At 42.8% G+C, this 288,358-nt stretch overlaps 1 protein-coding gene across 2 annotated transcripts; it reads right to left on the bottom strand.

Annotated features, from left to right (window-relative positions):
* Positions 1-38,716: 38,716 nt before the first annotated feature.
* Positions 38,717-219,136, bottom strand: HPCAL1 (hippocalcin like 1). 2 transcript variants are annotated; one of them, XM_040427470.1, is made up of 6 exons: positions 218,647-219,136; positions 144,990-145,052; positions 99,063-99,133; positions 53,779-54,184; positions 46,794-46,899; positions 38,717-38,966 (listed from the first exon to the last, which is right to left on the bottom strand). In XM_040427470.1, exons 4-6 carry the CDS (start codon positions 54,154-54,156, stop codon positions 38,869-38,871), a joined length of 582 nt encoding a protein of 193 aa, XP_040283404.1. In that variant the 5' UTR covers positions 54,157-54,184; positions 99,063-99,133; positions 144,990-145,052; positions 218,647-219,136; the 3' UTR covers positions 38,717-38,868. The 2 variants fall into 2 exon arrangements, with proteins under 2 accessions (XP_040283404.1, XP_040283405.1); XM_040427471.1 differs by having other exon boundaries at positions 99,029-99,133.
* Between the last annotated feature and the right edge of the window lie 69,222 nt (positions 219,137-288,358).

The following is a 288,358-nucleotide window of genomic DNA, read 5'->3' on the forward strand; positions in this document are numbered from 1 at the left end:
TGCAGAATTATTAGGCAAATGAGTATTTTGACCACATCATCCTCTTTATGCATGTTGTCTTACTCCAAGCTGTATAGGCTCGAAAGCCTACTATCAATTAAGCATATTAGGTGATGTGCATCTCTGTAATGAGAAGGGGTGTGGTCTAATGACATTAACACCCTATATTAGGTGTGCATAATTATTAGGCAACTTCCTTTCCTTTGGCAAAATGGGTCAAAAGAAGGACTTGACAGGCTCAGAAAAGTCAAAAATAGTGAGATATCTTGCAGAGGGATGCAGCACTCTTAAAATTGCAAAGCTTCTGAAGCGTGATCATCGAACAATCAAGCGTTTCATTCAAAATAGTCAACAGGGTCGCAAGAAGCGTGTGGAAAAACCAAGGCACAAAATAACTGCCCATGAACTGAGAAAAGTCAAGCGTGCAGCTGCCAAGATGCCACTTGCCACCAGTTTGGCCATATTTCAGAGCTGCAACATCACTGGAGTGCCCAAAAGCACAAGGTGTGCAATACTCAGAGACATGGCCAAGGTAAGAAAGGCTTAAAGACGACCACCACTGAACAAGACACACAAGCTGAAACGTCAAGACTGGGCCAAGAAATATCTCAAGACTGATTTTTCTAAGGTTTTATGGACTGATGAAATGAGAGTGAGTCTTGATGGGCCAGATGGATGGGCCCGTGGCTGGATTGGTAAAGGGCAGAGAGCTCCAGTCCGACTCAGACGCCAGCAAGGTGGAGGTGGAGTACTGGTTTGGGCTGGTATCATCAAAGATGAGCTTGTGGGGCCTTTTCGGGTTGAGGATGGAGTCAAGCTCAACTCCCAGTCCTACTGCCAGTTTCTGGAAGACACCTTCTTCAAGCAGTGGTACAGGAAGAAGTCTGCATCCTTCAAGAAAAACATGATTTTCATGCAGGACAATGCTCCATCACACGCGTCCAAGTACTCCATAGCGTGGCTGGCAAGAAAGGGTATAAAAGAAGAAAATCTAATGACATGGCCTCCTTGTTCACCTGATCTGAACCCCATTGAGAACCTGTGGTCCATCATCAAATGTGAGATTTACAAGGAGGGAAAACAGTACACCTCTCTGAACAGTGTCTGGGAGGCTGTGGTTGCTGCTGCACGCAATGTTGATGGTGAACAGATCAAAACACTGACAGAATCCATGGATGGCAGGCTTTTGAGTGTCCTTGCAAAGAAAGGTGGCTATATTGGTCACTGATTTGTTTTTGTTTTGTTTTTGAATGTCAGAAATGTATATTTGTGAATGTTGAGATGTTATATTGGTTTCACTGGTAAAAATAAATAATTGAAATGGGTATATATTTGTTTTTTGTTAAGTTGCCTAATAACTATGCACAGTAATAGTCACCTGCACACACAGATATCCCCCTAAAATAGCTAAAACTAAAAACAAACTAAAAACTACTTCCAAAAATATTCAGCTTTGATATTAATGAGTTTTTTGGGTTCATTGAGAACATGGTTGTTGTTCAATAATAAAATTAATCCTCAAAAATACAACTTGCCTAATAATTCTGCACTCCCTGTAATAGTGAAAAATTATAATGAAAAATGAAAAATAGATATCCCCCTAAAATAGCTAAAACTAAAAACAAACTAAAAACTACTTCCAAAAATATTCAGGTTTGATATTAATGAGTTTTTTGGGTTCATTGAGAACATGGTTGTTGTTCAATAATAAAATTAATCCTCAAAAATACAACTTGCCTAATAATTCTGCACTCCCTGTAATAGTGAAAAATTATAATGAAAAATGAAAAAAAAAAAAAAAATAACAATGATGAATATAAAAATAATGGTAATAATATGTGATGATAGGGATAAATCCAGGATAGGATAAGATAAAAAATTAAGGATATAAAAAGAACACTATAGTCAATGAATAGTTTGATATTCCAATGTCTGGTAATAGGAGTGATATGCGCCAGCAAGGTGAGTGGTGGTTATGCCAGAGGAACAGTGTAAGTAATAGGGACTGGTTATTACTCACTGTGTGGTTGATGGCTCAATGTCCGCTATTGCCGGTGGCATCCCACTCGGCAAGAAGCTAGTACTCACCCTGCAGTTTCACTCTTCGCTGTGTGATAGCAGTGCTGGATTCGGTAAAAATCCCCGGCGTCTTGCTGCTTCACGTGGTGTGTCTGCGCGGTCTGTGTTGCTGGCTTGGCGTCTCACGTGATCTGTTACGTGGTTTCCTTTATGCCGGTCAGTTGATGCTTCTTTCTTGCGATATGTTGATCCTATTTTACTTTCCTCCGGTTATGCAGAAATCCGAAATCCTTAAATGACGGTGTGGGTAATGGTGGGTAGTCTCATAGGTGAGGCCAGGTATATCATATGCCAGACGCGTTTTGAGGTAATCCAACCTCTTCCTCAGTGGCCATGTTGAAAATGTTTGGACTGCCCTCTTTTATACCCACTTGGTTTAATGACCCACCAAAAACCCGACCTTGGGATTTGCTGCTTATATTGTGTCTTCATTGGGACATTGTATTGTAGTTTTTACTAAAAGATTTTTTTTTGTGATGGTTTTTCTTTTTCTTTTTCTTTAAAAGTGTGGAGAGTCTTATTTGCAGTCATAGTTTTAAGTTGTGTGTTTATGACTGCAAATCACAGAGAACGTAGTAGCAGATCGCAAGGTGGCATAACGCATAGGGGCAGGCCACAAATCACCCTGTATATGTCTGATGCGTGCACAAACTTTAGCAGCAAACACATGACCCCCAGCACATGTGTAAAACATTGTTGTATGTTATGTCAGTGACTGCAGCGTAGCATCTAGAACTAGCTTCCACTCAAAGCATCCGTGCAGTTAAACTGGAAGGCGCAATCCACCTGTGCCTCCAGTGCGCAGCACAAGTAGACCGCACAGTCCCGCCAAACAAACATCGTACAACAGGAATTAGTGTCGCTGATGATACCGTATAGTGGGGCATACTTCACCCCCACCCCTGCGTGAGGCACGGCGCCCTGTGCGAGAAACGCACCAATGAGGAAATCGTGACATACTTCCGCTGACTCCTGCATCCTAGTCGCGCTGCCGCGTGGGTAACCAAACCGCGGGCTACAGGGCAGACAGCTCCGGTGCGGTGCGCTGCTCCTCCTTACCTAAGGAGCTGACACACCGCCGGACTGTGCAGCAAACACTTACCCGAAGCCGGGACGAACTCCGTAGCGGACTCCTCGCCGCTGGCTGGGACAGATCCTGCAGAGGTATGAGACTCACTCGTGCTGACTCTGAACCAAACAGGATATGTTGCAATGGAACGTCAGCCTCAGGGGGAGGCATTAGCTGGGTATAAATGAGCTGCCGGCGCCCCTCCCACAAATACAGGCCAATGAATCGGCCTTCACACATATCAAGACTGGTGGATCCATCTGCAGTCTTGATCTCCCTAGGCCAGAAACTAAAGTCTACGTCACATCATGAGCCAGATTTATTTTCCTTCATTATCCTCTTCATTTATATGGACTCTGCACTTGGACCTGACTATACCCCACTGTCAGGATCCATGTAGGATTCATCTTGAAAAACACCAAGATGAGATTGATTGTTATTTTTGTTATTATTTTTTATGTTTTTTGCTATTTTGTTATTATACATAGATGTCTATAACCACTGACCTGGTGCATATTCATGTTTTTATTGTATGTTATTTTTATGCTTTAGTTTGATAAAGGCCAAGTGAGGCCGAAACGTCACGTTTTGTACAGCTGCAAATTGAATAAATACTGACAACCTTGCAACCATACTGCTGGAGTATTCTTATTACTGTAAACGGAGTGGGAACCCAACTCCTAGCATTAGTAGGCGGAGTGCCACAAAGTAATTTTGGAAGATTAGTCCACCTATTCCAGTTATTGCTTTAGTTGCCCTCCTCTGAACCCTCTCCAGCTCTTCTATGTCTGCCTTGTTCACAGGAGCCCAGAAAATGGCCACACAAAAACATATTTTTTTCTCAAAAATGCTCTTATTGTTCAAAACTAAAAAATAATAAATTATAAAAACATATTTGGAATCACCACGTTCGTAACGACCAGCTCTATAACAATATCACATGAATTTTCATTTTCACAGCCAATTAAAAAAATTCTGTGAAGCACTTGGATCAAAGTGCTCACTACATCCCTTAAAAATTCCTTGGGTGGTGTAGTTTCCAAAATGTGGTTGCTTTTTGGGGGTTTCCACCTTAGGGTTTCTTCAAATGAAAAATGGCACCCAAAGACCATTCCAGCAAAATCTGCAAAAAACATATGACGTCCCTTTCCTTCTGAACCCTGCCATGTGCCCATACAGCAGTTTATGACTAGAGATGAGCGAAGTATTGGAAAATTAGATTCGGCTGCTTCGCCAAATTTTACCCAAAAAATTGCTTCTTTGTCACAAAGCGCATTTCTTTGTAAGAAATGGGTGCAATGACAGGGAACAGTCATTGTACCTGTCATGCCTTACCCTGTGAATGTGCGGAGGTCTGTCAGACTGGCTGCACATGTCTGACTTCTCTGTTTGTTTTGATTTGGTTTTGAGCTGGATCCACCTTCCCTCAGGTGTACTGGGTTTCATTGTTAGTGAGGCTATTTATCCCTCCTTCACCCGTGGCCTGTGCGGGTTATAGCTCTTACCCTGGGAGCTCTTGATTTGTGGTGGATCTTCTGCTCCAGCTCTGCTCAAGATAAGTCCTCTCTTTTATTTCCCTTTGTGTGTTTTATCTAGGCCTCTAGGGAGATGCTTGCTTCCTCCTGGTTTGAAGAAGCAGGTTGCCTCTTCCCTTTTCCCTGCTGCTTAGGGTTTACCCAGGGTGTTTAGGTTTAGGCACCAGGGCATGTGCATATCCACCCTAAGAATATGAACATGGGCACAGCAGTTTAGGGAAGTGACCCTTTTCTCCCTAGCTTTTGGGTCTAGTAGTTTGTTCTGTTTGTTTTCCCGTGTTTGGTTATTTCCCCGCTTACCTACCTATCGTGGAAAACATATCTCAGCTTGTCACTAAGGAGTGATCCAGCTGGTAGACGATCATAAGGCGCAATTACTACATCAACATTTATTATGAGACAACGTGTTTCAGGGTCTCGACGGCCCCTTTATCAAGTCTGTTTCACCCTAATTTTATGTGCAGCTGGGTGTATACTGCCTGGTTTATTCTAAAAATGGCGCATGTCCGTACCTTATCCTAGTTGGAGTGCCTACGCGCCTTTTCCACACGTGCCGCACACAGGACCGTAGCGGTGAACCGATACACTTATTCCAACTAGGATAAGGTACGGACATGCACCATTTTTAGAAGAAACCAGGCAGTATACACCCAGCTGCACATAAAATTAGGGTGAAACAGACTTGATAAAGGGCCCGCTGAGACCCCGAAACGCGTTGTCTCATAATACATTTTGATGTATCCTGTACCGGGTTGTGGTAATTGCGCCTTATGATCGTCTACCAGCTGGATCACTCCTTAGTGACAAGCTGAGATACGTTTTCCTATATATACCCGAGTGGCGACCTGGCCTTCACCCCAAGGGGTCTCTTGACGCATCTGGCAGCACCGACCTGCGATTTTTATACCTCACAGCCCACCTGCAAAACGGTTGCACTTGACTCAGGTGAGTCTATCGTATCCACCAGCTCTTTGAAAGAAGCTGTTGTACCTTGATTTACTTACCCTATGAGCGCCTCTCTCACCCTTTGGCCGTTACCTTACCTACCTATAGTGACAGTACCCCTCTGATCATGACATCTGACATTAACATTAAAGTGTAAAATAAAAATAAAATCATACTTAACTCCATTTGATCAAATTCTTGCATGGCCCCTGATGATATCATATGTCACAATGCACGGGATTTTGCGCAGGATCTTCAATTAAGATGGCGGTGGCCAGTTATTTGCACTCAAACAGATGAGGTAAGTATGATTTTTTTTTACATTTTATACCACTATTCAGGGAAAATCAATTAGTTGCCACAAAGCATGAGGAAATTCGGCTTCGAGGCGAATCAAATTTTCCCTGAAATTCGGATCGAAGTCCACTTTTTTTTAAGGTGACAGTGGGCCTATGTATAGCAGCACAGGCTGCTCAATGGTGTGTCCATCCCTGGCTCCGACCTAGTCATCCAGACATCACAATTTGGCCCTTGTCAAAATTGCTCAAAATGTACGCATGCCCATTCTAAGCTCTCAACACAACAAATCTAATAATGTAAGCCTTGGAAAGCGGAAGTGATAATGTGACATTTTCAGGTTTAGCCGCCTGAGATTGCAGCAGTGATATATGAAGTTACGGTATATAAGAAGGCTAATAATAACATTCACTGCTCTGATCTTTCCATTTTACTTCAGTTTGATTAACTAGGTAGAATCATGATCTAGCTTGCCAAATACAGGAGTGATAGCTGTGACACGATGCAGACAATGCCCCTTCTGAAAAGGTAGATACTCCAAGTCATGGGCATTCATACATGCATCGATGCAGCTGCACAGGGGACCAATAAGTAAAGGGTGCTCACTGATACCCCTGCTACCCCTAGTATCTATTAGAGTGCATGCAGGCCGTAACGGTGACCAGCCTCCCTAGCATCGCGAGTGGCGCTAGGGAGGCTGGTCCATTGCGGTCTGCTTTTGGCTGCTTGCCCCAGAAGCCAAATGTTTTGAAACGCGCAACGGAGAAATGCAGCCATGGGTGCCGGAAACTGGGTATCGTCTATAGTAGGGGCCCAGGCATTGTGGGGGGCTATTTGTTCTATTGGATAACCCTTTTAATCATGGCATAGCCCCTTTAAGGATTTAAAAAACTCAAAATATATTCATTTTTAAGACGCAATAACTTCAACAGCAAAAAAACATGAACTTAGTGATAGATTGGTACATAGCGATAGAGGACTCTGCCTGCAAGGACTTACAATATAAAAGGACGGTAGATAAGGATAGAAGCTGCTGATCTGCTGGGGTACCGAGTTTCAGAGTATGGGGTAAGTGTAGGAGAAATCTTGGAGATGATTGTATAAAGAGCAGAAAAGACAAGAACAAAAATCTGGACTCTGTGTGGGGAAGTATGGGAAGATAAGGTCGGAGGTGTAAAGAGGGGGCAGGATGTGGATGGGCTTGTTTCCCATTATCAGTATTTTTAAACGAATTTGCTGGGCAATGTATAGCCAGTGAAGAGATTGGAGGAGGTAGGGGAACAAGCGGAGAGGTGGATTTATTGGACTCTAGAGCTGATGATAGATTGGAGGGTTGGCAAGACTGTTATATAGGATTCCACAAAGAAGGATGTTGCAGTAGTCTAGGGGGAGATGATGAGGATATATTCTAGCATTTTTATTTACATGCTAATGACTAAACTGGAGCACCGAGGGGCTGACCAGAGTACACGGAGCACCAGTTTGTTACACCCTTTCACTTCCATCCCTCCCCCTTTCACCTTGATTGACAGCGTTAGACATCAGGTATAGCCATGTCTTCTTGTGCCTGCTCTCCCAGTCTCTACGCTAATTCAGTGATCTCCTGCTGCTCTCCAAGTCCTGAGACCTGTCATCTGCGTCGCGCTATATCTCCTTATCAAGTGCTGAGATGAAAATACAGAGCGGGCACACGTGACAGGTCTTAGCGCTTGTCCTGTGTTTTCCTGCTGCTCTCCAAAATTTATGTAAATAAAAATGTGTTTTTCTCAGCAAAGTGGTTGTCCGAGTTATATAAATGACTTAAAGGGCTTCTGTCACCCCACTAAACTCTTTTTTTTTTTTGTGTACTTATAATCTCTATCCTGCCATATTGCCATACATTATGTTATTAATAATTTTCGTTCAGTAGATTTAGCAAAAAACATACTTTTATGATATGCTAATTACCTTTCTACCAGCAAGTAGGGCGTCTACTTGCTGGTAGCAGCCGCAGAAAACCGCCCCCTCCTTCTGTTGATTGACAGGGCCAGCAGCGATCTCCTCCTCCAGCCGGCCCTGTCAGCATTTCAAAAATCGCGCGCCTGTGCTGATTCGGCGCAGGCGCTCTGAGATAAGGAGGCTCACCTCCTCAGCACTCCCTCAGTGCGCCTGCGCCGATGACGTCTTCTCTTTCGGTGACATCATCGGCGCAGGCGCACTGAGGGAGTGCTGAGGAGGCGAGCCTCCTTATCTCATAGCGCCTGCGCCGAATCAACACAGGCGCGCGATTTTTGAAATGCTGACAGGGCTGGCCGGGGGAGGAGATCGCGGCTGGCCCTGTCAATCAACAGAAGGAGGGGGCGGTTTTCTGCGGCGGCTACCAGCAAGTAGACGCCCTACTTGCTGGTAGAAAGGTAATTAGCATATCATAAAACTACGTTTTTTGCTAAATCTACTGAACTAAAATTATTAATAACATAATGTATGGCAATATGGCAGGATAGGGATTACAAGTACACAAAAAAAATATTTGTTTAGTGGGGTGACAGAAGCCCTTTAAAATAACAAATGAATAGATACTCAACCATTCTCTCCTCTGCTTCTTGCAGCGCTGAGTTCCGGTCCACCCGCTGTGGACATCATCTTCCAGGCTGAAGCAGTGACATTCCATGCACACAGGCAGCCAATCACTGGCCTCAGCAGATGTCTCTGCTGAGGCCAGTGATTGGCTGTAGTGGTGACATAAAACCTCACAGATGCAGCCAGGTAAACAAAGAGCTCAGCGCAGGAAGAAACTGAGGAGAAAACAGGTGAGTATCCATTCATTTGTTGTTATATTTTAGGCCATCTACAGGGGTTGCCCTTGTTTTTATATAACTCGGACAACCCCTTTAAGAATCTAACTTTCCAATAGTAAATGTCTGCATGGCTGATGGACGCTTTGTATTTCACTGAGCTCCTAGTTCTCAAAGGATTAATAGCACTTGAGAGATGTTCCTTATAATTTTCTTAGCCAGAGTGATGATAATATAGGCTTGTAGTATGTGTTGTGACACTTTCTTTTAGTGCACACCATGCTGGTTATCTTAAACTGCATTCAATTTATTGACTTCAATTTCAAAGGAAGTCAATTATGCAAAAAGACAGCATTAAAAGACCAGTCTCATTCATACTGCCATCGACATTCATCTGATGATGATCAGTGCTCATAAATTCCATTAAAACTGCATCTGCTATCTTTCACATTACTGTATTGGTCTCTAATACCTGTGCGGTAATGTATACATCATGACAAAAAATATAAAAAAGTAAGCTTCTGAAAGATGCAACAAAGATGTACATGTGCAAAGCAATGTACAGGAACCCAATTTTAAGGGAGTATGTACCATAGAGAAATAGGGATCCCAGCCCTGGTTTGTCCTATCCACTTTTCTATTGGGTGTGGGGGAGTTTCTTGGGTCCTAAAATATCCGGGACACAGGTGCAGGTGTATCACTGAGGACAGTGATTGGCTATAGTAATGTTGTGCTTTTTCATAAGTGTTAACAGTTATATCTACTTATTTTAGTTATAATGGGTATTCATTGCCTTTAAGAGCAATGTTAATTTATATTCACAGTTTTGTATGGATTTTCATGTAGGCCAAAGTAAGTCCATGAGAAGATTACTGTGCTGTTCAAAAGCTAGTGTTATAGTTACAATATATTATACATTTAGAAAGTTAGAAGATACACCGCAAGTGCAGATTCTGAGGCTTCATTGTTTTTCATATCTGAACATGAATTCCGCAGTGTGAGAATTGTCTAGATGTTCCTCAAAGTATACATTCATGTATCAAAGTTTGTCCCTCGACCCTGAGACAAGGCCTCTAGACGTCAGAGGTGTAGTAGTGAAAATATCAGGCATGTATGAGTTAACCCTTAATGGTATGATGCCTATTGCTTATACAACAGTGCCACCTAGATATGAGCAGTTAATACTACATCAGTAGCAAAAGTGCATTCTGGGTAGTATTATGACGTCAGGCTCCTCATCAATGCACACACCCATCCAACAATGATTGGAAGTTCCAAACTCGGAGGTCGTGTTCATCTGATAAGTTTTGGGTTAAGAAACCAGTTACCAGGAGAAGAAAAAAAAAAAGGAAGGGAAAAAACAAAAAACAAACAAAGAAACATTTGGATTATAGATCTCTGGAGAATCATTTGGATTATGGGGAAAAACTCTTGAGAGCTGACTGCCCCAAGACTCTGCACATCACTTGACCCTTGGGTAATGTATATTTTTGTTTTATGTAGTATTGATCTAAATTAATTGGCTTGATACTTAGTCAAATACCCGCTCATTTGCGGACGTGTAACGTTAGTTGCTACATCAGTATTTTCTCTGATTTCAGTTACGATGCATATAACTGAATAAAGGGGATAATATTGGAGAAACTCTCTGTTGGGAATCTTTATATTCCCTAGTTTGACATCAAGCCAATAATTTATAAGTTTTGTTGCAATACTACGATTATCTGAGTTTGGTCATCATTTTTTTGGGCGGAGCAAGGGCTCGTATCTGTCATCTTCTTGATTGAGTTTTCCGCATAATCCATTGATTGTATATTCTCACAAATTTAAAGCTGTATTGCATAATATTCTTGTGTTGGTTGAGTATTGTTTTGTTGGCATCATATAGTGATGAATTCTGGGTACTGCATATCATTGTATATTATTGAAATATGTTGATTCATTTTTGATTGTATTGTAAACTATTGTATAATAAACCATTTATATTTTTGCATAGACGCTGTACCCTGTTTTACTGATTGCACAAAATAATCAGGTTCTTGATCGAACTCGTTTTGAGATGATTATGTCCATCTCCCGGATTAATATCATTTGCATAATTATTCTTTTGATCCGCTAAATTTTTTTTTTTTCTTTATATAAAGCATTTGCTTTATATACCCGACATAAAATGGAGGCCCCGGTAGCGAGATCGAGTTAATTCTTTGATTATTTGTGCAAATAGTAAACCGTTCCATACCTTTCTTGGCTAACCAGATTATTCATAAATCTGTGTATAACTTTATTGCAAGAAAATGAGTACAGCCGGTAGTGAAGCCGGTAGTGATGTTGCAACAGGAGATAGTCCATCTAGCCCGGAGCAGTTAATCCAGAACGTTGTTGAATATGTAAATTCACATTTAAATTTGGATCATGATGTGGCTGCATGGATAAATGAGTTGCAGGCAGAAGCCAAGAGAGAATGTGTGGATGTATGGACACCACTTGGCACAGTCAGGAGACAACTAACTTATCTTGATGTGCTTAAAAATACTGCCAGTAAAAAACAACACCTCTTAAAGATGTTGCCATCAATGTTGTATGCATTAATAGAGGTCAGCATTTTCTCAGAGAGTAGACATGTGCATATAACGAAAGTGCAAGCATATGTATCCCATATGGAAGAAAGATTAGAATCTGCAAAGGCATCGATCGAGGATTTAAAATGCAAGCTCGATCACAGCCATGCTGCCTATCACAAATTAAAAAGTGAGGCAGAGGAGCTGCACATCCGTTATAGCAGTCTGCAGCAAACAAATGAACTAAGCCAAAATGTAGCTAATGTTCAAAGTGATCTGTCTGATCATGAGGGATCTCCAGACCCTCCAATTCTCACACCCCAAAATGTAGATATGTCATCATCACATGCTCTTAAAGCGCAATCCATCCGAGACCCTAAGCCACCCGAGGGTGATGGCATGATTAAACAGGAGGCCTTAAACCAATTAAATCAGGCGTTTCAAGCTGTAACCGCCTTACTAGGCGCTAGCGACGCAAAAGGGTACAGAAGTGCCCCTCCCCGTCCTCCTCTAGAGAGGAATGTTAGGGTTAAGTCACCTGTGCCAAGAGGGTCTGATGGGAGTGAGCGGAGCGTGAGTGATTGTGACAGTGATGTGGGAAAGCGTGTGATCCATTCCCTACCACGCAGGCATAAGATTGCCCATCAGGGGGATGAGAGTTTCAGACGACCAACATATGCTGAGGTGGTCTCTAGAAAGAAAAATACTCAGTGTTCAGAAAAGGATCAGAACTCCTCGAGTATCATTACGTTTCTAAATGTCACTGTGCCCAAATTCTCTAAAAAGGGTTCTGCTGAAATTGCCAATCACTTAGAACTGTACCAGTCCACCATGGATTCTTTAAAATTGTATTCTGATGCTGACAGGATCAGATTCCTACCATGGGCATTTGATGGTAAATATCGCCACTACTTTATTTCATTTAGGGAGAGAGGAATTCAGGATTGGCAGGATGTTTTGCATGAAGTCAAATTAGAATTTGTCCCTTACCGTATTGTGACTGCTGCAAAACGTGATATCTATAAACTCACATGTAGACCCAATCAGAGTCCCCGGGAATTCCTCCCCATCCTTAAAAATGCCTATGGGTTGGCGTATAGATCCCCAAACTGGGAGTCTGAGGAGTTCAAACAGCTGTTTTATGATGCAATGCCCATGCAAATTAAGCTTAGCCTAGCTAGAGATCTTGATCTCCAAGCTCCCTTGGACAGGTTGGTGACGGCTGCCACCTCACTGTATAACATCAGTGAATGCCATGCTACAGGTGAGAGGAGATATAAAAAGTCCCCAGAACAAAGCGTAGCAGAAGCTAAGGTAAACCCTGGCTTCAAATTTGAAACGCAGCCACGTAAGTACCCTCAGTCTACAGGACCTGTCCAACAAACCCAGCAACAACAGGTAGGACCCAAGCAAGCAAGACCTCAGAGCCCCAAGGGGCCAGAGGGGGATAACTCCAGTGCTGGGAGGTCTAACTACTGTCCCCAATATTACAATAGAGGTCCCCAGGGATACAGGCGCTGGAACAACAGGCCCAGACAACAGAAGGAAAATAGGCCTGAATCCCCTACCTCACCTAGAGGTCGGTCACCCACTTCTAATAAGGGAACACCAGAAGTCCAAACTGTGCGCAAACCAAACAATCGTTTGGATCATTTGGCAGATCAAGTAGCCAAATTACAGGAGATCATTAGTAAAATGTCCCAGGTGTCAACTGGAAAAAGCCTGAGTCTCTTGAAACAGATTTCTAATCCTAAAATTATTAAAGTTTCCTCTCCACAGGACCAATAGGTTCATGATCTGGATGGAGATTCACAGAGTCATAATGTGATTGCAAGATGTCTTTTGTCTATTTCCATAGGAGATAAAACCACAGAACATTTATTCATTGTGTTGAATGAACCACGGTACCAGATGTACATAGGTAATGACCTTCTACACCGATTTGCCGTGCAGATTGTTCTGGTCAACAATACTCTATGGTCCAGATTACCTGGGAACCCGGAGGGATTCCAGAATGAAGACCAAGCCTTGAGATGGGGACAACAGATGCCCTATGCCGTGAGTATTGTGGTTGCAGATCAAGTTAAAATCCCTGAAGGATGTAAACCATTTCTTCTTCCCATTCAAATAAAGAAGGGACAAAGACTGAAGAATGCAGATGCTTTGATCTGTTTGTCCAACCGGATGCAGCAACTCGGCCTGAAGGTAAAGCCGACTCCTATGGTAAACATTCATCAGGATCCATTGCATATGGTAATTCATAATATGGCTCCCCATAGTATATCTCTACAAAAAGACACTATAATTGGTCTGGCTATGGATTCGGAGTATTACACTTTTGGTTTCCAAAATGATGTCATTGGACTTATTCCTGATAAATACCTGACAGAAGAACAGGTAGTGGAACAACATTTTTCCTCAACACCTGAGGGGTTATTTAATATCCACTCTGTTTATCCTTTCAGCTCTGAAGAAGATACATGCCACATTGAAGAATCATCATTGATTTTCAACCATGAGATCGATGAAAAGGAGTACGAGTCATGCCAACAAGGAAAGGATAAGGTACGCAATACTCAAAACGATTTAACTAGTGAGCTTGAAGAAACTTACGAGTTAAGTCAACCTGAAATCTTTCCAGAATTTCAGGAACGGGTGGAAGAGCAAATCTCTGTGGCTGACGCATGTTCCGAGGAGTCGGAGCGTCAACAACTAAAGGGGCTCTTCGCCGAATTCCAGGACATGTTTGCTAAGGATTCTTACGACTGTGGGGAACCGACTTCCGCTGGCGGCATATGAGTCGCTATCGGAAATCGTCAAAAACTTGGAGAAGCGGGGGATCATCCGTCCAGTGCACAGCTCGTTCAACCATCCTGTGCTTGGAATTCTCAAACCCAATGGTCAATTCCGTCTCTGTTCGGATCTAAGGCAGTTAACCGCTTTACGTCCGCCCATAGGATATAAACGTCCTATGGGTGGACGTCTATTTCTGAAAGCACGTTTTAGAACGTCCTTTCAGAAATAGCAGCTGCACGCTAATCGTGCAGCTGCTGATCAGTTTGCCCGCTGTCAGTGACAGCAGGGCAACCCTAAGACAAGGCAGGGACAGTGCCCAGGTGTCCCTGCCTTCTAGATCGCTGCAGACACAGCGCTCACCGAGCGCTGTGTCTGCAGAGAAGGAAGCGCTGTGCGCTTCCTGTTCCGGCCCGGCGGTCATGTGACCGCCGTGACCGGAGTGTGCAGGAGCTGTGTGAGGTCTCTCAGAGACCTCGATCAGCCCTGCTGTGAGGCTGTACAGCACAGGATTGCTGCTGTACAGCCTCTATAGGGGTGTATTTGTCCTGTAACTAGGGCTACTATGTCAGCCCCAGTTACAGGAGAAATCAACTGTGGAAAAAAAAAAAAAAAAAGTGAAGTAAATGTCCCCCAGAGGTCTTGTATGACCTTATGGGGGACGAAAAGTGTAAAATAAAAAAAAATAAAAAAAATAAAAAAAATAAAAGGTTGAAAATAAAAAAATAAAAAAAAGTTTCACATGTAAAAAAAAAAAAGTCCCCAAGTAAGGAATGAAAAAAAAAAATTTAAAATAGAAAAAATTTAAAAAAGTATACATATTAGGTATTGCCGCGTCCGTAAAAAACAGCTCTATAAAAATATCACATGACCTAACCCCTCGGGTGAACACCGTAAAAAAAAAAAAAAGTGTCAAAACAAGCAATTTTTGTCACCTTGCATCACAAAAGGTGCAACACCAAGTGATCAAAAACGCGTATGTCCCACAAAATAGTACCAATAAAACCGTCACCTCATCCCGCAAAAAATGAGCCCCTACATAAGAAAATCTCTCAAAAAATAAAAAAACTATAGCTCTCAGAACATGGACACATTAAAACATAATTTTTTTGTTTCAAAAATGCTATTATTGTGTAAAACTTTAATAAATGAAAAAAAGTATACATATTAGGTATCGCCACGTCCGTAACGATCTGCTCTATAAAAATGTCACTTGACTGAACCCCTCAGGTGAACGCTGTAAAAGTAAATATATAGAAACTGTGCTAAAACAACCAATTTTTTGGTCACCTTGCCCCATAAAGTGTTATAATGAATGATCAAAAAATCATATGTACCCAAAAATAGTACTAATAAAACTGGCACCTTATCCCCTAGTTTCCAAAATGGGGTCCCTTCTTGGGAGTTTCTACTGTAAGGGTGCATCAGGGGGCTTCAAATGGGACATGGCATCTAAAAACCATGTGGAGTTCCTTTTCTTCTGCGCCCTGCCGTGTGCCCATACAGCAGTTTATGACCACATGTGGGGTGTTTCTGTAAACCGCAGAATCTGGGTAATAAATATTGAGTTTTGTTTGGCTGTTAACCATCGATGTGTTAAAGAAAAAAATTGATTAAAATGGAAAATCTGCCAAAAAAGTGAAATTTAAAAATTTGATCTCCATTTTCCTTTAATTCTTGTGGAACGCCTAAAGGGTTAACAAAGTTTGTAAAATCGGTTTTGAATACCTTGAGGGGTGTAGTTTCTACAATGGGGTCATTTATGGGGGTATCCACTATGTAGGCCCCACAAAGTGACTTCAGACCTGAACTGGTCCTTATAAAGTGAGTTTTGGCAATTAGGGGGTGATCACCCCATATAGACTCCCTGATCACCCCCCTGTCATTGATCACCCCTCTGTAGGGCTCCATTCAGACATTTTTTTGGCCCAAGTTATTATTATTTTTTTCTTACAAAGTCTCATATTCCACTAACTTGCGTCAAAAAATTAAATCTCACATGAACTCATGTGAGATTTAATTTTTTATTTAATAAAATAAATAAATCATCATTTTCCGCTAACTTGTGACAAAAAATATAAAATTCTAGGAACTCGCCATGCCCCTCACGGAATACCTTGGGGTGTCTTCTTTTCAAAATGGGGTCACTTGTGGGGTAGTTATACTGCCCTGGCATTTTCCAGGGGCCCTAATGTGTGGTAAGTAGGTAAATGACCTGTGAAATCCTAAAGGTGCTCTTTGGAATGTGGGCCCCTTTGCCCACCTAGGCTGCAAAAAAGTGTCACACATGTGGTATCGCCGTATTCAGGAGAAGTTGGGCAATGTGTTTTGGGGTGTCTTTTTACATATACTCATGCTGGGTGAGAGAAATATCTCGGCAAAAGACAACGTTTCCCATTTTTTTTATACAAAGTTGGCATTTGACCAAGATATTTATCTCACCCAGCATGGGTATATGTAAAATGACACCCCAAAACACATTGCCCAACTTCTCCTGAGTACGGCAATACCAGATGTGTGACACTTTTTTGCAGCCTAGATGCGCAAAGGGGCCCACATTCCTTTTATGAGGGCATTTTTAGACATTTGGATCCCAGACTTCTTCTCACGCTTTAGGGCCCCTAAAATGCCAGGGCAGTATAAATACCCCACATGTTACCCCATTTTGGAAAGAAGACACCCCAATGTATTCAATGAGGGGCATGGCGAGTTCATAGAAATTTTTTTTTTGGCACAAGTTAGCGGAAATTGATTTTATATTTTTTTTTCTCACAAAGTCTCCCTTTCTGCTAACTTGGGACAAAAATTTCAATCTTTCATGGACTCAATATGCCCCTCACGGAATACCTGGGGGCGTCTTCTTTCCGAAATGGGGTCACATGTGGGGTATTTATACTGCCCTGGCATTCTAGGGGCCCTAAAGCGTGAGAAGAAGTCTGGAATATAAATGTCTAAAAATATTTACGCATTTGGATTCCGTGAGGGGTATGGTGAGTTCATGTGAGATTTAATTTTTTCACACAAGTTAGTGGAATATGAGACTTTGTAAGAAAAAAATAATAATAACTTGGGCCAAAAAAATGTCTGAATGGAGCCCTACAGAGGGGTGATCAATGACAGGGGGGTGATCAATGACAGGGGGGTGATCAGGGAGTCTATATGGGGTGATCACCCCCCTGTCATTGATCACCCCCCTATAAGGCTCCATTCAGATGTCCGTATGTGTTTTGCGGATCCGATCCATGTATCCGTGGATCCGTAAAAATCATACGGACATCTGAATGCAGCCTGACAGGGGGGGTGATCAATGACAGGGGGGGTGATCAATGACAGGGGGGTGATCAGGGAGTCTATATGGGGTGATCACCCCCCCTGGAAGGCTCCAGGGAGACGCCTGTATGTGTTTTGCGGATCCGATCCATCTATCAGTGGATCCGTAAAAATCATGCGGACGTCTGAATGGAGCTTTACAGGGGGGTGATCAATGACAGGGGGGTAATCAATGACAGGGGGGTGATCAGGGAGTCTATATGGGGTGATCACCACAGTCATTGATCACGCCCCTGTAAGGCTCCATTCAGACGTCCGTATGCGTTTTGCGGATCCGATCCATCTATCAGTGGATCCGTAAAAATCATGCGGACATCTGAATGGAGCTTTACAGGGGGGTGATCAATGACAGGGGGGTAATCAATGACAGGGGGGTGATCAGGGAGTCTATATGGGGTGATCACCCCCCTGTCATTGATCACCCCCCTATAAGGCTCCATTCAGATGTCCGTATGTGTTTTGCGGATCCGATCCATGTATCCGTGGATCCGTAAAAATCATACGGACATCTGAATGCAGCCTGACAGGGGGGGTGATCAATGACAGGGGGGGTGATCAATGACAGGGGGGTGATCAGGGAGTCTATATGGGGTGATCACCCCCCCTGGAAGGCTCCAGGGAGACGCCTGTATGTGTTTTGCGGATCCGATCCATCTATCAGTGGATCCGTAAAAATCATGCGGACGTCTGAATGGAGCTTTACAGGGGGGTGATCAATGACAGGGGGGTAATCAATGACAGGGGGGTGATCAGGGAGTCTATATGGGGTGATCACCACAGTCATTGATCACGCCCCTGTAAGGCTCCATTCAGATGTCCGTATGCGTTTTGCGGATCCGATCCATCTATCAGTGGATCCGTAAAAATCATGCGGACATCTGAATGGAGCTTTACAGGGGGGTAATCAATGACAGGGGGGTGATCAGGGAGTCTATATGGGGTGATCAGGGGTGATCAAGGGTGATCAAGGGTGAATAAGGGGTTAATAAGTGACAGGGGGGGGGTGTAGTGTAGTGGTGCTTGGTGCAACATATTACTGAGCTACCTGTGTCCTCTGGTGGTTGATCCAAACAAAGGGGACCACCAGAGGACCAGGTAGCAGGTATATTAGACGCTGTTATCAAAACAGCGTCTAATATACCTGTTAGGGGTTAAAAAATCGCATCTCCAGCCTGCCAACGAACGATCGCCGCTGGCAGGCTGGAGATCCACTCGCTTACCTTCCGTTCCTGTGAGCGCGCGCGCCTGTGTGCGCGCGTTCACAGGAAATCTCGGCTCACGCGAGATGACGCCAATCGGCGTTAGCGTAGCCTGGGAGCGCCGCAGAGATGACGCCTTTCGGCGTTAGCTTAGCGGTAAGTGGTTAAGGAACTGAGGCATGTACTAACCCAACTAAGAAACGCTGGTGTAAAACTTTCTTTACAGAAGGCTCAATGGTGTCGTACCAAAGTCAATTTTTTAGGTCACGAAATCACTGCCGATGGAATTAACCCACAGAAGAAGAAGGTGGAAGCAGTGATCAACACAAAGTCACCTACAAATACCAAGGAGTTGAGATCCTTCCTGGGCGTGATGAACTATTCACGTAAGTTCATAGATAACTATGCCGAGATTACAAAACCTCTTTTGCAGTTGCTGAACAAAGGAGTAAAATGGGAGTGGAGTGAGCGTCACGAGCAAGCTGTGAATGAGCTCAAAACCAGACTTATCCAGGCCCCATGCCTTGCCTATCCAGAAGGTGGAAAACCCTTTTACATTGAAACAGGCTTCACCGACAAAAGCGTGAGTGCAGTCCTTTTCCAAAAACAGGACAACCTAAACAAGATCATTGCCTATGCCAGCAAGTCCTTGTCACCGGTTGAGGTAAAATTCAATGACTGTGAAAAAGCATTACTGTCAACTGTGTGGGCTTTGCAATATTTCAGGAGTTTTATCCAGGGCGAAAAGATCATTGTGGAAACTGCACACCAACCCCTGCAATATTTGCAGAGTGATAGAATCAAGGATGGGAATTTATCAAACAGCAGGATAACCGCCTGGACGATGTCCTTAATGGGATGGCCATTGGAAATCAGGTACAAACAAAATAATAAGAATCCAGTTGCTCAAGGATTAGCCGAACTGCATGATTGTTCCAATTCAGGACATAAAGGTGAACCGCCACAAAATGATTTCCTGGAAGAACAATATTCATCTCCATACAAGTCTTATGAAGAAGAATACTGCAAATCCTTACCATGTGTATATGTTGATGGCTGTTCTTTCCATACCGATGTAGAAACTGAACGCAAATTGGTTGCAGGTATCGGAATCGTATGGAATAACACATTCCCAGACATGTCCGTCGGATATAAAATTGGTTCCAAAAGTAGCCAGTTCGCGGAGCTCACCGCTGTTTATAAAGCTGTACAAATGGCTATTGATTCTGGTCTTAAAGAGTTTGTTATAATCACAGATTCTAATTATGTTCGTAGTAGCTTCGTGGAGTACTTCCCTGGATGGAAAAGGTCTAATATGGCAAGAAGTAACAATAAGCCTGTCAAGCATGGTAAAATGTTTTGTAAGGTCCGCAAATACGCTAAGTTCTCGTTGAGACTCCATATGCTAATACAGATAGTGTAGGGAACTGTGAGGTGCTTTTATAATAAATTTCCACTAGGGATAACATTCTTGCCATGACAGGATGGGGAAAAGATTATGAATCCTTACTGCTCTCTGCAAGAGGCCATGCCATGTCCATGGGAAAATGTACTTTTAAACATGAATAATGTACCACAAATGTTTAATGTTTCATATTGTTTTATTTCATTTATTCTCTGCACTTTTTGTATTTGTATTTATGCCAATCTGTACATCGATGTCATGATACTTCTCTATTGAATCCATTGATATGCTATAATGTCATGTACTTTGATAATGCATATTTATACTTCAATAAAACGAGTTAAAAAAAAAAAATGTTTTGTAAGATTGATGACATGGTTACCACCCATGGTCTCACCATTTACTGGAAAAAGGTAAGAGGTCACTCAAAATCTCCAGGTATAGATAAAGAGGGGAATGATTTGGCAGATTCCCTCGCTAAACAAGCAGCCATTAATGGAGAAGTCTTGAACGTTGATAACCTCATGGGAACTATCCAAGTGGATGCAATGACAAGAAGACAGGCCCAAAAGGAAACCGAAGCCAATGTGGCACAATGGAGCCAAGATTCCCCTAGTGAGGATCTCATCGCGAGTCAAAAGGGGGATCCAGTCATTGGTATGTTTTACAAACACATTGAAGATCCACAGAATTGTCCCATAACTTTGGAAGACTGTGCAGGCAAAGAAGAGTTACGAATTTTGATGAAGGGTAAGTCCCAATTCTCGTTACAGGATGGATTGTTGGTAAGAACCTCGAAGAATGGTATCTCACAATGGGTGGTACCCACAGCATACCGAGGTTTGATGTTACAACACGCCCATGACGCCCCAACGGCTGGTCATCGAGGTGAGAAGTTAACGTATGAATTACTACGGGATTACGCTTATTGGCCTCATATGTTGCAAGACGTTCGCACATATTGTCAAGGATGTTTAATATGCCCTCAATTCCAGCCGCAAGCACCCACTCATCGGGCACCGCTGATGAAAAGGGGGATGTCCATGCCATGGTCAGACATCCAGATTGACTTTATTGGACCAGTAACAACTTCATCAAAAGGCAACAGATATATGTTAACCGTGACTTGTCTATTCACAAAATGGGTAGAATGTTTGCCTTGCAAGACTTGCAGTTCAAGTGTGTGTGCGTCTCTACTCATTAACAACGTGTTTTCCAGGTTCGGTCTTCCTCAACGCATAGAGTCTGATCGCGGAAGTCATTTCACTAGTGAGGTGATGAGAGATACGTGGGAGATACTGGGAGTAAAAAGGAAGCTACATATAGCTTACCGGCCAGCATCTAGTGGTGGAGTGGAACGCTACAACCAAACAATTGTCAACATTCTAAAAAAAATTGTCAATGAATCCGGTAAGGACTGGGATGTAAAGTTGCATCTGGTTCTCATGGCCATCAGAGCCACTCCAAGCGCAGCAACCAAACTTTCTCCCTTCGAAATGATCACAGGAAGGAAGATGGTGTTACCCCAGCATTTACTCTACCGGACAACAGACCAAAATTTGATAAATGCTTCAACAGCCCATCAATACATAGAGAATCTACGTAAGCACCTTCAACATGCTTTTGCATTTGCCCAGAAGAATCTGGAGAAAGCAGCCATAAGCGCCAAAACCTACTATGATCTGAAGACTACTCAAAAGGAGTACCAAATTTCCGATCAGGTTTATCTCTATAACTTTGCCCGGGATCAGGTGAAGGAAAAGAAGTTCCTGCCTTCCTGGAAGGGACCCTATGTTGTCATTGACAAATTGTCACCTGTGGTCTACAAGATCAAAATTCCAAAGGGGGATGAATTTATAGAGAAATGGGTGCATATTAATCAATTACGTGTTTGTCATCCTAGGTCACAACTTCGCCAAATGGAAGGATTGTCGGATGATGAGGAGTGAAGAGATATCAAGGTTCCAACTAAAGACAGAAACCCAGGATTGGTATAGTATGAACATACAAATGTACTAACCTATCCTCATGTATTTTCCTCTGTAACTAATTATCTCTTGACTCACTTTTGTATCGAGAACTTGCTCTGTCCAAGAAAAGAAACGATGCCAAATCAAAGATGTATGGTCGTATTAACTCTTTTCTTGCAGGAGTGATAAAAAGTGTAAGATGTATGTACTTATATTTGTCATACAATATATTTCAGGCGCAAGATGGCATCGAGTGTTGTTGCCGTTGTCTACATCATCCTGATCTTGGGGAAGGAGTTCCAGGCCGAGCCGATTGCTGTACCAGGCCCTTCATCTGGGATCATACTACAGGATACCATGGGATTCCTCTTGACGAATAAGAGGATTCTATCCCAAAAGATCTACGTCAGTTTGGATCCACGTGTCTTCGTCGAAAGACAGTTCAACATTTCCGAGATTTTGTCTCCGGAGATAAAGATTTGGTATCAAATGCACATCGGCTATTCCCAAGAAAGGATTACACAGATCCTGGAACAGACAAGGAAAACCATGACTAGAAAACAGTTTTCAATAAGTCGACGACCAAAGCGGTTCATTTCTGCGATTACAGCCGCCATAATCTTTGCCGTAGTGGGCACTGTCATTGCCACCGGTGTATCAGCTGTTAATTCCATCTCTATTAAGACATTGGAACTTGAGATTGGTTCACTGAAAAGGAACCTAATGAGTATTCATGCAGAGATGGAGAATCAGAAAAAACATTTAATCAGACTTATATTCCGTTGTAGAGGATACTGTCGTTACCACCGACTTACACTCAAAATTATTGACTCATTCAATAAATCTTCATGGGAGTCACGAACAGTTTAAACAAGAACTAATGTCTCTGAAGAATCTGAATGAAAAGCCTTTTGTGACATTCCAATGTAGTCCAACTTCTCTATTGGATTACATTGTAATGAAGGGGGATTTGTTGTGCTTTTTCATAAGTGTAAACAGTTATATCTACTTATTTTAGTTATAATGGGTATTCATTGCCTTTAAGAGCAATGTTGATTTATATTCACAGTTTTGTATGGATTTTCATGTAGGCCAAAGTAAGTCCATGAGAAGATTACTGTGCTGTTCAAAAGCTAGTGTTATAGTTACAATATATTATACATTTAGAAAGTTAGAAGATACACCGCACCTGCAGATTCTGAGGCTTCATTGTTTTTCATATCTGAACATGAATTCCACAGTGTGAGAATTGTCTAGATGTTCCTCAAAGTATACATTCATGTATCAAAGTTTGTCCCTCGGCCCTGAGACAAGGCCTCTAGACGTCAGAGGTGTAGTAGTGAAAATATCAGGCATGTATGAGTTAACCCTTAATGGTATGATGCCTATTGCTTATACAACAGTGCCACCTAGATATGAGCAGTTAATACTACATCAGTAGCAAAAGTGCATTCTGGGTAGTATTATGACGTCAGGCTCCTTATCAATGCACACACCCATCCAACAATGATTGGAAGTTCCAAACTCGGAGGTCGTGTTCATCTGATAAGTTTTGGGTTAAGAAACCAGTTACCAGGAGAAGAAAAAAAAAAGGAAGGGAAACAAAAACAAACAAACAAAGAAACATTTGGATTATAGATCTCTGGAGAATCATTTGGATTATGGGGAAAAACTCTTGAGAGCTGACTGCCCCAAGACTCTGCACATCACTTGACCCTTGGGTAATGTATATTTTTGTTTTATGTAGTATTGATCTAAATTAATTGGCTTGATACTTAGTCAAATACCCGCTCATTTGCGGACGTGTAACGTTAGTTGCTACATCAGTATTTTCTCTGATTTCAGTTACGATGCATTTAACTGAATAAAGGGGATAATATTGGAGAAACTCTCTGTTGGGAATCTTTATATTCCCTAGTTTGACATCAAGCCAATAATTTATAAGTTTTGTTGCAATACTACGATTATCTGAGTTTGGTCATCAATTTTTTGGGCGGAGCAAGGGCTCGTATCTGTCATCTTCTTGATTGAGTTTTCCGCATAATCCATTGATTGTATATTCTCACAAATTTAAAGCTGTATTGCATAATATTCTTGTGTTGGTTGAGTATTGTTTTGTTGGCTTTATATAGTGATGAATTCTGGGTACTGCATATCATTGTATATTATTAAAATATGTTGATTCATTTTTGATTGTATTGTAAACTATTGTATAATAAACCATTTATATTTTTGCATAGACGCTGTACCCGGTTTTACTGATTGCACAAAATAATCAGGTTCTTGATCGAACTCGTTTTGAGATGATTATGTCCATCTCCCGGATCAATATCATTTGCATAATTTTTCTTTTGATCCGCTAAATATTATTTTTTTCTTTATATAAAGCATTTGCTTTATATACCCGACAGTAATGACATGGGTAGGTGGGCACATCATCACTGCAGCACAGTAAAATGAGAGGTGCAGCTGGGGATTTATCAGAGCAATAGTGATTCTTTTATTATTTATGTCATTCCACATCTTGGCCCAGGAAACCCCTTTAATGGTTAGTTCCTATAGATTACATACAGTATGTCCCATATTTATAGGTGCATTTCTGTATATCCGTACATTCTATACAATAACAGCAAAATTGTAATCTATTTAGTAATTACAAAAAAATGTAATGGAACAAAATAAATTACCATAAACACATTTTAGGAGAGGAGAGAGTCAGCACAGTTCAGTGTGTTAATCCAGAGTAAACCAATTCAGTCAGAGACAGCGCAGTGTTAGAGGAAGCAGAAATATGTGAGGCTGACACCCTAGACACCCCTGGACCGAGGAACCAGCCAAGGGAGGCCTAAAGGAGGAAGTAACAACTACAAAAAGCAGACCAGATAATAGAGAGGTGTAGAGCAAGACCTGTAGAGGTGAGCAGTCTACAAAGGACTTATTTGACTCTATGGCACCAGAGTTTAGGAGTTACCTCAGATGCATGAGCACACACTAAATACAGTCTGGCCCACCTGTATGTACCTCCACATCCCACAGTGGAAGAGTGGATAAGCAACCTGTCCAAAGAATGGAGCAGAGGAGTTTGCCTGCCGTTAGGGAGAACTGCACTGTGGTTACCAGAAGTAAGGTCTACACCCTGTGCCTGGATGCTTGTGTGTACTGTCAGCTAGAGAAGTCCAGGATAAGGGAGATTGCCTAAAACATCTAAAGAGACACTGGTTTGGCCTATGGTTATCTGTGCAGCTGTGAGACTTGTGCCATCTGAGGAGACTGCATTTCTGTGTAACATCAGCCGGTCCATAACAAGTGAGACCTGTCCTGAATTTTCTGCATCTGAAGATTCAGTAAAGAATTGTTTTTTGTTTAACCTGGACTCATAATTTATATCCTACATTTGCACCGAAGGGTGCTGTTGTCACAATGAAAACTGAGACCCTGCCTTGCACGGTAAAAGGTCAACATCAAGGGCACCTCAACCACTATCAGGCAGGAGGACCCCAGAACCAGAGTGTGCTCCGAAGGGAAGAACGGGTGCACCCTTCCCATCACTGCAGGAAGCTTCATAAAACCGTGAGTACGACTACTGTACCAATCCGGTCACCCACACTCACATGCGCCCCTGCAGCCCGGTAGCTGCAAATATACATAAAAAGAATACTGTTGAGGCTTTTAGTCAGAGAAAATCCTACATTCTCTACAGCTAATCCTGTGATTCAGCGTGCATTGAAGATAAGATTTAAAAAACAGAAATCCATTTTTAAAATATAAAGGGGTGTCTTCAAGCACTGTTAGGGCACATATATTTACAGCTTGCCTTGCACAAATTGAGCCTTCACATAGCTCTGTAATGGGAAAAATAAAAAAGTTATAGCTGTTAGAATATGTCAATGCAAAGACCAAAAAATAAAGGGTATTATTTTTATTAAAGTAGTAAAACATAATAGAAAGTATATAAAGTTGGGATACTTTCAGAATCATACTGAACTGCAAAATAAGGACATCATTGCATTTTTAGTAAACAGTGAATGCTGCGAACACAAAAAAACATGGCCGAAATTTTCTTTTTCAATTTCACCCCACAAAAGAATTTATATCCCATTTTCCAATACAAGCTGCAGTTAATTTAATGGCGCCATTTAAGAATACAAATTTTCCCACAAAAAAAAAGCCCATATATGGCAGAAACAGAAAATGAAAAAAAATATATATAATAATTACTGGTCTTGGAAGGTGGGGAGAAAAAAAAAAGAAAAAGCAAAGACTAACATTGACTGGAAATGGTACTTAAGGGATTAAATGAGAAGCGTTATGTTTGGAGAAAGGAAAACACTGCATTACAGCATAAAAACCTCATCCCATCGGTGGTAGTAGTATCCTGGTTTGGGCCAATTTTGTTGCATCAGAGACAGGATGGCTGGTCATTGGTGTTGAATGAGTTGAAGTTAAAGTTAATGAAGTGGAATTTGATCAGAATTTCAGGAAAAATTTGATTCGCCACTAATCCGAATTTCCTCATGTTTCGTGGTAACAAATTAGATTTTTCTAAAATGGCTGCTGCATGTTACAAAGTGAAAGTAAGAAGCCCGGGAACGAGGGATCACCCATAATGCTGTGCAGCCAGCCAAACAGCAGATAGCTAGCCCTTGTGATCTCACAGTCTGGTCATTGCCATTTTACAGTGACCTGAGCATAGGAACAGTCATGAAAAATTCTAGGGAAAGTGTTTTACAAAGCTTTTAATAGTATAATATGGGATAGGGACAGTTCAAGGACAGTATAGGGAGATCATAGGGAGAGTTTTCAGGGAGGGCATAGGGAGAGCATAGGGAGACGGCAGCACAGTGCAGGCTCTGTAAGCTGAAGGGATCCATAGGAGACAGTGCAGTTTTCATCAATCCTTTGTGTAGGGCACAGAGATATCTAATTGAATGGTGTCTGCCTCGTTTAATAGAAAAACTATTCTATTACATCTTGATTCTCAAATTGAGGTGAATAAGCTGTCTAATATAACTGTTATTGGGGTGCCCACCTTCTATAATAGATAAACAATTCTAATACACCTTGATTCTCAAATTGTGGTGAATAAGCTGTGTAATATAACTGTTAGTGGGGTGTCCACATTGACATTGAATAACTTATTTTACATATACAGTTACCATACAGTATGTCCAACAAAGAGGTGCCAGGGCACTCTAAAGGAACAGGCAGTAGCAAAAAGGTTTCTGGAGTTAGCAGAAGTAGCAGTAGAAGAAGGAAGGGGGGAGGTGGTAGCAGCAGTCACAGCAACAGGTCAGAGCTGCCAGTGTCATCCAGCAGTCATGTTTTGATGACCAATCCCACTGTCCTGGAATGGATGACATAATTTCAACCGACATCAGACACCCACAGCCAGGAGTCTGTGGGTTCAGATAAGACCACACTTAGTTGGCATAGCCCAGGAACAAACTCTGTGCCCTCACATGTCCTGAACCTGCCTCTTTCCTTTGCTGCTTCCTCTGCTTCCTGTAAGGGTGCAAGTAGAAACGATGAGAGTCATGTGGGAGCAGGTGTTGTGAGCGGCCAGGGACGTGGCCAGGAGACTGGTGAGAGTGACATAAGTGACGAGCAGACAGTAGTGGATGATGATGATGTAGCCGATCGCACGTGGGAGCCGGGTGAAGAGGGGGCTTTATTATCATCATCATCAAGGGGGTGAGGGTGGCATCTTACCCATGAGACAGTGGCAGGGTGGCAGCATTCCGCTGACTGAGCAGGGTGCAAGCATTGCCATGAGCCAGCAGAGTGGCAACAGTATGAGATCTGGAGCTAAACGTGCCGGGGGTAGACCGTCTGCTACTCAGTAGCCAACCTGTCTGGAAACAAGTAGCGGTGCATGACTTCATAGAGGCATAGGCAGGCAGTCATCACATAGTGGTGGGGTATTTTCGCCAGTGTGACTGTATGTAGGACCTTTGGGCAGAAGGTGAAGCGCGGCAAGGGTGCCAATGTGGTATAGCCTGATGCATCTCCCAGGGGCCCCAACCCCTTCTCCATCAGCCAGGGCTCCACCACCTTAGCAGAAGGGAGCTGTGTTTCCTTCCCATTGTCTACTGCTCCTTATGCTTCTCCTCCTACTCCTCCTCATCATGCATTTTGCCGGCAATCGATCACTGAGGCGATTTCAAAGAGACAACAGTATGATTGCACTCATCTAATGCTGCAAAAGCTGAACCTGCTCTTGGCCAGGTTGCTGGTACTACAGTCCCTACCCTTTCCATGTGGTTGACTCTGCACATTTCAGAGAACTGATGGCCTATGCCGACCCAAGGTGGAGAGTCACTACTTCTCTAAAAAAAGCTGTACCAGCGCTGCATACGTACGTACAGCAGAAGGTGGGCCAGTCCTTGAGCCTGTCGGTGTCTGGTACAGTTCACATCAGCGCTGATGTGTGCAGCTATAAATATGGTCAAGTACAATGTATGTCCTTTACGGCCCACTGGGTAAAGGTGGTTCCAGCCCAGGCACACCAGCAACTTGCCCAGGTGATGGCAATGCAGCCTCTGCGTTCTCATGCTATGATTGCGGCACTAATGTCTGCCTCCTCATCCTCCACCTTGTCTTCAGCCTCCACTGTAGGCACAGTTCAGAGTGCTCCTCCAGCATACCACCTATGCAGAGCATGGCGGTGTCACTCTGTTCTGCACCTGGCCAACCTGGGCGAACGGAGTCACACCGGGGAGGAACTGCTTAACATCATCAAGTCAATGGGACACATTCAAGTCAATGGGACCGCTAAAAAATGTGGAGGCACACAAGATTGTCATCCGCGTCCGTTTTTTTCCTATCATTTGCATGGCAAACCTATCTTAGACTTTTTTTTACTTTTCATTATGTCTGGTGGTCCTCCAAAAATAAAGGAAAGAACATTTTGTGGAAGGACCTGAAGTAAACAGTTCATGAGTGGAAACCCATCAACATAACAGAGTTGAAGCTGTTTTTGCATGGATGAATGGGCTAATATTCCTCCAGTCAGATGTGCAGGACTAATCAACAATGTTTAGTTACAGTTATTGCTGTACAAGGGGGTGACACCAGATACTGAAAGAAAATGTTCACATACTTTTGCCACTCACGGACATGTGAGATTGGATCATTAAAAAAAAAAAAAAAAATGACCAAGTCTAATATTTTGGACTAATTTTGCCATTTTTTACCTTAAGGACCAGGCCATTTTTTGCTAATCTGACATGTTTTACTTCATGTTTGGATAATTTTGTAAATTTAATTTTCTTTTTTGGGACGTTAGAAGGCTTAGAAGTCTAGAAGCAAATCTTGAAATTTTTTTCAAGGCTTACATAATATAAACCACCCATAAATGGCCCCATTTTACAAACTACACCCCTCAAGGTATTCAAAACTGAATTTACAAACCTTCTTCACACCCTTTAGGTGTTCCACAAGAATTAAAGGAAAATGTAGATGAAATTTCAGATTTCTTTGGGCAGATTTTCCATTTCAATCAATTTTTTTCCAGTCACAAAGCAAGGGTTAACAGCCAAACAAAACTCAATATTTATTGCCCTGATTCTGTAGTTTACAGAAACACCCCATATGTGGTCGTAAACTGCTGTACGGGCACACGGCAGGGCGCAGAAGGAAAGGAACGCCATATGGTTTTTGGAGGGCAGATTTCACTGGCATAATTTTAAGTTGCCATGTCACATTTGAAGACCCCCTGATGCACCCCTAGAGTAGAAACTCCAAAAAAATTACCCCATTTTGGAAACTGCGGGATAAGGTGGCAGTTTTGTTGGTACTATTTTAGGGTACATATGACTTTTTGATCACTTTGTATTACACTTTTTATGATGTAAGGTGACAAAAAATTGCTTTTTTACACCGTTTTTATTTTTATTTTTTTACAGTATTAACCTGAGGGGTTAGGTCATGTGATATTTCTATAGAGCAGGTCGTTACGGACGTGGCAATACTTAATATGTCTACTTTTTTATTATTTATTTAAGTTTTACACAATAATATAATTTTTTAAAACAAAAAATAAATAAATCATGTTTTAGTGTCGCCATAGTCTGAGCGCCATAGCTTTTTTATTTTTTGGGCAATTGTCTTAGGTAGGGTATCATTATTGCGAGAGGAAATGACGGTTTGATTGGCACTATTTTGGGGTGCATATGACTTTTTGATCGCTTGCTATTACACTTTTTGTGATGTAAGGTGACAAAAAATTGCTTTTTTTACACAATTTTCATTTTAGCTTTTTTACGGTGTTCACCTGAGGGGTTAAGTCATGTAGTATTTTTATAGAGCAGGTTGTTACGGACGCGGCGATACCTAATAAAACTTTTTTTTTTGTACTTTTTTTGTCATACTCTGGGACTTTTAGGGGTCTGATCCCCTTTAAAATGCATCACAATACTTCTGTATTGTAATGCATTGGCTGTAAGTGTATTGCACATTGTAATACACTTCAGCCTGCTTGCCTCTGAGATCCAGGGGGCTGGATATCACAGGCTGTTACGGAAGGCAGCCACGATGCCTAAGGAAGGCATCGGACTGCCTTCCCTGCCATCGGGTCCCCGTCACAGCAGCGCAGGGACCCGATGGCAGCTCCCTCCCTCTACAGACATAACCCGTGACGCGGTCAGCGCTGACCGCGGCACATCAAGGGTTAAATCGGTAAATCGCTGGCATCGGTGTTTTCACCGATGCCGGCACATACAGCAGGGGTCCGGCTATCAGTGACTTCCGGACCCCTGCCACCGATTACCATGAAGTACATGTACGTCACGGGTCTTTAAGTCTCGGCCAGATATGACGTACATGTACATGATGGGTCCTTAAGGGGTTAATTTGGTTATATTTATTTTTAGGACTTGTGTGGAAATCTGATGCAGAAAAAAAAGAAAATTCTGAAGGTTTCGCACCACTGTACATTAATCAACAAATCCTTGAAGGAAAATGTTTAGACTGTCAAAAAAATTTTCTGCAATGGAAATCTTTATTGCTAAAGTGGGTGGAGGATTGCTTTTGAATTATTTTCCGATTTAAAATACTAAAGAAAAACCCTTTGCACACAGACAAGGCAATGCAGGAGTGACTTCTGGGAAAGCCTATGAAAGCCCTGAGTGGCCCAAGCAGAGAAAAAAAATAGCTGTGTATCCTAAAAATAGCTGTGTATCCTAAAAGCTCGAGAGGTTCTGCATATCCAAAAAAGGCTGTATTTTCTGGAAAATGCACCTTAACATAGTACTGAATAAAAGGGTGTGAACATATATCTGTAAATGTGATTTTTTTAATTTTTTTATTTGCACACATTTTATCATTTTACCATATAGTGTGTAAAATGGGCTTTTATAAAGTAATGGCATAATACTAGTATATGCCATCACTTTATGATTGGTATGGGCGCCAGGGCCGTCTTTGCCGCAGGGCAAAAGGGGCAGCTGCCCCGGGCCCAGTTGCTCATGGGGGCCCTGGCGGCTGGCCCAACTCGCGACTCTGACTCAGTCTCTATCTATAATCTAATATGCAGAAGCGCTTCAGCGCAGCACAGACAGTCTACTCATCACCACAGATGTCTAGACAACTTGAACTTACAGCGCCGAAGGCGAAGCACTTCGGCCCCCCGCCCCCGTCACTCACGTGGTAAAAGGGGGTGTGAGTGTCTTGTGTGAGTCATCACCGCAGCCTGGTGAAGCGCCACGGCGGAGCAGGCAACAGCAGGGACTAAGTCCCCGCCTCCGGTCCAGAGGCTAAAGGGATTGGCTGGCGGTGGTGAGTGAGTCACACACAGCCTCACGTGATGTGAGTTGTGACCACTTACCAGACAAGAAGTCCAGACCAGTCTCACTGACCTGCTGACCTGACCTACCTAATAGTACAGACAGTCAGGCAGCCAGCCAGAGTCGACCTGCCACTGCCGCGCCAGGAGGGGAGGACAAGACTGAGGAGGAGGTAAGCAAAAAGCAGTGGCACGCTGCGCATAGGCATTATATATATATATATATATATATATATATATATTGACTTTATTTTATATTTGAAGAAACCGGTCAGGACTCAGGTCACCAGATCCGACCATTCATAAATTTGTGGGGTATTATTATAGAGAGCCCCAGGCGACAAGGGCAGGGGTTGGGTTCTTCTCTCTGTCTGACTCTGCTGCTGAACTGTGGCCTGGGGCCATCACTTGCCACATTTACTAATCTTTGCTCAGGGGGTCCCTCATGGTGTGGACTGGACTGGTCATTTTCACTAAGGAATAGTTTAACCATTTATGTGCAAAAGAGAAAATAAGAAGTCAGCTCCAATCAGATATCTGCACATAGACCAAGACTCTGGGTCTATGCAGATATCTGATTGGAGCTGACTTAGTGACCTCTTTTTTTCTCTTTTGCACATAAACGGTTAAACTATATTCCTTAGAAAAAATGACCAGTCCAGACCATGAGGGCCCCCCTGAGAAAAGATTAGTAAATGTGGCAGGTGGTGGCCCCAGGCCACAGTTCAGCAGACAGAGAGAACTCCTTTGTCTCTCTTCTCTCTAATAATCCACCAGTAATTTAAAGCGAACCTTTCACCTTATTTTCACTTTATAAACTAGCAACAGTACCTTATAGATTATATTGAGTGTGTTGTTATCCATGTTAGTGCCGCTTTCCTGCGCTTTTTATTCATAAAAAAATCGTCTTATAAAGTTCTCATTTCTGCTCCAACAGTCACGCAACAAGTCAAGGGGGTATCCCTTCCCTCTCCTCTGGCCGTACCGCCCCTGCCCTAACGCCGCCTCTATGCTTTGTAATTGACAGCCGGCTCAGTCGCCGGGACGGCGCTTCTGAATCCTGCGCATGCGCCGTCCTCCTCATTCGCCGCGCGATCCCGTCTTTCTGGCGGACACAAGCGAGACCATGTAACAGAATCGCGCATGCGCCGTACGCGATGCCTGCCTGTCTGCTCTCCCTCCCGTGCGCGCGCTCCATTATCTTCATAAAATACCTTCGGATTATTAGAACAATGCTCCGTTCATGATGATCACTGGCTTGCAATCTGCAGCAAGTCTACAGTGATCACGTGGGGCACTTGGAGCCTGAAGATAGTGGAGCGCGCGCACGGGAGGGAGAGCAGACAGGCAGGCATCGCGTACGGCGCATGTGCGATTCTGTTACATGGTCTCGCTTGTGTCCGCCAGAAAGACGGGATCGCGCGGCGAATGAGGAGGACGGCGCATGCGCAGGATTCAGAAGCGCCGTCCCGGCGACTGAGCCGGCTGTCAATTACAAAGCATAGAGGCGGCGTTAGGGCAGGGGCGGTACGGCCAGAGGAGAGGGAAGGGATACCCCCTTGACTTGTTGCGTGACTGTTGGAGCAGAAATGAGAACTTTATAAGACGATTTTTTTATGAATAAAAAGCGCAGGAAAGCGGCACTAACATGGATAACAACACGCTCAAGATAATCTATAAGGTACTGTGGCTAGTTTATAAAGTGAAAATAAGGTGAAAGGTTCGCTTTAAATAACCCCATTAGTGGGGGATTATTATAGAGATGGGAGACAAAGGAGTTGGGTTCTCTCTGTCTGCTGAACTGTGGCCTGGGGCCGGCCGGCCACATTTACTAATCTTTGCTCAGGGGGGCCCTCATAAATATAGACCCACATGGTGTGGACTGGTCATTTTTTCTAAGGAATATAGTTTAACCGTTTATGTGCAAAAGAGAAAAAAAGAGGTCACTAAGTCAGCTCCAATCAGATATCTGCATAGACCCAGAGTCTTGGTCTATGTGCAGATATCTGATTGGAGCTGACTTCTTATTTTCTCTTTTGCACATAAATGGTTAAACTATTCCTTAGTGAAAATGACCAGTCCAGTCCACACCATGAGGGCCCCCCTGAGCAAAGATTAATAAATGTGGCCGGCCGGCCCCAGGCCACAGTTCAGCAGACAGAGAGAACCCAAACCCTTTGTCTCCCATCTCTATAATAATCCCCCACTAATGGGGTTATTTAAATTACTGGTGGATTATTAGAGAGAAGAGAGACAAAGGAGTTCTCTCTGTCTGCTGAACTGTGGCCTGGGGCCACCACCACCTGCCACATTTACTAATCTTTGCTCAGGGGGGCCCTCATGGTGTGGACTGGACTGGTCATTTTCACTAAGGAATAGTTTAACCATTTATGTGCAAAAGAGAAAATAAGAAGTCAGCTCCAATCAGATATCTGCACATAGACCAAGACTCTGGGTCTATGCAGATATCTGATTGGAGCTGACTTAGTGACCTCTTTTTTTCTCTTTTGAACATAAACGGTTAAACTATATTCCTTAGAAAAAAATGACAAGTCCACACCATGAGGGCCCCCCCTGAGCAAAGGGTGACACCAGCCATAGCAACGCCACTGCCTCTATCTGTAAGTCGCTGGAGTGCACGGCAGGCTCGCTTTTCTGAAGGAAGTGGAACTCTGAACTGTCTGAACTCTGAACGGCTGTACAGTCAGTAGTGGCATGTGACACATGTGGCAATAATAATGTGTCACCCGTGTCATGTCATGTGTGATGTGCATCCCAATTATGCCATACATACGTGTGCAGATACTGGTCCTGAACTCCTGTGAGGCTGCAAGGCAGGGGTGTGGACCAATCATGAGACTGCATGTAGAGGGCGTGATTGCATGCTAGGGTGTGGGAAGGCGGGATCCAGGGGGCCCAAGGAAATCCTTGCCCAGGGTCCAATCAATATTAAAGACGGCCCATAATGGGCCAGACCTCTGGGACTCTTGCCTATCCTGGAAATGAGGACTGTAGTGGTGAATCCCCTGCCTCTACTAGCCTGTGCAGGGAACTGCAACTGGCCCTATTCACTTCAATGCAAGACATTGAGGGTTCTAGGAGTAGGACCCCCACCTGATTTTAAGGCGATTGTATATCCTACCAATATACCATTACTTTATAAGATAGTAAAACCCTTTAAAAAAAGAACTGTCACCTCCCTGACATGTCTGCTCTAGTAATTACTCGCATTCTTCATATAATAACAATTCTGGAGCATCGTTTCTTATGACTCTATGTTGTAATTGTATGTAGTTTTTTGGTTTATATTATGATGTATTTTTAGCCGTATGTACCAGGGAAGGTATATGGATGGCAAAGGCTTAGCAAGGAACAGGGCTAACCACCCTGTTCCTCCCCTCTTGGTCAGAGTGGGCTGGTTTGCTTCTTGCCAGGAGGGAGAGTTCCAGAGAGACCGGACTGTGGAGAAGAAGCACGTCTAAGCTCCTGCTCCTTAAAAGGATTCTCCAAAGAGAATGACAGCCAAGGACAGCCTCAAGTAAATCCTTGAGAAGACAGACAGCAAAGTGACAGCAAATTTAATTTTTTTTGTTTTTACGGTGTTCACCTAATGGGGTATATCATATGATATTTTTATACAGCCGGTCGTTACGGATGCAGCCATACCAAATACAGTTACTTTAAAAAAAAAAAGATAATTCAGTTTTTTAGGATTTTACAATGACTTAGAGGAAAGGGGCACTTTTTTTTTTACATCTAAAACTTTTAATTTTTTTTATTTTTATTAAACACTTGGAAGACCCTGCAGCTCCTACAGTCTCCCAGGCCCGGAGGTCACATGATCACTGGGGCTGGAGCAGGAAGCATCATATTGCTTCCTATCTGTATACACAGTGCTCATTCACAGTCCTAGGTTCGCATCCGACCAAGGACAACATCTGCATGGAGTTTGTATGTTCTCCCTGATTTTGCGTGGGTTCTCCCATACTCACAATTCGTCACCATTAAGGGCACCCCAAACCACCATCAGGCAGAATTCTGTGAGTACTAATTATGACCACCGTTTTTTGCCACTATCACTCCTATTGTCTCCTCTGCCCTCCTCCCCTGCGGCTAGCTGCATTATCTCCTATCCTGAGGATAGGGGAAAACTTGAAATTACCAAAATAAGCCCATTAAGGGTGTATATCAGTTTTATGCAACTGCTGAGACTGCTGAATAACACACGTTATTGAATGCCCGGAGCTGGTTCCTTAGGTAGAGTAAATTGGATTCTCTACTCAAAGCAAATAAAATTGAACTGGATTCCAAAGTGGTTGAAATATGAAGTCTTTATTGTGCACACACAATGCGCTTTGGAACTGGAAAGAGGATTTTCCTGAGGAATGAACCTGCCCTGTTCCAAAACGTATGTCCAGTACAATTTTCTTTTCTATGAGCAATGCCAAAAACGGGTTATTCTGCACACAAAGAACCAGAAACTTCACTGGCAGCTGCACAGATCTCCTTACCTGATTATTGAACACAATGGCCCACATGTGAGTACACCAAGGTTTTGTTTTGTAAATTGCAGCAAAATGTAGGTCACTTTGGTGAATCTAGGTTTGAAGAAATTATCTGCACCTAGGGGGCATAGCTTAGTGGAAAGGGGTGTGGCTTCAGAGGAAAGGGGGCATCTTATATGTGACATTAATCTGTGCCAAAACCGTGCCATAATTCTGACATAACATTTTGTCTTAAATTAAACCAACCAATAGTTGGCATATACTTAGACAAAGGTGTCTCCCCCTGGACCAAATCTTACAGCATGAACCCCTGTGATAAATCTGGTGCAGGTGTAGACAACCTAAGCTTGGGCCATTTACAGCATCAGTAAATATGCCCCAATCAGAACTGTATAACTCTGTGTGGTGAGCTCCCTCTAGTGGTGGCTCTATATAGCGGTTTTGGCAGTAGCTAGCAGTTCTGAGTTGGCAGTGTTGGATTGCCGTTCCTTTGAGCCAACAGGGTAAATAGTTCTGACAGCCCACCCTGTATCTAAAAAAAAATATAAATGCTACATACACCTTTAATTGCATTATAACCTTTGTTCTTATCATTTCACACACAGGACAAGTTTATTTGTGAATATCCGTTCCAAATGGGGTTGTCTTCTGCTGGACTTGTGTCTGTGACCACCAGAGGATCCCAACGATCCTCTTAATGGCGAACCCCTGGCAACTGGTGTCACGGCCACTACGATGGGTATTCCAAGAATAACCAAAATATAGTTAATAATGAAACATTCTGAAGTTGATGCTTCTTTAATTTAATTTTTTTTACACAGTAAGCTCTGGAACAATCCAGACAGATGTTGCTCTCAGGAAAAAAATAAAATAAAATTGCATTCAATAATAAGTGAACAATATACAGTAGCTGGTCATGCGGCTTTACACGGCATTAATATTTTCCTCACTAAATGTATAATGGTCACATAAAGGAATATCCATTCACGGTTAATCATAGAAAGCACAGATACAGAAAATGTGGTCGTCGGATACACGGAGATGTACGTACACACAAAAAACGTTCTTCAGTCCAGCATAGAATGGTTCAGAATTTCAGATATGTCCAGTACGTATTTTATTTACAAGACTTAAAGCAGAAGGTTGCTGAATAGGATAATATGCAGTAAGCTCCTACGCTCGCTCTAGTGGTAACTGCAGGTAGCCAGCATTTTATCATTTAAAAGAGGTTGTCCACATCTGTGAATGTTTAAAAGAAAAAAACAACACCTTACTATGGTGTAAAATAACAAAAAAAATGAATCCCTACTTTACTAATCTCATGTTGCGCCGATATTGACATTTCCCTTGTCCCCCGCTGGTCTCTGTTCTCCTCGTTCCATTGAAGACATGTCAACACAACATGTGACCGCTGCAGTCGATCACTAAGGGGCAACACCTCAGTGGTGTTGACACGTCACTGCTGCAGCCAGGGATTAGCGGTTTTATGTTGTGTCGACACATCAGTGCTGAAACAGACCAAAAGACCAGAGACCAGTGGCGGGAAAGGGAAGCGTTGGCACCAGAAGGGCAGGGGATTATTAAAAGGGTAGTGCAGTGCTATGATATTAAATACCTATCCTCAGGATAAGTCATCAATATCAGATCTGAAGGGCAGGAAGCAGGTAATTATCTTTCTCCTCACAGGTCCCACTGGCTGGGGGTGGGATTTAAAAATAAAAATCATGGGCAACCCCTCTAAGATATTTTACAAGTTTTGACTGTCCAATGATCCAGACAATTCTTTAATCTACCTGATTCCACCACCTGTTGGGTCATGTTAATACCTAAACAAAAGAACCTCCGGGGCATACATAAAAGAGAGGTGGCCCCAACTCAGAGATAGAAAAGGGAACCATTTAGGGTTTTGCCCCTTCCCCAGGACAGAAGGGCCCTCTATGACCCTTGGGCCATTTCCCCACCCCTTGGTTTGCTAACAATGCAGTTTCTGGTGAGGGAACTCCTGTACAAGTTCTTATCACCCAACCGGAATGGATATGGGGGTTAAACAAAGTCTGGGTCCCCACTGTTCTAAGGGCCCCACGGCAGCCACTTGGTCTGCCTTAGTGGATCATACACCCTTGATATCTTCATTAGTGTGTCTGTACATACATAAATATCCGCAGAATTACATTTTATTCAGTACAGAATTTAAAGCCATTTGCATAAAAGAATAACATTTAAAAAAAAGAAAAAAAAAATATATACCCTTGTGCTTTAAACATTGTCCATGTATCCTTGCCGGCATTTGTTTGCAAAGTGAAACAGCTACATATTTTCTTAGTATAACCAAGTTCCGTTGTAGTGTTGTCCAGGGCCTCGCCTTTCCATGGTATCCATATGTAAACATACCTGACATTGGATGTGATGTATAGGAGATAAATGCCATATACAGTAAAAGAATCGGGCACAAGGCTGGTTGCTGTTTTTTTTTTTCTTTCCATTTTTCCCTTATACATAGAAAACAATCTGGCAAGGGGTTGTTATCCACTTAAGAGTAGAGGAATGACTGAGAAGGCATTCACTTGCAAGCAAAGCTTGATTGACAAGCCAGTGTTTGGTTGAGACTGTACGTTTTGGTAGAAATCATTAAAACTGACTTGTGCTGCTTGGGTCACATTGTAACAATCGCACAATTGAAGGATCACTTTTGGCACCTTTGATAAATTCTTCAAGGGATAATTTACCTGAAAGGGAAAAAATGGTGAGTACATATAACAGAAATAGATTTTAGTTGCATTAATCCCTGTACTTTGACATCACAGATTTTTTTTTTATCCCTGTACTGTGACATAACTGTGTTTATTATCCCTGTACTGTGACATCACTGTGTTTATTATCCCTGTACTGTGACATCACTGTGTTTATTATCCCTGTACTGTGACATCACTGTGTTTATTACCCCTGTACTGTGACATCACTGTGTATATTATCCCTGTACTGTGTGACATCACTGTGTATATTATCCTTGTACTGTGACATCACAGTGTTTATCCCTGTACTTTGATATCACTATATTTATTATTCCTGTACTGTGACATCACCATGTTTGTTATATCTGTACTGTGATATCACTATGTTTATTATCCCTGTAATGTGACATCTGCCAAGAATCTCAAATTTGCAAAATAAGCGTAGCATTAGCACCAGAATGTTTTCTATAATTATGCCATTATTGTACTTTATTTGATTTGCAGAGTGCTGTTGCATTGTCTTTTTTTCTTTATAATGTGACATCGCTATATTTATTTTTCTTGTAATGTGGCATCACTGTGTTTATTATCCCTGCCCTGTTAAATAAAAGAGAGGCAGGCACCGCTGTCAAATATAACAGATGGGATGCTACATATGTGAGAAAAAAAATGAATTGTGAAGAATTGTCACAATACCAAAATTTTGATTCAATTTCGATACCATAATAAAGTATTGCGATACTTGATACCATTCGATACCATTCGAAAAAAATAAAACACCAAAAAAGCTGCGTGCACTTCCGGCCCATAATCGAACAGTCCTATCTTATTTTTTGGTGGGACAAGGTGACTAAAAAAAATTGTGAATCACGCAGTTTTTATTTATTTATTTATTTATTTAATATTTTGGTGCGTTTTTTTTTTCCTTTTTTTCTCTTTTTATTTAATAACTATTTCCCCCCTTAGGGGCTTAAAATTGGATATTTTAATCCCTTGTCCTATTCACCCTAATAGAGCTCTATTAGGGTGAATAGAATCTTACACTCTCCCTGCTGCCCTGAGCTTTGTGCACACAGCAGCAGGGAGCTTACCATGGCAGCCAGGGCTTCAGTAGCGTCCTGGCTGCCATGGTAACCGACCCGAGCCCTGTGATTACACTGCTGGGGCTCCGATCACAACTGCCACTGCACCACCAATGAGGAGGAGGGGAGGGGACCCAGTGGCCACTGCCACCAATGATTTTAATACTGGGGGGGTTTGGGGGGACACACTGCACCACCAATGTTTTTAATACTGGGGGGAGGGGGTGAGGGCTCACTGCGCCACCAATGACAATTAACGTTTAATACAGATACAGGAGGCTGGTGCCGGCGGCAGAATCACATAGCCGGCACCCGGCCTCTATGACAGGGAGCTGTGATCAGCGGCAGTTAACCCCTCAGGTAACTGCCGCTGATCGCAGCTCCCTGTCACAGAGGCCGGGTGACGGCTATGTGATTCTGCCGCTGGCACCCGCCTCCTGTATCTGTATTAAATGATAATTATCATTGGCGGCAGTGACACTCTCTCTCCTCATTGGCAGCAGTGACACAGGGGGAGGGAGAAAGTGCCTCCTTCTCACCTCTGCTGCTGAGGGAACATGGAGCTCCATGTTCTCTGATACTAGTATTGGTAAAAGGCAAATCCCAGTATTGAATCGATACTGGTACAAAAGTATCGATTGGGTATCGATAATTCGATACCTGGTGTCACCCTATAACATACCAAAAAAAAAGAAGAAGAAACAATAAAAATTGTGAACATCCAAAAAATATAGCAAGAAAAATAAAGTCAATAGTATTAGTAGTTTGTTTGTGAAAAAACATCTAAAAACAGAGATGGAACCACAGGAAGTAAAAATAATACAAGCCAGTATAATGTGCAGAAAGCCTGAAATAAAAAATAAAAGAATGAAAGTGGCATTAAACTAATAAAGAAGGACTGAAAATATACCCAACGCAATATTAGGGCAGGTACATGGCGTCAGATAACATAGTAAGAAGGCCCATGTGTATTGCTGCACAAAGGCATTCACAGTGGTCAAACAGTGCTTCGAGGGTCTAGGCCAACCCATCGGTGCAGTGATTAACTTCTGAAAGCTCCCAGGCCTGCCATAGCAAACTGCCTGTTAAGCTATGGCTGTGGCCTTCTTCGTGGGGTCATGTCCCATAGACTGGAAGAATATACTACTGCAGTCTATGGTATAAGCAATCATATGATCACATATTAACATCCCCTAAAGGGGCTAAAAATGACTGTAAAAAAGAAAGAATTAAAATCTTCTAACAGAATAAAAAACACAAAAACATCTAAATGAATCCTTTCCTAATTTCACATATAAAAATAAAAAAAAAGAATAAACATCATTGTTGTCGCTATCTCTAAAAATGTCCAAACTATTAAAATACTTATCAGGCACAGTAAATGCTGTAATAGAAAATGATAGAAAGGTTCTAGGTACCCCAAAATTGCACCAATAAAAATCATAGCTCTCCCTCCAATAGACATGCCCTTATACAGCTCTGTAGATAGAACTATTTTAAAAGTTATTGGGCGTCAGAATATGGCAAAGAAAAAAATATTTCTTTCAAAGTTTATCTTTTTTAAAGCACTAAAACATAATGAAACCTATACAAGTTAGGTATTGCCGTAATCATACTGAGGCAGAGAATAAGGTCGTCAAGTCATTTTTAGCAAACAGTGAACACTGTAAAACCAACACCCATAAAACAATGGCAAATTGTGTTTTTTTTTTCTATTTCACCCCAAAATAATTTTTTCCCCATATTTAATGTTTTCCCTAATTAATTTTCCCATGTTAAATTGAATAGTTTCATTAAAAAATACAGCTTGTCCTGCAAAAGAAAAGCCCAGCTATGTGAACGGAAAACTAAAAAAGTCATGGCTCATAGAAGGCTTGAAGGAAAAAACAACAAAAAAAATAAAATAGGCTGCGTTCTGAAAGGGTTAAAGGAATTATACATTTAAATTGTATTTGATTTCTTAAAAGTAAATTCTCTTTTACATCCCAATTTCCAATTATCCAGAATGTTCGACGCTAGAGAATTTAGTGGGCCAGGCTAAAACTACAGACAAGATTTAAGGAAATAAAATTGCATGTCATTATCTTACTATAATATTCCATTTCTATGGCAACATGCTTATGGTGATCCAAAAGAGGTTAAATTGCAAAAAAAAATAATATAATGATAGAAAAACTGCTCTCCTGGAGAGGTTTATAATTATAAGGCTATTTTCCCTAATGAGTAACCACAACAGAGCTCCCAGCTCTTCCGCAATATGACTAACAAGTCTCTTTGATGGAGGTTCCTTTTAAAAAACATAAAATAGGGTTGGGAAATGAATGAAGCTCATTGGGACTTATTTCATGTACTGAAGGACAAAGAACCATATGTATTTGAAGAGAAAATGTTTGGGCGCTGTGCCTCAGGATGTACAATAAAACTTCAAAGTTTGCTCACAAAAGTTCAGAAAATGAAAAAAGTACACCTGGAAACCTGGACTGAGTTAGGATTGACAAACTTCTACTGATGCTTGGTCAATGATCACACAACCAAGGTGGGTGTACTGTTTATTTCGGGTTCTGCAGCACGGTATATGTTGAGACAGGGGCAGTACCCTAGATCAAAGGGGTATCTGCAAATTGTTCATTACTTTAGGTTATACAGTCAGGTCCATAAATATTGGGACATCAACACAATTCTAACATTTTTGGCTCTATACACCACCACAATGGATTTGAAATGAAACAAACAAGATGTGCTTTAACTGCAGACTGTCAGCTTAAATTGTAGGGTATATACATCCAAATCAGGTGAACGGTGTAGGAATTGCAACAGTTTGCATATCAGCCTCCCACTTGTTAAGGGACCAAAAGTAATGGGACAATTGGTTCCCAGCTGTTCCAAGGCCAGGTGTGTGTTATTCCCTCATTGTCCCAATTACAATGAGCAGATAAAAAGTCCAGAGTTCATTTAAAGTGTGCCATTTGCATTTGGAATCTGTTGCTGTCAACTCTAAAGATGAGATCCAATGAGCTGTCACTATCAGTGAAGCAAGCCATCATTAGGCTGAAAAAACAAAACAAACCCATCAGAGAGATAGCAAAAACATCAGGCATGGGCAAAACAACTGTTTGGAACATTCTTAAATAGAAGGATGAGCTCAGCAACACCAAAACACCCGGAAGACCACGGAACAACTGTGGTGTATGACCAAAGAATACTTTTCCTGGTGAAGAAAACACCCTTCACAACAGTTGGCCAGATCAAGAACACTCTCCAGGAGGTAGGTGTATGTGTGTCAAAGTCAACAATCAAGGAGAAGACTTCACCAGAGTGAATACAGAGGGTTCAGTAGAGACCTGGCAGAGCATCACCAGGGATGAAACCCAGCGTCTGGTGATGTCTATGCGTTCCAGACTTCAGGTTGTAATTGACTGCAAAGGATTTGCAATCAAGTATTAAAAAGTGAAAGTTTGATTTATGATTATTCTGTCCCATTACTTTTGGTCCCTTAACAAGTGGAAGGCACATATGCAAACTGTTGTAATTCCTACACCGTTCACCTGATTTGGATGTAAATACCCTCAAATTAAATCTGACAGTCTGCAGTTAAAGCTCTTGTTCGTTTCATTTCAAATCCATTGTGGTGGTGTATAGAGCCAAAAATGTTAGAATTGTGTCCATGTCCCAATATTTATGGACCTGACTGTATAACATAATGTTATGTCATGTTATGTATTGCACCCAGGTTAACCATGTATGGATGGCACAGCCAGGGTTAACAACCCTCGCTCAGCCCTTGTAAGAGGTTGGTTGTAGACTGGCCACCTCTGGCTCTAGTCTAGACTGGAGTTTGGAAGGGAGAGGAAGCTATGGCTTGTGCTCACTCTTCTAAGGGTCCATTCACACGTCCGTTGTTTCTTTCCTGATCTGTTCTGTTTTTTGCGGAACAGATCTGGACCAGATCTGGACCCATTCATTTTCAATGGGTCCTGAAAAAAATCGGACAGCTCAATGTCAGATTTTTTTTCAGGACCCATTGAAAATGAATGGGTCCAGATCTGTTCCAGATCTGTTCCGCAAAAAACGGAACAGATCAGGAAAGAAACAACGGACGTGTGACTGGACCCTTAGGCCCAAAAAGCTACGGAGACTCACCAATCACTGCATGATCTACAGAAGGAGAGAAGGAGTAAGATGAAGGAGAGAACTAGAGAACCTAGAGTCTGCATGGCCAAGCATTGGGGTAAGTAAGGTAAACTTCTATCAAAAGCTGTTTAAAGACTTTACTGCAGTGAAGGACACTGTTAAGACATCCTTCACACCTGGATACAACCTGGCCAGTCGTTTCTCTAAAACTCTGTATCACCATTGAAAAAAATACAACTGCCCACCATTGATTCTGCAGGAAGAGACTTCAGACCGATAGTGAGGGTAGAGGGCCATAACTTCCATCATTGCCTAAATCCATACATTGCTATTTGGGAAGAATTTCACTGTGTACATTTGGAACTGTTGGATGTACTACAACTCCTATTTTGCATTTCACTAAGGAGAGATGTTTATTGTGCCACATCTGGCCTGGTTACTAACTCTTGCACCATACACCAGCCATTGCACTCTGCACGCCATGCCTTGCAAACATACAAAAACTCAACAGCTCGGGCACCCTGGCTACCATCAGGCAGGAACCCCAACATCAGGGTCCACCCTCCTTTCACCACACAGCCCTAGGGAGAAATGGTATGAGTAAAGCCACTGTGATGGACTGTAACAGCCACTACCTCTATCATCCTTCTCTCCCGCTCCTCTCGGGTCACATTATGGCCTCTCTTACATGAAGAATATGGATTTCCCATTTATTTCTATGGGGCCAGGGTTTAGTGAAAAACGCACAATTTATTATTTTTCTTGAACACACAGATAGAAACATAGAAACATAGAATGTGTCGGCAGATAAGAACCATTTGGCCCATCTAGTCTGCCCAATATACTGAATACTATGGATAGCCCCCGGCCCTATCTTATATGAAGGATGGCCTTATGCCTATCCCATGCATGCTTAAACCCCTTCACTGTATTTGCAGCTACCACTTCTGCAGGAAGGCTATTCCATGCATCCACTACTCTCTCAGTAAAGTAATACTTCCTTATATTACTTTTAAACCTTTGCCCCTCTAATTTAAAACTGTGTCCTCTTGTGGTAGTTTTTCTTCTTTTAAATATGCTCTCTTCCTTTACCGAGTTGATTCCCTTTATGAAAAACAGTGCTCATGTGCACAGACCAATTGAAATGAATGTGTCAGAATTCAGTCTAGATGTTATGCGAAACACATAACGTCTAGATTGAATTCTGACCCATTCATTTGAATTGGTCTGTGCACATGAGCACTGTTTTTCATACATCTACACGCATCGCATCTGGACGGAAAACTCGCTCATATGAAAGATACTGGGTGGTATCTCCCCTTGCTGTGATACAAACTGCCAATCTGGCAGGTTAGCGGTCATACAGATGCTGGATATCCTCCTGTGGTAGGTCATTCCAAGTTCTTTCAACTTGGACCCATGGTTCAGCCTAAGTGGTTGTTGGCTGCTGTGCATGGGAGATCCGTCATCCCATCCAGTCCCAGACATTCTCGATGGAGGGAGAGATTTGGCGATTGGGCTGACCAGGGCAGCTGCTGGTTACCCTGAAGAGCATGTTGTGTAGCGCGAGCAGCATATGGGTGAGTGTTATCTCGTTGGAATATCACATCTCCAAGTGGAGTCAAAAAGGCAGTAGGACTGGTTCCAAGGATGTCCTGGACATACCGAAGACTGGTCAATGTTACTGTGGATAAAACCTGCTGCCTAAACTGACTCACACTGCGAGTTCTCAATCTGCTCAACTCCATATCCTCTGCAGCTCTATAATATGATGCTGGTCGTTTGGAAAGCATTTTCATGATGGCATGTTCCTTTTACTGTATTCCAAACACAAACTCCTATTGCATATTGGCAATAGTCATCAAAAATACAGCTATGAAAATTGTTGAAAGAAAAATGTAAAAACAATATAATAATCAGTGCTCTGAAAGTGATCAAGATGAAAGGTGACAAGTTCTTTTAAAGGGGTATTCCCATGTGGGACATTTACAGCAGTGTTTCCCAACCAGTGTGCCTCCAGCTGTTGCAAAACTACAACTCCCAGCATGCCCGCACAGCCAAAGGCTGTGCGGGCATGCTGGGAGTTGTAGTTTTGCAACAGCTGGAGGCACACTGGTTGGGAAACACTGATTTACAGCATATCAATGTCGGTTAGGTATGGGTCCCACCTCCAGGACATGCTCTACTATTTTCAGAAGTCCAATAGGAGTAAATGTAAACCAGGTCATGTGCAAATATCACTTGGCTATTTTCAGTAGTCCCATAGCTGTGAATGGAGAGTGGCTGTGCATGGGCTGCTTGTTCTCCATTCACTTCAGGACCGCATTCTTGAGACAGCAGTGGGTGCCACAGATGGGACCTGCACCTATCAGACATTTATGGCATATCCTATAGATCAGGCATCCTCAAACTGCGGCCCTCCAGCTGTTGCAAAACTACAACTCCCAGCATGCCTGAACAGCCTACAGGTATCAGCCTACAGCAGGGCATTGTGGAAGTTGTGGTTTTACAACAGCTGGAGGGCCGCTATTTGAGGATGCCTGCTATAGATAAACCATAAACCTCAAAAATGACTTCAGAGTTTACAAGATTAAAATGTGCACAGTACCATCATTATTCGTGTCCATCTGCTTGAAGATCTTATCTGTCCTCTTCTCCGGTGTAGACTCATCTTCTGGCATTTTCATCACAGAAGACACCATCTTGTAGATTGCCTGAGACACAAGTAAAAGAATAATTAAAGTCCATGTTCTCCTCTATAAATTCCTAATATTATTCTATTCCCCCATTCTACCTAGAACCCAATTGTTTTTTGAACATTTGTCACCTCATACGTTTTTCAAGCTTCCAAAGAAGTGGTTTCTATGATTTGGGTCATCTATGGTTTTAGCTTCTGTAACTTTTTCACATACTATCAAAAAGATCCAGTTATTTTTCTTTTGCATTTCTTTGCCACACAAAGTTCCACGTCTCTTAATACATTTAGTTTACGCCCACAGTGTGAGGCTAGGTGGCAGCACATGACAACAAATGCTGAAAACACAGATGACACGTGGACACGAGAATCAGACTTATGATATAATATGAAATCTAGCCTAAAATGATAATGTACCAAACGCTATGAACAAAGGGCATGTCAAAAATGTAATAAAACATCATGTGTACCATGAAAGATTAGACCCAACACAAATACAGACAATATGTGTGCCTTCAGAAGAAATTGAGGAGCTTCAAATCCCCTCTTGATGAAACAGGACAAAACAAGATTTGGAGCTGTTGCAAAACTACAACTCCCAGCATGTCCGGATGATTTTTTTACTTTCACCTTCTTGAATTATGTGATGACAACAGTTTTTACACGAAGGGCATAAATTTAAATTCCACGCTGCACTGAAATTACCCCCAAGAAAAGTGAACTTAACTATTTTAGCAGCATTAGGGCTCTTTCACACCTGCGTTCTTTTCTTCCGGCATAGAGTTCCGTCGTCGGGGCTCTATGCCGGAAGAATCCTGATCAGTTTTATCCTAATGCATTCTGAATGGAGTGAAATCCGTTCAGGATGCATCAGGATGTCTTCAGTTCCGGAACGGAACGTTTTTTGGCCGGAGAAAATACCGCAGCATGCTGCGCTTTTTGCTCCGGCCAAAAATCCGGAACACTTGCCGCAAGGCCGGATCCGGAATTAATGCCCATTGAAAGGCATTGATCCGGATCCGGCCTTAAGCTAAACGTCGTTTCGGCGCATTGCCGGATCCGACGTTTAGCTTTTTCTGAATGGTTACCATGGCTGCCGGGACGCTAAAGTCCTGGCAGCCATGGTAAAGTGTAGTGGGGAGCGGGGGAGCAGTATACTTACCGTCCGTGCGGCTCCCGGGGCGCTCCAGAGTGACGTCAGGGCGCCCCAAGCGCATGGATCACGTGATCGCATGGCACGTCATCCATGCGCATGGGGCGCTCTGACGTCATTCTGGAGCGCCCCGGGAGCCGCACGGACTGTAAGTATACTGCTCCCCCGCTCCCCACTACTACTATGGCAGTCAGGACTTTAATAGCGTCCTGGCTGCCATAGTAACACTGAAAGCATTTTGAAGACGGATCCGTCTTCAAATGCTTTAAGTACACTTGAGTTTTTCCGGATCCAGCGTGTAATTCCGGCAAGTGGAGTACACGCCGGATCCGGACAACGCAAGTGTGAAAGAGGCCTTACAGCTGGTTTCACACATAGGGGAAGATTTATCAAGAGGAAATTTTTCAAAGTCAGTTCTGCAGATGTCTGCATTACTGTAGTGTGCGCCATATTAATCAACGGTCAAATAAAGTTTTGTAACTTTGGTGCATTTTTAGGTGTAACACTTGAGATGTTATTCTACGCATTATACCACCCCTTCTTTAGAGTAAAATTGCAACAATTTTTGTAACTTTTAAAAAAGTCACAGTTGATAAATATGGAGTTAAACTAATTTAAGGCCTCCTGCACACGGACATATCCGTTTTGGGGTCTTCAAACCGTGGATCCACAAAATATAGATAAGTTCAATTTTTCTCTGTCCCATTAATAGTAATATTATCCGCAAAACAGACAAGAATAGGACATGTTCTGTCATTTGTGGGACAGACATAAGGATGCGGACAGCACATGGATGACATCCATGTGCTGTCGTTTTTGTTGCGGACCCATAGAGATGAATGGGTCCATGTGTGATCCACAAAAAATGTGGATCGGACACGGATCCAAAATACAGTCATGTGTAGGAGGCCTTACATAGCTAACAATGTCCACTTTACCATCCACTTTTCAAAACTGGAGTGGTGTAAAAATGCAAAATGTTGCAAATTTTTGTACAAATAAGTCCAAAAGTCGCAAAGTCTTATTATTTCCGATTTGAAAGACAAAATTCTCAAATGCTTGATAAATTCCGCCAGATATAATTTTTTTGTCGGCAGGTTTTTTTTTTAAGCAAAAAATGCTGTACCCAGATGTTACATGTTGGCCAAAAGGAAATTATATAAAAGCCTGAAAAACCACAGATATTTTTTTGTAGTCGAGTTGTTTTAACAGAAACGCCACCCCAAAAAATGATTATAAAAACACATATATTTCATGTCATTCTTTACAAGCCAAAAAAGAGCCAGGAAAAAAAGGTGTGGTGGCACCTAAGGCCTTTTTCACACTACAGTATGTCGATTTCAGTGTTGTTCCGTTTTTTTGTTTCCGTTTCAGTTCCGTTTTTCCGTTCTGTTTTTCCGTATGGCATATACAGTATACAGTAATTACATAGAGAAAAAAACCGGAATGGATACGGAAGACATACGGATGCATTTCCGTATGCATTCCGTTTTTTTTTGCGGACCCATTGACTTTAATGGAGCCACGGAACGTGATTTGCGGCCAAATATAGGACATGTTCTATCTTTCAACGGAACGGAAAAACGGACATAAAGAAACGGAATGCATACAGAGTACATTCCATTTTTTTTGCGGAACCATTGAAATGAATGGTTCCGTATACGGACCGTTTACGGAACGCAAAAACGGCCCGCAAAACGGAAAAAAAAAACGGTAGTGTGAAAGAGGCCTAAGTCTACCTGCACACATTGCAGATTAGGCATGGTTTTTCTATGCAGATTCTCATGCGGAAAATACACAGCATAAGGTTATATTCACATAGCTATATCCATTTTGCGGTCTGCAAACCTCAGATCTGCAAAATGCAGATAATGGCCGTGTGCTTCTCACACTTTTCGTGAGCCCCATTGTCAAAATGTGTATTCTTTTCCGCAAAACGGACGAGAATAGGGCATGTTCTATAAGCTGTGGCTCAGAATCCGCGTGCTGTCCGCATTTTTTGTGGCCCATAGAAATGAATAGTTCCACATGTGAAAATATTGTTGTGCATTATGCAGCCCAGACACTTATGCGGTCATTTATTAAGTCCGGCAATTTATACGGTGGATGCGCCTAAGTTATGTAGAGTTGCAGGCCTCTACATAACTTAGGAGCATGTTCGGGCGGCGTACAACAAGCTTAAACCTACGCCAGCTCCCTTGCTGGTATAAATTTAAACCATTTTATATGCCCAAAAACTGGCGTAGAAAATGAAATGAGACGGGCCTGCCAGCCCGCCCTCTTACACGCCCACACCATGCCCCCTTTACTCGGCACTGGCATGAGCAGCGCAGCGGGGGGAAAGTCACAGTTTTTGCTACAAAACACCTTCTGTGCCTAATATACACCAAAGAGTTGCGTATATTGGTTAATAAATGACCCCCTTTATTTATTGCTTCTGCCCGCTCTGTGCAAGGCCATGCAGAAGATGATGGATTCCTGGGGCACACAGACACATATTTCTTTCTTTGTAGGGGGTTTTAGGGACTAGGAACCAATGGTCAGGTGGCAAGTCATAGTGTAAAAGTAAAAAAAAAAAAAAGACTTGTCACAAGCACTCTGGGCCCTCTGGTCTCTGCTGCTTCCAGTCCCATCTATTTAGAAACATAGAAACATAGAATGTGTCGGCAGATAAGAACCATTTGGCCCATCTAGTCTGCCCAATATATCTGAATACTATGGATAGCCCCTGGCCCTATCTTATATGAAGGATAGCCATATGCCTATCCCATGCACGCTTAAACCCCTTCACTGTATTTGCAGCTACCACTTCTGCAGGAAGGCTATTCCATGCATCCACTACTCTCTCAGTAAAGTAATACTTCCTTATATTACTTTTAAACCTTTGCCCCTCTAATTTAAAACTGTGTCCTCTTGTGGTAGTTTTTCTTCTTTTAAATATGCTCTCCTCCTTTACCGAGTTGATTCCCTTTATGTATTTAAAAGTTTCTATCATATCCCCTCTGTCTCTTCTTTCTTCCAAGCTATACATGTTAAGGTCCTTTAACCTTTCCTGGTAAGTTTTATCCTGCAATCCATGTACTAGTTTAGTAGCTCTTCTCTGAACTCTCTCTAGAGTATCTATATCCTTCTGGAGATATGGCCTCCAGTACTGCGCATAATACTCCAAGTGAGGTCTCACCAGTGTTCTGTACAGTGGCATAAGCACTTCACTCTTTCTACTGCTTATACCTCTCCCTATACATCCAAGCATTCTGCTGGCATTTCGTGCTGCTCTATTACATTGTCTTCCCACCTTTAAGTCTTCTGAAATAATTACTCCTAAATCCCTTTCCTCAGATACTGAGGTCAGGACTGTGTCAAATATTCTATATTCTGCCCTTGGGTTTTTACGCCCTAGGTGCATTATCTTGCACTTATCCACATTAAATTTCAGTTGCCAGAGTTCTGACCATTCTTCTAGTTTTCCTAAATCCTTTTCCATTTGGCGTTTCCCTCCAGGAACATCAACCCTGTGACATATCTTTGTGTCATCAGCAAAAAAACACACCTTCCCATCGAGGCCTTTTGCAATATCACTTATGAAGATATTAAACAAAATTGGTCCCAGTACAGATCCCTGTGGAACCCCACTGGTAACATGACCTTGTTTTGAATGTTCTCCATTGACTACAACCCTCTGTTGTCTGTCACTCAGCCACTGCCTAATTCACTCAACAATATGGGAGTCCATGCTCAATGACTGCAGTTTATTGATAAGTCTTCTATGTGGGACAGTGTCAAAAGCCTTACTAAAATCTAGATATGCGATGTCTACTGCACCTCCACCGTCTATTATTTTAGTCACCCAGTCAAAAAAATCTATAAGATTTGTTTGACATGATCTCCCTGAAGTAAACCCATGTTGTTTTTCATCTTGCAATCCATGGGATTTTAGATGTTCCACAATCCTATCCTTTAATAGGGTTTCCATTAATTTGCCTACTATTGATGTCAGACTCACTGGTCTATAGTTGCTCGATTCCTCCCTACTACCTTTCTTGTGAATGGGCACGACATATGCCAATTTCCAATCTTCCGGGACGACTCCTGTTATTAGTGATTGGTTAAATAAATCTGTTAGCGGTTTTGCCAGCTCACCACTAAGCTCTTTTAATAATTTTGGGTGTATTTCATCAGGCCCCTGTGACTTATTTGTCTTCACCTTAGACAGCAAACTTAGAACATCTTCCTCTGTAAAGATACATGCATCAAATGATTTATTAGTCATCCTTTCTAGTGGAGGTCCTTCTCCTTTTTCTTTTGTAAAAACTGAACAGAAGTATTCATTAAGGCAGTCGGCTAGCCCTTTATTCTCTTCTACATACCTTCCGTCCTTTGTTTTTAATTTAGTTATTCCTTGTTTTAATTTCCTTTTTTCATTTATATATCTGAAGAATGTCTTATCCCCTTTTTTCATAGACTGAGCTAGTTTTTCTTATAAGTTCTTATAACTTGCTTGGCCTCTCTCTGCCTAATCTTGTAGATTTCCTTATCTTCATTGCTCTGGGTTTTTTTATAATTACAAAATGCTAGCTTTTTATTTTTAATGATTTGGGCCACTTCTGCTGAGTACCACAGTGGTCTCTTCCTTTTTTTGCTTTTACTGACAAGTCTAATGCAATTTTCTGTTGCCTTCAATAATGCACCTTTTAAGTAGTCCCATTTCTCCTGGACTCCATGTAATCCGTTCCAGTCTGATAAGGACTCATTTATGACTAATTTCATTTTTGAAAAGTCTGTTTTTCTAAAATCTAAAACTTTTGTTTTTGTGTGGTGGGACTCTTTCACAGTTCTTATATTAAACCACACTGACTGGTGATCACTAGATCCCAAGGTTTCGCCTACAATGACATCATATACCGAATCCCCATTTGTGAATACCAAATCCAAATTGGCCTCCCTCCGGGTTGGCTCCTCAACCACTTGTTGTAGAGATAACCCCAGTAGGGAATTTAGAATATCTGTACTCCTGGTAGAACTTGCTATTTTGGTTTTCCAGTTTATATCTGGAAGATTGAAATCTCCCATAATGATAACTTCTCCTTTCATTGTCATTTTAGCTATTTCTTCAACTAGTAGATCATCTAGTTCTTTAACTTGACCAGGTGGTCTATATATCACACCTACACGAGTTACTGCATGGTTAGCAAACTGCAACGTAACCCAAACTGACTCTATGTTGGCCTCACCAACTTGTATTAGGTTAGATTTAATGCTATCTTTCACATACAGGGCCACTCCTCCTCCTTTCTTGCCTTCTCTGTCTCTTCTGTATAAAGAGTACCCTGGTATGGTTATGTCCCAGTCATTTCTTTCATTAAACCATGTCTCCGTAACAGCCACTAAATCTACATTTTCAGATGCCATTATTGACCCAAGTTCATTGATTTTTTTTACCTAAACTGCCATTTCTACACAGGCCATAGACGGCACATTGCTTTTTCGGTCCAGCGGGGACCAGTGGTGGCGGAAACAGGAGCTTGGCACTGAGCCAGAACACTCTGATAAGTTTATTCCCTTTTTTTTTTTTTTTTTTTAACACCATGCCAGGCCCCCTGATCATTGGTTCCCAGCCTTGGAGAACCTGTTTAATGTTTCTTTCATTTCAAAAGACTATATAGATCTACTACTAATACAACTATTTACCATTACGTGGAACTCTCAGTAGAGTAGGACTGCCTTGCGGCATCAGTAAAATCTTACCTGGACAATTTCTAGCATCTCTCCACGACTTATGTAGCCATTTCCATCCAGGTCATACATACTAAACGCCCACTTAAGCTTCTGTTCCAGTTTGCCCCGCGATGTCACACTTAGTGCAATTATAAACTCCCGGAAGTCAATCGTTCCATCACCATTTGTGTCAAATGTGCGAAACACATGCTCTGCAAACTTTGAAGCATCTCCGTAGGGAAAAAAGTTTGCGTAGATCTTTTTAAACTCGTCTACTGTTAAATGTCCGGTTGGACAATCCTTCAGGAAACCTTTGTACCACTCCTGCAGCTCGTGGTCTGTGAACTCTGTATTTTCACGTAGGTCCTGTAGAACTTCAGGTCGCAATTTACTGTTTTGTTTTCCCATTCTGAAACTTCTTCTTTATATACCAGAGCTGAAAAATAAAAATTGTGAGACATTCAGATTGGAATGTAGGAGATTACTTCAGTAGATAGTATAGCATGTTAGCTAAGAGGCATATATAGTTATGGAGGACCACCAGCAACCAGTGAAGAACACTGAATGCCATGGGTGCTGTTTTTGTTTTTTGCAGTGCTGCTGTGGAAGAAATAACTAGCATTTCCATTGCCAGCAACTGATCAATGAGACCGCTAGTGATATCTTTTTGGAAGGAAGGCTTGTAAATATTAAATTGACCAAAAACATACAGTCCTCCAATCTCAGGTGCTCAAACAGGTTGTCTCATGCTTTTAGGGCATATAGACATTGTACGAGGGAGGGATGCACTCTATGAGCCAGAACAGATAGGCACATTATGCATCTTGCCTTAAAGGCTCAAAACTGGTAGACCATAAAGCTTGTGCATTAAAAGGTATCTGTCAGCAGATCTGTATCTATGACACTGGCTGACCTGTTACATGTGCACTTGGCAGATGAAGACATCTGTGTTGGTCCCATGTTCATATGTGCTTGCCTTACTGAGAAAAATGATGTTTCAATATATGCAAATGAGCCTCTAGGAGCAACGGGGGCATTGCCATTACACCTAGAGGCTCTTCTGTCTCTGCAACTGCTGAACCTTCTGCACTTTGATTGACTTTAGGAGAAGTCAGGCCAGGCTGTGTAAATGTGATTATGACTGGCCCTGACTTCTCCTAAAGTCAATCAAAGTGCAGAATGTTCAGCAGTTACAAAGAAAGTGGAGCCTCTAGGTGTAAGGACCACGCCCCCGTTGCTCCTAGAGGCTCATTTGCATATAATAAAACATCATTTTTCTCAGCAATGCGGGCACATATGAACATGGGACCAACACAGATGCCTTCAGCTGCCAAGTGCGTGTGCTACAGGTCAGTCAGTTTTATATTAAACATTTTTGCCAAACATCAAGATACATCAGGGAAAATTACTCTGAATGTGTAAACTGCTCCTCAAATTGACCTTTATATTTCAAAATATGCAAAAAAAAAAAAATCTGAAAAACTTACACATTCCTTATGAAATGCAGCTGGTTAGGATTATCCCACCTCACCATAACACCGCATAGGTGAAAAAAAAGTTTAAGACTGTACCTCTAAACCAGTGATCTCCAACCTATGGCTCTCCAGCTGTTGCAAAACTATGACTACCATCATGTCCTTATAGCTGCAGTCTGTCCGGGTATGATAAGAATTGTAGTTTTCCAACAGCTGGAGAGTCACAGGCTTGATAACATTGCCCTAGACCAGTGATGGCGAACCTATGGCACGGGTGCCAGAGGCGGCACTCAGTGCCCTCTCTGTGGGCACCCGCAGCCTGGAAGAAGTCCAAGGTGTAACACTATGCCTTAGACTTTTTCTGCCATTCATCAGCGCAGGGTATGCTATGAATGGCACAGACAGCTCACTTAATGTAGGCCGGCTATTATAGATACATGATAAAGTACATGGAAGATATTCTATATTAGTATTCAGGGTAAATGGCCATGTTGGCACTTCGCGATAAATAAGTGAGTTTTGGGTTGCAGTTTGGGCACTCAGTCTCTAAAAGGTTCACCATCACTGCCCTAGACTATCACATAGAGACCTTATATTAAGATGCCATGCAAATTGTCCTCATTAAGGCTCTGTGCACATCACTTTTTGCGCTTAAGTTTGGTGTGCACATCTAAAAAGTCCTACTAGGGCACCAGTTTAGCACAAGTTTGTCTAATAAAAGCATGTTGGCTATTTCTGGAAGTACTTCAAACATGCACTATGTAGACATGATGTAAAATGAGCCATACAGTAGTTGCCCGCTAAAACAAGAACATAAGATATTTTTAATAGATTTTAATAAGATTAGTATAGACTTTCACATAAAAGATAAGATTATTAACCTCATATAATGGTATTTATTAAAGGGTCTACACATACACAAACTGAGCGAAACTGAAGCTGCACCTCCCTCCTCTCCCCTTCTTCTCAAATTCTATTAACTATATTACTCAAGACTGGGAAAGGGCAACTACATTGGAGGGCAAGGAAGATGTCCTATTCCCATAATGAGATACTTCAAAGCATTCATATATATTACAAATGAATAAAAAACTATTAGATTAATGATAGCTATGCTTTAAGGCCAATCAATTATCTTGTGATATCTCACTAATATCTACAACCATAGAAATTGTATAAGGCAAGCATGCATCACAATCAGGAGATTTCCCAAAAGAAAACCCTCCTTGATATGCAGAACCAATACAGTGATCCCTCAAGATACAATGGCCTCAGGATGCAATATTTTAAAGGTACAATGGTCTTTTCTGACCCATCGTAAGTTGAAAGTAGACTCAACATACAATGCCTCAGACTCAGATTCAACCAAATCAAGACCACTTCTCTTTCTATTCCTGACTGCTATAAGAACTTATTTTATCTGTCTTCGTTATCTGCTTATTTTTCTTAAATCTTCATTTTCTCTTATTTTGGAGGACATTTTGGCGCTTGGGAATTGATTCCTGAAGTTACAATGGTTTCAACATACAATGGTCATCCTTGAACCAATATTGTAACTTGAGGAACCACTCTACTGTGACTTACATGGCCACTGACAACAATAAGAAATGGTGGGAGATGTATTAAAAAAGCGGTGTAAGAGAAATGTTGGGAAGTCGCCTCCTATCAGGTTGCTGCTTTTATTTTGCAAAGGCAGGGGTGGACTGGGAACTGTGGCCCTGTAAAAAACTAAAAGTGGTCTCATGTTGTAGGCGAGTCAATATAAGAAGGCAGGGTCAGTCTAAGAAGGCAGGTCCAAAATAAGTAGGTGGGACCAGCACTTCTGCTAACCAGGTGCATAAGTACCAGATACTTCTAGCATTAGTTAATGCTGAGAGCATCAGATGTTATATGCCTGACTGGAAGCCTTGAGTAGGGCTTGTCATGCCCCTGTGCGTCAGTCCCTGTAGGGTCTATGGCCAATTGGCTTTTTAAAAATGAGAGGTGGACAATGACTGGATTACATGGATAACTGTTCCACTTTTTCTTTGCACCAGTGAATACACCTCCCCAATGTACTGCATTTTCAAAAATCAAAGGCATGCGGGTGAATAAAGCTCAGGGACACCAAGTGTTGGAGCTGGCCATCAATGGCCCTAGTCTACTACCCAATATGATGAACTGATGAGAAATTGACCACTTAGGAACGAGAGAACAAGCGCTTCCAACATGAAGATGGGAAGATATGTCACTGATCTATTCCTTTCAGAACAACTTGTAAAACATACAGAATGCAGGGGTGTAACTTCCATAGTGGGAGACTATGCAACTGCTATGGGGCCCAGGGCAAGAGGGGGCCCAGTTGGGATCATCTCCTCTGCTACTGGGGGTGAAAACTTGGTCAGGACTCTACCCTCTAAAGCAGGGGTGTACAACCTTTTCTGGTTTGGGGCCACATTGTAAGGGCTCATGCACACAACCGTGAGCTGGCCGGGGGAAGCCGCATGTGGATCGCTGACCCATTCACTTGAATGGGGCCCATGATCCGCATCCGAAGGTCCGCACCAACCATCGGTGGCACGGACAGAAAACCCACAAAAGCACTACATAGTGATTCCGATCCGTGCCTCCATTCAGGTAAATGGGTCCTCATCCATGATGCGGGGTGCACACGGCCAGTGCCAGTGTATTGTGGACCCGCTGTATGAGGGACGCAATACGGCTATGGCCGGGCAACGGCCGCATGCATGAGCACTAAGGCCTCCTGCAAACAAACGTGTGCACCCCGTGGCCGTGCTGTGGCCCGCAAATTGCGGGCCACAATGCACGAACACCTACCGTGGGTCAGCCGCAGCGGATCGCGGACCCATTCACTTTAATGGGTCCACGATCCGCCCGTTCCGCAAAAAGATAGGACATTGCGGAACGTAAGTACGGGACGAAACCCCAACGGAAGCACTCCGTAGTGCTTCTGTGGGCTTCCATTCCGTGCTTCCGTTCCGCACCATTGAGATGAATGGGTCCATGATGCGGAATTCCCACGGAACGGCGCCCATGTATTGCGGATCCGCAAATGAAGTCCGCAATACAGCAACGGGCAGTTTGTGTGCAGGAGGCCTAAGACTGTAGGAATCCCAATGGCTGAAAATAAAAGTTAAAGGGGTATTACCAACTGAAATACTGTATATATGGGGTATTGTACATACAGTATACACTATAAAGGTCTAGTTACACCTCCAGGATTCCCATCTAATGGGAGAATACATGAAAAATGCATGTGAGAAGCCACAAGACATAGACATGTATATCTGTCACCAGATGGTTGGGGGCCACACAGAATAATATTAAGGGCCGCATGTGGCCCCTGGACCGCAGGTTGTGCACCCCTGCTCTAAAGGAACAATTTTTATTAAATGAGGCGGTGGAGAAAATGGCCCAAGGGTCATTGAAATGGGTTTAGGCAGAAACCCTTCTGTCCTGTGGGGGAGGGGGGGGGGGCTGGTTTGAGCCTTGCTATGGGGCCCTTACTTCTCTATGTACAACACCGACAGGATGCTTCCGATTTTGTATTCCGAGCCTGTAATATTATCAGAAAACAAAGATCTATTACAGTAACTTTTTTCATAGTTGGGTTGGGAAGAACTTTGTGTCACACTGATGTCCTAGTTTAGCTCTTGGATACTATGAGAAATGTAATGGATCTGTCCATCAATGGATGCATTCAAGAGTCAATTATTTCCTTGGCTTGAATGGATCACGCTCCATCACATTAGTGGCTTCACTTAAGTTTTCTTGTCTCTTCTATTTGCTCAGACAGAGCAGCGAGCACAAATCGCATTGCTTTTCAATTTTCTAATGGTAAAACGCTGCCAAAAACACATCCTGTTCTGGGGTTGCAAAACACTGCGTAATGCACAAATACACAGCTGCTCGTCAACAAAACAGAAAACATACGAGCAGGAAATTAGACCCTCTGCGGCCGTTAATTAATTAAAAGAAACCAGCTGCACATATGCAGACACACCAAGAGCCCGTACATCGACAAGCTCAAGATTGTTCAGCTAGAGTCTGATTGACTGTGTAGAGTCTACCTAGTCCAAGAGAGAGATGGGACCAATGTGTTCATTTTCCTTAATCATAGTATAATGGTCAGGTCCTTACAATGCCCAGGGCAGGAATCAACCAAAGGGAACAATGCACATACATAGCACCTCCATTGCCCATGTCTTTGGTTAGGGGTACCCAAGTCCTGGTTTCAGGATCTAGATGTCCATTACTGGTCCAGTGATTGATTCCCTGACTAATGTCTAGCAGGAGAGGAACCAGGAAAAATAGACAAAGACATCAGGGAAAGTCACTAGAAGCATACAAGGAAAGATAAAATGTTCTGGTAAAAACAAGTCAAAGGTTGGTAACACAGGTGAGACAGAACCAGAGAACACAAGAGGGTATTCAGATGAGCTGAAGAAGGTCAGGTATCTGGTCAGACAGGGACAAAATGCAGTACAATGGAGAATCCAAAAGAGTCATTAACAAAGTTTAGTTATAACAATCAGGGACATGTTCTCTAGCAAGAAACAGACCAAATAAGTGAATAAAACTGACCCTGAGGCCATTGTACTGCTTTGGCTAGGTTGATGCTTGCGTTGCCCATAAGCCATCAAGCGTCCATGTCAACCATGCTGTAAGACTCACTGTGGTGGCTGAAGGTGAGAGGACACATTTCTTGAGAGTGGAAAGGTAAGCACATTACACATAGTAAGGGAGATTTATCGAAAACTGGTTTAAAGGAAAACTGGTTTAGTTGCCAATAGCAACCATTCAGATGCCTCCTTTCATTTTCCAAAGGAGCTCTCAAGAATGACAGAAGGAATCAGACCGGTTGCTATGGGCAACCAGTTACACCAGAAAATTGCATAAATACATCTCCCCAAACAGCTCGATATCACGACTTCCCTTCACATGATACATTACAAATCTTCAGCCACCACTAGAGGGAGCTCAGTACATTTTTACAGTTATCTTTGTGTGCAAGGGAAGCTATAATAATCGGTTTTCACTCAATTCCATTACTTTTTTCATGTTGGAAACAGAAGAAGGAGTTCAGGGCTTGGTCCTCCTCTCCCTGGGCTCCGTAGAAGTTGCATGATCTGCCTTCATGAAAGCTATGCCACTGGCTTACACAGACTACTGCCTCCAACTTCTTTTTGTTGTCTAGATCAAGGGTGGTCTTATCAAATAGACAGTCTTTTGGAGAGGTTACAAGGTATTAGGCCTTCATTCTACCTTCCATCTAGTTCTTTTTAACCAATCTGTAGGAAGTATGTTACAGAGAAGGAGGAGTGAAGCAGATTAAAATATAGCTTTACGTGAAAAGATTCAGTAGAACATGTATTTTAATTATTTCAACTTCTGCTCTTTTTAAGCTTAGGAGTCATGTGGGCGGTCCTATCACTGATTCACAGCTTTCTCTGTATGCTTAGAGTGGGACCACCCACATTACTTTTTAGCATAAAAAGCAGAAGTTTAAATGAATAAAATACAAGTTTTCCTGACTCTTTTCCCATAAAACTATATAACAATCTGCTCAGCTCCTCCTGCTCTATAGCATGCTGCCTGCACATTGTGCTGCATTTTCATGGTGACCATCCCTTTAACCTGTACTTAAATTCTGCTTTATCAGGCGTTTAACACTGCACACTTCAGACAACAGGGTTAAAGAGGTTATCCGGGGCTTAAACACTGATGGCCTATCCTTAGGACTGGGACTACGTGCAGCAGGGTTGCCCACAGTCCAGAAATTTCTGGACAGTCCATAAAAGTAGGCAACTTTTTTCCTTTGTCAAAACAAAATGAAAAACAATTGATGTGTTTGTGATTTTTCTGAGGCTGGTGGTTCTTTAGATTATTTTGGTGGTGATTATCATAGTTTTACAGCTCACAGTAAATGCTGGTGATGAGTTCTTATCAGTATATTGAACTATAGACATGTATGACTTCTAATCTTTATCATTCACTAGCAGAAGGACCCGGCTTCGCACAGGTATATTTCATCTATTTCATTCAATGTTTGTGTGTGTCGTTAAAACCTCTACAGCACCCCGCCCCTTTAACAGTGAACTCCACAGTCCCCCACCCCTTAACACTGACCCCTCCACAGTGCCCCGCCACTTTAAAATGGGACCTCCACAGCAGCCCATCCCCTTTAACAGTGAGTTTCACAGCACCCACTCCCTTGACAGTGACCTTCTCAGGGGCCCGCCCCCTTAACAGTGACCTCCACAGAGTACCCCGCTCCCTTAAAAGTGACCTCCACAGTACCCCGCTCCCTTAACAGTGACCTCACATTACCCTGCTGCCTTAACAGTGACCGCCACAGCAGTTGCCTCTTTAATAGATCGGTGCAGTCGTTTGGTCGCACATAAAGAACAGACAGACAGACGTCGGGACAGACAGAAACTCATTCTGTACTGGCATGTTACCTCCACAGTATTCTTTCCAAGATAGTAAGTGATATGTGTACCAAGTTTAGTAGAAATTGATCGATGAGGTTTTGAGTTACAGAGCAATATGTGTGTAGCAAAAACTGTTGGAGCATACAAACTTCATGCAGCTGCTGTGCTATACTGTGTAGGTAGCAAGGGATGTGTATACCAAGTTTCGTTGAAATCGATGGTTGCGTTTTTGAGTGATCGTGGAACATACATACATACATACACACACATATACAGTCAGGTCCATAAATATTGGGACATCTACACAATTCTAAAATTTTTGTCTCTATACACCACCACAATGGATTTGAAATGAAACGAACAAGATGTTCTTTACCTGCAGACTGTCAGCTTTAATTTGAGGGTATTTACATCCAAATCAGGTGAACGGTGTAGGAATTACAACAGTTTGCATATCAGCCTCCCACTTGTTAAGGGATCAAAAGTAATGGGACAATTGGCTTCTCAGCTGTTCCATGGCCAGGTGTGAGTTTCTTCTCTCATTATCCCAATTACAATGAGCAGATAAAAGGTCCAGAGTTCATTTCAAGTGTGCTATTTGCATTTGGAATCTGTTGCTGTCAACTCTCAAGATGAGATCCAAAGAGCTGTCACTATCAGTGAAGCAAGCCATCATTAGGCTGAAAAAACAAAACAAACCCATCAGAGAGATAGCAAAAACATTAGGCGTGGCCAAAACAACTGTTTGGAACATTCTTAAAAAGAAGGAACGCATCGGTGAGCTCAGCAACACCAAAAGAACCGGAAGACCACGGAAAACAATTGTGGTGGATGACCGAAGAATTCTTTCCCTGGTGAAGAAAACACCCTTCACAACAGTTGGCCAGATCAAGAACACTCTCCAGGAGGTAGGTGTATGTGTGTCAAAGTCAACAATCAAGAGAAGACTTCACCAAAGGGAATACAGAGGGTTCACCACAAGATGTATACCATTGGTGAGCCTCAAAAACAGGAAGGCCAGATTAGAGTTTGCCAAACGACATCTAAAAAAGCCTTCACAGTTCTGGAACAACATCCTATGGACAGATGAGACCAAGATCAACTTGTACCAGAGTAATGGGAAGAGAAGAGTATGGAGAAGGAAAGGAACTGCTCATGATCCTAAGCATACCACCTCATCAGTGAAGCATGGTGGTGGTAGTGTCATGGCGTGGGCATGTATGGCTGCCAATGGAACTGGTTCTCTTGTATTTATTGATGATGTGACTGCTGACAAAAGCAGCAGGATGAATTCTGAAGTGTTTCGGGCAATATTATCTGCTCATATTCAGCCAAATGCTTCAGAACTCATTGGACGGTGCTTCACAGTGCAGATGGACAATGACCCAAAGTATACTGCAAAAGCAACCAAAGAGTTTTTTAAGGGAAAGAAGTGGAATGTTATGCAATGGCCAAGTCAATCACCTGACCTGAATCCGATTGAGCATGCATTTCACTTACTGAAGACATAACTGAAGGGAAAATGCCCCAAGAACAAGCAGGAACTGAAGACAGTTGCAGTAGAGGCCTGGCAGAGCATCACCAGGGATGAAACCCAGAGTCTGGTGATGTCTATGCGTTCCAGACTTCAGGCTGTAATTGACTGCAAAGGATTTGCAACCAAGTATTAAAAAGTGAAAGTTTGAATTATAATTATTATTCTGTCCCATTACTTTTGGTCCCTTAACAAGTGGGAGGCACATATGCAAACTGTTGTAATTCCTACACCGTGCACCTGATTTGGATGTAAATACCCTCAAATTAAATCTGACAGTCTGCAGTTAAAGCACATCTTGTTTGTTTCATTTCAAATCCATTGTGGTGGTGTATAGAGCCAAAAATATTAGAATTGTGTCGATGTCCCAATATTTATGGACCTGACTGTATTCATCCTTCTTTATATATATAGATAATAGTTTTCCAATTTGTCCATAAAAAATGTTGCCTGTTTTCTATTTTGGGATAACTTGTCCAGAAAAAAGAAAAATTCTGGTTGGCAACCCTGATGTGCAGTACAGTGGCGTACCAGGAAATGACTGGGACCCACAGTAATTACTGCAATGCCGTACCAGAAATGGGCATCGCAGTGCACCTGCGCCGGCCGAGGGACTTAGCGCGCAGGCGCGGGATCTCGGCGATCGAAACAGTAAGATGATCGGCAGGCAGAGGGAAAGGCTGGGCGGGGGGAAGCGAGGAAAAGGCAGAGCTGCCTGGGCACCAAGGAGGTTGACACCGCCTCTGGGCACTTGCGAGCCCTCATTTACATACCTTACAAAGATCATTTTTGCCAGTTTGAAAAGTCCACCAATGCTTATAAAGGTAAAGTTTTTATCAACTATAAGGGTGCTAGAGAGCTATGGGAACGGTTAAAAAGGTGAAAATGTGATGACAGACTCCCTTTAATGTCATTCTATGTATTTATTTCCAGGTTCTATATGATGTGCATTTCCTATTCTGCAACTGTTATGCTTACGTGTAATATGCCTGGTTCACCAGCAGGTGGCAGCAAAAATGGCAGAGCTACAGGTACATCGAGTGGAACCTTCTTTTCCATTCTAACACCCCCCTCTGTGGTGTGGTGGGCGTGTCCCACTTGCTGCAGGGAGGGTGGAGTTATAGTTAGAGATCAGTCTAGCTTACCCCTTGCTAGGGAAAGGAAGCCAAGGCTGGGCACGTCACTGTCCATGCCCAACAAGCCAGCTAGAGCACCTTCAGCTCTGCTGGATGTGGAGGCCACAGCTTGGAGCCTAAGAAGCCAGACTACAAAGTTATGTACAGCATAAAGAGTAAGCTAAGTTCTATAGCCATCCTGTCAGTACAGCAGAGCCAGAGAGCAACAGATGTAGCAGAGAGGAGTTTGCCTGCCACAGTTAATGCTAACTCCTGCTGGAACCAAGATAAAGCCTGAAACTGTTTGGAGAAATGTTTATGCAAAGTAAAGCCGTTATCAACTTCATCACAAGGTCTGGAATCCATTTATTTCCTCGTGTCCTCCATCAACAATCCCCTTTTTCATTGCTGTGGAGCCAATGCCTAGGGTTCAGCGTATCCAGGTAGGAGCACCATGACACGTGCACCAACATTAAGGGACATTATAGGCTGCCCTACCCCACTCTGCCTTTCCTACACCTGGGCACCCCCTACTACATCACTGAAAGGGGCCCTGTGCCCTTGTTGCTTCACTGCAACTGGCGTCATGAAAACAAGTACTTTTTTTCCTCTTAAAGGGTCCTGGGGGGAGTTGCCTGTTGCACCTTCCTCCGGCGCAAGGCCAGGACGGTCGGCCAGAAGTCCTCCTTTTTGTAGTTAAGTTGGGACTCACATTGGGGTGTCGCTTTAAATCTTCATAACAGGGGGTAGGACCTGGCAGCACGTCTGGAGCGCTGTATGGCGTGACGTCACGTCATCAGCGCTGCTGCATGAGTGCCGACGCGCCGCCTGAGCCAACTGTTATCTGCAGCAGGTGGGAACTGAGTGTGCTATGACTTCATTCTCAGCCCCGGAGCTCCCCATCCAACCCAGCATGGCCCCATCTTCCCACTGGAAAATTAATATTTACATGTATTTGCGGTAAGAGGGCCTGGGAAGGTGTGATGGTTGACGGTGTACAGGCTCCCCTGCCCCTTGTGCTGTACGAGCCGCCTCACACACAGGCCCCGGGAGCGGGGTTTGCTCAGTGCTTTATCCCCATGATGTGCTGTCTCTAGGGTACTATCCCCAGGGTAACACCGACTGTAATGTAAGGTAACCCTCGCCATAATGTATGAGCTGCCCCCTCTCCCACATGGCACAAGAAGCCCCCGCATTCATTTCTGCCGGAGGTTCCTCATCCTTGTGTTTAAATGACTGTCTGTGGTGATGCTGCCAGCACTGTGCTCCCTCAGAAATCCCCGTCTTATGTCTTATTGTAAGTGGAGTGTCAGCTCCAGAGCAAAGAACATATATATCATTCTTCTAAGTGACTGGCTTTTACCTGGGGTTGTGGGGTATCCCTAACGGGGGGCATGTGTAGCAGTGAGTTACTGATAGGAGTCCTCAAGTCTTTGCTCACATCATGTATTTTATTTATTATAGATCAGGAAAACTGGATGGAAAACTGTAGTATACAGCGCTTTTCCATCCCGCAGAGTCCAGTAAAAAAAAGCGCTATGGTGATGTATTTTTTCTTTTGCCGGGCACTTACTGGGAGAGGGGCGTGGTTTAGCAGGTTGGAGGTGTGGCCTAGAATGTCCTCCTTTTTTGGGTGAAGCAAGTGGCCACCCTAGCCCTAACAATAACATCTTTTAGTGTTCCTCCTTGGTGGGCCCCTGCTAAGTTTGGTCCCCACAGCAGCTGCTTTCCCATAGCTACACCCCTGGTGCAGTAGTCTACATAGCTGCTTGTACAGACAAGCTGCTGTATAAAAATGAAGGGCTCCAAGGTCAGGCCCACTAATCAAGCATTAAAGGGGTTTTCCAGGAATATGCTTACCTCCTGTACATCTTCCCCATGATTTTTCCAGTTTGGACTTTCCTGTACCTTTTTCACCATGTAAGCCAATCACTTACATCCTCCATGCAGCACTTCCTGTGTCCAACCAAACCCATGATGCACTTCTCTTTTCTCTGCCACAACTCTAGCACCGCCCCTATTAACGCCCAGCTAGTTTACAGCTCCTCCCACCCAGTGAGTCACGTAGACACTCCTCTGTCACTGCTCCGCCCCTCACAGGAAATAAGAAAGAGCTGCATGGACATGGTCATGTGACCACAGCCATGACCGGGAGATAGAAGCAATAAAAGTAAAAGAAATGCATTACAAAATGACCGCGGCCTTCATACAGGATTATTTTAAAGGATGTTGATGCCAACCAGAAACCCCCTTTATTTCTCCAGTGTTTAAGTCCTGGAGAACCTCTTTTTTTAATATTCATTTTTTTTGCATCCAGAATATTGGAGAATATCTGTTTAATCTTATTTCTTAGATAAACAAAATAATCCTGACAATTTATGACGCAGAAACGTTCGCCCCATTACACTTGGATATGGAATTTAACCCCGCGTGATCCACGTCTCCCCTCTGTAATACGATGCAGAGTCTTCTATAAACACGGTAATGGCGCTGATACATCGTATTACTTTTATTTCCCGACCACACAGTTGTTCTGGCAGAGCGTTCCTGGTGCTTCGCCTGCGCTCAGCTGCGTAATGTGCAGCACGCAGGGAAAATGCTTACTGTGTTTATACGACTGCACGTCCTTCTCTGCTAATCATAACTTGTAAAACAGTCATTTATCTACCCGGGGACCTGCTGAGATTCCACACATTTATTCCATAATCGGTCCCTTAAAGGACCAGTGGTCGGCCACCCCAGACAATTAACATGTCATTGCTGTATAGGCAATAACGCTCTGGAAATTATCCTAAAGTATAATTATCTATGGGCGAACATTACAACAGCTACATAATAGCCCTTTAACACAGCACGGGGGGCGCAGACCATCAATTTATTTTACGCTTTTAACGACGTGGAATAAACGCTGTAAATATAACCTTCTAAAATAAATGTATTCGGAGAGCGGCATTTATCGTTAATAGTCTCACTCTGCTTGGGCTTAGCAGGGCAGTGTAAGAAATCTGACTCATATCAAAATTTGGATTCATATAAAATAAATATAAATTGCAAAAGCGTTTCAATAATATCTATCAAGGGCTGGCAGGGGCGGGACATACCATTGGTGAGACCCCCTGAGCTGTGAGGGGCCCTTTAGGCAGGGGAACCAATACCACAATGAAAAAGTGTGAAATCTCACATGGTGCGTGATGATGTCATCACACTGGCCGGCGTGGTGACGTCATATACGTCATATACGTCACCTCGCAAGAGATTTCGTGCAGGATCTTCAATCGCGATGGCCTCTTCGCGCTCAAATGGATGAGGCAAGTATGTATTTTTTTTAAACGCCATTTCAGAGAAAATGCACGAGGAAATTCGGCTTCGCGGCGAATCAAATTTTCCCCGAAATTCGGATCGAAGTCCACTACGGATATTTTGATTCGCTCAACCCTTTTAATGACCTATCCTTGGTATGGGACATTGTTATCTGATTGGTGGGAGTCTGACTCTCAACTCCGAACAGCTGTTTGAAGAGGATGCAACACTCCGGTGAGCGCTGCAGCCTTCTCACCGCATTCCAAGCACAGCGCCATACATTGTACAGTGGCTGTTCTTGGTATTGCAGTCCAGGCCAACTCCCTTGAATAGGACTGAGGTGCACATAGGCCACGTGACCGATGAACGTGATTTTACTGATCTAGGAAGAGGCCGCATTCCCCTATAAGTGATGGGAGTCAGATAGTTCATCAATATTTTACATCTGGAAAACCCCTTTAAACAACAAGGGGCCCACATGCTATTCTTGCATAGAGGCCCTCTACTGCCTATGGAATATTTGGGGGGCTCTTATCTCCCCTCCCAGAAATTGCACAATATACCTTTATAGTGTTTAGCCCTTCATTTTGATTTACAGGAGTTCTGAATATCTTGCTTCCCATCAGTTAAATGCAAAAAAATCTAGCTGCTTGAAGCCACCTCTAGGGGGAGCTCAATGCATATGAATCTATGGCCATTTAAAAAAAGGCCATCAACTCTTCTGACATATCGATTTAGTAACTACCTGCATTCGTCATGTAATTACCGTTTTGGAGCTTGTATTCTTATGACTGTGTGTTCTGCAATTCCTCTATTATTCCTACTAGAGGTTTATAAATGAATTGCCATTTGTGCGTTACCAGTTGGGGAGGGGGGGGGGGGGTGCGTCCCTGCACTGTATGGCACCAGCAGCACTGAATGGATACTGTCAGATGGTGTAGGGACACCTCCCCCCCAACTGGTAATACCCAGCTGGACCATTATTGCAGACTGCTGGCAATTCCTTCATAACTACTAACAGGAATAATAGAGGAATGGCACATCATAGAGTCTTACATAATAACAGATGCTCCTGAATTGTTATTACATGGGGAATGCAAGTAGTTACTAAACAAGATAGGTCGGAAGAGTTTACAGGTCCTCTATAATGAGTAACTGCAGCTGAATCCTCTCTCCCGTCCACCTCGTAATTTATTTACTTTAGACAATGTTTTTGGTGACTGAACAGAACACAGCCAGGGAAAGAGAGAACTGCATTAATATTACTGATTTATATAAAAAATAAATAAAAGGGAGTAGGACAACCCATGTCCATGTGCCTCATTAGGGCCTAGGACCAGGGGTGCACCACCAATGAGGCCAGGTGAGGCAATCGTGGCAAAGAGGTTAGGTTAAGAAATTGGCATTGGGGAGGGGCCGTTTCAGTTTTCGCCTTAGGGAGCAGAAAGGATAGGTGCACCCCTGCCTAGAGCCATCCACTATCAACCAAAATGGAGAGCTGCTCAGGTGGACTCAGTCTATGTGTAACGCCCCAGAGTGGCATTACCACCTTTTACACCCCTCTACTAACATCTATGGTTAACCCTGTGTCATCATATATATTCATTTCCAGGTCCTGTATAATGTGCCTTCATCTGGCAATTGAACACTCTTTTGCACCTGGTGACCTCCATCACATGGTCTGATGTGGGTGTGGCTTGCAGTCTGGCTTTGTTCACATTGCACTAGTTGTCCTGCTAGGCGGTTGTGTGGAAGCCTGGCTGTGAGCTGGATTACATCACCTTCAGACCTTGTTCACACCATAGTTAGCATAGTGGTAGGACCCTTTGCCATGCTGAGAGACTGTGACGTGGTGCATGATGGGCTCCGATATTTTCCTGACAGGAATATATTGGCAAAAGTCTCAGCTTTTAATATCTGCTTGTATGACCAGCTAGTATAGTCAGTGGCATATCCTTTTGGTTCATTTTCTTCAGTGATTTATATAATTGTATTTTCATCCGCACAATGCTCTGGTCTGTGTAGGATGCTTTTGTGGTGCATGTGGACCGCGCTGGCGTCCTCTTTTGTATGCATTGATTGCTCGGGATGGTCGTTTGCTGCGGTCCACATGCGGTGGGACTGCTCCCCCAATGAGAAACACGCTACAGTGTTTGGGGTTTGAGCAGCTCCTTCATATTGGCCACTGCAATTCTGTGATTTTGTTCTCATCAGAAATTAAATGCATCCTCCGAAAGTATATGTGCCTGACTGAAATCTACACATCCAATCCCACTCAGTCCTTTAATCCCCCCACAAACTAATTATTCTCCCTTTATGCCACCACATAGTAGGTATGCCCACATTGTACCCTCAAAGTAGTTGCGCCCACATTGTGCCCCTCACAGTAGTTGTGCTCACATTGTGCCCCTCACAGTAGTTGTGCCCATATTGTACCCCTCACAGTAGTTGTGCGCACATTGTACCCCTCACAGTAGCTGTGCCTACTTTGTAACCCCCACACAGTAGTTGTGCCCACATTGTGCCCCTCGCAGTAGCTGTGCCCACATTGTACCAATCACAATAGTTGTGCCCATATTGTGCCCCTCATAATAGTTGTGCCCACATTGTGCCCCTCATAGTAGTTGTGCCGACATTGTGCCCCTCTCAGTAGCAATGCCCACATTGCGCCCCACTCAGTAGCAATGCCCACATTGTGCCGCTCACAGTAGTTGTCCCACATTGTGCCCACATTGAGCTCCAGCTCCTGTTACGGATTCTCCAGAGAGAACGACTCAACTTTTCCTCAAGCAAAGATCTGCTACGACCAGCATTGAAGACACTGCTGCAAGGTGAGGGACTACAGGTAAGACACCCATCCCCAGACTACTACTAGGCAAGTACCACCTAAGTGCTGAATTGCCATCAACCAACCTGCTTTCGTGTACTTGATGGTTCCAGAGAAAATTGCACTTAATGCCTGCTGCTACTCAATGTATATGAAGTTCTATGTTGCACTTCCTCAAAGAGCCTTTTATACGTTGAATTCTGGCCTACATTTCCACTGCACCGATCCCCAGGGAGCAACGGCCTAAGAGAATACACCATGACTCAGCACTTCATCAGGGCCACTACCACTCCCATCCTCTACACCGGCTCCTCCGGGGCTCTTTGCACTGTAAATCCCATACTGACAATATTTGGCTATTCTATAGCTATTCCACTGTCTACCCTACACTTAACCCATGGCTCCTGTGAATTTAACCCTGGAAATGTCAGACAATCCGGTTATTTGCTGCTAATCCAGCATTGGGGCTCATTCTGTTGAAAAGTGAATAAGCAAGAATTCCAGGGCACCGGATTTCAGATTAGCGGAGTGTAAAATATAATGGAAACAACATCAATCCTATAAAATAATTGCGCAGGAGAAAAAACAGATGGGAAAAGTTGGATTACAGCGAAGTCATATTTATGCAACAGTTTGTTCGCTGGAAGAAGCAAAGAAGCCAGAAGAGCACAAAATACACGTACAATGGATGTTTTATGCAAATATAATCTGTTCAGTAGGTCACGGTTATCTCCGTATCCCTTTCATGCCAGATGTCCTTTAACTGTCGACACAAAGCCTCTTTTAGGCTTAACATTCTCGTGCCCGAACCAATGGAAGGCGTCTGTTTCCATCCAAGGCACATAATGCAGCAAGGACTACGTTACACAATGAGAGTGCGGAGAAAGCCGGGAGATTAGAAGGAGGACTTGTAACGGACGGCAAAGGTACAATGCATCATTCACTAAAGGGCGGCCTATCGCTCCTTCTACGCTGCACGAAGTAATTACCGTGAATAGACTCCGCTAGGCATTAACCCGCAGCAAAGAAGGAGGAAAATTATACTAATTATTTTCATTTAGACTTTGTATATTAAAGCCAGGAGACGTCAATGTGCAGCAGATGGAGACATTTATCTCATACAGTCCAATGGGAGATGGAGCTTCCGGGAATTTCTAGATATCATTATGTGATAGTAGCATGGTATACTGGTCACATGCAATGGATTAGTCTAATGTGCTAGGCATGCGGTAGTTTTTGTCCGGCCACCCCTCGGCATGTTTGCCGTGCTGCGTCCGGGTGAATGGGGCCGGAGCGGACTTCCGGCGACACGGTGGGCTAGTGTTAGCACGGATCCGGCAGGCTGTTCCCCTGCCGGAACCTGCTGCCGCCAGTGTGAACGTAACCTTAGGGAATTCCCAACCCTCCATTGATGGCAGATGTTGGAGGGGCGATGGAGTGATTAGGCATGTTGGATTTCAACATGCCCACTCCCCCCCCCCCCCCCCCCCAACGATAGATAAGCCATTGCCAGAATGGTCTTTGGTGCATACACCTCAATCATCGTTTCTGGAGTGTAGATTGTGGCGTGTGAACAGGGATCTGCTGCCCAGAAGCAATGAATCTGTAAGAAGACGAGCAATGGCAGTAGCCATCAATCATCCTCGTACAGTGGAGGTGATCGTCACGTGTAAATGCAGCTCTTCATCCCTACTGACAATCAGGCAATTTCTAGGATAGGAACGCTTCCTTCCCAATAGTCGGCGCAGTGTAAAAGTGCCTTTACTCTCCTGTGCATGGACATAGCTATAGGGGGTGCAGAGGTAGCAGTTGCTACTGGGCCCATGAGCCTGAGGGGCCCAAAGACCCTTGTGCCGCATAAGAAGACACCAGTATTATACAAAGTGAATGCTGGTCAAGTTACACCTCTGGCTGGAGGGAATTTGTCATGGTGGGGTGGGGAGGGGGTGCTGTTTCAATTTTTACCTCAGGCAGCACGAAGTTCATGTGCTTCCCTGCCCCTGACCACAAAGCACTGAGGGAAAAAGACCCCAAGCTGAACTCTTGCACCAGGGCCCATTAGTCTTCGCTCTTGCTCCTGTGCATTCTCTGCCTAATTAGAGCAGTACTCAAGAGGAAGGCACTTACTCGCTGGGGCAGGAATACTTACATGACAGCCCAAGGGCGTATACAAGTGAGGCTTGTTCCTCCTCTGGCTGCTGCACATTTAGCAAGTTTCTATAAAATGCTGTCTGCCATCTGCTGGTGAAAGAAGCACAATGCACTGGAAATACAGTACTTACCTTTCTCCAGCAGATGGCAGACATCACTACACACTGACAGCAGTTGGTACTTAGAGAAAGGGGGTGTGGAGAACTTTACCGCTTCAGAGTCGCCACATCACTGTTGGCTGGAGCACTCATATCCTGCCATGCCCGCCCATCCACCTCTGTTCTAATAACCATGAGAGAAATGCGGCTGAGAAGGTATGCCTGTCTATGCATGTGTGTCACAGTGTATGTGTGTGCATTTTCTAGATTTACTCTAAAAAAAAGATTGAAAATGGGATGTATGGTATGACTATGCATTTTCTGTGAGACAGATAGTTAATAGGCCACCATTATCAGCCACTAAGTGGGGCTGTATACCTCTCCCATAGGGAGGAGGAGGTAGAACATTCTAGAGTCAGTGTGTGAATTGCTGTGAGAGCAAAAGGACACAAGATTCAGTGTAAAGACAATGTATGTCTGGAAAGTGATGAGTATAGATGCAAAGATATTTTTGGGAAGCATAACACTGTTAAAAGGAGGTGCGAGTAGAAGCCCTGTGGAGATAAACTGCTTAACCAGAAGCTTCTAGACTCCACAGCAAAGTGAAAGGCTTCCAGCCCTTGACAAGATTAACCAAGGCAGAATCCGGATAAGCCCACTATACTTCATCCCACTAAGGAAACCTGTAGTAACTTTAACTGTGAGTACAGCAACCGTACAAAAGGTGCAGACTGCATAGTCTGATGTTAGGGTCCACCCTGTGGTTGCAGCGTGCACGAGAAAGTGTTGCTCCTGTATTCTGACTGCTTATGTCAAGGTCAGCTAGAGAAGTGCAGTGTGAGGAGAATGGCTTTAACCCTTTCCTGACTCAGCGATTTTCTGTTTTTGCATTTTCATTTTTAGCCCCTTGCGTTTCCAGAGCTATATCTATATATTTTTTTCCGTTCACATAGCCGAATGAGGGTTTGTTTTGTGCGGGACAAGTTGTGCTTTCTAATACCACCATTTAATATTGCATACAATGTAATGGGAATAAAAAATAACTAAATGAAATTACGCCCCAGTTTTACTGGCTTTATTTTTTACGGAGTTCACTATGCAGTAAAACTGACTATGCTCTTTATGCTCCAGGTCAGTACGATTACGGTGATACACCATATGTATAGTTTTTCTTGCGTTTTAAGAAAAAAAAAAAATATACAAACTTAAAAAAACAAAATAAATGTTCTGGTCATCAACGTATCCTGACCCCCATAACTTTTTTATACTCCTGTCTACAGGGATGTGCAGGGTCCCATTATTGGTGGGATGATCTGCAGTTTTTGCCAATACCATTTTGGGGTGTGTATGACTTTTTGATCACTTTTTATTCAATTGTTTGGGGAAGTAAAGTGATGAAAAAAATGCAAATCAGCTATTTACATTGTTTTCCCCATAACACCATTCACCGTATGGTATAAGGTTTTTTATGTTTTAATAATATGGGTGTTTTTATAAGCGGCGATGCCCATGATTTTATTTTTTTCAATTGTTCATTTATTTTGATTTTGGGGAAGGAGGCGGGGGGGGGGGGGGGGGGGGGGGGGTGATTTGAATTTTTCTATATATTTTTTTATATATTTCAAAACTTTTTTTAAAAACTTTTTTTTTAGGTCCCCAAGTGGACCACAACATGAAATCATCAGACTGCAACTTGTATAGAATAATGGAATTTGCTCCATTATTCTACACAGAAGCTGTATGAAACGGCAGGCACCCGGTGGCTATGACGCTTGCTCCGCTCCAGAGCGGGCGCCATCTTTAAAGACCAGACATCCACTGTACATGTATGGCAGATGTTGGGAAAGGGGTTAAAGAGACATTTTGGCTTATTAATTGTTACTACAGCTGTGTAACCTGTAAGAATTTTGGAAATTACACTTGTGTAAGAACTACCAGTCCATGCATACCGAGAACTGTAACTGATGTGCTTGAACTTGATTCTTCACCAAAGAACTGTTCTACTGTTGAAACTGTCTCATCATTGTATTTTCCGCCGCTGCAGGGGACCCTGCCTTGCACCTCACAATACATCACCATCAAGGGCACCCCAAACCAAGACCAGGGTGTTCCCCGAAGGGAAGAAAAGAGGTGCCCTTCCCATCACCGCATGGCCCAGGGGAGTATGAGAATGAGTACCAACTACAGCCATCATTCTTGCTGCTATCCTCTCCTCGGCTCGCTGCATAGGCACAGACACAGCCTTTCTAGCTTTCCTTGTAAGGGAAGCATTGCCTTTCTGTAATAAATGTAGGCACTGATAGTACTGCCACCCCCTCTCTCTCTGTCTATTCCTGTGAATTACACAAGTGCAGATGGCCTTATCTCTCCCTGTAAATGATATTGGTGCAGACAACACTGCTTCCTTGCAAATAAAGTAGGCACATATCGCTGCCTCCTGATAAATAATAATGTAGGCACCGGTAGTACAGCCTCTCCCAGTAAATGGAGTAGACATGGGTACTATTGCCTCCCCGTCTTTCCCCATGCGATGTCCTGCTGCAGCCTCTCTAATCAACGACAGCAGGAACTTCCTGATACACGTTATCTGGCAGAACTATGAGAGCCGTGGTTATTTTTCCACTGCACACAGGAAGTGTCCCTTTAAAGCCTCATTCAAATGTCAGTGTTTCACGGACAGCACGCGTCCCTATTCATTTTAATGTGTGTATTCACACATCAGTGTTTTAGCACGGTTCGTGGGTCCGTTTTTTTTTTAGCACGGATGCATGGTCTATTTTGTTCACGGATCTGTCACGCCCATTTTAGTCTATAGGTCCGTGAAAACCACGGATCATTAAGAAGAGATTCTTTGAAAATAATTTTTCAGCTGTTCAGTGTCAGTGAAACACGGACAGCAAAAAACGGACACACGGAAGCAACACGGATCCTTCACGGACAGCGTCACAGATGCATCACTGACCACCTGCTCACGGATTTGAGCACGGACACGGACGTGTGAATGAGGCTTAAGACATGCCAATTCCCCAGTGAAGACGTTGATGATCACCTATTGTTTGAACAAGACTGATCATTTCTCTTTCATGTTCAATTGTTATAGAAATAGAATTCCGTTTTCGTGATTTGGAGCCAGGTAGAATAGAATAGTCTTTTTCCTCTCCATGCTGACTGACCATAAATCCCTGGTTCACACTGAGAGAACATTTTGTCATTTGTAAACTAAATGCATGAAAGAAGCAAAGGTAAAAAACAAAACAAAGGAATAAACACAAACCCTTCTGTGAGGAGGTGATAAAGTCACTACATGGTGTGGGGATCCGCTTTGGTAGACAGGGTGTGCGGACGCAGTACAGAGGCAAATTACCAGTTCTTAAATCAAACTTCCGTGTTTATTCACACATAAAGCAAAAACAAAATGTTACATTGCAGTCTTGGTGTTAGTTCACACACAATGGAAAGTCCACATAGAAAAATCACCTTGTTGGCAGTTCTGTAGCAGGCTTTTAGGGTGCCCGTTTCCCTTACAGACGGGTCTCAGCCCTCCAGCACGGCACAAGCACACACACCTCCTGCGTTCCACTGTCAGACTGAGGTAATCGTCCTCATCTGGCAGTGCTGGCTGGTTTTTAGGCCTGGCCAAACCCGGCCTGGATCATGGGGAGTAGTCACCCACCCAGCACTTTGACTATTCCCAGTAAGAGCCGTCCTGGATCAGCTTCACAGCCATACTAAGTACTAAGGTGTCAAACAGCAACTGCTGAACCTCAGTGACATGTACCTATCATCCACGATGATTCCTTGTACCCTCTTACAATGTAAAGCCATCGGCTAAGCAACAAGACTCCTTATTAATCCTATTTTTCCTGCTGCGATATTATATTGCTCCAGAGAATCATAGAAGGTGCCAAATGCATTGTATCTAGTGGCGGCGGCTGACGTCTATCTCACAAATCGTCATACAGCCTATATTAATCCTTCAGGATTAAAATGCATTCATCTAGGTATCAGCTGCTGAAGGAAGATGCTGTCCAGGAAGTCACATTAATGATGGAATTAATTCCTACATTGACATTAATGGTTGAGCACTAACAAACATTTACATTCAACGTCTCTGGAGATTTACGACGCTTGGATTTCAAGGTCAAGAGGATTAACATGCTCTACATGGTTCCATACCGGCAATAACTTTTTATTATAAGACATTGTACCGAATGGAGTATATTATATGTCAATGTAATAATAATGGAGGTAACAATAAAAGGGTAGGAAGGGGTGTCCAGATCTGTAAATAAGGCAATGAGGGGACATCCCTATACAGTTCAGACTTCTGCATAAACCAGTGTAGAATTCCTCTAAAATAATCTTGGATCATTGCCTAGCAATAGTTGTTGCAACCAGCAGTGACTACCCTGGCTGTCCATCTTTCAGTGCAGACCACGGTAGTCACCCAACTAATATGTAGCACTCACAACCAGAGGTTGATTCATCGTGATCCAGAATTAGAGCAAATGAGGTTAGAATGAATGGCGAAGGGAAGAGGACCTGCTGAAAGTATTTGATAGGCGAACAATCAGGGCCATCTAGACTACTATAGGGCCCATGGTGGGATAGGGCCCTATATTAGGATACTTCTCATGCTTAATGTATCAGTGGGGCTGTCTGTAGTTCTAGTTCCCTACAGATCCAGGTGATTAAGATAGCTGCTGTGTAGGGAAAATCTTGAAGAGGGTGCAGCTCTAAATCGCATGGCGACCCAATCATGCTTAGGATCAGTTGGGGTTTGATCATAAAGAAGTGGCATATCCCAGGGCCATCACTTTATAAGATGGGAATACTCATTGGTGCCAGGGATGGAACCAGATGTACAGGGGCTTTTGGACAACAGTGTTGCCCTTGTGCAGCCCACCTTGGCAAGACAACTATAAAGCATATTTACCAATACAGTTATGGGCCTCTAAGCCCAGTGGACCCTGGTATCTGCCCAGGTTTGACCGCTCTGGATGCCAGGCCTGGTAGCTACACACAAAAAACTGTGACAATGTTTTTTTGTTACCCTTACTTAAAAGGGTTGACTATGAATAGAAAAACATGGCTGATGTCTTTGGAAACAGCGCCATGCCTGCACTCAGGTTCTGTGTGGTACTGCATCCAAATTCACTTCAGAGGAATGGAGCTGTAATACCACAACCCATGGACAGGTATGGCACTGTTGTGAAAGAATTTCTGTCTATCATTTTAATATTTCACTTTTAGAGCATTAAATAGCATATATAAAATAGTACCCACATGTAATAAAATAATAAAAGTAACAAAAAAACTAAAATAAAAAAGTACTATAGCTCACAATTTAATTAATTCCCAAAGTGATCTCCCCAGGTTACACAGTTTATGTCTACATTCCACTGACATCAGTTGATAGATCCTCAAGGAGGGTATTGTAATACGGTTTTATTAATTCACTTAAGGTTGAAATTTGGTATAGTATAATGATATGTACCTGAATTAAAGGGGTTATCCCATGATTACAAATATCATATAGGACATGGCAACCTATTTCTAACACAGCTAGAACCAGCCCTGTACCTCATGGATCCAGAGATCTCCACATTCATTGCTCTACTAGATTTATATCAAACTGACAGCTCAGGGGGCGTGTCTATCCTCTCCCTATCACAACTTGAAGGATAAAACTGAGCATGTGCGGCCATCTCGGTGAGCAGGACAAAGAAATAAATAAATAAAAACAGCAGGTGGCGCTATACAGATACATTTTAATGAATAACTCAGTGGCTATGCAAAATTTTTTATTACATGCAATTACAAAAGTATTCCGATCCAGGAGCTGGTTTGAAAACTGTAGAATATTTTTCGTGAGACAACCTCTTTAATATACAGACAGCTGTATATTAAATATATCAAGAGTGACAGAAATGTGATTCTTGAAAATACATCCAGAATGTATCTAAAGGATAACGCAATATGCCAGAAGCCAGAGATCTTAAGGGAGAGCCACTTATAAAACAAAATTTAAAGGGTTTTCACAAATACGTAGGATGTGCCATGGCTGATATGTGGGATGCACTGACCCCCACTCAAGAAGTCAATGTGGTTGGCGGTTGGTGAATGCACACAGTACATAAGGAGACTAAATGAAGAGGTGGCTTCACATGAGGACAAGGATCTTCTTTGAAGTCTATAGGACATAGAAGATCATCTGAGACTTCATGGCCACTTCTCTATTTGGTTGTGTGACTGCCTTGATATGCCAAATGAGGATCATCAGGGTCCTGTTGTCCAAATAAGTAGGAGTTTCAGAACTGAGATCCCTACTTATCCGAAATTTTTGGCATTTGCTTTTTATGTAACTGGGACATCTAGAAGAGCAGAAAAGTCATTTATTGTAAAATTAGTCTCTGGAAAAGGTACTCCTCCTCTTCGGCTGCGTCCACATCTACGCTGTGAACTTCAGCAGTCTGTTCCACAGGAGGAATAGACTGCCGGAGTTGACTGTATCCGGCATAGCCAGATACCACCTTGCAGCGTCGGATCCTCATTCACTATAATGGGATCCTGACGCTTTCTAGCATATATGCCGGCTTTCGGCCAGACCAAAAATACTACATGGAGCATTTTTTGTCTGGCCGAAAGCCGTCATGTTTCCCGTATGCGGTGACCGGATCAGAGTGCTGGAGTGCACAACGCAGATGTGAACCCTTGGTATGTAAACTTTCTCGACTTTGTTAGACCTAATTTTAGATCATGTCCCTTACGTTCACCTTCTTCGCAGTGCACCTACCCAAAGCTTATTTAAACCGTTTACAGTAGAAATCTAAAATTGTAGATTGACATATAAGCACATGAAAAATAAAAAAATATATAATTTGGGCTCAAGTACATGGGTAAAACTGTGTGCATGGACCTGTACTGTGGCACCAGTGCCAATATTGGTGTGTATTACCAAACTGTAGGCACTCAGTGTGTTGCCTTCATGAGGCACCATATGGTAACCTAGATGTAATCCTCTGGGGAAAAATACCTCTGTAATAAGACATGCGTTGGAAAGTACCACATTTTCTTTTCCTCACGGATGAAATACGGTATGATTCTGTACAGAGAGGAGCAAAACGATTCAGAATAAAAGAAATGTTACAGATTTTAAAGAAGATTCTAATTTTGATGAATTTGAAACCTTTGTGATTCATCCAGCAGAAATTGCTTTAAATGGCTGCCACCATTTTACAGATCAGAAAAGAGAAAAAGGCATCTGCCACTAAAAAAGGATGAGAAAGTGAAGACAGAATGTTTAAAATCTTTGCTAATTTATTGAAAAGGAAAACCTAAAATCTTGCATTGACATAAGTATTCAGACCCTTTACTCAGGACTTAGTTGAAGCACCTCTGGCGGTGATTACAGCCTCCAGTCTTCTTGGGTAGGATGCCACAAAGCTTGCACATCTGGATTTTGCTGATTTGTATGCGGGCCCTTGCCCTGCACTCGCTCAGCTGTGCTCGCATACATATCGTGCCCTGTGTCCACTGTCCTGTGCCCACTCTGCTAAAGCCTGGCATAGCCCAGCTATGCCCAGCTTTACAAAAACAGACAGGCAGGAGCCGTGTGGTGATCATATTTATTGTATGTGTGTGTGTGTCCCCGTCACTGTGTGTGTGTGTCCCCGTCCCTGTGTGTGTGTGTGTGTCTGTGTGACTGTCCGTCCCTGTGTGTGTCTCTACTTGTCTGTGTCAACCATCACCATGCCCACAGTGTTCCTATGTCTTGACGCAGCTGCATCAGGATGTTCTGTGCGAGGCAAGAAGAAGAAGAAGGAAGAGGAGGCAGCGCCAGCATGGAGTCCGTGCGATAGACACAGGGAGGCACACTAAGGATGAAGGTAACACTTCCACATGATCTACACTAGTGTTATCTGTGGTTTTACATAGGACTGCAGGTAACACTACCACATTATTAAGCACTAGGGTTATCTGTGGTTTTACATAGGACTGCAGGTAACACTACCACATTATCAGCACTAGTGTTATCTGTGTTTTTACATAGGACCGGAGTTAACAACACTACTACATTTTCGGAAATCAGAGAGCCATCACTGTGTTATCTGTATTCAGAGAGCTATGTGTTATTTGTGGTGTTACATAGGACTGCAGGTGACATCTACTACTACGGGGGGGCGCCACAAGGTTAGCTCGCACAGGGCGCCTGAACACCTAAGGCCGGCCCCGGGTGGGATGAGGAACGTCAGTGGACAGCCATTTTCAGGTCTTTCCAGAGATGTTCGATTGGATTCAAGTCAGGGCTCTGGCTGGACCAGTCAAGGACATTAACAAAGTTGTCCCTAAGCCACTCCTGTGATGTCTTTGCTGTATGCTTTAGGTTATTGTCTTGTTGGACAGTAAACCTGTGTAAGCTTTTTATTAAGAATATCTCTATCTCTCTCTCCATTCAGCTTTCCTTGTACCATGAATAATCTCCCCCAACACGATGCTGCCCGCACCAAGCTTCACTGTAGGGTTGGTAAAAGTTCAATTTTTCTTTTATCAGACCAGAAAATCTTATTTTTAAACTTTCCTTAAGAGCTGTTTAGGTACTGTTCCAGATCTGCTTTCATGCGTGGGCTTTCATTACTGAGGAGAGGCTTCTTTCTGACCACTCTGCCATAAAGCCCAAATTGGAGGAATGCTGTAGTGATGGTTGGCCTTCTGGAAGTTTCTTCCATTTGCACACAGGATCTTTATAGCTCATCCAGACTAACCTTGGCTTCTTGGTTACCTCTCATACCAAGGCCCTTCTCCCCCAATTACTTAGTTTGGTGAGGCAGCCAGCACTAGGAAGAGTTCTGGTTGCTGCAAACGTCTTCCATTTAGGAATTAAGAAGGCTATTGTGCTCTTGGGAACTTTTAGTGCAGCATAAATTTTTGTACCCTTCTCCAGATTTGTGCCTCCACCCAATCCTGTCCCTGAGCTTCACAGGCAGTTCTTTACTCCTAGTTTGTGCTCAGATATACATGGTCTGCTTATAGGTCAGAAAACAAAAATAAAAAACTGAGACAGCACGTCCAAAATTATGGAATTTAATCCAGATGCAAAGTTTCGGCTTAGATAGCTTTTGTCAAGCATGTCATACAGTACATTGTCTCCGGTGAGACCTTGTTTAGACAGGGGTGTATCTTTCCAAATCATCTCAAATCAACTGAATTTACCACAGGTGGACTCCAATTAAGGTGTAGAAACATCTAGAGAAATGGGAGGCCCCAGAATAAAATTTCAAGTGTCATTGTAAAGGGTCTGAATAGTTATTTCCATGCAAAATTGTAGTTTTTCCTTTTTGATAAATTTGAAAAAATGTCTAAAATTCTCTTTTCATTTATTATGAAATATTGAGTGCAGATTAATGGGGGAACTTTCATTTTTCTTTTATCTGAGCACAAGGCTGCAACAAAACAAAATGTGAAAAAAGAGAAAGAGTCTAAAGACTTTCCAAATGCATTATATGTCACCGTCACTTTGACATTACTAATGCTGTCTTGGCGTTAAAGAGCTTGAAAGTTGAATACACTCATATATGACTTTTTGCCGTATTGCAGTCCGCATTTGCGGATTCGCAATACACGGGAACCGTTCCGTGTGCATTCCGCATCACGGATGCGGACTCATTCACCTCAATGGGTCCGCAAATCCGGAGATGCGGAATGGAAGCACGGAACGGAACACTACGGAAGCACTACGGAGTGCTTTCTGGGGTTCCGTTCCATGCCTCCTCACAGCAAAAAGATAGAACATGCTCTCACTTGAATGGGTCCGCGATCCCTCCGTTCCGCAAAAAGATAATGGGTCCCCGATCCCCATGCGGCTAGGCCACGGTCGGTGCCCGTGCATTGCGGACCACAATTTGTGGTCCACAGCACGGGCACAGGCTTCACACGGGCTTTATTTTCTGTACGAAAATAAAAAAAACTTCTGTCTCGCTCCATGTAACATCAGCAGGACAATATGGAATCACAGCAGTCTATGGTTGCTGAATTCTAGATCCATGCAAAATTGGTTGGTAATATGGTTGGTAGCATGGTCCCTTATTCAACATATGGAATTTTTTTCAGGCTGAATGTTTAAATTAAATTACCAGTGACTAGTAAATGACTAGTCCAAAGCTGAAAAAGATCTGAACAGTCTTACAGTCCAACAACGTTTGACCAAACCTTGAACAGATGAGTGTTGATAGAAAACCCAATGTGGCGGCAGGTTGTTTTGAAGTTTAGTGATGATGGAGATACTAGAGTTGTCATACCAACCTGCCTACCTTACATGTGGAATGTAAACTGCGAACTAAAGTAGGAGGCAAACATTGAGAATGTTCAACAATCTAGAACTTGATGTTTATAAACCTCTTTTTGTATTACGAAAGTTATTTCCATAGCAGTTATCTTGGAAAGGACTTGACTTTAATAGTAACATATCTTTGGAGATAATGTGTTGCACTGGCATCCCGTGTCTGCTGCTACCCTTCTCCTTCTTGTGGGCATGGGTGCTGTGCTACTCACTCAGCTGTGCCTCCTCTTTCTGATGGCCGGCGATGGTCCCGACCACTGGCATTCTGCAGGCTCTGGCCTTTGCTTCTCTGTTAATGGGCTGTTCCTTAGGGTGCACACTCAGTTTTGGCCTCTTAAAGATCCACCACATGGAAATTCTTCCCCAGCCTATGGCTGGCGGTCTGTGGGAAAATAAGGCATCTTCCCTCATTAGAGGGTGCCTGAGCTTCAGGTTCCTTGTTCTCTAGTTAACCAATGAAAGTGTGTTATTCTGTCTACCCATGTACTGAACCTCTGCCTGATGATTGACTCTGATACTCTACTGCTTGTTCCGACCTTGGATTAGTCTCTTGGATATGCACAAAGTCGCTCTGTCCTGACCTCAGCCTGTTTCCTGATACTTTGGTTCTTTTGGCTGGTGTCTCTGACCTCCAAGAGTTAGCTGCCAACTACACCGGGACTATTCCAGGAGGTGGCGGCCTGGTTGGTTCCCTGCAGCAAAGTCTACATCCCTGTACAGGGGTTAAAAGGTAAATACTAGGGGACTGCCAGGACAACACCTTTAGTTTAAGCCGAAAGTCAAATCGTTTAGTTAGCGTAGTAGGGCCACACCCACTATCCATAGGATGATGTTCCTATTACATTTATATATTGTCTGTGCTTGTGAAAAATAAGTACTGAAAAATGTTTTAGAGCTCATATGGAATGCCCTTGGTATACCATAATATGACACTCATAGAAGTGTTTGGAACTACCTTATGCCCCCAATTTTATACTGAGGTTTTGTCCGGTGTGATTCATATGGAGTCAACAAAACAAAAATAATTTAATGAATGATTGTCCATCAAACCGATTTTGTGTTGAAAATCACAGATCCAGGGTGTGTATGTGGGGGGAAATCAAAGAAAACCTTGAGAGCTTTTTCAAACACCATGCTTGATTCGATGTTGTATTTTGGAGATGTCACCCCTAAAAGCAATGCTTCTAGTGGAGAATCCCTCTGCAGTATGGTGTCATATGTGGGCAGCATAAAGACTGCCTACATAACATGGTGGCACACGTCTGGGACTAGCGAAAAAATAAAGAATCTGCTGTTTTCCAGAAAAAAATACCACATTTGTCCATAGGTTGTATGTGTTATTGCAGTTCATCTCAATTCCGGTGATCCTTTTTTAAATCATTGACAACCCATTTTATTAGTACTCATATCTACATTGTTTCAGTAAACATTTAAGATATAAATCATCCACGAGGACACCACAATGATGCTACAGTGATATCCACAAATATTATTTCTATCCAATATAAAAATATAAAAATCTACCAGTGTAATATTCTAATACTAATGACACTTCCTCAAGTTCTGCATATCTTTACACCATCAAATATGACTTAATAAATATTTCCAGAGGTTGACACAATGATATCACGTAATGTCGCTAAATAGCTTGCGGAGGCAGAATCTGTGTCCGCCTTTCTCCATGACAATGGTTACATTATGTGTAGGGTCTCAGAGAGGTCGCACTATTTTAGATTAATAAGTACTAATTAGGAGAAGAATATTCTTCAGGTCTTGGAGCTCAGATTACATAGCGTCTCTTGTACAGAGGACATTTTGGCTCTGTGCCGGTGCTGGAGCTTCTGTAAGACTCCCGGATAGATTGGCCGGGCAAGAGACAATTTCCTGAGAAGCACAAGCCAGCACATTGACCTTTTTAATAATTCCTTTCTGGTAGAAAAATACCAGATATATACTTTTTTTTGCACATCTGTTTACTGAACAACCCAGAATTCACAGTCCTTTAGGCTATGATCCAAAATATGTTTGCCAGTTTATGTCTATTTCAAAAACATGCATATTTTCTGTTTTATATACTGTACATACAGTATATATATATATATATATATATAGCCCTTAATGGGCTGTGAACTTTGGACAATCACTTCTTATTATAAGGTGATCCTAGAATACTTGGATTTTTAGACTCCTGCACGATCATCAGTAATCAGTAGGAGCACCATCGCTGGGGGAACTGAATCATTACAGGTCTCAATAAAATCGCTATTCTGTCCATGTAATGCTTAGAAGATACCTTGTAGACACTTTTCATTCCAAGACTTCATTTGCTTCTATGTTTGAGTCTCTGTTAGGAGTCTCCATCACAAATTCTGTCAAAAAACCCTAGCAAAACTATGGAGGAGCTTTTAAGGCTTCCGAAGAACAAGTGAAATCCCAAACCTGCCAATTTACTCTTTGTAGAAGTTTGCCAGTGTATTAAGATTTCAAGAAGAACTTTGTGGTAATCTGGATCCCATTTGTGTTTAATAAAAGGTTGTGAACTACATTTTTAAACTATTAAACTGACACACACCCAAGATACGGCAGAACATTCATCTACAGTCCTAGCAAGGTCTTCAGGTTCAAAGTAATGTTCTCTGGTTGTCACAATAACTGATATTGTGGTTCTGGTAGTCTAGTCATTTTATAGGATAGAAAAATATTATAGAAAGGAGCTTCATATTCCTCAAGAGACAGCATATGAGAGAAGACGTGGGCTGTGATGATGTCAGCGCCCTGCTCAACAGTCATGTACTGGATCAGGTGGTTTGAAAGGTCTTGCTGACCAATCTCCTGAACAGTGGGAGAGCAGTTGACTTTAGATAAAGGACTACTGGCTTTGGGGGAGAATTAGCTAAAACTTTGTTTGGGTTACTAACCCAAGTTGGTCCAATTTTGCTAAATTGTATTTTCTGTTTGGTGTTTCCCTTTAAAGGGGTAATGTGATGATTGATGTTAAAAAATGAAAATCATCCTTCACATAGTACATGACAATACCTTTCTAACAAAACTAGAACCAGCCCTGTACCTCAAATGGATTTCCACATTCATTGCTCCAATTGCTCTGCTAGATTGTCTTCAGCCTGGCAGCCTAGTGGGTATGTCCTTTCTGCTGCAGCTCGTAAGCCCATTTCACACGGGCGAGTATTCCGCGCGGGTGCAATGCGTGATGTGAACGCATTGTACCCGCACTGAATCCTGACTCATTCATTTCTATGGGGCTGTGCACACGAGCGGTGATTTTCACGCATTCACTGCGTTGCGTGAAAATCGCAGCATGCTCTATATTGTGCGTTTTCCATGCAACGCAGGCCCCATAGAAGTGAATGGGGCTGCGTGAAAATCGCAAGCATCCGCAAGCAAGTGCGGATGCGGTGCGATTTTCACGCACGGTTGCTAGGAGACGATCGGGATGGGGACCCGATCATTATTATTTTCCCTTATAACATGGTTATAAGGGAAAATAATTGCATTCTGAATACAGAATGCTTAGTAAAATAGCGCTGGGGGGGGGGTTAAAAATAAATAAATAATAATTTAACTCACCTTAATCCACTTGATCGCGCAGCCTGGCTTCTCTTCTGTCTTCTTCTTTGCTGTGTGCAGGAAAAGGACCTGTGGTGACATCACTCCGGTCATCACATGATCCATCACCATGGTAAAAGATCATGTGACGGAACATGTGATGACCGGAGTGACGTCACCACAGGTCCTTTTCCTGCACACAGCAAAGAAGAAGACAGAAAAAAAGCCGGGCTGCGCGATCAAGTGGATTAAGGCGAGTTAAATTATTTTTTATTTATTTTTAACCCCTCTAACGCTATTGTACTATGCATTCTGTATTCAAAATGCTATTATTTTCCCTTATAACCATGTTATAAGGGGAAATAATACAATCTACAGAACACGGATCCCAAGCCCGAACTTCTGTGAAGAAGTTCGGGCTTGGGTACCAAACATGCCGATTTTTCTCACACGCGTGCAAAACGCATTACAATGTTTTGCACTCGCGTGGAAAAATGGCGCATGTTCCTGCAACGCACCCGCACCTTTTCCCGCAACGCCCGTGTGAAAGAGACCTAACTGCCACGGCTTCTAACAGCATATATGGCGGGTTGCAGTTGAAGATTAAAACTGAGCATATTCGTCCAGCTCAGTGAGGTGGACAAAAAAGTAAGGACAAGAATAAATAGCAAACAACAAGTTTCATCGGGCACATGCTCAAGTGCAAATGGTTTTACATTAATTTGCATGGATGGATTGGCCATCCATATGCGATCAGTGGAAGTCTGACCCTCTGGACCATGACTGAAGACTTGGGGGGGGGGGGTTCTTGTTCTCCTTAAGGAGACCAACTGTGTTAAGAGTCTTAGTGGCAATGCTCAATGGGAAAATACTATGCAAAGCGGTATCTCCCAAAGAAAGAGAATCTGTTTTTCCTTACTCCTGAGTCCGTCTGTCTGCTGCCTGACCTGTGCTCATTACCCTGATCTGTTTGTCTGCCTGAATTCCGAACCTGTGCCTCCTGCCCTGACTCTGGGACTGTTTTTCAGATTCGCATGTAATCTAACCTCAACCTGGTTCTGACTACTAGTATTGACTGATCCCTCGTTGCTTTGCATGGTTGTCTCTGACCCTGTTAGTTAGCTGGCAACTACACTGGGAATATTCCAAGAGGTATCGGCCTTGTGGCTCCCTTGCAGTGAAGACCAGATCCCTGTATAGGGGTTAAATAGTGAAAACAGGGGACCACCAGAACAACACCCCAAACCCAAACGAGTTATTTGGCACAATGGTTCCACATCCATTGCCTGTAACACCAGTTTAGGGGATTACTGGCTCTCCTTAAGGAGACTAGCTGTGTATGGAGACGGTTCCAATGCTCCATGGGAAAATAATATGCAAAGAAGTATTTTCCAATGAAACAGAACAGTCTTGCTAGTGCCACCCTGACCGATCAACAGGGCAATGGGGGCCATGGCACTTGGTGCCCTGCAGACCCGTTACACCTGACACCATGACGCATTGTCTGTCATTGGGTAAATATTTGGTAACAAATCTCCATGCAGTGCCAAAGGGGTTGAAATCCTCTAGAGCCCACTCATTATGGAAATCAGATGGCACCAATATGACTGTCTCACATGAATCTTTGACATAATCATTTTGACTGGATTTCTCCGTATAGTGTCTCCCTTATTGAAAGACTAACGAGGATGTCCATACAGAGGTTTAATCATTCATAATACATTTTAGAAGGTCCCATAAAAATCTAGCCCCCCGCATTAAAGGGGTTTTGTCATCACATACAATGGGGGCATATCACTAGGATATGCCCCCATTGTCTGATAGGTGCTGGTCCCACCTCTGGGACCCGCACCTACAACGAGAACGGAGCGGGGAAATGAATAGAGGGTGCACTGTGCATGCGCAGCCACCCTCCTTTCATTTCAATGGGGCCGCCGAAAATATCTGAGCACTGGCTCCGTCTGCCCCATAGAAATGAATGGGCGCAGGGGGCGCGCGTGCACGGTGCACTCCCATTCACTTGTATGGGAGCAGCGCTTGGTGTTGGACAGACCCGGGGAAACCAGGGGTCCTCCAGCCACAGCTCTCCCCGCTCCGTTCTCCTTGTAGGTGCGGGTCCCAGAGGTATGCCCCCATTGTATGTGATGGGAATACCCCTTTAAGTCAAAGCATAACAGACTGGATTTCGAGTCTGAGCAGCGCAGTGCATAGAGTCATTCAGAGGATGTGAGAGACAAGGGACACGTCCGCAGGGAATAGCCAAGCATGTATTTTAGGAACGACGTTTCCTTTCAACAATAGGCTTCAAAGGGATGCTTGCATGTCCCCTCACAAAAGTGATCTTGTCCCCGGCACTACATGACGTATGGCTTCAGTGAGTCGGTGTAAAACACTACAATAAACTATTAAAGAAGCCTCCATGATTTATAAGGTTTACATTTTTTAAAGAAACAACCACTCTGAAATGTTATTTATTGTCAAATACGGGTCTGTCGGCATTCCTAATGTGTCTGTTTTATTAATAGTGTTCCCATTCTGCAGCATCTTCATGGTGTCATTATTCTATTATTCCTCTTGGAAATATAGGCATATATGGAGTAAAATCCCCCTGGTCAACAAGTGTGTCCCTGCACAGTCTGACATTGTTGGCACTGATTGGTGCCATGGACAAGGGGTAGCACTCAGTTGCTTTGTGTCCAGGAGGAACAGGTATGTTTTCATTACATATTGCATTAGGGGAGAACAATATTCCCATTCTTTTCATATAAAGGGATTGCCAATGTTGCCATGTATGGCATATGTACAGAATAAAACTTGGTTGGCTTTAAATAATACAGAAAAATGATTGCAACCATATTACATGGCGTGTAGTATCTGGCACATACAGTTTCAAAAAAAAGTATGTGAACCCTTTGGAATGATATGGATTTCTTCACAAATTGGTCATAAAATGTGATCTGATCTTCATCTAAGTCACAACAATAGACAATCACAGTCTGCTTAAACTAATAACACACAAAGAATTAAATGTTACCATGTTTTTATTGAGCACACCATGTAAATATTCACAGTGCAGGTGGAAAAAGTATGTGAACCCCTAGACTAATGACATCTCCAAAAGCTAATTAGAGTGAGGTGTCAGCCAACTGGAGTCCAATCAATGAGATGAGATTGGAGGTGTTGGTTACAGCTGCCCTGCCCGATAAAAAACACACACCAGTTCTGGGTTTGCTTTTCACAAGAAGCATTTCCTGATGTGAATGATGCCTTGCACAAAAGAGCTCTCAGAAGACCTACGATTAAGAATTGTTGACTTGTATAAAGCTGGAAAGGGTTATAAAAGTATCTCCAAAAGCCTTGCTGTTCATCAGTCCACGGTAAGACAAATTGTCTATAAATGGAGAAAGTTCAGCACTGCTGCTACTCTCCCTAGGAGTGGGCATCCTGTAAAGATGACTGCAAGAGCACAGCGCAGATTGCTCAATGAGGTGAAGAAGAATCCTAGAGTGTCAGCTAAAGGCTTACAAAAGTCTCTGGCATATGCTAACATACCTGTTAGCGAATCTACGATATGTAAAACACTAAACAAGAATGGATTTCATGGGAGGATAACAGAGGAAGCCACTGCTGTCCAAAAAACCCCATTGCTGCACGTTTACAGTTGACAAGAGCACCTGGATGTTCCACAGCAGTACTGGCAAAATATTCTGTGGACAGATTAAACCAAAGTTGAGTTGTTTGGAAGAAACACACAACACTATGTGTGTAGAAAAAGAGGCACATCACACCAACATCAAAACCTCATCCCAACTGTGAAGTATGGTGGTGGGGGCATCATGGTTTGGGGCTGCTTTGCTGCGTCAGGGCCTGGACGGATTGCTATCATCGAAGGAAAAATGAATTCCCAAGTTTATCAAGACATTTTGCAGGAGAACTTAAGGCCATCTGTCCACCAGCTGAAGCTCAGAAGAAGATGGATGTTGCAACAGGACAACGACCCAAATCATAGAAGTAAATCAACAACAGAATGGCTTAAACAGAAGAAAATACACCTTCTGGAGTGGCCCAGTCAGAGTCCTGACCTCAACCCGATTGAGATGCTGTGGCATGACGTCAAGAAAGCGATTCACACCAGACATCCCAAGAATATTGCTGAACTGAAACAGTTCTGTAAAGAGGAATGGTCAAGAATTACTCCTGACCATTGTGCACGTCTGATCTGCAACTACAGGAAACGTTTGGTTGAAGTTATTGCTGCCAAAAGGAGGTTCAACCAGTTATTAAATCCAAGGGTTCACATAGTTTTTCCACCTGTACTGTGAATGTTTACATGGTGTGTTCAATAAAAACATGGTAACATTTAAATTATTTGTGTGTTATTAGTTTCAGCAGACTGTGATTGTCTATTGTTGTGACTTAGATGAAGATCAGATCACATTTTATGACCAATTTGTGCAGAAATCCATATTATTCCAAAGGGTTCACATACTTTTTCTTGCAACTGTAAGTATACCTACCAACTTTTATGCCCAATGAGTGACAATATCAGTGACACGCATAGCGCACTGCAGCAAATGTTTCACACTAAGCAACACCTCTAACTTTGCCCAATGCCTAGCTATACATTCCCTTTTGTGGCCCCACACAGTAATTATATCCCCACAATGCCCCACACAGTAGTAATATTCCCTTAGTATGCCCACACAATAGTGATGCCCCCTTAGTGCCCGCACACAGTAGTAATATCCAGTTAGTGCCACCACACATCAGATAAACCTCCTCACAGTAGTGATGGCTCCTTAGTGCCCCCACATAATAGTGATGCCCACTTAGTGTCCCCGCACAGTAGTTATACCCCTTAGTGTCCCACCCCATACAGTAGTTATGCCCCCTTGGTGCCCCCACACAGTAGTAATTCCCATTTAGTGCCTCCACACAGCAGTAATGCTCAGTTAGTGCTCCCACAAAGTAGTAATGCCTAGTTAGTGCCCCCTCACAGTAGCAGAGTCAGACTGGCCCACCAGAGGAACCCAAGCTGACAATATTGGACCCCTAGTAAAACAGGGCCCTTAAGGTCCTATATACACAGGGGGTGGGTCCTCAGAATCATTTCTTCTGGTGGCACCAAGGGACTTCAGTCCAATGCTGCACAGTAGTAATGCCCAGTTAGTGCTCCCAAACAGTACTAATACCGGAATAGTGCCCCCACACAGAAGTAATGCCCGCCCCCAGTAAGAGTAATCCCTCAATGCCAACTCACACTAGTGCTGACCCTAAGTGCCCCCATACAGTAGTACTGCCCCTTTGAAATAATGCAGTCCCCTTAGTGTCTGAGTAGTCCTGCCCCTGTAGTTTAAAATATAAAAAATAATACTCACCTAGCCCCATTCCGTTCCCCTGATAAATGAAACACATCATCATCTGGCCTGTGCTCTCTCCTGCTCAGCCCAGCAGACGCAATTACATTACTGCATCACACCTGCTGGGGGGCACACAGGCTGGCGAATGGTGGTGCAGGGAGCTGACTGTTCCTAAGGACGCAGATACAGTTGAAATCAAGACATCCGGCAGACACCTCGGGAACAGCCGCCGAAATCCGGGATGGTTGGGAGGTATGCACAAGTCACATGCTTTTTAACTTTGGCTTTAAAGGGCCCCTCTATAGATATTTATGGCATACACACAGGATGTATTAAAAAAATTTGACTTGCAGGGTTCCCCTGGATGGAGGTCCCTTGATGTGCACTTATACATTCCTCTCTCCACTGAAGCCAATGGAAAATATGGAAACAGCTGGGCTCTCCATTCCATCTTCTTCTGGATCTGGACCTCCATCAGTCATTTATGAAATATCATATGCCTATGCTGTATATACTGTAACTATAGTGGGACCACTTTAAAGCTTAAGCTAAATAAAAAAAAAACATGTGACATATAGAAGACATACAACAAACTCAATAGCCCTGAAAAAAATATTACCCAAAATAGAAGTCTTAAAAAAACTGCAAAAAAATGGGTTGCCTGAACTCTGGAAGAGCAGCTGCCATCATGCCCAGTGTGTAAGGCTTCATGTGCACGACCATAAGTATTTTGCGGTCTGCAAAATGCAGACCCACAAAATACGGATGATGTCCGTGTTCCATCAGTTTTTTTGTAGAACCATTAACTTCCATTTTTTTGCTAGTTCCATTCTGCTGAATATTTTTTTCTTCAGAATTAATGATTTTTTATAATAAACAACTTATCCATGATAGGTCCTCTTTAAAACCAAAGTAGGGGGTCCCCATCACGTTTCTGCCATCCGTTTAAAGTATACAAAAAACGTATACGTTAATGGATGCCTCAGACGGGTGCCATACGGTTGCACCCATCACCATAGTTCCATTGTAAAAAAAAACAACAAGGAAATGTTAATGTGTACTTTTTATTTTTTTTAGAAAAGCGCGGTGTGCTGCGCTTTTGTATTCCCCCCCCCCCCCCAACATATATGTTAAACGGATGGCAAAAACGTGATGTGAACCCAGCCTTAATGGTGAAAAAATAATTATGGATTTCCTTGTAATTTTACTTTAACTAGAAAACAAAAAAATAGACCAAGGACGCTGTTGACGAGCGCCAAACTTATTCTACATAGTAACATAAAGCCTGTCTTAGAACACGCCAAGTGCCTGTATACAGGAAGGAGGATGAAACGGACACAAGGCAAGGCTGAAAATACACTTCCTGCAATGTCAGTGCTAGATAACCGCATTTCTGCTCGACTTTACTCAGAGTATTTTTTACAGTGTCTGTGCCGAGTGTCAGTAACATTACTGCAAGTAAGTAAAATAATTGTATTGCTAAAAGCATTGAGTGGCCTATTAGAGTATATGGACATCAGGTTAACTCATGTATACGGAGAATGAAAAAACAATTGCGTATTTCAGGCGCAGATGGCGGCGTAGCGGTTAGTTGCGCCGCTATCTGCGCCTTTTCCCCACTCATGCCAAATTGTGGGTGTGGCATGGGCGGGGACGTGCTGGTAAACCCTCATCTCATTCATCATTTTCTACACCTGTTTTAGGCGTAGAAAAAGGTCTAAATGTAAGACAGCTCGGAAGCTGTCTTAGATTTAGAACTGGCGCTGGATGCGCCGAAGTTATGGAGAGGCCGGCGCCTGTTCATAACTCCAGGCGGATCCTCCTCCAGCTATGGGGCTTGATTAAGACTAGCGTCTAAAAATACGGTCTTAATAATTGTGCCCCAACATTAGGCATTTAGGATAACTATTAGTGCTGAGTAAAACGAATTGACTTCGATCCGAATTTCCTGTAAAATTCGATTCGTCACAAAGACGAATTTCCTCGCGCTTCGTGATAATGAATACATTTTTCCTGAAATGGTGGTAAGAAACTAAAAAAAAATACATACTCACCTTGTCTATTTGCTCGCAGAGAGGCCGTTGGGGCCATCTTGATTGAAGAAAACTTGCAAAATCTCTTGCGCGCTGCTGTGTGACGTCACCACATTGGCCAGGCAGTGATGTCATCACCAATGATGTCACCACGTCCGCCCAGCGTGTCAGCGCAAGGAAGATTTTGCATGTTTTCTTCAATCAAGATGGCCACCATGGCCTTTTCACGAGCAAATGATTGAGGTATGTATTTTTTTTTTAACCCCTGATTAACACCTGAAAGGTCTTAATGTGACTGTGAGGGTTGAACGTGGCATCTGAGGGGTTCAGTGATGGGGGGTGGCATGATCGCCGTTCTCAGTCATTGCGCCCGCTACATACAATGTAATGCTATGCTTGATGAAGTAATTCTTTGGCGAAGCAGCAGAATAGAATTTTTGCAAACTTCGCTCATCTCTAATAACTAGACCTCCAAACGCAGCCGGAAAACATTTCTACCAATACGGCGTAATGTCGGGTGAGACCCTGGTGGAAGGAAAATCCATTGCATGCGAACTACACAACTGCGCAATACTACACGGTAGCAGATCCTGGAGCCCTCTGAATACCGCTGCCTAGTGTTTGAACTTTTATTTTTACTAAAAAGGCAAGAGAACGGAACAGATGTACAGTATACTGTCTGAGGAATATTGGGTCACAACATGGCCTCTAAAGCCCCGGAATTCAGTGTGCATTCTACTGCCTCTATTTAATGGCTACATTTGGATTCTTCATACTTTTTGTGTTATATTGATAGATTCTCTCACTAAAGCCAGTGGCTTCACTAACTTAACAAGAAGGTAATATTCAAACTGAGGAAAACACAATTTATCAACCTGATGTAAAGTAGAACCGGCTTAGTTTCCCATAGCAACCAATCAGATCCCACCTTTCATTTACCAAAGGGGCTGTGAAAAATGAAAGGAGGAATCTGATTGGTTGCTATGGGCAACTAAGCCAGTTCTACATTACACCAGTTTGATAAATGACCCCCAATCTCTCTCTAATATTTCTATCTATATGAATTTACATCCACTTATGGATACTGGAATATAACTTTGCAAAAACAATGTGACATCAGGAAATGGGCTATTTTTTTAAATTTTCCATGTCACGGTTAGAGATGAGCGAATTTCAGGTTATGAAATTCGTTCGCGCTTAGTTTACTGGTAAAAGGTGAATTGCGTTATGGATTCCCTTACCACGGACCATAACGCAATTCTATGACGGAATGCATAACGGAATGCCTTTAGAGGCATTCCATTATTCATTCCATCATAATAGAAGTCTATGGGCTTCAAAACGGATCCGTCACGTTTCCGTTATGCAGGAGAAGACTCCAGCAAATATGAAATTCGCTCATCTCCAGTCACGGTCTATAAATTAAACAAGATTTCCCCCTCAAAAAATAAATAAATAAAAAATCCTACAGTTTTCACACTGACATTTCCTGTTCTTTACAGGTAACTTTTCAGTAGCCATCGCATTATCATCACATGCTGGATTACAATGACAGATAACACCTCTATGTAGATACACAGGATCCACTGTTCACAATAGTAGATGTGAGGAGATATCACAACTTATCTACTCCCTCCTGACCTGTGCGTAGGTCATACGGCATGTCCATATCACTTTCCCTTTGCCGTCAATGAGGTCAGCTCCGGTCAATTGGTTGTATGTCCCATTTAACTAATGTAAAGCATAGCTCTAGAAAGGAAGTCTTGACATACAGAATTATCAGGTCTAGTGGCCAATGCAAAAGCTGCAAGATCTTATGATTTTTTTTTTAAATATAGATAAATTTACCAAAAATTTGTAAAAAGTTTCAATTTCTCTACTTCTATAATACATAGTAATACCTCCAAAAATAGTTATTACTTTACAATCCCCATATGTCTACTTCATGTTTGGATCATTTTGGGAATGATATTTTATTTTTTGGGGACGTTAGAAGGCTTAGAAGTTTAGAAGCAAATCTTGAAATTTTTCTGAAATTTTCAAAAACCCAATTTTTAGGGACCAGTTCAGGTCTGAAGTCACTTTGTGAGGCTTACATAATAGAAACCACCCAAAAATGACCCCATTCTATAAACTGCACCCCTCAAGGTATTCAAAACTGATTTTACAAACGTCGTTAACCCTTTAGGTGTTCCTCAAGAATTGATGGGAAATAGAGATACAATTTCAAAATTTCACTTTTTTGGCAGATTTTCAATTTTAATAATTTTTTTCCAGTTACAAAGCAAGGGTTTATGGCCCTCAATATTTATGGCCCTGATTCTGTAGTTTACAGAAACACCCCATATGTGTTCGTAAACCGCTGTACGGACACACACGGCAGGGCGCAGAAGGAAAGGAATGCCATACGGTTTTTGGAAGGCAGGTTTTGCTGGACTGGTTTTTTTGACACCATGTCCCATTTGAGGCCCCCCTGATGCACCCCTAGAGTAGAAACTCCAAAAAAGTGACCCCATTTTAGAAACTACAGGATAGGGTGGCAGTATTGTTGGTACTCGTTTAGGGTACATATGATTTTTGGTTGCTCTATATTACACTTTTTGTGAGGCAAGGTAACAAGAAATAGCTGTTTTGGCACCATTTTTTTTTGTTATTTACAACATTCATCTGACAGGTTAGATCATGTGATATTTTATAGACCAGGTTGTCACGGATGCGGCGATACCTAATATGTATACTTTTTTTTTTATTTATGTACGTTTTACACAATGATTTCATTTTTGAAGCAAAAAAATCATGTTTTAGTGTTTCCATAGTCTGAGAGCCATATTTTTTTCAGTTTTTGGGCGATTACCTTAGGTAGGGTATGATTTTTGAGGGATGAGATGACGGTTTTTTTGGCACTATTTTGGGGTGCGGGTGACTTTTTAATCGCTTGCTATTATACTTTTTGTGATGTAAGGTGACAAAAAATTGTTTATTTTGCACAGTTTTTTTTAAAAGTTTTTTTACGGTGTTCATCTGAGGGGTTAGGTCATGTGATATTTTTATAGAGCCGGTCGATACGGATGCGGCGATACCTAATATGTATACTTTTTTTTTATTTATGTAAGTTTTACACAATAACAGCTTTTTAAAAAAAAAAAAATGATGTTTTAGTGTCTCCATATTCTGAGCCATAGTTTTTTTTTATTTTTTGGGCGATTGTCTCAGGTAGGGGCTCATTTTTTGCAGGATGAGGTGATGGTTAGATTGGTACTATTTTGGTGGGCAAACGCCTTTTTGATCGCTTGCTGTTGTACTTTTTGTGATGTAAGGTGACAAAAAATGGTTTATTTAGCGCAGTTTTTATTTTTTATTTTTTACGGTGTTAATCTGAGGCGTTAGGTCATGTGATATGTTTATAGAGCCGGTCGATACGGATGCGGCGACACCTAATATGTATACTCCCCCCCCCCCCCCTATTTTTTACAATTTTTTTTTTTAACTTGAGGTTTTGTTTATTTTTACTTGAAACTTTTAATTCTTTGGGGGAAAAACTTAATTTTTTCAACTTTTTTTTTCACTTTATTTTTTGTTCCACTTTGGGACTTGAACTTTTGGGGGGTCTAATCCTTTACAATGCATTCCAATACTTCTGTATTGGAATGGATTGGCTGTATGAGTAATACTGTGTGTATTACTCATACAGCTTCCGACCTGTGAGATCCAGAGGGCTGGCTTCCATGCCATCGGGTCCCCCCTACAGCCTCATGGGGACCCGATGGCCCCACCGTTCGCCGCCGCAAACCGCAGGTAAAGCCGCAAACCGCAGGTCTGAATTGACCTGCGGTTTGTTGTGATCGCCGATATGGGGGGGTCACATGACCCCCCCCCCCGGCGTTGTGACAGGATGCCCGCTGAATGATTTCAGCGGACATCCTGTTCCTTTTAACCCCTGCCGCACCGCAATCTAGTTTAAAAGTTATGACGTACTGGTACGTCATGGGTCCTTAAGGACTCGGGAAACATGCCGTACCGGTACGTCATAAGTCCTTAAGGGGTTAAATGGGTGTTCCCACCTTTTGGTGTGTCTACCTACACAGTCTGGATATGTCCGTGCCAGCATAGCGTCGAATATAACCTTGTATCTTTCTTAGGCTACATTCACATGACCGTATGTGTTTTGCGGGCAGCAAAACACGGATCCGCAAAAAAAAATGGATGACGTCCATTTGGTAACCGTATTGCATCATTTTTTTTTTGGTTGCAGAACCATTGTAACAATGCCTATCCTTGACCGCAAAATGATGGACAAGAACAGGACTTGCTCTATCTTTTTTGCAGGGCTACGGAATGGGCATATGGATGCGGACAGCACACGGTGTGCTGTCCGCATTTTTTGCGGACCCATTGAAATGAATGGGTCCGCATTCTATCCGCAAAAAAGAAAAATGGAACGGACACGGAAACAAAATACGTTTGGGTGCATGAGGCCTTATCAGAATATTTCCTTTGCAGGTACTGATGGTGGTGAAGCTAGAGGAGGTACATGATGGACAAACCCTCTATCTGTTAAGTGCATGATAGGAGCTGATGCCAACAAAAGCACATTTGATTAAGTCACATTTAAAAGGATTATCTTACGCGAAGACCAGCTTGGACTATATTGCCCACTCTGTGCCACTGGCAGACCTGGAATGTCTAGGCATTGCATTGGCAGCCACTCATTTGAATGGCCGGCATGTAATACTACGTTTCACCTTTAGAGGCCACTGTAGGGAAATTGCAGGTGTTAGTACAAATCACCAGATCGACATTCAAGAAGGGAGTTGTCTTCATGAAACAAGCTCTAAAACAACCACAAGTCACATAACTAAAGTTCTTAGACTTGGGAGAGGGTCAGCAGGAGGGCGTCATATCATTTATAGTCACATCACTGAATGAACAATGAAGCATTGCCGCTGCTGGCTGCCTCCCCGGTGTCTTGACAACTGTAACCCCTTTAATAACGCTGCATTAAGGATCAAAGGACTAAATAAGCAGACTAAATAAGCAGAAGATGGCTTACATCCTTACAAGTCCTAAGCAAATGTCTAACTCGCCACAATGGGTGCAGAAATGACTGCTGCAGGATGTTTATACGGATGTCCTCCAAGAAAACGCCACTTGCATGCTGCAAAGAAGGAAAAGGAGTAGATTAGCTGAATTGTCAGGAAAGTAGAACACATGGAATACGTATGTGGCACTGACATGCGATTTGCTGTAAGAGCCCTGTACACCTGTATAAGTGCAGTGGCTTACATAGGATCGAGAAGATCAAAGTGAGCCCCCATTCAGAACATTAAATGCATTGAAATCTACAGTACGTTCAAATCAGCATCAAAATCCACAGGAGAATGCCTCAAATAGTTGTTCTTAATTTCCTGGCAGATTTCCTGTGGGTTTTGCACAGGAAATGCGGTAGCCCAGAGGACTACTGCAATGGGTTAATGATTGCCAAAAGATTTTATTTAATGTTGCATGCAAAAATCTTCTATATGCCCAGAGTGTCAGGCGTTTTTATGTTTTCTGCATTGTTTCTCTTTACCTTATGCTACATCGGTTTAGAAAGGATAAAAGTGTTTAGCGTTTAATAAAAAGTTTAGTAAAAACAAAACCTGAGTTAAATGTTGTGTTTTATTGTTGAAGTACTTGTCTTTCTATGCACTGTGTGAACCAAATAGCTATGTTTGAGCAAAATATAGGTTTAATATTGACAAACTCTTTAGGTAGCCAGGGTGATGAACCTGGTCTGCTCACTGGTTAGTTGTGGAGTCTAGTCTGAGCAGAGCTAAAGAAAGGTTTAGTGAGTTAACCCTTTATAGGAACACCGATGTGCAATGGATTTTCTGCTGCAGACATAGTGCTGCCCCATTACTTTTCTTTTTAAACACCCCCTCCCAAAAAAAAAGGGACCCCAAACTTATAATACAAAGAAAATGGACGGCAACATTCAGATCACATTTACTGGGTTGAATGGGATTAGAAAAACATGGCTCACCTCTCCTACACATCTGTTTTATTAACGCTTGCATTCCCCATACAACAACAATTCTGGATCATCTTTTACAATTACTTTTACTATTACTGTTGTTCTGTTCCTCAATTATTGCTACTTGAAGTTTATTAAAGAATCTCAAACTGGGTGTTACAAATTTAGGGTGTCCTTGCACAGTCTGACAGTGGCGTCACTTATTGAATAGTGTCAGACTCTGCAGGGACACGCCCCAAATTGGGAAGTGGAGGAGTGGAACAGAATTGTGAAAATTGTAGGATATATATAAAAGAGGTGACTACTTAAGCTAATGATGAAGAGGTGACTGCTCATAGCTGTGTAGGATGGCTAAGCAGCCCTCGTGGACCAGGGTTGGCAACTGTCCAGAAATTTCTGGAGAGTCCGTAAAAATAGGCAACTTTTTTCCTATGTCCAGGAAAAAAGATAGATCTGTCTGATTTTTTTTTTAAGCAGGTGGTGCTTGACTATATTATTTTAGTGGTAATTATCACAATTTTACAGATGACAGCAAATGCAGGCAATGAGTTCTTATCAGTATATTGTGCTATAGACATGTATGACTCAATCTTTATCACTCATTATGGCTTTCCAATTTGTCTGTAAAAAAATGTTGGCTGTCCTTGATTTTGGAAGGCGTTTTCCCGAAAAAAAGAAAAATTCCTGTTGAACCCACAAGAGATAGGGGTCCCTAGGGATTAGAAGTGTAGACAATACCCATATGAAGACCATGCCAGTTTGTGTGGCCTGGCAGGTTTCAACCTACATACAAGGGCAGGGAGTTGAAGGCCATACACAAGCCCAAACTGCCCTCCCTTTAGTCCAATCCAAGGGTCTGTAGGTAAATCTAACCTCGTGTGTGTGTGTGTGGGGGGGGGGGGGGGGGGGGGGGGGGCAGGGGCAGTTGAACATTACAAGAAGTGATGACAACCAGTAACCATCTCTACATGGTGTAGATGATCTAAAGCTTTAATTAAATTTTGAGCTGAATCAACACCAGTGATGAACGATCAGGACTTTGGCAGCAGCGTTATCGGCTCTGACATCAGCAGAGTAGTATCAGGAGGGCCATGACTAATGCTGCTTGTTGCCTGACAATAACTTCATGTTATCTACGGGGCCTGTCAGCCGGTTTAATATGTTCTTCTGGCCCCAACATACTGTATCGCTAAATACAGAAATACACCAGCCACGCTCTAATAATACATATAGTGCATCTACTACTAGGGAAAAGAGGAATGTAATAGACCATATCTAGTAACTTACAGATATCAAAAGGGGTTGTTTAGATTGGAAACTCAATTTCTCATAACCCCTTAGGAAACTCTGAGTTAATAGAAGGGGACCCCTGCTCCCCATGGAGCGGAGAGCAACCACAGAGGGTGTCTGTTCCTGGAGGACCCAACAGCTCATTGAATTAAAGGGGTTGTCCGATCCAGTGGCATAGCTAAAAGGCTTATGGGCCCTGGTGCAAGAGTTCAGCTTGGGCCCCCCTTTCCTCAGTGCTTCGTGTCCAGGGGCAGGGAAGCACCTAGCCTTCCTGCTGCCTGAGACAAAAATTGAAACAGCACCCCCCATGCCAAATTCTTGACCTAACCTCTTCCCTCCAGCCAAAGGTGTAACTTGACCAGCATACACTTTCTATAATACCGGTGTCTTCTTATGAGGCCCAAGGGTCTTTGGGCCCCCTCAGGCTCTTGTAGTGACTGCTACCTCTGCACCCTCTACAGCTACACCTCTGGTCCTATCTCAACATCTCTTGTACTGTATATCACTAGGATGTGACATAAAAGTCAGGTAGGTGCAGGTCCCATCTCTAGGACCAGGGCCTAGAAGTGAAGGAGAGCACACCGTGCATTCACAGCATGCTCTCCAATAATTGCTACAGAGTGGCAATTGCGGCCACCTCTCCATTCACGGTTATTGGACAGATGGAAATAACTGAGCCAGCACTTGGAACTCCTATAGCAGTGACTGGAGAGGACGCTGTACATGCATGATGTGCTCTCCTTCACTTTGGGCCCTGTTCTGGAGATGGGACCCAAAGGTGCTCTCCTTCACTTTGGGCCCTGTTCTGAAGATGGGACCCACAACTGTCTGACATTCGTGTCATATCCTAGCAATATACAGTACACAACCGTCATTCACAATTGTTTCTTTCACACTTACTTTCATATTACTCCTAGCATACAGACATACACCACCACCTTCGCAGTTAGCCGTATAATTTCTGAAGAGTGTAAAACCTTGAAGATTTACATCTCAACCGTGAGAAGAGTCCAGCCATGTCTCAGCAACACCAACTACATCAGTATGCTTCTCCAGTACCAAGGCCAATGAGAAGTTATAGGAGCAAAAACCAACAACGAGATGAGGATCAGTATTTGTTCTTGCTATAAGCCCACCTTACCCCCTGGTACTGCAGGCAACCTTATACCAAATATTAGTACAATACAAGCAATTAGATCATGTGGAACAAGTGCCATGAATGTTCCAAGATATCTGGACCAGTCCTATGGGACCTGTTGTCCTACAGTATGTAGAATGCATACATATTCTATAGAAGTTGCTTACACACATTAAACTAATCTTAGCAACATACTTTCGTTTCACCTTGTGCTCTACAATTACTCTAGGTCCCACCAAATGTTTTACCTCTACAATTTCTGGTGGAAAGAGACATCAGAGAAGCCTTTAGAGAAACATCAGAGAAGCCTTATCTGTTCCTCTAAAGACTCTATATTCACTGGAGTTATTGGTCTATGTTAGCAGAGATCAATGCAGGAACAAGAGGCGTCTTTTAGCAGCCAGCAATAAGATACTCACTTGAAGCTTCCTATTAGCAGTAAGCGTATCATGGGAAGGAGAGGTCCTTCTGTGACCACTAATTTGAATGAGAGAACCCTGCTGTGACCACTGGGAAAAGGTGGGTTGGCCTTTCTTTGACTACTGAAGGAATGTGAGGGAATGGGAAGGGTGAGGTCTGTTCTGACCCATGGGGAAACAGAAGGAGGTCCTTCTGCAACTACTAAGAGAATAAGAGGGTCCTTCTGTGAGTAGTAAAGGAAGGTGGGGCTGCTATGACTACTTTGGAAGTGGGTTAGAAGTCATTGCAAGAATTTCTAGCCTCAGAGCTCAAAGATGCAATTTTTTGATTTTGTTAATAAAGAATGAATTATAAGTTAAATTTTCAGCCTAAAGACAAAAAGATATTTTTAATTAATTTTCCTGCCCCAAGTCTCATTAAATATTCTGTTCATTTCACATCTTCTATCGTATTTGTAAAACCAGATTTTAAGTTTGTTGCCTGCACAGTACTTTTTCTTTGTGTGGTCATAAAGGCTACGTCTACACGACGACATTTGTCGCGCGACATTTTGTTGCACTATTGTCGCGCGACAATATTTATAATGGCAGTCTATGGTGCCGCACTGCAACATGCAACATGCTGCGACTGCGACGCAACATTCGCAGAAAATCCATTCGAGATGGATTTTTCTGCGACTGTTGCATCGCAGTCGCAGCATGTTGCATGTTGCAGTGCGACACCATAGACTGCCATTATAAAAATTGTCGCGCGACATTAGTGCAACAAAATGTTGCGCTACAAATGTTGCAGTGTAGTTGTGCCCTATCTGTCGCGCGACTTATTGTTGCGCGACAAATGTCATTGTGTAGACGTAGCCTAAATGTTAGGAACTTAGGATAGTAATTTGAATTGAATCCCAATGGAATGGAAATGAAAGACTAATATTTTGGTGTCAATCGAGGTTAACAATTCCCGGTTCCTCCCTGCAGGATACACATACATCTTAAGTGCTGCGCAAAATGTGACACTTGCATCAAGAAATGGCAATGAGTAACGCGAGAAAAGCTACTTCATGCATTAATGCGATCGAGCACAGAAGAGAAGAAGGGAGTGAAGATTATGGAAAATGGTTGTAGAATACCGCCTGTTGTGCTGCAAATATACACATTATCTGCCATTACTTATATATAGCACGTCTGCAGCTTAAGAACATAAAAGACATTATTGAATTAGGAGATGAAACAGAAAGACATTACAGAAGTCTATCACACGTCTCTCTGAGCATCAAACCTAAGCCGGAACTTCAGATGAATCCTGAGCTGACGCTTTATATGAATGTCAGAACAAATAAAAATGAGAATTTTAGTTTAAGAAAAACAAACCTAAATTGTAATCATTTTTCTGATATATTGTACTACATGCATGTGACCAATCACGTGCCCTGCTACGCCTATTTATACCTGCCAGGATATGTCTATCTTAGGGCTCATGCACACGAACGTATTTTCTTTCCGTGTCCGTTCAGTTTTCTTTCAATGGGTCCACAAAAAGAATGGAAGTTACTCCGCGTGCATTCCGTTTTTCGTATGTCCATTCTGCAAAAAAATAGAACATGTCCTATTATTGTCCGCATAACGGACAGTACTGTTCTATTAGGGGCCAGATGTTCTGTTCCGCTCCACAAAATACGGAATACACACGGATGTCATCCGTGTTTTTTGCGGACTGCAAAATACGTACGGTCGTGTGCATGAGCCCTTAAGCTGAGTTCACATTTTAGTTATTTGGTCAGTTATTTCCATCAGTTATTGTGAGCCAAAACCCATAGTGAAGCCTCCACAGACATACGGTGTAATGGAAAGATCTGAGCCTGTTCTGTGTTTTTGACCCTCACCTGGTTTTAGCTCACAATAACTGATGGAAATAACTGATCAAATAACTGAAGTGTGAACTTGGCCTTATCTGTCAAAAGATTTGAGCAAACTTCTAAAATGCATTGTATCTTATAATGATCCTGATTTACAGCATGTATTATACTTTAGAGCTGAATTCACCAATCTTTAGGCTTCAGAGCTGAAATTCCCCTCATTTCCCCACTTGCTTGGGTCATTCGCATACTAGTAGATGCTATCTTTTCCTTAGGGTATGGCTGCGTGGTCAGTTTTCTGCTTGCAGTTCTGGAAGCCAAAATCAGGAGTGGATTATAAAAGGAGAAAAACTAAAAAAGAAATATAAGACCTCTTGTTTTTAGAATTTACTCCTGGTTCTGAGTGCCAAAACTGCATGAAGAAACCAGACTGTGTGGCCGCACCCTTAGGAGCTCAGCCCAATTGTTAGGGGTGTGTCTGTCCACAAACATGTTGACAGTTTCCAACAGCAATCAGAGAAAGTATGAAATATATTACAGACTGTAAAGTGGTGTCTGAAGGTGGAAATGTTTGTTTGAACTAGAAAACCCCTTAAAATTTGAGTTCAGGGTTTGGCACAAGATCAGCAATCATGAATTACTGTGATTTATTTTTTGACTGCGCATTTTTTCCAGCTGAAATTTGCAAAAAATACTTGAAGTATTACTAAAATGTACTGAATCAATTCTCTGATACACTGTAGCAAAACCTTAAATTGGTTGTCAGAGCTGAACCCGGACATACCCATAATTTCACCCCGGCAGCCCCCCTGACTTGAGCATCAGAGCAGTTCATGCTCTAATGCTCTTAACCCTGCGCAAAATCGCGCAGGGCACGGGCTCTTTTGATTGCAATCACACACTGCTGGGCGAAAGCTTCCGCCTGGCAGTGTGTTCGGTGACGTCACCGGCTCTGATGGGTGGGTTTTAGCACTGCCCTAGCCATTTTACTGGCTAGGGCAGCGCTAAAACCCGCCCATCAGTGCCGGTGACGTCACCGGGCTTCCTGGCAGCCCCATGGAGAGTGATTTAGCGCAGGACAAAGGAGAGCATCGGAGCATGAACTGCTCCGATGCTCAAGTCAGGGGGCTGCCGGGGTGAAAATGGAGGGATGTCCGGGTTCAGCCCTGAACCCGGACAACCCCTTTAAGGTACGAAAGAGATTTCTGTAGTTAGGGGCTGGACACTTTAGACAATCCCTTTTCATTAGAAGGGTTCCTTGAAATTCAGAGAGCTGTAATCGGTAGTTGAACTCAGCCTCAAGTGTTCAAATCCTCTGCAGCGCCACCACAGGAGAATTTGAGTATTACACAGTTTCCAATGAAAATTAATGAGCTGTCTGTGTAATAATACATAGATGCACTGGGACCTTCACAGCAGAAGATGCTGTTTGTAGCTCATCTCCACTTCATGATCATCCTGAACAGGACACCCCTTCTTTTAGATCAGAATTCTCTAAAAGGGCATTTAAAAATGGTGTGCACTTTGTATTATGTAATACCAGGAAAGGATACTAACAAGAAATCATAAAGAATTTCTTTATACTTCTGGATCTATTCCCACTTTTCCCTAAAAAAAAAAGGGTGGGAACCACAAACACGTTGCACGACCTACAATTAACTTAGCAATAGTGTCTACGGGTGCTGGTATTATAATTAATTGCCATTATAAAACACTAATTCCCTAGCAAAAACGCATGGCTGTTTATATAAAACAGAAACTAAGATGTAATTCATGGCACAAAAGCCATGTAGAAAGTGCAGTTTAATAAAAATAATAATGAGATAGTTCAAGTGAGGCTACAAATGATAGAAAATATACAGAAAATTATAAAAAGCGAGATCAGCTGCTGCCCTGTATGCCCCGAAGGTGGATTTTGCAAATCAGGCCCTTTCCAATGTGCACAATACACATTACAAGAGAACCTGGAGCTGGAAAATGTATTTCCTCTATTGCTCTAATGGCATAATTCACTTTATCTGTACATTATGAGAAAATAAAGATGAATATCACAAACACAATAGATAATTTTCCCCAACTCTGATTTATTTCCAAATGCAAGCCCAAGATAAAGCAAATTCACCTCTGGCATTCAAAAGCTGGGGCGGAGGGCTTCAAAAGAAAATGCAAAACACTAAAAGCGCTAAAAATCTATTTAAATATAGAAAAAATTAAGAGGTAAAATAAAAAGGGAAAAAATATAGAAATAAAACAAATAAAATGTACAATAAAAATAAATGAAAGAGACAAAATAGTGTAATATAAAAATACATATTGTAGGTGAAATTTCAGGATGAACCTAAAAAGCGCTCTAAACTTTACAGGTGAACTTAATGTGACCTTCTCTAAACTTTTGAATGCACATGTCCAACTGTTCAATGTTAAATCGAATCCAGCTGGCACTCGCTGTAATTACCTGGCGTTGCACGGAAGGAGCGTGCTCCACGTGGATCAATGAAAAAATCCAGCAAACCGCCAATATGTTGCGAAATATTAATCTTCTTCATTTCTCATCAATAGATTGTTTCATATAACGCGTTTTGGCATATAGCCTTTATCGATGGATACATAACATGATTCACAGTGACTCTTATATATATGCATCAATCAAACAAAGCGACATCATCCACCCCCCTATATGGGCGGGAACAAAAAACATAAACCAACCCGCTTCTTAGTTTCACTATAGCCCGAAAACACATATACAGAGAGGATATCACAAAATTGAAAATAGTCAATCAGCGAGCCGATAGTGTCTATCTGTTTGCTGATCGACTATTTTCGGATTTTTGATATCCTCTCTGTATATGTGTTTTCGGGCTATAGTGAAACTAAGAAGCGGGTTGGTTTATGTTTTTTGTTCCCGCCCATATAGGGCGGTGGATGATGTCACTTTGTTTGATTGATATATATATATATATATATACAAGAGTCACTGTGAATCATGTTATGTATCCATTGATAAAGGCTATATGCCGAAACGCGTTATATGAAACAATCTATTGATGAGAAATAAAGAAGATTAATATTTCGCAACATATTGGCGGTTTGCTGGATTTTTTCATTGATCAACTGTTCAATGTGTCAGTACTTTTTGCACAACTTGATGTTCTCTTACAAGGAGCTTAATGAAATTTACAACAGGTGTTTGATCCATGAATCGCCCAATAAATTTCCTGGTTCCATAAGAATTGGTATTTAAACAGTCCTCCTCATCATTCTGTTCACATTTTGACATCATGAAACCAAGGCGACACCTAACAATTGGTCAACAGTACCTCACCATTGCGAGGCTTCAAGCGGGAAGTTCCACGGAAGTGGCCACTGAGCTTAGAGTGCTCACAGAGTGTCATCAGCAGGTTGTAAGAGAGGTAGAGAGAGATTGGAAGAGTCACAGAAAGGAATAGAAGTGGATATCCTTTGGCCACATTCCACACTGATGACTGCTTCATTGTGAAGCAGTCGGAAAGAGTAATCAATGATCTGATCTGGGGAAGAAAACGAGTGAGACTCAAATTGGAATACCTCTATAAGCCTTTGGACCATGGGGGTCTAAACCTCCCATGCTTCAAGGGCTATTTTACTGCCGCCCACTTATGGACGTGCAGTGAGTGGCCAAATAGCACCTTCCTGAGTAGCCTAGTAAGAAGCTCCCCACATAATAATATATTTACGCTTCTGGAATCAGGGTTATTGACTAACAGGGACCGGGGGCCTAAAGGGACTATAAAACTCCTAATGAAAATATGGGCTGTTACCAGAGAATGGTTAGGAGTAAAAGGATCACTTATATTCACGCCTCTTTGGCACAACACTCACTTACAGATATTAGATGGTATAGCACAGGATCAATTTTGGCAAAAAAATGGGATTCTTTCCCTGGCACAGGTTGTTAACGGAGAAATCATGCAGTTTGTGGAATTATCACATAGTGTTGAGAATTTGTCATGGTTTAGGTATTTCCAGCTTCGTTCTGCACTTTTTAGTCTAGATGATAAATCACTGTTAGAAATAGATAATTCCTCCCCGCTAAACGAGCGGTTTGGGAAGGCACTAGTAAGAATGAAGATTTCAAATATATATATAAACTATTAATTAATTCACGGTTTTCTGAGACACAATCACCAGGGCAAAAGGCTTGGGTGAGGGATTGCCCAAATATACAAAGTGTAGGGTGGGGGAGTATTTTTACTAACCCAGATGTATTATCCCATAACTTCAATCATGTCCTAATACAGTTCAATATTTATCATAGGCTATATGTTACCCCCACTTGGCTCAACAAGTGTGGAATAAGAGATTCTTCCAACTGCCCTCGATGTGATACTGCCGGTGCGGATTACATACATATGATCTGGGCATGCCCAGAACTCAGGGCATATTGGAGTGGTATTAACCAGTTTCTTACTTATAAACTAAAAACACAGATTCCTCTTGAGCCACAATTGTTTTTACTGAACGATCTCTCGATATTAACTAGTCATAAACCCCAAAAGATTCTAATAGGCAGAATATTACTATTGGCCAGGGTCCTGATCAGTCGGAGCTGGTTTGCACGTCAGGCCCCAGAAGTAAATAAATGGATAAATCTGGTCAATAAGTTAAAAAATTATGAGCGGATTCTCTATAAGCAGAGGGGTGGAATTAAGAAATGGGCTAAGATATGGGACGGCTGGTAATTCTGATGGGATTTTATGAATGTAAAAATTTACTATTCTATATTATATCTAAATTTATTTTATTTTATTTTTTTTTGCCCCCTCTTCTTTCTTCCCTTCCCTTAATTTTTAGGGGGGTAGTGGGGGAGGCGGGGGCGCACGCATCATATGTTGGGGGGGGGAGAAGAGGTGGGGGGGAAAGGAAAAGTGGGTTTGAAAATGTATACTAATTTTGAATTATATTTTCGTGTACTGCTTGTATAGTAATAAAGATGCTAAATAAAAAAATTAAAAAAACAATGCCCTGCGGAACCGGATGAAAAATGCCAGGCACAATCGTCAAGGAGAGCGCTATGCATCAGCCACTGTTGTCACCAGACAAGCCTTTGGTGGTGGTGTTACAGTGGGCAGGTGTGTCTAGTCAATACAGAACTGCCCTACACTTTGTGAATAGTACAGTGACAAGCCCATACTACTTGAATAACATCATTAATCCAGTCCTTATGCCTCTGCATGAACAACACAGGCCTAATTTAATCTTCATGGATGACAATGCGGCAGCTCATCGAGGTCGCATTAGGGAACGGCTGCTGGAGACTAGGGTACCTCAAATGGAGTGGCCTGCACTTTCTCTAGACCTGAATCCCATTGAAAACCTATAGCATCAGCTGAGTCACCATGTAGAGGCTTGTAACTCTGTTCCCCAGAACCTCAATGACCTGAGGGCCACCCTTTAAGAAGAGTGGGATGCCATGCCTCAGCAGACAATAAGTTGACTTCTGAACAGCATGAGACGTCGTTGTGAAGCTGTAATTGATGCACAAGGCCAGATGACAAGTTTTTGAGACATTGACATTTTATGTGGGGGTATACCCACCACTGGTGTTGGCTTTTGTTTCAATAAATTGTTTGACATGAGGAAATCACCATTGCATACTTTTACTTAAATGCCCTACTTTCATGATATACTATCACTGGACTGTGAGCTTTTTACATTTTCCATAAATTTTACACGAAAGCCAAATATCCCTAACTTTTTGTGAGTAGTGTGTATATATTCACTGCTTGAGAAAGTCCCAGTAAGAGGACTGAAACATCGCTTTTTGGTGAATAAAGAACACTACTTTTAATTTACTTCTTGGGAGTGACGTGGAATTTTTCAAATGTATATATATTCTGACCTAAAAATCTAAAAGTCGAAAAAAGATGAAATAAAAAAAGTGGTGATAATGATAGTAATACCACAATATTTTCTTGTATAGACTATAAAACTATTGGATTTTATGTTTATTTCAACTATTCTATATAACAGAGCTAGCATTAGCTGAAAAGACACAGAATACTACTCAGCAGGGCCAGATTTGGCCTTTCTGGGGATCTAAGAAAAGGTACTGTATGTCTAGAGGACCCCTGTCGCACTGCTAAGTCCCACTCTCAGTTTAATGCTAAAGTGACACGACCGTTGTTTTGGTCGCATCCGAGCCACATTTTTTGCAGCTCGGATGCAGACTTATTCCCTTCAATGGGGCCGCAAAAGATGCGGCCAGTACTCCATGTTCTGCCCTCATCAGTTGCTCCTTTCCGTGACCCTGCAAAAAGAATAGAACATGTCCTATTCTTATCAGTTTTGCGGACAAGAATAGGCATTTCTATATTCGGACGGCCGTTCCGCAAATTGCGGAACGCACACAGGTGGCATCCGTGTTTTGCGCATCCACTATTTGCGGACCACAAAACACGGCATGGTCGTGTGAATGTAGCCTAATAGTGCAACCTAGCTACTTCTGCTGCTGATCTACAGCTGGAAAGAGCTAAACCCCCACTCTGGTCTCCAGCTCCCTGATCTCTGGGGCCTGAAGTATTTGCTTGGTTTGAATAGTGGTCAAGTTCACCACAGCTACCCAGCAGTGTCTTGCTCCACCATTGTCTTTCCCTGCCAGCAGTCTGCACAATGAGTGTGATAATGGGGCTAGAAAAGTGGTACATGCACAGAACATCCCAATACCCAGATAATCAGTGAGTAGGGTGATGTATTTGAAACAGAAATGCTGTGGCACAGTGAAGTGTTCCTGTTTGTTTGACCTAACTTGTTTGACCCCTCTTCTACTTCTTCCACATTGTACTGAATGCTCTTTTCTACTACATCCGTGACTGAACACTTAAGGCTGGGTTCACATGAGCGTGTCCGGATTAGGTCCGGATGCGTCCCGGTGTGTTGCGGCAAAACCGCGCGAGTAGGAATGCAATTGCAGTCAGTTTTGACTGCAATTGCGTTCCGATGTTCAGTTTTTATCGCGCGGGTGCAATGTTTTTTGCACGCGCGTGATAAAAAACCGACACTGGTACCCAGACCCGAACTTCTTCACAGAAGTTCAGGTTTGGGTTAGTTGTAGTGTAGATTGTATTACTTTCCCTTATAACATGGTTATAAGGGAAAATAATAAGATTCTGAATACAGAATGCATAGTACAATAGGGCTGGAAGGGTTTAAAAAAATAAACTCATTAACTCACCTTCTCCTCTTGATCTCGAAGTTCCCGGTCTCTTCTTTACTTGAGTTGTGGGCTAAAGGACCTTTGAGTTGAGTTTACTGATGAGTTGTGGGCTAAAGGACCTTTGGTGACGTCAGATCTCATGCTCCAATCACATGGTCCATCACCGTGGTGATGTACCATGTGATTGGAGCATGAGATCTGACGTCACCAAAGGTCCTTTAGCCCACAACTCAAGTAAAGAGACCGGGAACTTCGAGATCAAGAGGAGAAGGTGAGTTAATGAGTTTATTTTTTTAAACCCCTCCAGCCCTATTGTACTATGCATTCTGTATTCAGAATGCTATTATTTTCCCTTATAACCATGTTATAAGGGAAAGTAATACAGTTTATAGACTGTCACCTAGCAACCATGCGTGAAAATCGCACCGCATCCGCACTTGCTTGCGGATGCTTGCGATTTTCACGCAACCCCATTCACTTCTATGGGGCCTGCGTTGCGTGAAAAACGCAGAATATAGAGCATGCTGCAATTTTCACGCAACGCACAAGTGATGCGTGAAAATCATCGCTCATCTGAACATCCCCATAGAAATGAATGGGTCCAGATTCAGTGCGGGTGCAATGCGTTCACCTACCGCATTGCACCCGCGCGGAAATCTCGCCCGTGTGAACGCAGCCTATAGGTGGAATTTTCCACTTGAGTCTTTCTCCCTCTCAGACTATTGCATTCATCATCTTCCATCTATGTCTCCAATGAAACCTCCAGTGAAACAATGGAAATGTGGCATGGTTCAGCCTCCAAAATTTTAAGAAATAAACCAAGGAAGTTTTGAGTTGGATGGGAATCAAATTGAAGATGAGCTTCCCAACCTATCAGGCTTAAAGGGAACCTGTCATCAACTTTATTCTGCCCTCGCTCAAAGCAGCATAAAGTAGTGACAGACACGCTGATTTCCGCGGTGTGTCACTCATCAGCTAAAAGTAAGTGGTTGCCGAAAACCAACATCATAATCATTGCAGCCCAGGCTTTGAAAAGAGTCAGATCTACCTGAGAAGAGTCAGAGTTATTCATAACCTCCTGCTCTCCCCGCCCATTTGCTGATAATTGAGTCTTCTCCTTACTTTTCTACATAGGAGAGAACTGTCAATCATCAGAAGATGGGCGGGGAGAGCAGAAGCTTATGAATAACTCTGACTCTTCTCAAGTGGATTTGACTCTTTTGAAGACATGTTCTGGAATGATTATGATGCTGATTCTTGGCAACCACTTACTTTTAGATCATGAGTGACACACCGCTGAAATCAACGTGTCTGTCACTATTTTATGCTGTCCTCGGTAAGTTTAGCATAAAATTGAAGACAGGTTCCCTTTAAGCCTAAGTTGACGAATACAGTATTTTTTGCCTATCCATAGATTTTCCAGTCTTATCCACAGAGAAGGGCAAAAACAACATATACTTCATGCAGTAACTAATTTGGGCTCTTACAAATTATGATCTTTACCTCCACAGTAATTATCTCTGTCAAGTCAAAGAGCCAACCTTTATTTTAATGCATGAATTTTTTCCCCCATCTAGATCCACAAAATTGGAGGATGATGTCAGAAAACAGATTCTGGGAGGCCTTCTTTAACCACCTCAGCCCCCAGTGCTTAAACACCCTGAAAGACCAGGCCACTTTTTACACTTCTGACCTACACTACTTTCACCGTTTATTGCTCGGTCATGCAACTTACCACCCAAATGAATTTTACCTCCTTTTCTTCTCACTAATAGAGCTTTCATTTGGTGGTATTTCATTGCTGCTGACATTTTTACTTTTTTTGTTATTAATCGAAATTTAACGATTTTTTTGCAAAAAAATGACATTTTTCACTTTCAGTTGTAAAATTTTGCAAAAAAAACGACATCCATATATAAATTTTGCTCTAAATTTATTGTTCTACATGTCTTTGATTAAAAAAAAATGTTTGGGTAAAAAAAAAAATGGTTTGGGTAAAAGTTATAGCGTTTACAAACTATGGTACAAAAATGTGAATTTCCGCTTCTTGAAGCAGCTCTGACTTTCTGAGCACCTGTCATGTTTCCTGAGGTTCTACAATGGCCAGACAGTACAAACACCCCACAAATGACCCCATTTCGGAAAATACACACCCTAAGGTATTCGCTGATGGGCATAGTGAGTTCATAGAACTTTTTATTTTTTGTCACAAGTTAGCGGAAAATGATGATTTTTTTCTTTTTTTTTTTTTTTCTTACAAAGTCTCATATTCCACTAACTTGTGACAAAAAATAAAAACTTCCATGAACTCACTATGCCCATCACGAAATACCTTGGGGTCTCTTCTTTCCAAAATGGGGTCACTTGTGGGGTAGTTATACTGCCCTGGCATTCTAGGGGCCCAAATGTGTGGTAAGGAGTTTGAAATCAAATTCTGTAAAAAATGACGAGTGAAATCCGAAAGGTGCTCTTTGGAATGTGGGCCCCTTTACCCACCTAGGCTGCAAAAAAGTGTCACACATCTGGTATCTCCGTATTCAGTAGAAGTTGGGGAATGTGTTTTGGGGTGTCTTTTTACATATACCCATGCTGGGTGAGATAAATATCTTGGTCAAATGCCAACTTTGTATAAAAAAATGGGAAAAGTTGTCTTTTGCCAAGATATTTCTCTCACCCAGCATGGGTATATGTAAAAAGACACCCCAAAACACATTCCCCACCTTCTCCTGAGTACGGAGATACCAGATGTGTGACACTTTTTTGCAGCCTAGATGGGCAAAGGGGCCCACATTCCAAAGAGCACCTTTCGAATTTCACTCGTCATTTTTTACAGAATTTGATTTCAAACTCCTTACCACACATTTGGGCCCCTAGAATGCCAGGGCAGTATAACTACCCCACAAGTGACCCCATTTTGGAAAGAAGAGACCCCAGGGTATTCGCTGATGGGCATAGTGAGTTCATGGAAGTTTTTATTTTTTGTCACAAGTTAGTGGAATATGAGACTTTGTATGAAAAAAAAAAAAAAAAAAAATCATCATTTTCCACTAACTTGTGACAAAAAATAAAAAATTCTAGGAACTCGCCATGCCCCTCACGGAATACCTTGGGGTGTCTTCTTTCCAAAATGGGGTCACTTGTGGGGTAGTTATACTGCCCTGGCATTTTCCAGGGGCCCTAATGTGTGGTAAGTAGGTAAATGACCAGTGAAATCCGAAAGGTGCTCTTTGGAATGTGGGCCCCTTTGCCCACCTAGGCTGCAAAAAAGTGTCACACATCTGGTATCGCCGTATTCAGGAGACGTTGGGGAATGTGTTTTGGGGTGTCTTTTTACATATACCCATGCTGGGTGAGATAAATATCTTGGTCAAATGCCAACTTTGTATAAAAAAATGGGAAAAGTTGTCTTTTGCCAAGATATTTCTCTCACCCAGCATGGGTATATGTAAAATGACACCCCAAAACACATTCTCCACCTTCTCCTGAGTACGGAGATACCAGATGTGTGACACTTTTTTGCAGCCTAGGTGGGCAAAGGGGCCCATATTCCAAAGAGCACCTTTCGGATTTCACTCGTCATTTTTTACAGAATTTGATTTCAAACTCCTTACCACACATTTGGGCCCCTAGAATGCCAGGGCAGTATAACTACCCCACAAGTGACCCCATTTTGGAAAGAAGAGACCCCAGGGTATTCGCTGATGGGCATAGTGAGTTCATGGAAGTTTTTATTTTTTGTCACAAGTTAGTGGAATATGAGACTTTGTATTAAAAAAAAAAAAAAAAATCATTTTCCACTAACTTGTGACAAAAAATAAAAAATTCTAGGAACTCGCCATGCCCCTCACGGAATACCTTGGGGTGTCTTCTTTCCAAAATGGGGTCACTTGTGGGGTAGTTATACTGCCCTGGCATTTTCCAGGGGCCCTAATGTGTGGTAAGTAGGTAAATGACCAGTGAAATCCGAAAGGTGCTCTTTGGAATGTGGGCCCCTTTGCCCACCTAGGCTGCAAAAAAGTGTCACACATCTGGTATCGCCGTATTCAGGAGACGTTGGGGAATGTGTTTTGGGGTGTCTTTTTACATATACCCATGCTGGGTGAGAGAAATATCTTGGCAAAAGACAACTTTTTCCATTTTTTTATACAAAGTTGGCATTTGACCAAGATATTTATCTCACCCAGCATGGGTATATGTAAAATGACACCCCAAAACACATTCCCCAACTTCTCCTGAGTACGGCGATACCAGATGTGTGACACTTTTTTGCAGCCTAGATGCGCAAAGGGGCCCAAATTCCTTTTAGGAGGGCATTTTTAGACATTTGGATACCAGACTTCTTCTCACGCTTTGGGGCCCCTAGAATGCCAGGGCAGTATAAATACCCCACATGTGACCCCATTTTGGAAAGAAGACACCCCAAGGTATTCAATGAGGGGCATGGCGAGTTCATAGAAATTTTTTTTTTTTGGCACAAGTTAGCGGAAATTGATATTTTTTATTTTTTTCTCACAAAGTCTCCCGTTCCGCTAACTTGGGACAAAAATTTCAATCTTTCATGGACTCAATATGCCCCTCACGGAATACCTGGGGGTGTCTTCTTTCCGAAATGGGGTGACATGTGGGGTATTTATACTGCCCTGGCATTCTAGGGGCCCTAAAGCGTGAGAAGAAGTCTGGAATATAAATGTCTAAAAAATTTTACGCATTTGGATTCCGTGAGGGGTATGGTGAGTTCATGTGAGATTTTATTTTTTGTCACAAGTTAGTAGAATATGTGACTTTGTAAGAAAAAAAAAAAAATTCCGCTAACTTGGGCCAAAAAAAAGACTGAATGCAGCCTTACAGAGGGGGGGGGGGGGGGATCAATGACAGGGGGGGTGATCAATGACAGGGGGGTGATCAGGGAGTCTATATGGGGTGATCACCCAACTGTCATTGATCACCCCCCTGTAAGGCTGCATTCAGACGTCCGTATGATTTTTACGGATCCGATCAGTCTATCAGTGGATCCGTAAAAATCATGCGGACATCTGAATGGAGCTTTACAGGGGGGTGATCAATGACAGAGGGGTAATCAATGACAGGGGGGTGATCAGGGAGTCTATATGGGGTGATCACCACAGTCATTGATCACTCCCCTGTAAGGCTCCATTCAGACGTCCGTATGATTTTTACGGATCCGATCAGTCTATCAGTGGATCCGTAAAAATCATGCGGACATCTGAATGGAGCTTTACAGGGGGGTGATCAATGACAGAGGGGTAATCAATGACAGGGGGGTGATCAGGGAGTCTATATGGGGTGATCACCACAGTCATTGATCACTCCCCTGTAAGGCTGCATTCAGACGTCCGTATGATTTTTACGGATCCGATCAGTCTATCCGTAAAAATCATGCGGACATCTGAATGGAGCTTTACAGGGGGGTGATCAATGACAGGGGGGTGATCAGGGAGTCTATATGGGGTGATCACCTCCGTCATTTATCACTCCCCTGTAAGGCTGCATTCAGACGTCCGTATGATTTTTACGGATCCGATCAGTCTATCAGTGGATCCGTAAAAATCATGCGGACATCTGAATGGAGCTTTACAGGGGGGTGATCAATGACAGGGGGGTAATCAATGACAGGGGGGTGATCAGGGAGTCTATATGGGGTGATCAGGGGTGATCAAGGGCTAATAAGGGGTTAATAAGTGACGGGGGGGGGGGGGGGTGTAGTGTAGTGGTGCTTGGTGCAACATATTACTGAGCTGCCTGTGTCCTCTGGTGGTCGATCCAAACAAAGGGGACCACCAGAGGACCAGGTAGCAGGTATATTAGACGCTGTTATCAAAACAGCGTCTAATATACCTGTTAGGGGTTAAAAAAATCACATCTCCAGCCTGCCAGCGAACGATCGCCGCTGGCAGGCTGGAGATCCACTCGCTTACCTTCCGATCCTGTGAACGCGCGCGCCTGTGTGCGCGCGTTCACAGGAAATCTCGCGTCTCGCGAGAGGACGCACCGGCGCGTCCACCCAGAACAACAGGACCGCCGCAAAGACGCAATCCTGCGTACGACGGTCCTGAGGTGGTTAAGGAAATCATCCAAGGATAAATCAGGTTCTGCAGTCCTTAAATAATTCTGAGAATTTTTCACCAGAGCTGCAGCATGTTTTTAAGAACGCTCTTTCTAGGTCTTTATTTTTCTTCTTCTATAACTTGTAGATGTTAGGATTTTGAACATATTGCCTCATGTTTTGTCCTTTGACTTCCTCCATATACTTAGAATGCTTCCCTCTGCTCTTGAAAAACAAAATTTTCCCAGTTAATCCCTGAAGAAGGATTGCTGTTTACTTCGGAAGTTCAGAAGATGATAGAATGCTAAGAGTGGGAGGGGGAAAAAGTTGGAAGACAAATACAACAAACAGAGAATCCCTTAAATCAGGCTTGAAGCTTTGCTGGTACACAGTCACCTCAAAAATAGTGTTAGGCGCGAATATTCGAATAGCGAATATCAAATCACGAATATCGGCACTTCGAGAATTCGCGAATATTTTGAATATAGTGATATACTGTATATTCATAATTTCGAATATTCTAGATTTTTTTTTCATCAGTAACCTCCCTTCTTGCTTGTTGGCCAATGAGAAGGCTACAATGTCTTTGTCTGAGCTTAGCAACATCCCTAGCAACCAATAGGAAAGTTGCCTACCCCTTACTATATAAGAACCTCCCCAGCAGCCATTTTCTGTAGTATTTTGCATATCTGAGATACAGACAGCAGTGTTATTGCTGTGCTCTGTGCTTTCCTGTGTCATTACATTAGATAGTTAGTGGGAGATAGTCAGTGTAGGTTAGATAGTGATAAAGTGTAGCTGTTCTGCTGTCCATACATACATGCTACTTACATAGTGCTGTGATGTCACAAATTCACAACAATATTTAGTGCACCAATCAGTAATATGTAGTCATACCTGTTAAAATGTGAAGTTGCACGTATTGCTCCAAAATATTCGCATCATTAGTGCCGATTTCGTAATCGCGAATATATTGGAGCACTCTATCTGCATATAAAGCTATTGTAATGTTCTGCTGTGCCAACCATTTTTCCAGTCTCAGGAAACTTCTAGCAGATTAAAAAATGTAGCAACAGTGACCCACGTCTGTATTTTGCGCGTATTACATTGCCGATTTTTCGCGATCAAGAAAATAATCTCGAATTCGCGAATATATGATGAATATTCTACCAAATATTTGCGAAATATCGCGAATTCGAATATTGCCCCTGCCGCTCATCACTACTCAAAAATCCAGCCCTAATGGGATGGAAGCCATGGATGGATGTTAAGGGATATATGATCATCACAGAAGTTGTTCCCTGCTCAGGAGACCCCTCTATAAGCCAGAACAGAGAAATACTACAAAGAGCAGCACCCACTCTGGAGGACTTATGGACCATGACCATGTATAAACTTGGTGGCCTCTTTATTTGAGTGAGCGCTAGGTAATACCCCTATGCTCGAGGGATTCAAATTAATTGATGGGCAGCAGGTCTTCATTTAGAAAGTAGGTTGTCCAGATGGAACAACCACTTTAATGGTAATTTGCTTAGAATGTTTTGTCAGATCTACAGTATCAGAAATCTTTTAGCAAGTTCAAAGGGTTATAACTGCTTTATAAAATTCAGTCATTGTTAATTATTGATCTACAGCGATCCGTCAAGATGCAATGCCCTCAGGATACGATATTTTCAACATACAATGGTCTTTTCTGACCCATCGTAAATTGAAACTAGACTCAACATACAATGCCTCAGACTCAGATCCAACCAATCAAGGTCACTTCTCTGGTGAAATAGCTGTATTAGTTTCTAGTTATCAGCTATTCCTGACTGTTATATGTAAGGACTTGTTTTATCAGTCAAAGTTATCTGCTTATTTTTCTTAAATCTTCATTTCCTTTCATCTTGGATAACATTTTGGGGCTTTGGAACCGATTACTCAACTTGTAATGTTTTCAACATACAATTGTTGTCCTGGAACCATTTAATATTGTATCTTGAGGGACCACTGTATTTTGATCAAATTTTGATTTAACTATTGATCTAACATCACGCTTCACCATGTATCTATGCCATAATATGCTTTTTTTTTCCCTTTATAGGGAAAATTCCATCAGAGAAGTCCTGACCAGCCACACCCCTGGGAAAAGGGGAGGTGTGAGGCTCTAGTTAAGTCACCACCCCTCACTCCTCCCTGGTCTGACTCATGGTCTGAGAGAGATTGTTAAGTGATTTTCTCTGCGTGCTAAAAGTTTAGACAGAGAGGAAGTTAAGGACTCTGGGCAAGAACTAGCATATGGTGTGATTTTAAAAAATATGTCTATAAACTCATCCACTTATTTTTATTAATAAAATAGAATAGTTATATACTAAAGGTTGGTAATATGCCATATAAGAGATTTTTTTGATAACATAGTCTCCTAAAAGACCACCATAACTTCTACAGAAGACGAGCAGCTCTACTCCTACATTTACAATTTCATGTTTGTTTGCTTTTCCACAAATGACTGTTTGTACTTTGTATCAATACAAATCACATCAGTTACTTTTCCCCAATTAATACTTGCCTGAGCAAATACGGCATCTTTATGGCTGTTCTTTCCAAAGTAAACTGCGCCGGCTTACGGGGATTACAGCTCTTCCTGCTTGAATAACAATATAGTGCTGAGCTTTTTAAGCATTGGCAAACACAACTATTCCAGGACAAACCGCCTGCTCTTATTCATCCATGCATTATGAGGCAGCTATCTCTTCAGCGAGAGGAGCAGTGATCCCGCACCCTGCGTGTTTTATTAGTATAGCATTTACTTTCCATGGGTCAGTGGGTATAAAAGAAAAGAAAACCACAAAAACATTTGTAGAAAATAAGGACCTATTTGTCTGGAACGGAACAGTAAGCTATTGGTTGGGTTCATTTCTCTTCTACAAACAATCATCTTATTAATACATGTGTGTTATATTGTACCTAGCCAGTAACCCATGACTGGGGCTGACTGATACACCGCCTAATATATATCCCATTCTAATATCAAGTAATGTGAAGCATACCTGCACTGCCAATAAATAGGGACCGGCATCGTTGGCAAACACACTTCAGTTCAGAGGGTCCTGGACTATGGCCAAAGCATAGCAAGCTGAATACATACTGTATACATTTAATTTCATTTTAATAACTAATTAAAGGGTTTTTACAGGAGTTCAGTATTCATGGCTGATCCTCAGGATAGGTTGTCAATGTCTGATCAGCAGGTATCTGACTCCATATACTGTAACTGTATGAATAGGCTGTGGCACTCTGAGTGCTACCTGCCTCTTCCTAGGCCAGTGAGATCATGTTCACCCGTCACATGGCTTAGGCGCAGCTCAGTCCCATTCACCTAAATAGGGCCAGCTGCAGTACCAAGCACAGCCACTATACAATGTACGGCGCTGTGCTTGGAACACTGTGAGAAGGCCGCCTTCAAACAGCTGACTGATGGTTTCAGCTGTGGGAACTTCACTGATCAGATTCTGAAGGTAGGTCATTGTGACGTACGGGAACCGCCCTGTCACGTGACCCGTGTGCGACTGTCAAGGGTCGATCTATTTCAGGCACTCAATCTCTCGCGTCCCTACACACAGGCCTCAGATTGAGCCTCGATCACACCCTGACACAGCCTCTTATGCACAACACGCTGCCACCATCTATGACATTTAATTAAATACACTGATTAAGGGCTCATAGAAAACCCCATAGCGCCCCACTCATAAGCAGGCTCACATTGGCACAGGCCACACGTATGGCAAATACACGGTAATGCAAACTGCACTCATACACTTAAAAAAAATGGAGGTTACAGGGCTCATTCAGGGCACAAGGCAAAACCATTAAAGATGTGCTTTAGGCCTCATGCACACGACCGTTGTTTTGGTCCGCATTTGAGCCGCAGTTTTTGCACTTCAATGGGACCGGAAAAGGTGCGGACAGCACTCCGTGTGCTGTCCGCATCCGTTGCTCCGTTCCGTGGTCCGCAAAAAAAATATAACCTGTCCTATTCTTGTCCGTTTTGCGGACAAGAATAGACAGTTATATCAATTGCGGTACGCACATGGACTCCATCCGTGTTTTGCAGATCCGCAATTTACAGACCCGCAAAACACACAACGGTCGTGTGTATGAGGCTTTAATGTACTAAAAGGTACAGTACTTAGTTACAAAAAGTTAAAAGAAAATAAGACATACATAAACGTGCACAAAACAGTATAAAAATAAAAGGATAAAAAGCAGAAAGGTTCTTACTCAACAAATTGTGTCAGAGTTCCTTCTGGTTTCCAGGGACAGGAGAAAAGTGGCGCACAACCCAATGTTGATCGGATCCCCAAATTGGGTCACAGAAATGTTCCCAATAGTTCATTTTTATCCCCATTCGGCAGAGGGCGGAGCTAAGAGGAGACTCCCTCCTATTCTGTCCCAGCCTTCTGGGATGGCCCTCACTACCTGTGCATGCTCCACCTCTCTTACTCAGCTGGCAGACATGAAATATTATTAAAACATGGCTTCCCGTCCACACTAATGCATATTCGGGACCCGACATGTTTTAATGATGTATATTATATCCGGCTGATCATTTTGATACCACACATGACCGGTGTGGTTGTCCCAGAAGGTGAGATACTGGTTATGTGGACATGCTGGCTGTCAGGGATGGGATGTTTAGACCCCCTACGATGCCCACATCACACGGAATACAATGATCACAATTATTAATACGTGGTTTTACCAGAGATCAGTTATTGCTTATGAAATATTTTCTCATCCTCTGGCACTGTATTTGAAAAGCTCCCGGACCCCCGCTGGGTGAGGGTCCAGGCTGTCCGAGTGGCTGCATTTCCAGGAACCATCTTCGTTACCACTTGCAAAGGGACAGTTTTTTTACATTCAGGTGATAAACTGATTTCCTCCGTATTCCACAAGGCACATACAATCACAGAATGGCATGAACATATATGGGATCACACGGCAGATGTAAAACATACACAGATAATAAAAGTTATGAGAATTGTTGTCCTTTTCTCACAGTCATCAATACTCTACTCCTCGAAAACAAAACCTTTAATGCAACTCAATGACTTGTTGCAGTGCAAAATGTTTATGGACAGATACCCATTTGCCCCGGCAGGGCTTCTTCAGTTGTGTCCTATTTACATATCCATTAGTCCTTTTGGTTCACTTTACATTATTGATGGCCAAAATAGTCCATCATGGCTCACATCAAGGCAACATAATGCCAGTAATGCCACCATTTTTTAAGCTGCACTTTAAAGGGTAATAGGATTTTTTTTAAAAGGTCTGCTTTTTCCAAAGATAGCGCCACTCTTGTCCATGGCCTATGCCTGGTATTGCATCACAGCCTCAGTTATAGGAGTTCATTGTTTTTTAGGGCAAGGATGCTATTAGGATAATAACAAATATACTCCTGGTCCCAGGACCTCAGGACCTGGAACTTCTGCTCCATCCTCCCCTCCACAGTGCTGGGATGGAGGGGAGTTTGGGAAAATTAGGACAGTTTGTTTTATAGCATCCCTGTCCCTTTTAAAAATTTTTTTTTTTAAATGAACCCCTTTAACCTGTTCAGGACCTGGCCAATTTAGTTTTTTTTTCCTCCCCACTTTCCAAGACCCATAACGTTTTTACTTTTCCATTTACATAGCCACATGAAGGCTTGTTTTCTGCTGGACAAGTTGTATTTTTAATAGCACCATTTAATTTACCAAATCATGTATTGAAAAAAAAAAGAATTCTGCCATTTTTTGGGGTGTTTTGTTTTTACGGCATCACTGGGTCATTATGATTACAGTGATCTCAAATTTACACAGTATTTATGTTTTTAGAATAAAAATCAAAAAAATTTCTGCATCACCATATTCTGACACCCATAACCTTTTCTTGTTACAGTTCCATCTACAGAGTTGAATGATGGCTTGTTTACTGTGCTATGAGTGGTAGTTTCTTATTAATACAATTTTGGGATAAATATGACTTTCATTACTTTTGAATAAATGGGGTTGATGTGGCCAAAAAATTGTGACTTTTTTCCATTACAGCATTCACCATACAGGACAGGTACTTTTCTATTTTAAATAGCTTGCACATATTGACACGAGCATGCTTTTTTTTGTATATTTATTTTTAGATTTAACTTTCAGAATTTAGGGTGATTTGATCTTTAATATTTTTAAAAACATATTTTTTTATATATTTTTTTTTATTTCTCTTGAAGACTAGACTGCTAATACCATGCAGGTTTCTATGGCAGGCCTAGGAGTCTCCACAAGGCCCCAGACTGTGTGCACAGGGATGCCGATCGGCACGGTTTTTAAAAAATATGTAGACAAAGAAGTGGCACCCGTAGTGACACAATGGCTTTGTGGAATACCTCTCTTATAACGTGCTTTATTGGAAGCTGACTCTGTCACTGCTGGGCCCCTGGATCCTTATAGTTATGGAAACGCAGACTACCTTTATTAGTGCTGACATTTGTCATTTCATGGGCCTGACTGTGCTTTGTTGTGAGGATTATCCTTTCATGTATTTGATGGCCCTGTGATGTATATATACTTACTAATATTAGTCACATTGCTATCATATTGAAGACACAAATCTGTATTAGCTGCATCATCAGAACATTGTCTCTCCTATACTTAGTTCAAAAAACCTGTTTACCCTGTATTATCATTCTATTCAAGTCACAAAAACCTACCCATCCTAATTCTAGTTGAACTACTCTTTAGACTCAAATAAAAAGATAAAAAGGGAGGCACAGTATTGTGTCACCTCAATACACTCCCAGCCAAACATCCAAGAATTGCCTACACTGAATGTGGAGGGGGAATGTGTGTTAAAAACTCATCTTTTAATACGTTTCCAATGAAAATATAACAAACATCAACATAAATAAGGACAAAACAATTGCAGGGTTATCCTGTGAGATACACCCCCTTGCGGGTATAACAGTGTCTCTCCCCCCTCTTTCTCGGGTGATACTAGGGACAGAATTCTACCAGCCGAAATTATACCACCACTGTACGAACATCAGGACCCCTTTCGGAACCAAATTGTCCCCTATTCAATACCGAATCTAGTATACAGCTATCGACAGAATCCGGTAAGACTGTCTATTATACTTTTGTGTGTTATTGGCATCTATTCGTCACATGGTGACATTTCTACCAGCAAGGGGGTATATCTCACAGGATAACCCCACAATTGTTTTGTCCTGATTTAACTACTCTAGCCTAATTGCTGTTACTCCAGCTTTTTTTTTTCCCCCCATTATCATTTCATCATACTTTGAGCCTGAAGAAGGACTATGTCCCAAACGTTGCCATTCTTGTCTAAAGACTATATCTATTCTTGCAGCTCATCACCATTTCAGTGGAATAAAAAACTGATCCGCAGTACAAGACATTGCTCAAGGACAATATTGTGGCCTTTTTCTTTGAAAAAAACTGACTTTTTATCCTAATTTCGCACAATATACTGACCTGACAACATTCAGACCCCTACTTTTAGTGGATCCATTGGAACTGTGAAACCTACCACCAGCTGGGACAAATTGAGAGTGTTTTATCCTTTAGTGATATAACAAAAATACACATTACGCCATTAAAAAGCCATATCAACAATTCCCTAGGAGATTAAAAAACAAAAATTAGCAAGTGACAGTGAAGTAACTTTCTAATTATCATCAGAGTATCACAAAACAGAGTTCTCTGGTTCCAGGATACCCACAAGATAGTGCCATGTGCTAGATCCTCACGCTTTTAGGTCCTATTGGGGCACTGTGGATATTAATACTATTATAATACATAATTATAGATAATTTTCATTTTTGTTTATTCGGTCGGTGAGTAAAGATGCACTCTGTCTTTATTGTTGACCACATTTGAATACTACATAGACATACTGTATAGTAGAGCAACAATTCAGCTTACAGGCCGCTGTATTATAGAATTATAGGCTCCTCTCCCGGCCACCGTTGGCCAACATGACCCAGACTCTGACTGGCTGATTCACATGGTATCTTTAATCTTCGTTCCTATTAAAGCCTCAATGTCAAACTGACTACCGTTCCAGATGCTGTGTAAATCGGCTAGTCAGAGCAGGGTTCTTGTCGGCCAATGGCCTCCAGGAGAGGAGCCTATGCTACAATTCTACAGTTGTTAGCTCTGCGGTCTGTGCCTGCCAACCTCCTGCTGTCCCCTGTGGGCGTGAATGCCATGCCGCTCACCAGGCCATCAGGTATCCTGGTCACCACTGGCGTCTTCTCCATGCTGCTGCCTCCATGCTCATGCCACATGCTCCCTTAGGGGCCAGTGTGTGCCCTCCAAAATCCTTCCCCAGCCAATGGCTCCAGGATCCTGGTTATTTAAGGCACCCTCTCCTAGTAGAGGGTGCCTGAGTTTTAGGTTCCCTGGTGACCAGCAAAGGTGTTTGATAGTCTACTGCATGTGTTCCTGCCGGAATTCCTGCCATGCTTCAAGTTCTGTTTCCATCCTGCCTATGCACTACTGCCCTTTCAAGTCCAAGTTAACCCAGTCTGTCTTCTCTGTCTGTCCTCTAGTCAAGTTCCCAGCTTTCCTTGCTTCACCACTACCCCGCCTGCAAGTCTTTCCTTTGTATATGTTAACTATGCTGCAGCATGTTTTTTCACAGCTCTGTGCTGTTCTTCTTTTATTCTTCCTATAAATTTAAGTAGTTAGTAAAACAGACCAGTTCATTCTAGTTTGTGGCCATGCCTTCATACACAGATATCATAGGACCCGTTAGGGGACTGTACCTATACAATCTGATACCCAGCACTGATTGGGCAGTGTCAGACTTTGTATGGGCACACCTTTAACTGGTAACACCCAATTGTCAATTTATTCAATAATTTGTAGCAGGAATAAAGGAGGAATGGTACAATACATGCCTGAGCATGATTATCTTATAGGGAATACAATGAACGGCAGGGGAGCAGGCAGGTACTCTTTAATATATCGTACGTACATTCTCCTCTAACCCTTTGCCAGTCCTATTCCCTAAAGTGTGCTTTCACCAGGTAGATTGCTTGTCTGCTGTTTACAGTTGCACAATTGTGTTTTCAGCCTCTGAGGATTAATCACATCTTAATGTTTGGTGCCTATGACAACCTGTTAAATATGTCTCATCACCACCCATCCCAGCACCCTTGAGAGAGTCTCTATGACAATCAGTAAATTACCAGGAATGGAGCAACAAAACATCCCTGATTACTCCTCTGTAAAATTAGGAGGGAATTCTGAGACGTAATGAATATGACTGCAGCATCTTACAAACTACGGATGAATCAGTTTTATGACTTGGAATCAGGACACTTCTTTTTTAAATGATTGTAACAAATTCCTTGTCTTGATTAGGATTGTAGCTATAAGGGGGTTCAAAGGTACTCATACCAGTCACACTCGGGTCCTGTTGCATAAGGGGACCCAAAGAAGACACCAGTATCGTAATTATCAAATGGTAGATGGGGGCTCTGTTACAGGTTTTGCAGTGGAGATCAGGAGCCTCACACGATGCCTCTGATCTGAGTGAAGATCTGGAAAAATGTAGTAAATGCAGTATTGTACCTAAAGGAGTACTGCTGGTACCAGTCACATCTACTGGAGACAGTGGGCCCCAGATGGAGCTTCTTTCTAGTTTATGGTCATGTCTCCATGCAGGGGTATACACAGATCTCATAGGACCTCATAGTAAAACTTGGTATGGGCTCCCTTTCCCACCCAGTTTCCTGTATGCATTCGTCAATCACTCCCAGACAATGCAAAATGTAAAGCGCAACAACCCAGATTTTTGATGAATTTACATTTTTTTTATTAAGCGGAAGAAATTTTAATTACAAAATTGAATGTAAAAAGTCACACCTGGCCTCATCTACTTTATCCGACTTCTACATCAGTAAAGTGGAACAGGTGCTTCATAAATATGGAGATCATTCTGATCACCATACTGTATTTCTCAATGTATTCATGCCAGACAAGTGGCATTAATACATTGCTAAATCTTCTGCTTTTTTTCTTTAAAAAAAAAAAAAAAGGCTTTCTGCAGCCACCACTAGGGGGAGCTCAATGCATAGGAATTTATACAGTTTCTGTAATTATCTGTTTGCACTGAGCTCTAGTGGTGGCTGCATGAAAAGGAAGTGTTTTTACATCAGGAAGTGAAAGATCGGGCTCCCCTGAGCACTGTAGCAGTTGCGTGGTCTGCCTCCATTAAAAGGTACACAATAGCATCTATGCCCCTAAATTGTAATTTGAGGGCTAGTGCTAGGCTCCTCCCTCCCCTTTAATAGCATGTCCATTTCAGGTCAAAGAGGAAACCCTACACAAGGTCAAGCTGCCTATAGGGAATGGAAATGCAATCCTCCCCTTCCCATAGTGTCCAAACATGTAACCTCTAGAGCAGTGACCTATGACTTGTGGCTTTTCTACTGGTACAAAACTAGGATGTCAGGGTATATTTAATGATGACACTCCCTAAACTGATAATTATTTACAGGGTCATATAAAGGTTAATAGTAGCCACTGCCAAAAAAATTTGATAGGGGCTACCTTTCAAGTAAGCATCATATGATATGTGACAAGGTTGACCATAAGGTCTCGATAAATGCTAGGAGAATTGCTAACAATCTGATATTTGTGGTGGCCACCCGTTTCCCATTGTCTACTACTGAAGAAAACGGGAGCATCCACCATATTGTATTTTTAACATGCCAGGTCCATTAATTCCAAAGAGAGACACTGATAATTAAAGTAAGTGGAAGTGCATTCCCCCTATATGGTTGCCCCTTTTGGCATCCTTAAAATTCTGCTCTGATGACTTAAAGGGGTAATCTCACTCATTTAAAATAGTTTTTTTCTTATCCACTTATCGATTTCAGAGACGTTCTTCCCTTTCTGTGAGTGGGGAGCAGCTCAAATGAGACAAACAAGCACCTGCATCTCCCAGGATACACTGGGACTGGCTCTTGTTAACCCCTTCCTCCCCCATACAATATAGTCTCTCACATAGAGCCCCAGAGATACATATGGTATGTAATACCTCCACAATTTCCTTTTCTACTGTCTATATATATATATATATATATATATATATATATATTGAAGAAAAATGGCGGCACCAGCTAAATGGCGGGTGCACTTTCACAAGGAAAGAGACTTCTTACCCCAATAATAGATCAGAAAAAGAACGGCACTCCTTTAGATGAAAAAAAAACTCCTTTAATCACCCGTGTGCTTGAGAAAGGCTCTAGTGCTGAGCCGAAACGTTGCACCGCACGGGTGATTAAAGGAGTTTTTTTTATCATCTAAAGGAGTGCCGAGCATGTCAGTCCACCTCTGAATGCAGAAAAAGGTGGACCAGAAGAATAAACAGCAGGGGGCGCTACCAGAGAGGAAAGTGAAATCTACTTAAAAAAAGCCTAAGGCCTCTTTCACATGGGCGTTGCGGGAAAATGTGCGGGTGCGGTGCGGGAACACCCGCGATTTTTCCGCACGAGTGCAAAACATTGTAATGCGTTTGGCACTCGCGTGAGAAAAATCGCGCGTGTTTGGTACCCAAACCCGAACTTCTTCACAGAAGCTTGGGATCGGTGTTCTGTAGATTGAATTATTTCCCCTTATAACATGGTTATAAGGGAAAATAATAGCATTCTGAATACAGAATGCATAGTAAACTAGCGCTGGAGGGGTTAAAAAAATAATAATTTTTTTTTAACTCACCTTAATCCACTTTCTGGCGCTGCCGGCATCTCGTCTGTCTCCTTCTGTGCTGAACAGGACCTGTGGTGAGCATTCATTCCAGGACCTTTCATGACGTCACTCCAGTCATCACATGATCCATCACCATGGTAAAAGATCATGTGACGTACCATGTGATGACCGGAGTGACGTCATCAAAGGTCCAGTAACTGTACTTAATGCTCACCACAGGTCCTATTCAACAAAGGAGACAGAAGGAGATGCCGGGCTACGCGATCAAGTGGACTAAGGTGAGTTAAATTATTTTTTATTTATTTTTTAACCCCTCCAGCGCTGTTTTACTATGCATTCTGTATTCAGAATGCTATTATTTTCCCTTATAACCATGTTATAAGGGAAAATAATAATGATCGGGTCTCCATCCCGATCGTCTCCTAGCAACCGTGCGTGAAAATCGCACCGCATCTGCACTTGCTTGCGGATGCTTGCGATTTTCACGCAACCCCATTCACTTCTATGGGGCCTGCGTTGCGTGAAAAACGCACAAAGAGGAGCATGCTGCGATTTTCACGCAACGCACAAGTGATGCGTGAAAATCACCGCTCATCTGAACAGCCCCATAGAAATGAATGGGTCGGTATTCAGTGCGGGTGCAATACGTTCACCTCCCGCATCGCATCCACGCGGAATACTCGCTCGTGTGAAAGGGGCCTAACAATATTTTTATCGCATGTATAGTGCAATAATCTTTATGTGACATGTCTTATTCATTGCACAGTAATACTTTTTGTGGGATAACCCCTTTATTATGGATTTGATCAATTTTCAGACTTTCAGTCTCGTTACATTTTGCAGTAATAACGTGCTTATTTTGTCAGTGTGGCTACCATGCCACAATCTATTAGCATTACATATAGAGCGGCATGCTGAAGTAGATTTTATTAGCACTAAATTAATACATTCATTTTGCAGCACACTGTGCTGAAAGCTGAAACGTTCTGGAAGGCTTGATGTGACACACTACATTAGCAGTGCCATATTACTACAGGGAAGTAGAAGACGGGTCTGCAATTGATAGACTGAGCAATTCCAGCCAGTCGAGATTAGTGGGGTTATTGAAAAAGTTATTTTAGCTTCTTTAGACTACTAAAGTGTCATAATATTGTCAGTTCAGGACACACAGAGTCATGCAGATGTCCAAGGGAGCCATGTACATTATCGCAGCTGCTTCACCGGACAGCAGCGGTGGACCACAGGACGATAGGGCATACAGCAAGATATATCTGGAGGAAAAAGGGAATTTCTGAAAAAAATACAGTTAGAATCCCCTTTGTATTTATTTATTTTTTTTCAATTTGATTTAAAGCACAAATTAATTCCAGGGGGGAGGGCGCTGTACATGAAAAAGGTACGATGTTGTCCGAGTAGTACGCCACTTTTACAGACTGACAATAATACGCACCAAACCAAAAGACAAAATCGATTTTAGAGGAAAAATTGTTAGGAAACATTCTTTCCTGTATATTTACTTGTATATAAAGTGCAAGTGCTGCCAAAAATTACAAGGAAGAGGCACTCCGATAAAACCTGTATATCACATAAAGGAGGACCTCATTCACATTGTGGTACAATTGTTCAGGTAGTGGGACTCCTACACTCATAAAGCCTATGCACTAAGTGAAAGTGCTGCCAAAAATTACAAGGAACCAGCACTCCAATAGACCCTTTATTACACATAAAGGAGGGCATCATACACACCCTTGAAAAAAATTATGATTGCTGGCCTGCTGGTGACCCTCTAAAACATTAGAGGCGAGGGCCTGCTGATGATCTGACCATCTAAAACATTAGGGGTGAGGGTCTGCTGCAAACTGACCATCTAAAAAAAATTGTGGGCGAGGGCCTTCTGCCGAGCTGACCATCTAAAAATTTAGGGGTGAGGGTCTGCTGCTGAGCTGACCCTCTAGTACATTATGGTTGAGGGCCTGCTAGTGACCCTCAAAAACATTATGGGTGAGGGCCTGCTGGTGACCCTCAAAAACATTATGGGTGAGGGCCTGCTGGTGACCCTCAAAAACATTAGGAGCGAGGGCAGCCTAATAAGCATGTTGATATGATGTAGGAGGAGGATGAGAAAAGGGAGATTGATACATATACCCTTTTTAGTGGTGGAAGGGGTGCATGGGAATACAGAGTATTCAATACACCATAAAGTCACTCTAAATGTGGCTTTTATGTTCAGCCGCTTTCCTCTGGTGGAGTAGAGAAGTCAGGGGCAATCCAGGCCTTGTTCATTTTTAGAAGAGTCAACCTGTCAGCATTTTCAGTTGACAGGCGAATGCGCTTATCAGTTATTATGCCCCCAGCAGCACTAAATACCCGCTCTGGCAAAACGCTGGCGGCGGGGCAGGCGTAGAGCGCCAGTTTGTGCCACGTGTCCAGCTTGGACATCCAATAGTTGTAAGGCACAGAGGGATCACTGAGGACGCTGACACGGTCTGCTACGTACTCCTTCACCGTCTTCCAAAATTTTTCCCTCCTTGTGACACTAGGCCGTGCATCTGGCGGGGTGTCATGAAACTGTCCCAGGCTTTGGAGAGTGTTGCCCTGCCTCTGTTGGAACTGCTGTGTGTTCCCCTCGTCTCCCCTCCTCGGTTGCCCAAGGAACTACGTACTCTGCCGCCAGCGTTGTCAGCTGGAATTTTTAGGAGCAATTTTTCCACAAGGACCTTCTGGTATTGCACCATTTTGCTCGTCCTCTCCACCAGAAGAATGAGAGATGAGAAGTTCTCTTTGTAGCGGGGGTCGAGAAGGGTGAACAACCAGTAATCGTGTTGGCCAAAATGCGTACAACGCGAGGGTCACGGGAAAGGCAGATGTATTCAGCTATACTGAGCGCTGTGTGTATGTGTGAGCATATCAAGTAGTGGCCACTACAATAAATTCAGATTAGCCGCCATACGTATACAGCGAAGTGTGAGGTGACAAATGGTGTGGAGCATTATACCAACCACTCAAGCGTGCTCAGCAATATAGAGTGTTGTGTATATGTGGGAGTTTTTGTAAGCAGTATAGTACTGCAGTATAATTAGAGCATTTGGATTTATCTCCAGTACCCTGTGCTGTAGTTCAGTGTTTCCCAACCAGTGTGCCTCCAGCTGTTGCAAAACTAAAACTCCTAGCATGCCCGCACAGCCAAAGGCTGTCCGAGCATGCTGGGAGTTGTAGTTTTGCAACAGCTGGAGGCACACTGGTTGGGAAACACTGCTGTAGTTAACAGTAAAAATACAGGGTGCACACTGTAATACCAACCAGTGTGCAAAATAAGAATAATGATAAGAAGGAATGTTATATGGAGATGATGATATAATATCACAAAAATACACTCATAAAATTGTGGTTATCAACAACACAGTGCTGCAGTATAAAGCACTGACCCTATTGCCGCCAGTATTTGCTGCGAAACAACATATGTACCCAGCTAGTGTCTGATAGTTTTATTCAACACAAATTTGCTTTTCTATATTAGACGTTTTAACAGAATCGAATAAAGATGTAGTTTTATCATATACATGAGCTAGGACCCCTAAAGGGACTTTCTGGTCTTTTGGCCACTATTTTCAAACATTAGGTATAGCGCAAGTAATGTCGCTGTCACCACCGCCTAATAAAAAATTACACTGAATGAATGTCACTAATATTTAGGATGTGCACACGTTTAACAGGAGGTATAGCGCAAGTAATGTCGCTGTAATCAGCGGCTAATAAAAAATTACACTGAATTAATGTCACTGAAACGTTATACAGGAGATGTAGCGCAGGTAATGTAACTGTCCGCAGCGGACACAGTCTACAGAAAAAGTACACTGGATATCACAGATATTTTTAGGCTGCGCACACGTAAGACAGGGGATGTAGAGCAGATAATGTCGCTGTCTGCAGCGCCAAACAATTGCAAGCTATTTAGAGCAGGTTGCGCTAAAAATATATATTGCTGCCAGATACAACTATAGTCCTTAAATTGACTTTTGGGTCGATAACAAGTATAAAAACTAAAATATTGCTATTTCAATCCCTACACTATCTCTCCCTTCTGCTCTCCAGCTCTCCCTGGCTAATACTGAGCCGAACACGTGTCATCGGGTGCTATAGCATTACAGTGAGTGGCAGTACTTACCTGCATGATTATTGGCTGCATAGCAGCCAACAAACATGCGGGGAGGAGACTCGAGCATCGCGCTCGAGCACATGCGGTATTCCTTCTGAACACCGCGATGTGCCGAGCATCGCGATGCTCGAGCCTAACTAATGTTCAGCCAAGCATGCTCTCCCAACACTAATGTCCGCTAAAGGAATCCGCACCGTCGCATTTACAATCATGCAATTTGACACACAGGTACATCAGGTATCCGGGAAGGTTTTAGACTGGGTCTCAGCTCTCTAGGACATACCGTTCCTTTCCCGAGATATTCCCAAAAAATGCATCAGCCAATGGAAGCCTGGTCACATGACCCTTATCAGCCAATAGAAGCTCGCAGGCCCTTAGTCTCCACATACACACAGTTTTAAACCAGGTTTCCATAACAACCCAGCCATTTTTCTTCACTGCTGTAGGTCAGCTTTAAAGGGGCAGGGTGCTGTGGATGACACTGTTAAAGGAGCAGAGTGCTGTGGAGATCACAGTTCAGGGGCAGGTAGGGTGGCCATTCAGACCACCCTCAAAAGACGGACTTAAAAACCCTGCCCCCAGGTCTCGTTAAGCCACGGCCTGACCCAGTTAGGCCACGCCCCCTCCCACTCCGCAGCTGACGGGGATTGAAAAAATGAAGGTAAAAATCAACTTCTGTCAGCTGCAGGGGTGGGACGGAGGTTGACTTCCTCCCTGCAGCTCACGCTCACACAGCACAGTGCTGCTGTCTGAGAGTGAGCTGTTCAAAAGGACATCCCTGTATCCATCCAGGCCCTGCACCAGACGAAAGACAGGGAGTCCAAAATACGGACTGTCCGGCCTAAAACTGGACCTCTGGCCACCCTAGGGGCAGGCTGCTGTGGAGGTCACAGTTAAGGGGACGGTCCACTATGGAGGTCAGTGTTAAGGGGCAGATTGCTGTAGAGGCCACTGTTAAGTGGACAGGGTGTTGTGAAAATCACTGTTTAGGAGAAGGGGTACTGTGGAGGTCACTAATAAAGGGGCGGCCGCTGTGGAGGTCACTGTTAAAGGGGCGGACTGCTGTGGAGGTTAATGTTAAGGGGGCAAGATACTGTGGAGGTCACTGTTAAAGGGGCGGGCACTGTGGAGGTCTCGGTTAAGGGGGCAGGGAACGGTGGAGGTCACAGTTAAGGGGACGGTCCGCTATGGAGGTCAGTGCTAAGGGGCAGGGTGCTGTAGAGGTTACTGTTAAGGGGGCGGGGTGTTGTGGAGGTCACATTTTAAGGGAACGGAGCTCTGTGAAGGTCACTGTTAACCCCTTAAGGACACATGACGTACCGGTACGTCATGGGTTTAAAACGCGATTGCGGCGCGGGTTAATCGGAACAGGATGCCCGCTTCACCCCCCCTGCACCCCTGAATGATTTTATGCCGGCGGGTGGTGCAGGGGGGGGGGGGTTGCAGGCGGTGCGGGAGGATCCCCTGCCCGCCTCCTCTTGAATCATTGGCATCCAGTGGGTATACCAGAGTGTCAGCACATTGCTGACACTCTAGTATAAACGGCTGACATCTGTGCTGTGATGTCAGCCGTTTAACCCTTTCCATACCGCGGTCCGTACGGACCGCTGTATGGAAAAGCTTAACAGTCAGGGAAATCCCTCCCTCTCCCATCGGGGGACTGCTGTGCCTTTGCAGCCCCCAGACATGATGGGGTCACAGAGGGAGGGAGCCCCCCCCCCCCCCCCCCCCCGTCTGCTCAGTTGTGGCAGACGGGGAAGGTTCCCATGGCAACAGGACGCATAGATATGTTCAGACAAAGTGTAAGTAAAATACAGTACAATACACTATATAGTGTACTGTACTGTATTATACAGACATCAGACCCACTGGATCTTCAAGAACCAAGTGGGCCTGGGTCAAAAAAAAATCCAAAAAATGTGAAAAAAGTCAAAGATAAAAAAAACACATTTATCACTGAATAAAAAAAAATAAATAAAAAATACACTACACATATTAGGTATTGCCGCGTACATAACGACCTGATCTATAAAACGGTCATGTTACTTTCCCCGCACGGTGAACGCCATAAAAATTAAAAAATAAAAACTATGAGGAAATTGAAATTTTGCCCACCTTACTTCCCAAAAAAGGTAATAAAAGTGATCAAAAATTTCGCATGTACGCCAAAGTAGTACCAATCAAACCATCACCTCTTCCCGCAAAAAATGAGCCCCTACATGAAACAATGGCCCAAAAAATAAGAAAAACTATGGGTCTCAGACTATGGAGACACTATAACATGATTTTTTATTTTTTCAAAAATGTTATTATTGTGTAAAACTTACATAAATTTAAAATAAGTATACATATTAGGTATCGCCGCGTCCGTATCGACCAGCTCTATAATAATATCACATGACCTAACCCCTCAGATGAACACCGTAAAAAATAAAAACTGTGCTAAATAAACAATTTTTTGTCACCTTACATCACAAAAAGTGTAATAGCAAGCGATCCAAAAGTCATATGCACCCCATAATAGCGCCAATCAAACCGTCATCTCATCCCGCCCAAGATAATTGCCCAAAAACTGAAAAAACTATGGCTCTTAGACTATGGAAACACTAAAACATGATTTTTTTTGTTTCAAAAATGAAATCACTGTGCAAAACTTACATAAATAATAAAAAAGTATACATATTAGGTTATCGCCGCGTCCGTATCGACCGGCTCTATAAAAATATCACATGACCTAACTCCTCAGGTGAACACCGTAAAAAAATTCAAATAAAAACTGTGTAAAAAAAGCAATTTTTTGTCATCTTACACCACAAAAAGTGTAATAGCAAGCGATCAAAAGGTCATATGCACCCCAAAATAGTGCTAATCAAATCGCCATCTCATCCCACAAAAACTATGGCTCTCACACTATGGAGACACTAAAACATGATTTTTTTTGTTTCAAAAATGAAATCATTGTGTAAAACTTACATAAATAAAAAAATTGTATACATATTAGTTATCGCCGCGTCCGTGACAACCTGCTCTATAAAAATACCACATGATTTAACCTGTCAGATGAATGTTGTAAATAACAAAAAAAAAAAGAACGGTGCCAAAAAAGCTATTTCTTGTTACCTTGCCTCACAAAAATATATATAATATAGAGCAACCAAAAATCATATGTACCCTAAACTAGTACCAACAAAACTTCCACCCTATCCCGTAGTTTCTAAAATGGGGTCACTTTTTTGGAGTTTCTACTCTAGGGGTACATCAGGGGGGCTTCAAATGGGACATGGTGTAAAAAAAAAACAGTCTAGAAAAATCTGCTTTCCAAAAACCGTATGGCATTCCTTTCCTTCTGCGCCCTGCCGTGTGCCCATACAGCAGTTTACGACCACATATGGGGTGTTTCTGTAAACTACAGAATCAGGGCCATAAATAATGGGCCAGATTTATCATTAGCTCAGGTCAAAATAATGGAGTGAAAAAGTCCCCAAAAAAGTCCCAAACGCTAAAACTGCGCACAAATTTGCGTCTTTTTTCTGCTCTGCACTATGCTCGCCAGTTTTCTGAAAGTGGGCGTGTTTTCTTATGTAAATGAATCTCTAGCCAGATTTACTATTGGAACTATTTAAAAAGTCGCAATTTCACTCCAGTGAGGACCATGCTTATCTTATGAGACTTTTTAATAGAACATGCGACTTTTTCATAAAAACGTGCAACTTTTTCGTAAAGATGTGCGACTTTTGTAAAGCTGATTACTGACGGATAAACTGCTACCGTCAAACCACATTTATTACAGTCTTAAAGGGCCGATCATAAATCTGATTTGGCTAAAACTGACTTTAGCCATATGTTAAAGTGGAGTGAGCTGTCAGAGTAATGATAAATCTGGCCCAATGAGTTTTGTTTGGCTGTTAACCCTTGCTTTGTAACAGGAAAAAAAATATTAAATTGGATAATCTGCCAAAAAAGTGAAATTTTTAAATTGTATCTCTATTTTCCATTAATTCTTGTGGAACACCTAAAGGGTTAACGACGTTTGGAAAATCAGTTTTGAATACCTTGAGGGGTGTAGTTTCTTAGATGGGGTCACTTTTTTGGAGTTTTTACTCTAGGGGTGCATCAGGGGGGCTTCAAATGGGACATGGTGTCAAAAAAAACTGTCTAGCAAAATCTGCTTTCCAAAAACCGTATGGCATTCCTTTCCTTCTGCGCCCTGCCGTGTGCCCATACAGCAGTTTACGACCACATATGGGGTGTTTCTGTAAACCACAGAATCAGGGTCATAAATAATGAGTCTTGTTTGGCTGTTAACCCTTGCTTTGTAACAGGAAAAAAAATATTAAAATGGAAAATCTGTATTGTATCTCTATTTTCCATTAATTCTTGTGGAACATATAAAGGGTTAACAACATTTGTAAAATCAGTTTTGAATACCTTGAGGGGTGTAGTTTCTAGAATGGGGTCATTTTTGGGTGGTTTCTATCATGTAAGCTTCACAAAGTGACTTCAGACCTGAACTGGTCCTTAAAAAGTTGGTTTTTGAAAATTTTGGAGAAATTTCAAGATTTACTTCTAAGCCTTGTAACGTCCCCCAAAAATAAAATGTCATACCCAAAATGATCCTAACATGAAGAAGACATATGGGAAATGTAAAGTAATAACAATTTTTCTCAGAATGGCCTGGATAAGTCAAAGCGTTTTAAAGTTATCACCACATAAAGTGACACTGGTCAGATTTGCAAAAAATGGCCTGATCCTGAAGGTGAAAATGAGCCCGGTCCTTAAGGGGTTAAGGGGGTGAGTTATTGTGGAAATCACTGTTAACGAGACGGGGTACTGTTGAGGTCACTAATAAAGGGGTGGCCATTGTGGAGGTTACTGTTAAAGGGGAAGGGCGCTGTGGATGTTACTGTTAAGGGGGCGGGCCATTGTGGAGGTCACTATTAAAGGGGCGGGTTACTGTAGATGTTACTGTTATAGTGGATACTGTCAATTTCTTTTAACGACACACACAAACATTAAATAAAATAGATGAAATATACCCGTGCAAAGCAGGGTCGTTCTGCTAGAACATAATATAAACTAGATATAATTCAGTACGATCAGCATGAATTTATTGACAAAATGGTACAGAGAAGCAGAAGACCCTGGCCACGAGGGCTTACAATCTACAAAGGAAGGGGGAAAGAGACAGGCGAGGGTAGATGTCTGTGCATTGGCAGAAGGGTTATTGTAAGTTGTAGGTTTACCCGAGGAGAGGATTTTCAGGTTGCTTATGTCTGGACGGTGAGAGAGAATCTGATGCTTTGGGATAGCTGGTTCAGGAGTATGGAGGATGCACGTGAGAAATTTTACAGATGATTGAGTGAGAAGCAGACATTAAAAGAGCAAAGAAGGAAGTCTTGGGAGGAGATTATGTGTGGGGAGGCATTGGCAGAGTAGGTTTGAGATGTATGGAGAGGACAGGTTGTAGACCACCTTGTATATTATATAAATAAAAATTATATTGAATTCAATTATAAGAATTATCTTTTCAAAGGATAGGTCTACATGACGACATGTGTCTCACGACTTCATATTGATAAAAAGTCACGCAACATTTTTTTGTAATGTCACATTGCGACATGCTTCGACTGCGACAGTTGTAAAAATTCCATTCAAGTCGCCATGTAGCCCTAGCCTAAATCTGGAATTAATGCTTTCAATTTAATTTCAGACTACCAGATTTTTCTGACCATTGACTGAATATTTTAAAGTCTATTTCAAATGCACAGAAACATAATGGAAAATGTATTATTCCCCCCACACCATTTTTTTGGAGTAAATTGCAACTTTTAAATGCAATTACGACTTTTCTACTTGCAATAAACATTTTACACCCTTGCCAATTTTATGAAAGGGGGTGTGGCGAGGGTTGGCAAGGGTGGGATGTGGCATGGTTTAAAAAAGCAAATTATTATAATAACCTTTGGCTGATCCCTCATTGAGAACTTTCATTAAATAGCTCTCTTCAAAGAGTCTCACTTTCTGGAGGACCTAGCAAGTCCTTCTACTACATGGACAGTCTCTTGCCTTCACTGGAAACAATGCAATATTTCAGTTCTCCTGTGGTGGGGTTGCAGGGCATTTGAACACTTGCTTGCAGGTTCCACCACCGATAACCACAGATCACTAGGGTCCCAGTAGCAGGACTGATTGACCATTCTATAAAAAGATGGATTGTCCAAAGCAAACGTCATTAACACATTTCTTGTTTAATTTGTTTTATAAGGTAGCCTATTCTACACCAGTGCTGGACCAACAGTCAATAGAATCAAGAACAAGTCAGAAAATAGCTGTACCATGCCCACCCGTTCATCACTACACAATGGAATTTGTACAGCCCTGGGAAACCTATGGGTGCACCTCTTACTGTACCAACAACAAAAAAGTTAGAGATAACTGGAACATAATGCATCATGCTGCACCTGTTATACTACATTTTCATGAGCTGCAAGATGGCAGTAACTGCTTGTTCTAGCTGTTCCTGGGTACATTGTATTCTGTGCAGGCGTTGAATAGCAAATGGAAGTGTCCAGCGCACATGCAGACTGTGGACCCTAAATGAAATATGATGTAGGGACCCGGCAACAAATTTTGCATTAGGACCCAGGAGTTACATGTTATGCCTGTGGTTCCATCAATTTGATTTGCTGAGATTATATTGTCAACTGCACTGGTACCGTCCATTCTCCTGAAGTAAAGCCTTCTTTACGTAGAGATGAAATCTCGGTCCAATAGTTACATAATTATTACAGTTGAAAAAGTGCAACCAAGTTATTGGTGTAGATAGGAGTGAGATCCAGACTTCTACACATTTTCATAAGCATTAAAGGGGTTGTCTGGGCTTTTACTATTGATGATTGAAATTCTGGATAGGTCATCAATATCAAATTGGTGGAGGTCCGACACCCGGTACCCTCACCGATCATCTGTATGAGGAGATGGTACGCGCAGTGCACATGTGCCGTTTCCCGTCTTGGTTTCTGCTCACTGCTGCTTTTCCATAGACAGCAGCAGCGGACAGGAAGAGAGAAGGTGCCAGGTGTCAAAACCTCCGCCGATCTGATATTGATGACCTATTCGGAGGATATGTCATCAATAGTAAAAGCCCAGAGAACCCCTTGAAGCCTTTTTTTAAACTGTTCCTGCCGTGACCATGTCCTGAGGTAGATTGTTCCACAGATTCACAGTTCTTATCGTGAAGCTTTATCGCCTCTGGAGACTTTCTTATCCAGACAGAGACCGTGCTTTCTTGTCTTTTGAGGGCATTTTACATGTAACAGATTTTCCAATTTTTTTGTTTGTTAGACTATATAGGTTAATCACGTCTTCCCTTAGGCTACTTTCACACTAGTGTTTTCAATTCCGCTATTGAGATCCGTCATAAGATCTCAATAGCGGATGAAAACGCTTAAGTTTTGTCCCCATTCATTGTCAATGGGGACAAAACTGAACTGAACGAAACGGAATGCACCAAAATACATTCCGTTCGGTTGCGCTCCCATCGCGAACAGAATAATGCTGCAAGCAGCGTTTTTCTGTCCGCGGTGTGGTTGAGAGAGCCTGTAAATATACGATTCACAGTGATGGCGTTACCCCCAGACGAAGGCACGCCGAAACGCGCGTTGGGGTAGCGTCATCCTAGGTGATATAGCACACGGTCTCTTTCAGGTGAGTCTCTGCTCTTGTTTTACCTATGCAGCATTTGACTCAGGTTACACACTATACCTGGTCTCACTGTGGTTTGTTTTTTACTCTTCATGTTGCATTTGCAATACATACCCTGCTTCACTGCCGTGTAGGTTTATTTTCGACTGTTGACTCACCTGAGCATTAAAGAGGACCTTTCACCTGTATAAACGATGTTAACTGAGTATGCTGCCATGTGGAGCGGCGCCCGGGGATCTCACTGCACTTACTATTATCCCCGGGCGCCGCTCCATTCTCCCGTTATAGGCTCCGGTACCTTTGCTTCTTAAGTTATAGTAGGCGGGTCTTCTCTTGTCCTGTGGGCGTCTCCTTCTCCTAGGCTGCAGCGCTGGCCAATCGCAGCGCACAGCTCACAGCTCACAGCCTGGGAGGTTTTTTTCTCCCAGGCTGTGAGCTGTGCGCTGCGATTGGCCAGCGCTGCAGCCTAGGAGAAGGAGACGCCCACAGGACAAGAGAAGACCAGCCTACTATAACTTAAGAAGCAAAGGTACCGGAGCCTATAACGGGAGAATGGAGCGGCTTTATTCAGGTTACAGAAAATACTAACTTCACACAGTTTACATAAATGTATCAGTTAGAAGAACAACCAATGGCATAATAATGGCAGAATAATTGGTTGGTGTTGATAGAAGTTGAAGATCTGAGACATGCAAGGTACACAGACCACAAACTGCAGTCATAATGAGGTCATAATGGCTTTCCTCAGTAGGCACAGAAGTGTTAATAAACTGGAAACCATGGAGGAGAGAACCAGACCCTCATGTCCCATCAAGAATGGGGAAGCGGGAGTACAGTGGTCAAGAGTCATGACCTCCTGACCCATGAGGATCAAGTGTCATGACCTCCTTACTCAAGGAGGTAATGTGTCAAGTTTGTACACAAGCTTTTAGTCATACAAAATGTTGACAAAATGTTGCAAATTTTGGCCAAAATTTGCAACATTTTGTCATTTTACACTGCCCTCGCCACTTCTGAAAAGTTGTAGTAGGTTTGTTTATTGGCATCACTTCACATTTATCATTGCAAGTTTTTTAAATAAAAAAATTCACAAAATGGCACATAATCACTTGGTAGAGGGATGGCATGAGAAAAGTGGAGAAGCAGTTCTAGACAGTTTAATATATTGATATTCCCTCCATGATGTTTGGGAGAGTGTCTTTTTGTAAACCAGCACCAGGAGAGACTTAAAAGGGTCTTCTGGGATTTTGATACTGATGACCTATCCTCAGGATAGGCCATCAGTATCTGATCGTGGGGGAGGGGGGTCAACATCAAAATCCCAGAAAACATACTGTATGTATGTACTGTACTGTATGTCACCGTTTTGCAGGAAACTGATCTACAGCCTGTCTTTTTCTACACGTTGGAATTTAAATTATGCCATTAAAAACTCAAAAAGTTCCCCGACCATTAACACATAAGTCAAGAGGGTTGACAGGTGGATGAATATTCCAGCAAAAAGGGGAATTAGGAGAAAAGTCCTGAATGAGAATATGTTGAAGTTATAAACGGTAGAGCGGAGAAGGAAGTTGGTGGATCTGTATGTGGGATGGTATTATGAGATCAGTAAGAAAGTGCAGATAGGGGATCAGCTATAAAAACTTTGCAAGTATGAGTGTAAGGTCCCTTTTACATGGGCATGTTCACTCAACTGTATGCAAAAACATCACAACGACCAGAGGGTACAAGGTCTTAGAGCAGCAATGTCTCTCAGTCTTGTGTATGGTATGTTGGCGAGTCTGTTCAGTGTAGGGTCCCATCTATAAGAGGCCACCTTGTCACTGGCAGATAGACTCACACACTTTGATCAAAATGAAAGCCAACAACCTCACATTTCTGTGTATAGAGAATGCAGCTATATTTCAGTTTAATATACATATATTTATCAACCCTTTGCGCATCAAACAATTGTGAATTTACAAATTTTGACGGTTTTATGTAGTGCTTGCCAGTTTCTGAAAAGAGGGCTTGGTGTGTGTAGGGCTTAGTGGGGAGGGGGGGGGGGGGGGCATAGTCTCCTGCGGTCTGACAAATTTACTACAATTTACACTGGAAAATCCATTTTACATTCCAGTGCAAGGAGGGTCATAGATGCAACTAATTTATTAAGAGGCCTGTGCCTTTAAAAGGGTTTTTGGAACCCATCAACCCACCTTAAATAATCCTAACTTGCCTGAAGAAAAATTCCATTATACTTACCACAGCTGCTCTGGAGCCTGGTCACGTAACGCACCTCCCTTCGGAAATCCTACATCTGCCGACATCACGTCTGTCAGTCGAATATCAGATTTCCAGTCTGGTCTGTGGTAAGGCATGACACATCTGTAGACCAAGATGGGGAGGTACTGTGGACAGGGCCAGAATTACTTGTTTCCTTGGTGAATGCGCAGAGTAGCTGAATTCAGCAGTAACACATGCGCCAGGGAGAATAGTAGCTCTGACCCCGTCCTGGACTGCGGAAATGACATGCCCATCCATAGAACAGATAAGAAACCTGGTATTATGACTAATGTATGCGACGTCAGCCAATGTAGGGTTTCCAAAGAGAGTTGTGTCACGTGACCGGGTTCAAGAGCCCACGCAACTTAGAGAGACTAAGTATACAGGAAAATTTCTTCAGCATGCAAGTTAGGGTATTTAAGGTGGGATGATTGGTCCTGGAAAACTCCTTTAACAAAATTGGCGCATTTTACTCCAGAACTTGGGCAGCACGGTGGCTCAGTGGTTAGCACTGGTGCCTTGCAGCACTCGGGTCCTGATAGGGAACTTGTGAGCCCAATTGAGGACAGTGTGATGCTAATGTCTGTAAAGTGCTGCGGAATATGTCAGTGCTATATAGGTGCAGGGGTGCACCACCAATGAGGCCAGGTGAGGCAGCACCAGGTAGGGACAAGAGGGGAGCAGCAGAAGGGCCATGGGCAATGAGCGCTTTCATTGTGGCAAAGGGGTTAGGTAAGCTGGGATGGCAGGGGGGGGGGGGGGTGCCGTTTCAGTTTTCGCCTCAGGCAGCAGAAAGGGCTAGGTGCACCCCGTATAAATAAAACTTAAGAAACAACGGTCTTGATAAATTCCCCCCCTATGTTTGCTTTTGTATACGCACACATCTACATGGGAAATCTTGGACAAATAGGTGAAGACGTATGTCAATATTATATCTATGGTACATCTACAGCATAGTGATGCTACCTTCATCAGGCTCCATCCAATTAGATATCTGTGACTAATCCTACATGCGTAAGACCATCTACCTCATGTTCCACTTGGGGATGTCCCAAGAGAGTGAGCAGAAGATGCAGGGACTGAAACACATCATTATTTTCTGCAGTAACTGACCATAGCTGATCTTTATAGATATGATTCATACGCTGCAGGGTCAATTGAACTTACTAGAAAAGAGACTTCTGCATCAAATCCCAGACTGGGTCAATGTGGGGCTTTTGGCGTGAGATCCTGTAAGAGAAGAAACAAAGCACATGCTTTTACCATGAAGCAGTCTGACATTGAGAATATTCTCACATTCTGGGTGTGGAAGGAGTAGTGACAAAGGGACAACAAGCTGCAAACAACACAAAGGGCACAATGCATTCATCTCAAGCGAACTAAACGATAATGACGAGTACAGAAAACATGGATTACTGGATGATCCAAAGCCTGGAAACTCAGCTAACCAAGTGGAAGCAAGGGGGCATCAGATATTCTGGTCTATAGGAGGAAGTTCAACTCACTGTAAAGAGATTTGAAAAACACCTGTCCATGGTTTGCGTCTAGAATTGCAGTTCCATGAAACTGACTGAGCCGCACTACCACACCCAACATGTGAACAGGAGGCAAATAGCCATGTTTTTCAAATCTTGTACAAACCCTTTAAAGTGAATCTCAACCTTTTATCATGCCATTTTTAGGTTGACCAATTCTGTGCTGGAATTCTGTCAGCCTGCATCCACCACTAGGGGGATCTCCGGAGCTTGCTGCATACAATTGCAATAGGCTCTTTTTACACTGCATCAGCAGTGTCTGAAGTTTCCATCGGTAAGATTTCCCAGTGAAAACCTTGGGGGCATGTGTTTATTGGATGCCGTTGCGTGACATTAGTAAAAACTGAAAACCCTGGCAGATACTGCCGAAACAGAACTCTTTGGACCTCTGTTGGTTGAATGGGGGGCTATGGGTCAGTTTACTGTATGCGCCGACTGATTTCCTGGTGCATATATTTAACGTACAGTGCAGACGCAATGTGAAAAGAGCCTGATTCAGGTCGATACATAGAAGCTGGATCCTTGAAAATGAAAAGCTTTTGTAGCTAATTTCTGCTCCAGCTAACATAAGGAGGTCTCAAAGTGGCATGCGATCCTAAATCAGGCAACCCCTTTAACAAGGACCTGTCACCTCTCCTGAAATGTCTGTTTTAGTAGCTACTTGCATTCCCCATGTAATAACAATTCTGAAACGTCTATTTTTATGACTCTGAACTCTATTCTAAAAGTTTATGAATGAATGGCAAGCAGTTTGCAGTGAAGGTCCATCTGGGTGTTACCAGTTGGGAGGGTGTCCTTGTACACTCGGACAGTGACAGCACTGATTGGATAGAGGCAGACTGTGCAGGGACAACTGGTAACATCCATCTGGACTTACAACGAAGAATGCTAGTAATTCATTCATAACCTCTGGCAGGAATAAAAGAGGAATGGCACATCATAGAGTCTTAAGAAAAGATGCTGTGGAATTATTATTACATGGAGAATGTGAGTAGTTACTAAGACATATCAGGAGAATTGACAGGTCTTCTTTAAGAGTAATTCCCTGCAAAAACAACATTTGTGCTGCATATATTCTAAATAAAACCCCTCCGAACATAACACTAAATCATGTTAGGGGCAGATCTGACTTTACAAGCTTCTGGAAGGCAGTGCAGTGCGTCACGGATGTCCCCTGTTTATTTACACTGGCTGTAAATAGATAGAAGAGCATCCTGCGGTGTACAGGAGCGGAGGGCGGCAAGCTGTGTTGAGAGTACAGCGCCAGAAGAATATTATATCTGATGAGTTAACTAAACTGCAGGAGGCTGGGATTAAAGGATAATTAATAATGAAGCATTAAAGGGGTAGTGCAAGAATGGTGGGGGGGGGGGGGGGTTGGCAACCCCCCCCCCCCCATACTTGGCTGGACCTGTAAGGAGAAGATGACTTACCTGCTTACTGGAGCTGCCTCCCCGCTCCTTCTCCCGGGTCTGTAATGCTCCATCATGACAAATAGTCACATGACGCAAAAGGATCCGGACTTCACTGTGGCCGGTGATTGGCTACAGGTGGTTTCAAACTTAGGGAGCCCAGCGGAACATTGCAGACCTCAAGGGAAAGGAGAGGGGAGACAGCACCAGGAAGCAGGTAAGTAATCTTCAGGCCAAGTTGGACGGAGGGGGGGGGGGGGGGGTTTGCACCCCCCCCCCCCCCATTCCTGCACAACCCCTTTAAGGGGAGTCTGTCACCAGAAAAATCCACAGTTAAATCAGGCACAATGCCTTGTAGGGCTAGCTCAGCTAAATGTAATGATATCTCTCCCTAGTGATCTGTTGCTTCATTCTGGAGAAAAAGTACTTTGAATCAATATGGAGATGAGCAGTTAAGTGCACCGAAGGTGGGCCCAAGCCACTCTGTGCACCAATGCTTCTCTTGTTTCGTCCCTCTCTTTCATGATGGACAGGGCCAGGTTCTTAGATAGTCATCTCGTCAATCAAGAAGCAAAGGGAGGGTCTGGCAGATGAATCAGGAGGAGCAAGGGTGCACAGAGTGGCTTGGACCTGCCCTTGGTGCATCTAACTGCCTATTTGCATAGATTAAAGTAATTTGTCTCCAGAATGAAGCAATAGATCTCTAAGTAAACTGTATCATTACGTTCAGCTGAGCTAGTCCTAGAAGGCATTGCACATGGTTTAACAGTAAATTACATAGTGACACATTCCCTTTAGCAATATCACCAACTGCATATAAATGTTTGACTGGAGCCCAATATTGGGGAATTATCATGATCACAAGAATGGGGCAGACTGGTTGGCCATTCCTGGTGGAGAGGTCAACATTAATGCTTACCACTCTGTAAAGTGAGAGTGCCCCACTGCTAATGGATAGCGGCCTGGCCTACATGGCCACCTTCTCTTCACAGTTGGAGAGTCTCAAATAGACATGCCATACATTTCCACAGGAGGAAAAAATAACCTTTAGAGTCATCTACATCTATAAAGTACAATACAAATCAGAAGAAATATGATGAGTGGGTTTAGACTGGAGCAAACTGCCTACAATAAATGGACTTGTTTTAGTCGTCCACATGAAGATAAAAGGTCGGATCCAGATGGGTAAAATATTTTGATGGATTATAGTAGGGCACTCATAAACCAAAGTTTACATCTAAAAATGTGTGGATCAGCAGCTAGGGATAATGGGTAACAATGGTGGGCACTAAACATCCACTCTTCCATGGCTAGGGTTGGCCAGAAGCAAAGTTAATCTTTGCCCTGGGTAAAGGAAAGCGTGGTCACGACTGGCTCTTTCCCAATTATCTCTCAAATATATATTGTAATGCTGTTCGTAATATTAACTGTGTCAGCCTTTAATACTGCCAAGATGTGAAGGATTTTGCTCCACAGGACTCAGTGATATACCCATCCAGTGACTGACAGGCCCATCTTCACTACACGAGGGCAAGAGCACTTCAGAAGCTAGTAAGTATTGTTCTCCGCTCGAGAGACTTGCCTTCAAAAATTTAAAGATGGCTCTTAAAGGGGTTGTCCCACGAAAAATATTGTACAGTTTTTTTTTACCAGCACCTGGATCTGAATACTTTTGTAATTGCATGCAATTAAAAATTTTGCATAGCCACTGAGCTATTCAATAAAATGTATCTGTATAGTGCCTCCTGCTCTTTGTTCTTTTTTTAATTTCTTTGACCTGCTCACTGAAAAGGCTGCACATGCTCAGTTTCATCCTTCAACTGCCTCCTGAGCTGTGATAGGGGGAGCATGGACACGCCCCCTGAGCTGCAGCAGAAAAGACACGCCTCCTGAGCTGTGATAGGGAGAGCATGGACACGCCCCTTTGAGCGGCAGCAGAAAAGACACGCCTCCTGAGCTGTGATAGGGAGAGCATGGACACGCCCCTCTGAGCAGCAGCAGAAAAGACACTCCTCTTCAGTTGTCAGATTGATATAAATCTTGTAGAGCAATGAGCATGGAATTTCTCTGGATCCATGAGAGGTACAGGGCTGGTTCTAGCTTTGTTAGAAAGAGACTGTCATGTTCTATATGATGTCTGATATTCATTTTTTACATTAGTCATGTGATAAATTCCTTTAATGCTTGTATTGAATATATTATCACTGTCCCATTTAGCAAAAAAGGAATATGATGACCAGCAAACAGAAAGCACATTGGATAGACCAAGAACTTGACTTTAAATGCATCAACGGTTTCCAGGTGACGCTATAATTGAGAATTAGTCTTACGAAAGCCACATTACATGGCTACCCCTCCTCACACAGGCCAAAACGCTACACATCAATTATTAACTCCACTCCAAACAATCCGGCTACTTAATTACACTCAGTCCTTCACTTTATTTATACAAGGTAAAAAAAGGGTGAATGCTTTTGTCATTAATTTTACTGAGGCAATGGAATAGGCGGTTATTTACACTACAGATGTGAGCACTGCAAATCTGCTCCATCCTAAGGGCTTCAAGGTTCACAAGCTTCTATGCATTTACATTTTTGGTGTTGGTAATTGTCCATAAGGGGTGAAAAGAACATAGAAAATAACATGCATACATAGGGTGTACCCAAATTAGTATATCAGCCCTCTATCTTGGTAGAGGACCTGAGATTCTACCTGCAGACTTGAAGCTCTATCTCCTTGAACCCACATCCCTTCCAGTTTGCAATCTGGACTGCAAATACACCATCTAAAGTTCTCCTGCTGTCAGTGTTGGACTAAATTTAATGGAGGTTAGATGGGACCTCAATGCAGGGTTTCATGGATGTCAGGAGATGGTTCCCAAGCCAAAAATCAATAAATAAAAAGACTTCTGTATTCCAGGAGCGCCATACATTCAGGGCAGTTGCCCTATATACTGCAGCGCCACTACTATATACTAGGCCTGGAGCCCTTACATCCCCACAGAACCCCGGTGCGGCCCATCCAGTACTTCTGATGAAGGCCGTGTGGCTGAAAACGTTTATATAAATACCATTGCACTGGAAAACCCACCGTAATAAATTGACATGATACGTTGAGCAACACAGTGGAATGGAGTCTTTTAATTTAGTGCTGGACTGAATGGCACCCCTTAGGCCCAAAGGAAACACATTTTAAGGGCTCACCACAAACCCACTCACAATGTGATTACACCCACAATAGATGATCGGCTTCAAATAAGGTTGTCTTTTGTTGGAACCTGGGCCTGTTAGACAATCCTCTGGCACTCCAGTAGACCTAAAGTAATAAGAGAAATACCACCGCACACTCAGGGATATCATGCAAGTAAAAGATTTTTTATTTTAGCATATCCTCCAATAGGTATATAAATGATAACGGAGAGATATCAATATTGTTACTGTGCCTCCAAATCTTTTGACATTTCGGTCGCAACGGACCTTGGTCACAAAAAGTCACAGAATGGAGTGTTCCACAGGGACCTCCACAGACCCTACACTCCATTCTGTGACTTTTTGTGACCAAGGTCCTTTGCGACCGAAACGTTAAAAGATTTGGAGTCACAGTAACAATATTGATATCTCTCCGTTATCATTTATGTACCTATTGGAGGATATGCTAAAAAAAAAAATCTTTTACTTGCATTATATCCCTGAGTGTGCGGTGGTATTTCGCTTATTACTATCGATCTGGAGCACCTCCACTCCATCGAAGCACCTCACAGACTGGACAAACGAGTGCAACCCCATCTGTCTACTTCAACATTACTCCAGTAGACCTTTCTGCCCATGCCTACTATTTACATTGGCCAAATGCCTTTTATGGACCCCTACTGTCTCAAAAAAAATCGAGATGAAGTTGGTCACAAATGCTTCTTTGTTGTGTTGTTACCCTGCAGTTCTTAAAATTATGAAACAGATCTTGAGCTGAAACGCCCTTCAACCAAGAGCTGCTATTCTCTTCTGGTGCCAATAGTGAAGCACTGTAGGGTGTTGATAATTTATGCATAAATCAGCAATTTAGAGATTACGACTTGGAGTTGTGGAGTTGACACCCCCACAACAATAATCACCTAAGATAGGAGGATAGCTATCTCCTTTTCATGATCTATGGGTTTGTTCCCAACGCCCTTGTTTGCAAATATTTTAGAGGGAAGGGTTTTAGGTTCTTAACAGCTATTAGAAATAAAGCCTGGGCTTGCCCCCCATATCAGCAGTATAAATTGCCTGCATCGTACATACACCCTTGCCCCAAAACGTATACATGCTAATTAGAGCATTACAACTAATAACTAGGAAATGCTGATCAGGGCAGACAACCTCTGGAGAATGACAGGATGGAGATCCCTTTGACATTTGTCCTGTACCTTAGCACTTCTGGCCAAATGTATATGGAATTCCAACATAGCCCTGTTGTAGCACCCTACATGGAGCCACCTATCTGCAGGAGAAGGATCCACAAGGCTCAAAGAAGTTTACAATTGATGACCTATCCTTAGCATAGGTCATCAGTATCTGATTGGTGGGTGTCCGACTGGTTGGCGCCACAGCCTGTTCCTAGGCCAGTAATGTCACATTCATTGGTCATGTGGCCAGTGTTCCCTCTAAGCTGCGCGGGTGGGCGGCCGCGCAGCAATTATTGTGGCCCCGCTCACAATTTTATAATGCCCGCTCACTCAGCTGTGCCGGCCCCCAGCTGATTCCCCTGTCTGTTTTGCTGGCTGACGCCGCCCGCCGCACGGTCAGTTCATTTACAATACCTGGCTGTGGGCTGCCGGTGGGCGGTGGCTAGTATTCAAATAGGGGGGCGGAGTTTTGGACCCGCCAGAGGCAGAGAGGGAGGGAGTGCGTGCTGTGCGGCGCAGGCTGAGGTCACGTCACGTCACGTCACGTTACGCTACATCTGAGTACCCTGCGCGCCTGGCCGCCTGCTAGCTGGTGAGGTGAGGGCATATAAAAAAAGAAGTATGTACCCCCCCCTGTCCCACAGTGCTACGAATCCTCTGTTGTCCCCTGTATTACCCTGATACCCCTCAGTTATATAATATATCTGAGGGGTATCAGGGTAAATTATACAGGGGGTAATATAACTAGGGGTATCAGGGTACATGAGGGGTAATATAACTGAGGAGGGCTAGGCTACTATCAGACATTATACAGGGGTAATATAACTTATCTTACCCCTCATCCCTGTATTATGTCCCTGATAGCCCTCCTCACTTATATTACCCCTGTATAATGTACCCTGATAGATACCCCTTAGTTATATTACCCCTGTATAATGTACCCTGATACCCCTCAGTTATATAATATAACTGAGGGGTATCAGGTTAAAATATACAGGGCGGGGTAATATAACTAAGGGGTATCAGTGTACATTATTATACAGGGGTAATATAACTAAGGGGTATCAGGGGACATTATTATACAGGGGTAATATAACTTAGGAGGGCTATCAGGGGACATTATACAGAGGTAATATAACTTATATTACCCCTGTATAATGTCCTTGATAGCCCTCCTCAGTTATATTACCCCTGTATAGTGTACCCTGATACCCCTTAGTTATATTACCCCCTGTATAATGTACCCTGATACCCCTCAGTTATATAATATAAACTGAGGGGTATCAGGTTAAAATATACAGGGCGGGGTAATATAACTAAGGGGTATCAGTGTACATTATTATACAGGGGTAATATAACTAAGGGGTATCAGGGGACATTATTATACAGGGGTAATATAACTAAGGGGTATCAGTGTACATTATTATACAGGGGTAATATAACTAAGGGGTATCAGTGTACATTATTATACAGGGGTAATATAACTAAGGGGTATCAGGGGACATTATTATACAGGGGTAATATAACTTATATTACCCCTGTATAGTGTACCCTGATACCCCTTAGTTATATTACCCCCTGTATAATTTACCTGATACCCCTCAGTTATATTACCCCTGTATAATGTCCCCCATAACAGTGTGTGTCATCCACAGATCTCCCATAACAATGTGTCATCCACAGATCCCCCAAATTATTTTAAAAACCTGCTGTTTCTCTAGATGACCTTATAGTAGTGGTAATAGAGTCTCAATGGTCTATAAAAGCAGCTACACTATTTTTACAGACCTTTGAGACTCTATTAACACTACTATTAACTATTAACATAAGGTCATCTAGACTAGAAAAAGCAGGTTTTTAAAATTCTTATTTTTCCCATTTAGGTGTTAGAGCAATCTAATTAAAGTTATGTTTTAACACCTAAAGAGAAAGAAAAAATAAATAAAAACCTACGGTTTCTTTAGATGACCTTATGTTGATAGTAGTGTTAATAGAGTTTCAATGCTTTGTAAAAATAGTGTAGCTGCTTTTATAGACCCTTGAGACTCTATTACCACTACTATCAACATAAGGTCATCTAGAGAAACAGCAGCTTTTTTAAATTATTTTTTCCTTTAGGTATTAAAGCAATCAAATGAAAGTTATGTTTTAACATAAGGGTCAGAAACTGGGTTTTGTTTAGCCTCTTGGTTATTAGTTTTTCTATGTAAGTTCTCTGGAACAAAGATTTTTTTCCCTGTATGGTTTTATATGGAGAGCAATGTCCAGTGATCACAGAGAGGACTATACTGTATATTGTACGGGATGGTGCAGGGGTTATACTGTATTGTACGGGATGGCGCAGAGGTTTGTATGCTCTTTGAAGTGACAATTATCTTAGGTTTTCCTATCGCCCACATTTGATGGCGCTGTGCCCAGCTCTGAGCCGACCCCGCTCAGCAGCTGCGAAGGCTTAGAGGGAACACTGCATGTGGCCTAGGAGGAGGCTCAGTCACTTTCAAGTGTATCGGGCTGAGCTGCAATAACAAGTACAGCAGCTATCCAATGGTTGGTACTGTGTTGATAGCCCTTGGTAAGCTGCGAGGAGTGCTGCAGCCTCCTAAAAACAACTGATCAGTGGGGGTTTCAGGTGTCGGACACCTGCTGATCTGATATTGATGAGGATAGGTCATCAATATGAGAATGTCGGAAAACTCCCTTAACAGCTTAATGTTTTGGCATCTTTATTATGAGGATGGATCAGGTGTCCTGGAAGTTGAAGAGCCACGAATAATTGAGGACATGTGCTACAGATATGCCAGGTCAAACTTTATTGTAAAAAAGCTTTTTAAAGTGGAATACCATTACTCAGTCAGTTGGGTAAGCCTTGAAAGAATGCAGAGATCCACTGAGTGGCCATCTTGGAAACTTTTTTTTAGAATACTCTGTCTAGGTGATCAAATTCTTGCAGGTTCCTCTTTCTTTTGCATGTAAAAGCAGCAGACAAGTCAGTTAAGCAAAGACCAGAAAGTGAAAGGTCCATCTGGCCATGTGACGCTCCTCTTAACCACTACAACCTATTCTAAAGTTATGTGCAGAGCTTTAAAAATAGCAAATCTTGTTAACTCTGTAAAAGAAAAGGTGTCCAATGCTCTCCTAGTGCAGATTACGGTATATAAAAATAGCGAGACCTGAGACAAGCTGCAGGATAAAAATGTCTGCTAATCCCAGGCTACTAACGGATGATCACTGCTACAGCAAGTAATGATTAAGTCTTCTGTATACAGTTTGTGGGGATTCGACTGGAGCTTTGTAAGGGCTTCGTTCAGGATTTCAGGAAAGATTATATTACTTAATGTCACCATTTTTGAGGTGTGTATAATGTATTAAAAAACATTTTTTTTTTGTTAGTTAAAGGGGTTGGTCACTTTCTGGCTACTTGTGACCCGTGTAGTAGGTAAGATGACTATATAACACTTACTAATAGCGTTGATCGAAGCATTCGAAGTGGAATTTGGTCCACATATAAGAAAACCTCTATTCTCAACAAATCTGAATTTCCTCGCTCTTCGTGGTAACGAATCAGGTTTTCCTAAAATGGCTGCTGCACGTGTTACAAAGTAAAAGTAAGGGAGAGTTGTTCTGTGTCAGCTTTATTTATTTATTCCTACACTTACTTATTCCTACATCAGCCATAAACTAAGACATGTAATTCAATACCAATGAGATAGAAGCCATTATTATTCCAGTGGCAGCGTGCCAACCAATACCATCCAGTCTGCACCCCTTAGGGGGGCCAGGTCTTAATGATGACCGTCCTGATGTTTTTCTGGCTTTACTTCTTTCAAATCATCCTTCAAAGTCTCCATGTCCTAGAAAAGTCAGCAAGATGCAAAGAGAGCGGATGAGCTGGATGTTCCTGGAGACATTTATTTATTTATTTATTTATTTAAATATTTATTTTGGTTTTCGATAAAACAGAGTAACAAGTCTCAAGCAAAGGTGTAACGTGGTACAAGATACTGATGAGAAGAAGATATCACGAAGTAGGTATAGGGTGGTGAGGTGACCTAATTGGACTAAAATCTATTAATTATTAGTAAGAGCAAGTGAGAAGGAGGTCAAATAATGTTACTAAAGCATAGAGTTAAAACATCACTTTATTCCTATATAGAGACAACTGATGACATATTCTCATCGATATTAGATTATGTGGAAAAGGAGGAAAAGCAGATGGCAGAAGAAGGGCTCCCACCTGTAGGGCAGGAGAGTGCTGGGGTTGGAGAAGTTTAAAGGTGCATTAAATGGTGCCGTGCGGCCATTAGCAATGAAGACCGACAATACAGTGCGGTCTTCATTATTAAATGAAAGGCAGCTGCTGGCTAAATGGCTGCGTGGTTCTTCACCGTATTATGGCCGCTCCGTGTGGCCATCCCCTAAAGGAACAGTGGCCTGGGTATACCCGATTTATAGTATTTTGTGACAAATTAATTTGCAACAACTTTAATTTCTTGGCTAACTTTGGCGAAGTTGCCGAATCAAACTTTGCTCATCTCTACTTGCTAATATAGCCTTTTTTGATACTTTATGCCGTTTGCTATATTTGATAAGCCCCTTGTTAGGCAAATCTTCTGTGCATTTCACACAGAGGTCCTGTCCATAAGATGGGGGGGGGGGGGTTATGTGACCAGACACAACACTCAGCCTCCTCCATTCTAACACACTGCCCACTGCAGTGTATCTGAATGGAGGAGACTGAGAGATTTGCCTGGACACATGATCCTCAATCAGCAGTCATTTTATGGACCGAAACTCCATGTTGACAAAAGACTTGGTCAACAAGTGGTCATATGTTATGAAATATAGAAAATGGTACAGAACTTTAACAAGGGCTATATTAGTAAGTTGTAATACAGTCCCCTTACAAACACATTGGTCAACAGTAACCAGAAAGTGCAATTTTTGGGGTTTTGATTTTTGGGTTTCATTTTTACAGCATTCAACATGCGGTTTAAATGAGATGTTAGCTTTACATGTTGGGACCGTATGATTACAGGGAAACCAAATGTACAATATATACTTTTTTAATGTTTTACTACTTTTGCACAATAAAACATTTCAACATTTTTTTTTGTGTTGCCGTATTTGTGTTCTGATAGCCATAACTTTTTTTTTTTTCCCTTAAACAGAGCTTCAACTTTTTCTATGCCTTTTAGCGTAGCGATGACAGGCTTCCTATTAGACCCCACCCTTTCATTAGGCCACTAGTTGCAAAGATAACCCATCGGCACCCACCAAATACATTGCGGGGGACCAATGAGGTGACAAAGGGAGCTCTAACCATTTAGATCTTGTAGTCGCTATTAACTATGGCATCTAAGGGTGGGTTCACATCAGCGTTAGGGATTCCGTTATGATTCCGTTAAAATCACGGAATCTGTAAGATGGAAGTCAAAACGGAAGCCTTTAACCCCTTAAGGACGCAGGGCGTATCGGTACGCCCTATTTCCCGAGTCCTTAAGGACTCAGGGCGTACCGGTACGTCCTAACTTGAAATCGGCATTCCGGCGCCCCAGGGGTTAATCGGAACGGGATTTCGGCTGAAATCATTCAGCCGGCATCCCGTAACAATGCAGGGGGGGGTCATTTGACCCCCCCGCATCGACGATCGCAGAAAACCGCAGGTCAATTCAAACCTGCGGTTTTCTGCGTTTCCGGTCCATTCGGGTGTCCTGTGACCCGATGAACCGGAAAAAGACTGCGAACGGTGGCGTAATTTTACACCACCTATCGCAGTCCGAGGATTTGGAGAGGCGGTGCTGGCCCTGGTGCTGAACGCCGCTGTCCAGGGTGCTGATTGGAGCAGGGGAGAGAGGCGCGAGATTCAAACTTCCTGCGCTCCTCTCTCCCCTCCTCTTCCTGTCCAGCACCCTGTCCGTGCAGCACCGTCCAGAACGAGCTCCTGTGTCCCCACAATCGGCATCCATCACCCTCCTGCACCCATCGCCACCCAGGTAGGTTAGGGTCAGTGAGGGAGAGGCACCGTTAGGCAGGGAAAGAAGGGAAAAGTTAGTTAGAAAAAAAAAAAAAAAACTTTTATTTCCAAACTTTCCAAACTTTCTTTGATCCATCCATCAGACCCCCGATCCCCCCCTGCCACTTGCCCCCCCCCACCAGACCCCCCCCCCACCAGACCCCCACCCCACCCCACCCCCCTTCCCCACCACCAGACCCCCACCACCAGCCCCCCCCCCTCCCCTGACCACCAGCCCCCTTACCACCACTTTTTTTTTTTCTGCGTGCGCTGACTGGCCGGCACTTTTTAGCGTCCGTCCAGTGTTAGCGCATCGCCCGCCCCACCACCCCACCGACCGCTGATCAGCGTTGTACCGCTGATCAGCAAGTTTGAACTTTTTTTTTCCTAACACTTGCCCTTTCTTTTTTTGCCTTTTTTAGTACGCGAACACCCGTTGCCCCCACACACACGCACATATAATAAAGGTTTCCACACACGCACACATACACGCACACACACCCATGGCCCGCCGGATGTTCTCGGCCGAGGAGGCATACGCCCAGATTGCCTCCGACTCTGAGAGCCCCAGTGAGGATGAGGATGACCCCACGTTCCTTTTATCATCCGCATCCTCCTCATCATCATCTGATGACGATGAGCCACCAAGGCGGCGGAGACGCCGCCAGGCGGAGCCAGGGGCCCCACATGCTAGGGATCCTGTGGCCCACCCTAGTACGAGCCGCCCTGGGGTTCGTACTGGTTTCCCGGCCCACCAAATAAGTCCACCGGAGCCCCCTGCCGATGAACTTAGCTGGTGTCCCCCAGTGGACTTTGAGCCTGAGATTCCGGATTTTGCTGGCAATCCTGGAATCCAGATTCCCACAGTGGGGTTTACTGAAATAGACTATTTTAGTTTTTTTTTCAGTAACCCACTGGTGAATCTGATGGTGGAGCAGACGAATCTGTACGCCCAACAGTTCGTCGCTCAAAACCCAGGCTCATTTTTGGCTAGACCCGGTGGCTGGACGCCGGTCAGTGCAGCCGAGATGAGGACATTTTGGGGCCTCGTGCTGCATATGGGTCTAGTCCAAAAACCCAGTGTCAGGCAATACTGGAGTGGGGACGTCCTATACCAGACCCCACTGTACAGTATGGTCATGACACGTCCCCGGTTTGAGGCCATCCGGAAATGTCTGCATTATTCCGATAATGCAGCATGTCCCCCCCGAAGTGATCCTGCCTATGACCGGCTGTACAAGATACGGCCGGTCATCGATCACTTTGGGGCCACATTTCAGCAGGCCTACGTACCTGGAAGGGAGGTCGCGGTTGATGAGTCTCTCGTTGCGTTCAAGGGGAGACTCAGTTTCCGCCAATATATTCCCACAAAGCGGGCGAGGTATGGCGTGAAGCTATACAAAATTTGTGAGAGTACCTCAGGGTACACTTACAAATTTCGTGTGTACGAGGGGCGAGATTCCCGGATTCAACCCCCAGAATGTCCCCCCACTCTGGGTGTTACCGGGAAACTCGTGTGGGACCTTATGTACCCACTGCTGGATAAGGGTTACCACTTGTACGTGGACAACTTTTATACCAGCATTCCCTTGTTCAGGTCCCTTGCCGCCAGATCCACGTTCGCTTGTGGGACCGTGCGGAAAAATCAACGCGGCCTCCCTGCCTACCCCCTCCAGGTACCTATCCCCAGGGGTGAGACCCGTGCACTTACCAGTGGAAACCTGTTGCTGGTCAGGTATAAGGACAAGAGGGATGTCCTTATGCTGTCCACAATCCACGGTAACGGCATCACCCCAGTCCCTGTGCGAGGTACCGCGGCAACGGTCCTCAAGCCCGATTGTATCGTCGCCTACAATCGGTATATGGGAGGAGTTGATCTCTCGGATCAAGTCCTCAAGCCATATAACGCCATGCGCAAAACCCGGGCATGGTACAAAAAAGTTGCGGTCTACTTGGTGCAGGTTGCCATGTACAACTCTTTTGTACTATCCCGAAGCGCTGGCAGCACAGGGACATTCCTCCAATTCTATGAGGCAGTCCTCAAGGACCTGATCTTTTCGGACCGGGAAAGAGCAGGCCGGAGTACCTCGGGAATTGGAGGCGCCCGGATCGTCCCTGGCCAACACTTTCCAGGTGTGGTCCCCCATACTGGAAAGAAGGGACGAACCCAAAAAAAGTGCAGAGTGTGTCGCAGGAGGGGGATACGGAAGGACACCACCACTCAGTGCGACACTTGCCCCGATCATCCGGGCCTCTGCGTTATCGATTGCTTCAGGGAGTATCACACTTCCATGGAGTACTAAATTTTTATAATCCCCAACAGTCCACTAGAGAACATAAAAAACTATGGCTCTCAGACTTTGGAGACACGGAAACATTTTTTTTTTCCCAAAAAAATATTAGTTTTAGTGCAGGCATCCTCAAACTGCGGCCCTCCAGATGTTGTAAAACTATAACTCCCAGCATGCCCAGACAACCTACAGCCATCAGCAGGGCATGGTGGGAATTGTAGTTTTACAACATCTGGAGGGCCGCAGTTTTTAGGATGCCTGCTTAGTGTCTCCAAAGTCTGAGAACCATACATATTGGGCATCGTCGCGTGCGTAAAAGTCGTCGCTATAAAAATAACTTTTGCCCAAACGCCTCGGATGAACGGTGTTAAAAATATAAAATAAAAACGGTGCCAAAACACTCATTTTTGGGCAAAATTTCCATTTGAATCCTTTTTGCCGGTAATAAAGCAAGGGTTAACCGCCAAACAAAACTCAATATTTATGGCCCTGATTCTGTAGTTTGCAGAAACACCCCATATGTGGTCGTAAATGGCTATATAGCCGCACGGCAGGGCATAGAACGAAGGGAACTCCATATGGTTTCTAGAAGGCAGATTTTGATGGACAGTTTTTTTTTTGACACCATGTCCCATTAGAAGCCCCCCCTGATGTAGCCTAGACTAGAAACTCCAAAAAAGTGACCCCATCTAAGAAACTACACCCCTCAAGGTATTCAAAAGTTACTTTACAAACTATGTTAACCCTTTAGGTGTTCCACAAAACTAAATAGCGAATGTAGAAACAATTTTAGAATTTTTTTTTGTTACATTGCCTCAAAAAAGAGTAATATAGAGCAACCAAAAATCATATTTACCCCTAAAATAGTCCCAAAACAACAACCACCTTATCCCGTAGTTTCCTAGATGGGGTCACTTTTGTGGAGTTTCTACTCTAGGGGTGCATCAGGGGGCTTGAAAGGGTACATGGTGTAAATAAACCAGTCCAGCAAAATCTGCCTTCCAAAAACCATATGACGTTCCCCTTCTTCTATGTCCTGCCGTTTAGCCAAATAGTAGTTTACGACCACATATGGGGTGTTTCTGCAAACTACAGAATCGGGGGCAACCCATTTTGAGTTTTGTTTGGCAGTTAACCCTTGTTTTACTCCTGGAAAAAATTGATTATATTGGAAAATTTTCCAAAAAATAGAAATTTCAAAATTGTTTCTCCATCTGCCATCAACTCTTGTGGAACACCTAAAGGGTTAACAAAGTTTGTAAACCCAGTTTTGAATACCTTGATGGGTGTACTTTCTTAGATGGAGTCACTTTTTTGAAATTTCTATTCTAGGGGTGCAACAGGGGGCTTCAAATGGGACATGGTATAAACAAAACCAGTCCTGCAAAATCTGCCTTCCAAAACCCATATGGTGTTCCCCTCCTTCTATGTGCTCCTGTTCGGCCAAACAGTAGTTTACGACCACATATGGGGTGTTTCTGCAAACTACAGAATCGGGGCAACCCATTTTGAGTTTTGTTTGGCAGTTAACCCTTGTTTTACTCCTGGAAAAAATTGATTATATTGGAAAATTTTCCAAAAAATAGAAATTTCAAAATTGTTTCTCCATCTGCCATCAACTCTTGTGGAACACCTAAAGGGTTAACAAAGTTTGTAAACCCAGTTTTGAATACCTTGAGGGGTGTACTTTCTTAGATGGAGTCACTTTTTTGAAATTTCTATTCTAGGGGTGCAACAGGGGGCTTCAAATGGGACATGGTATAAACAAAACCAGTCCTGCAAAATCTGCCTTCCAAAACCCATATGGTGTTCCCCTCCTTCTATGTGCTCCTGTTCGGCCAAACAGTAGTTTACGACCACATATGGGGTGTTTCTGCAAACTACAGAATCGGGGCAACCCATTTTGAGTTTTGTTTGGCAGTTAACCCTTGTTTTACTCCTGGAAAAAATTGATTATATTGGAAAATTTTCCAAAAAATAGAAATTTCAAAATTGTTTCTCCATCTGCCATCAACTCTTGTGGAACACCTAAAGGGTTAACAAAGTTTGTAAACCCAGTTTTGAATACCTTGAGGGGTGTACTTTCTTAGATGGAGTCACTTTTTTGAAATTTCTATTCTAGGGGTGCAACAGGGGGCTTCAAATGGGACATGGTATAAACAAAACCAGTCCTGCAAAATCTGCCTTCCAAAACCCATATGGTGTTCCCCTCCTTCTATGTGCTCCCGTTCGGCCAAACAGTAGTTTACGACCACATATGGGGTGTTTCTGCAAACTACAGAATCAGGGCAACCCATTTTGAGTTTTGTTTGGCAGTTAACCCTTGTTTTACTCCTGGAAAAAATTTATTATATTGGAAAATTTTCCAAAAAATAGAAATTTCAAAATTGTTTCTCCATCTGCCATCAACTCTTGTGGAACACCTAAAGGGTTAACAAAGTTTGTAAACCCAGTTTTGAATACCTTGAGGGGTGTACTTTCTTAGATGGAGTCACTTTTTTGAAATTTCTATTCTAGGGGTGCAACAGGGGGCTTCAAATGGGACATGGTATAAACAAAACCAGTCCTGCAAAATCTGCCTTCCAAAACCCATATGGTGTTCCCCTCCTTCTATGTGCTCCCGTTCGGCCAAACAGTAGTTTACGACCACATATGGGGTGTTTCTGCAAACTACAGAATCGGGGCAACCCATTTTGAGTTTTGTTAGGCAGTTAACCCTTGTTTTACTACTGGAAAAAATTGATTATATTGGAAAATTTTCCAAAAAATATAAATTTCTAAATTGTTTCTCCATCTGCCATTAACTCTTGTGGAAGACCTAAAGGGTTAATAAAGTTTGAAAAAACAGTTTTGAATACCTTGAGGGGTGTAGTTTCTAGAATGGGGTCATTTTTGGGAGGTTTCTATTATCTAAGCCTCACAATATGACTTCAAACCTGAACTGGTCCATAAAAAGTGGGATTTTGAAGATTTCTGAAAATTTCAAAATTTGCTTCTAAACTTCTAAGCCTTGTAACATCCCCAAAAAATAAAATATCATTCCCAAAATGCTACAAACATGAAGTAGACATATGGGGAATGTAAAATCATCACAATTTTTGGGGGTATTACTATGTATTACAGAAGTAGAGAAACTGAAAGTTTGAAATTTGCTAATTTTTCAAAATTTTTGGTAAAAATTGTATTTTTTTATGCAAAAAAATTAACTTTTTTGACCCAATTTTAGCAGTGTCATGAAGTACAATATGTGACGAAAAAACAATCTCAGAACGGCCTGGGTAAGTCAAAGCGTTTTAAAGTTATCAGCACTTAAAGTGACAGTGGTCAGATTTGCAAAAAATGGCCAAGTCCTTAAGGTGAAATAGGGCCGAGTCCTTAAGGGGTTAAGAGGCATTCCGTTTTGATCCATCATAATAGAAGACTATAGGAATCATAACGGATCCATCTGGTTCCCATTATGCAAGACAGAAAACAAAGTCCTGTCTTTTTTCTCCGTTCTCCATAACGGAAACGGGACGGATCCGTTATGATTCCTATAGACTTCTATTACGACGGAAAGCAAAACGGAATGCCTTTTAAAGGCTTCCGTTTTACATTTCGTCATAATACAAGTCTATGGGCAGCACAACAGATCTGTCCTGGTTTCCGTTCTGCAGGACTAGACACCTGCATGGCTGGGATCAGAGTTATCGCTCTATATGCCAAAGCAGTGGGCAGTTACCGTACAGGAAAAGATATTTAATGGTAGTTATGTGACATCACATTTTCCATTCAGGGGCTGCTGTAGGGAAAATGTATGGTCAAACACCTCTGGGTTGGCTGACATGGGATTTCAGAAGCTGGATCCAGAGGTAATTGACCGATAGACGCATTAGCTTTCTAGAAAGGACTATGGGGCGGCCATATTGCTAAAACTTTTATTTTTCATTTCTGGGCAAAAAAATATTTTAAAATACTGCATGTGCAGTATCCCAGTGAAAATTGTTTTGTTTGTTATGTCATTTTATGCTTTGTGTCCCCAATATGGCAACACATGGGAGTGATGGAGTTAACCAACTTTGGGATAACCCCTAGGGAAATTGAGGTGTGGACGGTTATCTGCACCCATAGCTCAGTCTAGTATAGGCGAATCTAGTGTTAGCAGGGGATGAGTGCATGTTCTCCACTCCTCAATACGACATCTTAAAGGGGTTGTCCGGTTTCCCTTACTGATGACCTATTCTCAGCACTCAGACAGGAATGATGACATGCCACATGCAATCTGGGATCTAGTAATGCAAAAACCTTCTTTAAGGTTTACATTCACTGCTAAAAATCACAAAATAAGACTATGCAATATTATGTTCCATTCCTGTCACGTGACTACCTGACTGTAACAAAACATGGCCAAATCATAGAAAAGCTCCAGTCGCATGTGACTTGCATTGTGGTCTATGATGGCAAGGTTGTATGTGACTTAAATCAGACAGTGCTGTATTTTTTTTTACATGTCGCATTGTAACCCCATCGAAAATCATTCGCTGCTGTGTTGCAGTGCGACATCGCAATCTTTATGTCATGCGACATGGCCCAATTTTTTTTTTAAGAATTCAGATTTTCATTTCTCTGAAAATTCACTCTAAACAAAATGAGAAACAAAGGACTGGAAAATTCTCACGACCTTGAAAGTATGATAGATGACGTGTATTCCTAATCTAAACCCGCTGGACAGGTAGACCAGGAATTCCTGAATATTGATGTAGCTAAAATAATATAAAAATTGCTCCAAAGAAATAAAAACAGTCGGCCCAGAAAGAACAGGCAGAGAGCAGAACCACATCAAAGAGAATAGGATGGCTGCCAAGAACCGCAGGTTTGCCGATGGTTTATAAATAACCCTAGAAAAGCCACCAAGAAAAACTAGAATTTAAAGACAAAAGGTAGACAGCGATGATCTCCAAATTTATAATTCTTTAACGGGACTATTCATGCCAGAAATTTAAGTAGGTCTTCTGCGTTTTCAATGGATGTCAAATAAATAGGACAATCTTTTAAAGCAGGTGCAATCACACAACTGAAACTGCCGATCAAAAGTTACCCTGCTGGCAAACTAAAAATTATATATATATATATATATACAGTACAGACCAAAAGTTTGGACACACCTTCTCATTCAAAGAGTTTTCTTTATTTCCATGACTATGAAGGCATCAAAACTATGAATTAACACATGTGGAATTATATACATAACAAACAAGTGTGAAACAACTGAAAATATGTCATATTCTAGGTTCTTCAAAGTAGCCACTTTTTGCTTTGATTACTGCTTTGCACACTCTTGGCATTCTCTTGATGAGCTTCAAGAGGTAGTCCCCTGAAATGGTCTTCCAACAGTCTTGAAGGAGTTCCCAGAGCTGCTTAGCACTTGTTGGCCCTTTTGCCTTCACTCTGCGGTCCAGCTCACCCCAAACCATCTCGATTGGGTTCAGGTCCGGTGACTGTGGAGGCCAGGTCATCTGGCGCAGCACCCCATCACTCTCCTTCATGGTCAAATAGCCCTTACTTTCAAAGTTTTCCCAATTTTTCGGCTGACTGACTGACCTTCATTTCTTAAAGTAATGATGGCCACTCGTTTTTCTTTACTTAGCTGCTTTTGTCTTGCCATAATACAAATTCTAACAGTCTATTCAGTAGGACTATCAGCTGTGTATCCACCTGACTTCTCCTCAACACAACTGATGGTCCCAACCCCATTTATAAGGCAAGAAATCCCACTTATTAAACCTGACAGGGCACACCTGTGAAGTGAAAACCATTTCAGGGGACTACCTCTTGAAGCTCATCAAGAGAATGCCAAGAGTGTGCAAAGCAGTAATCAAAGCAAAAGGTGGCTACTTTGAAGAACCTAGAATATGACATATTTTCAGTTGTTTCACACTTGTTTGTTATGTATATAATTCCACATGTGTTAATTCATAGTTTTGATGCCTTCAGTGTGAATCTACAATTTTCATAGTCATGAAAATAAAGAAAACTCTTTGAATGAGAAGGTGTGTCCAAACTTTTGGTCTGTACTGTATATATATATATATATATATATATATATATATATATATATATATATATATATAACAAAAAACGAGGCAGCACTCCAGACGTTAGGTGAAAAAATGGATCCTTTATTCCCCTCAGCAACGTTTCAATCGCTCAATGCGATCTTTATCAAGCATGCTTGATAAAGATCGCATTGAGCGATTGAAACGTTGCTGAGGGGAATAAAGGATCCATTTTTTCACCTAACGTCTGGAGTGCTGCCTCGTTTTTTGTTATTTATACCCATGGATAGTCGTCTGAGCCTGCGGCTTTGAGGATTTTTTGCACCCTTGCTTTTTGGTCTTGTGCTGCTGGTCTCTGTTTTTTGTGTTATATATATATATATATATATATCTTTATTAAAACAATATAGACAATATATATATACAATTAATAGACATGACACACACTCCACCAGATGAGTGCCATAACGGGTAAAGGTTACATTATGTACCAGTCGGAACCGAAGCCGAATTCTTAAAGTGGTTTTCCACTTTAAAAATCAACTACCGAAGTTATTCAACAAAGTCACGTGCGACTTTGCGAATAACTTCCTTCGGCTCATCGCAGCCCATACATTCTAAAGCTGTACAGAGACGGATCTCCGTACAGTATTAATCCAAAGTTTTGAGCGAAGTGACTTCGGATGTAGCATCATCAGCTTGCTTCACTCATCATTAGATTTATCATGAAGAGACAGACACCATGGGAAATACCAAAATGTAAGCTACAATAGCAATCAATCCAAAACAGTCCTTCCCTCGTAAACCCAAGAATACAAACCCAGGTATGACACGCACGGATTCGCCCCAGGAAAATTATTAACAACAGAATGTAGTGTAAATAGCTACATTTTGGTAAAATAGAAGAAGCACATTATCAGCTATATAATACTTTCTGTCCCCTTATTCTGGATACACAGTGTTATATTGACACCCCTGCCAGTCATGCACACGCTTGATAAATGTGATCACTCAGAAATTGAAATGGAACCTAGCAGAATAACGCTGAAACTTGACACAAGGATTCTTCCTGAGACCATCTTCTCTATATTCCGATCTAGACAGACAATATTGAATGTTTCTTAGCAACGTCTATTACCAAAGAGAAATCCTGTGGGCTGCACCGGTTCATCCCAGGCCTCCTGAAGAAGCTAACAGAGGTTAACCTTCAATACCATCTCTGTAGCAACCACCTTGAGTTTACAGATATTACACAGAGACAACTGTGTATAGTGTTCGGCTATCTACAGAACTCCTATAGAAATGAATGGAGTGGATACGCACATGCCCGACCGTCTACTCTGTTCATTTAGGGGGTCTCCACAGGGTCAGGGGTCCCCATTCTCATGACTGGTGGTGGTCCTAGCAGTATCCTGTGGATAGGGGGTAACTTCATATAACCGGAATACCCCTTTAAGCCTGATATTCTTCAGTATATTAGGGAAATGTATTATGGCCATTTTCTACTATGTACAAGCAATGATGTTTTGAGCACAGGAGCCAGCTGTTATCCTTTGAAACAGTCTTCCAAAAACTGCTCTATAACAGCAATCCATTGTTTGTCTATTGGGTCCAATCTGCAAAGTTTTGCACCATGAATGTAGCATGTTGAATTGCTTCAAGAGTTTTAATTCTTCTTATAAAAGTATTTAATGTAATCACGCATAATGCAACTACCTCCTCTAAACTGGAGCTATGGTAATAAATGATGGATGGCCTCTATTAGAGGTATACCTTAAAGATCCTGGGCTATAAGGCAAAATCTAGATCCATCACCTAACAATATGCCATTATGGTACACCTTAGAGCTTCCTCAGGCACTTCAGTCTGGTGCAACTTCTGCACCAACTACAACAATGGGTTCCCCGGAGTAATTTAAAGGGTTCCTGAGGTCTTGTTTTGCAGTTTCATGTTGTTCTCTCTAAGGCTTGAGTGTCCATCTACCATATGCAATAGGAAAGCTCGATTAAATGAAGACATAGGCCCTGATTACACCATCCGACACTAAAAGAGTATTCTTTTGGCCTCCTTTAAGTGGCATCTGAAAGGGGTTCTGTTCTTTAGCCGCATGGAATAGAAGCAAACTGCATCTTGTAAAAAAAATTATAACACATGGTACACATTTTTTCACAGGGGCACCAATGGGAGATGGGTATCACTTAGTGGTATTTGTGTTATGAGTAATTTACAGGATGCCCTAGGAGCTTTGCCTGCCCATACATTAAACGGACATTGAAGACGAAGTCTTTGTACTGTTTATGATGTGTTTTTACACATGAATGATCTCTGTGAAAGGATTTGTGGTCCCATTAAAATTCTAGTTTTCACAAAAGCCTTGATGAAGCTCAGGACTTTCTTTTGTAATAACATCGGCTACTGTCATTGGCCTCCACTGGTGGTTCTTCTTTCACACAACTTTGTGATTGCTCTGCCTTGTGTGAATAATTCACATCTCAGGAAAACGCTGAAAATGATTAACAGATGGACTCCCTTTATGAAGACGACTTCATCAGAATCACTTACACAGTAGGTATAGCTAAGGGTCTAGATAAACCAAAACAAGGAGCTTGTCACAGTTTAAGAACAAAGAAAGAGTCAAGTTTGCGGAGGCAAAGATGTCAAAGTCTGAAGGTCTAATCCACAAGTTAGGAATGAGGGTTCATTTTTCTATGATCTACTTCATCATTCATGCCCTTAAAGGGATTGTCTTATCAGAGACATCACCTCTCAGGATGCATGATCTCATGAGCTCTCTGCATACACCCGATCTTGGTGGGGAAACAATATTACATGGTAGCCATTCAGATGAAGGGAAACCAATATATAACATGGGCAGTTCGAATATGCTTAAGTGGAAGCTATGCTATATCTATATGGACAGGGGTTGTCCTTCAATCAGGAACACAGCATTTTGCATTGGCACCTGACTTTCAATCTAGGCGTTATATACGGATATAGCAATCTTTACCTTGGCACTTGTAACATGTTTAATACACAGTTATTTACAGCAAATGTTAACTTGACTTTCAATGGCTTTTCTTGTGTAAAGGGTCAATTTAAAGTTGTAGTTAATGTGTTAAGTGTCAGGTTAATGATTGCTACATCCGTCGGACCTGTTGTTCGTGTGTTTGACATCTGTCTATGGGTATCTTTTTTTTACTCCTAGCAGGGTCTGACTGGCCCACCAGAGTGTCCTCTGGTGAGCCCAGGCTCTGATGCAATAGTGGGCCCCAAAAGGTCTAGGAGAAAAAACTGTTTGGCGCTGCCTGTGGAGAGAATCACTTGCCACCAGGGTCTATTTCTTTGATTCAAAACCTATTAGACATTACTGATGATATCGAGGTTGGACCCCAAGAACAATTTCCCATGGTGGGCCCTTGGAACCTCAGTCCAACATGGACTCCACCTAGTAGGATACCCATTTCTTTTTAGACGAATGCTTTGCGGTCATTGTATGTATTGCAAGTAAAAGTGACTATACACATTAGATCAGGGGCATAGCTATAGGGGGAAGCAGGGGAAGCGGCTGCTTTGGGGCCTGAACTCAGAAGGGGCCCACCCAGGAGGAGGACTACAAGATTTTATTGTCAGGGCCCCCACAACAGTATTATACAGTGCAATGACATTATATACAGAGACTCTGTAGGAAACGGAAGGAGCAGCTTCCTGAGCCTTGTCTGTGAGCGTGATCTTGACTAGCCTCAAGAGTGGGGGTTGCACAGGAGTCGGGAGTTGCTGGAAGAGGGGGGCCCATTAAAAATATACTGTGATGCCCAGTCATTTCTAGTTACGTCACAGCATTAGATAGAAGTTGGTTTCTGCCAAGCAATGGGCTATGTATTGCTGGGAGTGACAGTTGTTATAGAAGGGCAAACAATCTTTCATAAAGCAATAGGCCGCTTGACCCAGATGCAGTTTACATCATGATTGTTGCATGAAAATTTTCAAGCACGGACAACCTTTTTCCAGATGATGACAGTGTTGAATTGGTCGATTAAAATTATTTTTTGTTGGAAATATTTTAGCCGACAAATGTTCATTATAGTTAAAATTGTCTATTTCCATAAACTTTGATGCATATGGGCGCATTTATGCTTTTTTCAGATATCCATAACATAAACTCAACATTTGGACCACTCCCTTGATTCCAATGAACTACAATTTGCTTAGCTCATCATAGGGTTTCTGTGGGGATCTAAGTTCAGTAGGACCATAGGGAGGGTTGGGTGGTATTTGACTGCAGCATCTGAGCAAACACAGGCAGGGTACACAGCTTTTTATTGGGCTAGGACTTTGTGGTCAATGGATGTAGTTCTAGTTATAGGTCATCCTTTTTTCAGATGGCCACTTTCTGTGTGGACAGGGTCTCATGCTGATGGGGGACATATCACCATTGAGACCAGTTATTGGCTGCAGAGGTGCATGTGACCACGTCTCACATGCAAGAACCGGAAGTCCAGTAAAGAAAGCCATGGAGTGCCCGAACTGAGAAGCAGCAGGGGGCAGCAAAGTGTGGAAAAAAATCTTGGACATTTTACGTCATCAGTATCTGACCAGTGGGAGTATGACACCCGGGACTCCCACCGCAGGGTTGCCAACCCAAATTCTTTTTTTCTGGACAACTCATCCCAAAATAACGAACAGCCAACATTTTGTATGGACAAATTGAAAAACGATAATGAATGATAAAGATTATAATACATGTCTATAGCTCAATATATTGATAAAAACAAATTTCCAGCATTTACGGTCAGCTGTAAAATGATGATAATTACCACCAAAATGATCTAGTCAGGTACTACCAGCCAAAAAAATAAAAAATCATGAACACATCTATTTTTATTCACTAACACACAGGAAAAAAAGTCGCCTATTTTTAGGGACTGTCCAGAAATTTCTCCATGGTTGGCAACACTGCCCCACTGATCAGCTGTATGAGAAGGCACTGGAGTTTGCAGTAGCGCCTTGGCCTTCTCCAGCTTTGCCTAGGCCATGTGACATCATGTTCATTAGTCATAAGACCTAGATGCAGCTCAGCCCCAGTGAAGTGAATGGGGCTGAGCTGTGAAACCAAGCACAGCCACTATACAATGTACGGCGCCGTGCTTGGTGAGCTGAGAGATGCCTGAGATGCTACTATGAGTGTTGGAGCCATCTCAAACAGCTGATCAGCGGGGGTCCCAGGTGTTGGACCCCCACCAATCCGATACTGATGACCTATCCGGAAAATAGGTAGTCAGTTAAAAAATTCTGGAAAACCAGTTCAGCAAGTGTCCTAAATTACAGCTTGTCCATGAGTGGTTGCCAGAATAGTGGGGAGCACATCCACCAAAACATGCCAAATTACGTTCTATATAATGGCAGTCTTCAACAAAGTTTCTCAGGACCACATCCAGGACTAGGACCAAAATTTCTCAGGACCATTGTTTTAGCTTCTTTTACAAAAAATAACCTCTGTAAATATAATTAATGTGCTGAATAAGTTTGATAGCATTCACCAGAAAAAAAGACCCAACTCAAAAAAACTAAAAAACAACATTTTTTGTAAGTCTCCCAGAACATTACAGAGCAGTTCTAAATTTTCAGGCTAGTAAAATTAATGTCACGCTGTTAAGGACAAAATGTCTCATGAGAGGCGCTTTTTGGCATTAGTACAATGTCCTTCACAAAAAATGAGCCAATTATCCTTCTGCTGAGTTTCATACAGAGTCCCCATGTGGTTGCAGCAAGCAACGGTGTAAAAGAAGAAAGCTCTAAGCCAGACAACAAGTTTTTGCTTTGCAATACACAGATTACATTTACTGTTCATTAAAAAGAAGGGGAACGCTATTGACTAGGAAATGGATTCAGACAACGAAGTGTCACGATGACTTTCCTCTTTAGTTCCCAGAATTTTCCGCCAAAATTGTGGTGCAAGTTGAGGGCAAAATGGTTATTAAGCAAAACCCCCTTGTTTGTTCGGCACAGATAATTCCTCTAAATCCAGATGTGCCAAATTGTGCAATGTTTTGGTGCAGTTTAAGCCAAAATGCAGCTGCAATCTGGGTCAACGTTAAAAAGTGGAGGTTCACTGGGTTGTCTCATTGCAACAACTGATCTCCTATCCACAGGATACAGAATAAGTGCCTGACCTGCAAGAGTCTGACTGCTATATTCAAGCAGAACACCGGCTCCCATTATAGTAATTGGCGAAGACCCCAGATCAGACCCCTGCCAATCAGACACTTATCTCCTATCCTGCGGATAGGGCTTAAGTTGTTGTAATGGGACAACTGCATTAAACCTAGGCCATCACAATTCCAATGTTATAATGAGTCATGTATATTTAATTGGAGTGCATTTATCGTGTGGAGGAGTGGTTAATTTAATATTTTTATCATATGTACCTAGGGAACCCAAGGTAATTTCCTTAGATGAAGATATTGATCAAAGCCTTCTCTGAAGAATATTACGAGTTATGACCACAGGTTTGTTTATGCAGTTTTTTAAGCCAAAGTCTAGTGTGGATCATAAAAGAAAAGAGGACATTGAGAACTAACAATATTTCACTATTGATTTTGGTTTAAAAAAATGCACAAAAAAAACCTGAACATGTGGCTGTACCCTACAAGGTCCACGCCATAGACAATCAGAGACAGGCAAACCTTTTAAGGTGGCCTAAACCTTCAATAGCCAACAGCTATTCCTTCCAACCTTACCATACACATGCAAACCCAGTCTAGCGGAGCTTTCATGTATTCTCTAAAGAAAGAGGAGCAAGCTGCTTCCAGACATTTCTACTTGCTTATCTTCTGTGAGAACAAAATATCAGTTATGTTGAAATTTTTACCCCAACATTTGCCGAAGGAATATCTGCCAAAACATCTGAAGCACATTTGATGATTGACTGGTGACACTAAAATCATCGGGTTTAGTCAACGTTAGTGTAGTCTGTATTGCCACTGACATCTCTCTCCCGAATCCTCCATACACGCTCGTTTTGGCTGAGTGTGTATGCATTTTCAATAGGGACAGAAGAGAATGCAACTGTCAGACACTTCAGACGGTGGGTTATTTCCTGGGAGAACAAAAGGATTGTGTAAAAAAAATACATAGATTTTGTCCCTCTATATCATCTGTCGAAAACATTGGAAACCTTCCATACACATTAGCTGGTCCCTCCAAAAACAGCAATTTTGGCAGACAATATCCCAATGTGTATGGGGGATTTAGCGTTGCTAGCTTCTAACATTTGTTAAATATATCCTGGAAAGATATCAAGAAACAATTGCCATAATTTTGTGGAATATTCTGTAAATATATTATAAACTAGCATTGCATTTAGCTCATAGTATCATACTGACAAATGCTCCATTCCATACCGGCGACCCAATTACCAATGCGGTTACTAATTTGAAGTGTAGTTGCATCAGCAACCTAGTGGACTATTCCTGTTGATTTGGTAACTAGTAAGGACGAGGGAACTGGTTCTATTATTTTATGCACTTGTTATATACAGCGCTTTACAGACATTAGCATCAAGCTGTCCCCAATGGAGCTCACAATCTAGATTCCCTATGAGTATGTCTTTGGAGTGTGGGAGGAAACCGGAGAACCCGGAGGAAATCCACACAAACACGGGGAGAACATACTAACTCCATGCAGATGTTGTCCTTGGTCAGATTCAAACCTAGGACCCCAGCGCTGCAAGGCACTGGTGCTAAACACTGAGCCAACATGCTAACTGATACACTTTGGGATTAGGTCCTAACTTCTTAAAAAGTTCAGATTCAGTTGAACCCAAATTTTTTATGATTTGTTTCAGGCGAACAGAGAGAGAGAGAGAGAGAGAGAGAGAGATAGCGATACAGAGAGTCTAAGTAGTACTCTCTCATTATGGAGAGCCTATGGTACACCATGTACGCAGTATTGTAGGCCAGATGATGCCCCTACTATGCCAGGTACATGTGCTCAGTATTGTAGACCAGGCAATGTGCTTGGTACACTGAGTACTTGTGCGTACATATGATCATTTGGATATATTTTAAACAGAAATCCAGCAAAGTGTTGTCCCAGTATAAAAGCTGGACCATTTCAGCAAGCCATTGAAGTTCACCTATGCGGGAGATGGAAAGATGGTGTTTTCCCAATCGAGTCTCTGACTGTTTTCACTGAAACAGACTTCCCAGCTGATGTGTCGCTGTCAGATGATGTTAACTCAATTAGTGTTGTAAGTTTCTTCATTCTGGATGTAGTCAGGACTCTAAATGAAGTGTGGTTGTAATTAGTAATTATGTTCTGTTTTAACTAGCCTTTATTCTGTGTAAGGGTACTCTCACACTAGCGGTTTTGTTTTCTGGTATTGAGTTCCGTCCTGGGGGCTCAATACCGGAAAAAAAATTGATGAGTTTTATCCTAAGGCATTCTGAATGGAGATCATTCCATTCAAGATGCATCAGTTCAGTCCCTCTTACGCTTTTTAGACTGAGAAAATACCGCAGCATGTTACAGTTTTATCTCCGGCCAAAAATACTGAACATATGCCGGAATGCCAGATCCGGCATTCATTTACATTGAAGTGTATTAGTGCCAGATCTGGCATTAAGTGTTCCGGCAAAACGGATCCGCCTTTTTTTGGTCTGCACATGCGCAGACCTTTAAAAATACCCAAAAAAATTTAATACCGGATCCGTTTTTCCTGATGACACCAGAGAGATGGATCCGGTATTGCAATGCATTTGTCAGATGGAACTGCCTGCCGAAATCCTCTGCCACAAGTGTGAAAGTACCCTAATATTTCTACTCTTTTGTTAATGTAAGTTTTCTTTTCTTTGTATACACTTAGTTTGTCAAAAGAAGGATATACATTTGCCTGATTCTAACTATTAACTTACTGGTACTTATATATTTTACTATTCTTAAAGTGGTGTGTGTGTAGTCTGTCTTTAAAGAGTGTCTGAACCTGAAATGGTGTATTTGTTAGCAATACAACCATGCATAGAAAATAGTCATCGACAGAGACCCAGAGATACACCGTCACAATTCCTTCTCCACTGTCTAGAGAGAGATACGGTAACTATAAACTTCTATGAATTTAGAAGTAGGGATGGATGGATGGATGAATGAATGGTGCCTGGGCCTCTTCATCTGCTTCTCTAAGAGATTATTACACCAGCACTGAGAGGGATAAGGAGCAGGGAAGCTACTGAGCATATTAGTCCAGCACTGAATGCAGGAGAAGGTGGACTAGAAGGATAAACAGCAGGGGGCGCTACCACAGAAGAAAATTTAATACACATAAAAAAAAAATAACAATATTTGTATTTCATGTACATTGTAATTGGAGATGAACCAAGTTTAAAAAAAATTTATTCGGCCAATTCGCCGAAGTTCACCAAGAAATTAGATTCGTTCCGATATAATTGGCCACAAATTGCTATAAGTCAGGTATACCCAGGCCACTCTGCCTAATCATATTCTTCCCACTTGGTGGCCTAATCTCAGTGTGAAGGCTTGGGAGGTAACCCTTTCCTGACCACCGACATTTAATATTTGTCGGCGGCAGGCATTTTAAAAATGGCGCCTGCTGGCACGTGCAGCGAATCTAATACCTATGAAAATCGGGGGGCACACTACAAATAAACTGGAGTGCATTGACGCTTCGAAATACAATACTCAAAACCAGAAAAGCCAAATGGCCTAGAGAACCGTAATAATGTGCACATCCAAGAATTATAAAAACTGTCAAGCAATTTTATTGGACAACACAAATATACAGACATTTAAAAATTGTATACAATAAACCATGTGCTGGTAAAAATTCAAAGTTCATAAATAAAGGACACAGCATGTGTAGTCCAAGACAAAGTAAAATACAATGCAAAATAAGACAAAAACAGTCAATGATAATGTGGCATCAAAGAACAAGAAACAATACCTGTCCAAACATAAAGTACAATAGCATAGAGCTCAGACTAGTTAGGCGAGCCTGTTAGAAAGAGGAGAACGCCCCGTGCGTATCACCGGTGAAGTCCAGCTTCCTCAGGGGTAAAACTCTGTATATGGCAATGTCCTCTATATACCTATATCATTAATACTAAATGATAGCAAAATATAATCACCTGTGTAACTTTATAGTGAAGGAAGAGAGGGTGTGCTCGTGGCATCAAACCGCACATGCGTAAAATGGCCGCGGACCGGAAATATCATAAAACATGTGATCAAAGATAGGAAATGCGCATATCTAAGGTGGAACGCATATGCGCTTAAAGTGATTACAATTATAAAAAGCAATAAGGAAAGTGTCAATAATACCGAATAGAAAATCAAACATAGATTTAAAAACTAATAAAAACAAAATTTACAAAGAAAATCAAACAAACATAGATATAAACCTTTAATATGATCATAAAAAAAATATATTAAGCTAGATTAAATCATGATTCTATAACATTAATCAATGAACTTAAATCCAATAACATGATTATAATAAAAATAATTCAGTGACAATGATCATTTCATAAATAAATACATGATAATGAAAGACAAGACATAATTATTTAATTAGAAAAGGCTAAAACCCATATTATGCGGGTGAAAAGCCCATGCGCTAAACACGAAACGCAAAATGCGTTCCAAATAGCCCAAAAATATACAAGGGCCTAAGAGAAGGAAAATGATCTTACCTATATCAATCATAAAGCAGACAAAATCAAAACGACATGAATAAATACCAATAAGTTAACAATCATATACTTGATAGTGTAAAATAACTATACCATATATTTAAATAATTATGTCTTGTCTTTCATTATCATGTATTTATTTATGAAATTATCATTGTCACTGATTGAATTATTTTTATTATAATCATGTTATTGGATTTAACACATGCAGCCGCCATTTTAGGAGAACCCGATTCATTACCACGAAGCGCGAGTAAATTTTGCTTTGTTGCGAATCAAAGTTTTCCTAAACCTCAGGCGGAATTCTGCCTCAAATGCTTTGTTTCGCTCAACACTAATTGTAATAATACGGTACTTCCTGTGAAATGTCCTATTCATTGCATAGTAAAGCTTTTTGTGGGATAAATCCATTAAGCTGGATGAAATATATAATTTACGGCAGCAAAGGATCACACCGGCTTTCTTTTCTATGGGAGACCTTGTCCGCACAGTGCAGTTATGGTGCGATCCTTTAAACATTTGATCCAAACAAGATCACTACAACCCCAGCTGATGTACAAGGTCACAAAGCACACAACATCTCAAGCTGGTTCTCAGCCCATACAGAGCACTCCAATGACATATACAGAATGATCATCTCATCTCAATCCAAAGAGAATGGTTCCAACACCTTGTTAAATCCATGCCTCAAAGAATCCACGTTGTGAGTAAAGGAGGTGAAGAAGTCTACCCTGTCCTTAAAAGGTGTCCCTTGTAGAACCTGAGTGTATAGAGCATATTGCATGCATTTGTTTGGTCTTATCAATGTAGGAAAGAAATAGTATGTTCCAGAAGTCTTGTTTGCATTGTGGTAATAATGCACCAGTCTAGATAATAAAATTTTTGTTTTTAACAATGGAGGAAAGGGGCACAGACAAAAACGACCACCTTAACGACAGCATGACAGATGCTAGCCAGGAGAGATGATTATGCGGTCAATCAAGGAGAGGGGGGGGGGGGGGGGGGGGGGCTTGCAGAGGAAGCAGAAAGACTAAGAGCAAGGGTGCACAGAGTGGTTTGGGCCTGCCCTCGGTGCACTTAACTGCTCATTTGCAGTCTCTAGAATGGAGTGAAAGGTATCATTATATTCAGCTAAGCTAGACCTACATGGCAGTGTGCCTGGTTTGACATTGAATTTCCTTCCCTTAAAATTCTGTCAGGTCTGTTTGTGGCTAGTCCAGAATTACCACCTGTATACAGGAAAGTTATCACCAAGTAACCTGATTGTCTTCTGTTTTTTATTTAAAGGCCACCTAGCTCATCTTCAGACTTACATCGAATAAAAGGCTCTATTAAATTGTTTTTAAGCGTCTCAATTTCCTGTGAAATTTTATCTGAGGGTCAGATCTTTATTGTGCTTGTAAATTCGGCTGCTGATTCCTTGTGATTACACTATTGAACAGAGCAAGCCTAATCTAATTAATGCTGCACAGTGCACGTGGAGCTGCAATTCAAGCAATGAGAAAAGCAGTGAAACACCTCTAGCAGAACACTACGCTGACAGAACAGAAGCTAGGCTAGCAACCAAAGAAGAGCAACCATGTGCACCTCATGAGTCTATCAGCTGTTCTATCTCTAAATCTAAATGATTATAATTGTTCAAATCATAACCATGCCAAAGCATATTTTGGAAACTTGCAGAGCAGTGTGCAGAAGGCTCTGGCAAATGTGCAGTGGCCCAGTGGATCACTCTTAAAAGTTCATTGTTTTTCAAGAGTTATATGTTGTGATTTAAAGGCTATGTACACCTTTGGGGTCAATGTTTTTTTTAATTATTATTGCATTGTACCCATCTTGAGCTAAAGTAATTTTTTTAATTTGGTCTTTATTAAAAATATGGCATCCTTTTTTCTGTACAGAGCTGACATGCTCTAGAAGCTCCCTTTGGATTTTCTGTCTTTTCCGTCAGACCAGGAGCTGACAGGCTCCTTATCTCTGCTCTCTGAGCTCCTAAACACTTGTTACAGCACAGTTCTTATCTTACTGATAAGAATGTGGCTTAAATAAGTGTTTATGACCTCTTAGTAGTTTAGAAATAATGTTTATTAAATGACCGGAAGTGAAAGTACCAGTCAAACAGCTAGAAAAACAGTTAACCCTTTGTGACAGAACAGCCCTATATTTTTATTTTTTTATAAAGGCCAATTTATGCACTTTGTATTTCAAATGGTTGTGTGTGAACAGTTAACACTGGCAGTCTTAGCCTAGTTTTTCCAGGGTAATCGGCTGGCCCCACCCCATGGCTAATAGGGAGTTTTAGTTGAGCAAAGCTAGAGGCAAGAACTTCATATGTGAGCTCCTACCAAGTAAGCCCAAAGAGAAGCCTCATCCAGGAAACACCATTTCCGAGACTGAAAAGCTGCCAGAGAACAACTTAACGGAGAGACTACTCGTGAAGGAAAGGGAACAGACATTTACAGAAGGTTTAGAACCATCAAGGCCATGCTGGACAGTAAGGTATCGCACATTCATGGAAATAAGACTTTACTGCTTGTTGTCTGGGTATATTGCTTCGGCGCCCATCACACTTTCTGACAGACTGGCCATCTGGATCACAAAGCTGCACCCTGTTACTGGAAACTGTAGAAAGAATTAATGAGAATGCTTGTGGTTATTTGGAAAGATTGCAAAGTGAACTTCAAGTGAGACCATAATTGCTACTGCCTATACACAACTATTGGGAGACACCTACTCTGTAACATACTGTGCCCATTGCTGCTGTATGAACTACACTGCTCAAAAAAATAAAGGGAACACTTAAACAACACAATGTAACTCCAAGTCAATCACACTTCTGTGAAATCAAACTGTCCACTTAGTAAGCAACACTGAGTGACAATCAATTTCACATGCTGTTGTGCAAATGGGATAGACAACAGGTGGAAATTATAGGCAATTAGCAAGACACCCCCAATAAAGGAGTGGTTCTGCAGGTGGTGACCACAGATCACTTCTCAGTTCCTATGCTTCCTGGCTGATGTTTTGGTCACTTTTGAATGCTGGCGGTGCTTTCACTCTAGTGGTAGCATGAGACGGAGTCTATAACCCACACAAGTGGCTCAGGTAGTGCAGCTTATCCAGGATGGCACATCAATGCGAGCTGTGGCAAGAAGGTTTGCTGTGTCTGTCAGCGTAGTGTCCAGAGCATGGAGGCGCTACCAGGAGACAGGCCAGTACATCAGGAGACGTGGAGGAGGCCGTAGGAGGGCAAGAACCCAGCAGCAGGACCGCTACCTCCGCCTTTGTGCAAGGAGGAACAGGAGGAGCACTGCCAGAGCCCTGCAAAATGACCTCCAGCAGGCCACAAATGTGCATGTGTCTGCTCAAACGGTCAGAAACAGACTCCATGAGGGTGAGGTGGGGGTTGTGCTTACAGCCCAACACCGTGCAGGACGTTTGGCATTTTCCAGAGAACACCAATATTGGCAAATTCGCCACTGGCGCCCTGTGCTCTTCACAGATGAAAGCAGGTTCACACTGAGCACATGTGACAGACGTGACAGAGTCTGGAGACGCCGTGGAGAACGTTCTGCTGCCTGCAACATCCTCCAGCATGACCGGTTTGGCTTTGGGTCAGTAATAGTGTGGGGTAGCATTTCTTTGGAGGGCCGCACAGCCCTCCATGTGCTCGCCAGAGGTAGCCTGACTGCCATTAGGTACCGAGATGAGATCCTCAGACCCCTTGTGAGACCATATGCTGGTGCGGTTGGCCCTGGGTTCCTCCTAATGCAAGACAATGCTAGACCTCATGTGGCTGGAGTGTCAGCAGTTCCTGCAAGACTAAGGCATTGATGCTATGGACTGGCCCGCCCGTTCCCCAGACCTGAATCCAATTGAGCACATCTGGGACATCATGTCTCGCTCTATCCACCAACGTCACGTTGCACCACAGACTGTCCAGGAGTTGGCAGATGCTTTAGTCCAGGTCTGGGAAGAGATCCCTCAGGAGACCGTCCGCCACCTCATCAGGAGCATGCACAGGCGTTGTAGAGAGGTCATACAGGCACGTGGAGGCCACACACACACTACTGAGCCTCATTTTGACTTGTTTTAAGGACATTACATCAAAGTTGGATCAGCCTGTAGTGTGTTTTTCCACTTTAATTTTGAGGGTGACTCCAAATCCAGACCTCCATGGGTTGAAAAATTTGATTTCCATTTTTAAATTTTTGTGCGATTTTGTTGTCAGCACATTCAACTATGTAAAGATTAAAGTATTTCAGAAGAATATTTAATTAATTCAGATCTAGGATGTGTTATTTTTGTGTTCCCTTTATTTTTTTGAGCAGTGTAATAATCCCATTATCTATTCAGTAAAGAGAGTCTTTATTTATTGCAACCAAACAGACCTGGTCATTCACTCATCCATCCGCTGGTCCCTGTATCTGCCCTGCCTTGCATCCATCTACCCAACATCATGGGCAACCCACCCCACAGGCAGGACCCCCAAAAACTTTAGTGTGTGCCCCCTCACTGAACGGCCCGTGGGAGTGTTGGAGTGAGGACAGTCACCTTCAAACACCACCACTCCTATAGGTGCCACAACTACCACTCCCATACTCCTCGCAGCTCTCCACATATAGTCCACTCTAGTTCTATACCGCGTCACACTGTTTCCATATGCGTCATACTCTGATGCATTTTGGAATTATTCATCCTCACGAATAAACGCTTTTTGGATAAATTAGCACCATAATGCAGCATCTACTGCCCAATTCATACTAAGTCCTCTAGAACAATACTTTGTATGAAACTGGGGGCAACTGGGAGGTTGTATGGAGCATTCATATGTCTATGCATTTGAGGCCTAAAGCTGATGATATACAACCTAATATATATGGGAGCTGGAAAACCCTTGCATGAGAAGTTCTTTTCTGCATGCTCAATCCTACTGTTTTTTAGATGGTTTGTTGTGTCAGAGGTGGCCGGCCACTGTAGAGCAGAATATTTATGTCCCCAGAGAAACAGTGCGTCAGTTCACAGCTATCCATGGCATCTTGGCAAAGTAGTCTTATGTATCATATAAAAGCAATTATTTAAGAAAACTACTTTCATTTATGAGATGTACAATTTCCCATTTAATTTTTTAGGGTTTGTGCACTTGCTATTGCCGCATGGACAGCCCTTGTAAAATGGATTAGATTCAGATTCAGGATTAGAGACCAATACGTACCCATCGCAAAAACGTGTCTCCGTGAACTTGCATCTGTCCAGATATGCGGGCATAAAATCTGCATTATATTACAGTAACAATAAACCTTATCCACAGGCATTTATGGGGTCATTTATCAAACTGGTGTAAAGTAGAACTGGCTTAGTTGCCCATAGCAACCAATCAGATTCCATCATTCATTTTCCAAAGGAGCTGTCCAAAATGAAAGCTGGAATCTGATTGGTTGCTATAGGTTCCATATGTAAAACTAAGGCCATTACCAGTCTAAAGGGGCTATATACTAATCTGTACCAAATGTATCCATAATATAGCTGCACATATAAGTACTCCCTGGGGGCAATTTTTGTATTATAGCATTGTACTCATTTTGAGCTAAAAATATATTTTTAAATTGGTCTTTATTAAAAATATGGCATCCCTTTTTCTGTACATAGCTAAAGTGCACTAGTAACACCCTTTGGATTTTCTGTCTTTTCCGTCAAACCAGGAGCAGACGGATTCCTTATCTCTGCTCTCTGACCTTATAAACACTCGTACTGATAAGAATGTGGCTTAAATAAGTGTTTATGACCTCTCAGTAATTTATTGGATGACCAGCACAAAGTGAGAGTGAAAGTACCAGTCACACAACTAGAAAAGCAGTTAACCCTTTATGACAGAACAGCTCAATATTTTTAATAAAGGCCAATTGAAAAATAGAACAACAAAAATTTGTAACATACAATCATAAAAAAATGCCTCCGAAGGTGTTCATAGCCTTTAAGAAAAGTTACAAATGAAATTGTTGGAGCTCCAATCATTAGGACCCACCAGAGGCCATGAACGAGCGTGCCCCAATTCTCTCCTTGGCAGCGAGGTGCTCATGCCCATTGAATCACTTTTGTGGATAAATATAAGTAAGCTAAAAAATGGCTTAATGGAAACAGGATAGCACAGGGAATGGCTGAGATGGGTATACCCTTTAAAAAGTTCAAAGGTAAAATTCTGGTTGCCTGCAGCCACCAGTAGGGGGAGGTATATGGAACGAGATGAAATATTGTTAAATGGGAGCCATATGTAATGAGATCCTAAGCTCCACTCAGTAGTGGCTGCCGGCATGCAAAATGGTATAATTTCAATGGGTATTCCCATCTTAGGCATTTATGGCATATTCACACAAGTTCTAGATGTGGGACTTGCATCTATCATCAAAAAGGGACCCCAACCCCTATCCTGCCTGGTGACAAGACCGTTGTAAATTGAGGGGTGACCACATGAGTCTCTCCATTCTCTTCTATGGGAGTTTCAATAAAAGCCACATGGATCCCAGAGGTGGAATCGGTATATGTATGCCATATTCTGAGCATATACCATAAATGTAAAAAAATTAGAATACTGCTTTAGATCTATGTCTGTATGATGCATATTAGGGAATTTGAAGATCCAGTCATTATATATATGACAATGACTAACAGCAGAAAAATACACAAAATAGATTTGATGACTGGTATGCCTATACAGTATAATGGGTAAGATTTTTATGTATGTGTATTTTTAATATTATTACAAATTACAAACTTATCCTAAAGCAGCAATCTCTTGGGTCCTCCATTGTGGCAAGCCATGTCAGTTCACTTTCTGACTGTTTCAAAAGCCACAACTAAACTAAGTAAGCAGCAGAAAATGAATATGTTAGGGTTCTGGGGAAATTGAGGAGGCTTTTTCAGCATGAAAAGTGGGCAGTAAACGTCAAGAAGTAAAAGTTGAGTACATAAACCTTAAAAGGGAGTCAGTCAGCAGTTTTGACCATGCTAAACTGCTGACAGCACTATGTACGGGCTGGGGAGAGCAGGACCAACATCATGTTAGTGGGGTTTTTATTATCTGGAGTAGTGAGGATATGAAGATTTCTACTGCCAGGTTCTGTTTTTGCAAGTGACCTGGTTGGATTCTACAGTTGTCACTCACAGCAGAGGGGAGGGGCTGTGTAGCAGCTTAATGCAGAGAGTACATTAAGGCTCCACCTACTGGGCACTTACAGGAGTAAATTTCGACTGAATAAAAACTTCATATTCATACATCTCATGATAATAAATAATAATAAATAACAAAAGGTATGCTTGTCCTGCTCTCCTCATCCCCTACACAGTTAAGCAGTTAATGCTGACAACATTCCTTTAGAATGCTTGTTCATACAGGAAACAAAAGCCACTATTTTTACCCCGAGAGAGAAGAATGTGCCCTGAGAGCAGGAGAGCGGTCTTAGGGATGTACACGGTTTAAAGTCTTTACACCTAATACAATGCGCAGCTGTAACCAAATGCTAAACATAGATTCCAGTTAATATATCAAAGGCTTCAAGGTTAAGATAAAAGGTATTTTTAGTCTAAAACCAGTCCTGCAACTGCCTAACCCTAAAAGTGAGACAAGAGACTAAAAGTAACCAGAGGAGTTAAAAAAGCAACAAAACAAAAAGGGAAAAAAATATTATAAGAAAAAAGTTATTTTGAAACATTAAATACTGGGAACTGAATAGAAAATACTGAAGCAAACTGCACCTGTCCACAATGCCGATAATAAATCCATAAGGCTACGTTTTTTAACCGTCATCACACATCTGTTTTAAGACCAATGGTAGTGTATGGGGTTATTTACAAGGACGTTTTTTGACGGTCCGTGAAAAACGGACGTAAAAAAAAAAATAACACGTTCTATCTTGTCCTTTTTTCACTTACTGACTGCCCCCATACAATTGAATGGGTCCGTTTTTAATTTCCGTTTCTCATAAAGGAATCAGTTAAAATCAGTGAAAAAAACGTCCGTTAAAAATGGAAAGTTTATCCGTTTTAAATGTAAGTTTTTTCCACCGACGTGTGCACATAGCCTTAGTGTGCAAGGTATAGAATGAGACAGTACACCTTCAAAGGTGTTTTCCAGGAGTAGGATATTGAGGACCTATCCTCAGGATAGATAATCAGTATATGATCAGAGGGGGTCTGACACCCGGCACCACCACCGATCAGCTGTTGGAAGAAGCGGCGGCCTCCTCACAGCATACCAAGCACAGAGCTTTACATTGTATGGTCCATGTGTGTGATAATGCAGCCCAGACACATTTGCTTGAATGGGACTGAGCTGCTCCTGGGCCACGTGACCAATGAAAGTGATATAACTGGTCTAGGAAGAGGTCTTCCTAGTGCTCCAGTGCCCACTGGAGAGTCTTGGCCTCTTCAAACAGCCGATTGGTGAGCGGTGCTGGGTGTTGGACCCCAACCGATCAGATATTGATGAACTTTTCTGAAGATAGGTCATCAATATTGTACTTCTGAAAAACCCCTTTAAGGATGTTCTCTTTGAACATTTGTACCCCCATGGTTTTAATCGAAAATTTGTCCAAACTCTAACTCTCATGATTATTTCTGTACATACGATTTCTGAAGATCCACCTTTTTACGTATATGCCATCTTTTTGTCATAAGATCTTATGATGTGTAGGGAATGGGATCATTTGCAATGGTCGTGTGACGTTCTATGAAATCGCACAAAACATTGCATGGCTTAACAATTCGATACATTGTTATACACAAGTATGGTTTGTAGTAGCATCAACTAGCTACTAGTAAGGAACATAAGGGTCCATTCACACATCCGTATGTGTTTTGCGGATCCGCAAAACACTGACACCGGCAATGTGCTTTCCGCATTTTGCGGATGGCACATCGCTGGCACTTATATAAAATGCCTTTTCTTGTCCGCAATTGCGGACAAGAATAGGACATGTTCTATTTTTTTGCGGAACGGAGGTGCGGATCCGCGGATGCGGACAGCACATTCCAGCCCCATTAAAAATGAATGGGTCCGCACCTGTTCCGCAAAATTGTGGAACAGATGCGGACCCATTTTGCGGATGTGTGAATGGACCCTAAGGCTACTTTCACACTAGCGTTTTTACTGGATCCGGCAGGGTACAACCATCTGCATCCGTTATGAATGGATCCGGTTGTATTATCTGTAACATAGCCAAGACGGATCCGTCATGAACTCCATTGAAAGTCAATGGGGGACGGATCCATTTTCTATTGTGGCAGAGAAAACGGATCCGTCCCCATTGACTTGCATTGGGGTTCATGCCGGCTCCGTCTTACTCTGCATCCCAGGATGGAAAGCAAACTACAACATGTTGCGGTTTGCTCTCTGGTATGGGAACGCAACTAAACTGAACGGGATGCATTTTGGAGCACTCTGTTCTGTTCAGTTCAGTTTTGTCCCCATTGACAATTAATGGGGACAAAACGAAAGCGTTTTCTTCCGGTATTGAGCCCCTATGAAGGCTCTCAATACCGGAAAACTAAAGCGCTAGTGTGAAAGTAGCCTAAGTGGTCCGAAACGCATTAGCAGGGATTTTATTTCCTGACTAAACATTTTAACAGGCTCTAAATTAAGTCTGATATGTTTTAATCAAATTACTAGTGAATTAAGATAAGGAGTCTGTGTTCTGAGGAGAAATCAAGTTCCTTCATCTTCGATATTACCAGCGCATTACTACACTACTGGCCTCCATAAGCCCCTTAGGGCAATGCCTTTTATTTCAAACTATGTGAGCCGGTGCCATGGCTGCTTATTCCTATAGTCATGTTTAAAGGTCTTTTGACAATAGGCGATGTTACCAGAATCAAATCTTTATTAAAGGGGTCATCCAGAAGCCAGATCATTAAAACTGGCGGCCTATCCTCAGGATAAGCCTTCAATATTAGACTGGTGTTGGTCTGACGGTACAGAGTACACAGCAGAGAGCTGCAATATGCAGGCATGGCCAGTAAAAAGTTTACCAAGTTCTGCCTGGTTCTGGAGCACCTGAGATCCTGAAAACGGCTGACTGGCAGGCCTGGACCCCCCCAGTCTAATATTGAGGATATTCAGTATCGACCTTGTGTATGCGCTGCAGCGGGAAGGAGTGAAACTCCACGTCTAACTCAAAAGGAAATCCCAGCAGTCGTCAATTGTAGATAAGGATATTTCTTTTTATTCAGTCATAATAGTGTGTCTTATGACGCGTTTCGGCTATAGCAGCCTTCATCAACAAAGGTTACATACAAGTGTTTAATAACATCTTATATAGCAAGTATACAGGTGATTCACTGGTGACGTCAAACGCCCAAATCAAAAGCAGCTGAGATTAGCTAAATTGCTCTATATTCGTTTTTTCTGAATATTCGCTATATTGCTATAACTTAGTTTTTTCGAATATTCGTAATATTCTAAACCAAGAATATATAGCAATAAAGCGAATATTCAAAAAAAACGAATATAGAGCAATTTAGCTAATATAGTGCTATAATATTCTTTGTCTAATAGTTGTTATTTTTTTCTCATCTGAAGTTCAGATTGGAAAAAAATTACAAAAAAAAAAAAAGATTATAGCACTATATTAGCTAAAATTACTCTATATTCGTTTTTATTCCAATATTCGCTATATAGCTAAAACAAGAATATATAGCAATATAGCAAATATTCGAAAAAAAAAGAATATAGAGCAAAATTCGCAAACAACACTACTCCTAAAGTCAAGTATACTACAGCCTTCTTATTGGCCCACAAGCTAGAAGCAGGGAGGGATCATGTGTACTGATTTAAAAAAAAAAAAAATATATATATATATATAATTTATTTTATTTTTTTTATATTTTTAAAAAAAAATCGAATATTCGAAATTACGAATATATATCACTATATTCGAAATATTCGCAAATTTTTGAAGTACCTATATTCGCGATAAAAATTCGAAATTCGAATATTCGTGATCAATACTACTCTTGATCTGTTCTAAAACCTGGAACCTCAATTGTGATACTGTGTGTCCACATTTATCAAAATAAGGTAATGGTAACAATAAATTCTTCATTCTAATTGTGGACTTATGCTTCCCTATCCTATCCTTGACCGCCTGTATAGTTTCACCTATGTAGGCTAAACCACAAGGGCATTTTATCATGTAGATGACATTGGTTGATTCACATGTAAAATAGCCCCTGGCTTTAAATGCTTGTCCCGTGTGTGGATGGTAAAACTCTGTGCCCTTGATAATATTAGAACATTGGAAACAGTGGAGACAGGGGAATGTGCCCTCTTCACTGTTCCCAATGTGCTCTGTTTTATAATTGTTCTAGGACTGCCCAAGTCTGCACGTACCAATTTGTCACGAAAACTATTATTTTTATTTTTTTTGCAAATCAAGGGAGGATTTTTGAATTCCTCCGATCCCGGGTACGCTTCAGACAATATATGCCAGTGTTTCCTCACTATTCTGTCAAAACCTGCATTGAATGGATGAAATTTCCGCACAAATGGAGTCCTTTTTGGTTTAACCCCTGCTATGGCAGGGGACTGTAGATCTGATTTTACTTTATCCAAAACTGATCTGGGGTATCCCCTCTCAACAAATCTATCAGTCATTTCATCCATCCTTGCAGTCAGTTTCTCAGAATCAGTGACAATGCGCTTGATACGCTGAAATTGGGACTTAGGTATGGGCTTTTTTAGTGAAGGAGGATGAGCACTAGTGTAGTGCAATATGCTATTCCTATCTGCGTCTTTCCTATACAGATCTGTGGTGAGGTGGCCACTTGTATTTCTTATGACAGTTGTATCCAAAAAGGGCGTTTGACGTCACCAGTGAATCACCTGTATACTTGCTATATAAGATGGTATTGAACACTTGTATGTAACCTTCGTTGATGAAGGCTGTTATAGCCGAAATGCGTCATGACTGAATAAAAAGAATATCCTTATCTACAATTGACAACTGCTGGGATTTCCTTTTGTAATATTGAGGATAGGCCATCGATAGTAAGGTCTGGAAAATGTTGCAAATGCTACCCAACGCACTTTCACTGTTCACTATGTAAAACAATCAACAACAAGATGGATTTTTACCGCAGAAGTCATGAAAACGTCATTGACAGGACCCAAACAAAATATTGCTCCACCTTTGATGACCATTTTGCTACATTTTTGGTAAATACACTAAAAATGAAAAATTATCCAACTCTGAAGCAAAGAAATGTAGACAAAAATGTCGGTCTAGACACTTTGTGATGTCACTTTCAATGTTAATCCTGCCTTAATTCCAGTGGTTAGAAATATGTTACTCTAGAACAGTTAGGGGGGTACTATCTCTCCTTAGGGAGAGAGCGCCTTAATCAGCGTGAGGAGACTTATAGGCCATACATGCTCCTCTGGAATTCTGGGAGGAAAAGGGATGCAAATGAGCTCTTAACAAGCTTTGCCTCTAATGCCACCAGATGTAAGTCAGCTATCCTATAAGTCAATGTTCAGCACTTTAACTAAGCCTTGAGACATGACTTAGATATTAAATAAGCCAGCACCTCATCTGCAGACAGCTGTTTCAGGGTGATTGCCCCTCATCAGTGCAGAGCAGAGAGTACTGGCTTAACTGGGTGAGCTTGTTAAGAGCTCATTTGCATGCCTTTCCTCACAGAATTCTAGAGGAGCAAGGATGGCCTATAAGTCTTCCCACGCTGATTAAGGTGCTCTCTCCCTAAGGAGAGATAGTACCCCCCTAACCCTGACAGGCCTCTCACCCAGTCAAGCCAGTACTCTCTGCTCTGCACTGATGAGGGGCAATCACCCCGAAACAGCTGTCTGCAGATGAGGTGCTGGCTTATTTAATATCCAAGTCATGTCTCAAGGTTTAGTTAAAGGGTTGAACATTGACTTATAGGATAGCTGCCTTACATCTGGTGGCATTAGAGGCAGAGCTTGTTAAGAGCTCATTTGCATCCCCTTCACTCTAGAACAGGCATGCTCAACCTGTGGCCCTCCAGCTGTTGCAAAACTACAACTCCCAGCATTCCCATTCAGCCTACAGCAGGGCATGGTGGGAGTTGTAGTTTCATAACAGCCGCAGGTTGAGCATCCCTGCTCAAGAAGGACGTTTAATCTGACAGCAAGGAGAAAACAAAATACTTGACGGAGGTATTGGCTACCTTCTGCTCGACCCCTCTAATACTTACCTGACCTTTAGATATCATCCCAACCAATGCGTCCCCAGACTCCCAGACTCCATAAATGACTAACCCCAATAAAACACAGACACCGGGTTGGATTAAATCGGCCACAGCAGTTGTTTTATCACCATTAAATATAACCTTTTTATTACCATAACATTAACATAACCAGAAAACCCCCATATGCAACGGCATATGCAAAATTACCAATTCCCCATATGTATAACATATAATTAATTCATTAATTATGGGGGAGGTTCTTGAAGCCCCAAATAAGGAGTTACGCCGCCGGGGTGAGCAATCTTGCCTCCAGACGTTGAGCGCCAGCTCGGAGGCACCACTGATGGTCCCCAAATTCTGCCCCAACCGACCGCCAGCCATGGGAGTCCAGCCCCAACCATGGAGCCCTCCCATCACCCCCACAGCCGCCGTGACAAATTGCCGCCCTACTATCACTATGCCCTACAAACCCGAACCATTGCCTACATGTAACCCCCCCCTCCTCAAACCACTGACATGAAACCTTCACGAGAACAGGGTGGGTGGGAGCTAAAGTTTCACCTAAAATGGCACCCCTTCTTCTCCCTGCCTGCTTATTTAACCCTCTAATTCCCGCCCCTAAAATTGAAAAATCCAATTATGACTTCTCAAACATTTGCCGAGTTCACGGTTGGCAGAATGGGCACCATTAACGTTAGGTGTAAAGGAACGCTTCTCCTCCCTCCTCCCTCTCCCAGCACAGGGGCCTCTGCACATATCGCAGCATGCCGACAATCCTTTCCTCTTCTAGATATTTCTCACAGATCCTCTGGATAGGTCATAAATGTCCATTCTTGGGAAAAAAAAACTTTAAGAATTAGAATTAATTATTCATGACCTTTATCTTTATTTACTACAACATTTAAATAGTAAAAAAAAATATATGACATGGGGTGTGCTACATTTTTAAACATGACAGTAGTGAATAACTAGTACCTAAGAGGTTAAAGTTAGTCTCAAATCACGAGGAACACAGCAAATGCCTCATTTCAAAAGACTTTTGAAATATTACTTGTCATAAAAGGAATCTTAATCTGAATAAAGCACAAAATTCTTGCAGCTTAAAATATAGAAAAAAAAAAAATCTCCAAATTCCTCAGTGACGTATCCAACCCCTTCCCATGAGAGAATGACTCCACTCACGTCCCTAGCACATAAATGGCACCACCGACACGCTGCCTGGAAGTCACACGGGTGGATACTCCAGGAGGGTCATGAACTTGGAAAGTGGATTAAGCTGCTTAACCAACAGTAGAACTAGCTGAGTAAACATTGTGGTCAACATTAAAAAAGGAGAAGTATCTTTTTTATGATTCTGACTATAATTATTCAGACTTTTTGATCTTTACCAGCACTGAGTTTGCAGATGACTCATGAGGATTCTAAACTGTCATTCTAAATATAAAAACTCAATTAATAATAAAAAATTACTTAAGCTTCCCGCTCATAATTCTGTGTTAATGCATAACCCATTTATCACAATATCTGAGTTCAGAATTGGTCAGAAGTTGTGCCCCAATCCACCCAACAACTCCTACTCTACAAGTCTCCTGGAAACAATCTACTTTGAAATACAGCTACATAAGTCCCGCTCTGCTTTGATGTCTGTTTTGTGGGGCACCAAGGAGGTATGTGTATTAGGCCTCATGCACACAAACTTATTTTCTTTCCGTGTCCGTTCCGTTTTTTTTGCGGACCATATACAGAACCATTCATTTCAATGGGTCCGCCAAAAAAACTGAAGTTACTCCTTGTGTATTCCGTTCCCGTATGTCCGTATTTCCGTTCCGCAAAAAAAAGAACATGTCCTATTATTCTCCACATTACAAACAAGGATAGTACTGTTCTATTAGGGACCAGCTGTTCCGTTCCGCAAAATACAGAATGCACATGGACGCCATCCATATTTTTGGCGGACCACAAAATGCATACGGTCGTGTGCATAAGGCCTTACTCTGCTCTTTATTGTAAAATCTACTTACTTTCTGAAATGATCATTTATCAAACTCTGAGGTCAGTGCTATCTGTGCCTATATCATCTACAGGGAGAGACAGGAAGGCAGTGCTATCTGTGCCTATATCATCTACAGGGAGAGAGAGAGGTAGTGCTATCTGTGCCTATATCATTTACAGGGAGAGACAGGGGGAGGGAATGCTATCTGTGCCTATATCATCTACAGGGAGAGAGAGAGGTAGTGCTATCTGTGCCTATATCATTTACAGGGCGAGACAGGGGCGGGGAGTGCCATCTCTGCCTATATCATTTACAGGGAGAGACAGAGAGGTAGTGCTATCTGTGCCTATATCATTTACAGGGAGAGACGGGGGGGGGGGGGGGGGGGGGGGGAGTGCTATCTGTGCCTATATCATTTACAGGGAGAGACAGGAAGGCAGTGCTATCTATGCCTATATAATTTACTGGAGACAGGGAGGCAGTACTATCTGTGCCTATATCATTACAAGGAGAGATGGGGAGACAGTGCTATCTGTGCCTATATAATTTACAGGGAGAGACAGGGAGGCAGTGATATATGTGCCTATATCATTTACAGGGAGAGACAGGGGCGGGGAGTACCATCTCTGCCTATATCATTTACAGGGAGAGACAGAGAGGTAGTGCTATCTGTGCCTATATCATTTACAGGGAGAGACGGGGGGGGGGGGGGGGGGAGTGCTATCTGTGCCTATATCATTTACAGGGAGAGACAGGAAGGCAGTGCTATCTATGCCTATATAATTTACTGGAGACAGGGAGGCAGTACTATCTGTGCCTATATCATTACAAGGAGAGATGGGGAGACAGTGCTATCTGTGCCTATATAATTTACAGGGAGAGACAGGGAGGCAGTGATATATGTGCCTATATCATTTACAGGGAGAGACAGGGGCGGGGAGTACCATCTCTGCCTATATCATTTACAGGGAGAGACAGAGAGGCAGTGATATATGTGCCTATATCATTTACAGGGAGAGACAGGGGCGGGGAGTACCATCTCTGCCTATATCATTTACAGGGCGAGACAGGGGCGGGGAGTGCCATCTCTGCCTATATCATTTACAGGGAGAGACAGAGAGGTAGTGCTATCTGTGCCTATATCATTTACAGGGAGAGACGGGGGGGGGGGGGGGAGTGCTTTCTGTGCCTATATCATTTACAGGGAGAGACAGGAAGGCAGTGCTATCTATGCCTATATAATTTACTGGAGACAGGGAGGCAGTACTATCTGTGCCTATATCATTACAAGGAGAGATGGGGAGACAGTGCTATCTGTGCCTATATAATTTACAGGGAGAGACAGGGAGGCAGTGATATATGTGCCTATATCATTTACAGGGAGAGACAGGGAGGCAGTGATATATGTGCCTATATCATTTACAGGGAGAGACAGGGGCGGGGAGTACCATCTCTGCCTATATCATTTACAGGGAGAGACAGGGGCGGGGAGTGCTATCTGTGCCTATATATCATTTACAGGGAGAGACAGGGGCGGGGAGTACCATCTCTGCCTATATCATTTACAGGGAGAGACAGAGAGGTAGTGCTATCTGTGCCTATATCATTTACAGGGAGAGACAGGAAGGCAGCGCTATCTGTGCCTATATCATTTACAGGGCGAGACAGGAAGGCAGTGCTATCTATGCCTATATCATTTACTGGAGACAGGGAGGCAGTACTATCTGTGCCTATATCATTACAAGGAGAGATGGGGAGACAGTGCTATCTGTGCCTATATAATTAACAGGGAGAGACAGGGAGGCAGTGATATATGTGCCTATGTGTCACTGAGTGTGACAAGGAGGCAGTTCTCTTTATGCTTACATCATTACAGGGAGAGGCAGTGCTATCTGTGCCTGCCTAATTTACAGGGAGAGACAGGGGGGCAGTACTCTCTATCACTACAGGGAGATACAAGAATGTAGTGCTGTGACTACATCAATCAGCCTCACATGTCATTATTTTGGTCTCTGATTTCCATCAGTGATTGTGAGCCAAAACCACGAGTGAAGCCTCCACAGACATAAGGTATAAGGGATAGATCTGAACCTGTTCTGTGTTTAGACCAGCACCTGGGTTTGATTCACAATCATTGATGGAAATCACTGACCGAAGTCTAACATATGAATAAAGGCATACAGGGAAATACAGGGAGGCAGTAAGCTGGGACAGTACTCTTGTGATCTGTCCTTGCAGGGTGAGGCCTGCTACTTGCCTGGCTGTGCCCATAGTGCACATGCACACCGATCTTCCCCAATGGCCAGTTATCTTAGGGTATTGAGATGAAGGAAGCTGCCTGAGCAATAGGTTCTAGTTTTCTAGTTTCCTGCAAAGGTGCATTACTTGTCTTATTTACTCTTCTGTGTACCAACTTGTCTCTGGATTAGACCCTTTTCTGCCTGACCTGACCTTTGCCTGATCTCTGTACTGAACCCGAGTTGCCTGCCATGACCCTTGGAGTGACTTTGGAATGCCTAAACTCTGTCTGCCCTGAACTAAGCCTGTCCCTGACTACAGGTTTGCCTGACTCCTTGGTATTCCTGCAGTGAAGTCTAGATATCTGTATAGGGTGTATACTTAGACTACATTATAAGTAGCCCCAAATCAAATCTGTTCAGTAGACAAGGCAGATCCACAACCACCACTTTGTAACATTGATGCCTTCACACAGTCTCTGACCAAAACACTGACGTGTGAATTAGGCTTAACTTTACACCATCTATTGTTTGGCTTATTTTACAGCAGAGTTTTGCATAAAAATTGTCGCAAAAGTTTGCACATCTTAAAGGCGTTATTCACCCCTGGAGACCATTTCTACAGACTTCCCAGTAAGGCTGAACTTCCCCGATCCCCGCTGCTGGGTTCTGGCTCTGCAGACCCTGGTTCTCTCTACATTAACATCCAGTTTGACGTGGATCATGTTACCACTGCAGCCAATGGCTGGCCGCAGTGATGACATGTCACCCATGCATTACATGACCCAATAACAAGATACATGGGTAACATGTCAATAACTGGACGCAGCAGTCACAAGATCTGCATCAAACCAGATGTAGACATGAAGAGACCCAGGACTTGCAGAGCTGGCAGGGCAGCGATGGAGCTGGAACCCACTGGTAGGGATCAGCTAAGTGTGAATACCACTGCAAGTCTGGCCACGCTGTGGGGACTGTAGAAGAGGTCCTCAAGGGTCAAGAACCCCTTCAAGCCCCTCTTCAGTTAAGCTATGTTTCTTTTCCCTAAAGACGTACTAAATGTGGTGCAAAGCATGTTTGTGAAAATGAAGCCATCTGGTGCATTTAGCCTAGTAAATATTCTCCTCTTTGTCCTACAGGAACTGCAATGAACTGGAAAAATTTAAATTCAGCAGTCAACTGTATTGGGCTGCAAAGTTTTATGCCCCAGAATATGCCAAGGGCATAGTTTTGTGCGTCACTGCACTCCTGAGGCATTAGAGGTATGCAGCAGTATTTGTTTAGGCAATATCATTTCAGATATCAATGCCTTTTATTTGTCTAGACCAGGATCCATGTAGTTCTAGAACATATCAAGTGAAATAGTTTATGCTACATATGCTACAGGTCTTCAGATGTTCACAAAGCTTTGCAAACAGAAATCAACATGCCAAGTGTTTGCTTCTAGGCAGGCGGAACCAGGATTTCTTCAGCCAGGTGTTTCCTCTGGCACATACAGTACAGACCAAAAGTTTGGACACACCTTCTCATTCCAAGAGTTTTCTTTATTTTCATGACTATGAAGGCATCAAAACACATGTGGAATTATATACATAACAAACAAGTGTGAAACAACTGAAAATATGTCATATTCTAGGTTCTTCAAAGTAGCCACCTTTTGCTTTGGTTACTGCTTTGCACACTCTTGGCATTCTCTTGATGAGCTTCAAGAGGTAGTCCCCTGAAATGGTCTTCCAACAGTCTTGAAGGAGTTCCCAGAGATGCTTAGCACTTGTTGGCCCTTTTGCCTTCACTCTGCGGTCCAGCTCACCCCAAACCATCTCGATTTGGTTCAGGTCCGGTGACTGTGGAGGCCAGGTCATCTGGCGCAGCACCCCATCACTCTCCTTCATGGTCAAATAGCCCTTGCTTTCAAAGTTTTCCCAATTTTTCGGCTGACTGACTGACCTTCATTTCTTAAAGTAATGATGGCCACTCGTTTTTCTTTACTTAGCTGCTTTTTTCTTGCCATAATACAAATTCTAACAGTCTATTCAGTAGGACTATCAGCTGTGTATCCACCTGACTTCTCCTCAACGCAACTGATGGTCCCAACCCCATTTATAAGGCAAGAAATCCCACTTATTAAACCTGACAGGGCACACCTGTGAAGTGAAAACCATTTCAGGGGACTACATCTTGAAGCTCATGAAGAGAATGCCAAGAGTGTGCAAAGCAGTAATCAAAGCAAAAGGTGGCTACTTTGAAGAACCTAGAATATGACATATTTTCCGTTGTTTCACACTTGTTTGTTATGTATATAATTCCACATGTGTTAATTCATAGTTTTGAGTGTAAATCTACAATTTTCATAGTCATGAAAATAAAGAAAATTCTTTGAATGAGAAGGTGTGTCCAAACTTTTGGTCTGTACTGTACATAATACAGCCAGCAAATCAAACCTCAGCTCACCCAATACATTTGGATTAAATTGGAGTAACCCCTGTGTCAGAAATATAGCGGAGAAATTAGCAACTTTATTTCCCTCCCTTCGCCTTAGAATCCCATGTAAATACCATCACACCATCTCTCCAGCCCCATCCAATATACAGTCCCATGTAAATAACATCCTTCTCCATCTACAGCCCCCTCCAAAATACAGTGTTATGTAAAAACCATCACACCATCTCTCCTGCCCCTCCAATATACAGTCCAACGTAAATAACATCACCCCCTCCCCAGCCACCGTCAAAGTACAGTCCCATCACCCCCTTAATATTCTGTCCCATGTAAATAACATCACTCCGCCAGACACCTTCAACATACAGTCCAATGAAAATAAAATCACTCCCTCCCCAACCACCTCCAACATGCAGTCCCATATAAATAACATTACCCCTCAACATTCAGTCCCATGTAAATAATCTCACTCACTCCCACAGCTGCCTTCAACATACACTCACCTAAAGAATTATTAGGAACACCTGTTCTATTTCTCATTAATGCAATTATCTAGTCAACCAATCACATGGCAGTTGGTTCAATGCATTTAGGGGGGTGGTCCTGGTCAAGACAATCTCCTGAACTCCAAACTGAATGTCAGAATGGGAAAGAAAGGTGATTTAAGCAATTTTGAGCGTGGCATGGTTGTTGGTGCCAGACGGGCCGGTCTGAGTATTTCACAATCTGCTCAGTTACTGGGATTTTCACGCACAACCATTTCTAGGGTTTATAAAGAATGGTATGAAAAGGGAAAAACAACCAGTATGCGGCAGTCCTGTGGGCAAAAATGCCTTGTGGATGCTAGAGGTCAGAGGAGAATGGGCCGACTGATTCAAGCTAATAGAAGAGCAACGTTGATTGAAATAACCACTCGTTACAACCGCGGTATGCAGCAAAGCATTTGTGAAGCCACAACACGCACAACCTTGAGGCCGATGGGATACAACAGCAGAAGACCCCACCGGGTACCACTCATCTCCACTACAAATAGGAAAAAGAGGCTACAATTTGCACAAGCTCACCAAAATTGGACTGTTGAAGACTGGAAAAATGTTGCCTGGTCTGATGAGTCTCGATTTCTGTTGAGACATTCAAATAGTAGAGTCCGAATTTGGCGTAAACAGAATGAGAACATGTATCCATCCTCTGATGGCTACTTCCAGCAGGATAATGTCCCATGTCACAAAGCTTGAATCATTTCAAATTGGTTTCTTGAACATGACAATGAGTTCACTGTACTAAAATGTCCCCCACAGTCACCAGATCTCAACCCAATAGAGCATCTTTGGGATGTGGTGGAACGGGAGCTTTGTGCCCTGGATGTGCATCCCTCAAATCTCCATCAACTGCAAGATGCTATCCTATCAATATGGGCCAACATTTCTAAAGAATGCTATCAGCACCTTGTTGAATCAATGCCACGTAGAATTAAGGCAGTTCTGAAGGCAAAAGGGGGTCCAACACCGTATTAGTATGGTGTTCCTAATATCTCTTTAGGTGAGTGTATAGTCCCATGTAAATAACATCACCATGCCCCAGCCACCTCCAACATGCATTCCCATGTAAATATCACTCCCTTCAGCCCTAACATACAGTCCCAGTTAAATAACTACAACTCCCAGCATTGCTCTGCCTCTCCCTTCACTTACCTCTCCTCATGTAGCAAACCTCACCACAGCTTCTTCCCAGGAATTCTCTTTACTGCTGAGCCGTCCGCTCCTGCACTGGTCACATGATGGTGACATCATCGCAGGTCCTTTTCAGCTACTGCATTAAGAACTTATCACATGGACTGTGATGTCATCACAGGTCCTTCAGCTCTTGCAGGGCATTAGATTCAATTGTATTGCTGTCGTGAGGATGGCAATACAGCTGGATCTAGCAGTCAGGCAGGACATTCGGGGCCTAGGACAAAACATCAGGGGCCCAGGCCCCGAATGTTTTAACCTAGCAACGCCCCTGCCTATAAGTATAATGCCCCCTGTATTATAATTCCCTCTGTAGTGCCAGTATGTATAATGCACCCCACTGTAGTGGCCGTATGTATAGTATAATGCCCCCTGTAGTGCGCTGGGTGTCATCCAAACTAAAAATAAATCATTATCTGGTTTTAATTGGTAAAAAATAAAAAAAACATGTCTGAATGATGCATTCCTTTAAGGGCTTGTTCCAGCCTAAAACTATAATGGGTGCAAAGGAAATTGGTAAATTTCCGTTCATTAGTATTACAGGTCTTGACATTGGAAATACTAATTATAGCAGGTTGTGTGATCCCAGCCTTGTTATTGAGCATTGCCATAGCCCATGACACATGGCCCCTTAAGGAGCACCTGTCTGGTCTCAGTAATGGACTCATTATTCACAAAACACATTATGAAAAGTTAATCAGTGTGAATCAGATAATGACAGCCCCCCTAGATATTGACACAACAGGCTAACAAGGCAGTAGTCAGAGCCGGCACATTGCAACCAAGCACTACAGTCTAATTGATGTGTTTGTACCAGAGAGGACACAGACGGCAGGGCCTATGACACAAGCGCTCTATTCATACACTTCTTCTGGCCGCAGGCTTTGTCTGCTTATTGGCAAAGCCATAATTGAATTTCCCATGTCAGATATAGCCCTGTCCTGTAGCCGTGGAAATCTCCACGTGTCGCCTTCATTAACTCAAAAGTGTAAATGTTACACAAACAAGTGTACACGGGGTTCCTGATTTATGGGTACATGGGTGACATCGGGCTAATACACAGCCACCAGCTGCTGTCATTGGGTGACAGTTCATTATCACTATGGTGCAATGGAACTTAACCCCTTAGGACATTTTTTTATTTTATTTTCACCATTGTGGATTATTATTTTTTTTTTTGCATCAAGGCAGTAACACAGGGTCTTGTTATTTGTTTTGCGGGACAAGTTGCATTTCTAAATGTACCATTTTGGGGTGATATGTTTTAGCATTTCATTTCTTATTCAATTGGGGGGGGGAGACTAAAATAAAAAACTATTCCACCATGTTTTTTTTCCCCCCTGGTTTGTCGCCAACCTGCAAGTGTATATATTTATAGTATACTAGCTGAAGGACCATATTTAATCTATTAAACTTAATGTTTGCGTGTGTTGTTGAAAGATATCAACACTATCCACTATAACTGTGATATCTACAGCACCCTGCCCCCAAAACAGTGACCTCCACAGCCCCCAACCCTTAACACTGACCCCCCCCACAGTGCCCTGTCCCTTAAAATTGGACCTCCACAGCAGCCCACCCCCTTAACTTTGACCTTTACAGCAGGGTTCCCCTTTAACAGTGACTTTCACAGCATACCACCCCTTGACAGTGACCTCCACAGTGGCCTTTACTGGATCATGGGCGTGTCCTTTTGAACAGCTCACTCTAAGACAGCAGCACTGTACTGTCTGAGTGTGACCTGCAGGGAGAAAGTCACCATCCTTGATTTTTACCTTCATTTTTTTAACCCCTGTCGGCTGAGGAGCTGAGGGAGCGTGGCCTAACCAGATCTGGGCGTGGTTTAGCGGGACCTGGAAGTTGATTTTTAACTTCATTTTTTCAATCATAGTCAGCGGAGTGGGCGTGGCCTAACCGGAGCAGGGGCGTGTAATTTTGAACAGCTCACTCTAAGGCTGGGTTCACACGAGCGTGTCCGGATTAGGTCCGGATGCGTCCCGGTAAACCCGTACGAGTAGGAATGCAATTGCAGTCAGTTTTGACTGCGATTGCGTTCCAATGTTCAGTTTTTATCGCGCGGGTGCAATGTTTTTTGCACGCGCGTGATAAAAAACCGACTGTGGTACCCAGACCCGAACTTCTTCACAGAAGTTCGGGCTTGGGATCGGTGTTCTGTAGATTGCTATTATTTTCCCTTATAACCATGTTATAAGGGAAAATAATACATTCTGAATACAGAATGCATAGTAGGTGATCAATTGAGGGTTAAAAGAAAATATAAAAATTAACTCACCTCCTCCGCGTAGTTCCCGGTCTCTTCTTTACTTCTTTAATGATGAGCTGTTGGCTAAAGGACCTTTGGTGACGTCAGATCACATGTTCCAATCACATGGTACATCACCACGGTGATGGACCATGTGATCTGACGTCACCAAAGGTCCTTTAGCCGACAGCTCATCAGAAGAGACTGGGAACTACGCGATCAAGAGGAGAAGGTGAGTTAATTTGTTTATTTTTTTTAACCCCCCCCAGCGCTATTTTACTAAGCATTCTGTATTCAGAATGCTATTATTTTCCCTTATAACCATGTTATAAGGGAAAATAATATAGTGAATAGACTGTCACCTAGCAACCATGCGTGAAAATCGCACCGCATCCGCACTTGCTTGCGGATGCTTGCGATTTTCACGCAACCCCATTCACTTCTATGGGGCCTGCGTTGCGTGAAAAACGCAGAATATAGAGCATGCTGCGATTTTCACGCAACGCACAAGTGATGCGTGAAAATCATCGCTCATCTGAACAGCCCCATAGAAATGAATGGGTCCGGATTCAGTGTGGGTGCAATGCGTTCACCTACCGCATTTCGCCCGTGTGAACGCAGCCTAAGACAGCAGTACTGTGCTGTCTGAGCGTGACCTGCAGGGAGAAAGTCACCTTCCCTCACACCCCTGCAGTTGAGAGAAGTTGATTTTTTCAATCCTCGTCAGCTCAGGAGTGGGAGGGTGTGTGGCCTAACCAGATCAGGGGCGTGGCTTAGCTGGGCCTGGGGGCGGGGTTTTAAGTATTTTGAGGGTGGACACATTGTGGCAGGGGGCGTGTCTGGGCTCCTAGATTTAAAGGCTATGTATGCCTTCAAGGGGCAATGTTTTATTATTGCATTTAACTTCTTTTTTGCAAAAAAAAATTTTTTCACTTCGTCTTCATTGAATATTTTCAGCAGTTTTTGGAATATGTGCAGTTAAAAAAATTATACTATTGCTGAATGTACCATCAGCTGACGGCTCATGTGAATCCTTACTGTATCTTCGATCTCATGACCTCAAACACTCATTATAGCTAAACTGAAGCTGATAAGAATATGGCTGACATAAGTGTTTATGAGGTCAAGAGATCAGAGATAAGACTTCACAGCTAACAGCTGATTACAAAAACTGCTGACAAAGTGTAATATGGACCAGTTAAAAAAAAAATTTAGGCCAAAATGAGTAAAATGCAAAAATAAAAAGTTGTCCTGAAGGTGTCCATAACCTTTAACAAATATTTTATAAAAAAATACTGCCTTTACTTATCTATGCACCATACTGAAAACCCACCTGTTCAGACAAGCCTACGACCTACAGTAACAACAATGCTGCCACAATACTGTCATGACCGTCACCCACTGCATCCTTCCCCCATCCCTTGTAGATTGTGAGCCCTTGTGGGTAGGGTCCTCTCTTCTTCTGTACCAGTTTGTAACAAGTCTTGTTTATTGTACTTTTTTTTAATTATGTATTATGTATGTACACCCCTTTCATAACTACAGCGCCAAGGAATGCACTTTAATAATAAATAATAATAAAAAATAATAATAGATATACAGTCAGGTCCTTAAATATTGGGACATCGACACAATTCTAACATTTCTGGCTCTATACATCACCACAATGGATTTGAAATGAAACAAACAAGATGTGCTTTAACTGCAGACTGTCAGCTTTAATTTGAGGGTATTTACATCCAAATCAGGTGAACGGTGTAGGAATTACAACAGTTTGCATATGTGCCTCCCACTTGTTAAGGAACCAAAAGTAATGGGACAATTGGCTTCTCAGCTGTTCCATGGCCCGGTGTGTGTTATTCCCTCATTATCCCAATTACAATGAGCAGATAAAAGGTCCAGAGTTCATTTCAAGTCTGCTATTTGCATTTGGAATCTGTTGCTGTCAACTCTCAAGATGAGATCAAAAGAGCAGTCACTATCAGTGAAGCAAGCCATTATTAGGCTGAAAAAACAAACCCATCAGAGAGATAGAAAAAACATTAGGCGAGGCCAAATCAACTGTTTGGAACATTCTTAAAAAGAAGGTACGCACCGGTGAGCTCAGCAACACCAAAAGACCTGGAAGACCACAGAAAACAACTGTGGTGGATGACCGAAGAATTCTTTTCCTGGTGAAGAAAACACCCTTCACAACAGTTGGCCATATCAAGAACACTCTCCAGGAGGTAGGTGTATGTGTGTCAAAGTCAACAATCAAGAGAAGACTTCACCAGAGCGAATACATTGGGTTCACCACAAGATGTAAACCATTGGTGAGCCTCAAAAACAGGAAGGCCAGATTAGAGTTTGCCAAACGACATCTAAAAAAACCTTCACAACATCCTATGGACAGATGAGACCAAGATCAACTTGTACCAGAGTGATGGGAAGAGAAGAGTATGGAGAAGAAAAGGAACTGCTTATGATCCTAAGCATACCACCTCATCAGTGAAGCATGGTGGTGGTAGTGTCATGGCGTGGGCATGTATGGCTGCCAATGGAACTGGTTCTCTTGTATTTATTGATGATGTGACTGCTGACAATAGCAGCAGGATGAATTCGGAAGTCTTTCGGGCTTACCCGCAGTGCTGGAACCAGGGGCGGATTGGCCATAGACCTTACAGGGAACTCTCCTGGTGGGCCGATGCTCAGTGGGGGGCACTTGAGCCCTCCTCATGGCCGGTCTGTGGAAGTTTTTGGAGATGTATTTTGTGCTGCTGACAGTATTTTGTGATGGACTGTGGTATTTGGCTCTGTTGGGGTGGTATAATGTGCCACAATATGGTATTGCTGGCCCTGCTTCAATCAATTTGGCCCGACTACAAAACGGCGCCAATTTTAGTATTTTTTCCAGGGCCACTTTAAGTTCTCAGTCAGCACCTGGCTGGAACGGGGGGACATTTAGAAGGTAAATTATCTTTTTTGTTTGCTTTGTATTCCCTGTCTGCTTCCCCAAAAATCTTAAAATTCATTTAACTCAATGGAGCACTCTCTAAACCGTTTGACACTTTTCTGGCCTAAAAAATTGCAATGTGTGGCACGCCATTCTTGAGTCGTAATTTGTGACTTTTTTACTTCTTGTCGTTTGTCTAAAGTGGTGAGAAATGGGTCAAGGCTTAGGTAGAGGGGGTGGGTTTCCCATGATCCACCAAATTTAAGATAATATATGCCAGAAACTAGCGATTTGACTTTCTGGCGCATGGAGGGCCATAGATTCATCTATTTCATTAAAGTTCTCCAGGAATGATTTTAAATAGCTGCCGCCAACCCTTCCTACAGTGTGAGGAGGACTGGTTGCCATCATTTGCAGAGCTGCCTAGGGGGGTGAGGGAGTGTGACCTTACTACACACTATGCTGTGGCACTTGCTTATACTACACATTGGTGAGTGGTCCTGTCAGGCTGCTCAGCCATGATAGCATATCATAGGCAGGATCATATCATTACCATCTATTGTAGAGCAGTGTACTGAGGCCATGTCCCCACACCCTTCTTCTAGGCAGTTCTTCAAGTGGTGGCAACCAGTCCTGCTCACATTCTAGGACAGGTTGCCGGCAGCCATTTTAAATCAACTCCTTTAAGACTAAGGATGCTTCTTAATAAATTACGCGTATCTCACTCCAGTACACAAGAGGAAACGCCTGGCTTGATAAATCTCCTTCGATGCAGGGAATATGGAGCAGTGTATTAGAAAGATGGAGTTTCATCTGCTTAAAAATAAATTATTAATCAGTACAAAATGCTGGAATGAAAAATTACATAGAAAACTGGACATTGACATACTTCTAATCACTGGTATATTCTTGGAGATTCCAAGTAAACTACAGAACCTGAAGAAAACTGTGTAGGAATGAAAACATGAAGATTCTTATCAGATAAGGACAAAGCCTGACTCTTCTCCTGCACCCTCAAGCTAGGTATGTAAACCACAGCGCAGCTGTACTGACATTTTAAAAGGATTTCCTGATTGTATCAACATCCTTTAAAATAATAATTTATGTAATTTTGTAATGTTTCTTTTAACTTTATTGCTCCTATCTTCTGTTTTGGGCTGTCGTCACATGACCATGTCCATGCAGCTCTTTCCTATTTCCTGTGATGTCATGTCCATGGGCGGGGCAGTGATAGGGGAGTGTCTATGTATTTAGCTGGTGGGAGGAGCTATAAACTAGCTGGGAGTTGTTAGGGGCGGTGCTGGAGCTGTGGCAGAGGAAGGAGAAGTGCATCATGGGATTGGTTCAATATAGCAACAGGAAGTGCTACATACAGGATGTAAGAAACCGGAGGGATTGGATTACATGGTGAAAATGGGTCCAAGTTGAAAAAAAAAACATGGTAAAGATGTACATGAGGTAAGCAACTGCATGTCCAGATCTGTTAAATACCATAGAAAACCCCCTTTAAACTTAAGCCATTCCCCAAGGCAAACGCATCTTAATAGCTGGCAGTGCATTCCAAGTTTTCCACATGATATAAAAGGAATGTAGATAAATCCGACGAAAAAAAAAATCATGATGTACAAAGACTGAAGCCTCAAATGGTAGCACGTAACCATCCAAAGAAAACAACATATGTTCACTCGTCAAACAGCATTTCAGGAATGCCGGAGATCAGGCATGGCCAACCTGCGGCTCTCCAGCTGTTGTAAAACTACAACTCCCACCATGCCCTGCTGTAGGCTAATAGCTAGCTGTAGGCAGTCTGGGCATGCTGGGAGTTGTAGTTTTGCAACAGCCGGACAGCCCCAGGTTGGCCATCCCTGCCGTAGATGATGTAATAGAAATGACAATATAATACTGGAATTCATCTAAAATTAGAAAATTATGTGTACAGTACATAAGAATTAATCAAAGTGCGTGTAACCGCAAGAACTATAACCTATCACTACCCAGAAGAAACCAATGTAAGCACAGGAAGAACCTACAAGCTCCATGTAGATGTTGGCCTTGGGTGGTTTTTTAGTTGTTGCAATGTGCCGCCCTAAACATAAAACAGCCATGAGCATTAACATGTAAAAGTCTGGATACTGAAAACACAAAAGTCAAATATATATTTTTACTGTTTTAGCCAGTAAATATAAGATGAGAAAAGATTGAGATTCCTCAGCGGTTGATACCTTATTATGGATAACTGAAAAGATGATGACACAATTGCAAGCTTTCGAGGCTACTTGGACCTCTTCATCAGGCGTCTGAAGAGGCCTAAAGCCCCTTTCACACGGGCGAGTTTTCAGCACGGGTGCAATGAGTTTAACTGAATCCGGACCCATTCATTTCTATGGGGCTGTGCACACGAGTGGTGATTTTCACGCATCACTTGTAAAGTAAAATAGTGATGGAGGGGTTAAAAAAATAATAATAATTAACTCACCGAGTCCACTTGATCGCGTAGTTGCCGATCTCTGTCTTCTTCTGTAATGTTGAGCTGCCGGCTAAGGACCTGTGGTGACGTCACATCACATTATCCAATCACATGGTCCCTCACCATGGTGATGAACCATGTGATTGGACCATGTGATGAGCACAGTGACGTCATCAAAGGTCCTATTCCTGTGCACAGCAAAGAAGAAGACAGAAGAGAAGCCGGGCTGCGCGATCAAGTGGATTAAGGCGAGTTAAATTATTTTTTTTATTTTTTTTAACCCCTCCAGCCCTATTGTACTATGCATTCTGTATAAGAATGCTATTATTTTCCCTTATAACCATGTTATAAGGGAAAATAATACAATCTACAGAACACCTAACCCAAACCCGAACTTCTGTGAAGAAGTTCGCGTTTGGGTACCAAACATGCCGATTTTTCTCATGCGCGTGCAAAACGCATTACAATGTTTTGCACTCGCTCGGAAAAATCGCGCATGTTCCCGCAACGCCCCCGCACCTTTTCCCGCAACGCCCGTGTGAAACCAGCCTAAGTAGCCTCGAAAGCTTGCAATTTTGTTATCATCTTTTCAGTAATCCATAAAAAGGTATCAATCACTGAGGAATCTCAATCTTTTTTCATTCAATAAAAGTCACTTTTCCAATTAGCACTTCATAAATGGCGGACAGGGGAAAACAAGGGCATCTCATCTCAAGGCGAGCAGCAGTCACCATGATGCATGTATAATTGCCTAACGAGGACTCTTCATTATCCCTGGTCTGTAGAGTTTGGAGCTCAGAGTTAATCACTAGAGAAATCTTAAAGTGTTCATGGAGTGAATGGTCTCCATTAGCTGCATGCTGGGACATGAATGACTATTCCTCAATAATCCCGTCATTAGCAGGATGGAGGAGGATGTTTTACCCTCTTCACATTCCTGATTTATCCTTTTACCATCACAACTGGCACTGGACTCAAAGCGTCAGCACAGAACAGTTTTCAACATGTTGGATCCATGTGATCATTGTAAAGGATCTCCTGGCACCCTGACTGGGTACCTCCGTTGATGGATGCTCCCAGTGCCTCCCGAGGACTCCAAGCACTCCGCTCGACACTGATACCACCACAGGAACAAGGAACAGGAACAGCTCTTACAAGAGCTAGGGGTTATAGCCAGGGGAGTATAGCAAATCTTCAGCGTATAGCAATCCCCAAACACATGAGACGAGGCTCTATGTTGAAGGTAAAACAGGAACTCTTTATTGAACACACAGCATTGACTTATATACACATGACATACTGAGGACATGACATAGCAGCCAATCCTGTACAGTTTAAACACAAAACTAACCCTATTCAACAACCACAATGGCATTGTCTGTGACGCAATTAACAAACACACTGGCATTTTCTTTAACGCAATCAACTAAATACAATTACCAAAACACATTGGGCTCTGCCTGTGATACAATTACCCAACATAATAGACTAACTTAATCACTCACAGACAGAAAACACACATTTTTTCCAAAACACAGAAAACACCTCAAAACCCCACATATCCCCATAATGTATACATCCATTGATTGCTCTGATCTGGGTGAACAACATATCCAAAAATCACCCAGATCTGAGCAAGGGTTCCCGAATTCCATGGAAGTCACATTTGGCCGACCGCAAGCATGGCTTTCCTGCCCAAAACAGTTCCACAGATTTAGGCCTCTTTCACACTACCGTTTTTTTTTTCCGTTTTGCGGTCCGTTTTTTGCGGTCCGTATACGGAACCATTCATTTCAATGGGTCCGCAAAAAAACGGAATGTGTTCCGTAGGCATTCCGTTTCCGTATTTCCGTTTTTCCGTTCCGTGGAAAGATAGAACATGTCCTATGTTTGTCCGCAAATCACGGTCCGTGGCTCCATTCAAGTCAATGGGTCCGCAAAAAAAAACGGATTACATACGGAACTGCATCCGTATGTCTTCCGTTTCCGTTCCGTTTTTTCTGAACCATCTATTGAAAATGTTATGGCCAGCCCAATTTTTCCAATGTAATTACTGTATACTGTATATGCCATACGGAAAAACGGAACGGAACAACGGAACGGAAACGGAAACACAACGGAACCAAAAAACGGAACAACGGATCCGTTAAAAACGGAACGCAAAACACTGAAATGGACATACTGTAGTGTGAAAGAGGCCTTAAGCTGTGCGGCCGGTCTGTCTTCTCCTTCAAAGTTAGTATGGGCCATAATCATGAGGCAAGAAGCTGACAAACAGACCCCTCCAAAACCCAGTGGTGAGGTATTTTCGCCACAATCATTATCTACCTGAACTCTTATGCACGTGGCAAGTCCACAGCAGATCCGCCGGTATCCCGCAGCATCAAAATCCACACTATGGATTTGATTTAAATCACGATTTAAATCACTAGTCAGTAAGGCTTGATTTAAATCATAGTTTTCTACATAAAGACTAATTATTGCTGGTATAACTTATAATATGCAAGTAGATGAAGATTTTTAGAATAACAACTTTTCATATTAGTTTGATTAGCTTTGTAGAAGTTAGGATTAAGGTCTTTTTCTCAACTCTGTTCATTTTATAACATTTTTGCTGTGAAGAAGAGGCATGTGATCTCTGCTGAGCCAAATTCAGTTTTCAGAACTGCAAAAGTAAACCAAGCATCTGTGATAATATCTTGTAGGCAGAGAAACTGCCCAATAATCTTAAAAAAACCTCTGGAAGAGCATGACATTGTGAATGGATTAATGGAATTTATTTACCAAAAAAATTAAACATATACAGCCTTATTCTACATACGGTAATTAAAAAAACTAATCTTTATTTCATGATGGAATAACCTTTGGATGGTAATATAGTTTCCTCAAAAAGCATTTTATATTAAAAAAAAAATCCCTGCCAAGTGGTGAAATTTTGGGACAAAAACGATCACAGATGTGACTAAATTGCAGCAGACATCACCCTCTGCATTGCAAAAGATTAAATCCGTGGTAGACATCTGCAACATAAATTGACATCCCATCACAGGGTTTTCCCATCACAGACAATGGGGGTATATCATTAGGATACGCTATCATTGTATGATAGGTGCAAGTCCCATCTCTGGGACCCGCAGCTACACCGAGAACGGAGCGGAGAAAGGTGGTGGAGGACGCACTGTGCAGCTGCCCTTCATTCATTTCTAACGGGCTGCTGAAAATAGCCAAGCCCCTTAGAAATGAATGGCATTGGTGGGCGTGCAAGCGCAGTGCGCTCCCATTCACTTGCATGGGGAGAGCGCTTGGCAGTGGCCAGACCCCGGGAAACCTGGGGTCCTCCAGCCACCGTTCTAACCGCTCCGTTCTCAGTGTAGGTGCGCTGGGACCCACAGTTATCAGACAATGGGAACATAGAAGGAGGTACTGTGCAGGACACCAATCACCCTAAGCCTCTGTTCACATCTGCAGAGGAGCCTACAGTATGTCGCAGATTCCATCATATATGTAAGGAAAAATAGTGCAGCATGCAGGGATCATAAGGGCTCAAGCACACGAGTGTCTGTGCTCCGTGCCCGTACTGCGGACTGCAAACACATTGACTTGAATGGGCTCGCAAGCCATAAGATACAGCGCAGAGTCACAGATCGGAAACACTAAAAAGTGCTTCCATGGGATCTCGATCCGTGCCTCTGCACGACAAAAAATTAGAACAGGTTCTATTTTTTGCAGTGCAGAACGTATCTTGTAAATTATGGACCCATTCAAGTCATCAGCAAACAGCATGAGTTTGGCCGGTACTCGTGCAACACACTCGTGTGCATGAGCTCTAAGTCAGTAGTCTCCATCATAGTTTAAATTTAGCTTTTCCGCCTCTAGGACATAAAGAATAGAATAGGGCCTAAAGGCTGCCATACCCATTCAGAAGGTGTTGGCCAAATGATCGTACGGCTAACAGCGATCCTCTCCAGACTCAGCCATACACCTACGCGTTCAGTTTGCTCTCAGGCACCTCTGGCGGTGTTTTATTTCCAAGGAGAATAAAAGTATTGGGTGAAAAGATTCACTTCTTGCTTGACATTATCTCTTGGGGGGAAAGTCGGTGGCTCACCACACACACACACTAGACAGTGTATGGGGGCCTTAAAGGGGTTGTCCCACGAAAATTATTCTACAGTGTTTAAAACCAGCACCTGTATCTGAATACTTGTGTAATTGCATGTAATTAAAAATTTTGCATAGCCGCTGAGTTATTCAATAAAATGTATCTGTATAGCGCCACCTGCTGGTTGCTTTTTTTCTTATTACTTTGTACAGCTCACCGACGTGGCGACATATGCTCAGTTTCATCCTTTAACTGCCTCCTGAGCTGTGACAGGGAGAGAGCTGCAGCAGAAAGGACACGCCCCCTGAGCTGTGATAGGGAGAGCTGAGACACGCCCCCTGAGCTACAGCAGAAAAGACACGCCTCCTGAGCTGTGATAGGGAGAGCCTGGACACGCCCCCTGAGCTACAGCAGAAAAGACACTCCCCTTGAGCTGCCAGCTTGATATAATTCTAGCAGAGCAATGAACGGGGAGATCTCTGGATCCATGTGAGGTACAGGGCTGGTTTTAGGTTTGTCCTGTACTGTATGATGTCTGATCTTCATTTTTTATATTACTCATGGGATAATCCTTTTAAGGGTCCATTCAAACTACCGTATTTCTGGGTTTGCGAAACGGGTGCAGACCCATTCATTTCAAAGGGGCCGCAAAACAGCCATGTGCTGTCTGCATCTGTAGATCTGATCCGCGGCCCCGCAAAAAAATAGAGCATGTCCTATTCTTGTCGACAATCGCGGACAAGCATAGTCATTTCTATAGAGAGCTGTCTCTGTGCGTTCCACAAAATGCAGTATCCGTGTTTTGCGGATCTGCAATTTACATACCGCAAAACACGTACGGTCGTCTGAATGTAGTCTAAGGTCGGCCATGTCGTCAAAAACCGGCAGCCCCTTACAGAATAAATACTATGGGTCTACTGGTGACAATGAGTGCTTTTCAGGGATCCATCACAAAAACATATTGCTCCATCCTCTGAGGTGTTAGGAGGAGGCGATGATAAATTATGCGATGTCTTGTTATACACTCAAGGGATCGGTTCCGCCCACTGATGAGAACACGACTGTTGATGCCAAGAAAACAACGAAAAGTAGACATGTTGGGACACCTCCGTCGTAATATTACCATGTACCAGGTGGCCCAAACTATTCCCACAGGAGAAGATGATGGTGGTTTACAGCAGATTAATTGTATGCTAGCTTACCCACCATTAAACTCAGTAACAAAGCAGTATGCGCATAGCTTTTAAAGGGGTTGTTCAGGATTTTGATCATTATCAGATAAGTGGGGATTCCTCACCCCACAGATCAGCTGTTACCTTGTACCTCCGGGAGTCCTGAGGATAGGCTAACAATATCAAAATCCTGGACAACCCCTTCAAGCTCCCCTAGTGGCAGACAATCAGAATTTTATCATTTAAAGGGGTTGTTCCACTGCAACAACTTATCCCTTCCTGAACGATGGGGCCCCTCTGATGATCATGAGAATGGGGGCCCATGCTCCCCTGTTTGAATAGAGTTGCAGTTACTCATGTGCGCCGCACCACTCTGCTCTATGGGGCGTGTGTGTCTGCTGCTTCATTCAGTTGGGTGGCACAGGACCCCGTTCTAATGATTGGCGGATGTCCCAGAGGCTGGACCTCCTCTGATCAGACACCATTCTATGGATAGGGGACAACCCCTTTAACCCTGTCTATGCTGGGGATTTGGAGCTCTATAACAGTAGAGCTGCTCACTCTAAAGGTATATTAGGAAATTATATATGTAGGTACTGCGCGACTTGTACTCCCTATTGCTTTCTTAATCAGAATGGCACCATGAAGATACGCAGTGGTTATAACAGGGACTTACAGTTTGGTTGTGATGTCTTAATCCTAGATGTTCCTCTGTGGGCACTGTTCTTCTGCGTCTTTCCAGTTCTTTTCTTTTTTCTTTTGTTTTTGGTGCCGTCCGGGATGAGGAAAGGTTTGGGGAGCTGGGCCCTAATAGTAACAACTGTTTTTAATAAAATTGTTTCTTGAGCTTGCCCCGGCCGGTGGCACAGCTCGTGGTTTAAAAGAAGCCGCTTGTTCGCGCTCGATCGGAGCGCTGCGTGACGTCACGACAGTGGCTACGGTGGACCAGGAGGACCAAAGTTTTCTCCAACGCGTTTCGATTAGTTCGCTAATCTTCGTCCCTGACGAAGATTAGCGAACTAATCGAAACGCGTTGGAGAAAACTTTGGTCCTCCTGGTCCACCGTAGCCACTGTCGTGACGTCACGCAGCGCTCCGATCGAGCGCGAACAAGCGGCTTCTTTTAAACCACGAGCTGTGCCACCGGCCGGGGCAAGCTCAAGAAACAATTTTATTAAAAACAGTTGTTACTATTAGGGCCCAGCTCCCCAAACCTTTCCTCATCCCGGACGGCACCAAAAACAAAAGAAAAAAGAAAAAAGAAAAGAACTGGAAAGACGCAGAAGAACAGTGCCCACAGAGGAACATCTAGGATTAAGACATCACAACCAAACTGTAAGTCCCTGTTATAACCACTGCGTATCTTCATGGTGCCATTCTGATTAAGAAAGCAATAGGGAGTACAAGTCGCGCAGTACCTACATATATATTGCATACATCATTTATTTGATATCCAACGGTGGCGATACCGTTGCGGTACCGCTGCGTCAGTTTAACTCAGTGCAAGCGCCGGTGTATCACTACTATATTAGGAAATTAATCTGCGAAGAACTTTGGACCTATTCAGATAGACGGTCCGATCTATGTTGTGGTTTTGGCCAGATCCTACAGTACATGTGTAACATCCCAGAGTATGTCACTAAACTCTTTTCCCCCTGCTACAACATGTTAGGTGTTTATGTATTGTCATCAGCTGTGCATTTTCATCATATGTACTTTCCAGGCCTGTATTATGTATTTGCTGTAATTTCCCTGTCCGCCAGCAGGTGGCAGCAATATGTAGCAGATCAGAGCTAGTTTAGTATATAGTTTGGAATAGTTCATTCCAATCTAGCTCCCCCCTCTTTGAGGAGGTGTGGAATGTTCCCACATCCTGCCTCATAGGGAGGGAAGAAACCAGTTAGATCCAGTGTGTACCAGCCCCCTCCTTGGGGAAGGCTGTGTTGGTAGGAGCTCCCAGAAACAGGGATCCCAACCTAGGATCCAAGCCTTGGCTGAGGCCCAGGATCACTCTTCCCAGCCTGAGTCATCTACCTCAGCTGTGGACAAAGAAAGCAGCCATATACAGCACTAAAGATCTCCAGGAAGACAACACCATTTCCTGCGAGCAGTCTTGTAAGTACAGATCCAAAGAGAAGATAAGTACCTCACCAGCTAGTCAGACCCAAACTAAGCAGACCTCAGACAGAGCAGAAGATAGATACCTGCCAGATTCTAATAGGCATATGTATAAGAAGCAGAATAGATATAAATTCCGGCCACATATTGCCACTACCTGCTGGGATCCTAGACTATTGCTGTACTTGTATGGATCAAAGCTGCACATCACCAAGTAAAGACAAGTTGGACCCTATTATCTGTGTGGATTTCCATCATTCCTCCATTACTCCATTACGCCTACTAACAACACTCAATTTATTGCATGTGAGCCGGGATACAGGAGTCCAGCCGTACTACAGGTAGGAGACACCGTTCTACCATATCTGCTACACAGAGACATTATCCCCCTCTGGCATTCCTCACCTGGTACATGAGCTATACCATCTTAAAGGGCCCTGCTACAGTCCCTGCGCAAACTGCAATTGGCGTCACGAACTATTACACATATAAACCGACCCACTGCATAGCATCCCCACTGACCCAGTGTCCTGCTCATTGCACATGATGAGTTCCATTTCACTGGGTCTCCTGTGGGTCACGATTTTTTTTTCTGTTTACGTTCCGTTTTTTGCGTTCCTGTAAACCATTCTTTTCAATGGATCCGCAAAAAAACACGGAAGGTACTCCATATGCCTTACGTATTTTCGTTCAAAGATAGAACATGTCCTATTATTGTCCGCATAAAGGATATGACTGTTCTATGAGGGGCCAGGTGTTCCATTCCGCAAAAAACGGAATGCACACGGATGTCATCCGTATTTTTTGTGGATCCGTTTTTTGCGTACTGCAAAATACTGAAAAAGCCACATGGTCGTGTGCAAGAGGCCTTAGGTCTTCTGAACACGAACGTTTTGTTTTCTGTTTACGGTCCGATTTTTGTACGGAACCATTCATTTCAATGGGTCTGCAAAAAAAAAAAAAAAAACGGAATGTACTCCGTATGCATTCCGTTTCTGTATTTTCGTTCAAAGATAGAACATGTCCTATTATTGCCCGTTCCGTGGCTCCATTCAAGTCAATGGGACCGTCTTCCGTATCTGTTGCGTTTTTGCGGAACCATCTATTGAAAATTTTATGCCCAGCCCAATTTTTTTATGTAATTACTGTACATGCCATGCTTCCGTTTCCGATCCGCAGAAAACGAAGACCAAACGGAAAAACGGAATGGCAAAACGGAAAGACTACTGAAATAAAAAACGGATCCGTTTAAAACGGACCGCAAAACACTGAAAAAGCCACACTGTCGTGTGCAGGAGGCCTTATCTTGTGGTGTCCACCTGTGGGAACCTGACAGTTTATGTAGAAGAACTTGTATTTTCTAATGCCGGGTATATTCCATGTATTCTTCTTGACGGGGAACGCTTTCCTTTTCCGTGCCCTGAAGGATTACCGGCATTCTGCTTCATAGACGGTTCTGTAATAAGCCGCACACTACAAGGGGGCAGGAGGTCAAGCGCAGATAAGTCTTCCTTATAATAAACCCTGGCACCTCCAGAACCTTCTCCGTGTACTGCAAGAATAGGGAGGGAGCCATTATCACCTGCAGCCACAACCTCCCCCGAAAGGGTTAAACATTAACAAATCAGTGACTACTAAATATTCTCCAGAGGGCAAGGGTTAAGCAGAAGGAGGCGATGAACGTCACACGAGGAAGCTTCTGGATCTCATAATCGGTATCTAATCACCTACTTACAGGACATTACCCGAATCTATACATGATAATATCCTGTACATAGACCTCCGTATAATATAGAGTGTAAACTCTGGGGACAAGGTGCTCTGCCACTATTGTAAATAGAGGATTTTATTATTTGGGCACCAAGGCAAAATCTGTAAGGGCCCTCATTGACCATGTACGATTTATAATAGTGGTGTCTTCTAATGTGACCACCGCTACCTCTGCACCCCTGGCCATGATGGGGGTTCTTGCCTGATGACATCTGGAAAGCCACGGATTGCAGACCACTGCTTTATTCAGTATGGGTGGCTAAAGTTTGGCATTTTTTAGCCCGTTCCTCTGGACTGTTGAATGCCAGATTAAGGCTCCATTCACACGTCCGCAACGTGTTTTGCGGATCCACGGATCCGCAAAACACGGAAAGAGGCAATGTGCGTTCCGCATTTTGCGAACCGCACATTGTCGGCACTAATAGAATATGCCTGTTTTTGTCCGCAATTGTTCTATTTTTTTGCGGAACGGAAGTGCGGACCCGGAAGTGCGCATCCGCAATTCCATGTCCGGGCAGCACATCGCGTTGCCCCTTAGGAGTGAATGGGTCCGCAATTCCTTCGCGCAAAATGCGGAACGAAATTGTGGACGTGTGAATGGAGCCTTAGGCATCATGCACACGGCCGCTGCCGGACATGGCCCGTATTGCGGCCCCCAAGCAGCGGGTCCGCAATATGCCGGGCACCGGGCATGTGCTCACCGCATCATGGCTGCGGACCCATTCACTTGAATGAGTCCGCAATCCGGAAGGTGCGGTACGGAATGGAGGCACTGAATCCCACGGAAGCACTACGGAGTGCTTCCATGGGGTTTCTCTCCGTGCTTGTTCTATTTATTTTTTTGCGATGCAGACGGATCACGGACCCATTCAAGTTGGATGGGTCTGGATCCGTTTCGGCAGCAACGCGGTCGCCCAGTGCTCGAACGGCCGTGTGCATGAGGCCTAAGGGTATGTTCAGAGGTGGCGTATACGCTGCCAGCGTCGGACTGGGGTTCCTTGGGCCCACCAGAGGAAATTATTCTCGGGCCCAACCCCCCATCAATAAAGTCTAATAGGTTTTGATTCCAACAAATAGACCCCAGTGGCAAGTGACCGGCTGCAAAGGCACGTCCAGATGTTTGGGGGCCACTATGGTAGGAGAGCCTGGGCCCACCGGAGGATCCTCTGGTACTGTGGTGGGCCAGTCCGATTCTGTATGCTGCGGATAATAAAATCACAAATTTGCATGAGCAAAATCCCCAGCTATAAATTCTGCAACGTAATCCACACACCATATGTGGTATGGCGGAATTACCACCGCGGATGTTGCCGCTATTACTCAGCGGAAATTCTGCTGCAGATTTCACTCTACCCATGGCAAAGGGTGAAATCTGCAGTGGAGCTCCGCGGCACAAATCCATATGGTGCAGATTTAAAGTGCGCACTGAGGGTCAGTTTCTGGTGTGACTTTTTATCACAGCGCGTGGATCCAACTTCTTAAAATCTCCTCCACTTTGCGGGCAACGCAGAGGATTTTTTGCCCACAATCCACGGCAAAGAGCAGGGATAGGCAACCTTCAGCACTCCAGCTGTTGTGAAACTACAACTCCCAGCATGCACACTTACTTGGCCGTTCTTGTAACTCTCATAGAAGTGAATGGAGGTTTCTGGGAGTTGTAGTTTCCGAACATCTGGAGTGCCGGAGGTTGCTGGTCCCTGGCGTAGAGTATTCTCCCTGTGCGGACGTGGATTTTTCTCCTGCAGATATGCAGTGGACCTCTCCTGTTTGGATATGCCATCGGGGTACATTCACACGCTGCATACTACAGCGGTATGTCCCGCCCTCTGCAGAAATTTCCTATCCTTGCCCGCAAAACGGACAAGAAATGCAGGGCCATGCAACGGACATACGAATGCGGACAGAACCGGGGCGCGCTGTCTGCATCTTTTGCAGCCCCATCGAAGTGAATGGGTCTGCATCTGAGCAACAACAACAACAACAACAACAAAAAAAAAGTGGGAAAAAAATAATAATAATCACACGAGCCCTAATACAGCACCAGCGAAGTAGATGAGATTTTCAAAAATCACGTGTACACGGTGCGGAAATTGACCTTCAGCGCGGATTTTGATATTCACAGCGTGTCAATTGCTTGTGTGGATTTGCAATGCAAAGGGCGAAATTTGGGCCAAATCCGCAAGTAACACATGCAGAGTTAGGTGCCGATATACAGTGAAAGGTAGGTGTTTGCAGTCCTCAAAATACGGATCCGCAAAAAAAAGGATGACATCCATCCCTGTTACATCCATTTTTTTTGCGGATCCATTGTAACAATGCCTGTCCTCGTCCACAAAATGGACAAGAATAGGGCTTGTTCTATTTTTGGGGGGAATGGACATACGGACACGGAATGCACACAGAGTTATTTCCGTTTTTTTTTTTTAAGCCCGCAAAATAATACTGATGACGTCCGTGTGCATTCCGTATTTTGTGGAACGGAACAGCCGGCCCCTGATAGAACAGTACTGTCCTGGTCCGTAATGCGGACAATAATAATAGGACATGTTCTATTTTTTGGCAGAACGGACATACGGAAACAGAACGCACACGGAGTAACTTACGTTTTTTTTTTTGGGGACCCATTGAAATGAATGGTTTCACATACAGTTCGCAAATAAAAACGTAAGGGACACGGAAAGAAAATATGTTTGTGTGCAGGAGCTCTTCCAAGGTGCCAGGATGTGGAGGGGGCAGCGTGGCATAACTACAGGATATGCTGTACACTCCTTGATCATTTTTTTAAAAAGATGCTCCACATTGTCTAGGGGGCACTGTATGTACCTCCCAGGGCGCACATACCTGCGCTGGCGCTCCGCAGGCACCCGTAGAGAATAATGGACTGCCACTTCCAGGTACTGCGTTTCCAGAGGCTCCTTAGAAATGATCAGGACGACAGGCTGCGCCAGGCAGAGGAACATACAGTCAGGTTAGGGTTAACTCTATCTCCTTCATCGTGAATAATTCAAGTTCCATAGAGTTGGGAGTTGTTGTTTTTTGGTACACCCGGAAATGAATGGGACCGTACACATTCCAAGGATCACATTAACCCTTCCGCTGCCCTGCACCAAGTCACAGAACAGAGGTGACTGGTTAACTCTTTCTCTGCTGCTGCAGATTAAACATTTCACTGGGTCGAGCGGCGATGGTGGTTTAATCGCTGATGGGCAAGTCCACGTCACCGGGGACAGATGAATTACCTATAAACCTGTCTGTTAAAAAGTAACACGCTCTAAAGGATACAATTAACCCTTCATATACTTAAGCAGAAAAATAATAAAGTGTTAACTAGCCTACGTCTATAGCAAAAGAGATGCAATTATTTGGGGGGGGGGGGGGGGATAGTGTCCACGATTGTGACAGACGCCACGCCGCTCGTACATTATAGCCTTGCCAGATAAGGTATGCGCCGTTAACCCTTTCTGTCCTGCATCTGAACACCCGGTGTATTGACCCATACGATTGATATTATACCGTAGAACGTAATATCAGGATGGCTAGGAGTAACTTCGGTGACAGATGTTACGAGTCCTGTGCATAGAATGTGCTCTATTAACCCTTCCTTTCTCAGTGGAGCACTGCAGCCGAAAGCGACGGGGAAGGGACTTTCCTGGAAAACCCTTTGCCATGTCAATACTTGGCATGCATAAAAGGGGATTCCTGAATACCCCTATTAACCCTTCCCGTCAAAGAGCAGCCTAAACCGGGAAGCTGCTTAACCCCTTCCTGTGCACACTGCTGCCTAGTACGGCTCACACCGCTGGCACCAGCTAAAGTGGGTTCCCAGGTGTGTGGCGACAGGTGGCAAACAACCCCAAGCGGAACCCAATATGCCCCATTAACCCCTTTCCACATCGCCGCAGACCACAGCCAAGAGTTACAAACTGGGTTGGGTTAACCCTTCACAAAACAATAAAACCTATGCAGAGTGTATACAGTACATGTTGCCCATCGGCATCACCCAGCACTTACCAGATGTCTGCGCCTCTTCTCCCTTCGAGTTACTTCTCGCTACTTTGCTCAGTATCTGGGTCGCTTCCGCAGACGTGAGCCACACCGACAGCCCCGAGACATCGATCAAATGTCCTCCTCATCGGGGGGCAGATGGAGGAAATCAGATGCTGGGCGTAGGCGTCCAGACAATAAGACAGCGGCAATGATGAGAGTGATACAAAGTTCAGAGAGGGAGCTTTACCCCTGGCTGGCTGCTGTCAATCACCATAGTGAGCCCAGGCTGGGGGCACTTTGCATAGTGAGGAGGAGAGAGCCAGCAGCAGCACTAATGTAATATTACAATAGAGCACACCATGCTGCCAGGAGGGGGGCGGCTGGGCTGGAGGAAGGCTGTTAAAGGGCTCCTTAGGTGTTTTGCATATGACATAGGAAGAGTTAGGCTCGGGGATCTCCAGCGACCATTGGTTGCACTGGAGTCAGTTCCTGATTCTTGTAAGTGTGCTTCTCTGGTAGAGATTAGGCTTGGTGCATTCCACTGAGTAAGTAGTAGAAGGTGGAGCTGCAGGGGAGTGGACGGAGGATGGGAGTGATACTGAGTGCTCTGGTTACTGGAGGCAGCGCCCCCTAGTGAAATATCACATTGCCTGTGAAACATTGGAACAAGAAGAGGCTGATGTTACATGTTGCATCTTGTATGTATGTAACCTGCAGGAATAGTGCAGGGAGTCATCAGGGCGGGCGGGTCACCGCGGGCAGAACCGTCATTGATAGGTGAAAAAGAGTCGAAAAGTCTTAGGGTACTTTCACACTAGCGTTATTCCTTTCCGGCATAGAGTTCCGTCCTAGGGGCTCAATACCGGAAAAGAACTGATCAGTTTTATCCCCATGCATTCGGAATGGAGAGAAATCCGTTCAGGATGCATCAGGATGTCTTCAGTTCAGTCACTGTCCGGCTTTTTGCAGCATGCTGCAGTTTTGTCTCCGTACAAAATTCCGGAACACTTGCCGGAATGACATTAATTCCCATTGACTTACATTAGTGCCGGATCCATTGCAAAGTGTTCCGTATATTGCTGAATTGACGGATCCGGATCTCCGGTCTGCGCATGCGCGGGATATAGGAGGAGCTGATTTCCTGTTTGTCTTTTTGCTCCAGACTGCGAGGGAGAAGGAGGGACGCCATTGAAAGGTGAGTTGTTGTTGTTACATTAAATATAAGCAGCTCCTATGTACTTAGACATAGGAACTGTATGTTATAAGTACATAGGTGATGCTAGGAGTAGTAGTACCTAGGTACTACTACTCCTAGCATCACCTATGTACTTATACTACCTGCAGTCCCTGTGTACTTTTGCGCAGGCAGTGCAGGTAGTATAAGAACAAAAGTAGAAGAGAAAGGAGGATTATGGGAGCGGTAGTTTCAGAACAGCTGGAGTGCCGGAGGTTACTTATTCCTGATATAGTACATGACAATCTTTTTGTAAGGCCCCTTGCAGACGAGCATGTCCAGATTAGGTCCGGATGCGTTGCGTCTGCGATCAGGGAAAATCGTGCAAGTAGGTACGCAATTGCAGTCAGTTCTGACTGCGATTGCATTCCAATGTTCAGTTTTTATCATGCGGGTGCAATGCGCCCACTTTCTGTAGCTCAGTAGTCCGGATGGCTCCTTGGTCACAAGGCTGGTGACCCATGGTCTGTGGCTCAGCTTCCCCATGTCAGTTTTTTCTTCTGGTCACTCATGCAGACTGGCAGAGTCTTCCCCTCCAAGCACTGGTCCCTAACTGCAGAACACTAGGGTCTCAGACTTCTCTCCTTATATACCATTTATAGCTGAACTATAGACCCTTCTAGTCGGAGGGGTGGAGTGGAGAAACCCAGCACAAAGATTTACAATGTTACAACTCCCGTTTTTCATAGACTTGAATTAGAGCTTCAATGATACTTAATGGCAGTTTTTCCAGACAAAAACAGGTTTTCCGATATAACAACATAGCTAAACCAAGCATTCAAAAGGTCAGTCTGTCTCGTTTTGGTGGTAAACAAGTTTGGCCTTTTCCCTTCAAAATATACTCATCTTTAACCCTTTTGAAAATTACTAGCTTCTCATTAGCTAGAAAGTCCCAAAAGTTTTTAAGTATTCATTAACCCTTTCCACAGTGCCATGAAAATACAGTGCAAATAAATATATATCACAAAAAACAGGGGCAAATGTCCACAAACGTCCAGACTTCAAAGTATCCCTGCTACAGGGCACTACAAGTGTCCATGGAATACTGATGACACATGAAGGGCAAAAAACAGATACACAGACATCTTCACGGATGAACCACTGATCATCTTGTCACGGATGTCATCATGGACACAAATGTGCGAATGAAGCCGAAGGCAGGGATCAGAGACCTTTGGCACTCCAGCTATAGTGAAGCTATATCTCCCACCATGCACACTTGTTTAGCTTTTGTGGACTTTCCCACTTGCGGCAAGACGGATTCGACAGGCTGTTCACCCTGTCGGATCCGTCCTTCCGCTATTTCGCCGTGCCGCCGGACCGCCGCTCCATCCCCATTAACTATAATGGGGACGAGGGTGGAGCTCCGGCGCAGCTCGGCAGTGCACGGCGAAAGGCCGCCGGACTAAAAGTACTGCATGTCTGACTTTTTAGTCCGGCGGCCTCTCACCGCGAACTGCCGTACTGTGCCGGAGCAACGCCCCCGTCCCCATTATAGTCAATGGGGACGGAGCGGAGGTCCAGCGGCATGGCGAAATAGCGGAAGGACGGATCCGACAGGGTGAACAGCCTGTCGGATCTGTCCTGCCGCAAGTGTGAAAGTACCCTTACTCAGAATTCCCATAGAAAAAAAATGGAGTGTGTTGGGATTTAAAGATGGAGTGCTAGAAGTTTCTGAATCCTGGTCTTAGACATCTAATCCAGAAAACCAACCAGTGCTCTACTCTGTACTGATGAGTGACAAGAAGCGTGAACCAGATGTCTACAGATGGGTGGCTTTTCCTTTTGGAGCAGTCTCTGGTTGATACAACATAATTTGCACACAGAGCCTCACGGTGGTGGTCCAGAGGCACTGCGTTCTGTATCCATTTGAATAATTATCTTTGCTGTGATTTATGTAAGAATTTGATATACCTGCCATCTAATTATTGTATGGGTGTTTATATACAGGTTTGACTTTTGTCTACCTGTTTACCTATTGGTGTGTATATGTGGAGTTCTACTTTAAGATCTCCCATTACCTTTGGTGCCCACTCATTTGATGGCAAGTATAATGTAGATGTGATACTGCAGGGAGGTATTGATGCTCATTTTGTATTTGCACTTATATGAATTTTTCTTTATTTTCATTCTGCGTTGACTATGTGACCTGTAGTGCTCTTGGTCCGCCGCCCACCGCCACATTTGGGATCCATTTTATTGAATGTAATTTCTTACAGATGTATTTGAAATAAAGATGTTATTTGATATGTAATAATGGTGTGGTGTCGTGGTGTTGTACACAGAGGCTCACATTTACTCTTAACGCTAACCCCTGAATTCTGGCTTATTGTGCACCAATACCTAGTGCATTTTTGATGCGAAATGTCACATGTTGTATTAGACATGTTTATTCAAAGGAGCCTAATGGCAATTTTCCACAGTCAGTATTTAGTCAGTATTTTTTATTAGAATCTGGTGGTCTAGAATTGATGAATAAGGGCCAGCGGATCTCCATTGTACTGAAAAGTGAGAATCCCAGAAGAAGTGGTATCTGCACATATCAGGCACTTATATATCTTGTGGATGTGCCATTTGAGCCATCCACTCAGCTGCGATCTGTTTCACCAGCCACAAAATGGGATATTTTTAAAGGCATCCTAAAATCTAATTGTGAGAGGTACCGTATTTTTCACTTTATAAGAAGCACATGATCATAAGACGCACCTTGGTTTTTGAGGAGGAAAATAGGAAAAATAATATTTTGCCCCAAAAGGTGTACTTTTGGTGGGTTTTGAACTAATGGTGGTCTGTGAATGACGCACTGTTATGGGGGGATCTGTGGATGACACTGATATGTGATTAAAAGTTAACCCCCATCATCCTAAAGAATACACTGATGTACTCTAGGTACTGTACACTGGTGTATTCTTAAGGATGAAGGGAGCTATAGTCACATTAAATATGAACATTGTCCAGGGACTTTGCCTATATTAGCCTCTGGCAATTGATATGACTACTGTATAATCCATAGGAATCCACCCATATATTGCAGTATTTTGGTTGATTCTTATGGATAAGGGGGATTATAGTCATATTTAATATAGACACATGCCAATTACAGAACAGTCCCTGGACAGTGTTTATATTATTGACTATAACCCCCCTCATCCATAGGAATCCACCCACGTACTGCAGTATATGGGTGGTGGGGGGTGTGTGTGTTATAGTTATATTTAAAATAAACACTGTCCAAGAACTGTTCTGTAATTGGCATGTGTCTATATTAAATATGTATGACTATAACTCCCCTCATCCATAGGAATGCACCCATATACTGCAGTACATGGGTGCATTCCTATGGATGAGGGGGGTTATACTCATATTTAATATAGACACATGCCAATTACATAACAGTGTTTATTTTAAATATGACTATAACCCCCCACATCCATAGGAATCCACCCATATACTGCAGTAGAAATGTAGGGAGCTGATTGATGGAGGCAGGGGGAAGGGGAGCAGGACGTGCAGTGGAGGCGGGGGGGGGGGGGGGGGGGGGGGCAGGCACCAAGGCAGCACAGAGAAGGGGTTCCTCCTGCTGCTGTAAGTGAAGGACGTGCAGGCTGGCGGCAGTACAGCGCATACAGAGAAGCCGCCAGCCCGCCCAACGATAATGAATGTTATGAATGGAAGCGCATCATTTAGCATTTAGTGAAGCCGCCAGCCCGCCCAAGGTGCTGCTTAGTGCCGCATTGTATGCACGGGCTGGAGGCTTCACCCCACAGTTTCATGGCAGCTCAGGAGCCGTTAGTGAGAGCTCCTGAGCTGCCGAAGCCTGCACATTTGGGGTCACCTTGCGTTTATAAGATGCAGTGACTTTTTCCCTCCGCTTTGGATACCTTATATCCAGGAATAAAAGGTTAAGAAACAATAAAAAACTGGTGTGGATAAATAGAAATGTAAAGAAAGCAATAAATGACAAAAATAAAGCATATAAATCACTAAAACAGGAGGGTAGCAAGGAAGCATTGAAAAACTATAAGGAAAAAAATGGAATACGTAAAAGACAAATAAAAGAAGCCAAACTAGAGACTAAGAGATTAATTGCCAAAGAGAGTAAATCTAACCCTAAAATGTTCTTCAATTATATAAATGGTAAAAAGTATAAATCTGAAGGTGTCGGCCCTTTACAGGGTGATGAGGGGGGACTTGCAGAGAGAGATGAGGAGAAAGCAAAGCAATATTTTTCTCCACTGTATTCACTGAGGAAAATAAACTGTCAGATGAAATGCAGAATGTAAAAGTAAATTCCCCATTAAAAGGGCTCTGTCTGAGGGAGGAAGAAGTACAGCAGCGTCTTGAAAAGATTAAAATAGACAAATCGCCGGGACCAGATGGCATACACCCCCGTATTTTAAGAGAATTAAGTAATGTCATAGCCAGACCCTTATTTCTGATATTTAAGGACTCTATACTGACAGGGAGTGTTCCACAGGATGCCAATATTCAAAAAGGGTCCAAAAACAGAGCCTGGAAACTATAGGCGGGAAATTTAACGTCTGTCATGGGTAAACTGAAGGTTTTCTAAGAGATGCTATCTTGGAGTACCTCAATGAAAATAAGCAAATAACGCCATATCATCATGGCTTCATGAGGGATTGGTCATGTCAAACTAATTTAATCAGTTTCTATCAGGAGGTAAGTTCTAGACTTGACAGTGGTGAATCAATGGATGTCGTATATCTGGACTTCTCCAAACTATTTGACACTGTACCACATAAAAGGTTAGTATATAAAATGAGAATAATTGGACTGGGAGAAAATGTCTGTATGTGGGTAAGTTACTGGCTCAGTGATAGAAAACAGAGGGTGGTTATTAACGGTACACACTCAGATTCGGTCACTGTCACTAGTGAAGTACCTCAGGGGTCAGTATTGGGCCCTATTCTCTTCAACATATTTATTAATGATCTTGTAGAAGGTTTGCACAGTAAAATATACATTTTTGCAGATGACACTAAACTGTCACGGCTGAGGATGGGGAAAACCCTCAGCCGTGCGGTGCCAGAAGATGGATGGTCGATGCAAGGCCAGGACAGGAATCAGGGAGCAGGTCACCTCCTATCAATCCCTAATTCTGACCCTGTCTCCTAGCCGTATGAGCCGACCCTGATGGTGGGAGGGCTCATACACCGGAACCTAATATTCCTACTCGCCCTCAGGGTGGCCCTGGACTAGGAGAAGGGTAAGACTACCTGTTCCTCCAGGATACGGACGAACAGGAGTCTCACTGGCCAAGCTATAAAGAAAGGGGAAACATAAACAGACATATGGCAATGGCAGGTAAGTGAAACAAGAACCACACCTACCTGCCACAGACACACAGCCTGGAACCCATGTGCAAGTGCTGCTGTCCACAACAACACAAGGGACACAGCACACACCACACATCACACGGGAACCCAGGAAACCATAAGCTGCAATAAATAAAGAGACCAAACACACACTTTCATAACACCATGTAACATAAGCTATGACCACAAGGGTGGCCCCCACTGGCAGATGGTATATCACAGGAGGATGACTCCAGCTAGCCATGGCTGAAGTACCCCTCAGACTACTGATCTAAACTGAGGCTTTATAGCCCATGTAGCCACACACAGACACACCCAGTGCACACATACTAGGAAGGAAGTTAACCCTTCCAACACAAGGCAAGGGAAGACGGCCACTTAAAGGGGAAGTACACACATACACACAGACTTCACCTGTTGCCCGCGGGCAACGGCATGCGTGGCAACCATGTCCTGGGGATCAGCCAGAAGGCCGAGACACTGCCACCACATGCATACAACACCAAACATAGTCACGGGCAACCAAGTGAAGGAAAATTTCACTAAGCACACCATAGGCCGTGACATAAACTATGTAAAGTAATTAACACGGAAGAGAACAGTATACTGCTACAGTTGGATCTGGATAGATTGGAGGCTTGGGCAGAGAAGTGGCAGATGAGGTTTAACACTGACAAATGTAAGGTTATGCACATGGGAAGGGATAATGCAAGTCACCAGTACATACTAAATGGTAAAACACTGGGTAACACTGACATGGAAAAGGACCTAGGAATTTTAGTGAACAGCAAACTAAGCTGCAAAAAACAGTGTCAGGCAGCTGCTGCCAAGGCCAATAAGATAATGGGTTGCATCAAAAGGGGCATAGATGCTCGTGATAAGAATATAGTCAGACCACACATGGGGTACTGTGTACAGTTCTGGGCTCCTGTGAACAAGGCAGACATAGCAGAGCTGGAGACGGTTCAGCGTAGGGCAACTAAAGTAATAACTGGAATGGGTGGACTACAGTACCCAGAAAGATTATCAAAATTAGGGCTATTCACTTTAGAAAAAAGATGACTGAGGGGAGATCTAATAACTATGTATAAATATATCAGGGGTCAGTACAGAGATCTCTCCCATCATCTATTTATCCCCAGGACTGTGACTGTGACGAGGGGACATCCTCTGCGTCTGGAGGAAAGAAGGTTTGTACACAAACATAGAAGAGGATTCTTTACGGTAAGAGCAGTGAGACTATGGAACTCTCTGCCTGAGGAGGTGGTGATGATGAGTACAATAAAGGAATTCAAGAGGGGCCTGGATGTATTTCTGGAGCGTAATATTATTACAGGCTATAGCTACTAGAGAGGGGTTATTGATCCAGAGAGTTATTCTTATTGGAGTCGGGAAGGAATTTTTTCCCCCCTAAAGTGGGGAAAATTGGCTTCTACCTCACAGTTTTTTTTTGCCTTCCTCTGGATTAAATTGCAGGATAACAGGCCGAACTGGATGGTCAGATGTCTTTTCTCAGCCTTATAAACTACACTGAACAAAAGTATAAACGCAACACTTTCGGTTTTGCTCCCATTTTGCATGCGCTTAACTCAAAGATCTGAAACATTTTCCACATACACAAAAGACCCATTACTCTGAAATATTGTTCACAAATCTGTCTAAATCTGTGTTAGTGAGCACTTCTCCGTTGCCGAGATAATCCATCCCACCTCACAGGTATGGCATATCAAGGTGCTGATTAGACAGAATGAATATTGCACAGGTTTGCCTGGTAGGGTTCAGCCTACTGATTAAAATAATCCCTGTCTTGTGAAAATCCGTTGTGGCGTTCCCAACAATTCCCTTTAGGCAAATTATGGCTTTAGAGCACCAAGGGGTGTGGCCAGCACTGGAAAGCTAAAGTGCACTGATGTGCTAGGCTCCGCCCTCTAGTGCACTGCAGCTCTCATATCAATAAAGAATGAAAGTCTTTCAGATAAGCCGCAATGGATTTTCAGTCTGTCAACTCCTCCTGGCAGTCAATCACAGTGAGTTTACCCTTCCCCTCTCCTTTCTCTCACTCTTTGATTGAATCTTAGCCTGATGAGTTTGAAATCTAATTAGACATCAGCGGCCAAGTGTTTATGTGTCTTTCATTCTAAAATATATCCTGTGAGGTTATGATCATTGGAAATGTGCTTAACATTTGTACATTTATCATAGGTGTTTGGAAAATGCATCACTGCATGATCCTGCTTAAGAAATAATACCGCGTATTGCAGATTTTGACTTCTTGTTTTCTAGACCCATGCAAATCAATCATTGGTTTCATGGTGTAACATGGACTGTTCTTGACCCATGTTACCTTTGGTGAAGAGGTTCATGGCAATTTATTTTCAGCTGGATTATCCCTTTGTCCTCAGCAGTTACATAAATCATCACTTCTGCACACATTGAGCCTAACCTTAATGACATAATGTTTTACATATTTGAAACTGGACTAGCCCGTTAACTTGAAAAGGCTAATTTGCATACAAGGTGAGCCTGGATTAAATTAGCTTTTTACACATATACATTTTATTGTAACAGTGTTATCTATATTATAGTATTCAGTGCTGCTAAATCTTCATTAATGTGTCAATGAGGTGCAGTTGGAGGGTACTATCTCTCCTTATGGAGAGCGTGAGGAGTCTTATGGGCCATACATGCTCCTCTGGAATTCTGGGAAGAAGGGATGCAAATGAGATCTTAACAAGCTCTGCCTCTGATGCCACCAGATGTAAGACAGCTCTTCTATAGGGTTGAACATTGACTTACATCTGGTGGCATTAGAGGCAGAGCTTGTTAAGAGCTCATTTGCATACCTTCTTCCCAGAATTCCAGAGGAATGTATGGCCTATAAATTTCCTTATGCCGATTAAGGCGCTCTCTGTGAGGAGAAATAGTATCCCCCAAATCCTGACCTAGGCCTCTCACCCAGTTAAACCAGTACTCTCTGCTCTGCACTGAGGGGGGTAAATCACTCCAAAACAGCTGCCTGCAGATGAGATACTGGCTTATTTAAGTCATGTCTCAAGGCCTTTTTAAAGGGACAAACAGTGATTTATAGGATAGCTGCCTTACATCCGGTGGGAGGCAAAGCTGGTTAAGAGCACATTTTACTACCTTCTTCAATAAGGTGGCAGATATGCTTTATTTTTCATACTTTTAATGTTACATAGCATGTCTGAAAGAAGGCATATGTTCAGCCAAGGGACTAGTTCCTTTCCTTTCAGCACTATTGTCAAGTCAGCAGCACTGAGGGCATTAGCAGATGAACCACAGCTTTTATTTACGTTGCTTCTGTCTCTATATTTGCGCCCACTTGTTGGACAGTATTTGGCCAAGGTCTATCATGGAGTCCAGTTGGTTTTATTGTGGTGTCTGATGTTTTGACTAGTGATGAGCGGCAGGTGCCATATTCGATTTCGACGAAATTCGCGAATATTCGATAGAATATTAGCTTCATATTAGTCGAAATTGAATATTCGTCATTATTCTAGTTATTGCGATTAATATGCGATTCAAATAATCGCGTATTGCGATTTTAACTTAAGGCTACTTTCCTATTGGTTTGATATCTAGAATTAGCGAAGATGACGAATATGACGAATGTATTCGTCATATTCCTCAAAACGAAGATAACAAAGTATTCTCCATCTTCGTTTTAGCTACCTATTCGTCAACTTCGCTAATTCTAGCAATCCAATAGGAAAGTTGACTATAGAGACAGCTAAGTTTAATTCGCTATGCGATTATATTACTTTTTTTTTTTTTATTGAATAGTTAAATACTTTATTATTATAATGATTCTATTTATAAAAAAAAAATAAGCAAAGTAATATAATCGCATAGCGAATTAAACACAGCTGTCTCTATAGTCAACCTTCCTATTTGATTGCTAGAATTAGCGAAGTTGACGAATAGGCAGCTAAAAACGAAGATGGAGAATACTTTGTTATCTTCGTTTTGAGGAATATGACGAATACATTCGTCATATTCGCTAATTCTACCAAGCCAACCATAGTAAACCAGGTCCAAGTTGAAATAGCAATTCGATTAATTCAAGTTATAATAATCGAATTTCGATTTCAACTTAGCACTGCTATATTCCATATTCGTTAATTCTAGCCTAATATGGAATATAGCAGCGCTAAGTTGAAATCGAAATTCGATTATTATAACTTGAATTAATCTAATTGCGATTTCAACTTGGACCTGGTTTACTATGGTTGGCTTGGTAGAATTAGCGAATATGACGAATGTATTCGTCATATTCCTCAAAACGAAGATAACGAAGTATTCTCCATCTTCGTTTTAGCTACCTATTCGTCAACTTCGCTAATTCTAGCAATCAAATAGGAAGGTTGACTATAGAGACAGCTAAGTTTAATTCGCTATGCGATTATATTACTTAGTTTTTGTTTTTCTATAAATAGAATCATTATAATAATCAAGTATTTAACTATTCAATTTAAAAAAAAAAAAAGCAAAGTAATGTAATCGCATAGAGAATTAAACTTAGCTGTCTGTATAGTCAACTTTCCTATTTGATTGCTAGAATTAGCGAAGTTGACGAATAGGTAGCTAAAACGAAGATGGAGAATACTTCGTTATCTTCGTTTTGAGGAATATGACGAATACATTTGTCATATTCGCTAATTCTATCAAGCCAACCATAGTAAACCAGGTCCAAGTTGAAATAGCAATGCGATTAATTCAAGTTATAATAATCGAATTTCGATTTCAACTTAGCACTGCTATATTCCATATTCGTTAATTCTAGCCTAATATGGAATATAGCAGTGCTAAGTTGAAATCAAAATTCGATTATTATAACTTGAATTAATCGAATTGCGATTTCAACATAATTCTCAAATCCGACAGTACATTCTAGTATGGAGACGTTCCCATGGTGATGGGGACGCTCCATGAGCACGGAAGTCGTCAGAAGCGGCAACGGGCACTGACTGGAGCAGCCAAGGAACCCAGGAATCCTAAGGACAGGTAAGAACTACTTTTGGGAAGTGGGAAAGAAAAAAATATAACAATAAAAAAAAATATATATATATATTCGAAATATCGAATTTATAGCACTATATTCAAAATATTCGCGAATTAGCGAAGTGCCGATATTCGCTAAAAAAATTCAATATTCGAATATTCGCGCTCAACACTAGTTTTGACCCCCAAAAAGATGCTTTTCTAACAAAATCTGCAAAAATTATACTGATCTGATGGATGGAAACTGAGCCTAATACACCTCCCAAATTCCAAAACTGAACTGTCAGTTTGTAATACTACTTTGACTGGGACAGAAACATTGCGTCATGGGAAGCACCGCTATCATATTGAATGTAGGGAATTTGGGAGGCATGCTGAGTGCAACTCTTCAAGAACAGTGGAGTATCTCATTGGTGAGGCTCATCTCACAGTTTGACAAGCAGGTTTACTCCTGTAGAAATGTCCTATCCTTGTTCTAGCCTCTTTGAGGTGACAAGGAACGGACATATGAAATGAATGCGTCCGTATCTGATCCGTAAATAATGCGGATCGGATGCGGATCGAACATACGGTTGTGTCCACAAGACTTAAACTGCAGGGACATACAGTCAGGTCCATAAATATTGGGACATCGACACAATTCTAACTTTTTTGGCTCTATACACCACCACAATGGATTTGAAATAAAATGAACAAGATGCGCTTTAACTGCAGACTGTCAGCTTTAATTTACATCCAAATCAGGTGAACGGTGGAGGAATTACAACAGTTTGCATATGTGCCTCCCACTTGTTAATGGACCAAAAGTAATGGGACAACTGGCTTCTCAGCTGTTCCATGGCCAGGTGTGTGTTATTCCCTCATTATCCCAATTACAATAAGCAGATAAAAGGTCCAGAGTTCATTTCCAGTCTGCTATTTGCATTTGGAATCTGTTTCTGTCAGCTCTCAAGATGAGATCCAAAGAGCTGTCACTATCAGTGAAGCAAGCCATCATTAGGCTAAAAAAAACGCAACAAACCCATCAGAGAGATAGCAAAAACATTAGGCATGGCCAAAACAACTGTTTGGAACATTCTTAAAAAGAAGGAACGCACCGGTGAGCTCAGCAACACCAAAAGACCTGGAAAACCACGGAAAACAACTGTGGTGGATGACAGAAGAATTCTTTCCCTGGTGAAGAAAACACCCTTCACAACAGTTGGCCAGATTAAGAACACTCTTCAGGAGGTAGGTGTATGTGTGTCAAAGTCAACAATCAAGAGAAGACTTCACCAGAGTGAATACAGAGGGTTTACCACAAAATGTAAACCATTGGTGAGCCTCAAAAACAGGAAGGCCAGATTAGAGTTTGCCGAACGACATCTAAAAAAGCCTTCACAGTTCTGGAACAACATCCTATGGACAGATGAGACCAAGATCAACTTGTACCAGAGTGATGGGAAGAGAAGAGTATGGAGAAGGAAAGGAACTGCTCATGATCCTAAGCATACCACCTCATCAGTGAAGCATGGTGGTAGTAGTGTCATGGTGTGGGCATGTATGGCTGCCAATGGAACTGGTTCTCTTGCATTTATTGATGATGTGACTGCTGACAAAAGCAGCAGGATGAATTCTGAAGTGTTTCGGGCAATATTATCTGCTCATATTCAGCCAAATGCTTCAGAACTCATTGGATGGCGCTTCACAGTGCAGATGGACAATGACCCAAAGCATACTGCAAAAGCAACCAAAGAGTTTTTTAAGGGAAAGAAGTAGAATGTTATGCAATGGCCAAGTCAATCACCTGACCTGAATCCGATTGAGCATGCATTTCACTTGCTGAAGACATAACTGAAGGGAAAATGCCCCAAGAACAAGCAGGAACTGAAGACAGCTGCAGTAGAGGCCTGGCAGAGCATCACATGATGTCTATGCGTTCCAGACTTCAGGCTGTAATTAACTGCCAAGGATTTGCAACCAAGTAATAAAAAGTGAAAGTTTGATTTATGATTATTATTCTGTCCCATTACTTTTGGTTCCTTAACAAGTGGGAGGCACATATGCAAACTGTTGTAATTCCTGCACCGTTCACCTGATTTGGATGTAAATCCCCTCAAATTAAAGCTGTCAGTCTGCAGTTAAAGCACATCTTATTTGTTTCATTTCAAATCCATTGTGGTGGTGTATAGAGCCAAAAATGTTAGAATTGTGTCGATGTCCCAATATTTATGGACCTGACTGTATTTATCAATGTCCAGAGCAGAATATTATCTTATAACAATGAATCACCAACAGGACGGGTCGGGGTTTCTGAAGAATTAACATTTTAGCAGAAACAAAATTCACAGTTGAGACATGTATCATAAACTCAGCAGTTTAATCAATACGTTACAGACATACGCCAAGTTAATGACTGGCAACAGTATTGATTTGATTGATTTGGTTCCTTAGACAAGAAGTGAATGTTCCTACAATGACTGCAGTTTACCTCCTTTAACTAGTTGCATTGTAACCACAAGCACAGATATATGACACAGAGAAAGTGTACAGGAATGCAAATGTGCTCTGTTAAAAATTTGCCTTTTGTAGCTGAAGTCCTCTGTATGTAAATTCAGGGACTTTGTCTGGAAGTTATCTGATAAAGTGAGCACCATACTGACTACTACTCTCTGACCTTTCCAGGGACAACATCCTATACAGAGAGTGGGGTGAGTAGTCATTCAAACACATCCTCCCTTATTCTTATTACAGTAAGTATGAGTTTTCCTGCTGTCTCATCTTCTACTGTCTATTAGTTCTTTGGGGCTCACAGCTGAGATAGTGTGGTGCAGCTGTTTACTCTGCTCCTGCTCAGGCTCATTTAGAGAGAAGTTTCTGATTGGTTAGCCTTTTCTTTAAATATTTCTGGCTTCTGAAATGGGTGGCTGGTTATAACATAAGCTTTGTGCATTTAATCCAGTATATTTCTAGTATCATTTTTGTTGCCTAATAAAACCATATAACACTGGCACTGCTGCAATATAATAAAGTTATACTGCTGCAAATCACAGGCTGGTACCGCATATCGGCTAAATATAAAATCACCTGATAAGTAAAAGATATGGACCGCGCTAGCTATCTATATGGAAACTGTAAGCCATAACACCACTAGCCTATAACCACTAGGTGCCAATGGGGCTCGCAGGTACACCAGACTCCTCCTGTTATCAGATACACTATAGAATGAGTGCTAACAATCACCTACCAGGGCTTAATATCCTATGCTTTGATGAGACAATCTAAAGATGGCATAACCAAGTCTATAGGCATATATCTGCACTGCAGTTGTGGTGGTGGTGTAAAGATATAGCTTCACTTAGTTCTGGGAGTGTGCCTATCTAGAGAGCACAGTGACACCACAAGAGCTTATGAAAGCTGAAGAGGATCAAAAACTTCAAAGCATTTCTGGAAAATGCTAATTTTCCTTAATCAGTGAGGTAGTATCATTCTTCTTGCCTTTTGTCAGTGTAGTTTTGTTACTGTGGTTCTTCTAGTCCTGTCCAAGTGTTGTAGTTTGTGTTAGTTTTTTCCTTGTTTCTGTCTTGCCTTATTCCAAGTTCAGCTTTGCTCAGTTTGATTTTCTTCTTTCTGGGTCGTAGTGCCCTCCTGCCCTCATTCATGTTAGGTTCAGTATTCCAAATTAGGGTTTTCAATAGGGATATCTTTAGGGACAATGAGGGTCATTGGTCTTTGGATTTAGGTCCAGTGTTCAGGTGTAGAGAAGATTCAGAGAGTTAGGGTTGGTTGTCTGTTCATCTCTGTTTATCATCATCTGTCTACTCAATTACCATGACTGTCATTACCTTCACCAACCGTTTGGGCCATCATTCATGACCATCCACACACAAGTCCTGTCATCTATCGGTGTATTCCAATTTTTTGTACTCCTGTTACCTGATACTGTAATTCATGTGGATATACGAGTACTGAAAGATATGGTTAGAACCTAGGAAAGGCAACTACTATCGGGGATGTCCACTTCTGATGTCTAGCAGGTGTTCTTACAATTCTAAGATCCAGTGCAGGTTGGGACAATACAGTCTTCTGGTGCCCGTACACATTTAATTGTAGGTTGATATTGCTTAAAAGTATAGGATCTCCCCAGAGTACTGGATATCAGGGCAACCCCTGTCTTTACGTTCTATTGTTAGAGAAAGGAGTCCAGTAACTGGCAGTGAAAACCGCAATCCAATTTTCTGAGTGCACTCAGCCTTAGCTAATGCCCACTTCACATTTGCAGAGTTCTTAAATATTGTATTGGAAGTGTTTACAGCAAAGATACACAGCTAAATCATCAATGCTGCAGATTTAACCATTAACACCTACGTGACCTACGTGACATTTTTACTGTATACTGATTTATGCATATGCATACATTGTAAATCATAGAGGTCTGGTAATCTGGGGACCAACGAGTCAGTTCTGAGAGTGATTTCACTGATGGGAATTAGAATTTTTTAAAACTAATAAAAGGATTCTGAAGAGTTTTTATTTGGCAACCTTACTAAATAGAAACGTGAATTTTAAAGGGGTCCTTGTGAATGAGCCTGAACAGGGGCGTAACTAGAACTGACTGGGCCCCACAGCAAATTTTTTACAGGGCCCCCCTCCCTTAGGGTCCATTCAGATGTCCGCAAGTGTTTTGCGGTCCACAAAATGTCCGCAAAACATGGATACCAGCTGCGTGCGTTTCGCATTTTGATAGTTCCCTATGATAGAAATGCCTATTCTTGTCCACAATTGCAGACAAGAATAGGCCATGTTCCATCTTATTTTGCGGGGGCCGCGGTGTGCTGTCCGCATCTTTTGCGGCCCTATTGAAATGAATGGGTTTGCACCTGTTCCGCAAAATTGTGGGACGGATGCGGACCCAGAACAACGGACGTGTGAATGGACCCTTACTTAAAATAAAACCTTTCAAAAAACCTCTCTTTCTCTTTGTATCACTTTTTTGACAGCTAAAACTTTTTTTTAGATTTCTGCCTAAAGAGCTGAAGCTTTTCTTCAGGTGGATGAATTGTAGTTTTTATTGGTACCCTTTTTGAATTAAAATTATTTATATTTTTTAATAGTGAAGGCATTTTTGGACATGGCAATGCTTTTTTTTTTATGTTTATTTACCTATATTTAAAACACTGTGAAAGGGGGTGATTGGAACTTTCATCCCAACCTCTGCCCACTCCTTCCTCTGCCAGCCTCCTGTACTATAGCATGCGGTACGTGGCAGCCTCCCTTCTCTGCCTCCGCTGCTCTGCCATGTACTAGTGCTTATTATGGCACACATATGCATGCACCCGATGCCAGGCCAGAACCATCCTGGCATCACATTTGTGTATATGTAACTTAAGAGAGTGCCATAGAAAAGCACTAGTACATGGCAGAGCAGTAGAGGCAGAGAGGGGAGGCTGCCATGTCCCACATGCTATAGTACAGGAGGCTGGCAGAGGAAGCGTGGGCAGAGGTTGTGATCTGGCTACCTGGCAGCTACATGCTGAAGGCTTCAGCATGCAGCTGCCAGGGGGCGATCCCAGCATCTGCCAGCCTCCTGTACTATAACAGAAGCAGATGAATGCATTTTATTATATAGGAGGCTGGTGGGACTGGGATGGCAGCTACATGCTGCAGCCTGCCATGGCTGCACACTCAGAACTTTGCCTGCTGCTGTACCTGGTCTTACCTCCCCTCCTCTCCCAGTCTGTGAACTTGACAGACTGGGAGAGGAGGAAAGGGTTAACTACTTTGACTCTGCCCTGCCCTCCTCTTTCCTCATGCCCAGAGAGGCCCCAGAACCACTGTGCACTAGTGCAGGTGCAGCTGCAGCAGGCAAGGGGGGGAGGGGGGGAACATGGGGGCCCAGGCACATACCTGAAAAAACGAGTGCTGTGCATGCCTGCTGTGCCTCCCTCCGCCCTCTGCTGTGCTTCTTCTCCCAGCCTCCCCGCCCCGTGGGGAGGACTTCATTTGGGGGCGGGCTGCCACTGTGCTGCCTGAAGAGATTCATTTGCATAGTGTGCTGCCGACTTGTTCTCTGGCAAGTGTCACACTATGCAGGCAGAAGAGGCAGCGAGTCAGCAGATAATCATGGACGGAGTCGCCCGCCGAAGCAGGCCCTGTGTTAATGAATGGGGAAGTAGGATGGATGGGAGGGGGGCGGGCCCCTATGTGACCGCACCAAATGTAAAGGGGAGGGGATTTGGAGGTGTTGTTTTCGGGGGTGGGGCCGGCCTGAAAACGTAAAATGATGTACACACAGTAAGTGTGTGTGTGTGAGACACTGCTCCCGGGCCCCTTGTCAGCCCGGGCCCCGAAGCAGCCGCTTCCCCTGCTTCCCTGGTAGTTACGCCACTGAGCATGAATTACGAACAGGCTCCTGGTTATACATACAGTGGTCCCTCAAGATACAATATTTATTGGTTCTAGGACGACCATTGTATATTGAAACCATTGTAAGTTGAGTAATTGGTTCCAAAGCCCCAAATTGTCATCCAACATAAGAGAAAATGAAGATTTAAAGAGGATCTTTCATGGGTCCAGACATTATGAAATAAGTAGGGGGTTGTGTAGGGCATAGTTCATGGATGTAATATCGCTTACTAGTTTGTCTGTCCGGCGCTCTATTCCCCAGCTGTGGCTCCCGTTCACTTTGCCCGCCTGGTATGCTAATGAATAGCATCGGTACAGGGAGGAGGAGACTGCCCTGTTTCTCAATGGGCGTCTCCTTCTCCCTGGCTGTAGCGCGGTCCGGTCGCAGCAGAGAGCGTCACAGCCAGGGAGAAAAAAAAAAACTCAACTTCTCCCTGGCTTTTAAAAATGCTTTGTCAAAAATGCTACTGATGGATTAAATTAAAAATTCAGTATACTAGTGAGAAAAACAGGTCAGGGAAGATACAGACGCAGGATCACGACCCTGGGCTGGGCCCCAGGTAGCAGGCTTGGCCTCAATACCTTGTAGACAGCCTGACAGCCAATCAGGAGAGGAGATATTGGTTGGTCTATCGGGCACTATGTTATCTCCCAAGCAGAGAAGCCGTTCTGAACTCAGCCACTGATGTGAGAGGAGTGGATGTGTCTGTCACAGACAAAGCAATTAGACACACAACACAGCCATTTTAGGGTCTTACAGGGAAAGTGTTAGGCCCCTTCACACGGGCGTAGTGGGTGAGGGCCGGATGCGTTCAGGGTGCGAGTAGGCACGCAATTGCAGTCAGTTTTGACTGTGATTGTGTTCCGTTGTTCAGTTTTTTCAGCGCGATTGCAATGCGTTTTGAGGAAAAAACTGACTGTGGTACCCAGACCCAAACTCGGAAATCTTCACTGAAGTTCGGGTTTGGGTCTGGTGTTCTGTAGATTTTATTATTTTTAATTATAACATGGGTAACATGGAAAATAATAGCATTGTTAATACAGAATGCTAAGTATAATGTCGATTGAGGTTTAAAAAAAACCAAAAACATAACTTAGAAGCTAAGGATCCTCTATCTTCATTCAGCAGGACCTGCGCTGACGTCACCGCACTCACCACGTGGTGAGCGCGATTACGTCATCAAAGGTTCTTTTGCAGGTCCTGAAAGAAGAAGAAAGAAGAGGATGCCAGCTGGGCGATCAAGTGGATGAGGTGAGTTAATTTTTTTAATTTTTTAACCCCTCAAGGCACATTTTACTAAGCTTTCTGTATTAAGAATGCTATTATTTTCCCTTATAACAATGTTATAAGGGAAAATAATACAGTGAATAGACTTTAATGGGGTTCGGGGTTGCTTATCCCTATCATCTCCTAGCAACCATGTGTGAAAATCGCTTGCAGATGCTTGCCATTTTCATGCAGCCCCATTCATTTCTATGGGGCCTGCGTTGCGTGAAAAACGCAGAATATAGAACATGCTGAGATTTTCACGCAACGCACAAGTGATGCGTGAAAATCACCACCGCTCATCTGCACAGCCCCATTAAAGTGAATGGGTCCCGATTCAGTGCGGGTGCAATGCGTTCACCTCACGCATTGCACCCGCACGGAAAACTCGCCCGTGTAAAAGGGCCCTTAGGGTTTGTGAAGATGTATTTAGTTAGACAGATTGAATTACTTGATAGAAAGTCAGGTTTTATCATTAGTGACAGAGTAGGGTGAGTTACTGCATCTGTTACAGCCAGGGCTGGAGCTGTTCATTTAAAGACTGTTTTGCACCTCACATGAGCTTTTAAAGAGGCAGTACTTTTTTATGGCAGAAGCCAGCCCTTTTCTTTCTAAAAATCTCTTGCAAAGCTTCTTCAGTTTACATGTATGCAATAAGTGTATTTTGCTGCATCAGCGTATATTTTCCTACATATAGTATATTTTACAATTGCACAAAGCTTCTACAATTAATAAGCATCACACCAGCATATCTTTTAGCTGTAGACTGTGTCTAATTGTACATTAAAAAAAAAATCTATTGAGCACAGACTAGTGTATATATTCTGATGTATTAGTTTGGGTCACAGTTGCTGTATATCATAGTAGTCGATTCAGAATCCGATAGAAGGAAACGCGAATAACCGGCACTACACTATCAACACCTTGAATCTTTCAGACAATCTATGTACTTGTATTTCAAAGGCATATTATTAGGTGGTGAGCTATACTCCAATTAGAATAGTTCCATATAAATTCAAAAACTGTATCAGACCTAGGGCAAGCTGGGGTGGTGGTGGCAGAAATTATGTGATTTTTCCTGGTGGGGGCTTTGTGTGGGTATCTCCCATGTGGAATTATTTAAAATTGCATTGTTTTCCTTAAAAAAGTAATTTATCAACATACATTGTATTGGGGGTGTTAGACTCAAAAAAAATTCCAAAAAGTTATTGAAAATTAACTTTAAAAAAATCCATTTGTCAGAGTCAAAAATTAATGAAAATTGTCTTCCAAAGAATCCATCCTTCAGATGTTCATGTCATGTACCATGGACTTTGTCCAATTGAGAATATTTTTGCCTTAGAAAAAATCAGTTTTCTCCTTAGTGTTTGTATACCTAATCATTGTGTGTCTATTTTGGTACAAATGTAGAAACTATGGGGCACATTTATTAAGACCTTTTTGACGCCAGTGTCACTAAGCCCCTGTGCTGACGGTGGATTAGCGGAAGTTATGTAGAGGCATGAGACTCTACATAACTTTGGCGTATCTACCACCAATTCTAAATGTAACACAGCTTCCTTGCTGTCTTACATTTAGACCATTTTCTACACCTAAAACAGGCGTAGAAAATGATAAATGAGATGGGCCTGATGGTCCGTCCCCTTCCCCGCCCACACCACGCCAACTTTTTTAGATCTTCGGTTGGGGAAGTTTCCACATTTGAGTAGCCTCAGGGCTTCTGATTGAGCCATACGTGTATATTTGTTCGTAAATGACCCCCCTATGACTCTTCCTCAATGCATGATTCTGCATCACAGGCTAATGGGCAGCACGGTGGCTTAGTGCTCAGTGGTTAGTGCCTTGCAACGCTGGGGTCCTGGGTTAGAATCCGACCAAGGACAACATCTGCATGGAGTTTGTACGTTCTCCCTGTGTTTGTGTGAGTTTCCTCCGGGTACTCCGGATTTCTCCCACACTTCAAAGACATACTGATAGGGAATTTAGATTGTGAGCCCCATTGGGGACAGTTGGATACTAATGTCTGTAAAGCGCTGGGGAATATAGTAGAGCTATATACTGTAAGTGCATAAAATAAATAAAATGTAGTAAAATCACCACCCTCTTCCTCCTCCCCATCGTCATCTACAGGGTGACCCACGAAAAAGTGGAATTGAATTCCTTTGAGGCAGAGAACATGGGCTGCTCCTTATAATTGTCATTGTGCAGCAATCACCATCGACACATGGAGCATCCGTTATGGGCAGTGACAGTGCAATGATTTGCATGCACATACAGGTGCTATTGAGACCTGTATGTTTGTGCCAGACTGGTTCCTACACCACGCGCTTATCCATTTCCTCCTTTATGGACCCCCCGCCCCCCCACAAAAAGAGCAGAACATTGCCTCCACTCCCCTTCCCTCCTACCATATGTGTAAACTGAAGCTTTGCCATGCTGTGTTACAACTGATGAGCCTTTGGGAGAGAAACACACGGCGGATCAATTGATAATATGCATCAAACAGCAATGGATGTTTCCTTTCCATTTACAACTGGACAATATGGTCAGTGGACCATTGGCAGGAACATTGTGGCTGTGCTGAATTTGGGGGATATAAGACTTACTCCCTGCATGGCACATGTGATAAATTTAGTGGTACAATGTTTTTAAAACAGTGTGATGGATTGTCCATATTGCATATGCATATTTCAGCTGCCATTATGGTAAGCATGCCCTCCAAAACTTGCAACGACAAAACGGTCTGCCTTTGCACTGCTTCATCTGCAATATTCCAACTCGCAGGAATTACACATTGCATATGCTGGAGCACCTATACAAGCAGTGTAAAGAGGGCAATAATTAAATCATGCACAAGACCACCACAGGAGGGAGCAATTTGAGCTTAGGCAGTGGCAGCTTATCAGGGAGGCATGTGGCGTACTCAAGTCCTTCAAAGAAGCCACCAGATTTGTGAGTAGGGACAACAGTGGCATCAAGGACATCATTACCCTGGTATTTATATTAGAGCAAATTCTCATGCTGATGCAACAAGGAATTGTGGGAGAAATATATTTTCTACATCTTGCTCGCCTGACCCCAAGGACTTTTGTGGAGGCAGAATGGAACAGTAGCTGGAACTGTCCCAGTTTGCTATCTGTGTACCATCTTACCCAGCCTCCAGTTTACTGTCACGGAAGGTATTCAGTGCAGCAGATGCTGTAGTCACACTGAAGTGGACAAAATTGGCCTCTGCAAGTGTAAAAAATATTACATGTGTGAAAGTGAATGAGGCATGGATCCATGAGTATTTTCACAGATCTGCAGCTGATGCCAATGAATAGATCTGCCATTGATGACAGTGGATATTTATCGCTGGCCCAGTAATGCCACGGCTACTGTCTGCCTGTTCTTTATGTTCCATGCTGTATTGCTGCTGCAGCCTCACATGCTGCTCCCCTTACTGCCATTAATACTACCTTTACACAGCCTCATATCTCCTGCCTTGTCCGTGAGGTTCCACACTGTCCTACTGCTCTTAAAAAAGGTAGACATTTTGCACTCTTGTTCATAGCAAACCATTGTTTCTTTACTAATGTGTCTATAAATAGGGGAAGGCATCTGCACTTGTTAAGGCAACATTTTTGGACCTCTTGTTCAGAACAAGTCACTGTTTTTTCCCCAATACTACCATATGTATAAACATAGGCCGGCATCTGCCACCAATATAGAACAATTTTTGGAAGTATTTGAATTTAAAAAGCATAACAAATCCAACAGTACAGTGTGTTTTTAAGCAGGCTCTTTGTTAGCATCATCAACTATGCATTTACCCATAGCTATACACTCACCTAAAGAATTATTAGGAACACCTGTTCTATTTCTCATTAATGCAATTATCTAGTCAACCAATCACATGGCAGTTGCTTCAATGCATTTAGGGGTGTGGTCCTGGTCAAGACAATCTCCAGAACTCCAAACTGAATGTCAGAATGGGAAAGAAAGGTAATTTAAGCAATTTTGAGCGTGGCATGGTTGTTGGTGCCAGACGGGCCGGTCTGAGTATTTCACAATCTGCTCAGTTACTGGGATTTTCACGCACAACCATTTCTAGGGTTTACAAAGAATGGTGTGAAAAGGGAAAAACATCCAGTATGCGGCAGTCCTGTGGGCAAAAATGCCTTGTGGATGCTAGAGGTCAGAGGAGAATGGGCCGACTGATTCAAGCTGATAGAAGAGCAACGTTGACTGAAATAACCACTCGTTACAACCGAGGTATGCAGCAAAGCATTTGTGAAGCCACAACACGCACAACCTTGAGGCGGATGGGCTACAACAGCAGAAGACCCCACTGGGTACCACTCATCTCCACTACAAATAGGAAAAAGAGGCTACAATTTGCACAAGCTCACCAAAATTGGACTGTTGAAGACTGGAAAAATGTTGCCTGGTCTGATGAGTCTCGATTTCTGTAGAGACATTCAAATGGTAGAGTCCAAATTTGGCGTAAACAGAATGAGAACATGTATCCATCCTCTGATGGCTACTTCCAGCAGGATAATGCACCATGTCACAAAGCTCGAATCATTTCAAATTGGTTTCTTGAACATGACAATGAGTTCACTGTACTAAAATGGCCCCCACAGTCACCCGATCTCAACCCAATAGAGCATCTTTGGGATGTGGTGGAACGGGAGCTTCGTGCCCTGGATGTGCATCCTTCAAATCTCCATCAACTGCAAGATGCTATCCTATCAATATGGGCCAACATTTCTAAAGAATGCTATCAATGCCACGTAGAATTAAGGCAGTTCTGAAGGCAAAAGGGGGTCCAACACCGTATTAGTATGGTGTTCCTAATAATTCTTTAGGTGAGTGTATATCTCAGTGTCACTCTGACATTATTTACTATTGCTGTTATTGCATTAAAGAACCTGAAGGAGAGGGGGACAAATTCTAAGAAAATTAAAGAGAGAATGACAAGAGAGAAAAGCCTAGGAGACCTCAGAGTGTCATATATCAATTTTCAGGCCAATTGGAGCAGTTTTGATTTGGGTAGAATTTATTTGTACTGAAATAAAATTTTCTAACCAATTTGTAAAAATCGGACTGAAAACAAATTTAAAGAAACTCACCATCTTTAAAGTTGACATGTCCTGTATACACAGAGGGTGGGCCCTCAGAATCATTTACTTTTGTAGGCCCAAGGAATTTAAATCTGCCACATGGGGCAGAGTATCTGCAGAGAGTTTCTACTGCAGATTTTTTATGCATTTTGCTGCGTATTATACCTTATAACTTAACCTGCTTCCCATTTTAAATCACATCAATATTCAAGTGGATTCCATGCTCTGTAGAAAGTGGATGAAATGTGCTAAAATTCCATTTATTTTGCTGTGGATTTTCTACCCACAATTCCATGATGGAAAATCCACTGAATAGTGTAACGTAGACCTGATCTGCATTAGATTTTTATAAGAAATATAGGTATTATAATACCAGTTTAGACAGAATTGGATTTGCTTCTGATGTGCCTATAGGCATGAAATACCTTTAGGCCCTCAACAAGCTAAACTCCCAGCTATATGGAGATCAAATACCAAAGCCATACAGTAAAGCGTACTGTGGAAACTGTATGAGGGTTGGGAAAGGGGAACGAACGATCGTACAAGTTACTGTTCTTACAAAAACATTCAACATATAAATAAAATAAAAAAATAATTAGCACCAGACTCACTATGCTATAGTGTTAATCATTACAGACAATTTATATAAGGGACCCTTACCCCCTAAGGCTGGGCTGAATAATCGGGTCTGATAGGCATCAATTATTTTCCATTCTATTATTTTACAAATTCCTTATGGTGATACCATTTCTATTCCCACATATACCGTGGTAAGATTTGTTGTCAGATAGGTGAAAAACTATCTTCCTGTCTGACTGAACCTCAGCAGGTATGAGCATTTTAATTTCAGAAATGCTAAATATATAATATAGTAGCCCAATAAATGTAATAGAACACTTACTGTAAATAATCTGTAAATATCTTTCATCACAGGTAGCACACAGAGTTTCTATATCCCTCCCTCCGAGAAACTAAATTATCATACAACTTTTCTGGGACTACTGGTAGATAAGACATTTCCATGAAAGTAAATTACACAGCTGCTTGCATCTCTGCCTACAAGGCTTTTCCTATTAGGAGCGGAACAGCATATAATTATCAAATATCTGATCATCAAAACGATCATGTCGAGTTTCCTAAGTGATTTTATCATACAAACCATAAACGGGGACTGAACAGACAAGCGTGAAATTCCTGGAAGATATGATGATTCACATATTGATATAATTTATGTAAACTAAACCTGAGAATGAATTATTAAAAAAATATCTACATTTAAAGGGAACCTGTCTAGAGATGAGTGAATTAAAATTAAATTTATCAAATTTTTTCCATATTTCTCCACAATTTCACTTTCTATATGATGCCGATTTTTTGTTAGGCATGGGGAATTTTTTTTAGGTATGGGGAATATATACAGTATTTAGTTAGGTAGATTGAATTACTCGATAGCAATAGGGACAGGATATGGGCGGTTACTTTATTCTGTGTTACAAGGGTTAAGCTGTTCACTTACATACAGCCCTGCACTGCAAATTAGTTTTAAAATAGACCGTACTCTTTTTTATGTGCAGGAGCCATCTAGCAGACCAATTAATATGAAAAAAATCTACTGGCTGATGATATTTTAAGCATCATAGCAGCACTGAACACTGTGAATTGGCACCCTTTTTCCAAAAACCTGTTGCAAAGCTTCCACAATTGATAAGTGTGCAAATAAGCGGATTTTCCAGGATCACATGTAGCATAAAAGTTAGGCTACTTTCACACCTGCGTTTGGAATTCCATTTGTGAGATCCGTTTCAGGGATCTCACAAACGGTTCCAAACGGATCAGTTTAGCCCCAATGCATTCTGAATGGATAAGGATCCGTTCAGAATGCATCAGTTTGGCTGCGTTTGGTCTCCGTTCCGCGGAGGCGGAGCCAAACAGATCCGTCCGGACTCACAATTGAAGTCAATGGGGACGGATCCGTTTGTCCTGGCTCCGCTTTGACATGGATCTGTTAGAAACCGTTCACATCTCTGCGCATGCCCAGTAACTTCCTGTCCCTCCCCTCATCGTCGGCCATTTTGGATTATCGACTTGATGAAGACTGGTAAGTATATGAAGTTTTGTCTGTTTGTCTATCTTTCTTTTTTTTCGATCTATCTATTTATCTATCTATCTATCTATCTATCTATCTCTGTAGGGGGGGCTGCTGGCACTTGGGAAGGGGTGTGTGTGTGACTGGAACAGTGGGGGCTGCTGGCACTGGGGTGGGGGGGCTGCTGGTACTGGGGTGTGGAGGCGGCTGGCACTGGTGGGGGGTGGCTGGAACTGTGGGTGCTGTTGGCACTGTGGGGATGTGTGTGGCTGGAATTGGGGGGTCTGCTGGCTCTGCGGGGGTGTTTGTGGCTGGAACTGTGCGGTGCTTCTGGCACTGCGGGGGTTTTTGTGGCTGGAACTGTGGTTGCTGCTGGCACTGCGGGGGTGTTTGTGGCTGGAACTGTGGTTGCTGCTGGCACTGCAGGGGTGTTTGTGGCTGGAACTGTGGTTGCTGCTGGCACTGCGGGGGTGTTTGTGGCTGGAACTGTGCGGTGCTTCTGGCACTGCGGGGGGGGGTGTACTTGGAACTGTGGGGGCTGCTGGCACTGCGGGGGTTTTTGTGGCTGGAACTGTGGTTGCTGCTGTCACTGCGGGAGTGTTTGTGGCTGGAACTGTGGTGGCTGCTGGCACTGCGGGGGTGTTTGTGGCTGGAACTGTGCGGTGCTTCTGGCACTGCAGGGGTTTTTGTGGCTGGAACTGTGCGGTGCTTCTGGCACTGCGGGGGTTTTTGTGGCTGGAACTGTGGTTGCTGCTGGCACTGCGGGGGTGTTTGTGGCTGGAACTGTGGTTGCTGCTGGCACTGCAGGGGTGTTTGTGGCTGGAACTGTGGTTGCTGCTGGCACTGCGGGGGTATTTGTGGCTGGAACTGTGCGGTGCTTCTGGCACTGCGGGGGGGGGTGTACTTGGAACTGTGGGGGCTGCTGGCACTGCGGGGTTTTTGTGGCTGGAACTGTGGTTGCTGCTGTCACTGCGGGGGTGTTTGTGGCTGGAACTGTGCGGTGCTTCTGGCACTGCAGGGGTTTTTGTGGCTGGAACTGTGCGGTGCTTCTGGCACTGCAGGGGTTTTTGTGGCTGGAACTGTGGTTGCTGCTGGCACTGCGGGGGTGTTTGTGGCTGGAACTGTGGTTGCTGCTGGCACTGCAGGGGTTTTTGTGGCTCGAACTGTGCGGTGCTTCTGGCACTGCAGGGGTTTTGTGGCTGGAACTGTGGTTGCTGCTGGCACTGCGGGGGTGTTTGTGGCTGGAACTGTGGTTGCTGCTGGCACTGCAGGGGTGTTTGTGGCTGGAACTGTGCGGTGCTGCTGGCACTGCGGGGGGAGGGGGGTGTACTTGAAACTGTGCGGTGCTTCTGGCACTGCAGGGGTTTTTGTGGCTGGAACTGTGGTTTCTGCTGGCACTGCGGGGGTGTTTGTGGCTGGAACTGTGGTTGCTGCTGGCACTGCAGGGGTTTTTGTGGCTGGAACTGTGCGGTGCTTCTGGCACTGCAGGGGTTTTGTGGCTGGAACTGTGGTTGCTGCTGGCACTGCGGGGGTGTTTGTGGCTGGAACTGTGCGGTTGCTTCTGGCACTGCAGGGGTTTTTGTGGCTGGAACTGTGGTTTCTGCTGGCACTGCGGGGGTGTTTGTGGCTGGAACTGTGGTTGCTGCTGGCACTGCAGGGGTTTTTGTGGCTGGAACTGTGCGGTGCTTCTGGCACTGCAGGGGTTTTTGTGGCTGGAACTGTGGTTGCTGCTGGCACTGCGGGGGTGTTTGTGGCTGGAACTGTGCGGTGCTTCTGGCACTGCGGGGGGGGGGGGTGTACTTGGAACTGTGGGGGCTGCTGGCACTGCGGGGGTTTTTGTGGCTGGAACTGTGGTTGCTGCTGTCACTGCGGGAGTGTTTGTGGCTGGAACTGTGGTGGCTGCTGGCACTGCGGGGGTGTTTGTGGCTGGAACTGTGCGGTGCTTCTGGCACTGCAGGGGTTTTTGTGGCTGGAACTGTGCGGTGCTTCTGGCACTGCAGGGGTTTTTGTGGCTGGAACTGTGGTTGCTGCTGGCACTGCGGGGGTGTTTGTGGCTGGAACTGTGCGGTGCTTCTGGCACTGCGGGGGGGGGTGTACTTGGAACTGTGGGGGCTGCTGGCACTGCGGGGTTTTTGTGGCTGGAACTGTGGTTGCTGCTGGCACTGCAGGGGTGTTTGTGGCTGGAACTGTGGTTGCTGCTGGCACTGCGGGGGTATTTGTGGCTGGAACTGTGCGGTGCTTCTGGCACTGCGGGGGGGGTGTACTTGGAACTGTGGGGGCTGCTGGCACTGCGGGGTTTTTGTGGCTGGAACTGTGGTTGCTGCTGTCACTGCGGGGGTGTTTGTGGCTGGAACTGTGCGGTGCTTCTGGCACTGCAGGGGTTTTTGTGGCTGGAACTGTGCGGTGCTTCTGGCACTGCAGGGGTTTTTGTGGCTGGAACTGTGGTTGCTGCTGGCACTGCGGGGGTGTTTGTGGCTGGAACTGTGGTTGCTGCTGGCACTGCAGGGGTTTTTGTGGCTGGAACTGTGCGGTGCTTCTGGCACTGCAGGGGTTTTGTGGCTGGAACTGTGGTTGCTGCTGGCACTGCAGGGGTGTTTGTGGCTGGAACTGTGCGGTGCTGCTGGCACTGCGGGGGGGGGGGGTGTACTTGAAACTGTGCGGTGCTTCTGGCACTGCAGGGGTTTTTGTGGCTGGAACTGTGGTTTCTGCTGGCACTGCGGGGGTGTTTGTGGCTGGAACTGTGGTTGCTGCTGGCACTGCAGGGTTTTTTGTGGCTGGAAATGTGCGGTGCTTCTGGCACTGCAGGGGTTTTTGTGGCTGGAACTGTGGTTGCTGCTGGCACTGCGGGGGTGTTTGTGGCTGGAACTGTGCAGTTGCTTCTGGCACTGCAGGGGTTTTTGTGGCTGGAACTGTGGTTTCTGCTGGCACTGCGGGGGTGTTTGTGGCTGGAACTGTGGTTGCTGCTGGCACTGCAGGGGTGTTTGTGGCTGGAACTGTGCGGTTGCTTCTGGCACTGCAGGGGTTTTTGTGGCTGGAACTGTGGTTGCTGCTGGCACTGTGGGGTGTTTGTGGCTGGAACTGTGGTTGCTGCTGGCACTGCAGGGGTGTTTGTGGCTGGAACTGTGTGGTGCTTCTGGCACTGCGGGGGGGGGGGGTGTACTTGGAACTGTGGGGGCTGCTGGCATTGGGGGGGCTGAGGGCACTGTGGGAAGGTTGTTTGGAACTTGGGGGCTGATGTCACTATGGGGGGGCTGCAGGCACTATGCGGGGCTGCTGTCTCTGGGGGTGATTATGGCACTTGAGGGGATTATGGCTCCTGTCGGATTAATTTTTTTAATCATTTTATTATTAGGGTCTCCCATAAAAAAAGTAAAAAAATTCGAATTTCTAGAAAGTTCTGCGGTGGGCAAGCACCAATCTATATTTTAAAAAGTAAGTATTAAAAATAAAAAATAAATCGTTGATATATGAGGAAATAGTGCTCTAAACAAGTTCCTTTAACGTTATCTTCATTTTGTCTGGTATTCTGTTGCGTACAGATGTCATCAAAGAAGACAACCATAGATTGGAAAAACCCACCCAGAAGGTGCAGGCGTATTCAGTGGCCGGTAAGTATAAAATCAACACTTGGAGTTTGTACTGTTTGATTCGTTGCATTAATCAGTATGTGCTCTTATTATAGATTTTTGTTCAAAGTCCCTTTTAGAGACCCTCGGGATATTTATATAAATACAACATAAGTCTGGCAAGACCCTGAATCCCTGTAAGGGGCCCTAACTAATGATAAAATTTTTGTACTTTATTATTTATTTGAAAAACACACACAACAGAAAGAAAAAATATTAAAATTGTCAGTGTCACAGTATAATCTGGGATATTATCGGAGTGGTGTGATGGCTTTCACAGGGTGTGATTGTTGCACAGTAATTTTGTACGGATCCCTTTTTAGGGTAAACCTCATTCCACTACTTGATGCCGGATGGTGTTCACGCTGGTAATTGTTGGACAGATTTGTGACAGTGGGTCACAAGGGTGCACTGGTGAGAATCTCTCTGCCGCCAAATACATCTATAACTGGTCACTATATACAAGGTTGCCCGCAGCTAACATTGTTGCTATTTACTACTTGTAGCTGTTTGTATAACTATGGGGGCTACATTAGTTCACCGGTCTCCTTGTCCACTGTCTGCCCTCCTTTCTGAACTCTATCAGCACTACGCTACATCCTCTATAGCTGTTCTCATGGGCGGTATGTGTGACCGCTACAATCAACACTCCTGTAGGCTCACAATCTCTCCTGGTATGCTCGGCTGCTCATCCGCAGCATATTCACAATGTTTGCCCTATAACTGCTCACTGTTTAAAAAATCGCTCTATACCACCCCTCCCGACATGTTTCGCCACACACTGTGGCTTCGTCAGGGGATGCGGGGTATATGAGCCTTATTATAGATTTCATCATCATCATCAGCTGAGGGCTCTCCAGCTGTGGCCGGCTCACCTGCTGGGGCTCGCTCACCAGTGCTGGAATCGCCAGCGTCCAGGGGAGGTGGACCAAGCCAGGACCGGGGCTGTCAAGAAGTAAGTATATACACTGCTCCAAAAAATTAAGGGAACACAAAAATAACACATCCTAGATCTGAGTTAATTAAATATTCTTCTGAAATACTTTGTTCTTTACATAGTTGAATGTGCTGACAACAAAATCACACAAAAATAAAAAAATGGAAATCAAATTTTTAAACCCATGGAGGTCTGGATTTGGAGTCACACTCAAAATTAAAGTGGAAAAACACACTACAGGCTGATCCAACTTTGATGTAATGTCCTTAAAACAAGTCAAAATGAGGCTCAGTAGTGTGTGTGGCCTCCATGTGCCTGTATGACCTCCCTACAATGCCTGTGCATGCTCCTGATGAGGTGGCGGACGGTCTCCTGAGGGATCTCCTCCCAGACCTGGACTAAAGCATCTGCCAACTCCTGGACAGTCTGTGGTGCAACGTGACGTTGGTGGATAGAGCGAGACATGATGTCCCAGATGTGCTCAATTGGATTCAGGTCTGGGGAACGGGCGGGCCAGTCCATAGCATCAATGCCTTCGTCTTGCAGGAACTGCTGACACACTCCAGCCACATGAGGTCTAGCATTGTCTTGCATTAGGAGGAACCATGGGCCAACCGCACCAGCATATGGTCTCACAAGGGGTCTGAGGATCTCGTCTCGGTACCTAATGGCAGTCAGGCTACCTCTGGCGAGCACATGGAGGGCTGTGCGGCCCTCCAAAGAAATGCCACCCCACACCATTACTGACCCATGCACGATCAATGATGATCAGGGACATATGGCCCGCTAACGAACACTATACATCTTTAAGTGCATGTAGTCGTGTACAAGAGTCCGAAAGGTGTAGTCCATGATCAAAGCCGGACCAACTTTAAATTACAACAAGATAGCCCTGGAGAAATATAGGAGCATGACAACCCTGGGGATCTGAATACATGAAGATGGGGGAACCTAGAGATGCTACTCATTCCAAAACGGATCCGCTAAACGGATGCAAAAACGGAAACAAACGTGACAAACGAATCCGCAATACAGATGGATCCGTTTGAACGGATCCGTCTGAATGGCTTCCATTTGTCTCCGTTTAGTCTTTTTATTGACGGATCCGTTTCAAATGCGTTTCAAACGGATCCGTGAAACGCCAGTGTGAAAGTAGCCTTAGGTCTGCAGTTCATGCCCACCACCCTCCCGTTGTTCCTTCTAGGTCACTGATGTCCTCTCCATGCTGCTGCCTCCATGATCTTGACTGATGCACTTTTAGGGTGCACATTCACCTCCAGCCTTTTAAAGGGCCAGTGTGTGCACTCACAAATCCTTCCCCAGAAAATGATTGATGTTCCCTTGTAGGAGGGTGCCTGAGTGTTAGGTTCCCTGGTAACCAGCAAATATGTTTGATAGTCTAGTGCTATTGCGATTTACTTGCATTTATCCTGTGTTATCTCCTGCCTGTATTCCTGCTGAGTTTCAAGTGTTGGCCTTCCACTCTGTGCCCCCCTGTACTTTCAAGTCCAAGTTCACTTCAGTTTTTGTTAACCCAGTCTGTCTACACTGTTTATGCTTCAGTCAAGTCCCTAGCCTACCTGCCTCATCTTTGACCCATCACTATTTCACCCGCAAAAGAATGAAAGAAAACCGGCATTCCCAAAAATCTTTGCTGGTGATAGATTTATTGGTCACTCATATGACGCGCGGCGTTTCGGCACTCACAGGTGCCTTTTTCAAACAAGAAGTGAGCAGCAGTATGAGTGCTTCTTTCATTCTTCTGATTTTGGGATTACGTCCACACAAACCGAGCACCCCTCGACCAGTACGCTGTGCTGCCTGACTTCATTACACAGTATTTCACCTGCAAGTCTTTCCTGTGTCTGTATTAACTGTGAGCTGCCTGGATCTCCATGACCAGTATTCTAGTCTTGGTGACTGACTATACCTGTGGTTTTCCTGCATTTTTTTGTTTGTTTTCTGCACCTTGAGCTTCTGATGCTTGCTACACTGGGACTATCCCTGGAGGTAGCAGTATGGTTGCTTCCCTGTAGTAAAGTCCAGATCCCTGTATAGGGGATAAAGGATGAATACCAACCAAGCAATCCCTAACAGTATATTTTGGCCACAGATAATACACATTTTTCCAAAACCTATTACAAATTTTTGACAGCGCATTGTGTTTTTAAATAGACTTTTGTTAACACTGTCAACCATGCATTTACCCATAACAATATAGTGTATGTCAGTGTCACTGTGACATTACTAATGCTGTCTTTGTGTTAAAGAGCTTGAAAGAGAGAGAGCAGCACTTCTGATTCAGGTTAAATTTATTTGTACCAAAATCAAATCTTCCGACTGATTCATGAGAATTGGACCTAAACCGAATTTCAAGAAATTTGCTAATCTCTAAACCCGTTACATTGAACAAGGTGTCTGAGCTGTGGGTAGAATGTTATAGAACAGGAGTTGCTGAAAGGATGGATGTATAATTTTGCAGGAAAATATTCAGTAACATTTGTATTTCTTCATTGATCTCTCTGCTCTTTTTCTATGCCAAGGAGTTAAGCCTGCGGTCTATTCACTGTGTGCATGCAGAGGTTGTTCCCCCAACCCATGACTTCAAGTGGTCAGATATAGGTGGTAAATGTAAGGCTGTTGAGGGACAAGCTGATTATCATATCAACTAGGGACTTGGAATTGGAAAATAATCTGTAATATAATTACTGTGTATATCTCTATTCAGTAGTCCTTGCTCCTGTCGTATTTCTACAAGCAGTGACAATGCATCATGTCATGTGGTTGCTTCATGCAATGGCTTTAGGCATTGGTGGTGACACTAGCAGTGGTGATCTGAAACCTGGTTGATGCAGAATAATGATGCTATACTGTGAACCAATTATCTGAACTCAGGTTTAATGATTGTATGGAAGACCATAGGCAAAGAACCAGCAAGACATTAAAAAGAATTGCTATTGCAGGATTTTTTTTTCTATTTTTTTTCCAGGTTGACAGGGATTTTGTAAGGAAATACTATATTTACCATATGGAACCACAGATAACAAACTCAGAAACTACTACCAGTCTTCCTTGGTGGGAAGAAAAGGCTACCCCTAGTTTTATCAGAGCCTGCTACAAGGCTGGATGAACTTGGCTGCTAGGGACCCAGGTTACATCTTCAAATTAACGTAGTAGAAAACTGGTGCGAGCTCACTAGAAGCAGACCTATCAGAAAGACCAGGGTGCAAAGATTAATATATAAGCAGCGTCGGAACTAGGAGAGATGGATATTGTGAACATAGCAGATGAGGTATTAATCCAGAAACTAGCCTTATTGAATTTACCAGGAAAATCAGTCGAAGCTAATTCAGCAGATACCAATTGAATCAGTAGAAGCCGTATCTGCAGACGAGAGGTTAAAGGGGCCCTACCTTAAAAATGTGCCCTTAATATAACCTGTGGAGAGAAGATGAGGGCAGACATACTTACGCCCAGCATCAGAAGTGTTTTTTCTGGATCCTCTTCACAGTCACATGACCACTCTTTTAGTGTTTTCTGTTCTTCCAGTCCCTCGCCGTCTTCTTCTCTTCTACAGGAGACACTCCACTGACGTCACTCCTCCTGCCGGCCTTTCTTGGTCCCAATGCCTGCACATTAGTACGCATGCATCGGGACCGCTGGCCGTCTATTCTGTGTGCAGGCTTCTGTGTGAATGTAAGCACTGTGTATGAGTCATAGCATAGCGATCAGCCACATAGGCTAATCTCTATGCTGTGGATGGCACTCGGGGCACTGTGGATGGAATTAGGGGGAACTGTGGGTGGCATTTGAGGCACTGTGCATGTCACTGAGGGCACTGTGGATGTCACGGAGGGCACTGTGGATGGCACTGGGGACACTGTGGATGGCACTCGGGACGTCATTGGGGACACTGAATGGCATTTGGGGCACTGTAAATATCACTATTATGGAGGCACAATGGATGTCACTGTTATGGGGCGCTGTGGATGTCACTGTTATGGGGGCTCAGTATGCCCAGTATGCATGTGACTGTAATTGGCCCAGGAGTCACAGTCCATGTGTCCACATTTTCCAGGCTGACTGCGGCTTCCCTGACCCAATCTGACTGTATGATAGTAATTTATGATACAACTGGTCTGTATCTGACCATGGGGCAGTTGTCGTGTATTCACCTCATCATGTGTACATACCTAAAGGTTCAGATTAGTGAAGAGAAAAGTGGCAATTACGTACCGCCGTGGCCGGCACTTAAAAGACAGGTTGGTTCATAGTTTCCAGCAATCTCCAATGAGCCTGCTGCGATGCTCAAGTCAGGGGGGCTGCTTGGGTGAAAATGGGGATATGTCCGGGTTCAGCTCTGAACCCGGACAACCCCTTTAATGATATTCGCAATTGTGCGGATACTCCCATTGCACGTTATGTGGCCAAGGAGCATGATAATGACATGGATAAGATAAAATTCCAGGGTGTGGAGGTGGTCAGAAAGTCCCCTAGGGAAAGTGATTTTGAAAGGAGGTTGCTACAAAAGGAAGCACAATGAATGTTTAGATTACGCACGGTATATCCAGAGGGCCTGAATGAACATATTTCATATGTATGTTTCATTTGAAGATTTATTAATAGCCCTTCTTCTGTGCTACAGAATTGATACAACATGTATAAAGTACTTGTCATTCTCTTAGCACTATACATCGGAGAGAGACTTGCTATCATAGACATTGGCACCTCTATATGTTTCCATATATACAGTTGCAAGAAAAAGTATGTGAACTATACTATATGATATGGATTTCTGCACAAATTGGTCATAAAATGTGATCTGATCTTCATCTAAGTCACAACAATAGACAATCACAGTCTGCTTAAACTAATAACACACAAAGAATTAAATGTTACCATGTTTTTATTGAACACACCATGTAAACATTCACAGTGCAGGTGGAAAAAGTATGTGAACCCTTGGATTTAATAACTGGTTGAACCTCCTTTGGCAGCAATCACTTTAACCAAACGTTTCCTGTAGTTGCAGATCAGACGTGTACAACGGTCAGGAGTAATTCTTGACCATTCCTCTTTACAGAACTGTTTCACTTCAGCAATATTCTTAGGATGTCTGGTGTGAATAGCTTTCTTAAGGTCATGCCACAGCATCTCAATCGGGTTGAGGTCAGGACTCTGACTGGGCCACTCCAGAAGGCGTATTTTCTTCTGTTTAAGCCATTCTGTTGTTGATTTACTTCTATGCTTTGGGTCGTTGTCCTGTTGCAACACCCATCTTCTGTTGAGCTTCAGCTGGTGGACAGATGGCCTTCTGCAAAATGTCTTGCAAAATGTCTTTGGAATTCATTTTTCCTTCGATGATAGCAAACCGTTCAGGCCCTGATGCAGCAAAGCAGCCCCTAACCATGATGCCCCCACCATCATACTTTACAGTTGGGATGAGGTTTTGATGTTGGTGTGCTGTGCCTCTTTTTCTCCACACATAGTGTTGTGTGTTTCTTCCAAACAACTCAACTTTGGTTTCATCTGTCCACAGAATATTTTGCTAGTACTGCTGTTGAACATCCAGGTGCTCTTGTGCAAACTGTAAACGTACAGCAATGGTTTTTTTTTGGACAGCAGTGGCTTCCTCTGTGGTATCCTCCCATGAAACCCATTCTTGTTTAGTGTTTTACGTATCGTAGATTCGCTAACAGGGATGTTAGCATATGCCAGAGACTTTTGTAAGTCTTTAGCTGACACTCTAGGATTCTTCTTCACCTCATTGAGCAGTCTGTGCTGTGCTCTTGCAGTCATCTTTACAGGATGGCCACTCCTAGGGAGAGTAGCAGCAGTGCTGAACTTTCTCCATTTATAGACAATTTGTCTTACTGATGAACAGCAATGCTTTGGAGATACTTTTATAACCCTTTCCAGCTTTATGTAAGTCAACAATTCTTAATCGTAGGTCTTCTGAGAGCTCTTTTGTGCGAGGCATCATTCACATCAGGCAATGCTTCTTGTGAAAAGCAAACCCAGAACTGGTGTGTGTTTTTTATATGGCAGGGCAGCTGTAACCAACACCTCCAATCTCATCTCATTGATTGAACTCCAATTGGCTGACACCTCACTCTAATTAGCTCTTGGAGATGTCATTAGTCTAGAGGTTCACATACTTTTTCCACCTGCACTGTGAATGTTTACAGGGTGTGTTCAATAAAAACATAGTAACATTTCATTCTTTGTGTGTTATTAGTTTAAGCAGACTGTGATTGTCTATTGTTGTGACTTAGATGAAGATCAGATCACATTTTATGACCAATTTGTGCAGAAATTCATATCATTCCAAAGGGTTCACATACTTTTTCTTGCAACTGTACATATATGTACATAACTCAAAATCCCCTCCTCCCCCCTCCCCCCTGAAACATACACTCCTGTTTAAGTATAGCTGCAGAGATTATAACGCTTCTTAATTGTATTGACATACAGGCTTCGTCACAATAAGGATATCATTTCTGGTTTAATGCAATTCCTCTGCCCTGTACTTTAAAACCACCTTGGGTGGTCCTTGCATATTCTGAGTGCGTTGACACTCTTAATACGACCGCCGCTTGAAGGAAGCTGGTCAGGTGGGCGGAAGGGAGTGATGGCAGTACCGCGCCTCCAGCGCTCTCACTGTCTGGCTTGGGGGCTGGATCGTATGGAGGGGAGAAGTGTCCTCCTTATAATCAGCTGGGATCGGCTGCCGTATTACGGCCACCTTAGCGCCGATGCCACCACCTCACCACACGAGGTTGTTGGCGTGTTACATGTTTGTCTGTCTATACCCTTCACTTAAACAGCTCCTGATGAGCCGAATCAGGCGAAATGCGTAGAGCAAGCGCGTGATAGGGAAGACATAAATCTAGCAGAACAATGGGGATTTCTCTGGATCCATGTAAGGTACAGGGCAGGTTCTAACTTTGTCATGTACTATATGTCTTATTTTTTTATTTTTACATTAATCATGGGATAACCTCTTTGCATGGGCACTCGTCAATTGGTGCAATACCTCAGCTGAATGGTGAATGTCAGATTGGACATAGACCTTACAGGGAAATTTCCCGGTGGGCCGATGCCCAGGGGGCTGCCCGTGTCCTCCTCTATGCTGCTGGCCAGCTACCTAATGAGCTCTCAGCTGTAATTAACTCTATCATTTACTCATGTATCCATTCAGTGACTGCACATGCCCTCTTGAATTCAACTGCTGTGGCCCGCATCTCACCTCCTAAGCCCCCTGCTCTATATATTAATCAGAGAGGAGGAGGATGGAAAATTATTTTGATAGCCACCGCAGAGAGACAGAGTATATTGTGTTACAGTGTGGTATATGGTTCTGCTGGGACGGTATTTTTCACTATAGTATTGCTGATCCCACCTACTTGTGTTGTCCTGCTTCCTGTCAATTTGGACCCACCTACAATATGGGACCACTTTTTTTTCCAGGGCCACTTTAAGTTCCAAGTTTGCCCATTTTTATAAAAAATGAAGACATACTGTATCGGAGGGGTCCAGTATGTAAACATCACATCTGCGTATGCCCTTCATCTCAATAGTTGTTTCTAGCACTGAGCCTGACTTTCTACAGAGTGCACACAACCTCAAGCCTTATTGGATCCTGGCTTATGCCCATGTTACCACAGAGCTCATATAAACATTCTGTATCATAATTGAAGATCATATATAGTGGAGCCACTGATTGACCACAATATTGCTCTATATTTAGATACTATCAGATAATAAGGTAATAAAGATTCCTATAAAAGGGGTTAAGTGATCTATACTCACAAATCAGGAAATGTCAAGAAACGACCTAAATATACATCTGCACATAAAAACTAAAAACAAAAAATAAAAGTAGAAATAAAATATATTGAAAACATACAGTGGCAGTACCAAGAGAATTGTATGTATGTTAGATCTGCTGATAACGTAGTGTTAGATAATATCATCATAATTGTGATTATATTAATAGCACAATTTGTTACTCCCACATAATTCTATAAAGAGATAATGCATCTTTCAAATATAATGACACATTTATATATCTTGGTCCATAATTGGTTGCATCCACAGAAACTTTGTCTCCTTGTAGGGATAATTGTCTCCTTCAAAAAAAAGTTTGATGCTAGTAATAACTGTGAGTCTGTTAGTTATTTTGGAACATTAAATACACAAATGTTGCTATCAATTGTCACTTGATTAATATTGTGTCCGTTATATATGTAGTTTTACTCAATCGTAATAGTAGAGGTGCTGTATCTCATTAAACAGTGTTAGCTGCCAGTTAATGGCACCCGCCGACCGTGGCGTCCCACGTGGCGGGTCAGTGCCCGGTCTCTGTTACCTCCTTCCAGCATCCTACTCGGCTCGTGTTACTGCCACTCCCAGCAGCGTTCTCCGAGATCCCCGAAGACGGTACCTGGCATCCCACGTGACTCCTGTAGGTTGGTGCTTAGCGTCCCACGTGTTTGAATGCACCGGTTCCAGGCTTCCCAAACCTATGGTGTATTATTAGGGGATTGTGGGAGGAGGGTTCAATAGTCCTTAAAGTACTTCACTTACTCAAAGATGAAGCGATATTTTACAGATATCCATGGATATTAGTAGTGGGTCTTAGGGCTTGCAAGCATATCTTTCAAGACCAGACGCGTTTCGGATTATTAGCTTTCTCCTTTTTCAGTGGCTCCCTGCATTGAAAAGCCCTACCCAGTTTTATAGCCCTCTGGTTTGTTATCATAAAAGTCCGAACTGGATTTCTTGCTTTTCTTTATTTTTTTTTATTTTTAGTTCCTCTCAGTTTTCAAAAGTGGTCTTATATTTTATCTATCCTTTTGCATATATTTCAGTTTTATTCTTCTTCATTAATATCATATTGTATCAGTTCCAAAAACGCATCGCGTTTATGTTGCGTTTTCAATGTGTTTTTTGTGTATTAATGCGTTATTTTGTGAACAATTACTTTTTGTCCTAAATTACAGTTGCCCACAGTTATTTTTTGAATTTTAGGTTTATGTAACCACAAAAACCTAAAAAATATATAGAAATTTAATTAAAATATAACAAAATTGTGTACAGATGGAGAATAACAATGAAAAAATCTAAATAAAAGATATAGAATACAGGGAAAACTAAAGAATACTAAAATAACTGTAATAGATATGCATATATTTATCTTTTTTTACACTTTCTTTATGGTCTATATTCTTATATGTCATGTTTCTAATTTTGTTCTTAAATATACTTTTTCTTCTAGAAGCTTTGAAATCTCAACAGTTGGATGAGTAGGATGGGGGCCTTCCGCCTAGGGTAGATCGGAGTGATGATAACACAGTCAGACTCCGATTTCCCGTCAGCGAGGGGCACCCACCCTGATTTCTACAAAAAGCCGAACAATTCCAATTCTAGATGTGACATTCTGGTGATATGGTTTGAAATTGAGCAATTTATGTATAGAATATTCTTTCCTTTTATTTGGTTTAATAGATGGTGCTACTTTCAACCCTAAATTTGGGGACTTGGTATAAATTATCTGAGGAGTAGTAGTAACTAAAGGGCCTATAAGTTTGTCCTTCAGGATATAATGCCAATGACATCTTATAATTTGTTCTATTTTCTTATATTATGAGTTAAAAGGTAAAATAATCAGGGCCGGCGCCACCAGTAAGGCGACTTAGGCAGTCGACTAGGGAGCCATTTAGCAGGTGGCGCCCGTTGCGGTGTAAAAAATAAATAAATAATAAGTTGGTTATATAAGTTCGGCCGACCGGCGGCGCCCCTCATTCTGCGCCTCCTGAGCGGCTGAGCGCTTGCCGCTCTAAAGAATCTCCGGCCGCCGGCTCAGTGCTGCGCAGCCTGCCTGCGACTGCTGTCATGCTGTGTCTGCTCTGTGCTGTTGTTAATGTAGCGTGGCTGAGCTCTGTTCGGTCCACGGTACAGGAGCTTTTGATTCCTGTACCCGGCCAGACTGACAGGAAGTGCTCACTTAGTGTGCACTTCCTTTCAGTCCGGCCGGGTACAGGAAACAAATGCTCCTGTACCGCGGACCGAGCAGAGCTCGGCCACGCTACACTAGAGGTGACGGGGGGATGGGGGGCTGGAATGAGAGTGACAAGGGAGGGGAGGGGTGGGCTGTAATGAGAATGACAAGGGAGGGGGGCTGGAATGAGAGTGACAAGGGAGGGGGAGGTAGAATGAGAGTGACAAGGGAGTGGGGAGGTAGAATGAGAGTGACAAGGGAGGGGGGTAGAATGAGAGTGACAAGGGAGGGGGGGGGAAGAATGAGAGTGACAAGGGAGGGGGGAGGTAGAATGAGAGTGACAAGGGAGGGGGGGGGGCTGGAATGAGAGTGACAAGGGAGGGGGGGCTGGAATGAGAGTGACAAGGGAGGGGGGTAGAATGAGAGTGACAAGGGAGGGGAGGTAGAATGAGAGTGACAAGGGAGAAGGGGTAGAATGAGAGTGACAAGGGAGGGGGGGGAAATGAGAGTGACAAGGGAGGGAGGGGCCATAGAGAGTTACAAGGGAGGGAGTGGGAAGGGAGAAGAGAGTGACAAGGGAGGGAGGGGGGGGGGGGGGGGGGAAAGAGAGTGACAAGGGAGTCCCCAGAGCCAGACCAAGAGCCAGACTGCAGCCAGAGACCAGATCATCTTATTGTCCTGGTGGTAAGTAGACAATGCAATATGTTTATTATGTAATTGTTTAGTTATTAATACTACATTGGAAACTAATTTACCTCACATTTAGGGTCCATTCACACATCCATGTGTGTTTTGCGGATCCACAAAACACGGACAGCGGCAATGTGCGTTCCGCATTTTGCGGGCACTAAGAGAACATGTCCTATTCTTGTCCGCAATTCCGGATCGGGGCCGCACGTCGTGTGGCCCCATAGAAATGTATGGGTCCGCAATTTCGTTCCGCAAAAAGAGACAGCTACAAGAAGCTGGATTAACCCTAAGGGAAACATAGCAGTTCTTTTAATTTAAAAGCTGAGAAAGGGGTGGAACATATGTGATGTCATGATATGGGCAGATAATCTGATAAGGGGGGGGGGGGCAGCAATTTTTATCTTGCCTAGGGCGGCAAAAATCCTTGCACCGGCCCTGAAAATAATACATATAATATCCTCTTCTTGGTTCTTGTCTTTATTATTGGTTGCTGTTTTAAAGAAAGACTGTCTATCTAGACCAGGGATGGGCAAACTGCGGCCCTCCAGCTGTTGTAAAACTACAAATCCCATCATGCCCTGCTGTAGGCTGATAGCTGTAGGCAGACTGGGCATACTGGGAGTTGTAGTTTTACAACAGCTGGAGGGCCGCAGGTTGCCCAGCCCTGATCTAGACCCCTCACCTCAGATAAAGACGTATCAACGACATTCAACGGGTATTCCTTAATTATAAATTGTTCTTTCATTACTTTCACCTCTTTCTCTAATTGTTCATTTTTGATCCAGTCACATGCTATACGACGGTATGAGAAGCCATCTTGGTAAATGACAGCTTGAATATAAAATATAACTATTTTTTGTCACAGGTTTATGGTAAGTACTACAGTTTAAACTATCTTTGTCTACCATAATTTGCATATCCAGAAACTCAATTTGGGACTAATACTTGATGAAAAATGTAAGTTTAATGAGTTTTTATTCATTTCTTCCAAGAATAACTGCAGTTCAATTTCACTTTTTCACCAAATAAAAATAATGTTGTCGATGTATCTGTGGCATAGGACCAGGTCTGTCCCAAGTCTGGGAGTAATATGCTGATGTTCCCATTGCTCCATAAATAAATTGGGGTAACTGGGGGAAAACCTGGTGCCCATGGCAGTTCCTCTAATTCGAAGAAAGTAGTCTGACTCAAAATGGTACTCCTTCTGCCAAGTAATCTATTTGTTCTACATGGAATCAGCCACTCATTTCCAGTTGTTTCTTTATGGCTGCTATTCCTTGGTCATGATGTATTATGGTATAGAGTGATTTAACATCTAGTGTGCCTATAAGCCAATGGGGTTCGTATTTCAGGTTTTCAACAATCTGTATTATCTGTGTAGTATCCATTATATAAGCCTTTGTACTTCTGACTACTGGTTGCAGAATCTGATCTATGTATTGGGATAGGTTGGATGTTAAAGATCCATTACCGGAAATAATTGGTCGTCCTGCTGGGTCTTTTAAATTTTTATGTATTTTAGGTATGCAGTAGAACACCGGCGATATTTATTGTGTATTTAATATAAATTGATATTCCTGGTCTAAAAGTATTTTACTTTCCAATCCTTTTTTGCAGTATTCTATAAGTGCTTGATTAAACTCTTTAGTTGGGTCTACCAACTGTTGAGATTTCAAAGCTTCTAGAAGAAAAAGTATATTTAAGAATAAAAACAAAAATAGAAACATGACATATAAGAATCTAGACCATAAAGAAAGTGTAAAAAAGATAAATAAATACATATATTAGTTATTTTAGTTTTAGCTTTAGTTTTCCCTGTATTTTATATATTTTATTTAGATTTTTCATTGTTATTCTTCATCTGTACATATTTTTTTTAATATTTTAATTAAATTTTTATATATTTTTAGGTTTTGTGGTTACATAAACCTAAAATTTAAAAAATAACTGTGGGCAACTGTAATTTAGGACAAAAAGCAATTATTCACAAAAAATGCATTAATACACAAAAAAAACGCATTGAAAACGCAACATAAATGCGATGCGTTTTTGAAACTGATACAATACGATATTAAAGAAGAAGAATAAAACTGGAATACATGCAAAAGGATAGATAAAATATAAGACCACTTCTGAAAACTGAGAGAAACTAAAAATAAAAAAAAGAAAGGAAAGCAAGAAATCCAGTTCAGACTTTTATGATAATGAGCCAGATGGCTATAAAAGTGAGTAGGGCGCTTCAATGCAGGGAGCCACTGAAAAAGGAGTAAACTAATACTTAATACTTGGAAATGCATCTGGTCTTGAAAGATATGCCTGCAAGCCCTAATAAACTGCATATATAACGGACACAATATTAATCAAGTGACAATTGATAGCAACATTTGTGTATTTAATGTCGCAAAATAACTAACAGACTCACAGTTATTACTAGCATCAAACTTTTTACAACCATGGATTTTAGCAAAATTTCATATTACAAAATCAATCAGGACAAATCTCAAGCCTTACCATTAAATATAGACCAAAAACTTCTAAACTCTCTTCAGTCCTCTTACAAACTAGATTGGCAAAAATCAGAAATTTCATACCTGGGTATTCAAGTGTCACATCCCTCTTCCACACTCTTTGAAACAAACTTTCCTAAAATAGTCAAGGAAATTGACAAAGACATAGCTGATTTCTCTAAAAACCTGATTTCTTGGCTTGGCAGAATAGCGGCCTACAAAATGCTGCTTCTGCCAAAACTTTTGTACCTCTTCAGATCGCTACCAATCGATATCCCAAAAGTATTTTTTGCATCAGTAAACACTAAACTTAAGTCATTTATCTGGGGAGATAAGAAACCCAGAGTTGCATTTAATGTTATAACAAGGCATCACAAGAAAGGTGGCTTGGGAGTTCCTCATATCCAGAATTATTATCTTGCAGCATTGTTAGACCAGCTCTCACACTGGTGGTCTGACAACCCTAATAAAATATGGGTGCAAATCGAAAGGGATATTTGCAAACTCAATACAATGAGAACCAGACTCCTAGCATATAGTTGGGGATTTTCTCCTCCCTCTCCCCCAATTAATACTGTAAAAATTTCTGATGAGACATGGAAGTGGTTTCTCAAACAACAGAAAGGAAACATCTATTCCCCTATGAATGATTCAACTCTAGAGTTTATTCAAGACCAGGCTCCCACTATCCCTTTACTATATTGGAAGACATTAGGCATTAGCTCCCTACAAGATTTCTTCAAAGATGGTATATTCACATCTTTTTCAGACCTGAAAAACAAATTCGGGCTTGGGAGGGATGATTTCTACAGATATCTAAATATAAGAGAATTTATCAATAAATATAAAATAGTAGAAAAGGAAAAACCACCCAATATATCTCTAATCTCTAAACTGTTTAGCAAACCCAAAGGCATAGCAACATTCTACAATCTACTAGCAGAACCTCATAACCTCTCCACTAACAATTATATACAAAAATGGGAAAAAGATCTCCAATTGAAAATAACCTTACAAGACTGGCATATTACATTTTCCAATACCCATAAGTACTTCCATAGCACCAACCATAGAGAGGCCCTGATTAAAACATACCTTAGATGGTATTACACGCCTAGCAGAATACATCTCATATTCCCAGACACTCCTGACACTTGTTGGAGACAATGCGGTGAAAAAGGAACTTTAATCCACACCCTTTGGGAATGCAAGGCGATAAAACCACTATGGGAAGCTGCAAATAAACTACTTAAAACAATCCTAGGACAACATATTGTTCTATCACCACAACTTGCCTTATTGTTGATAGGACTAAATAATTTCCCTGAAGACTCCAAATCAATAATAGCACATATATCAATGGCTACAAAATTAGTCATCACCAGACACTGGAAATCTAAAGACACACCCCATATCAAAGAAGTCTGGCAGATTATTAATAACACCTGTTCATTTGAAAAAGTCATTGCTCTTACACAAAACAAAATTCCCACTTTCCACCTCAGATGGGACAAATGGATGGATAACTCACTCTATAAATCTCAGTTATGTTAATTTGATAAATGATTCTGCACTGTTAATTTGATTTTTCTTTCTATTTTTATGTTCTCTTTTTATGTTAACGTGTGTTTGTTTATACAGTTGTAATATTATCAATTGTTGTAACTATACTTTATTCAAAAATTTAAAAAACCCAATAAAAATAATTTTGCAAAGGAGACAATTATCCCTACAAGGAGACAAAGTTTCTGTGGATGTAACCAATTATGGACCAACATATATAAATGTGTCATTATATTTGAAAGATACATCATCTCTTTATAGAATTATGTGGGAGTAACAAATTGTGCTATTAATATAAATCGCAATTATAGGACCATTACACAATTATGGTACCTAGTGTGGCAGCGTTTTGACAATTGTATGGATGATATTATCTAACACCACATTATCAGCAGATCTAACATACATACACTTCTCTTCGTACTGCCACTGTATGTTTTTAATATATTTTATTGCTAATTACATTTTTTGTTGTTTTTAGTTTTTATGTGCAGATGTATATTTATCTATTTTGAATGAGGATGTATAATATTAAATGGTGATTTAAGGAAATATATTCTCTGGATGGTTTCAGATGCGGAGTACATAAACATAATTTATATAACCATCTGTACAAGGTCCAACATCAGGCCCCCTAACACAATCTCATTGCGGGGACACACAATATTATATATCCAAATACTCCACCCAACTGGGTTCAGTTGCTGCACCATCCTCCTCCTGGTAGATAGTCCCCGTATCTGAGCCCAGCACACCGTCTGGTCACCCTGGTATATTATAAGGAAAGGGGGTTAGTCAGCACATCCCAATGCGCAGGTGCACGCTGCCATGGCTAAAAACATAGAGAAAAAAAGACAATGCAGCAGCACCCTGCATACCAGATAGAGTACAATAATGCCATAGTCACAAAAAATATTATACTGCTAATGCTATGCTTATTTATAAAGTGAGATGCTTGGCAAATGTGTTTTGTACAAAACCATTTGAGCCCGTCTGCCGAACGTCAAGGCGATTTCTGTAAGACGGGAACCTAACACTAAATACTACCTGTTATGCGCCATAGGGATGCAGGTAGTAATGGAGGCCATTATGGCACCAAAAATGGTAAAAGGCAGAGTGGATCCAGCATGCATGTGGAACCAACACTTCCTGAACTTTATGGCGGCCATTATGGCACATAACAGGTAGTATTTAGTGTTAGGTTCCCATCTTACAGAGATCGCCTTGACGTTCGGCAGACGGGCTCGAATGGTTTTGTACAAAATGCATTTGCCAAGCATCTCACTTTATAAATAAGCGTAGCATTAGCACTATAATATTTTTTGTGACTATGGCATTATTGTACTTTATCTGGTTTGCAGAGTGCTGTTGCATTGTCTCTCCCCCCCCCCCCCCCCCCCCCCCCCCGGTATATTATAACCACAGGTTCCTTAAAGGGGTTATCCCATTACTAATGTGAAAAAATGAAATTGAGACATCATATAGTACATAACAATCTCAAACAAAGCTAGAACCAGAGATCTCCCAGTTCATTGCTATGCTATACAGGGAGTGCAGAATTATTAGGCAAATGAGTATTTTGACCACATCATCCTCTTTATGCATGTTGTCTTACTCCAAGCTGTATAGGCTCGAAAGCCTACTACCAATTAAGCATATTAGATGATGTGCATCTCTGTAATGAGAAGGGGTGTGGTCTAATGACATCAACACTTTCTTTTCCTGTGGTCCATCATCAAATGTGAGATTTACAAGGAGGGAAAACAGTACACCTCTCTGAACAGTGTCTGGGAGGCTGTGGTTGCTGCTGCACGCAATGTTGATGGTGAACAGATCAAAACACTGACAGAATCCATGGATGGCAGGCTTTTGAGTGTCCTTGCAAAGAAAGGTGGCTATATTGGTCACTGATTTGTTTTGTTTTTGTTTTGTTTTTGAATGTCAGAAATGTATATTTGTGAATGTTGAGATGTTATATTGGTTTCACTGGTCAAAATAAATAATTGAAATGGGTATATATTTGTTTTTTGTTAAGTTGCCTAATAATTATGCACAGTAATAGTCACCTGCACACACAGATATCCCCCTAAAATAGCTAAAACTAAAAAGGGTTTCTGTCACCCCATTAAACCGTTTTTTTTTTTTCTTTACTAATAATCCCTATAGTGCGATCTCATGATACATAAGCAAATTAATCATTTTGGTTCAGTAGAATTTGCTAAAAATCGATTTTTAAAATATGCTAATTACCTTGCTAACAGCAAGTAGGGCGGCTACTTGCTGGTAGCAGCCGCATCCTCCGATCGTAATAACGCCCCCTCGGCATGCTGATTGACAGGGCCAGGGAAGGGAATTGTTCTCTGCTGGCGCTGTTAGAATTTGAAATCTCGCGCCTGCGCCGTACCTGGCTTCAATCGGCGCAGGCGCACTGAGAGGCGGCCGCTCGCTCGACCGCTCCATCCTCAATGCGCCTGCGTCGATGACGTCATCGCATACACCCGGAAGAGAAGACGCCGGCATCGCTGGAAGGAGGCGGAGAGTCTGGATGACGTCGCTGGATGCTCGAATCAGGTAAGTATGTATGTAATAAGCATGCTGCCACAAAAACCACCAACAAAATGGTCATAAAAACAATAAATAATTGTTATCAAAAGTACAATTATTAACACTATACCACCAACGAATATGAATAATAAGCCCTACTCAAATATACAGATGCTTATATATGACACATATATAAATATCTGTATATATCTGTCAAATAGTGTACAGTCGTGGCCAAAAGTTTTGAGAATGACACAAATATTAGTTTTCACAAAGTTTGCTGCTAAACTGCTTTTAGATCTTTGTTTCAGTTGTTTCTGTGATGTAGTGAAATATAATTACACGCACTTCATACGTTTCAAAGGCTTTTATCGACAATTACATGACATTTATGCAAAGAGTCAGTATTTGCAGTGTTGGCCCTTCTTTTTCAGGACCTCTGCAATTCAACTGGGCATGCTCTCAATCAACTTCTGGGCCGATTCCTGACTGATAGAAACCAATTCTTTCATAATAACTTCTTGGAGTTTGTCAGAATTAGTGGGTTTTTGTTTGTCCACCCGCCTCTTGAGGATTGACCACAAAATCTCAATGGGATTAGGATCTGGGGAGTTTCCAGGGCATGGACCCAAAATGTCAACGTTTTGGTCCCCGAGCCACTTAGTTATCACTTTTGCCTTATGGCACGGTGCTCCATTGTGCTGGAAAATGCATTGTTCTTCACCAAACTGTTGGATTGTTGGAAGAAGTTGCTGTTGGAGGGTGTTTTGGTACCATTCTTTATTCATGGCTGTGTTTTTGGGCAAAATTGTGAGTGAGCCCACTCCCTTGCATGAGAAGCAACCCCACACATGAATGGTCTCAGGATGCTTTACTGTTGGCATGACACAGGACTGATGGTAGCGCTCACCTTTTCTTCTCTGGACAAGCCTTTTTCCAGATGCCCCAAACAATCGGAAAGAGGCTTCATCGGAGAATATGACTTTGCCCCAGTCCTCAGCAGTCCATTCACCAAACTTTCTGCAGAAGATCAATCTGTCCCTGATGTTTTTTTGGGAGAGAAGTGGCTTCTTTGCTGCCCTTCTTGACACCAGGCCATCTTCCAAAAGTCTTCGTCTCACTGTGCATGCAGATGCGCTTACACCTGCCTGCTGCCATTCCTGAGCAAGCTCTGCATTGGTGGCACTCCGATCCCGCAGCTGAATCCTCTTTAGGAGACGATCCTGGCGCTTGCTGGACTTTCTTGGACGCCCTGAAGCCTTCTTAACAAGAATTGAACCTCTTTCCTTGAAGTTCTTGATGATCCTATAAATTGTTGATTGAGGTGCAATCTTAGTAGCCACAATATCCTTGCCTCTGAAACCATTTTTATGCAACGCAATGATGGTTGCACGCGTTTTTTTGCAGGTCACCATGGTTAACAATGGAAGAACAATGATTTCAAGCATCACCCTCCTTTTAACATGTCAAGTCTGTCATTTTAACCCAATCAGCCTGACATAATGATCTCCAGCCTTGTGCTCGTCAACATTCTCACCTGAGTTAACAAGACGATTACTGAAATGATCTCAGCAGGTCCTTTAATGACAGCAATGAAATGCAGTGGAAAGGTTTTTTTGGGATTAAGTTAATTTTCATGGCAAAGAAGGACTATTAAATTCATCTGATCAATCTTCATAACATTCTGGAGAATATGCAAATTGCTATTATAAAAACGTAAGCATCAACTTTTCCAATTTCCAATATTTGTGTCATTCTCAAAACTTTTGGCCACGACTGTATATATACATATATGCTATTCATATATATATATATATATATATATATATATATATACACATATATTTTAGTGTAAGTGATATATATCATATATGTTTCTTTGTGTATATATTACTATATATATATATATATAAATATATTTATGTGTATCTCTATATCTGTTTCTATGTGTATATATATGCCAGTCCGTGAACATATATTTATATATATATATATATATATATATATATATATATATAGTAATATATACACAAAGAAACATATATGATATATATCACTTACACTAAAATATATGTGTATATATATATATATATGAATAGCATATATATATATATATATATATATATATATATATATATATGTATACACTGCGTGCAGAATTATTAGGCAAATCAGTATTTTGACCACATCATCCTCTTTATGCATGTTGTCTTACTCCAAGCTGTATAGGCTCGAAAGCCTACTACCAATTAAGCATATTAGGTGATGTGCATCTCTGTAATGAGAAGGGGTGTGGTCTAATGACATCAACACCCTATATTAGGTGTGCATAATTATTAGGCAACTTCCTTTCCTTTGGCAAAATGGGTCAAAAGAAGGACTTGACAGGCTCAGAAAAGTCAAAAATAGTGAGATATCTTGCAGAGGGATGCAGCACTCTTAAAATTGCAAAGCTTCTGAAGCGTGATCATCAAACAATCAAGCGTTTCATTCAAAATAGTCAACAGGGTCGCAAGAAGCGTGTGGAAAAACCAAGGCGCAAAATAACTGCCCATGAACTGAGAAAAGTCAAGCGTGCAGCTGCCAAGATGCCACTTGCCACCAGTTTGGCCATATTTCAGAGCTGCAACATCACTGGAGTGCCCAAAAGCACAAGGTGTGCAATACTCAGAGACATGGCCAAGGTAAGAAAGGCTGAAAGACGACCACCACTGAACAAGACACACAAGCTGAAACGTCAAGACTGGGCCAAGAAATATCTCAAGACTGATTTTTCTAAGGTTTTATGGACTGATGAAATGAGAGTGAGTCTTGATGGGCCAGATTGATGGGCCCGTGGCTGGATTGGTAAAGGGCAGAGAGCTCCAGTCCGACTCAGACGCCAGCAAGGTGGAGGTGGAGTACTGGTTTGGGCTGGTATCATCAAAGATGAGCTTGTGGGGCCTTTTCGGGTTGAGGATGGAGTCAAGCTCAACTCCCAGTCCTACTGCCAGTTTCTGGAAGACACCTTCTTCAAGCAGTGGTACAGGAAGAAGTCTGCATCCTTCAAGAAAAACATGATTTTAATGCAGGACAATGCTCCATCACACGCGTCCAAGTACTCCACAGCGTGGCTGGCAAGAAAGGGTATAAAAGAAGAAAATCTAATGACATGGCCTCCTTGTTCACCTGATCTGAACCCCATTGAGAACCTGTGGTCCATCATCAAATGTGAGATTTACAAGGAGGGAAAACAGTACACCTCTCTGAACAGTGTCTGGGAGGCTGTGGTTGCTGCTGCACGCAATGTTGATGGTGAACAGATCAAAACACTGACAGAATCCATGGATGGCAGGCTTTTGAGTGTCCTTGCAAAGAAAGGTGGCTATATTGGTCACTGATTTGTTTTTGTTTTGTTTTTGAATGTCAGAAATGTATATTTGTGAATGTTGAGATGTTATATTGGTTTCACTGGTAAAAATAAATAATTGAAATGGATATATATTTGTTTTTTGTTAAGTTGCCTAATAATTATGCACAGTAATAGTCACCTGCACACACAGATATCCCCCTAAAATAGCTAAAACTAAAAACAAACTAAAAACTACTTCCAAAAATATTCAGCTTTGATATTAATGAGTTTTTTGGGTTCATTGAGAACATGGTTGTTGTTCAATAATAAAATTAATCCTCAAAAATACAACTTGCCTAATAATTCTGCACTCCCTGTATATACACTATTTGACAGATATATACAGATATTTATATATGTGTCATATATAAGCATCTGTATATTTGAGTAGGGCTTATTATTCATATTCGTTGGTGGTATAGTGTTAATAATTGTACTTTTGATAACAATTATTTATTGTTTTTTATGACCATTTCGTTGGTGGTTTTTGTGGCAGCATGCTTATTACATACATACTTACCTGATTCGAGCATCCAGCGACGTCATCCAGACTCTCCGCCTCCTTTCAGCGATGCCGGCGTCTTCTCTTCCGGGTGTATGCGATGACGTCATCGACGCAGGCGCATTGAGGATTAAGCGGTCGAGCGAGCGGCCGCCTCTCAGTGCGCCTGCGCCGATTGAAGCCAGGTACGGCGCAGGCGCGAGATTTCTAATTCTAACAGCGCCAGCAGAGAACGATTCCCTTCCCTGGCCCTGTCAATCAGCATGCCGAGGGGGCGTTATTACGATCGGAGGATGCGGCTGCTACCAGCAAGTAGCCGCCCTACTTGCTGGTAGCAAGGTAATTAGCATATTTTGAAAAATATTTTTAGCAAATTCTACTGAACCAAAATGATTAATTTGCTTATGTATCATGAGATCGCACTATAGGGATTATTAGTAAAGAAAAAAAAAAAAACGGTTTAATGGGGTGACAGAAACCCTTTAACCACCTCCGGACCGCTGTACGCACAGACGCGTCCTGGAGGTGGTTGATTCATTCCTCCTGGACGCGCCGGCGCGTCCTCTCGCGAGACGCGAGATTTCCTGTGAACGCGCGCACACAGGCGCGCGCGCTCACAGGAACGGAAGGTAAGAGAGTTGATCTCCAGCCTGCCAGCGGCGATCGTTCGCTGGCAGGCTGGAGATGTGTTTTTTTTAACCCCTAACAGGTATATTAGACGCTGTTTTGATAACAGCGTCTAATATACCTGCTACCTGGTCCTCTGGTGGTCCCCTTTGTTTGGATCGACCACCAGAGGACACAGGTAGCTCAGTAAAGTAGCACCAAGCACCACTACACTACACTACACCCCCCCCCCCGTCACTTATTAACCCCTTATTAGCCCCTGATCACCCCTGATCACCCCATATAGACTCCCTGATCACCCCCCTGTCATTGATCACCCCCCTGTCATTGATCACCCCCCTGTAAAGCTTCATTCAGACGTCCGCATGATTTTTACGGATCCACTGATAGATGGATCGGATCCGCAAAACGCATCCGGACGTCTGAATGAAGCCTTACAGGGGCGTGATCAATGACTGTGGTGATCACCCCATATAGACTCCCTGATCACCCCCCTGTCATTGATTACCCCCCTGTCATTGATTACCCCCCTGTAAAGCTCCATTCAGACGTCCGCATGATTTTTACGGATCCACTGATAGATGGATCGGATCCGCAAAACGCATCCGGACGTCTGAATGAAGCCTTACAGGGGCGTGATCAATGACTGTGGTGATCACCCCATATAGACTCCCTGATCACCCCCCTGTCATTGATTACCCCCTGTCATTGATTACCCCCCTGTAAAGCTCCATTCAGACGTCCGCATGATTTTTACGGATCCACTGATAGATGGATCGGATCCGCAAAACGCATCCGGACGTCTGAATGAAGCTTTACAGGGGCGTGATCAATGACTGTGGTGATCACCCCATATAGACTCCCTGATCACCCCCCTGTCATTGATCACACCCCTGTAAAGCTCCATTCAGACGTCCGCATGATTTTTACGGATGCACTGATAGATGGATCGGATCCGCAAAACGCATACGGACGTCTGAATGAAGCCTTACACGGGCGTGATCAATGACTGTGGTTATCACCCCATATAGACTCCCTGATCACCCCCCTGTCATTGATCACCCCCCTGTCATTGATCACCCCCCTGTCATTGATCACCCCCCTGTCATTGATCACCCCTCTGTAAGGCTCCATTCAGACATTTTTTTGGCCCAAGTTAGCGGAATTATTATTTTTTTTTCTTACAAAGTCTCATATTCCACTAACTTGTGTCAAAAAATAAAATCTCACATGAACTCACCATACCCCTCACGGAATCCAAATGCGTAAAATTTTTTAGACATTTATATTCCAGACTTCTTCTCACGCTTTAGGGCCCCTAGAATGCCAGGGCAGTATAAATACCCCACATGTGACCCCATTTCGGAAAGAAGACACCCCCAGGTATTCCGTGAGGGGCATATTGAGTCCATGAAAGATTGAAATTTTTGTCCCAAGTTAGCGGAACGGGAGACTTTGTGAGAAAGAAATTAAAAATATCAATTTCCGCTAACTTGTGCCAAAAAAAAAAAATTTCTATGAACTCGCCATGCCCCTCATTGAATACCTTGGGGTGTCTTCTTTCCAAAATGGGGTCACATGTGGGGTATTTATACTGCCCTGGCATTCTAGGGGCCCCAAAGCGTGAGAAGAAGTCTGGTATCCAAATGTCTAAAAATGCCCTCCTAAAAGGAATTTGGGCACCTTTGCGCATCTAGGCTGCAAAAAAGTGTCACACATCTGGTATCGCCGTACTCAGGAGAAGTTGGGGAATGTGTTTTGGGGTGTCATTTTACATATACCCATGCTGGGTGAGAGAAATATCTTGGTCAAATGCCAACTTTGTATAAAAAAATGGGAAAAGTTGTCTTTTGTCAAGATATTTCTCTCACCCAGCAAGGGTATATGTAAAATGACACCCCAAAACACATTCCCCAACTTCTCCTGAATACGGAGATACCACATGTGTGACACTTTTTGCAGCCTAGGTGGGCAAAGGGGCCCATATTCCAAAGAGCACCTTTAGGATTTCACAGGTCATTTACCTACTTACCACACATTAGGGCCCCTGAAAAATGCCAGGGCAGTATAACTACCCCACAAGTGACCCCATTTTGGAAAGAAGACGCCCCAAGGTATTCCGTGAGGGGCATGGCGAGTTCCTCGAATTTTTTATTTTTTGTCACAAGTTAGTGGAAAATGCTGATTTTTTTATTTTATTTTTTTCATACAAAGTCTCATATTCCACTAACTTGTGACAAAAAATAAAAACTTCCATGAACTCACTATGCCCATCAGCGAATACCTTGGGGTCTCTTCTTTCCAAAATGGGGTCACTTGTGGGGTAGTTATACTGCCCTGGCATTCTAGGGGCCCAAATGTGTGGTAAGGAGTTTGAAATCAAATTCTGTAAAAAATGACCTGTGAAATCCGAAAGGTGCTCTTTGGAATATGGGCCCCTTTGCCCACCTAGGCTGCAAAAAAGTGTCACACATCTGGTATCTCCGTACTCAGGAGAAGTTGGGGAATGTGTTTTGGGGTGTCATTTTACATATACCCATGCTGGGTGAGAGAAATATCTTGGCAAAAGACAACTTTTCCCATTTTTTTATACAAAGTTGGCATTTGACCAAGATATTTATCTCACCCAGCATGGGTATATGTAAAAAGACACCCCAAAACACATTCCTCAACTTCTCCTGAATACAGAGATACCAGATGTGTGACACTTTTTTGCAGCCTAGGTGGGCAAAGGGGCCCATATTCCAAAGAGCACCTTTCGGATTTCACAGGTCATTTTTTACAGAATTTGATTTCAAACTCCTTACCACACATTTGGGCCCCTAGAATGCCAGGGCAGTATAACCACCCCACAAGTGACCCCATTTTGGAAAGAAGAGACCCCAAGGTATTTCGTGATGGGCATAGTGAGTTCATAGAAGTTTTTATTTTTTGTCACAAGTTAGTGGAATATCAGACTTTGTAAGAAAAAAAAATAAAAAAGAAAAAAAATCATCATTTTCCGCTAACTTGTGACAAAAAATAAAAAGTTCTATGAACTCACTATGCCCATCAGCGAATACCTTAGGGTGTGTACTTTCCGAAATGGGGTCATTTGTGGGGTGTTTGTACTGTCTGGCCATTGTAGAACCTCAGGAAACATGACAGGTGCTCAGAAAGTCAGAGCTGCTTCAAAAAGCGGAAATTTACATTTTTGTACCATAGTTTGTAAACGCTATAACTTTTACCCAAACCATTTTTTTTTTACCCAAACATTTTTTTTTATCAAAGACATGTAGAACAATAAATTTAGAGCAAAATTTATATATGGATGTCGTTTTTTTTGCAAAATTTTACAACTGAAAGTGAAAAATGTCATTTTTTTGCAAAAAAATCGTTAAATTTCGATTAATAACAAAAAAAGTAAAAATGTCAGCAGCAATGAAATACCACCAAATGAAAGCTCTATTAGTGAGAAGAAAAGGAGGTAAAATTCATTTGGGTGGTAAGTTGCATGACCGAGCAATAAACGGTGAAAGTAGTGTAGGTCAGAAGTGTAAAAAGTGGCCTGGTCTTTCAGGGTGTTTAAGCACTGGGGGCTGAGGTGGTTAATGAGTTTTTTGGGTTTATTGAGAACATGGTTGTTGTTCAATAATAAAATTAATCCTCAAAAATACAACTTGCCTAATAATTCTGCACTCCCTGTATTTATATCAAGCAAGAAAAAAAAAAAACGGAGCTCACCCAGTACTGTTATAAAACGTATATAATTTTTATTGTAATATGATTAAAATGTGTATAATAAGCCATTAAAAATGAAGGAGAATGACAGAAAAAACGCCATCCTGGCGCTGCACACATGTCAAAAGGGTAATAGACGTATCTCAATGTAATGTAATTACAGCGTATTTAAACATACGATAAGTTATGCATATGTAACACCCCAGAGTTGTGTTACTAAACTCTTTTACCCTGCTACAATCTGTTTAGAGCTTTTACCTTTGTCATCTGATGTCATTTTACATTATATCCTCACAACTGTGCAGTATAAACTATTTTAAGTGTATATTGCTGTAATTTCCATGTTCACCAGCAGGTGGCAGCAATGTGTTAGCAAGGAGCTAAGTTCAGTTTAGTTTATCTAGGCTGGAATGGTTCATTCCAGCTTGGCTTCCCCTCTGTGAGCAGAATGGGCTGTGCCCATATCCTGCAGCATGGGGAGAGAAGGAAGTTAGAGTGAGTGTAGCCCACCCCCTGCTAGGAGTAGGGTGTGCATGTTAGGAGCTCCCAGACATAGGGAACCAAACCAGGATCTTGTCTCGGCTGAGACATTGATCTTCATGCCCAGCCTGAGTCCTGCAGCCTCGGCTGGATGAAGCAAGCAGACAACTCCAGTTCCAGGAAGAAATCATCCCTGAGAAGATAATTGTGAGTAAAGTCCAGAGACCCAGGAGAACCATATTCCTCCTCAGCTAGTCAGTCCCCATACAACAGAAGATAGAAAGTGCAGAAGCCAAATTCCTGCCACAGTATAGATCTACAAAGCAGACATCTTTTCCTGCAAGCTCCAGGTTGTTAGAGCAGAAGATAAATTCCTGCCAACCATTGCTGAAAACCTGGGACCTAAGACTAAAGCTGTATCTTGCTTGGATGAAAGTTACAATCAGTAAAGACAAGTTTGAACTTTACCCAAGGTCAGGATCTCAATTTCTGCTGCAAATTCCTCTATTACTCCTACTAGCACTACACTCAATTTATTGCAAGTGAGCCAGGATCCAGGAGTCCATCCGTACCCAGGTAGGAGACACCGTTGACACAATTACTACTACCATACAGAGACATTACACCACTCTGGCATTCCTAACCTGAGACCTGCGTTATAACACCTTTGAAGGGCCGTGTGACAGTACCCTGGCCACGTTGCAATTGGCGTTACAAACAATACTATAGACTATCACCTACACTTGACCCTCCCATTGCATAATTTGGTGTCAGAGTGCATACCCCGGTCCGGTTCTATTGCATTTTTGGCGTCACTGGAACAGGATCGGATCGAATTGTGTGCCTATCCCTGCCATAACCGGATCCAACTGTGTGCCAACAGAACCAGATCCAATTGTGTGCCTTAACAGGATCAAATTGCATGTTTAACACTGCTACAAGGCCTGAGGATTGTGCAAAACCCTAAAAATTGACTTTATTGACCTAATTGCGGTGCCAGAAAGCACTAAAACATGCGCACCAGCACTTCAAGGGTTAATTCGTCAATGGTGCCGCTTCTTCATGCCCTTCAGAAGCGGGAAAACTCAAGAACGCCCTCTCAAGAGCGCAAAAATGCTGAATACGCCCCCTTAGAAGCGGGAACTCTCAAGCCTGCCCACCAAGAACTTTGCAATGTGAGCCAAGGGAGTGAAGACTGCTCCCTCTGGGCTCCACCCTAATACCCTGTACCAAGTGAGAGAGGAGACGCAGGAAACATGGCGCTCCTATCACCCAAGTGGGACCAAATGGTGATAAAAGGAGAGCTAGTCTACGAGGATACCTTACCAGAGATCCGGGTCTCCCAGCTCATGAAAAGAGCTGTCCCCTGCACGTTCAGAGTGTCCCTGGAGCCTGCGCATGCAGCGACTAGTGGAGAGACAGCCGCTGCCGACCAAACCAAGATGGCTGCCGTTTCTGAACTCGCTCCCGCGGAAGAGGACATCGCGTCTACAGTCCAGACCGTGGCGGCTGTGGATCCCTCCGCGACGGCCGAGTATACGGACCAGCCATCCCCCAAGATGGCCGCCAACGCCAAGCCTGCTCCCGCGGAATACACCGCCGACTGAGTCGCCCAGGCCTTGGACCAGCCTACACCGCTGACGGCACCTGAAGACCCAGATGACCACCAGGAGGCACCGGAACCGGCCTCCCGGCCGCGACATCGGGTAGGAGCAGTCGCGCTCCCTGAGGCCCAGGCCCGGTCCGAAGCTGCCCCTGCATCATGCCCAGTGGACTCTGATACCACTGGTAGGCCCAAGCCAGCTCCACCACTCAAACATGCTGGTGCGGCAGAGGCAGACGGAATTTCCACTCCGCCGCCCAGAACCAATACCTCCAGAGCGGGACGCATCAATCCTGAAGTCCCATTGGAGATCACCGCTTACGCCCAGACTGCGTGGGAATACAAGTCGGCCATTGAGGAGTTGGTCAATTAAGTGTTAGATGACCACCGGCCCGGTTACCCAAAGCTCACCAGGCGCACAGGGACCGTACTATGGTTTGCTGTAGAGAGAGAAGTGGGCTTCCTCCAAGACAGCCATTCAGGGGCTCAGATATTTGTGGGTCGCCGCTCTGTTAAGCGCCACTATTTGCCGCAGGCCCGACACAACCTGTATGTGGGGGATCAGGTGGAATACACCCCCATGCGCTCTATCCAAGGCCCTTTCGCCGTCAGTGTGACCCTGCTGGCCAAACCTTTGTCCCCTGCAGTTACCCCAGAGACCTGGCAGGAAGATCCAGGCTCTGCAGGGAGAGTCCGCTGCCTTCAGGAGGCCCCAGGTGGAAGGATGCACTTTAATGCACATCCCCAGCCAGAACCGGAGCCCTTCATCCCTGACCTGGCCGCACCACCAACACTACTGGTGGGCCAGATTAACAATTCTGTTCTGACAATCTTCCCAGATTCTAAGCCATTTTTTCTCGCAATTTCTTTGCTTATACAGAATATGTTCATATCTCTTGTTGGTATTTATCAGGTTTAACCATATATTCATACTGGGAGGATCTCGCGAAAACCAGGAACGAGCTATTAGCAATCTGGCAAGAAACATTATCTTGTAGAGAAGATTTTTTTTGTATTGCTGACACCCCACCTTAGTGAGATCTCCCAGTACCCAACATTCAGCAGTAAAAGGAATCAATACATTCAGTTTTCCCTCTATGTAATCATAAATAGTCTCCCAATATTGTTTGAGCTCTTGACACAGCCAAAACATATGCAAATAATCAGCGTCAGGAATATCACACCTCGGGCAGTTGGAATCACTCCTAATACCACGTCTCTTAAGCCAAAGGGGATAACATAAAGTCTATGTAAAATATTAAACTGCACCACAACGTGATAAAAATTGTGTGAAACCACTTTTAAATCCTGAACTACCTTTTTTCTGATCATCCAAGCAGGTCGTTACACATTTATTTTGCCAAGCCCTCTGTCCTGGAGAACAGGTATCTTCAAATCGTGCTATTATTAAATTTTTATAGAGTTGAGAAATCTTCATCCTGTGCTCCAAATTCCCTATCAAATCTTTAAATTGTGTTGAAGTGTGTATTTCAAGCCTATTTTTCTTTTTAATACTTGAAAGTGCAGATCTTAACTGTAAGTAGCGAATCCATAGTAGTTTCTGCGACTTTTCTATTTGTGATAATACCGTGAATGAAACTACGGTATATCCCCGTTACCTACTACCTGTCTGACATATAAAATATTACTTTTTTTGCCAACATCGATCTCTACCCAACTCAAGTAAAGTGTGCATATGCCTATTATACCACAAGGGAGCACATCCAATTGAGCCCTTCAATCCAAACCAAAATCTAATAGAATACCATGACTTCATGAAGAGATTCCTGGCGAATTTAAATTCCTTATCGGGGTCGGTCAATTGATCTGACTCCAATAAAGTAAAGAAATTATCATAAGGAGATCTATTCAGTAAATGCTTACAGAGTGGGCTATCCTCCCATTCCCGAAAAAAACAAAGCTGTATAGCTAAAAAGTAGCCCTTGAAGCTCCTCCCCTCTCCAACGGTTTATGCCAATGCTCTTGTTTGAGTCTTACCCGTTTCCTCCCCCAAAGTAGATCATTAATGATTCTTTCTATTAATTTAAAGAACCTATCCCCGATCCAAACGAGAGAATTTCTAAAGACGTAGAGTAACTGAGGGAGAATCACCATCTTAACTAATGATATTCTATCGGCCTTAGATAAAGATAGGCGAAGCCATGTTGTTATTTTGGACCTCAACTTATTTATCAGTGGCATTAAGTTAAGCGGGATAAAATCTTCCACCCTAGGATAGATTGTAATACCTAAATATTGAAAAGATTCAGGAATTTTCAATGTATTAAATGGGGCAACCTTAGGAAGTGCAGATTTATCTAAGAACGTAGTCATACTATCTAATGGCATAAGAGTAGTTTTTTCCCAATTTACCTCAAAGCCCGAAACCTCTCCAAACTGATTTATCATTTGAGCGATATGTAGCAAAGTAGATTGGGTCTGTTGGATATAAAATAAAATGTCGTCTGCATAAAGAGAAATACGGTCTTGCATTCCTGATACCCCAAAGCCTAGAATCCTAGGGTCTTGTCTAACTCTAGCAGCCAGGGGCTCAATATAGATGCCAAATAATAGAGGAGAGAGTGGACATCCTTGGCGAGTGCCTCTGGTCATACCAAAACTTCTTGTAAGATTACTGTTTATATTCAGTCTTGCAGTGGGAGATCTATACAGAAGTTTAATCATATTACTAAATCTGGGGCCAAAGCCGATCTTGTGAAGAACTCTCCAGAGAAACCCCCACTCAGCCCCATCAAAGGCCTTAGAGGCATCAATAGACAAAATGGAACGTGAAGCCCCTCCAGAGGACTGTAAGTTAGAAAAAAGACGATGAAGATTATAATGGGTCCCTTTGTTGGGCATAAAACCATTTTGGTCTGGGTGAATAATTGATGTAATAACACTCGAGAGCCTCAAAGCCAGAATTTTAGACAAAAGTTTAACGTCTGTTTTAAGAAGAGAAATAGGTCTATATGACCCCAAATCATTGGGGTCTTTGCCCTTCTTTAATATAACTGTGATCACGGCCTCTGTCATAGTTTCTGGAAGGGCTCCCTCCTTTATTGAATCAGACAGTGTTCTCCACAGATGGGGAAGAACAACCTCCCTATATTTACGATAAAACTCATAAGGGAGTCCATCCAGTCCCGGGGAGGAATTACCAGAACAGGACTCAATTGCCTCCTCTATCTCCTGAAGAGATAAATCCATCTCCAGACATTCCTTTTGACTATCTGCAAGGACTGGGAGGGAAATAGACTCCAAATATGAGTCTATTGTTTCCTCTGAGAGAACAGTCTCTGATTTATATAATTCACTAAAGTAATTTATAAATGTTTCTATTATTCCCTTCTGATCTTCAATAATTGTCCCGTCTGCCGCACGAATACTGCGAATCTCTTTATTTATATCCTGGCTAGCTTTACCCTGACCAGCATCTTCCCAGGACGTCCTGCTTCTGAAAAATATTTTTGTCCTCTGTTGCGCCTTATCCAGAAGGAAGTCAGAGAGCGCCTGGCTAGTCCTTTGCATAATCTCTCTAGCTTCCTCTGTTTTTAACTTAACGAAGCCAGCCATTCCCGCCGCAGCAGCTTCCTCTATTTCTTTCTCCCTCCTTGAATAGCATTTAGTTAGATTAGCGATTGTGCTGATAAAAATTCCTCTAGTAACTGCTTTAAACACATCCCAAACATAATGAGATTTAGTTGAGAGAATATTTTTATCCCAGAAAGAGATAATCTCATTTTTTATCTGGTTATGATTATCAATTAATAATATCCAATGGGGATTTAGTCTAAATGGGGGTTTCAATCTAAAATTATTCCTAACCATACATAGCTCTATAAAGAAGGGGACATGATCGGATACATATCTGGTCTCATATTTAATCCGTTTAATACAATTCAAATATCCCTTGTTTATCAGAACCAGATCAATTATAGACATAGAACTTCCCGATTTACTAACGCAAGAATAAGCTCTTTTTCCTTTGCATAGGTATTCCCAGACATCTACGAGGCCCACCTCTTGACAAAACCGCGCCAAAGCGGTCCCCTGGGACGGGACATAACCATTCCCCCTCCCAGAGATCCTATCCAACTCAGGGTTCATCACACAATTAAAGTCTCCATTAACTATTACCAAACACTGAGGCCACTGATCCACAAACGCCATCAAAGAGGTCAGTATTTGCATAGAGAACGGAGGAGGGATATAAATGAAGGCCAAGATGCATAACTTCCCATCTAACCTACCATGAAGAAACACATATCTCCCCTGTCTGTCCACCAAGGATGCCAAACACAAAAAATTTATTAAAACAGTAATTCCTCTAGAGTAGCTAGTATATGTAGAGTTGTAGACCTGAGTAGCCCACCTCCCCCCTAATCGGAAAATCCCATCCCGAGTAAAATTAGTTTCTACTAGACTAAAAATAGCTGGTAAATGCCTCTGAATTACGTCTAGAACCACCTGTCTTTTTTTTTTCTCCCCAAGACCCCGAACATTCCAAGTAAATATTCTTGTGGTCATTGATTCTTGTGGTCCTCAGGCTTCCCTGCGTTCCCCACCTCAAAAAAAGGACGCATCAAAACCCCCCCCCCATAACCCCCTATCTTCCCCTCCCCCCACCCGCCAACCCCAAATCCCCCTTGATCCGTAACAAAAAGTAACAGACCTCTTAACTAGGACCATCCCTCTCCTACTCCCTCAGCCACACCTTCCTCGATAGAAAATATCTAATTTTACACATTATGCCTATCTAGCCAATCGGTCGCCAAATCTGGAGCATCAAAAAGAACAACAGCATCATTATACACAATCCTTAACTTAGCTGGATACAAAAAGTTATATTTAATATCCCTGCCCTGGAGGCGTTTTTTGACATAAAAAAAGGTGCGTCTCTTATCTTGAACTTCTTTGGGAAAATCAGGAAAAAAAAAGAGTTTACACCTATTATCCAAAATCGACGGGTTATCCCGGGCTCGCCTGAGGATCATGTCTCTGTCACAAGCGGCTAGCATCTTGATAATTACAGTCCTTGGCGGCCTCCCTGGGGTAGGTTTACTCCCCTGAATTCGATGTGCACGTTCAATTAGAAACAATGATGAAAAATGTTCCTTCCCAAAATTATCAAAAATTATGGATTGTATCGTTCCCACTAGATTTTTATCATGTTAGGATTGTGTTAAACCAATAACTCGGATGTTGCATCTTCTTGAGCGATCCTCTAAATCCACCATTTTTTTTTTCAGGTAGTTGTAATCTTTTTTTAATGTAGTGTTCTCCACTTTTAATCTTTTGACTTCTTGCTCCGAGTTAGTCACTGTGTTTTCTAATTCTTTAATTCTATCACGGATCTTTGTCAAATCATCTTTTATAATAAGGACGTCTGTCTAAACTGACCCCAATTGAACAGCGATATTTTGTACCGATTTTCCATTGTTTTTAACAATGGATAAAATCTCTTCTAGTGGGGAGGCCTTATCGATAGGCATCTCACCGTCTCCACTATGGGGGTCCCCCTCGGGTACCTCCTCTGATCTTGATTCAGAAGTATTTTTTCTTGTATTAATGTCCTGTCTCCCTTTCAGACTCGACCTGGTACTCAAATTTGGTGACCTTAAAAATTGATTGATTCTAGACGACTCTATTTGTTTCTGTCCTGGCTTAAGTGAAGTCAACTCCGTTGAACGTCTGTTCTGTTTGGGGGCCATTTTTCCCCCTCCCCCCTTCTTTCTCCCCCTCTCCTTTCTCCCCTTTACTTCTTAAATTTTCCTTTTTAGTCTCTTCACTCTGCTCCCCAACACCGCCTCTCGCTCCCCCTTTATTTTTCTTTATTTTCTTTTCCCTTCTTTCTTTTCTTTTCTTTCTTTCTTCCCTTTCTCCTCTCTTTCCCCTGACATTGTTTATTCTCCCACTTTTTTTTTTTCTCCTTTTTCTTTTTTCTCCTCTCAACTTCATAGAAAGAGTTAGTGGTTAGTTCAAGTGGGAGGTTAGAGTTCAAAAACTACCGTCCAGGGGGTTTAGTGGGATTTAATGAAGATTGAGTACGATTAAGTGAGGCAGAGAGGCAGCAAAAAAACACAAAAAACAAACAAAACAGAAATGAGGAGCAAGAGACAGGTAGACAGGTACAGGGACATAAAAAAGGGGAGATCCAGCACAGGGGGGGAATAACATGTATCGATCTCACCAATCCTGGGTCTTGTATGGATCTTCCAACTCAGCTCAGGCCACAGCCCCCGTCCTATAGTAACCTGCAAAGCCTGCAGGACAGACACGCGATCTGGCTGCACAGCCCAAACAGCAGAAGACCACCGGAGCGTTCCAGAAGCCGTAAAGACGGATTCAGGTCGGACCACCGAAACTGCAGAAAGGCCACCAGGCAAGGTCTCACAGAACATCCACGTCACATCCGGGCCAGGGAAAGCTGCAGCGGAGTCACAGCCGGGAGAGATCCGGGAGAGATCCAGACGCCCCGAAGGGACACCTCCAGACGCCGCTAAACACCGCTCTTTTTCCTTTCCTCTCCCAAACCCAAGGTAATAGGGGCAGATAGAAATGCGCCAGCAATCAACAATCCCGGTGCAATCCCGATGCAGAGAAGGCTCTTGGAGACACAGCGGTGGGGTCCGACACTCAGCAGGGCTGGACTCCGGCTACGCTCCAGCGTTCCAGCGCAGCGAAACATGCTTCGGAGGTGCTCTCACGCTGAGGGAGGAGGGAGGGCGCAACGCTACCCACTCACGTCATCACGTCCTCCTCACCAATTGGTCGTGTCTTAGTAGCTCTAGCAGCGAGGAGGACCTGGAAGTCCTTCTCTAAAAATGCTCCTTTTCAAAAAAATAAAGGACTAATGGGAGCCACGTCATGGACTGGTCTTGACGGGTGAGGACCCGTTGGCATTGTTTTAAAGGGGTTCTGCACTTTGTTTAAACTGATGATCTATCCTCTGGATAGATCATCAGCATCTGACCCCCGCTGATCAGCTGTTTGAGAAGGCAGCGGCGCTCCAGCAGCGCCGCAGCCTTCTTACTGTTTACTGCTGGCCGAGTGACGTCACGACTTGTATCAACTGGCCTGGGCGGGGCTAAGCTCCATTCAAGGGAATGAAGCTTTGCCGCGCCCAGGCCAGTGATACTAGTCATGACGTCACTGGGCCTGCGGTAAACAGTGAGAAGGCTGTCGCTGCCTTCTCAAACAGCTGATAGGCGGGGTCCCGGGTGTCGGACCCCCGCCGATCAGATGCTGATGATCTATCCAGAGGATAGATCATCAGTTTAAACAAAGTGCAGAACCCCTTTAATGTTTTCCTTTACAGGTTTCCCTATTCCGTCCTCACCCTGATGGTCATGTGCAGTAAGGACTCCCCCCATCTTCACCTTCAACAACCTTTCACATCCCAGGTTGTGCCAAAGTTTGCACATTGTTTTATGCCCTTTTTCAGGTTACTTGATAGCCTTATGGAACTATGGTTCTTAATATGCTGCTTTTATGTGTTTTATATGACATTTTATACCGCCTAATGGATTACAATTAACTCTATTATTCCTGTGGATTACAATTGACTTTCGCCTGTTTCCAGAGGATTTTACATCAAGCCCTTCAAAGAAAAAAGGACTCATATTTGAGCGTATCATTGCACTAATTTTGCCTAAATGTTTACATGTTATGTAACGCTTAAGTATAATATGCCCATTGTGTGTATTCTTTTTTAGGTGCCGCAATGTGACCTCATGCACTTATTGTGTAATTGCATTTAACTTTTGCACTTAACCAGATATGTAGCAACTTACTCTTGTGTGCCTTGCTTTACAGCTCTTGTTCTCTCCCCCCTTTAAACAGACTGCCTATTTGGACGCTTAATACTAATGACCTACACCCGGTGTTATATACCCACAGGTACCCAGGGTAGGACCAAGTGGTAAGTCCTGGCAGGTTTAGTAATCTACACGGGTAACCCCGCTGCTTCAGGAATCGTTAGAGGAGTTTTTGACCCCTCCTTCCCGTTTGTTATATGTTCAGTATTGCTCTCATCCTGAGGTGTCTTCCAGCAGTTTCATGGGATTATCATACCCTCCTCCTCTGACTGCCAGAATTGCATGGAGAAGCTGATACCTCCCCTTCTGTGCCTTTGCCTAAGGTATGGCGCCTCAAACCTTAGAATCACTTTAAGCTACCCATAGTCACCATAGTGATCGTGCTATAAGCCTTATATTTTGACTTTGGTGCAGGGAAGGGAATACAGGATAAAGCCACCCTTCCATTTGCGGGTATTTCATTACATAATGGCGGGACTACAGAGTAAAGACACCCCCATGCTTCCTTTGGTATTCGGATCCAAAATACTTCAAAGTTAGTCAATAGTGATTGCTTAGTGCAGACCTTTGGTTCACTGGTTATACCGAGAGGGAAACTGTTACTTAAGCCACCCTACTCATGCAGGCAGGAACCTTAGGGTAGCCGTTATGTGTTAGTCTTTGTACAGTACAGACCAAAAGTTTGGACACACCTTCTCATTCAAAGAGTTTTCTTTATTTTCATGACTATGAAAATTGTAGATTCACACTGAAGGCATCAAAACTATGAATTAACACATGTGGAATTATATACATAACAAACAAGTGTGAAACAACTGAAAATATGTCATATTCTAGGTTCTTCAAAGTAGCCACCTTTTGCTTTGATTACTGCTTTGCACACTCTTGGCATTCTCTTGATGAGCTTCAAGAGGTAGTCCCCTGAAATGGTTTTCACTTCACAGGTGTGCCCTGTCAGGTTTAATAAGTGGGATTTCTTGCCTTATAAATGGGGTTGGGACCATCAGTTGCGTTGAGGAGAAGTCAGGTGGATACACAGCTGATAGTCCTACTGAATAGACTGTTAGAATTTGTATTATGGCAAGAAAAAAGCAGCTAAGTAAAGAAAAACGAGTGGCCATCATTACTTTAAGAAATGAAGGTCAGTCAGTCAGCCGAAAAATTGGGAAAACTTTGAAAGTAAGGGCTATTTGACCATGAAGGAGAGTAACATAGTAACATAGTACATAAGGCCGAAAAAAGACATTTGTCCATCCAGTTCGGCCTGTTATCCTGCAAGTTGATCCAGAGGAAGGCAAAAAACCCTGTGAGGTAGAAGCCAACTTTCTCCACTTTAGGGGAATAAAAAAGTTCTTCCCGACTCCAATCAGAATAACTCCCTGGATCAACGACCCCTCTCTAGTAGCTATAGCCTGTAATATTATTACGCTCTAGAAACACATCCAGGCCCCTCTTGAATTCCTTTATTGTACTCACCATCACCACCTCCTCAGGCAGAGAGTTCCATAGTCTCACTGCTCTTACCGTAAAGAATCCTCTTCTATGTTTGTGTACAAACCTTCTTTCCTCCAGACGCAGAGGATGTCCCCTCGTCACAGTCACAGTCCTGGGGATAAATAGCTGATGGGATAGATCTCTGTACTGACCCCTGATATATTTATACATATTAATTAGATCTCCCCTCAGTCGTCTTTTTTCTAAAGTGAATAACCCTAATGATGGGGAGTGATGGGGTGCTGCGCCAGATGACCTGGCCTCCACAGTCACCGGACCTGAACCCAATCGAGATGGTTTGGAGTGAGCTGAACCACAGAGTGAAGGCAAAAGGGCCAACAAGTGCTAAGCATCTCTGGGAATTCCTTCAAGACTGTTGAAAGACCATTTCAGGGGACTACCTCTTGAAGCTCATCAAGAGAATGCCAAGAGTGTGCAAAGCAGTAATCAAAGCAAAAGGTGGCTACTTTGAAGAACCTAGAATATGACATATTTTCAGTTGTTTCACACTTGTTTGTTATGTATATAATTCCACATGTGTTAATCCCTAGTTTTGATGCCTTCATAGTCATGAAAATAAAGAAAACTCTTTGAATGAGAAGGTGTGTCCAAACTTTTGGTCTGTACTGTATGTCATATGTGTAATACATGCAGCACTTTGTACTAATTTGGGTACCCCCATATCTGGTTCCTCTCCTCCTAAGCATAAGCCGAGGGAGGCTTAACTCGAAGTAGGGGGGAATGTAACACCCCAGAGTTGTGTTACTAAACTCTTTTACCACGCTATCATCTGTTTAGAGCTTTCACCTTTGTCATCTGATGTAATTGTACATTATATCCTCACAACTGTGCATTATAAACTATGTTAAGTGTATATTTCTGTAATTTCCATGTTCACCAGCAGGTGGCAGCAATGTATTAGCAAGGAGCTAAGTTCAGTTTAGTTTATCTAGGCTGGAATAGTTCATTCCAGCTTGGCTCTCCCTCTGTGAGCAGAGTGGGCTGTGCCCATATCCTGCAGCATGGGGAGAGAAGGAAGTTAGAGTGAGTGTAGCCCACCCCCTGCTAGGGGTAGGGTGTGCATGTTAGGAGCTCCCAGATATAGGGAACCAAACCAGGATCTTGTCTCGGCTGAGGCAATGATCATCATCCCCAGCCTGAGCCCTGCAGCCTCGGCTGGATGAAGCAAGCAGATAACTCCAGTAAGTGAGTAAAGTCCAGAGACCCAGGAGAAGCCATATTCCTCCTCAGCTAGTCAGTCCCCCCCCTATACAGCAGAAGATAGAAAGTGCAGAAGCCAAATTCCTGCCACAGTATAGAGCTACAAAGCAGACGTCTTTTCCTGCAAGCTCCAGGTTGTTAGAGCAGAAGATAAATTCCTGCCAACCATTTCTGAAAACCTGCTGGGACCTAAGACTAAAGCTGTATCTTGCTTGAATGAAAGTTACAATCAGTAAAGACAAGTTTGAACTTTACCCAAGGTCAGGATCTCAATTTCTGTTGCAAATTCCTCTATTACTCCCACTTGCACTACACTCAATTTATTGCAAGTGAGCAAGGATCCAGGAGTCCAGCTGTACCCAGGTAGGAGACACCGTTGACACAATTACTACTACCATACAGAGACATTACACCACTCTGGCATTCCTAACCTGAGACCTGCGTTATAACACCTTTGAAGGGCCCTGTGACAGTACCCTGCGCATGCTGCAATTGGCGTCACGAACAAAACTATAGACTATCACCTACATCTGACCCAGCCATTGCATAATTTGGCGTCAGAGTGCATACCCCG

The sequence above is a fragment of the Bufo bufo genome, chromosome 4 (assembly GCF_905171765.1).
Source record: "Bufo bufo chromosome 4, aBufBuf1.1, whole genome shotgun sequence".
NCBI lineage: Eukaryota > Metazoa > Chordata > Amphibia > Anura > Bufonidae > Bufo > Bufo bufo.

Coding starts and splice junctions, on each gene's coding strand:
- HPCAL1 (XM_040427470.1), bottom strand. CDS start 54,156: ATGGGAAAACAAAACAGTAAATTGCGACCTGAAGTTCTACAGGACCTA. Junction 46,900..53,778: donor AGATGCTAGAAATTGTCCAG/GTAAGATTTTAC, acceptor CTTGTGTCTCAG/GCAATCTACAAGATGGTGTC. Junction 38,967..46,793: donor GATGGACACGAATAATGATG/GTACTGTGCACA, acceptor TTTCCCTTTCAG/GTAAATTATCCCTTGAAGAA.